Source organism: Prionailurus bengalensis, chromosome B3 (assembly GCF_016509475.1).
Source record: "Prionailurus bengalensis isolate Pbe53 chromosome B3, Fcat_Pben_1.1_paternal_pri, whole genome shotgun sequence".
Taxonomy (NCBI): Eukaryota; Metazoa; Chordata; class Mammalia; order Carnivora; family Felidae; genus Prionailurus; species Prionailurus bengalensis.
Window position 1 is genome coordinate 130,522,307 of NC_057355.1, and position 288,358 is coordinate 130,810,664.

At 36.2% G+C, this 288,358-nt stretch overlaps 2 long non-coding RNA genes across 2 annotated transcripts; one reads left to right on the plus strand and one right to left on the minus strand.

Moving 5' to 3' along the window:
- The first annotated feature begins 81,634 nt into the window (after nt 1–81,634).
- LOC122467977 lies at nt 81,635–203,969 on the plus strand. Its single transcript, XR_006293118.1, has 4 exons — nt 81,635–81,776; nt 150,569–150,680; nt 176,379–176,459; nt 203,552–203,969. It is a non-coding gene; the product is annotated as an uncharacterized LOC122467977 (long non-coding RNA).
- A 35,005-nt stretch (nt 203,970–238,974) lies between these two features.
- On the minus strand, nt 238,975–241,078 carry LOC122469413. The gene is made up of 2 exons (XR_006293460.1): nt 240,968–241,078; nt 238,975–239,114 (listed from the first exon to the last, which is right to left on the minus strand). It is a non-coding gene; the product is annotated as an uncharacterized LOC122469413 (long non-coding RNA).
- Nucleotides 241,079–288,358: the final 47,280 nt, after the last annotated feature.

The window sequence follows — 288,358 nt, forward strand, 5'->3', positions numbered from 1 at the left end:
AAGCCATACAAATCTACATTCTAATTAGGTTAAGCTTTTGAATTGATTTGCCTAAACCAACAAAGGCACTTTTAGACAGATATGATATTGCAATGCTGCATCCTGTTTTTCTGTGTGTGTGTGTGTGTTTAATGCCACATTACACATATTATGTTTTTTGTTGTGTATCATTTCTGTTTGTTCAACTTGCTATAAACACAGTGGAATTTTGGATGCTTTGGTTTAATAAAGATATCACCACATTCAAATGGTCTTTTGTATGACTACCATGATCTGCTTTAATTTTCCACATGTTTTTTGATTTTATTATTTTTTAATGTTTATTTATTTTTGAGACAGAGAGAGAGCATGAACGGGGGAGGGTCAGAGAGAGGGAGACACGGAATCCAAAACAGGCTCCAGGCTCTGAGCTGTCAGCACAGAGCCCGACGTGGGGCTCGAACTCACGGACCGCAAAATCATGACCTGAGCCGAAGTCGGCCGCTTAACCGACTGAGCCACCCAGGCGCCCCTATTTTCTAAGTTTTAAACAGACTTGGCATCAGTGCATAAAAGCACTTGAAAGGCTACATACACAGATAGAGTCTTCTGAAACAGTAAAATTTACGAAATAAATTTTAGGCTAAACCCCCAAAGCTAAACCTCTTTTATGTGGGCCCAAATTAAATGTTATTCCTTATAGGTGACATATATATCCCCTGTATCAGTCGGGGTTCTCCAGAGAATATAATCAATAGGATATCTGTGTCTATATCGATCTGCATATACACATATATACAAATGTTATGTATATGTACATTTATATAGTATTATACTATGCTATTATACAATATGCATATTTACATTATATATGAACATATATGTGTATACATGTATAATGTGTAGGAATACACATTTATGTGTTTTTATAATATATATTATATATATTTTACACTATAATATGCATATATATTATGCATATACAATTATTGTGTGTGTATGTATGTATAAAGAAATTTATTTTAAGGAATTGACTCATATGATTGTAGGAGTGGCCAGCAAACTAGAAATTCAGAATTTGATAATGTAGTCTTGAGGGAATTTCTTCTCTGGGAAACTTCAGATTTTTCTTTTCAAAACTTTCAGCTGAATGGATAAGGTAATCTTTCTCTAATGCTAACTGATTGTGGATATTAACAACATCTATAAAATATTTTCATAGGAATACCTAGATCAATGTTTAATTAAATAACTGTGATTATAGCTTAAACAAGTTAATACATAAAACTAGCCATCATACCCACCCAAAATGCAATTAGATAAGATGAACAAATTTCTTAATATTAATGTAATAGAAATAAAAACTTTAAAATGAAGTAGATAAGGAAAATACACTGGTTAGAAGTATTGACTTTGGAACTCATCAAATCAGTTAAAATTCTATTTCTTCTACTTTTTAGCTTTATAAATGTGGGAGCCAGCTATAAAATGCTCCCCTCCCCCATGAGCCACTCCTTTTAACCTCCGTATGCCTACATAGTCCCTCCTTTTGTTTTTTGGCTGGACTAGTGATACACTGACTTTTTTTTTTTTAACCAATTGAGCATAGCAGTGATAACACAGTATTATTTCTAAGTCTAGCTCATAAGAACCGTTAAGCTTCCACATGTTTTTTTCTGGATCACTTACATGGCTTCAGATATCTGACTACCATGAGCAAACCAGGCTATGAGAAAGGCCAAAATAGCCAGGAGAGATGCCATGTGTCCACTGAGATGCCCTGCCAGTGGGCAGGTGTTCTTTCCATTCTAGCTGATGCACCAGACAGATAAATGATGAAGCCATCTTGACATTTGGATGATTTCAAGTCCAGCCCCATCTGACTAGGATCCTCTTCTCAGTTTCTCTAAAATTAGATTTTGGAGCTTTTTATTTGAATTGTATTGAATGTGTAAATCAATTTGGGAAGAAAACTGTCTAAACAGTAGTAAATCTTCTAATCCAAGAACACAACATATTTCTCCATATATTTTGGCTTTCTTTAATGACTCTATGCAATTTTATATAGTTTCAAAATAGAGGTTATACATATATTGATGAATATATTTATAGGTATTTTATATTCCTGATAATGTGAATGTTTTATTTCTTTTTCTAATTATTTCCAGGTAGCATGTAGAAATAAATTCGAGTTTTCAATAGTGATAATGTACAATACTATCTTGTTAAATTTATCTATTATTTGCAGTTTCTTTTTTTTTTTTTCCCCTACAGTTATATCTTTCAGTAGTTTTGTTGTCTTCAGGTAAAAATTGTTTGATTTTGTCATTTCCAATCTCACTGCATTTTATTTCTTTTTCTTGCCTTATTGCAGTGGCTGGGAGCTCCTAGTAATGTTTAGTAAATATAGTGAGATAAACAGCTTTCCTTAGTTCCTAAACATAGAGGAAATGCTAGCATTTCATTATTAACATAATGTGGAATTTTTGGAGATATACTTTATCCATTTAAAGAAGTTTTCTTTCTCTTCCTATTTCACCAAGAATTTTTATGGAGAATGGCCATTTAATTTTTTTCAAATGTGTTTTGGAAATCTGAATACTTTTTTTGTCCTATTAATTTGGTGAACTGCATGGATTGATTTTTAAATGTTAAATCAAGAGGGACAAACCTTGCCTGGTTATAATGTAATATCTTTCCTGTTATTTTTGATCTGCTAACTTTTAAAAATACATTTAAATATTTCTGTGTCTGTTTTTATGAGGGGATATTTGTTTATAATTTTATTTTTGTGAAATATCTTTTTAAGATTTTGATGTGCATTGTCTGGCCTCATAAAAGAAGTTAGAGAATCACTCCATTCCTCTACTTTGAGTCTGTTTAACTTTTAAATGGCATTTCTTTTTAAAATGCCTGATAGAATTGGTGCACCTGGGTGGCTCAGTTAGTCGAGTGTCTGACTCTTGATTTCAGCTTAGGTCATGATCCCAGGGTGATGGAATGAGCCCCACATTGAGCCCCACATCAGGCTCTGCACTGAATGTGGAATCTGCTTAAGACTTTCTCTCCTTCTTCCCCTCTCCTCTGCAGGCACACTCTCTCTAAGAAAATAAGAAAAATTAAAATGTGTGATACAATTAGCCAATGAAACCACATGTGCCTGAACTTTTTTGTTAAGATAGTTCCTGATAATAAATTAAAATTCTTCATAATTATTACACTTTTAGATATCTTTATCATCTTTTGTCCATTTTGGATTTTCAAGAAATTTTTCTGCTTCATCTAAATTGCAGAATTTATTGTCATAAAATTATTTGTAATGATTCCTTATTGTCCACTCCATCCTTTAACTCATTCCTGATATTGATAATTTGTGTTTTTCTATTTCTTAGCTACAAGTTTATTGTTATATTGTTATTAGCATATTATATATTATGTAATAATATGTTTATATATTATTTTCTATATTATGTATAAGTAAATTTTGTACTTCTATTTATTTAAATTACATATAGTTATTATATTTAACTTATTTATTAATTTTATTACTGTTTTCAGAAGCATTGGGACTTTGTTGATTTTATTTTGATTTTTTGTACTTAATTGATCTACTTTTATCTTTATTTCTTTCCTTCTACTTATTTTGGATTTAATTTTGTCTTTATTTTTTCTAACTTAAGAAGATAATTTGATTGATAACTTTTGGAGTCTTTTTTCTTAAGTCCCTAAGACTATTTCCCTTTAGCCATTGCATTATATCAAAGTCCAGTTAACATTTTCAATAAAGATTCAGATAGAAAGTATTTTGAGCTTTGTAAGCCATACAGTCTGTCACCATTAATCAGCTCTGCTGCTGTAGTATAAAAAGAGCCATAGACAATACATAAATGAATGATGAGGCTGTGTTCCAATAAAACTTTATTTACAAAAATAGGCAGGTGCTTGGATATGGCTTTCAGGTTGCACTTTATGCTTTTATATCAATCTCACAAATTGTGATGTTATATTTAAATTACAATTCATTACCATGTATGATTTCTTGTGATTTTTTTTGTTCATCAACTATTTATAAGTGGCTGGTTTAATTTCCAAATGTATTTTACTTTTCTGTATATCTTATATATTGATTTCTATTTTAATTCCTCTTTGATAGGAAAGCATAATTCATAAAATTTTAATCTCTTGAAGGGTATTGAGATTTTAAAAAAATTTTATATGTTTATTTATTTTTTTGAGAGAGACAGAGACAGAGTGAGAGCTGGGGAGAGGCAGAGAGAGAGGGAGACATAGAATCTGAAGCAGGTTCCAGGCTCCGAGCTGTCAGCACAGAGCCCTATGTGGGGCTTGAACCCACAAACTGTGAAATCATGACCTGAGCCAAAGTCCAACACTTAACTGACTGAGCCACCCAGACACCCTTGAGATTTAAAAAAAAATGTTTTTAATTCATTTATTTTTGAAAGACAGAGACAGAACCCAAGCAGGGGAGGGGCAGAGAGAGAATGAGACACAGAATCCAAAGCAGGCTCTAGGCTCTGAGCTGTCAGCACAGAGTCTGACGTGGGGCTTGAACTCACCAACCGTGATCATGGCCTGAGCCAAAGTTGCCACTTAACCAACTGAGCTACCCAGGAGTCCCGAGATTGTTTTTTTCAATACAAAAATCTGGGTGTTATTGCAATTATTGAGAGAGTATTGAAATCTCAAGCTAGGATTGTGGATTTATCCTTACTCCCCCTTTGTACTCTCAGTTTTGTTATATGAATTTTGAGGTATATACATTTACAACAGTTACATTTTCCTAAATTTCTTTTCTAATGATTGAAGGAAAAAAAATAATTTCACATGTTTTGACTCTCCTATGAAAATGTTGCCAATTAACATGCAAAGTGACAATTCTCTTGTCCAGGAGCTATAAAATATAGGCACGCTAATTGGAAAGGCCACGGACTAACATGGACTGATAATCTGTGTATCATTTCATATTCACATCATTCTTTGAATTCACCGTTTTGCTGCATTTCTACACATGAATGCTAGCATTTAGCAACTAAAATATTAGTGCCTATGAAGCAGTGACAAAAAGAGGTCACTGTTTAGAATACTGATAGTTGGCTGAGGCCCCAAGCCAGAAACCTGCCTTGGCTAATGTGTAGGATAGTCCTGGTAAATATGTCATTGATGTTTAGACTAACATATGTACTCTTTTTTCTAATGTGTATTTATTTTTGAGAGAGAGAGAGAGTGTGTGTGCAAGCAGAGGAGGGGCAGAGAGAGAGGGCGACAGAAGATCCAAAGCAGGCTCTGTGCTGACAGCAGCAAGCCTGATGGGGGGCTTGAATTCACATACCGTGTGATCATGACCTAAGCTGAAGTCAGATGCTGAACCAACTGAGCCACCCAGGTGCCCCTAACATATATAGTCGTAAGTGACAACATACTAGAACACGTAACTTTTGCTTTCAGAAATCCATAAAAGGGGAAAGTGAGCCATATGATTTGATGGAGAGAAAATAAATCCAATTTTGATAAAAGTTGAATTGGGATTAAAGATAAGCAAGTGAAAGACAGAAAAGTAACTTGCGATTTCTGGAGACAATATGATAGCCAAAATCTAATTGGGCAGCTAAACTTTGAATACTATGTGACTGGGCACAAGCACAGAACTCACTTTCTAGTTTGCTAGGGGAATGGCTCTATGTATGAAGAACCAAGAGATTGACTCAGTTAAGTCTCCTTGGGAGCAGGGTCAAGGCCCATTCAAGCTACCTCATGAAAAGAGTGATTTATTACAAGATGTCAGTATGAAGCCATTGAGAATGTGAGGCTAAATACTAGGTCATAACTAGGTCTCATGACAAATGAGACCAAGGAAAGTTTTGCCATCAAGACCAAGATGGGTGGTTGAATTCTTGAGGGCCATTCTAATTAGTCTACTGACTAATTCGGCTACTCCTGATCTATGGACTGCAGGTACATCAGAAGTGAGCAAAGGGTTAAGTATAAAGGAGCTTTGAATCTATATGCATACAATGTACTGTGGTCTGAAAAGTATTACTGTATTTAGCATGTATAGTTCTACTGGAAGGAGAAATTAATGTTCCTGGGGATCCTAGGGTTTAACACCTCTTCAAGCCTTTATCTTATCAATTGTTCAGTATCTAATAGATAGTATGAGTGGGTCTTGGACCCTTGAAATTAGTTACAAAATTTCTGCTTGAGGGCGTTATCTGCTTCAAGTAGAGAAGTAGGACCGACTTGCATTTCAACAACATTTTGACAAGTCAATCTTAACCTGAGTTAACTGGCAAACTATTTTCATTTATTTCAATAGTATTTTAGCGCTCTTTATAGATTTGCACTCTGGTCAGCGTCTGGCATGTCTCTTTAATTTGTACCACTCTTTCGTTTGTTTGCTTGCTTATTATATTACTTGATAATTGTGTGTGTGTGTGTGTGTGTGTGCACAAGCTTAATGATTTAAAGTGTCAATACATTTACAACAGCTTTTAGTCATTTTCTCAAACACTGACAGGATATTAATACACCGTGGATCTCTAAAAAGTTTTTTGGCATCTAAAAGAGGTCCTCATACATGAAAATGTGCAAACTACTGTACTGAACCCTAAAGCTGTCAGCTGCAAAAACAAGATCTGTTTCTATTTTACCGTGAGATGTATTTTTTTTATTATTTTTAAGCTCAGTCTCATTTATAAGAGCATCCAGAGAGTCTTTTTCCATTCAGAGATTGCTATTTCATTTTATTCATTTACCCAAATACCCACTTTTTCTATTACAGAAATCACCTCTCATTTGACATTCCTTTTTCTCTTACCCCACCCACCTCCCACTGAATAAACTAAGACAATATCATTTGCAGAAAAGTCAGAATTTACATCATCATCTGTCTATATTTCTCTTTCAAAATAATTTAGAATCTGTGGCATTGTAAGAGTCTTTTAGCTTAAACAATTCTGAAAAATTTCATGGGGTTTTCCAGATGTTTTTTCTGAATGGAAACTTTGTAAAACCATAATCTGCCGGGACCTCAAAAAATATTTGGTTGGTTGTTTTTCCTTTTCCTCTCTCTGCTCCAAATTGAAACTGAGTTCTATGTCATCTCTGGTCAGAAAGATTTTTCTCCCTTCTTTTCCTTTCTCAATGGACCACCCTACTCTTTGAGAGTAATAAAACATCATTTAAATGAAATGTACAAAACAATAACCACTAAGCTGAATGACATTAAATATTTATCAATACAATAGTACAAGTTTGACTGCGAAATAAACATTAGGTCCTGCAAATTTAATAGTTTCCTGTTAAAGGGGGAAAAAAATCTCTCTAAGCTTTTGCAGCCCAGAGTACTGGACTTAACAAATAAATAGTTCATGGTGTGCCAAAATGGAATTGCCAAATGATTGACCACATCCTATGCTGCACAAGGAAAAGGCCACTATTGTTTGTACATGTGTGTTTCATTCAATATTTGACTTTGACAGATAAATAGCATGAAGTTGGTATTTTTAAATTAACCTTTGTTTTCAACTAACTACAGATGAAGGAGTATAGGTACAGAAAAAGGACACGGAAGGGTTTAGGGAAAGAGGAACATCAGGAAGTCTCAATCTGATATATCCTGAACAGATTCAAGAATTGCTGATTTAAATTTGGAGGGACTAGACCCCACATAGTGAAGTTTTTATTCTGACATTGATATAGATATAGATATTGGTGATATAGATATAGATAGATATAGATAGACATGTATAGATATAGATATATGAAAACCAACTACTGCTTCTGAATTTTTGTTGTTGTACCCCCGGAAAGAATAACAAAAGTAAAAATTTAAATAAGTGATTTTAAGGTACTAAAAGGCAGATTATTAATTATGATCACACACTGATGCCAATGATGTTTCTTTAGTAAAAGCTATATATGTGTCATTAGCAAAAGTTATCTTACACTGGGTAATCGTTTCCATTTTTTATTTGAATTGGGCTCAATATATTCTATGAGGGCTATATTGATCAATTTAATCATAAAATACTAAATTCAGAGTATTTTTTTACATTTTGAAATATTCTAGGACAGACACACATGCACACACACACACACACACACCTACTACATTTGGCTTATTGATTTTAATGAAATATATTTCCTATAGGTCACAGATATGTTATATTAATATAATTATGATAAACAATTAAATACCATGAAATTTTTATCTTAGAAATAGTTATGTATTTAGCAGAGAAAAATATTTTGTTATAACAATGATGACTATGAAAATAAGAATAATATTCATAACAAAAATTGTAACTTCTTTTAATGATTCTCAATGAGTGCTGAAATATTAGAAGCACTCTTCTAGACAACTAACCTCCAACAAGTCTAGATGATATTTTTAATCTTATAGACTCCACATAGCCCTCTATACCGTATACCCTTCCAGAAAACCATGGCCAAGGCGCACCTCTCTCCATGGAGAATCCAGAGTTTTGCAGCTTTTTGGCACGAGTTATTTTCAATCCTCATGTCTCTTCTTCCTCATAGGTTTCAACCTCTCTGGTTCTTTTCTTTGTTCCCCTTGTTTGCTGTTGCCTTCTCTTCTCTCCTTTCCTCCTCTGTTCTTCAATTAATTTCCCACTTCTGGTCTATAACTAGAGCCCTGTTCCTTTCATCTCATCATCTCTCAAGAAGGAGAGATATCATACATACATTTTGATGATGTAAGTTTCAAAGAGATTAGCGAAGAAGGCTGACTCATGAAGAAAAAAGTCCAGTGTCTGGGGTAATATGATTCAGTGAAATGTGTAATGAGGGACCTATTTTCTAAGAGTTCAGATACTGGAGGGAAGCTCATTGAAAACCTAGTACTCCCCATATCCTTTGGTCTGGACTTAGAAGGCAAGAGTGGTGTCAAAATTCTAGCCTAAGAAATTGGTAAATAGGAATGGCACATTTTAGTCTTTCCAGAACCTAGGACATCATGGGAGTTGAATGTCTTTCTTTAACTGCACTGATAACTTCTTCTAGTTCAAAAAAGTAGACTTCATAAAAATGTAATGGTGGGAGATGAATAACACAGATCCTGTCGATGTTGTTCTCACATGGACAGTCACTGGTTATATCCTGTGCTAACCTTCCAGAGGTTTTGCAGAATTCGGTGCCTCAGGCAGCCATAAAAAACAAATCCACTTCAGCAAGCCTTTAGTGAGAAATGTGTAATTTGCTCAAGATTTCATGGAAAAGAAAAAGAGATTTTATATTAAATGTTACACAGCAAAAATTAATACAAATCCCTATTTTTCATTTCTGTTCTTTTCTAAACATTTGCTTTGTCCTTCAGCCACTAAGTTATCTCTATAGGCATTTTCCAAGCAGCCTCATTATTTTCCCTTTATTGTGTTCTGGGTTCCAGAACCAGGAATCTTTCTTATGGATTTTTCTATATTTTTCGTCCCATGTTTATTTTGAGTAATTTAAATCTATGGCAGCTCTTATCCATTTTCACCCCCAAATCCATTTCCCTTGGTTCAAAAGCCAGCCAACCCCTTTATTATTATGATCTATCCTCCTTACATGTCAATGACAGGTTGCTAGTTTGTCCCTTTTCTTGTTTTTCATAAATAGAGACTTATGATGGATATTATATGTAATATTATAATTATATTATATTATATTATATATTAAATATATTTGTATATATATTATTACTTTCTAACTATTTGATGCTATGCAAGGTTCTTAACCTCTCTAAGCCTCAAGAGAGATAACTGTACTTACCTCAAAAGGGAATAAAGGGTGTGTGTGTATGTGTGTGTACTGTGGGTTCAGAATAGTATCTGACCCATAGTAAGGACTATAGAAGTGCACGTGTTATATTGTTATTTATCATACATATTCTATCATTGGAATTTACTAAAGGAGTTTTAAAAATACAAGTTTCTAAAAAGACTAAAAAAACATGACTTAGCTAAAACTCTATCTCAGAGGAGAACTTAATAAAAAAATATTTAAAGAGAGCTAGATTTGCTCATTTTAGCCACTCTGACTGGTGTGAGATGATATCTTAGTGTAGTTTTGATTTGTATTTCCCTGATGACGAGTGACGCTGAGCATCTTTTCGTGTGCCTGTTGGCCATCTGGACAAATCAGGAGACTATAGATGCTGGAGAGGATGTGGAGAAACGGGAACCCTCTTGCACTGTTGGTGGGAATGCAAACTGGTGCAGCCGCTCTGGAAAAAAGTGCGGAGGTTCTTCCAAAAGTTAAAAATAGACCTACCTTATGACCCAGCAATAGCACTGCTAGGAATTTACCCAAGGGATACAGGAGTGCTGATGCATAAGGGCACTTGTACCCCAATGTTTATAGCATCACTTTCAACAATAGCCAAATTATGGAAAGAACCTAAATGTCCATCAACTGATGAATGGATAAAGACATTGTGGTTTATATACACAATGGAATACTACTTGGCAATGAGAAAGAATGAAATGTGGCCTTTTGTAGCAACGTGGATGGAACTGGAGAATGTTATGCTAAGTGAAATAAATCATACAGAAAAAGACAGACACCATATGTTTTCACTCATATGTGGATCCTGAGAAACTTAACAGAAGACCATGGGGGAGGGGAAGGGGAAAAACAAGTTAGAGAGGGAAGAAGGCAAACCCTAAGAGACTTAAAAACTGAGAATAAAGTAAGGGTTGATAGGGGGTGGGAGGGAAGGGAAAGTGGCTGATGGGCATTGAGGAGGGCACCTGTTGGGATGCGCATACATGGAAACCAATTTGACAATAAATTTCATATTAAAAAAATAAAGAGAACTAGAGTATTTTTACCCCTTTAGTAGATCTGGCAAGACTCAAGTATAGCAGTCTGACCTTGTGTTACACCCCAAGAAAAACTCTTCACCAGAATCTCTGCCTTCTTTCTGGTGCACCTAGAGGGATGATCAGATGACCTAACTTTCACTTAGTAAGTGTCAAAATTTACATAGGAACGTGAATAGCGAGCTGTCATTGCCTTGCTCTAGGCATCTTGCCAGGTTGTGAAGTTGAATATTCAGTTGAGTTTGTATCTCATCATTACAGCTATGGCCTTCCAGGGGGGACCAAAAGGGCCAGACAGCGATGAATTAATGAAGCTCTGTGGGAAGTCTAAATAGAGACAAAAGTTTTCATCTATATTTGTTTAAGAATGTTGAAGTAGAGCCTGCTTTCCAAATGCCATGTCTAATTTAAGAGCAGGCCTGCAGTGGTAATAGCCCAATATCACCATGTCTCCACTGCCTGCTAAAGCTGATACCAGGAGACGTCATGCTGTGGAAACAATTATATCAACATAATTGGGAAATATTTTTTCGGTGCAGTTCTGCCTTAATTAAAGCTCATTTTACATCTTGGAGAAGGAAGTGTTTTCTCAAAACTTTGGGGTATATTTAAATATCTTTCAAAAATAAAGCCTAGATAAAACACACAAAGGAAGGCTAATGTAGACCAGGGATACAAAGAGTCAAATGGAGATTTTTACATCAGGTGATCGAGGTTTGAATCCTAGTCCTGCCACTTAGTGGCTAATGACCTTGGCATGTAAATTCAAATCTGTAGGTTTAGGTTTTTCTACTGAAGACATTTATGACAGATGTGTGCTTCTGAGTATTGTTGTGGGAAGTAACTTGCCTGTGGAGATATTTTGTATAAGGGGTAAGAGGTGAGATTGAGTAAATATGATGGTAGCTAAGCTACTCTGCGTGACCAAATGAGACGAAATTGTTTTATGCTTCTGAGACCAGCATAAAGAATAGAAAGGATTTCAAAAGAGAGGGGAAGGGGAGGGAAGTTAACAAAATGGCTCAAGACTGGACCCATGTGGCTTCATAGATCTCAGGCCAATGGGAGGCTGTAATTTTAAGACTTTTAAGACATTAAATAATAAGAAGACCTAATATACAATTTTTATAGCTATTCTCTGATGTTGGTGTAATCCCTTCCATTAATCCAGAATTCTTAATGATATTTACCAATCACTTCAGTGATTATGTGTTTTATTGTTGGTGACACTACTGGTGGAAACTGAGAAGAAGAAAGACTTTGCCAACGTTTTTGTCTGGTTCAACATGACCAGAAAATCGCACTGTTGGAAACAGGAGCTTGGTTACAGAAGTGACAGTGAGAAAATAAGCTGACCAGAAAAATCAAACATAGCTTGGAGAGATCAGGCTAATAACTGGGTACAGAAGAGGGATTTGAGATGAAGGTCATTGGATTTGGCAGACTCATCTGATATCTGGGTTATCGACATGCATAGACAGACATACATAGGTACTTAATAAATTTTATTACTGATGTTAAACCAATGAGGATAGCTCAAACAATAATAGTGTATTTTGACTAACTAATATTTTACCCTTTATAATGTCATTTCACTTTTTAATCTCCTTATCTCTTAGATCAGGCTGTTCTCTCCCTCCCCCAGTAGTTTTCCCCAGAATATTAGTCATCATAATCCATTCTAGTTTGGTTACATATTTGTTTGAGGATAGATTCTCCAGGAATGAGGTTATATTCATCTTTTCTGTTCATAAAGAATAGTAAAGTGCCTGATGCATAGTGCGGTCAACAAACCTCTCATGAATACATCAGTCAGTTTGTGTTTGATTCTCACAATAATAGATAGGAAGAATATTGTTTCCTTTCATATATGGACAAAATGAAGATCAGAGTGATATGCCCAAAGTTACATAGATAGTAAGTGACAGAGTTATGGCTTAGACCCAAGTCTTGGAGAATTATTCTCATTTTGTTTTATTTCATTACCAGCTTTTCCAAACAGATAAGGCAAAAAGTAGCAGAATTTTAAATTTCTGAGATAGTTACATTAATTGTATGGAAAATTAGACAATTCCTCCTTCCTACTGTTTATTGTACTAAAAAAGAGATTGAATGTTTAATGACAGATTTTATAATTTTGCATCCCTCGGTGCTGGATTTAGCCTTCATTCCTCAAAATGAAATTGCATAACTTTTAATTTGTCATGCTATTTCCAGCCAAGAAGAGATGAACACACTTTGTGTTTGATGTAATGAATTCATGACCTTGAAATGTATTCTGGGCATCTTAAAATCCTGAACCTAGCTTCTCACGTTAGATTGTTAAATCCTGGCTACCCCAATACATTGTCTTCAAGTCACAAAAAAATAAAATAAAAAATAGAAAGCAAAAAACAAACAAACAAACAAACAAACAAACAAACAAAAATCATTTTGGCAATAGAAAACAGAAAGGGGCAGTACTAGGGACTTTCCAAATCAGAGCACTGAGAAACCTATCATTTACTTTCTCTTTACTCTTACCTGGTTTTATCTTCAAACTCTGCTCTAATTTCAGATGACTGCTTGAAGTCAGTTCTCAACTTCACCCTTTCACAGATTTGTTATCTCCTTTCTATTCACTTAGTGCACGATTTTGGCCATGTACCATTACCCGCATGCTATACCTTGGTGACTATATCAGTTTCAGAGTTTTCAGGCTAAAGATGACAGAAAACAGAAATGTAGTGCTTTAAAACCACACGGGCTTATTTAACATAATAATGAGAAGTCCAGAGGGAGCCACTCAAGGGCTGGGAGGGCTGCTTAGAGATGTTCTCATTGACCTGCTTCTTTCTATATTTCTGCCTCAACCTGGAAACTTTTACCCACAGTTTCAGTATGTCAGATGTGTCTTCAGACATCTTGTGTGGATTTCTTAGGGAAGTCTAGCCTTTTCATTTATAGAGACCTTAGTTTATATTCACTGAGACTTTAGTCTATCTTTTTGATCACGCATCCATCAAATGGCCAACTCTAGCTGGAAGGTAGCTAGTGAAAAAAGGCTAAATGTCTACCTAAGTGATCTTCTAGTTTTTCTCAAAATTCTGACTTTACTCTTCTTTCCTTAGATCACAGGTCTCTAATATGTAGGAGAGAGAATTACTCTACTATACTTAATTTCTACAGTAAAACTTTGTGCCCCACAATCTGAGAATCTCAGACTTGGCAAAGGCTTCAAAGGTCATCTGGACCACTCTTGTATTCAAGGCTGATTTTTATGAAAATGAATTTTCTCAGCCTGTATTAGAAAATCTTCAGCAATTTCCATGAACCAGCAGCTGGCTAAGGCTACTGTCAGCAGAATGTGGCTTTTGATTGGCTTTAGCACTTCCTAATGGAGCCACCTACCAAATTAAGCGCATCTCTGGTCGGTGTTCCCCTGGGCTCTGATGGCAGGCGAAGGTGCACAGCAGAATACGCAATAGCTTACTTATCTGGAGTTCTTTCCCCCATGTAGCTGCTGCTGGTCTGGAAAATTAACAGACAACTGGAATATTCTGAGGGTAAAATTAATGGTTAGAACAAGGAATGCTGTCAGGGAGATTGCCAACATGCCTCTTTCCTAGGACATTAGAAATTCTCCGAAGGCGACATGTGTGGGTAAGTTAAAGTTTTAGTTCTTTTTGCGAGATTGAAAAGGGAAGAATATTAGAAATAAGGACTAAGGCATTATGAAGGTAGCTCCCTGATATGACTGAATAAAGGAAGCATTGTATATATTGACAGGCTTAAATTATCTCAGCTAGGTGGGGACATTTTAATATTTCATTGACAGCTTAACTTATATAATATATGTATATATATATGTGTATATATATATACATATACATATATATATATATATATATATATATATAATACACACACACACACACACACACACACCGATCTGTTGTTTAATAGCCAGGGAAATGAGAGAAAAAAAGGGGCTTTTTACTTTTGAGTGAGCAATTCATATTTTTTGAGGTCATACATAAAATGAACATTCTTGCAAATTACATGTTTTTGAAAAACAAAACAAAATGATGCTAAGAAATCTCTAAACTCATATACCATATTTTCATGGAGAGATAGCATCAAAATACACACAATGCCCTTTTCAAACTGCTGTGGAAATTGATATGACTGAAAACAACTGTTTCTATGCCCTTTTTAGCCCTAGTTGTGACAGATTTTAGATAATACGGAAAGCACAACATTGAAGGAAAACACTTTTATACCTGGAAAGAAGAATTCTGTTATATAAAGTTTCTAATATCATGGATTTATTTGATGTGATTATTGTTATGTTGGGTTTTATTTTAAAATCTTTATGGGACGCCTGGGTGGCTCAGTCGGTTGAGCGTCCAACCTCAGCTCAGGTCATAGTCTCACAGTTTGTGGGTTTGAGTCCCGCATCGGGCTCTGTGCTGACAGTTTGAACCTGGAGCCTGCTTAGGATTCTGCTTCATGCTCCCTCTCTCTGCTCTTCCCCCGCTCATGCTCTGTTTCTCTCTCTTTCAAAAATAAATAATAAAACATTAATTTTTTTTAATAAAATAAAGTCTTTAAAATGTGCTTTCCTACTTCCTCTGAGAGATAGCGAAAGAATTAACAGAACTTGCTCAGCAATTCACAAAGGTTTGATTGACAACACAGAGACATTTAATAAACCACTTAGCTCATATCATTTTTGCTTTATTTCAAATAAGGAGTAATTTCATCTTTGGGAGTAAGGTAGTTCTTGTTATCATTATATATTTATATGCTTAATATTTTTTTGACAACTAAACTTCCTGTATGTACATAAAAAGCTACTGATCAAGTCTTTAATAGTAAATAACGGCTAATTCAAGTCGTTCCATAAATACATAACCTGCTATATTCAGCAATAGCATACAGGAGCCACCTTCAGAATTTCCCAGTTCTCATTTCCAACTTTATTCCATTTTTAATCCACCAGAATACATTGACACTTTAGACTACCTCTGGATAGGTAGATTCGGTGGGCAGACCCAAAGACACACAGACAGAAGACAGATAGACGGATAGACGAATAGAAGAATGAATGAAAGTAGAGGCAGTGGCTCAGAACAACAGTTCAAGCTTCATTTCTATATCCTTAAACATTGGCTTTGGAAAAGGCTTCTCTCATTCCAAAGAGAACTCCAGTAAAGTTCTTTCTGGGACTTCCCTCTCTAGAACACTCCACTGGCTCTCTGGATTAAAATGGCTGTTTGAGCAAGAGATACCTTTTTCTTCTTTTTGAGTTTAAGATTTATGAGAATACTTTCTAAATATAGCATATAATAATAGTATATAATTATATTATATGTAATAATAAGATATATTAATAAAGTATAATAATATATAAATATATAATAATAATAATAATAATAATAATAATAATATATTTTGGTAATATCTTCTGTAACCAGGACTGTGGTACATTACATTGATCTTTGGATTTGATTTCCTTTTGATTTAAGGAAGAGACACATTTACTTGAAGTAGGATTATGAAAACATTTATCAAACATAGACCAAAGGCTCATAAATGATGCTTCATAGTATTTGAACGACTGGACCAGTTCTGTAGATTCAACAGCCTCAAATATGCCAGTAATGTCTTTTGTTTCTGCTGTTATTAGTCTAGTCTGATGCATTATTCCTACAATCCTCCACAATTATTGTGTTTTTACAGCAGCTCATTGAGATTAGCCAATGACCCATACACTTATGTTCATCTTTGGAAGAGAGAGTTGAACCCCAAAGTGTTATGCATGTTCCAAGTATAAGAGAATAATTGAGAAGTGAGACTAATACTCAGAAATTCAGTTGATGGCCTTATGGGCATTTTGTTGAGTCTCAGGCCCGTTACCAAGGAAGAAATAAAAGCTCCCTTACCTCATTATTTCTGTATCCTTTGTTATTGCCTAAGGTATGCAGTGATTTGTTTTCAAAATCACTGTTGTTTGTTTTTCCTTTCATATTTCCTCTTGATGCTTCCATTTTCTCTGGTATATGCAAGATAGAACTCCACTCAGCTTTTGGTTTATATTTTATTTTAGGTAACTTTTCAGTAGAATGACAGATAAGCCATAAAACCTAAACATGGCGGTAATTTGTGTGGTTTTTACCTTGATATCACGGCATTTACCTGTATAAGGCTAACTACAAAGATAGGACCAAACTGGGTTGTGTCCATGAGCCATGAGCCACCAAACTCAGTGGTTGTTGACATAGGTGCCTTGTGGGTGAATGTGGCCGAAGAGAGAGAGAACGGATTCATTTATTCATTAATTCATCCATTCATTCATTCCAACAAGATAAGTACTGAGAACCTGTGTGTGGCATACTAAATTCTCAAGTGGGACTACGGAGATGAATAAATACTATGTTTGTCCAAAACAAACAAGCAAACAAAAACACCTCAATGTATGTTTGGAAGAGTTAGATGGCAAAGTGAGAGGGCCACTGAAGGTAAACTTTGCCTACTTTATAGTGTTAACCTGTACTTTTAGCCAGTAAGTTAAGAATTGATATCTTGGTGCTATCAGGAAGGGACTTGACTGGCAAGGGTAGTCTATTCGAATTGAATACTGTGAGAAGAGTTTCATATGAATTCTATTCACAGAGACACAGGCAAGGTGGAGGGGAATCACAGAGGATCATAAAGTGCTCAGGCTCGAGGGGCTGGGCATGAAGCGGCATGGAAAGGATCTCGAGACAGGTGTTAAAACCTTTGGTTGATAGATCAGAAATGCAGCCAACCTAAAATAACCCTGTAGGGAGACACGGGGGGATAGCTGCCTGAACCTCTCTCTTTGCTACCTCCAATCCCTTGCTTGCTAGACTCCGTACTATTCAAATACATCTTGAAGCTGGGGAAGGGAATCAGACAAGTCAGCTTTCAGGGACATGGGAGAGGGTGAAAAGTAGATCAGAAAACACTCTGCACAATAGTCAAAAGCACAGTCTCTAAAGCCCGAGTGCCTAGGTCCAAATACCAGCTTTGGCACTTACTGAACTATGACCACAGGTAAGTTATTTAAAGTGTTATGTTTTGTTTTGTTTTCATCTACTTATCTTCATAATGGAGAGTAATACCAATACTTCAACATTGAGAGTCTTGGGGCACCTCGGTGGCTCTGTCTATTAAATATCATATTTCAGCTCCGGTCATGATCTTAGGGTTTGTGAGTTTGAGCCCTGCGTTGGGCTGTGTGCTGACAGCTCGGAGCCTGGAGTCGGCTTCAGATTCTGTGTCTCTCTCTCTCTGCCCCTCCCCAATGCTCACTCTATCTCTCTGTCTTTCTCAAAAATAAACATTAAAAAAGTAATATATAGTAATATTTTAAAAATTGAGTGTCTCTTAAGAAAATTTTAATTTTAGAACAGTTTCAGATTTACAGGAAAAATGAGAAGATAGTATAGAGAATCCCATATGCCCTCATCTAGTTTTCCATATTACCAGCGTCTTACATGACTCTGGTATAATTGTCACAATTAATGAATCAATTTGATACATTATTATTAAATGAATTCTATGCCATGATCATATTTCTTTAGTTTTTATTAGGTCTTTTCCTGTTCTTGGATGTCACCCAGGACATATATTCCATTTGGCTTCCATCTTTCTTTAGTCTCCTCTTGGAGACACACAGGTCATGAGTGACAGTTTCTTAGTCTTTCCTTATTTTTGATGACCTTGACAGTTTTGAGGAATACTGGTTGGATACAGATGAGGAATAGAGGCCGGAATGGCCCTTCAGTGGGATGTTTTAAATTTGAGAGGTAATTAACATACCATAAAATTCACACTTCTAAATAATATAATTTAGTGAATTTTAGTCTATACACCTGGTTCTGCAACCATTACCCCTATCTAATTCCAGGATAATTTTGTCACCCCCAAATGAAATCCCATACTCTTTTCTGAGTCCCAAATCCCCAGGAAAACACTAACCTACTTTGTATCTCTATGGATTTGTGTATTCTGGACAATTCATATACATAGACTCACATAATATGTGATCTTTTCTGTCTGGCTTCTTTCATTTAGTATAATGATTTTAAGATCCATCTATGGTGTTGCATGTATTAGTACTTTATTCTTTTTTGTGGATAAATAATATTCACTTGTATGAATACACTGTATTTTATTTTTCCATGCATCAGTTGGTGGGCATTTGGGTTGTTTCTGCTTTTTGGTTATTACAAATAATGCTGCTATGAATGTTTGAGTACAAGTTTTTGTGTGAGCATAAGTTTTCAGTCTCTTGGGTATGTGCCTAGGAGTAGAATTGCTGGATCATATGGTAACTCTACTCAACTTTTTGGGACTGCCAAATTCTTTTCTATAGTGGCTGCTCCATTTTACATTCCCACCCAGCAAGCAGTGTATGAAAATTTTAATTCCTCCACATCCTTGTCAACACTAAGTATCATCTGTCTTTTTAAACTTGGTCATCCTAGTGGGTGTGACATGATAGCTTATTGTGGTTTTGATTTACCTTTTCCAGATGCTAATTATGCTGAGCATCATTTTATTTCCTAATTTGCATTTGTATATCTCCTTTTTCCATAATTTCTATTCGATGTTTTTAAATTGAATTATTTTTCTTTTCATCTTTGAGTTGTAAGTGTTCTTCTTTCTTTCTTTCTTTCTTTCTTTCTTTCTTTCTTACATTTATTTATTTTTGAGAGACAGAGAGAGACAGAGCATGAGCAAGGAAAGGGCAGAGACAGAGGAGACACAGAATACAAAGCAGGTTCCTGGCTCCCAGCTGTCAGCACAGAGCCCATCACGGGGCTTGAACTCATGAACTGTGAGATCATGACCTGAGCTGAAATCAGACGTTCAACTGACTGAGCCACCCAGGTGCCCCAAGTAGGAGGAGTTCTTAATATATTCTGGATGCTAGACGATAGTTTATAAATATTTTCTTATATTCTATGTGTGGTCTTTTAACTTTGTTGATAGCATCCTTGAAGCACAAAGTGTTTAATTCTGATGAAGTCAAATAATCTGTTTTTTTTTTTCTTTGCTTGCTTGTGCTTTAGCTATCATCATAACAACAAAACATACCTAAGCCAAGGCCACAAAGACTTACACCTATGTTGTATTCTAGACTTTCATAGTTTTGGCACTTACATTTAGGCCATTGTTCCATTTAAACTTAATTTTTGAATAAGGCATGAGGTTGGGGGTCCAATTTCATTCTTTTGCATGTGGATATTCAGTTTTCCTAGTACCGTTTGTTGAAAAGAATAAATTGGTATTTGTCTGTGTTTCCCATCATGAATAGAATGGGCTTATGGGTTAGGCCACAGAGGTGAAGTTACATTCTTACCATATCATACAGTCACTGATCTTACCACGGTGAAGTAACCTTGATTATCTGGATTAGGTAGTATTTTTCAGGTTTCTCCACAAAGTTAGTCTCCCTACTCTTTCCTTCATGTGACTATTTATACCAAATTCTTTTTTTTTTAAATTTTTAAAGAAGTTGGTTTATTTGGAGAGAAAGATTGAAGGGAGGAGGAGCAGAGGGAGAGAGAGAATCTCAAGCAGGTTCTGTGCAGTCAGTGCAGAGCGAGACATGAACCATGAGATCGTGACCTGAGCCAAAAATCAAGAGTCGGATGCTTCACTGACTGAGCTACCCAGGCGCCCCCCATTCTGTATTCTTTAGATGGAAGTCATTATGCTTTGCCCACACTTAAGGACAGAAGAGTTATGTTCCACCTCCTTGAGGGCAGAGTATCTGCATAAATTCTTCTGCACAGGAAATTATTCTAGCTCATTTTTAAAAATCCATTCAAATCAGTATGCATTCGTGAATATTTATTTAATACTTATGATTATAGCCCAATAATGCTTTGTTCATTTTATTGTTCAAATTGTTGAGTTTTTCACCTCTGTGCTCTCTTGGTTGTCTCCTTTGACATAATCATATTATTGCATTATCATTGAACACTTTCTTCCCTTTGGAATTTCAGGATTTTCCAGGCTCATTTTGTATGTGTCATGCCCTCGAACCTAGAATCAGCCATTTTTTCAGGGAGCACAAATTCCTTTTATTGGCAAATAGTATTAGAAACTGTTATCTAGGCCCTAGTTTGTTTATTGTTATTAGGCTTTAGGGAGTCATTTTTTCATTTGTCCTCTCAGCTGACATATAATTATATGTAACTTTCTGTGTAAATAAAAGCTAAATATAAGTTTATTACAGTATCTCAAACTTTAATACATTATCACATGGATGATTTCGGCCTTTTTCCTTGTTTGTCTATAACCTACTAGTCCAAATCTAGCTCTCATGAGTGTCTTTTAACACTTCATACTGGACAAGTTTGCTGGCAATAAAGTCCTTCAATTTTGTTTATTTTTGTTTTTTTATTTTTGTTTTTGTCTTTAAATCTTTTTAATTTTTCAATGGTAATTTCACTCAGTATGGTATTTAAGTTCTATTTTTTTCTTGCAAAGTTTTAAATATTTCAATCCACTCTCTTTTTGCTTATATGATTTCTATGATAAATCTGCATTAATTCTTATCCTTGCTATTCAATAGGTACATTTTTTGTTTCTGTTTTTTTTTAGATCCAGATACTTTCTTTCCTTTAATTTTTCTTTTTCTTTAACATTTATTTTTGAGAGACAGAGAAAGACAGAGCATGAGTGGGGGAGGAACAGAGAGAGAGAGAAACACAGAATCCAAAGCAGGCTCCAGGCTCCCAGCTGTCAGCACAGAGCCCAACGCAGGGCTCTTATTTGCGAAGCACAAGATCACGACCTGAGCCGAAGTGGGACACTTAACTGACTGAGCCACCCAGACGCCCCTAATCTAGATACTTTTGAGTGGTCATTTTGTATTTGTTTTTCTGTAGTTTGATGCTACAGAAAATCACATGCTAATTGTGATTTTTTTCTTAAATTTATCCCACTTGTTTTCTAAATTTTCTAGATCTTTATTTTGATATATCTATTATTTTCAGACAGTCCTTGGTTATTATTATTTAGAATATTTCTTTGCTCCATTCTCTGTTTTTCTTCCAACAATATGCATATTCCAACTTTTGAATTGTGTAATTATTGAGTATTACACTCTGTTTTTTTTTTTCTTTTTGTATATATTTTGGGAATTTTTTCCTGGCCTAACTTCAGCCTCAATTGTTTTTTCCTCAATTACATGGAGTCTAGTAAAAAACTATCAAAGACATTCATTTTTTTCTGTTACAGTGGTTTTCATTTCTAGTATTTCGCTTTGCTACTTTGTACCTTAAATATGTTCTGCTTTATTCACAGAAACTTCATTTGTGTTTCCATAAGGATGGAAATCTGAATGAAATGTACAAGGAAGTCATTTAAGTGGATATATTTCAAATACCCAGATTTTTGGAAATGATAAGATTTAACATTCAACAGTTTAGTTGACCCTTTTTTTTTTTTTTTGAGAGTGACAGCAAGCAGAAAAGGGTCAGAGAGAGAGATAGGGAGGGAGAGAATCTCAAGCAGGCTCCATACTGTCAGTGCAGAGCCTGCTACAGGGCTCAGTCTCATGAACCATGAGATCATGACTTGAGCTGAAATCAAGAGTTGGATACTTAGCCAACTGAATCACCCAGAAACCATGAGTTATTTTTTTTAACTTAATTTAATTTAATTTAATTTAATTTAATTTTATATTTTATTATTTTTTTTAAAATTTGAATCCAAGTTAGTTAACATATAGTATAATAATGATTTCAGCAATAGAACAGGAATAGAATTTAGTGATCCATCACTTACATGTAGCACCCAGTGCTCATCCCAACAAGGGTCTTCCTTAATGCCTCTCACCTATTTAGCTCATGTCCCAACCCACATCCGTTTCAGCTACCCTCAGTTTTTTTTTTCTGTATTTAAGAGTCTCTTATGGTTTGTCTCTCTCTGTGTTTTTATCTTATTTTTGCTTCACTTTCCCTGTGTTCATCTGTCTTGGTTCTTAACTGCCACATATGAGTGAAATCATGATATTTGTCTTTTTCTGATTGACTTATTTCACTTAGCTAATTCCATCCACATTGTTGCAAATGGCAAGATTTCATTTTTTTGACTTCCAAGTAATGTGTATACACACACACACACACACACACACACCACTTCTTCTTTATCAATTTATCAGTTGATGAACATTTGGGCTCTTTCTATACTTTGTTGTCAATAGCGCCGCTGTAAACATTGGGCTGCATGTGCCCCTTCGAATCAGCATTTTTGCATCCTTTGGTTAAGTATCTGGTGGTGCGATTTCTGGGTTATCTATTTTTAATTTTTTGAGGAAACTCCACAACCTTTCCCAGAGTGGCTGCACCAGTTTGCATTCCCACCAGCAGTGCAAAAGGTTCCTCTTTCTCTGCATCCTCGCCAACATCTGTCATTTCCTGAGTTGTTAATTTTAGCCATTCTGACAGATGTGAGGCGGTATCTCATTGTGGTTTTGATTAGTATTTCCCTGATGATGAGTGATGTTGAGCATTTTTTCATATGTCGGTTGGCCATCTGGATGTCTTCTTTGGAAAAGTGTCTATTCATGTCTATTCATGTCTTTTGCCCATTTCTTCACAGGATTATTTGTTTTTGGGACATTGAGTTTGATCAGTTCTTTATAGATTTTGGATACTAACTCTTTATCTGATATGTCATTTTCAAATATATTCCTCATTATTTCCATTGCCTTTTAGTTTTGCTGATTGTTTACTTTGCTGTGCAGAAGATTCTTATCTTGATGTGGTCCCAATAGTTCATTTTTGTTTTTGTTTCCCTTGCCTCCAGAGACATGTCAAGTAAGTAGGTGCTGGGGCCAAGGTCAAAGAGGTTATTGCCCGTTTTCTCTTCTAAGATTGTGATGTTTTCCTGTCTCACATTTAGGTCTTTCATCCATTTTGAGTTTATTTTTGTGTATGGTGTAAGAGAGTGGTCCAGGTTCATTCTTCTGCATGTCACTGTCCAGATTTCCCAGCACCACTTGCTGAAGAGACTGTCTTTTTTCCATTGGATATTCTTTCCTGCTTTGTCAAAGATTAGTTGGCCATATGTTTGTGGGTCCATTTCTGGGTTCTCTATTCTGTTCCATTGATAGATGTGTCTGTTTTTGTGTCATTTTTGGAGGAAGAAAAAAATTAACAAAATAAAAAATTAAAATTAAAAACTACAGGGGCGCCTGGGTGGCGCAGTCGGTTAAGCATCCGACTTCAGCCAGGTCACGATCTCGCGGTCTGTGAGTTTGAGCCCCGCGTCAGCCTCTGGGCTGATGGCTCAGAGCCTGGAGCCTGTTTCCGATTCTGTGTCTCCCTCTCTCTCTGCCCCTCCCCCGTTCATGCTCTGTCTCTCTCTGTCCCCAAAATAAATAAACGTTGAAAAAAAAATTAAAAAAAAAATAAAAACTACAAACAAAACAAAATCAAGTAAAGGAAGCTAGATCCTAGATGTGTTTCAATCTGCTTGTTGAAAGAAGCTTAATAGAAAAAAAAGGGAAAAGAAAGGGGGGAAAAGGTATGAAAAAAAGCTTGAAAGTTAAATAAAATTATATAATCAAATAGAAAAATAAAGAAAATGAAATAGAATAAAAATTTAAAAAAATTTTAAAATAGGAAAAATTTAAAAAAAAAAATGTTTCTTTCTGTATCCGAGAAAAAGAAAGAAAAGAAAGAAAAGAAGAGTGTAAGCAAAAACAGAATCAAAGAAAACGAACATATAAATGAACCAGCCTACAGAATGATACCCGAATAGTTACATCCAGGTTCACCGGGAACTGAAACTATGAAGCATACTGTCATCCTTACACCAAGGAGTGACTTGTGCTTGTCTTCTGGGGATGTGCTTAGTGGGCACAGTTGGGCGGGGCTTGGTGTAACAGCTCCCTTCTCCACTAGGTGGCGCTGCCTAGCTTACTGGAGTGGATCAGTGTGTGTGTGTGTGTGTGTGTGTGTGTGTACGTGTGCATGTGCTGGAGATGTGGAAATGGCTTCACCCAGCTCCTTAGTCCCTGGTGCAGGAACTTCATGCTTTCACTGACTCGGAATCAAGCGCCCCTCCTTTGTCTGAGGCCTCTGTCCACTTTCCCCTCTACTCTGTCTGTGTTCAAGCTGTTTGAACAGAGTTTGATCCCTCCAGAGTTTGATCTCAGACAGTGTTGTGTTTTAAATTCAGAGAGTTGGCTCTCTGGGGGAGGGTCTCACTGAGCCATGGTGGGTGCAGACTTGCCCCAGAAAACATTCATGCGATCATGCAGCAGCAGCGGTTCGGAGATTTTGGCAAATAACAGCACACAGCCAGCACCAGGTTTTGCCACACTCTGGCATCCTGGTCCCAGTACCAGCAAACGTGGCTGCTCTCCGGGGTCCTCTGGCACCTTTGCCTGTGGAGAGGCCATATGACCTCTACCAAATGTACTCCAAGCAGAGGAACCGCTTCTCCCCATGTTGCACACGGACCCCTCAGACTGCACTGCCTGCTCCTGGGGATTTGCCCTATTTCTTCACCAGAGCACTGCCAGGCACTGAGCTTTGATACTTCAGACTCTGGGCTCCATTGTTGATAGAATCCCGGTGGTATTGAAACCCTCTCCTTTCTCCCCATCAGTGGTTTGGGGGAACCGATTTCTTGTTCAGTCCCCGGCTAGTGTTTTCACTCTTTCTCACCAGCTACTTTTGGGGGGAGTGCTTTTCTTGCACCATCCCGGTGTGCCACGCTCTCCCCCTTTCTCCCTCTCTGTCTGCCTTCTCTCTGTGAAAACTGATCCCTACCCTCTGCTGCTTTCTCTCCCCCCGTTCACCTCTTTGAACCAGGTAACTGTCGAGTTCTGTAACTCAAATTATGCAGATTGTTGTGTTCAACGTCAGATCCATTTCTTAGGTGTTCAAAATGGTTTGTTGCTGATCTAGCTGCATTTCAGGAATGAGACAAGCTCAGGGTCTCCCTGCTGCCCATCCATTTTCAGTTGTTTTTTTTTTGTTAAATCCATATTCTTTGCTCCATCTAAATATATTTTTATACCTGACTTAGTAGGAAACAGTATCTAATTTTGGTCGAACATTCAATTGAGGTTGCTATAATATTTAGTGCTAAGACAGGTTCAAAACCACAACATACACTAAAATCTAAATTCTGGAGTCAGCAGATGATCAGTGGCTAAATCAAGGTCAAATGTACAATAAGAATTACCCACATTAGGGTGAAGGAAATTTGAGGACCAGAATCGCTGACTAATTTCCAGGACCATGCCAAATGGATCTAACGTGAACATCAGGTGATAGAACAAGACTGCCGGAAAATGTGAGTGAAAGGAATTCCTATGAGCGGACTCTTCTGTCCTTCTGTTGTGAAGGCTATAAGCCATTTTTCCCACCCTTCCTTCAAATTCCAACTTTCAGCTCAGAGTGCACTGTTTGTATAATCAAAGTTACTCAAAGCCTTTCCTTTTGAAAAGGTTAGCACCTGACACATTGGGGAAACCGCAAAACTAGCTTTAAACTGCAGCATTTTATTTTTAACACAAAACACAAACTATCACTCTTTTCTAATACTTTGAATTGAAGAAAGTAGAAAGGTGTTCAAATACCATACCTTTAGAATATTCTTGTTTTCCTTGAAATAGGAAGAAGAAAGCACTTCTTAGGACCAGTTGCAAAAATTACATGGCAGTGATAATCGTTATAGAGTAAACTTCTTTCTAAAAATGTCTCTGGACACTCAGCATAGGTGCCTTCATGCAGTCACTCAGTTCAATGATGTCATTTTTATTTTTTAGCAATGATGAACCCTGATTCTGACAGACTCCATTCCTTTCTCAAAAAATCAACTCCATAATAAGGTAGATCTGATTCTACATCCATTTAACTCCTGTCAAAGTTATCACAAGTAATTTGCTTGCTAATGAAAATAACAAAAGGGCCATGTCTCATTTTGCAGGCAATTTTTAGTAGAAAACACAAGGGACTGAAATACGAGCAACTTATTTTCTGGTGGTAGGATTCGTTTGTTGTAAAAAAAAAATAAGTAGGAAGCTGAGATTGGAAGGTGAGCAGAACTAACTGAGCTCTTGAGAGAAAAGACAAGTCATTTTTATCCTTGTATTCCCAAACCTAGTGTGTGGTATAATGCTCAATTATTGCTTGTGTAATGAAGGAATGAATGGATGACCAGACTATGGAAATTCCTACAGGGGTTTTGGCTACTATACAAAGTCAATCCCCAAGTTTCTTTTCCTTCCCTTCCTTTCCCTTCCCTTCCCTTCCCTTCCCTTCCCTTTCTTTTCTCTTTTCTTTTCTTTTCTTTTCTTTTCTTTTCTTTTCTTTTATAATCACGAAGGAGATCAATGAGGTCAGAGCTTAAAGATACACTTTGCGTGTTTAACATGTCACTTGAGAAGGCCCCAATGAAAAATTCATTCTTTCATTGAATAAATACGTATTGAGAACACACTGTGTTTCATAACATTTGCTGGGCTTGTGAGACACATTCAAGGATATTACATATATTTCCCTTCTTTCATAGGGCTTCAGTATAATGGAAGGTAGGCATTAATTAAATAGCTCTTTAAATAGATAATTTGTGACAGTGCTGTGGAAGAAAATATGGAGGACCGTGGCAGTGCATAAGGGAACTCTGATCTGGCTGAAGAAGTGGTGAAGACACCATTCCCGAGAACGTGGGGCTTGAGCTAAGATCTAATGTTTGAGGATGAGTTGACAATGACAGGGAATGGAACTATGATGGGAAGTAGTTAGATGGGAAGAAAAATGAAGGTATCAAAACTCTGAGGAAGGTTGAAGAGTCATTGTGACTTGGAAAAAAGTTATTTCTAAAGCTATGGACAGAGTGAACATGCCAAATGGGACAAGGTATACCTACATGAGAGTAGGGCAGTCCTGATGTGCCCAGACTCCACAACATTGTCTGAGGTAACAAGCATCCCCTACCAGACCAGAGCCCAAATCCTAGTGGTGTCTCACCCAAAGCAACTGCTGCTTACACCTAAGCCAGATACAACTGTGCCTTCCTAAACAGAATTTCCGATGTCTCACTTCTAACACTGGCCTGTATTCACAACTTAGGTGTATAACACATAAGCCACTCAGATCGAATCTGTCCCTCTTTTAGCATGAAAACTTTCTTTTCTTCCAAATTTTCTCCATTGCCTCTATTACATACCTTCGTAGTAACTCTGCTACATAACCTTTCACCTGGTCTGATGAGACTTTCATCAAACATGCAAGTCCAACCATACCTTTTCTCCATATAAGCTTCAATCATCTTCCATAAACCACAGGAACCCCAGATTCCTACTTGGACATTTGAACCCCTTATAATTTGAACCCAGCCTAACCCTTCATCCTCATATGTGACTTTTGCTCTATGCAATTTATAGCTGTGTGACAGAAAATTGCTTTGGATTCTATAAAAATATAGCGTACCTCTCTCTTCTTGTAAGTAAATGACATTTTTCCTGATTAAATTAGCTTCCTGACTCCGCTTCCTTGCCTGCTTCTCTTAACATTTGCTTCCAAAGCCAACTACGGTTGTATCATCTCTATAAAAAAAATTCCCTGATGGTTAAGTAGGGGGGGTTAAGTAGGGGTTAAACGAATGGGCTTTGGATTTTGATAGATATAATAATGAATCCCAAATCTTCCTGTTATGAGCTATGGAAATAAGATATTTCCTCTTTGATCATAATTGTTACTGATTCAAATGAGGACAATTATACCAATATTCATCAGGGAGGACTCAAGGAGCACTACATACATGAAGCACATAGCAAACAAGCTGTGACACAATGAATATAGTTGGCACTAATATTTATTGTTATTTGTTACTGTTATTCAGATGATTTTCTATGTTTTTGGACAGTTCATCTGTCATGACACTAAACACATGAGACTGAAAATGCATTTTTGCATACCCATGTATCCCCTTAAACTTCAAGATCCTTAGGGCAAACACTTGAAACCCAGAACTAGAATATAGACACTACCATGTCTGTTCAACATTCACTATTTTCTAAATAATAAATATGCTTTTATTTTTCTTTCTGACTAAATATCTGTATTCAGGTAAAGCTCATAACTTCCCAACTCATTAGCTGTGTAGGTGTTAGAAATTCTCCATTAGTGTCAAAAAAATAAAGCCAAATTACAAAGCAATTAGCCAATTGTATTTGGGTTTTTTCCCCCCTTTTGGCTCATTTGAAATAAAGACAGACTAAATAACTTTTCCACTTTGCCTTTGATTTTTTTTTAATGCACGTATTGTATTTTGGGTATAAATAGAAAAATTACATCTTTTCAAGTTTGTAAAATATGCTGAATTCAATAAAATTATGTGTACTTACCTATGGATTCTGGAACAGATAATAAATGCTTTTAGGACAAAGTCTTTGACTAGTCTAAAATGTTAAAATGTAGTTTTTGTTACTAAAAATCTCAATCTTTTTTCAAACTCTCTACAAGACTTTGTTAAACATTGATTCTCTGGCATTAGAGGAAACTCAAGAGTCTTAAAAGTCATATACTGATAAAGTTTTCAGCTTTTGAAGTCAAGAATGTAGACTCAGAAACTAAGAGGCAAGCCAGTGATATCTTCTCAGCTCAACTCCCTGTATATAAGTTAGCATATTAGTAGTAGATGAATATGAATGCCAAATTCTCATTGACATACAAATATAAGCTCTTTCCATTTCCTTGTCTTTGCTCTGTTAGAAGTACCTCATTCAGCCCCCTTTTGGGTAGGATTTGAGGATGGATGGTTAGGATGGGAAGCTATCTTCTGGGGAGCAGACTGAATTCTTTCTTTTTTACTAGTAAATATCAACTACACAGTTGCCCATTATGAGAGGAAAATATTTTAATTTTGTTTTGTTCTTCACTACTTGGTTTTAATTGATTATTATACAGGTTACCGATTGGCTTTCAAGTGTTTGTATTGCAGGAGAGATATTGATACAATTTCGTGGCAGGGAACAAAGGGCTGTGAACTGGAAAAACATGGAGTCTGAAAAATGTAGGAGAAACAGGGACACAAGGGTATTAGGATTCCTCTAACAGTAACATGGTCCAGAGAAAAGACACTTTGTGAAAGAACTTGGTAATAGAAAAAAAAAAATTGAATGTAATTGCATCATTTTATTTCTGAGGAACTTCACGGAATAGAAGTTCTTCGAAATCATTCATAGCTTAGGTTCCCATTAGTCAAAGTATTGCCCCAACTTCACCAACAGCCTTGATCAGCTTTTCTCCTAACGGGCCAATGGGCCAGTGCCATGAGAATTTGCTCTTGAGCCAGCTACACTAAGTAATGCTCCTCTGCAGTTCATCTTTGAGAAACTGTAAGATCAAATAAGCCCCTGAGCACCTAGTGGGATAGGACAGGAGATCCTGCCTCTTATACTTGGGGGTTAAATTATGATTATGTCCAACCTCCAACAGCTGAGACAATTGGGAATAGTGATTCCTGATATACATAGATTATCATTATGTAAATTCATGTCCTTTGTACTTCTAATTATTCATAAAGGATTGTAACAATGACTCATGTAAAGAATGCAAGAAATCTGCATTGTAAGAGAGATATACTAATTTTTTACATGATAGGAGCCTCAATTGGATTATATATTAAAGGAATAATTAATTTCTCAATAATTTTAAGAGACTTAGATGGTTCCATGGGAGATTTCAGGAAAATGTCTAAATAGCTGAGGTTGAACAGATTCGTGTATTTCACATGCCAGCTGATTGCCTCAAGTATAAATGGATCCAGTTATAATAGAGAACTACCCCAATTTGTTGACCATAAACCACCCTTTGATAACAATTCTTGGATGGCATGCTAGATGACCTAGCTTCTTTGGTCTGGTTGTGTGGTACTGAAAGTCATGTTGGTACTGACAAGTGACCAGAAAATTCATTTTTACAAAAATATATATTTTTCCCCTATTAGACTACAGGTTGAATTGAGCTAATAATTGGTTGGTTTTAGTAAAGAATAGGAAACAATCCTTAATATATTTTCCAATTATAAAATAATATGCATATCTCAATGGCCAATTTTAATATTTAATGCTCGTTTTTATAGCCCTGTTTCTCAAAAGGGAAGTTAAATATGGATCACAGAAGATACTGCTAAAAATGATCTACAAGCTTATTCAAGATGGAAGACTGAGCATTCAGTTTTACTGCCTTTTGTTCCCAAACTTCCTTTGGGATTATAGAAAGTTATAAAAGAAATTAGGAAGCTAACTGCAGGAAAACAAGAAGTCAGTGGACCAGAATATTTGAGGAAATCTGAAAAATTTCAAGCAGATGGGTTGATATTAATAGAGAAATTCACAATCCAAAACACCAGAGGTAAGAACAATCTTCACTGAGGGAACCCTGGAGGCACTGGAATCTGAGCTAATTGTACTAAAGGACAGGCATGGGACACAGGGCAATTATGAGTATAATTAATTAAAGAACTCTATCAGGAATAAGTGGACCAGTTAGGATTTCGCCATTTCATTACCCTTTCTCCTCCTTTGTAGTAAAAAATGGCAGTTTTTTAGTCCCAAGATAAAAATGTATGAACAGCTCTCTGTAGGAAGGATATGGAGGAGCCATAAAGATAGACTCAACAAATTTTGTAAGAATGACATTATTCAGATTATATTCTCTAACCACAAAGGGATTAAGCTAGAATTTGTTTGATTAACGTTTTATTAAAAACGAAGACGATAACTAGAAAATCCCAAACTCCAAAGTATTAGTGAAGATATTTTACTATTTCAGGGTCAAAGAACTCAGAATGCAAATTGGAAAATATTTTAAATGGAAAGTTAATGAAGCTATACTTTTTTTTTTAATGTGGACTACAGCTAAGATAGTGTTTTGAGAGAAATTTATAGGCCGAATTTTATGTATTAGAAAATATGTAAAGATTGAAACTGGTTTAAGCATTCTCATAAAAGTTGAGAAGAAAGTCAAATCAAATCCAAAGAGTGTACAAAAAAATAAATGCCAATGATAAGAGAAGGAATAAACAAAATATAATACAAATATAAGTGGATAATGTAAACAAAACTAAAAGTTTGTTTAAAAAAATTTACTGTTTACTTATTTTAGAGAGACCGAGACAGAGTGCAAGTGGGGAAGGGGCAGAGAGCGAGGAAGACACAGAATCCGAGGCAGGCTCCAGGCTCTGAGCTGTCAGCACAGAGCCTAATACGGGGGCTCGAACTCACCAGCTGTGAGATCATGACCTGAGCCAAAGTCAGACAACCAACTGAGCCACGGAGGTGCCCCAAAGCTGTTTTTTGTTTTTTTGTTTTTTTTTAATACCAATAAGATTAGTAAACCACTAGAGAAAACATAACAAAAAAAAAAATAAAAGTGATATAGATTAGCAATTTTGGACATGAAAATGAAACATAAATAATTCCAATATCAAATGATGATAGTATATTATTACCAACTTTCTGATACTAAAATTTATAATTTGAATGGAGTAGAAAAATTCACTGGAATAAATATAAATACAAAGCTTAAATAAAAATAAATACAATGTTTGATTATCTCAGTGCTTGTGAAAATATTGAGCCCATTGAGTTCTTTCACAGTAAAAAACTTAGGACCATATGGCTTTTCTAGAAAAATTTTCCAATACCAGAATTCCCAGAATAGAAAAAGGGGAATAATTATCTGTTTATAAGACTAATTTAATTTTGATTCCTAATATTATTTTTCAAGAAAAAAAATATTGACCCATCTTTCTCAGAAACTTAAATACAAAGATGTAGCTATATATGAAAAATATATTAATTCGGGGCGCCTGGGTGGCGCAGTCGGTTAAGCGTCCGACTTCAGCCAGGTCACGATCTCGCGGTCCGGGAGTTCGAGCCCCGCGTCGGGCTCTGGGCTGATGGCTCAGAGCCTGGAGCCTGTTTCCGATTCTGTGTCTCCCTCTCTCTCTGCCCCTCCCCCGTTCAAGCTCTGTCTCTCTCTGTCCCAAAAATAAATAAACGTTGAAAAAAAAAAAGACTGTTTCAAAAGACATCTAATGCTTATTTATGGCTCTAATATCAGTGGAGTATTTGTTTTGTAATGCCACAATGAACACATGGGCAACTTTTGGGCATTTTCTTTTGTCTTCATCTTGGTGCCTAGTACAGTGTCTGCATCCTTTAGATAATCATGACTGATGTGTTTGATCCTCTTCTGCATTCACATGGAAAGAAAAAATGAATTGAGAAAGATCTTCGACCAATATTTTGTTTTCGTTTCCTCCATTTTATGAAGTCTTTCTCAGTTCTGCCATAGAGCATGGCAGCAGTCCATGCAGGGACAAGAAGTCTTTCATGTAGAAGGGACTGAAGGAATTCCCAATAGAGGTTCAGAACTCAGGTCCAAGCTGAAAAACTCAAAAGCAATGGAGACGCTTACTTTTGGCAACAATCGGGCCTTCTTCCCAAAATGCTGCCCACAGTTTTCTTTGCAACCACAAACTAGAACTGTGGTTCAAAAGCAAACCATATTTAAAAAAAATAAACAGAAATCATTCAGTGGATTTTATTATACTGTAGAACCTCAAGACCCATTGGTGCAAAGACACATTTTAATGTCCCATGATTGGAAATAATTTATAGACAAAGAGTCCAGAATAATTCTTACATTCTCTCATTAAAGGTTTTGTTGACTGTTTTCAATGGCACTATTGATTTTATCTTAATTTGTAACTCATTGCTTTGCTGATATCACAGAGAAGTTAATCAGAAATTGGGAAAAATAGTCAATTGTTGATTGTATTAGTAAGCATGAATTTCCATAGCAAGATACCACAGAAAGGGAGGGCTTACACCAGAAATGTATTTTCTCATATTTCTGGAGGACGGTAGTCCAAGATCAAGGCACCAAGAGGGTTGGTTTCTGGTGAGACTTTTCTTTCTGCCTTCTTACTACATTTTCACACGACTTTTTCTCTCTGTGTTCCAGAAGAGAGAGAGTGAACTGGTGTATCGTCCTTTCCTTTTATAAGGACATCAGTCCCATCAGATTAGGGTCCCACACTCATGACCTCAGTTAACCTTAATTCCTTCTTTCAAGGTCCTACCTCCAAATATAGTCACATCAAGCTTACGACTTCAACATATGCATTTGGGGAAACACGAATTAGTCCATAGTATTGCTATTTGATTAATTATTTTTAAAAGGAGCAATGGAATAAAAAATGGATTTCGCACAAATGGATTTTTAAATATATTTTGATTTAACGTAAGCAATTTTAATACAAAGTTACTAAATTTTGATAACAAAATTCTAACTTTCTAAGCTATGTTCAATAAAGTGACTTTATCTAGAGTGACACATAATTGTTTAAAAAAAACTGCCTATAACAATTCTCACATAATATCTTAGTTAAGTGGTTTAGAAATAATTCTGATGACATCTTGAGATATTACATACTGAGCAGAAAGAGGTGCTATAGTTTCTGATTCCTTGAGACTATAGAGAATTTAAAGTGGATAACTTGATACTGGGAAGTAACATTTTAAACATATTTATTTAAAGGGTGTGTATGTGTGTGTGTGTGTGTGTGTGTGTGTGACCATTTAGTGTAGACACAAAAGAACTGAAAAACCTTTAAAAAATATTTTTCCTAATTATTGCCTTGAAAATAAAAATCAAGTACAAATTAAATTATGGTTTAGGACCCTCATTTAAGAAGTTGTAAGTGTGTGAAATGTATTTTAGAAAAACCTTCCAACAGAAATTAAAAGGCGTATGGATATATTCAGGTTATCTGAAAAACATCTATTGTACCAAACGACCAGTACACTCTCCCATCATTCTAGAGAAACAGGCATCTTACATCAAACTTAACTGGTAAAACCATCACTGCTCTGGAACCACTGTTTCAGGCTACGGATCAATAATATTGACTATGAAAGAAATTCCTCAAAGCCCGGTTTTGTCATTACCATTAGCAGAACACCACTTAAGTAATGTTTTGATATTTGATATTTTGATTATTTTTGAGGCAAGTATTCTGTTAAATATTAATTGAGTAACTTCAAGTTACAACTGTTGAAATTTTTCTCTCGGTAAGTTAGCTATGCAATTCATAGCACTTTAGAGTTAAGGTAAATTAAAATCATTTTATTTCACCCATGAATGCACAATGGAAGGCACCAGTAATGTCTTCCAGCCATATTCTACTCCCCCTTTTGCTATGACAACTTTCAAAGATTTAAGTTCCTGAATCCCATGTGGGGAAATGTTTCAAATGATTGTATGCTAAGGGAAGTGGGCGTAGGCCATCGTAGTCCATGCAGAAAAGAGTTTTACAGCTGCAATCCTTTCATACTTGGTAACTATATTCTCTTTAGTGAAATGGCGTCTGTATGTGCTTAACTATCCAATTAATTTGAATGGTTTGCACTCAAATTCAAGATAAAATGAAGTTGTCCTCACTATAAAATTCCAGCCTGGGAATTGGAAGAAATATCTGTTGAATTTACGGAACTGGAATTCAGATGGTAATTGGGACCATTCAGACAACTGTGTTGGTTAGCAAAGCAGGTCTCAGTTTAGAAAACATACAGTTTGGGGTAAATACATCTCTTTCAGAAGGATCCTCAAATGGCTGTTCTAGCACCAAACTCTGGAGATTTTCATGACTGCCTGTCATGCTGTGTTAAATCTAAATCCATGTACAGTAAAACCTTGGCTTGTGAGTAACTTGTTCTGTGCGTGTTCCACAAGATGAGCAAATATTTCTAATAAATTTTAACTTGACAAATGAGTGATGCCTTGCAAAACAAGTAGTACGTGACACCGAAGGTCACATGATCACAACTGAGCCAATGGTTCTCTCTCTCTCTCTCTCTCCCTGTCTCTCTCTGTTGCTGCGGGATTGTAGGTGATTGTCTCCCATGCTCAGATGCTCGGTCTCAGGCCTCGGTGTTTGGCAAAAATCTGTGATTTTTCAGAACATTGGAAGGTTCCCACAACTGGCACTAGTGTATTTTTTGTCGCTTCAAAGCACCTTTGCTTTGGGGCGCCTGGGTGGCGCAGTCGGTTAAGCGTCCGACTTCAGCCAGGTCACGATCTCGCGGTCCGTGAGTTCGAGCCCCGCGCTGGGCTCTGGGCTGATGGCTCAGAGCCTGGAGCCTGTTTGCGATTCTGTGTCTCCCTCTCTCTCTGCCCCTCCCCCGTTCATGCTCTGTCTCTCTCTGTCCCAAAAATAAATAAACATTGAAAAAAAAAAGCACCTTTGCTTTTCCATACAAAAGTGAGCTTAGGAATGCTCTGCTTCATTCTAGGTCAGGCTGCCTGCGGATAGAGACCCTTTCCTCTGCTGCCTTATTGCCAGTTACATTAAATTCAGTATATGAACAAGAGTTTATTAATACCGTACTGTAGTCAACATCCGTGTGAGTGTACACAATGACCCCGATGCAGAAAAAGGTTGAAAAGAAAGGCGGTAAGGAGAAGGAGATGATTATAGTGGAAGTTAAGAAAGAAATCATCAGGAAGTACAAGTGAGGTATGCAAGTGGCCAAAATGGCAAGATTTTATAAGAAGTCTATGTCTGCAGAGGAAGAAGAGAAAAAGGCAGAGGAATCCCTCACTTCAAATGAGATTTAGGGAGATGTGTAAAATGTGGGAAACAGTGCAAAATTTTGTAGAAAAGCACCACCCGAATAAGGCTGTAGCAGTGTGAGTGATGAATCCGTTTAATGACAATGCAGTGTCACGTTTTCATGAAATCCTCAAAAGGAATGTCATTGGATAAGTTCCATGTTAAAGTTGCACGAAAAGAAAAAGACCGTAATGAGGCAATAGATAGCAATGATCCGTTAGTGAAAGGCGTCCTACACCAATAACCCTCCTGTCTCTTGTCTCCTTCACACCAGCCACAAAGGTTTTCAAAGGTAAGTGCAGGTTAATTTATTTTTCTTTAAATCCTGTATTTCCGTTATTATTTTGTATTATATTACAGAATTGTAATTATTTTTTATGAATATTTTTTGGTTGTGGAATGAATCATCTGTGCTTCCATTATTTCTCATGGGGAAATTCGCTTTGATTTGCAAGTACTGTGGATTACAAGCATGTTTCCAGAACGAATTATGCTTGCAAACCAAGGTTTTACTATACATCATTTTTCTTCAGTTTTTAACATGATTTGTGATCTAGGAGGTACTATTGCAGATAGATTTCAGTTTAATGAGGCAATGACCTCAGTTAAGACTTTGTGGCTCTCATGCTTTTGGCATAGATACCTACACAACTGGGTAAAAAGTTAAAATTTTGGTTGTTTCACAAAAACATTATATTGATGAAAGAATATTGGCACCAGTGCCTGTTTATTGTCCCTACTTTATTTCATTCATTGACTAGGAAATGTATAGTTCTTATTTTGCTATAATCCCCATTCTACCCTACTGCCTAGAATCACGAAGAAGCCATTGCATCATATTATTAAGATCTCCAAAGTAAAGCAGAATTTCAGGTGGATGCAGCACTATTTCCAACACGTTGGCTTCCTAGATGTCTCCTGAATTCCATAATTTTCCTGGTCTCTACATTGTGTCTCTTACAGTTTTCATCAATTTTTTGAACCTAGTCTAATCAGGCTTTCAACCCGTGACATTAGTTGGGCTATAGATATCAATTCAGTACTGGTGACTCCCTAAATTCTATTTTTATTTGTTTATTTAGTAACTGTCCACTCTAATAGCATCTAATCTACATGGGGCTAGGGACTTTGTCCATTTTGTGCATTGCTATAGGTCTAAAATATAGAAGAGCACCTGATAAATAATAAACAGTAAGTCTATCCTGAATGAATTATTTCATTATTATTTTTCTTTTTGATGAGTATTTTAAGAGACATTCTCATACAATTTAGAAAATCCTCCAAATTCCAAAGGGGGAAAAATCTAAGATGACTACTTTTCACAGGAGATAATTTTCTTCAAAAATAAACCCAAATTTCCTGACAGACTTCTCTGTTTTCTCTGTGAAAGTAACCTCTTATTCATGCATTCCATGAAGATCCACACCCACTTGAACCCAGAAAAGTTTTTGTTGAAACTAAACAGTTCAGAATTTAAGTCTTCACTCGGCATATAATAGCTGTGTGGATTTTGTAAGTCACATAACATCTGTGCACATGTCTTGTAATCAGACAAAAATAATTCTTCACTTGCAAATGTGGTATAAGAATTAGAGATAGCTTACATAAAACTAAGATCCCAAAGCCTGGACATGTGTCAGGGTCTCCAAAAACAAGATAATTGTTTTCATTAACCTTATTATTATTGGAAAATAATTATTCTCGACAAGAAAAAAATTTAATTTTCACTATTTACCTATAGAATTCAAGGCGTTCTGTTAGGCTCTGTAATAGTATTGACTATTGCTTCTAGAAAGCAGCTATGGTAGGAATGGATCACTTGAATCCAATCTGATTTGTTGGAGGCTATCAGTGTTCATGGGGTCTGGGTTCTCTCTCTCTCTCTTTAGGTATAAGGCTTCAGGCATCTCTACTGAGCTGGTGGTGTTTACCAGGATTTTTGCTTCCTTGATTTCTAAGCTTTGTTCCCTCTAGCACCAGCTCAGCTTTCAGCCTCTAGACTTTCACTTGTGACTTAGCAAATGCCTCTAAGGATAAAGTTTTGCTGATGGTTGGAGTTTTATGAGCACAACTCATTTCTCCAAAGCTCATATCTTAAGGCCTTGCTGCCTTGATTTTTCTCCAATGCCTTCCAACAAATTTTGAAATAAATAAATAAATAAATAAATAAATAAATAAATGGAAAAAAAAATCTCCTAGCTTTCCGCTAGCTCTTCTTAACAGGGGAAATCATCTGAAATGGTTTATCTACAAACTCAGAAGGACAATCTATAATATTGATATTTACAAATGGAAATATCATTCACCAGTTTTTCTCAAAATCATCACACGATTTTTGAAAATAATCCCACATTTAACTTTTGCAAATTGGTGACGTTCACAAAACACAATCAAAGACCGATAGACGTAGACCATGCAGCTTAATTTCTGTCTGAGCAATAATTGTCACCAATTGTAATCATAGTATTAAAAGCTCCTCTATCATTTTAGTATCACGGAGTTTACGTTTCCATTTGTTTTTAAGTCTTTCTTATCACACGTGAGTTGTTAAAGATGGGGTGGCATATCACGAGCGAAACAAAGAAGACTTAGGATAATCATTGACCAGGTCACCTCTGATGGCTGCCGAGGAAAAAGAACGACGTCTCCTTCAAGACTGAGAAGGAAAAGCATCCCGCGCACAGACAACTTTCAGCGCCGATCTTGCCTGAACTACTTTGTTTACTTAACAAGACCGGATGGCTACCAGGGCCTCGGTGTCAGACTACATTAGCGTGCACGTGCATGTAAAATTAATCAACAGACCTAGCATCTCGCCGTGTAGTCCCCGCAGAGCCGGGGGTTAAACATCTGTCTGCAGTGATGTTTCCTAAAAAGCTTTATGTAACAGCCAGAGGAACTCAGAGTAGGCACTCAAGGTGCAAGGAAGGGCAAGACAGACCGTGGAGGGAAAGTGCTGGTTTTCGGTGGACTGACAGCCTCACCATCATACTCAAAGGTTACAACCTTAGACTCCAAAAGCTTTTAAAGCTCCTTGCATCTGTGTTGCCTGACTGACTTCAGCATTAAGCACTTAGGACTAGGATACTCAGAACGTGTGTTTTTTTCCAGAGTTTCTTTAACGTGGATGAAAACGTTTGGGCCTTTCTGAAATATCTGCCTCATAAATCGCAACTTTAACTTCCTTGTGTCAGACTGAAATTGGTTTTTCCACGTTTTACCACCGTGGAGTTAAAGCAGTTAGGCGCGGGTACATTTTGCAGTGGCTTGAAGCATCAGCAAGTTTTCTTCCTAATATTTGCCAAAGTTTGTTATGTGTTAGAAGGCAGCATGATGTAATTGAAATGACACGAGCTTTGGGTTCAGTTCTGGGCTCTGCTACTTATTAGCTGCGTGACTGACCCTGCCTCTTTGTCCGATGAACCAGGCCATGCCGCCTCCTTAGGGATATGATCTGTAAGTGTGCAGTTAGGCTCTATGGATCGTGTTCTGTTTGGAAGGTGCTCTATATGCATAGCTACTCTGGAACCAGTTCAATAAATCAATCTTATTTGGTTTCTACCATAAGTAATAGTCCTGAAGAAATTGAGTTCTGTACTGACACCCTACAAATAGAAAAATAATTAATAGTGGGGGAGGGAACCTTTAACAGTGATAAAATAAGTCCTTTCACTGAGCTGTTTGAATGCTACTCGGAACATGCAGCAAAATGATAATAAACTCATCTTCAGGCAATTTATTTAGAATAGAGAAGATTTAGAGACATGCACGGAAGAGATTTTCCGGGGTGAACAGATGCATCACCACGTATCAGTCATTTGGAAGTGAGTAATAGTCCTCTGTCATTGAGTCGAATAGCAGGGTTTCTTGTTCAATGCAGTCTTTGCACTGAATGTTTGAAGGTGCTCCACTAGTGAAATAAGAGAAATAGTGGCTGGGTTTCTATAGAAGTTTCCTTAAATTAGTCTCTTGTTAAATAATGGGCTATTTTTTTTTTCAAAATTAAAATGAACTCAATTTATATGTGAGATCGGACAGAATCTTGCTCTGGGAAACGAATAGACCTGCAGCCAGGAGCTTTGAATTTTAACAATAGTCTTCTCTTGTCACCTGTGACCTTGGGTATGTTAATTAACCTCCCAGAATATCAGTCGCCTCATCTTTGAAATGAGAATTATGAAGGAGATTAACTTCTCAAAACAGCTTCTTGCTCAAGAAGTGGAAGAGAGACAGTGCAATATTTAAACTATTTGCTGATCTGGTGGTGAAACCGCCAATTGGAATTTGGGGAGACAGCCAGACTCAGACACTATTGCAGCCATCAGGGGTAAAGATGAACACTGCAGATGTGTGTCTGTGCCAGGCAGAATAATGGCCCCCAAAGCTGTCCAAGCTCTAATCCCCAGAGTCTGTGAATATGTTACCTTACATGGGACTCTGCAGATGAGATTAAATTAGGACCTTAAAATAGAGAGATTATCTTGGATTTTCTAGGTAAACCTGATGTGATCACAGGGTCCCTAAAAGTGGAAAAGGAAAGCAGAAGTCAGAGTGATGTGCCCTGAGGAGAACTTGAGCTGCCATTGCTGGCTTTGGAGATGGAGGAAGGACATCACAAGCCAGGCGATGAGGGCAGTCTCTGGAAACTAGAAGATGCAATAAAATGTATTTGATCCTATAAAGCCTCCAAAAAGGAAGCTTCCAAAAAGGAAGACCATTTTAAACATTGATTTTAGTCCAGTAAGACCATGCCATGCTTCTGACCTACAAACTTTTAAATTAATAAATTTGGGTTGTTTTAAGCCACTAAGTTTGTGGCAATTTGTTACAGCGGTAGTAGAAAACGAATATGATGCCTAACATGGTAAGCAGCCCACAAAGAAGGTTTGAGTTTCCTGGATGAATAAATGAAAGAACAATGCATGGATGTACTACTATGATAAAAATCCATGTGAAGGCTCCTGAGGAACCTATTAAATCGACCAAGTTTCTTTCACTTCCATGGTCTTTATGTATTCTCTAAACCCACACTCTGGTTTCTCCATTTGGGGAAGACTGCCTCACCTCAGAGCTCACTTCTCAAACAATCAACACATATGCATGTCATTCAAAGCAAATGTCCCATAATGCAAATACTAGCTCACAAACCTATCCTCTTAGAATGGGAGTTGCTGGAGAGCAGGATTGTTTCCTCTTCACTGCTATCTCCCCAGTGTGCAGCACAGAGCCTGGGCCAAGTAGGAATGCAATGGAGAGGGGATGCTGGAATGAATGGGATGAAACACAGAAACCAGGAAGTGACTGGGAGTTCACCCAGTTCCCCAGTTCTGAATTTAATGCCTTGCACAATGTAAATGTATTTTAGTCTTTTGCTTACACTAATTCCATCCCAAGGGAGAAAACCTAAGATCTAATCTAATCACTGTATCTACTCACCGAACTCTCCTGAACTCACTGTATCTACTCACCGAATCTCCTGAACTTGAACAATTCTCTCCATTTGTTCTGATGAGGATTCCCTGTGGTCTGGCTGTCCATACAATGAAAACACCAACTTCCCCCTTCCACATACAGAACTATATAGAGAGTATATACAGAGAAAATGAATAGGACACTTGCATTATTCTTCTGTAACAATTCTAAAATCCCACTGCAGATATACTATGAAGGTATCTCTCTGGAAGAGGAGAAATAATCTTCGTGGCCCTGACACTATCCTCTAGAAGCCTTATCTTCTCCATCATGCTGTACAGCAATGTCTGAAGTTGGCTTAATGCTCTCTTAAGAAATTGTACTGTTTTTAAAGCCAGGTTTAAATACATGGAATTTTAGAAGACCAAAGTTTACTGTAAGTCATAACAAGTTAACATAATTTTCAGTCTGCCCCATGGTTTATTTGGTAGAATTACTCCTTCAGAACATTTGTAGCCTTCCAATCTATTTAATTTGTTATGTACATTAATAATCATACTTAAATTATTGCATATAGTCTCAGATCTGCTTTATTTGTTTCTTCACGTCCATGCCCTAACTTTTAAATTAATTGTGGCTACATCGAAGCTACCAGGATCCTTTAGACTACACACTTAATCATTTCTACTGCAAAGCTGCATTTCCAATCATCTCTCAAGCTATAATTTACATACATTTGAATTTACCAATTTTATGTACAATTTGATGATATTTGCAAAGTAACCCATGCCACAATTGTAACATAAAATATTTCTGACACATCAAAAAGTTCCCTCCTTGCAAATTTGCAGTCAAACTCTGCTTCATGCCCAGCTGAAGCAACTGCTGATCTGCTTTCTATTATTAGAGATTATTTTGTCTAGAATTTCTTATAAAAAGGAATCTTACAGTATGCACTATTTTGTATCTGTCTTCTTTTACTCAGCCTAATGATTTTGAGATGCATCCTTGACATTGTGTGTATCAGTAGCTCATTGTATGTCTGCTGAGTGGTATCCCATTATATAGATATACCAAAATTTGTTTCTCCATTATTCTCTTGGTGGACATTTGCATTGTCTCCAGTTTTGGGCTGTCATGCTCTATGACCATGCAGATTTTAATAGGAACACATTTTCATTTTTTCTGATAAATATCGTAGAGATACATATGCTAATTGGAACTTTCTTGACTTTACAAGAAACTGCTAACATGACTGTGTGGTTTTACATTCCCACCAGCAATGTGATATCGTCAGTCTTTTTAATTTTAGGTATTCTGGAATGTGTGTAGTGATTTTATTGTGATGTTTATTTCTGTTACTGATGATTATGCTGTACATCTTTTTATGTGCTTATATATCTTCTTTTATCTTCCTCTATAAAATGTCTCTTCAAATATTTTGTACTCCTGCTTTGTCCTATTGAGTTATAGAGTTCTGCGTGTACAGTTTGAAAAAAAAAAGTCCTTTGTCAAATTTTATATTGCAAATATTTTCTCCCAGTCAGTAACTTGTTTTTAAATTTCCATAAAAGAATCCTTTATTGAGCAGAAGTTTTTGATTTAGATAACTCCAGTATTTTATGGTTTATGCTGTTTGTGTTCTATCAAATATATCATTGCCCTCCCCAAGATTGCAAAGATTTTCTCATATGATTGTTCCTAGAAATTTAATTGTTTTAGCTTTTACATTTAAGTCAATGGTCTACTTTGAATCAACTTATTGTGTATTTGAGGGGGAAGGGTAGAACCATTATTCTGCATATGGATATCAACTGTTAACTTCACTGCTTTAACAAGATGGATATTCTTTCTCCCTTGAGTAACCTTGGAAACATTTTGAGATATCAATAGAGAATAGACTATTTGTTCATCTCTCTATCTTTATTCTGTTCAATATCTATCTATATGTAAATGCCACACTGTCTTGTTTCCTATGACTGTAGTAAGTCTTCAAATAACATATAGTAAGTACTCCAATTTTGTTTTTATTTAAAAAAATGTTTCTGCTATTTGGAACATTTGTATTTCTCTATAAATTTTAAAATAAACACATCAAAAGTTTTACCAAAAATAAAATCAAAAACAACACACAAAAAAATCCAGATGGGATTTTGATCAGGATTTCCCTGAGTAATAGATCAGTTTTCTGAGAATGAACATCGTAATAGTACGTTCTTTTTCAATCCATGAATATGGTATATATTTCCACTTCTTTTGGTCTCCCTTAAGCATTGTTTCATAGCTTTCAGTTCACAGGTTTTGCTTTTGTGTAATTAAGTTTGTCTCCCAATATTTCATATTTTGATGCTATTATAAGTGGTATTGTTTTCATTTCATATTCTAAGTTTTAATTGCTAGTACATAGATATATAATTGATTTTTATTGTGATTGTATTCTGTGACCTTCATAAACCCATTAATTAGTTCCTGTATCTTTGATATTAGATATGTAGAAAACCACATCATATGCAAATAAAGGCTTTTTTTATTCTACTTTTTCCTTTCCAATCTCTAAGGTTTTCATTTTGTTTTTCTTTTCTTCTCTTTTCTTTTCTCCTTTTCTTTTCTTTTTTTTTCTCCTTTTCTTTTCTTAAATGTTGAATGGAAATGGTGAAGGCATATACATCCTTGCTTCGATACTGATTATTGGAAGAAAGAAAACATTTGGTCTTTTATTCTGAAGTATACTGTTAGTTTTGTGGGTTTTTAAAAAAATTTTAATGTTTATTTATTGTTGAGAGAGAGAGAGAGGCAGAGTGCAAGCAGGCGAGGGGGCATAGAGAGAAGGAAACACAGAATGTGAAGCAGGCTGCAAGTTCTGAGTTGTCAGTACAGAGCCCGACGCGGGGCTTGAACCCACAAACCGTGAGGTTATGACTAGAGCTGAATTTGGATGCTTAACTGACTGAACCACCCAGGCGCCCCACTTTTGTGTTCCTTTTTAATGCCCTGCATTATTTTGGGGAGCATGCCTTTATTTCTAGATTGGTTAGTTGTTTTTTTTTCCATGAATATATGTTGAGTTTTGTAAGAAAAAAATTTCTGTGTCTATTGAGAGGGTTATATAATCTTTTCTCATTATTCCTTTCTCTCTTTCTTTCTTCCTTCCTTTTTGTCTCTCTTTTTTCCTTCCTTCCTTCCTTCCTTCCTTCCTTCCTTCCTTCCTTCCTTCCTTCCATCCTTCCTTATACTATCTTCAGTTTTCTAGTTGTTAAAGGAAAAACAATAAATTGGGGCTCCGTTACTTCATCATTGATAGAAAAGATGTTTCCTATGCATGGTTGCATTTTAGTGTCATTTTTTTGCTCCAGGTTTTTTCATCATCATACCCCTGTTTGAAGGTCAGACACAGGTTTTACAACCTTTAAGGCTCTGAATTTCCCAACACTCTCTCTTTCCTATCCATGCTTACAAACTGGCCAATTCCCTCCTGAATATGTTTCTTTCTTATAATACTTTGACCAAAAGATACAATAGTAGCCAATAGACACCAATACTTTGATTCTTCTCAATCTCTTCCCCACAGCTGTCAGTTCAGTAGACATGTGATCTTTCCCCCAGGAAATTGAAAGCAAGAGTTTTACCAAATGTTTGCCATTACGTAATATAGATCATCATCTCCTCAGCCTCTGATAACAGTTTTATTATTTCTTGTTTCCTGTATGCTAAGACTTTGCCACATGTTTTAGGTTTTCGTTACAAAGCATGTCTCTTGAGTTTATCCTAGGCATTGACATCCAGCTGGCAGTGAGACATGGAAATGAGGGAGTAGATAAAGCATACAAGATTCAACACATTGATTCTACTCACATATTACTGAGGAAAATTAGTACCATGTCACATGTGTATGCAAGAGGGATAGGAAAATTTATTTAGCACTGTAGTCAGAAAGCAGATAATAGATTTAATGAACTGTTAGTTCATCTTTGGTGAAATGGTATAACTTGTTTTCAAGAGGCAGTTACCCTATAAAAGCTATACTGATGTAAATCCCATTTAGGATCCATGAACAAGCCCTCCAGTTGTAGTAGAGGGTAACTGGTTAGATATCGATAGACTGGCCTCATACTAGAGAAGAAACTGACTCAAAAAGATAATTTCAGAACTTTACTAAGTTTTGTAAGAAAAATATGCTATTAGATTTGGGAATAGGTTGAGGATGTTTGATTGACAAAGAACAGAATTTTATATCTGAATTACGCCTGAATCCACTGAAATGGGTGAAATTTTCAGAGCTTTTGAATTCAATGTGTTAGCTCAAGCAGCTGGAGATGGTAACAATTGTTTACTCATAATTGTTCACTCAGTGGTATCTCATACTAAATCTAGTTGAGATGTGAGCATTTTTTAAATGATATTGGTGAAGTACTTCACATCAGAAAAGAATGAATCACTGAGTGAATGTGTCATTAGTGACCAGCCCATTGACCCACTATGTCCTTTGTGAAAGCCCAGGAGACCCAAGGCACTGAGAAATATATCAGTGAAGAGAGCAGAAGCTCATTTGAATAATAATTAGCCCTTGTATTTGTCAACTAGGATGCTGTTGCCAAATGCTATGTTTGAAATGAGCTCATTGTTTTCAGGATGATTGGACAAATCCTGGAGTGCCTACCCCAAAATGGAGGCACATAAAAAGAAGTTACTATGAGAAGCAAAGGAGCTGCTATGGAAATCAGAATGGACCAACACGCTGGAATATTTAGCAGTGTAATTGATCTTTGATCCCCTAGAACTCAGACATATAGGCCGTCCAACATATAATTTTCATTCATTTATTAGTTTGGTCATTGATTTAACAAATAAGTATTGAATCCCTAATATCTGTCTGGTTGTACTCTGTGCCTAGGATACAGTGGCGAAGAAATAGAGAGAAAATTTGTTTTGATTGTATGGAATTTATATATTATTAGGAAGAGAAAAGAAAACAATACCAAATTTAGACAACAAATAAATTATATTGTATTTCATAAATGTATGAGTGATTTAAAATAATAGCAAAAGGTAGACATAGGCAATGCTGTGAATCAAGAAGAGGGGTACAATTTTAACGAGGGTGATCAGGGTAAAAACATCAATAAAAATATTTGAAGGATGTATAGAAGCTATTCATATGGCAATCTGCAGCTAGAGAATTACAGGCTGAGAGATGAGCCAATGCAAAAACCCTAAAGTGTGGCCTTCCTTGAGGTATACTAAAAACAGTAAGGGAGCCAATCCAGCTGCACCAATACAGTTAAGGGAGGAGTAGTAAGAGATAAGGTCAGATAAGGCTTAAATTTCTAAATGAGACAGGAGAATTTTGGAAGAGGTTAATCTGAAGAGAAACATAATCTGACCTATCTGGTCTTTGGATGCCTCTGGGTGCTGTGTCATGCACAGACATTGCTCAGGCATAGTGAGGGAAAATAAGAGTAGAGTTAGGGAAATCATTTAGGTCATTGCAGTTATCTAGGAAAGAAATAATTGTGGTTTGGACTATGATGGTAGCAATGGATGAGGTAAAATAAGGTTCTGGATATTTTGAAGATTAAAATCAACAGGATTTCCTGATAGGACAGAAAGAGAGTAATCAAAAATGATACCAATGTTTCTGCCCCAAGAAAATTGTTAGGAAGGAGCTGCTATTGTCTAATATGGCAGGGGCACCTGGGTGGCTCAGTCCGTTGAGCATCCGACTTTGGCTCAGGTCATGATCTAGTGGTTCATGAGTTCAAACCCCATGTAGAGTTCTATGCTGACCGCTCAGAGCCTGGAGCCTGCTTCAGATTCTCTGTCTCTATCTCTGTCTCTCTCTCTCTGCCCTCCCTCACTCACATTCTGTCCCTCTCTGTGTCTCTCTCTCTCTCTCTCTCAAAAATAAATAAACATTAAAAAAATAAAATGGGAGATGCTGCACTTGAAGCAAGTTGGATCAGCTAAACTTGAGAGGTTATTAAATTATCCCAATGGTGGTGTTCAATAGTTGTATATATAAATCTGAAATTCAGAAGAGAACTCCAGAAGAAGGGATTTCAAACAGGTTGTATCTAAAGCCATGAACTTATACAAAATTATCTAATTTTTATATATTTTTATCTTATTTCAATTGAAGTACAGTTGGCACATATTATATTGGTTTCAGAGGTATAACATTGTGACTTGGCAATTATATACATTATAAAATACTCATGACAATAAGTGTAGTTACCATCGGTTATTATACAAAGTTATTACAATCTTACTGACTATATTCCCTATGCTGTACTCTTTTTTCTTAACTTATTTATTTTAAGAGAGAGAGAAAGAGAATCTGTGTTGGGGGAGGTAGAAAGGGGCAGAGAGAGAGAGAGAGAGAGAGAGAGAGAGAGAGAGAGAAGAAGGAGGGAGGGAGGGAGGGAGGGAGGGAGGGAGGGAGAGAATCCCAAGCATGCTCCACATTCAGTGCAGAGCCCCACATGGGACTCCATCTCACCACCATGGGATCACGACCTGAGCCGATATCAAGAGTCCAAAACTTAACTAGTTGAGCTATCCAGTCCCCTCACTGTAGTGTATAGTTTTAATCCTTGTGGCTTATATTTTATAACTGGAAGACTGTACCTCTGAATCCCCTTCACTTATTTTGTCTATACCACCCCAAACGCTATCCTCTAGCGACCACCAGTTTGTTCTCTATTTTTGAGTTTGTTTCTGGTTTTTGTTTGTTTGTTATTTACTCATTTGTTTTGTTTTTATTTTCCACGTACAAATGAAATTACATGGTATTTGTCTTTGTCTGATTTATCACACTTAGCATAATACCCTCTAGGTCTATCCATGTTGTCATGAATGGCAAAATTTTATTCTTTTTTGTGGCTAAATAATATTCCAGTGTGTGTGTGTGTGTGTGTGTGTGTGTACACACACACACACACACACACATATACATATACATATATATCATCACATCGTCCTTAACCATTCATCTATCCATAGTCACCTGACTGCTTCCATATCTTTGTTTGGTAAATAATGTTTCAATACACATTACGGTGTCTGTAATCTTTTTGAATTAGTGTTTTTATTTTCTTTAGGTAAAATCCAGAAGTGGAATTTCTGGGTTATATTGTATTTCTACTTCTAATTTTTTGAGAAAACCTATACTGTTTTTCATAGTGGCTCTGCCAATTTACATTTCCACCAATGGTGCGTAAGAATTCCCTTTGTTCCACATTCTCATCAACACATGTTATTTCTTGTCTTTTTGATAACGGACATTCTGCTAGGTGTGAGATGATATCTCATTGTGTTTTTTTTTTAATTTTAAATTTCTTTTAATTTACATCCAAATTAGTTAGCATATAGTGCAACAATGATTTCAGAAGTAGATTCCTTAATGCCCCTTACTCATTTAGCCCACACCGCTCCCACAACCCCTCCAGTAACCCTCTGTTTGTTCTCCATATTTAAGAGTCTCTTATGTTTTGCCCTCTCCCTGTTTCTATATTATGTTTGTTTCCCTTTCCTTATGTTCATCTGTTTTGTCTCTTAAAGTCCTCATATGACTGAAGGCATATGATTTTTGTCTTTCTTTGACTGACTAATTTCACTTCACATAATACCCTCCAATTCCATCCACGTAGTTGCAAATGGCAAGATTTCATTGTATTTGATTGCTGAGTAATACCACTTCTTCTTTATCCATTCATCCATCAATGGACCTTTGGGCTCTTTCCATACTTTGGCTATTGTTGATAGCGCTGCTATAAACATTGGGGTGCATGTGTCCCTTCAAAACTGCATGCCTGCATCCTGTGGATAAATGCCTGGTAGTGCAATTGCTGGGTCATAGGGTAGTTCTATTTTTAGTTTTTTGAGGAACGTCCATACTGTTTTCCAGAGTGGCTGCACCAGCTTGCATTCCCACCAACAACGCAAAAGAGATCCTCTTTCTCCGCATCCTCGCCAACATCTGTTCTTGCATGAGTTGTTAATGTTAGCCATTCTGACAGGTGTGAGGTGCTATCTCATTGTGGTTTTGATTTGTATTTCCCTGATGATGAGTGATGTGGGGCATTTTTTCATGTGTCAGTTGGTCATCTGGATGTCTTCTTTGGAAAAGTGTCTATTCATGTCTTTTGCCCATTTTTTCACTGGATTCTTTGTTTTTTGGGTGTTGAGTTTGATAAGTTCTTTATAGATTTTGGATACTAACCCTTTATCTGATATGTCATTTGCAAATATCTTCTCCCATTCTATCAGTTGCCATTTAGTTTTGCTGATTGTTTCCTTCACTGTGCAGAAGCTTTTTATTTTCATGAGGTACCAGTAGTTCATTTTTGCTTTTGCTTCCCTTGCCTCTGGAGACTGGTTGAGTAAGAAGTTGCTGCGGCCAAGATCAAAGAGGATTTTGCCTGCTTTCTCCTCAAGGATTTTGATGGCTTCCTGTCTTACATTGAGGTCTTTCATCCACTTTGAGTTTATTTTTGTGTATGGTATAAGAAAGTGGCCAGGTTCATTCTTCTGCATGTCGCTGTCCAGTTTTCCCAGCACCACTTGCTGAAGAGACTGTCTTGATTCCATTGTATATTTGTTCCTGCTTTGTCAAAGATTAGTTGGCCATACGTTTGTGGGTCCATTTCTGGGTTCTCTATTCTGCTCCATTGATCTGAGTGTCTGCTCTTGTGCCAGTACCATACTGACTTGATGATTACAGCTTTGTAATATAGCTTCAAGTCTGGAATTGTGATGTCTACAGCTTTGATTTTCTTTTTTAACATTACTTTGGTTCTTTGGTGTCTTTTTTGGTACCATACACATTTTAGAATTGTTTATTCTAGGTCTGTGAAAAATGCTGGTGCAATTTTGATAGGGATTACATTGTATATATAGATTCTTTTCGGTAGTACTGACATTTTAACAATATTTGTTCTTCCTATCCAGGAGCATGGAATCTTCTTCCATTTTTTTGTGTCTTCTTCAAATTCTTTCATAAACTTTCTATAGTTTTCAGTGTATAGATTTTTCACCTTTTAGTTAGATTTATTCATAGGTGTTTTAGGGTTTTTGGTTCAATTGTAAATGGGATTGATTCCTTGATTTCTCTTTCTGTTGCTTCATTGTTGGTGTATAGGAATACAACCTATTTCTGTGCATTGATTTTATATCCTGAAACTTTGTTGAATTCATGCTTCAGTTCTAACAGTTTTTTGGTGGAATCTTTTCGGTTTTCCATATAGAGTATCATGTCATCTACGAAGAGTGAAATGTGACATCCTCCTGGCCGATTTGGATGCCTTTTATTTCTTTCTGTTGTCTTATTGCAGAGGCTAAGACTTCCAATACTATGATGAATAAAGGTGACGAGAGTGGACATCCTGTCTTGTTCCTGACCTTAGGGGGAAAGCTCTCAGTTTTTCCCCATTGAGGATGATATTAGTGTTGAGTCTGTCATATATGGCTTTTATGATCTTGAGGTATGATCCTTCTATCCCTACTTTCTTGAGGATTTTTATCAAGAAAGGATGTTGTATTTTGTCAAATGCTTTCTCTGCATCTATTGAGACGATCATATGGTTTTTGTACTTTCTTTTTTTGATGTGATGAATCACATTGATAGTTTTGCAGATATTGAACCAGCCCTGTATCCCAGGTATAAATCCCACTTGGTCGTGGTAAATATTTTTTTTTAATGTGTTGTTGGATCTGGCTGGCTAATATCTTGTTGAGGACATTTGCATCCATGTTCATCAGGGAAATTGGTCTATAGTTCTCCTTTTTAGTGGGGTCTCCATCTGGTTTTGGAATCAAGGTAATGCTGGCTTCATAGAAGGAGTTTGGAAGTTTTCCTTCTATTTCTATTTTTTGGAACAGCTTCAAAATAGGTGTTAGCTCTTCCATAAATGTTGGTAGATTTCCCCTGGAAAGCCACCTGTCCCTGGTCTCTTTTTTTGGGAGAGTTTTGATTACTAATTTGATTTCTTTTATGGTTATGGGTCTGTTCAAATTTTCTATTTATTCTTGTTTCCGTTTTGGTATTTTATATGTTTCTAGGAATTTGTCCATTTCTTCCAGATTCCCATTTTATTGGCATTTAATTGCTCATAATATTCTCTTATTATTGTTTTTATTTCTGCTGTGTTGGTTGTGATCTCTCCTCTTTTATTCTTGGTTTTATTTATTTGGGCCCTTTCTTTTTCTTTTGGATCAAAATGGCTAGTGGTTTATCAATTTTGTTAATTCTTTCAAAGAACCAGCTTCTGGTTTCATTGATCTGTTCTACAGTGGGTTTTTTTTGTTTGTTTTGTTTGTTTGTTTAGTTTTGATAGCATTAATTTCTGCTCTAATCTTTATTATTTCCTGTCTTCTGCTGGTTTTGGGTTTCATTTGCTGTTCTTTTTTCAGCTCCTTAAGGCGTAAGGTTAGGTTGTGTATCTGAGATCTTTCTTCCTTCTTTAGGAAGGCCTGGATTGCTATGTACTTTCCTCTTATGACTGCCTTTACTGCATCCCAGAGGTTTTCAGTTGTGGTGTTATCATTTTCATTGACTTCCATAAACTTTTTATTTTCCTCTTTAACTACTTGGTTAGCCCATTCATTCTTTAGTAGGATGTTCTTCAGTCTCCAAGTGTTTGTTACCTTTCCAAATTTTTCTTGTGGTTGATTTCGAGGTTCATAGTGTTGTGGTCTGAAAATATGCACGGTATGATCTCTATCTTTTTGTACTTACTTAGGGCTGATTTGTGTCCCAGTATATGGTCTATTCTGGAGAACATTCCATGTGCATTGGAGAAGAATATATATTCTGCTGCTTTAGGATGAAATGTTCTGAATATATCTGTTAAGACCATCTGGTTTAGTGTGTTATTCAAAGCTATTGTTTCCTTGTTGATTTTTGATTAGATGATGTGTCCATTGCTGTGAGTGGGGTGCTGAAGTCCCCTACTATTATGGTATTCTACCGATGAGTTTCCTTATGTTTGTGATTAATTGATTTATATATTTGGGTGCTTGCACATTTGGAGCATACATGTTTACAATTGTTAGGTCTTCTTGATGGATAGACCACTTAATTATGATATAATGCCCTTCTTCATCACTTGATACAGTCATTATTCTAAAGTCTAGATTGTCTTAGGGGCGCCTGGGTGGCACAGTCAGTTAAGCATCCGACATCAGCCAGATCACAATCTCATGGTCCGTGAGTTCGAGCCCCGCGTTAGGCTCTGGGCTGATGGCTTGGAGCCTGGAGCCTGTTTCCGATTCTGTGTCTCCCTCTCTCTCTGCCCCTCCCCCAATCATGCTCTGTCTCTCTCTGTCCCAAAAATAAATAAAAAAAAAAGTTGGAAAAAAAATTTTAAAGTCTAGATTGTCTGATATAAGTATGGCTACTCTGGCTTTCTTTTGTTGACCATTAGCATGTTAGATGGGTTTCCATTCCCTCACTTTCAATCTGAAGGTGTCCTGTGGTCTAAAGTGGGTCTTTTGTAAACAGCATGTAGATAGATCTTGTTTTCTTGTCCATTTAGTTACCCTATGTCTTTTGATTCGGAGCATTTAGTCCATTGACTTTTAGGGTGAGTACTGAAAGATATGAATTTATTGCCATTATGTCACCTGTAGAGTTGGAGTTTCTGGTAGTGCTCTCTTGTCTTTCTTTTCTTTGGTGCTTTTGGTTCTTATTTATTTCTTTTTTTCCCCATCTTTTCTCCCCTCAGAGAGTCCCCGTTAAAATTTCTTGCAGGGCTTATTTAGTGGTCACAAACTCCTTTAATTTCTGTTTGGGAAACTTTTTACCTCTCCTTCTATATTGAATGATAGCCCTGTTGGATAGAGAATTCTTCACTGCATATTTTCCAGATTCAGCACCTTGAATGTGTCCTGCCACTCCTTTCTGGCCTGCCAAGTTTTTGTGGATGGGTGTGCTGCAAACCTGATCTGTTTTCTCTTGTAGGTTAAGGATTTTTTTTCCCTTGCTTATTTCATGATTCTCTCCTTACCTTAGTATTTTGTAAATTTGACTATGATATGCCTTGTTGATGGTTTTTGTTGATCTAATGGGAGTCCTCTGTGCTTCCTGAATTTTGTTGTCTGTCTCTTTCCCCCGGTTAGGAAAGTTTTCTGCTATGATTTGCTCACATAACCCTTCTACCTGTTTCTCTCTTTTCCTTTTCTGGGACCCCTATGATTCTGATGTTGTTCCTTTTTAATGAGTCACTGATTTCTCTAATTCTTAAAGCATGCTCTTTTGCCTTAATCTCCCTTTTTTTTCTGTTTCATTATTCTCCATAATTTTGTCCTCTATATCACTGATTCTCTGTGTTGCCTCATCCATCCTTGTCACCATGGCACCATTCAAGATTGCAACCCAGTTATAGCATTTTTTTAAATCCTGACTAGCTTTTACTTCCTTTATCTTCGCAGAAAGAGATTCTAATCTATTTTCGACTCTAGCTGGTATTCTTATTATCATGATTCTAAGTTCTGGTTCAGACATCTTGCTTGTATCTGTGTTGTTTAACTCCCTGGCTGTCGTTAATTCCTGCTCTTTCTTTTGAGGTGAATTCCTTCGTTTCATCATTTTGAAGAGATAACAGAAATTAATGGGGTACAAAATCTAAAATTTAAAAAATAAATTTAAAAAATATTAAAATTAAAAAAAATTAAAAACCAACACTGACAAAAAATTGAATAAATGATGCTAGATCCCATGTGTGTTTTGTTCTGGGTGTTGAAAGGGACTTGATAGGTTAGAGAAAAAAGGGGGAAAAGAAGAAAAAGGAAATCATTTGAAAATTAAAAAAAATGAATACACTGAAGTAGACTAAAATCAAGTGATGGAAGTAAAATAGAATTTGAAAAAAAACACAAAAATAATAATATAGTAGAAAATAATTAAAATAAATATTTTTAATAAAAATTAAAAATAAAAATGAATTTTTTTCTTTCTGTATTCAAGAAAAGAAAAGAAACAAAAAAGAGAAAAAAGAAAAAGGAAGAAAAGAAAATTGACAGGATGGACCAGCAGACTGAAATACGACTGAAATTACTTCATTTTCTCCTATAAGCCAAAATATGAAACATTTTATAGTCCATAAACTAAGAAGGTGTAGAGACTTATGTTCCTGAAGATCAAGGTTGGCCCAGTTGGGCAGGGCTTAGTGTACTGGCTTTGTTCTCCACTAGATGGTGGTGTTTAGCTTACTGGGGTGGATTGTTGTGGTGCTTGTAGGTGTTTATGCACAGGCACGGGAGTGGTGAAAATAGCGACCCAGTCTCTAGTATCAAAACTCTGTTTTCCCCGACCAGCAATCCCGCACCCATCCTTTGTCTTCAGCTTCCATCCATTCCGCACTTTTCCACAGTCCATGACCAAGCCCCAGGCAACACATCCCTCCTGAGTTTTTCTCAGATGTGGCTGTTTTTCCCGACCCCTTACTTCTGAGGGACTGCGGTTTTGGTCCATTCTGCCCCTCTGCAGGAGGGTCTCACCGAGCAATGGCCAGGTGCCGACCACACCAAGGAACGTTTGCAGGACTGTGCTGCTGCCAATGCCCAGAGACTGTGGCCGGGTGCCAGCCTGCCCCAGAAAACAGTTCACAAGATAGTGTAGCTGCAGCATTTCTGGGATTATGGAAAATCACAACACACATCTGGCACCAGTTTTCACCCCCAAGGAGCTTGTTCTAGCACTAGAGAATGTGGTTGTTCTCCCGCATCCACTGGGCCTTGCCTTTGGGTGACCCACACACCCTCTACCAGGTATCCTTCCAGTAGGGGAACCACCTTTCCCCTGTGGTCTGAAGAACCCTGGACTTCACTTTGCTTCTGGGGATTCGCCCTTTCCACCAGAGCACTGCCAGGTATTGAGCTGTGGAGTTTCAGACTCTGTGCTCCCCGTTTATTGTCTTAAACCCTCTCCTTTCTCCTTTCTCCTTTCTCATTTCTCCTTTCTCCTTTCTCCTTTCTCTTGTTTTAGTGCAGTCCCTGTGGCTGTTTCCATTTTTCCACTTCCTCTCCAGCTGCTTTTGGGAGAGGGGTGCTTTTCCCATTTCTCTCCTCCCTCCCCCTCTACCCCCCCATCTCAGTCCTCTTTCCGCACGCAAGAGTGGCTCCCTGCCCTTCACAGTTTCTCTCTCCCCCAGTTCACCTCTCCACGCCACGTAACTGCTGAATTCTGTGGTTCAGGTTGTGCAGATTGTTGTGTCAATCCTCAGATCAGTCTTCTAGGTATGCAGGATAGTTTAGTGTTAGTCTGGCTGTATTTCATGGATGCGAGACACACAAAAAACTTCCATGCTGTTCCGCCATCTTGGCTCCTCCTCCTCTCATTGTGGTTTTGATTTCCATTTCCCTGATAAGTAGTGATGTTGAGCACTTTTTCACGTGTCTGTCCATCTTCTTTGGAGAAATGTCTATTCAAATCTTCTGCCCATTTTTAATTAGATTGTTTGGATGTTGATGCATAAGTTATTTATATATTTTGTCTAGTATCTTCTTATTGGATACATCATTTAAAAATATCTTCTTCCATTTCATAGGTCATCTTTTCATTTCGTTGACGGTTTCCGTCACTTTGCAGAATCTCTTTAGTTTCATGTTGTCTGAAATGTTTATATTTGCTTTTGTTTCCCCTGCCTGAGGAGACATCCAGAAAAATATTGCAAAGGGTAATGTCCAGAGTTTAATGCCTGTGTTTTCTCTTAGAAGTTTTATGGTTTCAGGTCTCACATTTAGGTCTATAATCTCTTTGGAGTTTGTTTTTGTGCATGGTGTTAGAAGTAGTGCAGTTTCATTCTCTTGCATGTAGTTGTCAGTTTTCCAATACCATTTGTTGAAGGGACTGTCTTTTCCCCATTATATCAGTTCCTCCTTTGTCATAGATAAATTGACCACGTAAGCATGGGTTTATTTCTCGGCTCACTATTCTGTTCGATTGATCTATGTGTCCATTTCTGTGCTGGTACATATTGTTTTTATTACTATAGCTTTGTTATATAGGTTGACATCTGGGATTGCTGGATGAAGTTATAAAGGGAGTTAAGTGTGGTCAGCAAAGAGAAGAAGCTCTAAAACCACGAGGACCTAGGTTACAACAAAAAAACCTTTTATTTCCACTTCAGGTTGAAGTATATAAGTGAGAGAGATACAAGCAACTGTCAAAATCCCTATACTGGATTTGTCCCTTGGAATAAGAAGTAGTATGAGAGTAAGGGCTAAATGAAAGAGTCTCCAAAATAATGCCTGTTCCAAAGCCAATTAATGAAAAGAAAAATCAAATTTTAGCAATAGGCAATGTCACACGTTTTATGTCCATGGTCAAAACTTGAAAGATGCAGAAGTTGTGATTTCCGGCAAAATACTATTTAATATTCCAATTTAGCCAATGCAAAAGACTTTGCAAAATGGCAGTAGGTTATCATAAGCTTAACCAAGTAGTAATTCCAATTACAGTAATGGTTGTGTATGTTGGTACAAATGAGTATAAAACCTCTGGAACCTAGTACTCATATTTTAATAGAAAAAAATACTTTATTTTTCTATATCTAGCTCAATAAATAGAAAGCATGACAGTTTCTTATCATCTGTACGGCACGTCCTCCTTGTTATATCTCTGAGATAAATTCTCCCAATCTGTACCACACTGTAGCTCACAGACATCTTGCCCACATCAAACATCAAATGTCATGCTGGTCCACCACACTGGTGACCTCATGCTTACAGAATGTGTAGAGAAAGAAAAAAGCAAGCAGGTTGGATGCTTTTGTAAGACACATGAATTATTTAAGACTGGGAGAGTAAATCCCATGTATCCGAGAATACTGCTTTACACAGATAAATTTTGTTAAGAGCTAGCTAGGTCAGGGGTGCCTAGGTGGCTCAGTCAATTGAGTGTACGACTTTGGCTCAGGTCATGATCTCATGCTCCGTGAGTTTGAGCCCTGCATTGGGCTCTGTGCTGACAGCTCAGAGCCTGGAACCTGCTTCGGATTCTGTGTCTCTCTCTCTCTCTGCCCCTTCCCTGTTCATAGTGTCTCTCTCTCTCTCTCTCTCTCTCAAAATAAATAAACATTAAAAACATTTTAAAAAAAGAGCTATCTAGGTCAGCCAGTAAAGAGATAAATATGGCTTAGTTATCAATAAATATGGATATTAATTCAGATAAATACATATTCAGGTACTATGTTTGTGGCCATAGATAAAAATACAAATAAATAGGACATAATTCTTAATTTCAAAGACTCAGAACTCAAAACTGAGAGAAACAGTATATCCAGCCATATTCAAAATAACTATATATATGTTATATATATGTGTATATATATATTATATTACATTATACATTATACATTATATATATATTATATACATGTTATACATGTTATATATATATCATATGAACAAATTCAGCCTGGAATTCAACCATTGATGGGCATAATCAACAAAAGACAATATCATAGACATTGATATAAAATTTATGAAAATGTAAAGACAAAGGCTTAATCTTATGAGCTGACAGAAAGAAATAATAAATTATGAAGATAAATAATTTTGAATTTCTTTACCAAGCCCATAATGAAGAAGAATGTGGGAGAAGCTGAATAAAGATGATGAAATTTAAATCAATTAACTTGACCAAAATAATTTTTTTACTTTAAAAGAAGAAAGTGAATATATTTCAAATCTAAAGACAAATATAGTTTGTCAACAGATAATCTCTACTGCAAAACTCCAAGAATAATTAAGAACTTAAAGAACAGTATAAGTTATGGGAAGATAATTGGCTTTACATATTAGCAGAGAATTTGTTACGCAAAATATATATTAATAAAAGTAAGGCTATATACTGGAACAACAGAAAAAACTTTTTTCTTTAAAATATTTTTAACCAATGTGTAACAGGAAAAGACATATAAGGATTAGGAAATAGTGTTATTTCCTCAGTCTTCGTTAATCTGAATTAAAAGATTTATCTGGAGTAAAAGAAGTTAATAAATACAGAAATATAATTACCAAAGTTGTTTTAAAATAGAGATTGTCTAGATGATGTTCTATATTATATTTAAAACTGTACAGCAAAAGAAAATTTTGAAAAATAAATCTTGCTTACTGCAAATTTAAACCAATTATTTTCAAGTTTTTCTTGTTCAATAAGCTTCTGGCCCTAGGGCAAGGAAATAAAAAGTTCAGCCTCATTAAATGTCAAATTAATGTACAATGAGAACAATTAAAGGTAAATTTCCAGAATTGTTTAGATTTTGTACATACATACACAATACATATAAACACACATATATATGTTTGTATGTATGTGTACATATTTGTGTATATACTTATGTACATATGTATGTATATATAATGTGTATATATGTGTGTGTGTGTGTATATATGTGTGTGTGTGTGTATATATATATATATATATTTACACAAAAAAAGAAACACAAGAATAGGACTTTGTGAGAATAACAGAAATGCTGCTTTTAACTGTGGAATCAGATAATATATATATAATAGAAAGTAACCAATAAGAATGAAACAATAAGGAATGTAGAATATATAGATAAAAATCACAATAAATGTATACATCTCAAACAGTATAGCATTGAGATATCTTAAGGATAATGGTAAGCAAAGCAAATAGAATTACTTTTAGATATAATTGCCATTTCAAATTTCAATTTCTAATTAACTTATTTACCCAGATTATTAGACCAATACATCAGGAAAATGCAATAGAGTGGGCCTGGACTATAACAATGTATTGACCATTTAACTCATAATAACATTATGTTTAGGAAGGAGAAATATGGCTAGATATAATAAAATAAGTTGGGTTTATACTTGATCGAACAACTGAGACCAAAAAGCTTTGATTAATGGATTGATATCAAAATCAAGGGAAGTTTTAAGGGACATTCCCAGAATACTCTCTGTGGCCCTGTTCTATGCAACAGTTCAAGTAATAAGTTTTAAGATGGCATGCTTATCAACTTTGCGGAACAGAATCAGCTGGATGACAGAATCAGACTTTAAAAGCCATTTGTTCATTTATTCAACAATACTCCACAATTACTGTTAGATAGAATCACTTGTACAAGGTGAGGGAAAATCTATTAAGATGAATTTCAATAAAATTCCTAGTATGTTACTACACTTAGCACTAAAAGGTCTGATGCGTAACTCTTTCACTTGTAAAAATCACTTAGAAGCCTATCTGAAAGAAATGTTAGGTGTTACAGTTGACAATAAACTCAGTCAACCAACGGTATCTGTAGGTACCAAGAAACCTAATGTGGGTATAAACTATTTAATAGCTAGCTTAGATTGAAGTGGAGAAAGAGAGAATCAACTTTATGGGCCACGAAATGAAAAAAAAAAAAAATTCCAAAGAAACCTAAGAAAGTACTGTAAAAGTTACTAAAATACCTTTAAAAAATTTTTTTAGTGTTTATTTATTTTTGAGTGCAGAGAGAGACAGAACACGAGCAGGGCAACAGCAGAGAGAGAGGGAGACACAGAATCCAGATCGGGCTCCTGGCTCTGAGCTGTCAGCACAGAGTCCAATGCGTGGTTCGAACTCATGGACCGTGAGATCAAGACCTGAGCTGAAGTTGGGCGTTTAAATGATCTGCCCAGGCGCCCCCTAAAATAACTTTTTTTTTTTTTTTTTTAAAGAACAGATTTGGTAACCTTAGGGCCTACGTCCCTTCATGAGGACAGTTGGCGGGAACTGGCCTTTTTTTTTTTTTTAATTTTTTTTTTTTTTTCCTCAACGTTTATTTATTTTTGGGACAGAGAGAGACAGAGCATGAACGGGGGAGGGGCAGAGAGAGAGGGAGACACAGAATCGGAAACAGGCTCCAGGCTCTGAGCCGTCAGCCCAGAGCCCGACGCGGGGCTCGAACTCCCGGACCGCGAGATCGTGACCTGGCTGAAGTCGGACGCTCAACCGACTGAGCCACCCAGGCGCCCCTAAAATAACTTTTTAAAAGGCAGATGTCAATAGATTCCCTGAAGAATGGTCACAAATATAAAAAATAATCTTTGTATTCCATAAACTGTTCTAAACATATATGTACAAAACTAGTAGAAAAACAGCCAGAAAAATGAGGTAAATACCATATGTGAATTTAGAGAAAGATTAAGCAACTCAATACATTAAAGTATTATTCAATGATTTAGTACTCTCAGTGAACAAAGACATGTTTAGTATGAAATTGTACCACAATCAAAAAAAAATGTTTTATTATTCCTTTCTATAACTCTGCTCTGATCTCCATCAACCCAGTTAGGAGAAATTCAACTCAGCAATGTTTTTGGAGGTTTTTCCCCTTATAGCATTGGTGAAGGAAAGTTAGGGATATAAGTTGTGAAGAGCATTTAAAGAAGTATCTTCTGATCATATCTCACAGGTGTATTGTCGATATTCCCTTTAAGGTATGTGCTTTCACTGCTGCCTTGCCAAATTTGTGCAAGTAGTTTCCGTAGTGCCCAAGATTCAATTTTAATTATCTGGACTTGATGTTCTTCCCTATCAAATTGCCATCACTCTTAGATGCTGTGTGTTGGAACAGAGAATGTGTCTGTCACATTTAACAACTTTTCTGTAAACCCAGTTCTTTTCCACTTACCTAGGAAAAACTTAGGCAATATTTCAATTTGCCTTATATTGACCCAATTAGATCACTTTCTACTTTTAAAATTCTGTTTTGGGGGGATTTTTGCACCCCCATATTTTGAGCCCATTTTTCAAAAAAAAAAAAGTAAAAATGCGTTGTGACATTTATTTGCCTTCTCAGTGCATAGGAATTTTTTTTTCCTTTGGAATATGCAGTTCTATAGCTTTTATGAATAGGCACTACTACTTTCGAGATCTTAGAAAAGAGACCCAAAGACTTGGGCAGCCATCTTAGGCAAGTGGTGGGTAAACTATCAATAGCAAAATGATATTAAAAAAATAGGAGCTTAATATACAAATTCAGCCATGTAATGATAAGCATTGGGAAATTATTAACTTAATGTATCATGTAAGACATATGTACATCACAGATACTGTACTATAAATTGGCTCATCATTTGATATCATTCTATATCTGTTAAACTGTGAAATAAAGGCCCATGTTATTTCTAAAGATGTATAATATTTAATACATACATATACATTAAGGATTCACTGTTTTTAATATTAGGTCAAAAGATTTTGGTGATTACAAATTTTATGTATTTTAAAAGCTGGTCAATGATTAACATATTTTGGATGACAAATTTACCACACCAGCTTTTAAAATACATCAAAATTTGTAATCACCAAAATCTTTTGACCTAACATTAAAAATAGTGAAAAATGATCAGTACAAAGAAAACTAAAAAAATGATGACATAAGTTCCAACTCTAACCAAAAAGGAATACAAAAAATTGAGTAAATATGTTCTTTGGGGCTTCATCTCTGAGTTTAAGGATTATTTCATTCTTCATTCTAGGTGTTGAAATAAACTGCAAGGGATATAGGTAAATAGAATCAACTTGTGAAATTAAAAAAAATTATTAAAGAGAAAACAATATAACATTTTTCTTTTTTAATGTTCCCCGTGAATCTTTATCCTTTGTTTTTAATATGAAATTTATTGTCAAATTGGTTTCCATACAACACCCAGTGTTCATTCCAACAGGTGCCCTCCTCAATGCCCAATACCCACTTTCCCCTGTCTCCCACTCCCCATCAACTCTCTTTAATTTTTTTTCAAGTTTATTTATTTATTTTGAGAGAAAGAGAGTGAGCAAGTGAGCAGCGGAGGGTCAGAGGGAGAGGGAGAGAGAGAACCTTAGGCAGGCTCTGCACTGTCAGCACAGAGCTCAGTGTAGGGCTCAAACTGACAAACTGTGAGATCATGACTTGAGCTGAAGTTGGATACTTAATGGACTGAGCCACCCAGCCACCCCGACATTTTTCAGTTCTAAAGAAAGTTGACAATAATGAAAGGAATGATAACATTAAAACTCTGATGGATGGGTTTAAGTATATCATTCATAAAATTCCACAGCAAAATTGGGCCACAGAAGCTTTCGGATGCAAGTAGTAGAAAACTTCACATAGTGACTTAAGAATAACAGCACTTAATGATCTTAAATAAAAAGAGGCCCAGAGGTTGGCAATCCAGAGCTGGTACCACTCAATAATTTTACCGAGAATGTTCTGCTCCATTGTCTGCAGCTGGCTGCTTTTTTTGGCTATAGGCATGTTATGCCCAGAATTCGTGATCCCCAAAGACCACCAGGGAGCTGAGTCCGATGCAAAAGCAAAGAGCCTTTATTCGAGCTTGCTGGAGCTCAATCCCTACCTGCACCGATGCAGCGGTGAGATACCGGAGAGAGAGCGCGAGTTTCAAAAGCACAAAAGGTTTCATAAGGATCATGGCCTTAGCCGATGGGCTGGGGAAGGGTCGTGGACTCAGCCGATTGGCTGCCAAAGTGTGGTCCCAGATCAGCAATTATCGGCATCACCTGGAACTTGTTAAAAACGCAAATGTTGGGCCTGGTGGTCACAGACCTACTGAATCAGAAACTCTGGGGGTGGGGCTCAGCAATCTGTGTTTGAACAAGTCTTCCAAGAGATTCTGATGCACCTGAAGTTTAAGAACCACTGTGTCTGAGGATCTCTAACATGTTTGGCCTCAGTGTATACAGAACGTTTCTCACTGGTCACCTATTAACCATTGGCTGTCAGCCTTGCTGTGCTATGTAAATACCTACCACCAAACATCATCCCCAGAGACTCTGATTAATTGGTTTGGGGAGGGGTAAAATGCTCCCAGGTCATTCTAAGCCTGGACAGGGTTGAGGGCTCCTGCCTCTGGCCCCTACCTGAGAGAAGCCCTGCCTCTTCTACTCACACTTTCCACGCCTCTCACACTCCCCTTCCTCCAACCTCAGACTTCGGAAGAATGCATCAATCGGTAAGTTACTTAAGGGGAGGAGGTGTCTTCTGAGGTTTGAGCAGGAACTTCTTTCTGCGGCCATGTCGGGGACATAGTCACTAGTCAGCCGGCCTAGGTCTGCTCCTTCAGGCATCTTGAAATATGGTTTCCAGATGGCCACAACACCTCTAGCCATCATGAATGCATTCAGAGCGAATAATCATGGAAGAGGCTGATAAAGATGGTTTTTTTCCCCTCAAGTGTTTTTCTTTCTTTGTTTTTTTTTCAACAAAAAGAAAAATAATTCCAAGTGTTTTTTTATTTATTTTTCTGAAGCTTCTTCTTAGTCTCAACAACAAAAAATGGGTAATACAGTTACCTCTTGCAGCAAAAGTGGATATCTGGCAAGGAAGAATGAAATCTATTGGATTAGATAATCATTAGTCATCCCTGGGGTTGGGCACATAACTCTTAAAAAAAAAAAAAACCTGGCATATTTTTCACCAGGAAGAATAGGTAGAATGACTATAGGTTAAGAACTAGAAAGTGTGTGGCATAAACCTATCACATAAATTCAGCACAAGGTGGATAGTATATGATGATAAATTAATAAATATGTGAATATAAACTCTGTGATGCTAAAATATGCCTATGAAACAGAGGTGAGTTAAAATGCTGATATCCATCATTCATTTATTTAGCAATTACTGAGTGTTTATAAATGAGGCACTATACTAAGTCTAAGGTATATACATACTAGTAAATGAAGCGATCTCTGCCCCAGTGAAGCTTAGATTTAACAGCTAACCCAGGAAAACCTGATTAAACTCTAGGAAATCTCGTGTACTTGTATGTCAGTGTTGGTATTTAAAATCGTTTCAGTTTCCTTGGAGATAAATCTTGAAAGTCTTAATAATATCAGTACAACTGTATGGTCGATTCTCTGGATGTATTTCTATTTTTCAAAAGTAATTTTTTAAATGTATATGGGAAGTTAATGAAACACTCAAAACCACCAAATACCCAACAGCAAGTGAACAATTTATTAAACTCTGCTTTATTCGTGCACTAAAATACAATATGGCTACTAGAAACGTAAGGTTTGGAGCCATAAGGCTGTATAGCAAAGTGTATATGAAATGACAGTGTGTGAAAAAGATCAAAAATTGAAACTGATTACAATATCCCTTGTCTCTAGAGATCTGAGTGTTCCTCCTCCTTTTACATTACTCCGGGTGTGTCTATTCTTCCTTAATGGAAGTTATTAATACATTATCATCTGGGAAGTCTTCCTTGCTATTTTCCTCTTAACACTAAGAGCCTTTATATTAATTTCTATTTCAGCGGTTATTGTGATGCATGAAAATTAGTTATGTATGCTTCTGTCTCTCTAAAGGAAGAGACAATATGTTTTTTGTTTCCAAATTCCTGGGATCTGAGATATACCATCTCATTTTTTTTTTAATGGGCTGCACACCCAGCATGGAGCACAACACAGGGCTTGAACTCACAACACTGAGATCAAGACCCGGCTTAACTGACTGAGCCCCCCCAGACACCCCTGACATTTCATTCTTGTGTCCTCAGTGTCTACAAATATGTCTGTCACAGGGAAGGTACTCAAAAAACTTTTCCTGTGTGAAGCCAGTAAGTGCTCAATGAACACAGGCTCAAGGAGTGAATGGATTCCTGTAGAATCATAACCATATTCATAATTAGAATCAAATTCAAAAATTTTATGAAATTCAATAGTTGTTACATTGTTTCATTCTGGAGAAAATGTAGCATTTTGGCTATTTTACCTACACAATGTTCTTAAATGTGGCATTTAATGAAGTATGTACAGAACTTTGAATATATGTTTTTTTTCTTCTTCTTCTTCTATGAAACCTCCCATTGTTTGACTTACCTGGGCCTTCTTGTCTGACCTACTGAACCTGACACCACACCCGACTCAGCCCTGCTTCATTAAGCCTGCCATATGTAGTTGGTACATGGGATGCTGTCAATGTAGCTTATTATCCTGAAATAACTACTTGCATTCGTCTCTAGTTTAAGATCCAGGGTGACTATACACTTGTTTTTTTTCTTTGTTTCCTGGTATGTTCATTTGTTTTGCGTCTACCTGAAAACAGAATGCGGAGGGCAGCATGGTTCCACATGCAATGAAATAAGAGAAAAGGTCTCCTCTTATTTTTTCCTTCTCAACAAATTTTCCAAAAGGCAGCATTCACTGATTTTGTATCCTTGCATACGTTACAAAAGAATGGATTTTATTTAAATATATGAGAGGCAAAGTCTTCTGAGCCTTCACTTGAATTAACACCAGGCTTAAGTGGCTCAAATAAGAATACGTCCATATGAGTTTGGCTAACGTCTTTGAAACCGACCCAAAGTATCCTGAATCTCTATTCCAAAGTGTTAATTAACACTGGCAGGGAATCTCTATTTTCTGTTCTTCCTTTTGTGAAAGTTTTGATGCTTTATCCAATAAAAACAAGTATCTAGACTGCCTTACATAACTGATTCATTTTTCTAATGTTTATTTTTTGAGGGAGGGAGGGAGGGAGAGAGAGAGAGAGAGAGAGAGAGAGAGAGAGAGAGAGAGAGAGAGAAAGAAAATGAATGGGGGAAGGGCAGAGAGAGAGGGAGACACAGAATCTCGAGCAGGCTCCAGGCTCTGAGCTGCCACCACAGAGCCTGATGTGGGGCTTGAACTTACAGACCTCGAGATCATGACCTGAGCCGAAGTTGGACGCTTAACCAGTGCCACCCAGGCACTCCTACATGAGTGATTCTTAAAAGTTACTGACAAAGATAGACAAATCTAGAAAGTCTGTGATATTGAGTGCACAATACTATTTTCATTACATGTATATCTATAAATGCCTGTAAAAATTAAGTATTGGATCCTTTTGAGGACCAGACGGGGTGTCGGGGTGTCTGTGTGTGTGTGTGTGTGTGTGTGTGTGTATGTGTGCAATGTGGCCGGGGGGTTGGGGGGGGTTGGCAGGGAAGAAACATGAAAGGGTGCAATGCAAAAGACAAGAACCCTATCCTCTTTCTCTCAGCCAAATGGTTTAGATTTCACTGCCCTTGTTTGTGTTGGACCTGAAAAGAAAAGTAAAGTATTCTAATCTTCTTTTTTTAAAGCATACAGTCTTATGGAAATTTAAGTCAACAGCTGTTCAACTGTCAAGTCACAAGCTAAATTCAAATCTGAGAAGAGAAGAAAATCTGTTTAAGTGAAAGCTTGTTTGAATGAAGGCCGTGGGTTTCAGTATCTGTGTGAGGGGGAAAAAAATTAAAGGCTGTTACTAAAGTAAAGGACATTTTTTTAAGATGAATTTTCTTTGTTAAAAATGTTGGAAAGTCAGTACTGAACATGACATTGGAAACTGAAGTGGGTCATCTGTAGGATCACCAGAAGGTAGAGGGACCTGAACACCACCAGCTCATGAACTCAGGTTCAGAGGTTTGACCCAACACAATACTTAGTATCTAGAAAGTACTCTGGAAAACTGCATGTTAGCAGACCGAACAAAAAGAACAGTGAAAGAAATCAAGTGACACCTTTTTTTTCCTTTTTTCCTCCCATTTTCCAAAGGCCTCCTATAATTGAGTTCTACTTTAGAAAGATTAATGATAGTTGGCAGGATATACAGTTGTGTGAAAGATAGGCAATTGTTTGGGTACATTTTAACAATTCAGAAAATTAAGATATAAGCTCTTGGTGGAGAGTGGGAATAACCTGTCTCATTATGATACTGAATAATGGGTTAATTATTTTTCTTCATATATGGTATAAATCTGTGTTCATATATGTGTTACAGTTGAAAAGGTATAACAAAATAATATGATTGTTTCACCCTAAAGTAGGCTGTCTGGCTACAAGGCTCTGCATCCCATAAATATAATGACCTTGATGAAAACATACTGATTTAAAGACCGGACATTAGATCTGCAGACGCAGAAAATCAATTGTGTTAATATATTAAAAACTTATTATACTCTTATAATGATTCACACTAAAAAGACTTAGGGAGGACTAATACATAAATAAAATGACAATGTATAAGTTTATTATGGTGGTGGTTTCTCTAACCACCTTCACCCCAGTCGTATGTCATGTAGACAGAGTTGGAAACTATTGGGACAATAGTAATTCCTTCTGAGTCAAACTATCAGATTATATGCCCAGATAGCACGCTGCTAAGGGGGTTCTCCATCCATCATTGTTCTGTTTTCTGTTTAAATTGGTCAATACCTCATGTGTACGGCTTCACAACTTTTTATCCTGTATTGTACTATTATCCCTAGTGTCATCGCTTCCTTTTCCTGGGCCCTCTACCACACCCTCACCTCTGGAACTTACCCACCAGACTCTCAAGAACTATCCATATGTAATCACCAAAAAAGCCCAATCTTCAACTTCTTCAATTCTCTGCTATAATTGAAACTTGACTCTCAGCTGAAGGTATCACTTTTGCTTCCTTGCTGGATGCTAGCTGCTTACTTTCCCACACTCGTACTCCTGGATACTGAGGCATTGTTTCTATACTCCAGCAATAATTCCTCCACTCTCTTATAAAACTTACACAAACAGATACACACACATTCCAACTTGTTTCAGATCCATTATTTTTCACTATGCATTCCTCACTGCCTTCTTACTGCAATCATGAACAGAAAAATCCAATGTACTGCTTATTATTTGTCAAACATTTTGGTGACTCGATCACTAATTTTATCTATCTTCAAATCCCCTTATTTTCATCCTTGGTGACATCAGTGTAAACAGGGACTCTCCATCATGAATGTCCTCCCATCTCTGAAGACCTTGTCCTCAGCCTCCCCTCACATCCCTACCTTCATATTCTGAATTTTGTTACAAATGTAGAATATTTCTACTATTCATTCACTAATTCAGGCATCACACTCTCCGAGTACCTGCTTTCTTGGCTATGGTTGTTTCTGGACATCAGTAAAAGTTCCAGTTCATTGCTTTACTAAATTCATACTCCTTTAGGCATCTTACTTTGTTATCAAAATCCCTTTGCAGTCATAAACACTTGTAGTAAATATTACTCCAAGTTTCTTTTCAATGATTTCTTTACAGCATTTAAGGTGTTAGTTCTTAGCCACATTTTTCATAACTGGAACCCAGCAAAGCCTTCCAGCCCCCAACAGAAAAACCATCTTATTTCTTACTTCCCAGAGAAAAATATGATGCTGTCTCCCTCTGTTTCCTACTTCTGTGCATACAGAACTACCTACACCTGCTTCTTTTTTGCCTGCCTTACTCTGCTTAAGCACGTGTACATAGAGGTAATTGCCTCACACATCTTCAGAAGCCTTTTCTTATAGAGTTCCTCATTATCATTTATGTATTTAACACATACATATATATATATGTACACATATATATATATGTACACATATATATGTATGTACACATATATATATACATATATATATACACATACGCGCACACACGTATACAGTTGTTGCATTTGAAAGTCTTTTGCTTTCTAACTTCATGGGCTTTTTAGCTTTGCTGTTAATACGAATAGAAATTTTAGGGGCGCCTGGGTGGCTCAGTCGGTTGACTGACCAGCTTTGGCTCAGGTCATGATCTCACGGTTCCTGAGTTCGAGTCCGGCGTCCAGGTCTGTGCTGACCGCTTGGAGCCTGGAGCCTGCTTCAGATTCTGTGTCTCCCTCTTTCTGCTCCTCCCCTGCTCATGCTCTCTCTCTCTCAAAAATAAATAAACATTAAAAAGTTAAAAAAAATATGAATAGAAATTTTGAAATAAACTTTTATTTAGCTTTCCGAATATGAATACATTAAAATGCCTAAAAATGTTTTTTCAAACCTGAGAACTAACCATTTTTCAATTCAAAATTCAAAATTCAAAAGTATTAGTTTACAGATGGAAGGGTATTCACAAATATTTTAGAGACAGATTCTTCCTTTTATATGATATGTTGATATAAATTAATATCTCTATTGTATATGAGTAAAAAAACTACTGTTAGAACAATATTTTTCTCTAGTGAATATATGGAAAATTGTCTTTTATGTTTATGATTGTATCTCATCTGGCATAGTGGGAAATAATACCCAAATTTTACAGTTCTTTCCTACTGCCGCTGCTTCTGTTGTATGTATTTTTTATGGCACTGAAAAATTTACCTAATTAAATAATTAACTATTAACCACACATATACATATATATGTGTGTATATTCATATATAAACATGCATGTGTGTGTTTGTATAATATAAGTTTGTATCTACACACACACAGAGATGCAATATTTACAATACGTATGGTATTATGTGGCCCCTCTCTCACCTATTACTGGAACACAGTTTTTTTTTTAAGTTTAATTCTTTTTTTTTAAGTTTATTTATTTTAAGAGAGGGAGAGAGAGAGCGCGCACAGAAGGGCAGAGAGAAAGGGAGACAAAGAGAATCCCAAGCAGGCTCTGTACAGTTAGCCTGCTTCAGATTCTTTGATTCTCTCTCTTTCTGCCCCTCCCCCACTCTCTCTTTCTGTCTCTCAGTAGTAAATACTTTTTAATTTAAAAAATTTTATTAAAAAAGTATTAAAAGCAAACCAGTTAGATGGTGGCATATGGCAAATGATGATTTATAGAGAGTATATGTAAAGGATTTGTGTAATCAAATCTATGAAAGAAGCTTCTGGTAGTCAACCTCAGCTAATTGTTCAATGTTGGAATAATGACTTGGAAACATAGATTTTTTTTTTTAAGTTTACTAGAAACTGCAAAAAAGTATGGAGGTTTTTTTTTTTTTTAATGTTTATTTTATTTTTGAAAGAGAGAAAGAGAGAGTGTGAGCTGGACAGGGGCAGAGAAAGAGGAAGATAGAATCCAAAGTGCGACCCAGGCTCTGAGCTGTCAGCACAGAGCCTGATGCTGGGCTTGAACCCACAAACTATAAGATCATGACCTGAGCCAAAGTTGGCGGCTTAACCCACTGAGCCACCCAGGCTCCCCAACGTATGGAGTTTTAATATAAACTATTCCAGTTTTAAATTTTTGGCAACTAATTATGCTTTTATTTAATATATAATATTTTTTTTAATTGTCTTTAAATAATTTATCTATCTATCTATCTCCGAAGGTTGAAGGTTGACATTGTTTAGGTATTTTCTCTTTGGGTTATCACTTTATGACTTGGCAGTTTAAAATATGTGTTGGGGAGATGTACTATAAGATATTTATACTGAGTTAAATTTGTTTCCCCAAGATCTGAAGCAGTAGGCCGATTGTCAGTTGTCCCCCATTCTCTGCAAAACTCTGAATATTTTATCCCCATTCTTGGCATCATCTTTTCCCATCTCTTTAGTATTCTTTCCTGAGATTCATTCTTAATTTTGTCTCTTTCTAGTCTCCAATCTTGGATTTATCTCCTTCCTAAAGTTTTTATTCGATCTGCTTTCACTTGGTCTTTTGAAGACTCTTTCTTGGTCTCATTGGCCAACATTTGTCCTTTCCTTCTGGTTCTTCTGAGTTCAAACTATATCCAGGTGGTTTGTATTGTGTAATCATTACTTAGGACTTGAATTCTATATGGCTGGTCAAGACCCTGGTGAGAAAATATTGTCCCCACATTGGAGAGATAGTATAGAGGTAAATTTGGCTCAGGAAGGGTTTCTGAAATGTATTGTTTACTATACTAAGGAACTAGGAATATATGGATATGAAAGCAGGGCACTATCAAGCACTTATAGGCAAGAAAATTACATGGCTGAATTTGAGATTTCATAATGATAAGTTCAAAAATGAATCATGCATTGGAATAGAAAGAAGAGAGAGAGAGCATTTAATCTAAAATATGCAAAATTATAAACATCAGAATAAATTCTGTTTCCTCCAGAAAATCTTTTTCAACAACTTCAAAACTCATTATTCACACTTTTCTGGGACATCCTAACCATTTATTGTCTGCATCATATTAGTAGCAGTATTATTAGTCTCTCTCTCTCTTTCTTTCTCTCTCTCATTTAATCCATTATAATAGACTATATTTGGATACTTTCAATTATTTTAAATTTCTGAACCTAATAATGTATGCTTTGTTACACAGAATATGGTCTGTGTGACCACCATATGGACATTTTGGTGAATATCCATTTAGGTAATATCCTGTGTTAACTTGAAGAGAATCTGTATTCTTCAGTATATAAATGGAGTATTCTATAATTATAATATAATATAATATAATATAATATAATATAATATAATATAATTATATAAGAGAGCAAAAAGGGGGAAGATAATAAATATCAGAGCCATAATAAACAAAATAGAGAATTTTTAAAAATAGAAAAAATAAATCTAAGAGTTGGTTTTTTTAAAAATATTAGCAAAACTGGTAAATTTTTAGCTAAGCCAGAAAAAAGGAGAGTTCTCAGATACATAAAATCAGAAATAAAAGAGGCATTACAACTTATGCCTCATAAATACAAGGGATCATACAGATTACTTTGAACAATTATACACCAACAAACTGGAGAACTTAGAAGAAATCAAATTCTAGAAACATGCAACTTACCGTCACTGAATCATAAAGAAAATAGAAAATCTTAACATATTTATAAGTGAGAATATTTAATTAGTAATCAAAACTTTCAAATAAAACTCCAGGACCAGATGACTTCAGCAGTAAATCCCACTTAACATTTCAAGAAGAATTTATGCCAATACTTTTCAACTTCCAAAATATACAGAGGAGGAAACACTTCAAAATTTACTTTTTGAGGCCATAATTACCCTGATAGCAAGACAAGATAGAGCCACTACAAGAAAATACAATTACATGTCAACATCCTTGATGAGTTTTGATGTGAAATTTTCAACAAAATACTAGCAAACTGAATTAAACAGCATGTAAAGGAAGCATACATCATGACCAGGTGGGATTTATTCCTGGGATGCAAGGATGGTTCAACATGTATAACTCAATTTATGTAATATATTAACAGAATGAAAGATAAATATCACATGGTTATCTCAATTGATTTTAAAAAATAACAAACTTCAAAATTTCTTCATGAAAAAACATTAAACATACTAGTAGTAGAATGAATTTAGGTCAGCATAGTAATAGCCATTAATGAAACACCCACATCTAGCATCATACTGATTGAAGAATTGTTCATATTGAAGAATTGAAGAATTTTTCCTCTGAAATCAGGAAGAAGACAACAATGCCACCCTCACAACTTATATTCAACACAATATTAACATATAATATGATCTTATATGTAGGAAACCCTTAATATTACACACACACACACACACACACACACACAAACACACACACATACACACAAGCACACACGCAAACTTAGTAAAGTTGTAGGACACAAAACCAACATATACAAATCAGTTGCATTTCTGTCACTAACAATGAGCAATTTTATAAAGAAATTAGGAACCAACCTCATTTATAATATTATTAAAAAATGCCTAGGGATAAAGTTATCCAAGGCGGCAAAAGAGTTATACACTCAAAGCTATAAAACATTGATGAAAGAAACTAGAGAAAGAGCCAATAAATGAAGACATACTGTATTCAAGAATCAGAAGTCTTAATATTACTTAAATAGCCATCCTACCCAAAGTGACCTACAATCCAGTGAAATCCCTATGAAAATCTCAGTGACATTTTTACAGAAATAGAAAAAAAATTCGAAAATTCAAATGTGATCATAAAGGACCCCAAAGAGCCAAAATGATTTTGAGAAAGAACAAAGCTAGAGGCCTCATGCTTTGTGATTTCAAAACATAATGCAAAGTTACACTTATTAAAACAGTATTATAATGACATAGACATATAGAGCAACAGAACTGAATAGAGATATAAGCCCAAATGATTATGGCTAACTGATGTTCAACAAGGGTGCCAAAATACACAACGAGGGAAGGATTGTCCCTGTATCAAAAGGTGTTGGGAAAACTGGACATCCACATGCCAAAGAATGAAAATGGAGGGGTGCCTGGGTGGCTCAGTCAGGTCTCTGACTTTGGCTCAGGTCATGGTCTTGTAGTTCATAAGTTCGAGACCCGCGTCAGGCTCTGTGCTGACAGCTCAGAGGCTGAAGCCTGCTTCACATCCTGTGTCACCGACTCTGCCCCTCACCTGCTCACACTCTTATCTCTGTCTCTTTCTGTCAAAAGTAAATAAACGTTAAAAAAATTTTTTAAAGAATGAAATTGGATTATTTTACACCGTATATAAAAATCAACTTAAAATGAATTAAATACTTAAATATAAGGCCTGAATTTATAAAATTCTTAGTAAGAAACAAAAACAAAAATCTTTATGACAAGGGTCTTAGCAAAGATTTCTTGGATTTGACACCAAAAGCACAGGCAACAAAAGCAACAATAAATAAGTGGGACTACATCCATTTAAAAAGTGGTTACACAGCAAAGAAAACATTCAGCAGACAGAAGTGGAGAAAACATTGGCAAACCATATATCTGATAAGACACTGGTATCTAAAAGTTACAAGTAATTTCTGCAACTCAGTAACAACAACAAAACGATGGGTTTTTGAGTATGTGCTCAGCATCACTAATCCTATGGGAAATGCATATCAAAATCTCAATGAGACACAAAGAAATAGAAAACATTCCTTGGCCATGGACTGGAAGAACAAATATTGCTCAAACATCTATACTACCCAAAGCAGTCTGCACATTTAATACAATCCTTACCAGAATACCAAGAGCATTTTTTTCACAGAACTAAAACAAAACATCCTAAAATTTATATACTACAAAAGATCCCAAATAGCCAAAGCAGTTTTGAAAAAGGGAAGCAAACCTGTGGTATCACAATTCCAGACTTCAAGTTGTATTACAAAGCTGTGGTAATCAAAACAGTATGGTATTGGCACAAAAAGTAGTCACATAGATCAATATAACAGAATAGAAAATCCAAAAGTAACCCCATAAGTACAGGGTCAATCAATGTTCAATAAAACAGGAGAGAATACCCAATGGGAAAAGACACTATCTTCAACAAACAGTGTTGGGAAAACTTGTCAGCTACATGCAAAAGAATGAAACTGGGCTGCTTTCTTGCACTATACACAAAAACAAACTCAAAATGGATTAAAGACCTAAATGTAAGACTTAAAATCATAAAAATCCAATAATAGAGCACAAGCAATAATGTTTCTGAGATTGATTGTAGTGACATTTTTCTAGATGTATCTCCCAAGGCAAGAGAAATGAAAGCAAAAATAAACTATTGGGACTACATCAAAACAAAGGGATTCTGCACAGCAAACAGTCAACAAAACTAAAAGACAACCTACTGAATGGGGAGAAGATATTTGCAATTGATATATCTGATAAATGGTTAGTATCCAAAATATGTAAGGAATTTATACAACTGAGCATCCATAAAATAATCCAGTTTAAAAATGGGCAAAAGACATGAACAGACATTCTCCAGAGAAGGTAGGCAGATGACCAACAGACACATGAAAAGATACTCAACATCACTTACCATCATGAAAATGCACATCAACTACAATGAGATATCACCTCACACCTGTCAGAATGGCTAAAATCGAAAGCACAATAAATAAGTGTTGGTGAGGATGTGGAGAAAAAGGAAACCTCTTGCACTGTTGGTGGGAATGCAAACTGGTGTAGCTACTGTGGAAATGTTTGGGCGTTCTTGAAAAAGTTAAAAATAGAACTACCTATGATCCAGGAATCACACTACTGGGTATTTACCCTCCCCTCCCAAGAAAAAAGACACTAATTCAAAAGAAGACATGCACTCCTATGTTTATGTCAGCATTATTTACAATAATCAAATCATGGAAGCAGTCCATTATCCAACAATAGATGGAATGGATGAAGAAGAAGAATGAAATCTTGCCATTTGCAAGGACGTGGATAGAGTTAGAGAGTATACTGCTAACTGGAAAAAAACAGTCTGAGAAAGACAAATATGGTATGATTTTACTCATAATGGGAATTTAAGAAACAAAGGAAACAATGGATGCCTGGGTAGCTCAATAGGTTAAGTATCCAACTTCAGCAGGTCATGATCTCAGGGTTCATGAGTTCGAGCCCCAAATTGGGCTCTCTCCTGTCAGCACAGAGTCCACTTCAGGTCCTCTCTGTTTCCCTCTCTCCCTTGTGCCTCCCCACCTCTTGCGCGCTCTCTCTCTCTCTCTCTCTCTCTCTCTCTCTCTCTTTCTCAGAACTAAGGAAACATTAAAAAAATAAACAAAACAAATGAGCAAAGGAATGAGAGAGAGAGAGAGAGAGAAAGAGAGAAACCAAGAAACAAGACTCTTAAGTTAAGAAAACAAATTAATGATTACCAGAGGGTAGGTGGGTGGGGGGATGGGGATGGGTGAGATAGGTGATGGGGATTTAGGAGGACATTTGTCATGATCAGAACTAGATGATGTATGGAATTGTTGAGTCACTATATTGTATACCTGAAACTAATATAGCACTGTATATTGGCTATACTGGAATTAAAATTAAATTCTTAAAAAGGACAAAAAACTCTGTATCGAGATATCATGTTATACTTGTTAGTAAGGTAATTTCAAAAAACACAAGGATGTGGTGAAGATGTGGAAAAATTGGAGCCCTTGTGCACTGTGGATGGGAATGGAAAATGTTGCAACCACTATGGAAGACAGTTTGGAGGTTCCTCAAAAAACAGCAACAATAAAATCGAACTACTGTGTAATCCAGCAATCCTATTTCTGGGTATTTATCCAAACAAACTGAAATCAGGATCTCAATGATATATTTTTACTCCCCTATTCATTGTCTTTTATTCCCAATGGCCAAGATGTAGAAACAATCTAAGTGTACATCAGTGGATGAATGATAGCTAAAGAATATATAAATAATATATATATATATATAATGTGTATATATATATATATATGTACGTATATATATGTGTATATATACACAAAAACACACACACACAACAGTATAATTTAGTCTGATAAAAGAATGAAATCCTGTCATACGTAACAACATAGATAAATTTTGAGGACATTATGTAAGCTATGTGAAATAAACTGTTATAGAGTTACAAGCACTGTCTAATTCCTCTTATATGAAGTATCTAAAGTAGTCAAACTCATAGAAATGGAAAAATAGTGGTTTCCAGGGAGCTGAGGGGAGGTAGAAATGAGTAATTTCTATTCAATGGATATGAAATTTCAGTTATGCATGATGCAAAAGTTCTAGAAATTTGATATGCACCATTGCACTTCTAGTTAAAAACACTGGTCTGCAGACTTAAAAATTTGTGAAGAAGGTAGACCTTATGATATGTGCTTTTAAATTCAATAAAATAAATGTTAAAAATGATTGATAGATTCATTGCTAAAGACCATTTCACCATCTGTGTATAAGATTCTCCCCACCCTCAAACTGAGATTCATAATATCTAGAGGTTGTATTCTGCATTTTAAAATAAAATAGGCATTGGTTTTCTATTTACAATTGGCTTGGCCATCTAATTGGTTGTATTTTCTTTAGAGAAATGTGCAGTTTAATAACCATTACCTTGATAGCTCATCTCTTGTAGTGCAGTTTCATTGCATCTCTGTGGTTTTCTAGACTTTTCTCAGGTTTATGATGCAAACATCCTTTCTTCCATAGCTTTTTAGTCAAGGATGAAATTTTCATTATTTCCAGTGAGAGATAGGCTTGGCAGCAACTGAGGCTTACATTGTTTATTATGTTTTTAATGTCATTACTATTATTAGTAGTAAGCATTGATTAAAAGCCCATTGTGCAGTAAACTCAGTGGGATATTGAAAACTGGCATCCTTTGACAGGAAGCTTCCATCCTTTAAAAACATAATAAACCCCTCCCCCTAAAAAAAAATATATATATATATGTATATAGTGCTACTTACATTTGCCTCCTGGAACTATAAAACTCAAGACTTGGAGGAAAGTTAGTTGTCAGCTAATCCAAAGTCCCTGGGTGGGTTTAAGTTCCTGTACAACATCCCTTTGCTGCAACAGTTTCTGAGCTTTTCCAGGAAGCAAGATCCATTATTAGATATTTCTAAGTGTTATAGAGTCCTTTCTTTTCTTGAGATAAAACCTAGGATAATTTATCTAAGACAGGGTTATGGTCGAGATAACCTCTGAATATTAGGGCCATTATTTTGAACACAGGACAGGAAATATTTTTATCTGGTTCTCCCTGTGCAGAGGGGGAAAGTCCTGTAATGAGATTAGCAATAGATTGCTGGGGGGCCATTCAGCATGAGGCCTATGGAAGGCCCAGGAGACATCTTTGTGATGGCCATTCTGTAGTCTACAGCTGGTGTTTATTTCCTGGTCAGGATGGGAGAGAGGAGAAAACCGAGCATGTAAGAGTGACTGTATTTCCTGTGTGTAAACCCCCAACTAATCACTAAGTTTTTACATAGTGTCAGTTTTATCGAGAGGATATTTAAGTGTGCATCTATGATTTTTAAAAGATTAATGTACATTTGTTAGAAAGTGAATTCCTAGGAAATAATTATTTGGATTTTGTATTAGTTTTCTAGGCCTGACATAACAAAATACGACAAATTGGGTAGCTTAAACAATAGAAGTTTATTGTCTCATAGTTCTGGAAGCTAGAAGTCCAAGGTCAGAACAGTGGCAAGGCTGGTTCCTTCTGAGGGCTGTGATAGAGAATCTGTTCCATGCCTGTCTTCTAGCTTCTGGTGATTTGCTGGAATTTTTAGCATTCTTTGGCTAATAGATGAGACACCAAGATCTCTGTGTTCATATTCACATAGTGTTTTCCCTGTGTGTTTATTTGTGTCCAAATTTCCCCTTTTTGTCATATTGGGTTAAGAATCTATCCTACTCCATCATGACTTTATATTATCTAATTACATCGGCATCAAAACTATTTCCAAATAGTTTTACATTCTGAGGTAGTGAAGGGGTTAAGACCACCATACGAATTTTTGGAGGACACAATTCAACCTATAACAGGTATGTAAGTAATATCTTGAATCCTTAAAGAAAAAAAAAACTAATCCATGAGCCATTGGGATCCTTGAAAACCCAAATAGATGGTAAAGAATTCCAAATAAAATCATGAATACAAGCAAAATCCCATATAAATACAGTTGCATAACCATACAAATAATTGAACAAGTGCCAGAATTAAACTTTCCTATAAAATGATCTTGAATTCTCTGATGCAAGAAAGCCCACCTTGTGGCTTTAACTTTAATCTGTGCAGGATCTATGCAAAAGAAAGTTGTTTTTTGTTTTTTGATTTTTGTTTTTTTAAATAAAGATCACTGAGTTCAGTTTTAATGATATAAAGGAATAAGTAGTGCAGATAATCAAAACAACAAATAATCAGAATATCAAAATACCATTTCTGATAGAATGGCAACATATTTATCTTCCAATATATGGGTTGCTTAGCTTGTTTTTGTGTTACAGGAATTTTCCAGGGGCAGTATATGGAGGTGGAAAATGTATGGTTATACCTTTTCCTCACTATATACCGTGGATCTTACTATTCTACCTTTGAATTTATAATGTACAGATGTAGCATTCTCATGTAAAGTAGAAAGAATAAGTTAACTCATAATATCATGTGATAATCCACAGATTTTGTTCATGAAATATTAGTATTATTTTTAATTTTCCCCCTCCAGGCATTACTCCCACTCTCTTCACTAAGAATGTGATTGACCATGGCCCTAACACACACTGGCTTGGGAGAAAGGGTGAAAATTATTTGTAAAGTTATGTTTGCTGAAGAAAATGTACAAGTGAACTCAACATGGGTGTACATAAGATTTGGTAAACAAAATTAATACTTTCTTATATTTATTTTCTATAGTATCCGGTATATAAATTTGTTGTAAATGAGGATAACATACAAAGAAAGTTTTTTTTTGTTTTTTTTTTTTGAGAGAGAGAGAGGGAGCAAGTCAGCGAGGGGCAGAGTGAGAGAGAGAATCCAAGGAAGGGCAGAGGGTGAGAGAGAGAGAGAAAGAGACAGAGAGAAGCGAGGCTCTTGGTTTTACCCGAAGTGAGGCTCGAGCTCACCCAATGTGGGACTCTAACTCATGAGCCGTGAGATCCTGACCTGAGCCAAAGTCAGATGCTTAAGGGCTGAGTCACCCTGGCATCTCAAAGAAATAAATCTTGAAAGTCAAACCTAGACTCTTCACAGCACACTTACCTACAGAAAGATCTGCTTTCTTTGGCTAGACCTCACAGCTCCATAAAACCTTAAGACTTCTAGAACTTAGGCCTTTTTTGGGATTTACATATTTGTACTAGCAGAATCATTTCAAAAGTTTCTGATAATCAAACTTGGTGGGAGTAAAAAAAAATAGAAATGTTCCTTCTTCATAGTGGCTTAATAAGACTAGCAAGACAGTGTATTTAACGCTTTCAAGACAACGTAAGACAAAATAAAACTTGTTAAGTCCTGTCCCCAAAAGCGTCAATCTACAAAATTTGCTGTGTATCTGGTTACTAGCCCTGTTGAGATCAGCTTTGGTTTCCAAGAATCTAATGATTATACTTAGCTCAAATGTATAATCTGGGGAAGAATGAGAAATATACATTTCTAGAAAAAAAGGATATTTCCTCGGTAATATGGGAGTGTGCATCTTTTGTTTACAATAAGATTCTTTTTTACATCTTACATTTATTAACTGAGTTTTAATATAATCAGAATTTCATTAAAGAGTTAATGTCTTTGCACAATAAAAAAGGACACATTCTCTGAATACTTGTGCCTGCCATTTTGTTTTTGTGGCTAAGCCCTGTGGAAAGGTCATTAGCAAATACCTTGCTTGCAATTACAGTATTAGCTTCAACTTATTTTTGTGGATGAGCTCTTATCTTAACTCCATGCTCCTTTTAGAATTGTCCCATAAGGTCAGGCAGCCGTCTCCATGCCTTAAAAATGAAAATTAAAAAAAATATATATTTGTTGATCACATGTAACGAAGCAGACAAAAGTAGTCAAGAAAATTAAAAATTAAGCATGAACTTTTCAAATAACATATATGACTTATTCATGGGACTTCAACTTTAAAAATGTATCTTAGTTTTGCTTCTTATATGGCACATTGAAATATTGTAAGATCGTACTTTCCATATTGATCATATTTTATCATATCGATTTCTTCACTTTGTCATCGTTTGTTTTTCTTGTTAAAATATTATTTTTTAACAAGTCTAACTGAAAAATGGAAGCTACTTCATTAAGTTGTGTATGCAAATGCAATTACAAGTACTATGTCCAGAGACATGAGAACATTCATTTTCTCTTGGTATTCAGATTTGTTTATATACTAAACATAGCAGGTGTGGGTATACAACCTCAAACCTGTGGTTCTTAACTCCCAAAGCCGGGAAAACAAGTGTTGGTGGGTGTTTTTTTTATAAACTCTTTCATGGCAAAACCTGACCTCATGTGAATCAATCTGGTTGTAAAACCTGCGGACATTCCCACTTAGTATATGAGCAGTCAAATGTTTCACATTCTGATTATTGGCCTCTTGGAGAGGTTTCAGGTAGATGTACTGTATTACCTTTCCAAACTTGAACATTCTGAATTCCTAAACCAATCTGGCCCCAGGGATTTCTAGTTAGGAATTGTGGGCCTGTGTTTTCTCTCTTTTGTAGAGAAACTTATACAACTTCATAAATGTCACAAAGGTACTCAACATCTTGTGATTTTCTTTGTGTGCTTTTGTTTTCCTTCTGTAGGTATGGAGCTGACATCGTCATTGACCCATTTTGTGGGTAGAGAGACGGATACACTTTGAAAGACAGAAACTATTTTTTTTCCTAGAAGAGGATTTATAGGATGACAATAAACTCAGAAGAGATTCCCCCTCACACATACTCATATGGTAAGTCAGAGGGTCTATCAATAATCTTGGTAATAATTTCAGTGGGATTGTTCTTCATTGTTGCTGGTGATGGCTATGGGTATTGTGATCACGTGGGTTGTTGGAATAATTCATTTGTGACAGACAAAATAACTCATTAAGCACTAGTGTCTTTACGGCTTGGAAACATAATTCATTCTGCCATGGTGATGCATAGGTACGGGAGGCTGGGATGCTACAGGGTCAGATGAGATTTTGGCCTTTAAGATTGAAAAGTTCTATGTTAGACGAAGCAGGTCTCCCGGGAGACAGTTTCATTATATCTCCAATGTTAGTGACATTTCTCTGATAGACAAAATTTTCATTTTCCTTGTTTCATTCCATCGGTCCCAGCTATGTCCCTGTGCACTACTCTAAATAATTCAATATTTTAGCTCTTAGTAAAGGGCTCCTTTCAATTCCATTTCCTGCTCCCACATTATCCAATAAAACCTTCGGCTTAAATTTGCTATTCTTTAATATCCTTTAATTTTATACTCTGGACCTCAGTCTATGATTCATCGGCCCTTTACTATCGTGAGTTTCCCTAACATTTATGGTCAGAACTACTTAATGAGAATAATAATACATTTTTACACAATAGTTTAATCAAATGCAGCAATTTGTATCTCTTTTTGCTGAAAGTTCTATGGGGTTACAGTTTTTTTCCCTGCCAAATGCCAGCTGCTTTCCAGTTGCCACAAAGACAAATAAAAACCAATAAAAATGATGACTTTATAATAATTAAAAGCCAAAAAGTAGCTGGATTTTCCCCCATTTAATAGTTGTAAACACCAAACCGATTTTCTGGTCTATAATTAGCTGACAGTTGACATTTTGTTATTTTCTTTGTTTTCCTTGCCTGATTTTTAAATCACTATTTTTATCACAAATCCTCAAGCATCTTATTTAGAAAACTTCAAACTCAATCTCCTAATACTGTTGCTATGTTATTCTCTTACTCCGTTTTCATTTATTTTAATGGTGTTAAGGGATTTTTTTTTGAAAATTACCTCCACCCACCTGCCCCCATTATTTTTTGTACGTTCTGCCTAGCAAAATGACTTGCAAGATGGGAGAGCGAACGTTACATGAATTCTCCTTCAAAGAAAACTTGCCCAATTGGGAGGAAAACAGATATAAAACCTTATAAAGGATAACGTGCCCTAAGGCAGGGGTGAATATACAGGGGTGGAGAGAGGCCACGAGATACGAACAGATGAGAGTGTGAACTAGTGCAGACCTCCAAATACAAATCAACAAGGTCTCACTTTAAATTCTCTTACTTGCAAACTGATTAAGATTGGAGTCAGTTCTGGGATATGTCGTGGATTAAATGTGACCACAAAATAGTTTCCACTTCTCCCCTCAAAACATGGATACCGCGGCACCTGGGTGGCTCAGTCAGTTGAGCCTCTGACTCGACTCGATTTCGGCTCAGACCATGAGAGACAACCACAAAAAACCCATGGAGACTATTTTTTATGCCCTTGAATCTGGGCTGGCTTTGAACCTTGCTTTGATGAACAGAATGTGGCGAAGTGATATTGTGGTGGCTCTGAGTCTAACCCTCAAAAAGCCTTGACAGCTTTCGTTCTAATCCTCTTGAAAAACTGAAGCTACCATTTGCCGAACCCCAGGCCAGCCATCTCGAGGATAAGAGACCAGGCTACGAAAGGGGTCCTGCAGAAAGACAATGACACCCCTCGGGACTATGACGGCCAACTTGGTCCTCAGAGTCCCAGATGAGCTGCCGGATGCCAGCGGTCATGTGAGTGACCCCAGGCAAGAGGAGCAGAAGAATAGCCCAGCTGGGACCAGACTCACGGGCAAACAAATTTATTTGAGTTTTAAACCACTAAGTTTTGTGGTGGTTTTGTTAGTGAAACCAAAGTTAACCGAGAAAGAAGGCAATGGACATGTAGATGAGGCAAGGGGCCCTGGGTGTATTGGAGGAAATGATTTTAAACTGTTTTCTGTGATAACACAGTGTTGACAGTTGCTCTGGAGGTAAACACTAGGCCGGCTGTAAAGTTAAAATGCCACAATCACAATTAAGTCATGTGCCACCATTAAGCTCTTTGTGCTGTAAGTGGTAGCTTGTGTCTACAACCTTTGACCCTTCCATTTAAAAGGTTATTAAAACTTGCGCAGAAAACGAAGACAACAAAATGACTGCCCTTGCTACGTGAGAAAAACGAGATACTGACGATACACATTTTGCCATTTGTTTAACTGAAATTTTATTTGCATCAAAACAATATATGTACAAAAACTTTTTTCACTCCTCCTCACTACTGGTTTCCATTTTTTTTTTTAATTTTGTTTGTTTATTTTGAGAGAGAGAGATAATTACAAGCAGGCACTGCTGTCAGGAACCTTGAGATCATGACCTGAACCATGGTTTCCACTTCTCAAAGCCAATCGCTTTCAAGTCTTTTTGCTCTTTCCTGGATATTTACTTTCACGTTTTCAAACAACATGCTTATAAATAATACATTTTGATATTCAATTTTGGATATTTTCCTCTTGATTTCCTACTGTGGGTGTGAAGGACTTAGCATTTACACATACATTATGACTTTAACCATACTTCCCCTCTACTCTTTTTCTTCATATATTACTTTGTGTTTAATTAATATCCAGCATTAAATTATGATTATGCCATAAATATTCTTCAAAGTAAAACTACACAATGTGCACTTTTTCACTTGTGATCTTTTTTATTTTCTCCCAAGTTAATAATTGCTTCCATTATTCATTTTCTTTGTCTTCAATGTCCCCATTGCTAATGTAATACCAAATTCTCCTCTGTACTTGTAAAACTTGTCACAAAATGATAAAATACATTTGGAAATCAACAAATTGAATATTTTTCCTTGTAGAAAAAAAAAAGCAACTTTGACTTCTATCTCCCTGCTGAAATTGAACTTGTCTTCTTCTCAAGGCCAACAGGTATTCCAGACTTTGAAGTCCCGTTAATCACAATCCCAGAAATTCTTTTTGCTCTCTGCCAGGTGGGGCTCATTTTTCCTAGATCCTCGTTCTTTTTTCTCTTTCTTGGATCAATGCCTTATTTTGTTGAGCCTGTTCTCCAGTAAGTTCATCACAAAGGATGAATGTAAACAGAGTCACTTTGGTATAGAAATCCAGAAGTTCCATACACCCCGAAGTCTGTGTGGATGGTGACACCCAGAGATGAGCAGTGCCTGGTTGGCAAAGCTCTATCAGCAGGATAGACGTTCAGGAAAAGTTTTTGGAGACACTGCCTGAGATTATTTTAAATCTCGGCTCACATTTGGTTGTTGCTTTTTACTGGGTATGCTACTATGGAACACAGATCATTTTCCCTCAGAATTTTGAAAGCAGTGCTTCAAAGTGATCCAACTTCTGGTGTTGATGTTTTCTGAGCTGAAAATACGTTTTTTTTCTGCAAACGTTTAGAAGCTGTTACCCTCACTTTTCTAAGATCTCTAGTGGTGGAACCTAACATAGGTCACTTTTTATTTATTTTACTGAGCTTACTGTAGGTCCTTTCTGTTTGCATCTTTATGACCTTGCAAATATGGAAAATTCTATTTATGTGTTTGTTTGAGGTGGAATTTTTCCTCTCCATTTTCCAAACTTTTCTAGTGCCCTTCTTAATCACTATTTTGGGCTTATTCTCTTATTTGCATGTCTTTGTCTCCAAATTCATATCTCCTTTTGTATCTCCTATATCATTTTTCACAAAGCTTTTTAAACTTATTTTCCCAATGTCTATTGTCTTTTTAAAAATTTTTGCTGTCCTATTTTTAATTTCTAACAGCTTATTCTTATTATACTAATGCTTTTTCAAAAAACATTGTGTTCTTCAGTTGATGAGATATTTTTATTTCTTTCTGAATATTAATTATAGTATTTTCATATATTTTTTCTGCTCCAGGCATTGTCTCTCTCTCTCTCTCATGCTCTTTTTTTTTTAAAGTTCCCTTATTTTGTAGCTTGCTTTGTTTTCTTTCATTTTAGAAGCTTTCCATAAGCACCTCATAATCCTTGGACAGATTTCATTTCTAAGAGAGTGGTCTCAAAAAACTAAAAGATAGATATGGATGGATCTGGCATGTCAATTGGTAGGAAGATAAGAGTGAAAAATGTGGCATTTCTTATTGAAGGACACCCATATGTCCTTGTCTATAGATCTTCTACAAATTTTGATCCATTTCAGAGTTTTGGGTGTGGATTTAAAGTTTACCTCTATCTTGTAGAGGCTTGAATTTCAGCTTTGAATTATTTTCTAACCATTTCATTATCTGTTCTCCAGTTTGCAACATTTCACTGATATCTCCCAATGACCAAATTATCCTCTCTCATTCATTCTATGTATGTATGTGGGTTTACGCTTCTGAAAACAAATCATTCATTTTTCATGGAGGTTCTGGGAGAGACTGAAGATTTACATATTTAATCAATCTATATATGTTACTAACCATGTTTTGATAGTTTTATTTTTGCTCAGATTAATATTTTTAAAAATACTGTTGGCAGGCAATACATTCAAAAGGTATAGAATTAAAAAGTTGCAAGTTAGAAAATGTCTCATTTTCACTCCTGAATTAGCTATTGGGTTTCACTTCCCTGAGGCACCCGTTGTTTTCAGTTTCTTATATAATCTTCTAAATATATAATACACATTCTACTGCCCTTGATTTTTAGCACTGATCAGTAAGAATTGAGGAGCCTATCCAATCAATACATGTGGAAGTGTACCATTATGCTATTCCAACATTGAATGTTGCATTGAAGGGATGTACCATCATGGATGTACACATATATCTATCCATACATTGATGGGTATTTCAGATATTTCCTTTTTTTTTTTTTGATATAGCAAATAATGCTTGAATTATATGGCATTCCACCAGCATTGAGTGAGACTAGTCATTCCAAAACCATTGTCAATACTGGGCTTACAGTTTTTTCAAGTTTTGATAATTTTTTTTTTAATTTTGTTTTTCAACGTTTATTTATTTTTGAGACAGAGAGAGTCAGAGCATGAACGAGGGAGGGTCAGAGAGAGAGGGAGACACAGAATCAGAAGCAGGCTCCAGGTTCTGAGCGGTCAGCACAGAGCTTGACGCGGGGATCGAACTCACGGACCGTGAGATCGTGACCTGGCTGAAGTCGGACGCTTAACCGACTGCGCCACCCAGGTGCCCCTCAAGTTTTGATAATTTGATAGCTGAAAATTACATTTCATTATAGCTTATGTTTGCATCTGTCTTTTTATGAAGAAGGATGAGTAGCTTTTCATATTTTTAAAATCCATTGCTTAACCTTTTCTCTGATGTGTCAGTTCACATTTGTTGCCCATTTTTCTCTTTAATTTTAGACCAATTTATTCGTGATATCAGTGGACTCTCCATGTATCAAAGCATTGTGATATGAGCTGCAAATTTCAGTTTTTAATATTGTTTATGTAATATTTATGCTTTGCAGAATTTTTTTCTATTTTGATAGAGTTGAATGTGTAAGTCTTTTCATTTATGGAATCTGGATTACTATCTTTTGTATATGTCAACAGCTTCCTCACTCAAAAGTGTTAAATTTTTCTACATATTATTCTAATCCATTATGCTGGCTTTTTTTTTCTTTGTGGAAATAATTTGGGTGTGAGATATGATATAGAAATTCAATCGTTACTGCTGATGGTTACTACTTTTCCCAAAACCATTTTGAATCATCCATCTGCTCTGTCACTGATTTGAAATCTCATCACTATCACATACTGAATTCCCATGTGTGCTTTGATACATTTCTTGGACGTCTTGTTTTGTGCCATTGTTCTGTTTGCTAATTTTTCAAATGATGACATTTCATTTGAATCATTTCTGCTTTCGAGGAAATTTCCATGACTGTGAATTAAGTTTTTCTCTCAATATTCTTCAAGTTCAGAATTTGCCCATCTCTTCTTTCTTATTTACTCATGTATTTGTATAATGGGTAGAGGAAACTTGTTATTTTATACAAAGAAATTTTGTTGGTATATTTCTTTGGATTCATTTATGTAAGATTTAATAGGGAAACTGTATTGTGTGAACCATCCTCTACACACCGTGGTTTATCTTAGCATTTGTTCAGGTTTTTGTGTCTTTTAATAGCATTATATATATTTCTTAATATACAGACTATATATTTCTTCTTAAGCTTATTACCAGTTACTTTATTATTTCTGATTCTATTATAGGAGCACTTTAATCTTTCTCAGTGATTGTTGCCTATTCATCACATCTAACTTTTTCCACATATCAACTTTCCTTCAATCCACCAAATACATTATATTAGCATATGTAGTGTTTTCCCCAAAATTATATTTATTCTATTGTTATTCTCTGGTTGCTAACTTTCCCAACAATGTTTTGACATAACTCTTTGATCGAACTAAATTAATGTTAAGAACGTTGTGATAGTTCGAGGGCCTGACTTTAAGGACATTAACTTTTTTGATGGAGAGAAAGTTATCAAACAGGTAACATAAACAGACACATACTTGACATAGATCCATTTCCTTTTATTATTTCACAAAAAACTTTATTCTTTTGAATGTGCTCATGTGTTTTTTTTTTCCATTATTGATTCCAAAACACTTCCTCCAAGTTTCTTGAGAGAAGGATTTATATTTTCTGATTCTTTATCTTCTCTCTTACTCCTCATAATTTAATTCTGTGCAAAATTCAATCATCCATGTGATGGAGAGTACACCTTTTCAGTTAGGTGTTGGATTAGGTGAAAATTGTGATTGTGATTTGTTATTCTGTATAGGTTTTTTTTTCCTTTCTTGGTTCTTGTATCTCTCAGCACTCAGTTCTATCTGTTAACTTCATCCTTGAGGAAGCATCAGAAAGATGATCATTAGAGATATACTGAAAGTGAACACATGTCATGCCAGAGAGGAAATAATGAGAAATGAATTAGAAATCTTCATATTCTGAACATATTTGCTCTTAGTTGATAAAGAAGCTCCCTATGAAAATCACAATTATTCTTTGTAAGGTACCTAAGGGAGGGAAGGCTTATTTTTTGCTTTTGGTGCATCATCACCACCTAGGATAAGTGTCTTGGACCCAACAGGAACTCAACAAGTCCTACTTGTGATTGAGTTCATTTCCAATTATTGGGTTGTGATTATGCTGCTCAATAGAGGTTGGGGATTCTTTTACAATTAAGCATGTGCCCTAAGGAAATCAGGGCCCTGAGTCCAGGAGAAAGGAAAATTCAGAAGGAAACTGGGTAAACTAAGTAAGTTCATTATCAGTCTGCAGGGTTTTCTATTATTCAAGAAACAGCATCTTCGGCAGTCATCAAGTATCTGCTCATCACGGTCAGGAAATAGATGGTAAGGAGAAAAACTTTATCAGAATCGGGAGATAGTAATTTCCAAGTCAAATGTTCTTTTAAGTACTGTCCCAGGCGTCATTCTGGGCCAGTATATGTGTCGAACATCCACAGAATTCCTTAAAGTTCTTGAAAATATTGGTAATTATTAATGTTATTATAAAAGTAATTACTGTTATAATCACCACTGTTGGGCATTTAACATATGACAGGGTCCTAATCACTTTACATAACTTTTACAAAACCCCTCATGAATTATTATTTCCATTTTAATAGAAGAGAAATCTGAGACAGTATATAACTTGCTTGAGGTCACAGGGATAATAAATGGCAGAGCCATGACCTGAAGCCCAGGCTGTCTGATCATAACACTCAGGCTCTTCAGCACTAAGGAATTCTGCACCATAAAAATAAGTCTCTGATGAGGAAAATTATGGTTACCAGAAAGGAGGGGGATGGAGGGATGGATGAAATAAGTGATGGAGATTAAAGAGTGCACTTGTCGTGATGAACACCAGGTGACGATGTATGGAATTGTTGAATCACTATATCATACGTCTGAAACTAATAAAGCACTGGATATTACCCGAAATTGAAATTAAAAAGGTAAAAAAATAAATTTCTGATAGTTTATATTTTTTCCTCAGTTTTTCTCAGCTCAGACATCACCTTGCATTACAGAATTTTCCCACAGGTGGAAAACTAAACTCCCCCGTCTTTCAAGCTCTATCCTTCTCACAAAAGAACCCCTTGGAGTTTTGTATCAAACTGATGCTGGAAAGGTGGTTTCAAAAAGTATTAGAACTATTGGAATTGATCAGTAATCCCCAGAAGTTTTAGCTCTCGGATGCAGAGGCATCTCAAATCCTACAACTTAGCTCTCTATAAATAAGGAATGATGAGTGTCTCAGAGTATGGGGAAAAGTACCAGAACTGCATAGTGGTTTCTGAGAAGAGGAGTATTCAGTCTGAGAAAAAGAGCAGAAGCTTTTAAATGCTCTGCTCTGTGCTCTAGTCAGGATCCCCGTATTGCCTTCATTATTTATGAATTACTAGATTCTTAATATTTGTATACTTTTATAAACCATCACCCTTCTAATTCTCCTTGAATTATTTTATTATCTCTCTCTGTGTATATATTCTTACTGCTCAAATTTCCTTCTGTTTTCTTTTAAAGAAACAATAATTATGCTCTTTATTCCCCAAACATCTGCTTAATACTAAGAATCCTGGGTTTTCATGAAGAAAGAAAAAGTAGCTGTTAAGTTTTATGCACACAGGTGACTTCTTTGATAGGCCCTGGGCTATTGTACTGCTTTGTCTTTAAGGGAAAGAAATTACTACAGCTTGAAGCTTTCTAATATCACTGATGCCTAGAAAGTGTTAATCTGCAATTAGTCAAGTAAGCACTATTTCTGGAACATTGAACATTCCTGTTTGGTAGTTTGACAATCTGTCTGTTGAAAAGGGAAGACAGTCTTTTAAGAACACTATTTGTAGTCACTGGTAACATTGATTATCTACATTTGCCCGTGCCTGGAAAAAGGAAAATCATTGTGAATGACTCAGATTGCATATAAATATGTTAATAAATATGCTTGACAATGTTTCAATATATTATTTCCCTTGTACTTGGAAGAAAATTATCTGCCAAACCAAGAAAGAGGATAAATGACATGTACAACACAGATTAGTTCTTTCTTTTTATCTTTGTCTTTATCTTTATCCATCCTTTATTCCCATTGAAAGTTCACATGTCTACTCTGCCAGCAACTTCCCCGTGCATGTTCATAGCAGTTTTAGCCTCCCTGACACTCCCAAATGGCTCTGAAAATTGCTGTGAAAAGGAGATTTGCCCATTTCCTGAGAACCAGAATGACTCAGAATCTGAGCACATGTGGGAACAGTTGAGCCTCTGGATTCTCTGAACAGTTTCCCATTTCTGATAAGGTATTCTCTTTATACATGCATGAGATTCTCTCCCAGATAACAATCCATGAAGGAAGTAAAAGAAGAAAGGGGCAATTTGGATCCATAGTGATACTCTTCTAGCAGTATTTGACGCACCCGGACCTGGGAAGAAGGCTGAAACTGCATTAGTTTGTGGCAAATGCGAATTAGCATCTTTCCATATCAAGTTGTTCACATTTTTTGATATCATAGTGGACAATAGGTACTCAGAGTATTTATCACTGCACTTATCCCGCTCTGAAAGAAAACTCTAATGCCCTTGGGGAGAGCTTCCATTACCAAGATATCCAATATTCATCTTGCCCTAAATGCAACCTCTAAAGATAGAGCCCTATTTAAATAATCAATTTTTTTAATCACCCCACCCAGCAATGACTGGAAATGACTCCAGAGAAAGGAGGAATAAGGTAATCAACTTGGAAAAAAAGTCCTTTTTATCTTCAGCTTGAAAATTCTTTTTTTCTCTCTCATCATTTATGTTTGCCAGTACACACTGTAAGCGAACATGCATCAGTACATAACACCCACTGAATTGAATTGTGGATCAAATCAAATCCCTCTATGTGGGATTCATATTTGTTTAGCAAAAAAAACCACAACAACAACAAAAAAACCCAGAAACACAAAAAACAAGTCAATTAAAGAGCATTGAATTATAAAAGGCAATTTGTAATGTAGGTTAATATCCATAATTTTTTTAAATAGCCAAGTCCATTTTGCCTTGAGAGGAGAATGGTTTTGAGTGGGTTCTCATTGTTGGATGTAGGTCAAAGAGTGGAAATTGCCTCGTGGTGCTAAAAAGTTGAAAATGAAAAAGAGTTTGGGAAATGAACTAGTTATCCTGACATTACAAAAAGTCCAAATTCACGGTGAAATAAACAATGTTGGGGGCTTGAAAGACCTCCTTTTTTTTTTTTTTTTTTTACAAAATGTGAATTACCTTAGTTTGTTATTCTTTATTGATCAAGACACTTGGCAATAATGGCATTCTACTTCATTATGGTGCTGTGTAGAGAAAACAACAGCCAGAGCACCAACAATCAGAGGGATAATTCATGATTATAATTCCAAAATTGTCATGACACCTTGCCCTCTATTCTTTGCATTGGTACTTACACAAACCGTGTGGTTTTGGCAAGAGAAAATAAAGACATATTGATGACCTTTTAGCTCTTCATAAAAAGTCTGTTTTTCCTTAGTTACAGGCATATATGTGATGTTTGTGTTGAACTAGTGTCACTCTAGAGCATATTAGAATCATATGCAGCAAATAGTGGTAAATCAGAATCTGTGTCCCCTTTGATTCTATTTCAACATGCCATACTGGCATGGCTTGTACTTTTTGGAAATGCTAAATCAATGTTTAATCTGGGTTTACGGATTAGTATGATGGAGCCCTAAGGCAAAACTCCTCTGCCTTGAAAATACTTGTCACTTTTCCAATAAAGCTAATGTTTCTTTGTCCCTCCTCACTGGGCTTCTAGTCGCTCATGAGGCTACTCTCAGCTCAAACTCATCGACTTCTTTTTCTAATTTTATCGTGGGAGGATAGATAAAGGACATACTCCCTGAGGCATGTGGGAAATCCAATTGTATTTCTGTAGCTTAGTTCCTCATATAAGAGGCAATTTTTTTTTCCAGAACATAATGAAGTAAAACACAAGAAAAATTGAAGTAACTAGTTCTGATCATTAAAAATACTTTACCAAGTGATTTGCAGTATAATTGTGTATGTTTTCTTATTTACCATACGTGTATGATTATTTCTTTATTTACCTAGATTTTGTTTGGTAACGTTAATACAGTAAGACCAACACGCAAGTGTTATTCTCTAACCCTGGTCAGCCAAAAGACTTAGTGTTTGGCATTGCTGATTCCACAAAGGTAGAGTGCCATTTCCTTGTTTTCTGTTGTAACTTTTCCTTTCTCATTATTCAATGAGTACCTAGGAAGCTATTTATGCTCTTTAAAGAGGGAGGGACACATATTCTGAAGATGTTATGCCATAGATTTATCCAAGTAAACTATTTCAGACTCTCAACTTTTAGGTTGCATTGAATTTCTGCTTAGGGTTATCAATGTCCCTCAGGAGGATGTTACCTACAGCTGGTGGACACGGGAGAGGGAAACAGGCACTTGCGGAGTGCTAGTGCTTATCTGGTTTGAATATGACAGGAAGGACAGAGTGTCATCAAGAGCCATGTAAAGAAATTTGTGTTACTTGTGTCAGTTGAATGGCTCTCTCTAGGGTCAGTCTATGAGATGAACATCACGACTGAGTCATTTCATCTCATCTTGGACTCTTTAGTCTGACAATGGAGACAAGAGACTCTGGGGCTATGTGGCCTGTGCATCTCATTCTTGGATTGATGAAACAGTTATGGGGGCGTATTCATTTGGGTTCTCCAAAGAAATAGAACCAATTGGATATATACAATTGGTTCCTGTGGTTATGAAGGCTGAGAAATCTCAAGATGTGCAGTCAGCAAGCTGGAGGCCCAGGACGGGGGATGGTATAGTTCTAGCCTGTGGCTGAAGGCAGGAAACCAGTGTCCCAACTGGAAGACAGTCCGACAGAGAGCTCATTCTCCCTTACTCTGCCTTTTGTTCTATTCAGTGTTTCAAGGGTGTCTTAGTCTATTTAGGCGTCTCTAATAAAATACCATAGACTTGGTAGCTTATAAGCAACAGAAATTTATTTCTCAGAGTTCTGGACGTTGTCAAATACAAGGTCAATATTCCAGTAGATTTGGTGTGTGATGACAACCTTTTCCCTAGTTCATAAATGGCTGCTTTTAATTGTTTTCTTAAATGGCAGAAGGCAAGGGAGCCCTCAGAGATCTCTATAGGGCACAAATCTCAAAGGCCTACCTCAAAATATCAGTAAATAAGTTTCCACATATTAATTGGGGTCGGGGAGCACAAACATTCAGTCTATAGCAAATGGATGGACAATGCCCACCCTCACTGGAGAGTGAAATCTGCTTATACTCAGTTTACTGATTCAAATATCAACTTCTTTCATAAATGCACAGACAAAACAAGTGTGAAGTTTACCCAAATAGCCTGACAATCTATGTCACTGTCACGTTGACACATAAAATTGGCCATCACAGGAGGAGTAACTATGGTCAGGGTTAAGATCTTTTAAAATAGTTTGTTTAACTTAACTTCTTCAAGGTAGCTTCTGTATTGAAGGTCCATGTACATTGCTATGGAAAGCAATTTATCTCAGATTTAATTCAATTCACCACACACTTGCTCTGCCCCTGTACTTACAGAATACAGTACTAAACTATATGAGAACAGGAAGGGGCACAAGTCTTCAAAGTTTATAATCTGGCACTGAAATACAGATATCACCTAATTGCAGTGAGAGGCAGAATATAATGTGGCATAAAACAGGCGCAAAGTCCTTCCAAAGGAAGACAAAAGAAAGCAGAAATTGTGTCTACTGAATCAAGGAACATATTAGGGGAAGATCTGAATTGCCTGAATTTGGAGGATAAAAACTGAAGCTTAAATGTGGCTGATTTTATATTATAATAACTAATCCACTTTGAAATAAATTCGTGCTGAAGGCCAGAAAATTCCCTGGATGAGTAAAAGTGAATTGTGGCCAAAGGAAAAAAAAAAGGATCACAAATCCTCTCATGGAGTTTCAGGAAGACATTTTGGGGAGCTATTTTGATGGAACCCTCCAGGAATTCCCTGGTCATCAATAGTTAGGATATCTCTCATCCCCGTACTTCTCTCCAACCACAAGATGTGGTCATTCAGAGAGTTGGGTGCTCACTGCATGCCATTGACCAAGGAAAGAATGTAAGTCTAAGAGGAGTATTGAAATGTAAGTATCAGCCATTTCTCTCTAGAAAGTGTTTTCTCTATTGTACAGAATTAATGTTATTTTCTGAAGCATAGTAGCAATGCTGGAACAATGGTAAAATGAGTCTCTTGGTTACAACGTATATCTGTGATAAGTAGTAAACCACTTATTCAGAAAGCATAATTTTTGTAATTAGCTTTCATATTAAGTGGAAAATTATTGCACAGACATTCTTCCTGTTTTGTAGATTGTGATAGCATAAGACTGCACCAGTCAATGCTTCTGCAGTAATTAATATTTAATTTTTATTGATTCTGCCACATAATTTTGATCCTTTATGATTAATGGTGATAGTAAACATGAACAGGATGGCAGAAGAGGATGTAAAAGATAGGTTTTTAGCAGGGTAATAAAGAAGGATAAGGAATAAACAAGATATAGATGTTCTTTACCATAAATAAAGTCTAAAGGGGGAAGCAAATTTTTCTACTAACATACTTAATGTATATCATTTACTTAGTAGATATTATGCACTAGGTTTTGTGCTAGGCACCTCAGCATTAGAAATACAATATTATTTACCACCTTTTATAGAGAAGAATCTGGGGTTGGGAGAAAAATTGTTGCCTTTGCCCATTTACACAGAGAGCAAATGATGGAGCTGAGATCACATGTGAGTTCAATCTCACCTCATTTGTTCCAAAACTCATATTCTTTTCAATATATATTGGTCCCATACAGTGAAGCCAACCCCAGTCTTACATATTTTATCAATGAGATATCTCTTGCCTTCATCCATCCCTTTATATGCTCTCTTTATCTTTGCCTTGGCCTGAACTGATCCTTTCCTGCTACTGTAACAGTTACTCTTATTTTCTATTTGTGCCAGTTGTCAAGTTATTATTGTCTTTCCACTTCATATTCACCCTATTTTCCCAGCTTTGTGGGAAATCTTTGTAGATTCCTCCCTTGTCAACTGGCACAATGGTAGGCTTTTTCAATAGAAGGTACCAGAGGGATCTACTGAAAAGCCATAGCAGAAGCCAGAGCTCGTTCACTCAGGTGCTTTTGTTTTCTCTCTTTCTCCCTCCCTACCCTCTCCTCTCTTTCTTTCCTTCCTTCTTTCATTTTTTTAATAAATCCCAGCAACTAGAAAAATGCAAACCTTCAAAATTAGCAGATGTACCTCATAGAGGGATTAGAGGTGGTTCATGGGCCTGAAGAGAAGAAATAGATGTCTGGGAATCATGGGGAATAGAGTTTGCTTTAATATAAGTAATGATGTTATTACAATAAGGATATTTCAATGAAAAACAGGATATTGGTGCATGTTGGTAATTCCTTATAAAGAAGCGTTACTCAACAATAGGTATCAGAGTAAGTCAGAGCGCATGCCAAAATGAATGAATGAATGTTGCAGAGGTATTCAAACTCTAGAGGAGTTGTTGGTGGTAACTGTTCCCATCCTTTGATGACTTAGATTTAAAACCCCCCTTTTGTTTCTACATAGAAAAATAGTCTATTGCATGAATATTTGCTGTCTGTCTTTTCAAATACCTGATTTTCACCTGTACCCTGTCATTACTATTGTGCTATTTTTTCTTTCTATCAATGTTCTTGAGGCTATATCAGTTATTGTCAGATCTGTACTGAATCAGGATTCAAGTTCTTACTTCTAATTTTCAGTCTTAGTCATCCAAGTCATGGCTGCTTGATGGGAGAATACTGGATTTTTATATGAACATTTTAATGTCAGCATTTCAGTTTTCCCTCATTGCCTCGTTTCGCTAACAAATATTACCCATTTTCCAGTGTTTGGTGATAACAAATTAGTGTCGTGACTCACTGGGTAGTCATACTGGAAGGAATATATTCTTTCTGAAGTTTTGGAAGTTGGGGTAAATATTTAATTTTACATAGTTGACCCCTAAAAAAATCAGCCTTAAAATAAATGTGATATGAACCAAACTAACAATAGTACAAACCAACAGTCCAGAGGGAAAAAATAATATAGTGGGTTAAAATCACTGATAAATGAAGTGAGAACACCCCTTCAGTATTTAGGCCTTTTAGATTTTCTCTCCTTTCCTCCAGTACATGCATTCCTTGTCAGCAGCATAAAATGTATCTCCTTTGGTCCCAGAGATGATTTAGTTTCCAGAGCCTGGGGAAAATCTTGTTGGATTTTAGAATTTCAAGAGACCTGTAAATTCCAAACTGGAATTTACACACCAGAACTAGCCAATGGTCTATCCAGTCGGGCATCCCGCTTCCTACTGAGTCTAATGGTGGATATTTTAGGAGAAAGCCATAAACTCACCATGATGCACCTAATTGAGAAATATAGCATTGCCAAGGAAATTTCTTCTTAACTCTGGTAGCTGGTTAGTTTATTCCATAGTGCCTGAGGCCTGATAACTGTTTATCTCTATACTACTGTTACAGAGAAACTCTTATTTTTCCTAAGAACACACTATTAAATTTCTCATAAGCATCTAATCCTTAATTGAATCTTATTAACCTCTTCTGATTAACAACTCACTGTATAATGAACGCATAATCACATTCTGCATTTTAACTTCACTTAAAAATTTCCAACCAGATGTACATAAAATAGCTGTATCTCTCTACATTATCGGTTTCTTAATAATACTTGTAAATATATATATATATATATATATATATATATATATATATATATATACACACACACACACACACACACCCCTGGAAGTCAACATAAAAAAATACTGTGTAATTAGGTACAGAATGTATTATCGGGTTATTAAGATACAAGGAGAGAAAGTTCAACGCATGACTTGTGAATGTTTCAGGTGCACTCTGTATTATTTGCTTAAACCTTTCAGGAACCCCATATTTCTTTACTAGAAGAAAATTGCCACTGAGCTAGACTACATTAATATGAAATATGTTTAACAATGTCCTTGCTTGGAAACTACTAACAACGTGTTAACAGTTTTCTAGGACACGGTGGACAGTGTATTTTAATTCTTTGACAACAGGGCTGCAAACCACTTTATGCAACTCTGTACAATGTTGTTAAGCCATTGGTGGAAAGACCGTAAGTAAACAATCTATGTCATCAAAGGACTCAGCGCATTGTCATCACCTATTAGAATTTCAGCAGTGCGAGCAAGGTCAAAATCTTGCATTAGTACTTTGTACTTCTGTGGGTTAACTGCTACTCAGGCTTGGAGAACCAGCATTTATATTTGTTGGCAGACTAATGAAGGGGAATGGTACGCCATAAGAATTCTCTCCTCATCATCTTTTATTCTTGCATTTGTTCACAGCTATGCTTGGGTTGGTAGAGAGAAGGCCTAGAAGAAATACATATCCCTTAATGATTCTCTGATTCTTTTTGCAAAGACAGCTGAACCTGTTTTGAGTGAGAAGCCATAAACTATTTCTAAGACATAATAAATGTTCAGTCAAATGCCGGTTGATTCTCTGGAATCAATAATTCAGTATTTTGTTTATTAACATGACCTAAATGGCCAAACGAGGACTTATTTAGACAGTATAGAATGGACATCAAAAGCACAGGACTTCCAAAAGGATGCCCTGGATTTGAGTACGTGGCCTAGGCAGTAATTGCTCTATGGCATTAGGCAAGTTACCTATCTTCTATTAGTCTACTACTCATGGATGCTATTGGAGGATTAGAAAAACTAACACTTTGGATGCCTGGGTAACTCCATCGGTTAAGTGTCCAACTTCAGCTCAGGTCATGATCTCACGGTTCGTGGTTTCGAGCCCCGTGATGGGTTCTGTGCTGACAGTTCAGAGCCTGGAGCCTGCTTCAGATTCTATGTCTCCCTCTCTCTCTACCCCTTCCCCACTCGAACTCTGTGTCTCTCTGTTTCTTTCAAAAATAAATAAACATCAAAAAAAGAAATTCTAAAAAAAAAGAAAAGAAATTCAAACAGCACTTTCTAAATCATTATTCTTATTACTACTATTATATATTTTATAATTTATAAATTACATCATTAACATGAATCAGAGAATTATATAAACATAATTTATTCTATAATTAAACTAGTTATTTTTGAGAACCAGTATGAAATGTGAATTGTGTAATAATTTAAAAAATGATAGAGAATCTTGATAATAACACTATTTTGCACCCATCAAGTTCCTTTAGGGAAATGATCTGAACATTTCAATAATTCCTGTTCCAATAATTCCAATAATTACTGTTACGAGGGTATTGCTAGGTTGACAAAAAGCTTCCCACCATGTCACATCCCCTGTGAGTTGACAGAACACTTCTGTTTGAATGGCTTGGGAGCTATACGTTTCTGTAAATGTCGCCATCAAATTATTTTTAAGTGGATATCATCATCTTTATGCCCAGAATGTGTATGTGTATAGACCTCCTCATAGGTTAAATAAATTGACTAAAAATTGTTTCTTTATTCAAATTTTTAGTTGTGGGCAGTTCTGCCATACAGCCACTGCCGTCACTGTACCTGAGGAGTAATACAGAAATCCACAAATGTGAAAACTGGCAAAGACTTAACAAAATTTTAAAGTGAACCCAGCATGCACAGACATAATTAGCATGAGGACCCTTGGAGGTACCCACTGCCATCTGCATAAATAGAATCTCTAGGTTTAAGTACAGAATCTGGCACAGGGTCACCTGGGTGGCTCAGTGTTAAGCGACCGGCTCTTGGTTCTCGGCTCAGGTCATGATCTTACAGTTTGTGTGTTCAAGCCCCATCTCGGCCTCTGTGCTGCCAAGGCAGAGCAGCTTGGGATTCTCTTTCTCTCCCTCTCTGTCTTTACCCCCGCCCCCCCCCCCCCACAAAAAATAAATAAATCAACTTTAAAAACAAAAGAATATGGCACAAAACTAATGTTTTATGATTATTTCCTTGAACACACACACACAAACACGCACACATTTGAAAATTTGAAAATCTGGAAATAAGAAAATTTAAAAACAACACCCCCAACTCAGTCAGTCCAAAGACTAATGCTATTTACACGTTAGAGTGTTTTCCCTCACGTTTTTTTATTTTTATGTGAGACGATCTTTCTTGTATTTTCTGTAATAATTCACACATAATTTTCCTGCTCACTTTTAACATCATGACAGCATATACACATTCATAATGAAATTTCAAGAACAATATTATAATATTCTATTTGGCACCTCGAAACGTGCGGTCTCTGAGGTTTTGCTTTGAAAAAATAAGGTTGAAATGAACATCTTCAGGAAGAAAAGTTTTTCTCCATTGCATTTACTTTCAGAAGCAGGGTCCCAGAAATGAAATTCCTTGTCAAAAGGTAAGAACAGTATAAGTCTTTGGTACATGAACTTTTAAAAGCTATTCTTTTGCTTGTACCATCATTTCCTAAACTTTGCAACTCTGGCAGGTATGAGTGTTGAATTTGGGTAACTCAGTTCACAATTATTGGATTGTTATAATATTTGATCAATTTTCATGCATTGTATTTCTATTATTTTTCTTCCCTTATAAATTGTATAATTTCATTTTCTCATTATTCTCAGTGCTTTTCTTATTGCTATTTCTTACTTTTTCTTTATTAAAAGTATTAACCCTCAACTACCTGTGCTGCAAATACATTCTTCTGGTTGTACTCTTTTTATATTTATTTTTGGCATGTAGATAATCTTGATCACTGTGGAGTCAAATCTGATCCTTTGAAATCAAATCTAGGATTTTTTTTTTAATTCTATTTTGTGATGGGGCACCTGGCTGGCTCAGCCAGAGGAGCATGTGAACCTTGATCTCGGGGTTCCGAGTTCAAGCCCCACATTTGGTGTAGCGATTAGTTAAAATCAATAAATAAAATTTAAAAATATATATTTTTTGTGCTTATTAATAATTTTAGCTAGATTCTACAGTATAGAGATTTGAAAAATTGCATAGTTTCTTCCAGTTTCATATGATTTCATTAAATCATATTCACTTCTTTAATCCATATGAAACTATACTAGATGATGATGCAAAGTGTTTTATTTTTTCTTGTTGCTCCCTTTACTGTGGTTCTTTTCCAGTGGTCATTTTTTTTAAGCTTTGATATCAACCTTTCTTTATTGTTTTTGAATATATTTTCTTATATCCTTCCCTTTAACTTGAGAGTTCTTTTTTGAAAACTGGATGTTGTTGGGGCACCTGGGTGGCTCAGTTGGTTAAGCATCCGACTTTGGCTCAGGTCATAATTTCAGAGTTGGTGGGTTTGAGCCCTGTGTTGGGCTCTGTGCTGACGGGTCAGAGACTGGAGCCTTCTTTGAATTCTGTGTCTCCCTCTCTCTCTGCCCTCCCCCATTCATGCGCTCTCGCTCTCTCTCTCTCTCAAAAATGAATAAATGTTAAAAAAATTAAAAAAAAAAAAGAAAACTGGACATTGTTTATACATTGTCCTCTATGATTTCTTTCAAATCTTTAAGTTTAAAATTTCTTCAATATATCATGTTTAGGAAATATCTTGCTATATTTAATTTTTAAAAATATAAGGGTTGATATTTTATCCAATGCATCTTCAGTGTCTACTGAGCTTATTTTTATTATATATATATTATATATAATACATATAATATATATATACAATATATATATATATATATATAAAATATATAATATATATACTAAAAACAAACAAAAAACTGTTTACCCATTTCTCTCACCCACCATCCCCACCTCTGGAAACTGTCAATCTATTCTTTGTATCTATAAGCTTAGTTTATATATTTAGACTCCACATATACAGGAGATTATACAGTATTTGTCTGACTTGTTTCACTTAGCCTAATGCCCTGAAGATCCATCCATATTGTTACAAATTTCAAGAATTCAGTCCTTCTCATGACTAAATAGTACTCCAATTTATATATACAGAACATATTTTCTCTACCTATTTAACCAGGGATAGACACTTGGGTTGTTTCCAAATCTTGGTTATAAATAATGTTGCAATGAACATGAAAATATACTTAATTTACATCCAAATTAGTTAGCATATACTGCAACAATGATGTCACGAGTAGATTCCTTAGTGCCCCTTATTCATTTAGCCCATCCCCCCTCCCACAACCCCTCTAGTAACCCTCAATTTGTTCTCCATATTTATGAGTCTCTTCTGTTTTGTCCCCTTCCCTGTTTTCTATATTATTTTTGTTTCCCTTCCCTTATGTTCATCTGTTTTGTATCTTAAAGTCCTCATATGACTGAAGTCATATGATTTTTGTCTTTCTCTGACTAATTTCACTTCACATAATACCCTCCAGTTCCATGCACGTACTTGCAAATGACAAGATTTCACTCTTTTTGATTTCCGAGTAATACTCCATTGTATATATATACCACATCTTCTTTAACCATTCATCCATCGATGGACCTTTGGGCTCTTTCCATACTTTGGCTATTGTTGATAGTGCTGCTATAAACATGGGGGTGCATGTGTCCCTTCAAAACTGCACACCTGCATCCCGTGGATAAATGCCTGGTAGTGCAATTGCTGGGTCGTAGGGTAGTTCTATTTTTAGTTTTTTGAGGAACCTCCATACTATTTTCCAGAGTGGCTGCACCAGCTTGCATTCCCACCAACAATGCAAAAGAGATCCTCTTTCTCCGCATCCTCGCCAACATCTGTTCTTGCATGAGTTGTTAATGTTAGCCATTCTGACAGGTGTGAGGTGCTATCTCATTGTGGTTTTGATTTGTATTTCCCTGATGAGTGATGTGGCATGTTTTTTCATGTGTCGGTTGGCCATCTGGATGTCTTCTTTGGAGAAGTGTCTATTCATGTCTTTTGCCCAATCTTCACTGGATTATTTGTTTTTTGGGTGTTGAGTTTGATAAGTTCTTTATAGATTTTGGATACTAACCCTTTATCTGATATGTCATTTCCAAATATCTTCTCCCATTCTGTCGGTTGCCTTTTAGTTTTGCTGATTGTTTCCTTCACTGTGCAGAAGCTTTTTATTTTCATGAGGTACCAGTAGTACATTTTTGCTTTTGTTTCCCTTGCCTCCAGAGACGTGTTGAGTAAAAAGTTGCTGCAGCCAAGATCAAAGAGGGTTTTGCCTGCTTTCTCCTTGAGGACTTTGATGGCTTCCTGTCTTACATTGAGGTCTTTCATCCACTTTGAGTTTATTTTTGTGTATGGTGTAAGAAAGTGGTCCAGGTTCATTCTTCTGCATGTCCACTGTCCAATTTTCCCAGCACCACTTGCTGAAAAGACTGTTTTGATTCCATTGGATATTCGTTCCAATGATTACAGCTTTGTAGTTTGGCTTGAAGTCTGGGATTGTGATGCCTCCTGCTTTTTTTTTCTCTCTTTTCTCAAGATCACTTTGGCTATTTGGGGTCTTTTTGTTCCATACAAGTTTTAGGATTATTTGTTCAAGCTCTGTGAAGAATGCTGGTATTACTTTGATAGGGGTTGCATTGAAAATGTAGACTGCTTTGGGTAGTATCCACATTTTAACAATATTTGTTGTTTCTACCCAGGAGTATGGAATCTTTTTCCATTTTTTTGTGTCTTCTTCAGTTTCTTTCATAAGGTTTCTATAGTTTTAGGTGTATAGATTTTTCACCTCTTTGGTTAGATTTATTCCTAAGCATTTTATGGGTTTTGGTGCAACTGTAAATGGGATCGATTCCTTGATTTCTCTTTCTGTTGCTTCATTGTTGGTGTATAGGAATTCAATGTATTTCTATGCATTGATTTTATATCCTGCAACTTTGCTTCTGTGTTTTGATTTTATATCCTGCAAAGTTTGCAACTTTTTTCGTGCAATCTTTTGAGTTTTCCATATAGACTATCATGTCATCTGTGAAGAGTGAAAGTTTGACCTCCTCCTGGCTGATTTGGATGCCTTTTATTTCTTTGTGTTGTCTGATTGCAGAGGCTAAGACTTCCAATACTATGTTGAATAACAGTGGTGAGAGTGGACATCCCTGTCTTATTCCTGACCTTAGGGGAAAGCTATCAGTTTTTCCCCAGTGAGGATGATATTAGCATTGGGTAGTTCATTATGGCTTTTATGATCTCAAGGTATGATCCTTCTATCCCTATTTTCTTGAGGGTTTTTATCAGGAAAGAATGCTGTATTTTGTCAAGTGCTTTCTCTGCATCTATTGAGAGGATCATATGGTTCTTGTCCTTTTTTTATTGATGTGATGAATCACGTTAATTGTTTTGCGGATATTGAACCAGCCCTACATCCCAGGTATAAATCCCACTTGGTCATGGTGAATACTTTTTTTAATGTATTATTGGATCTGGTTGGCTAGTATCTTGTGGAGGATTTTTGCATCCATGTTCATCAGGGAAATTGGTCTATAGTTCTCCTTTCAGTGGGGTCTCTGTCTGGTTTTGGAATCAAGGTAATGCTGGCTTCATAGAAAGAGTTTGGAAATTTTCCTTCCATTTCTATTTTTTGGAACAGTTTCAAGGGAATAGGTGTTAACTCTTCCTTAACTGTTTGGTAGAATTCCCCTGGAAAGCCATCTGGCCCTACACTCTGGTTTTAATTCGATTTCCTTACTGGTTATGTGTCTGTTCAAATTTTCTATTTCTTCCTGTTTCAGTTTTGGTAGTTTGTATGTTTCTAGGAATTTGTCCATTTCTTCCAGATTGTCCATTTTATTGGCATATAATTGCTCATAATATTCTCTTATTATTGTTTTTATTTCTGCTGTGTTGGTTGTGATCTCTCCTCTTTCATTCTTGATTTTATTTATTTGGGTCTTTTCCTTTTTATTTTTGATCAAACTGGCTAGTGGTTTATCAATTTTGTTAATTCTTTCAAAGACCCAGCTTCTGGTTTCATTGATCTGTTCTACTGGTTTTTTGTTTTGTTTTGTTTTTTGTTTTTTGTTTTTTATTTTGGTTTCGATAGCATTAATTTCTGCTCTAATCTTTATTATTTCCTGTCTTCTGTTGGTTTGGGGTTTTATTTGCTGTTCTTTCTTCAGCTCCTTAAGGCGTAAGGTTAGGTTGTGTATCTCAGATCTTTCTTCCTTCTTTAGGAAGGCCTGGATTGCTATATACTTTCCTCTTATGACTGCCTTTACTGCATCCCAGAGGTTTTGGGTTGTAGTGTTGTCATTTTCATTGACTTCCATATACTTTTTAATTTCTTCTTTAACTGCTTGGTTAGCCCATTCATTCTTTAGTAGGATCTTCTTCAGTCTGCAAGTATTTGTTACTTTTCCAAATTTTTTCTTGTGGTTAATTTTGAGGTTCATAGTGCTGTGGTCTGCAAATATGCACGGTATGATCTCTATCTTTTTGTACTTACTTAGGGATGATTTGTGTCCCAGTACATGGTTTATTCTGGAGAATGTTCCATGTGTACTGGAGAAGAATGTATATTCTGCTGCTTTAGGATGAAATGTTCTGAATATATCTGTTAAGCCCATCTGGTCCAGTGTGTCATTCAAAGCCATTGTTTCCTTGTTGGGTTTTTTGATTAGATGATGTGTCCATTGCTGTGAGTGGGGTGTTGAAGTCTACTATTATGGTATTACTACTGATGTGTTTATGTTTGTGATTAATTTATTTATATATTTGGGTGCTTGCACACTTGGCACGTAAATGTTTACAATTGTTAGGTCTTCTTGGTGGATAGATCCCTTGATTATGATATAATGCCCTTCTTCATCAGTTGATACAGTCTTTATTTCAAAGTCTAGATTGTCTGATATAAGTATGGCTACTCCGGCTATCTTTTGTTGACCATTAGCATGATAGATGGTTCTCCATCCCCTTATTTTCAATCTAAAGGTGTCTTCATGTCTAAAGTGGGTCTCTTGTAAACAGCATATAGATTGATCTTGTTTTCTTATCCATTCTGTTGCCCTATGTCTTTTGATTGGAGCATTGAGTCCGCTGATGTCTAGAGTGAGTACTGAAAGATATGAATTTATTGCCATTATGATGCTTGTGAGTTGGAGTTTCTGGTGGTGTTCTCTGGTCTTTTCTAATCTTTGTTGCTTTTGGCATATATATACATATATATATATGTATATATATGTATATATGTATATATATGTATACATATCTGTATATATATACATATATATGTATGTATATTCATCTTTTCTCGCTTCAGAGATTCCCCCTTAAAATTTCTTTCAGGGCTGATTTAGTGGTCACAAGATCCTTTAATTTTTGTTTGTCTGGGAAACTTTTAATCTCACCTTCTGTTTTGAATGACAGCCTTGATGGATAAAGAATTCTTGGCTACATATTTTTATGATTCAGCACATTGAATATATCCCACCACCTCTTTCTGGCCTGCCAAGTTTGTGTGGCTAGGTCTGCTGCAAACCTGATCTGTCTTCCCTTGTAGGTTAGGGACTTTTTTTCCCTTGCTGCTTTCATGATTCTCTTCTTGCCTGAGTATTTTGTGAATTTGACTATGATATGTCTTGGTGATAGTCGGTTTTTGTTGAATCTAATGGAAGTCCTCTGTGCTTCCTGGATTTTGATGTCTGTGCCTCTCCCCACATTAGGAAAGTTTTGTGCTATGATTTACTCACATAAGCCTCTACCCCTATTTCTCTCTCTTCCTCTTTTGGGACCCCTATGATTCTGATGTTATTCCTTTTTAATGAGTCACTGATTTCTCTAATTCTTAAATCATCTTCTTTTGCCTTCATCTCCCTATTTTTCTCTGCTTCATTATTCTCTGTAAGTTTGTCTTCTGTATTGCTGATTCTCTGTTCTGCCTCATCCATCGTTGCCACCGCTGCATCTATCCGTGATTGCAGCTCAGTTATAACATGTTTAATTTCATCCTGACTAGCTTTTACTTCTTTTGTCTCTCCAGAAAGGGATTCTAATCTATTTTTGACTCCAGCTAGTATTCTTATTATCATGATTTTAAATTCTGGTCCAGACATCTTGCTTGTATCTGTGTTGGTTAAATCCCTGGCTGTCGTTTCTTCATGCTCTTCCTTTTGGGGTGAATTCCTTCGTTTTGTCATTTTGAAGGGAGAAAAGGAATTAATGAGGTAGAAAAATTGAAATTAAAAAATTAAAATTAAAAAAATATTAAAATTAAAAATAAAAACACATACACACCAAAATCGAATAGATGATGCTAGATCCTAGGTGTGTTTTGGTCTGGGTGTTGAAAGTGGTTTGACAGATTAGAGAAAAAAAAGGGGGAGGGGAAGAAAATAAGGAAATAATTTGAGAATTCGAAAAAATAAATACACCGAAGTAGACTAAAATGAGATGATGGGGGTAAAATAGAATTTGAAAAAATATACCCAGAAGTAAAGAATATAGTAGAAAAAATCAAAGAAAATATTTTTAATAAAAATTAAAAATAAATATGATTTTTTTCTTTTTCTGTATTCAAGAAAAAAGAAAAGAAATGAAAAAGGGAAAAAAGATTAAAAAAAAGAGAAAGAAAAAAAAGGAAATCGTTTGAAATTTGAAAAAGTGAATACACTGTAGTAGACTAAAATAAAATGATGGAAGTAAAATAGAATTTGAAAACATATACATAAAAGCAAAAAATATAGTAATAAAAATTAAAAAAATATTTTTTAATAAAAATTGAAAATAAAAATGAATTTTTTTCTCTTTCTGCCAAATTCTGTTGTTCAGGTTGAGCAGATGGTTGTGTTAATCCTCCAATCAGTTTTCTAGGTGTATAGGATGGTTTAGTGTTGGTCTAGCTGTATTTCATGGATGCGAAACACACAAAAAACTTCCATGCTGTTCCGCCATCTTGGCTCCTCCCTAGCATATATATTTTTTTAATCAGTGTTTTGGTTTTCTTCAGAATAATACTCAAAAGTGTGGAATTGCTAGATCATACGATACTTCTACTATTTTTTAAGTTTATTTATTTATTTTGAAGGAGAGAGAGAGAGAGAGTGGTGGAGGGGCAGAGAGTCAGGGAGAGAGAGAGAATCCCTAGCAGGCTCTGCACAGTCCTCCCCATGCTGGGCTGGATCACACAAACCATGGCGAAGCTGAAATCAAGAGTCAGATGCTTAACCAACTGAGCCAGACAGAGGCCCCTCTACTTTCAATTTTTGAGAAACCTCCATACACTTTCCTACCAATTTACATTCTCACCATTAGGTCATACTTGTTCCCTTTTATTCCACATCCTCACCAACACTTGTTATTTCTAGTCTTTTTTGATAATAGCACTTCTAACTGGTGTGGGGCCATATGTCATCGTGGTTTTGGTTTATATTTCCCTGATGATTAATGATGGAGAACAGCTTTTTATATATCTGATGGCCATCTGTATGTCTTTAGAAAAATGTTTACTCCTATATTCTGTTAATTTTTTAATTGGATTGTTTATCTTTTCTGCTATTGAGTTGTATGAGTTATTTCTATATTTTGAGTAGTGGCCCCTAAACACGTACATAATTTGCAAATATTCTCTCCCATTCAGTAGGTTGCTTTTTCATTTTCTTGAAAGTTTCTTTTGCTGTGCAGAAGCTTTTTACTTTGATGTAGTCCCATTTGCTTATTTTTGTCTTTGGCATCAGATTCAAAGAACTATTGCCAAGACCCAAGTCAAGGGGCTTACTACCTATGTTTTCTTTTAGGAGGTTTATGGTTTTATTCTTTATATTCACATCCAACCCATTTTAAATTAATTTTTGTATATGGTGCAAGAAAGTAGTCCAGTTTCATTTGCATATGGCTGTCCAGTTTTCCCAAAACCATTTATTGAAGAAACTCTTCTTTCCCCATTGTATATTCATGGTCCCTTCTTGTAAATTAATTGACTGTTATGTGTGAGTTTATTTCTGGGCACTGTATTCTGTTCCATTGTTCCATATGTCTGTTTTTATGCCAATACCATACCATTTTACTTTATCTTTGTTATAGTCTGAAATATGGGAGTGTAATGCTTCTAGCTTTGTTCTTTTTCCTCAAGATTTTTTTGAATATTTGGGGTCTTTGATGGTTACATACAAATTTTAAGATTTTTTTTGTTCTATTTCTCTGACAGATGCCATTGATAAGGATTGTGTTGAAACTGTTCATTTGAGCATGGATATTTTAATGATATAAGTTCTTCCAACCCATAAGTAAAGTATATATTTCTATTTATTTGTGTCTTCTTCAATTTTTAAAATTAATACCATGTAGTCTCTTACCTTTTTGGTTAAATTTATTCCTAATATCTTATTCTTTTTCATGCAATTGTAAATGGAATTGCCTCTTAATTTTTCTTTCTGATTGTTCAATAGCAGTGATTAGAAACAAAACTGATTTTTACATATTGATTTTATATCCTGCAACTTCACTGAATTTGTGTATTAGTCCTAACGGTTTTTTGATGGAGTCTTTTGGATTTTCTATATATAAATATCATGTCATCTGCAAATACTAACAATTTTACTTTTTTTTCCAATTTGGATACATTTTATTTCTTTTTCTTGACAAACTGCTCTGTCTAGAATTTCCAATACTATGTTGAATAAAAGTGGCAAGAGTGGGATGGGTATGCTTGTCTTATTCTGATCTTAGAGTAAAAAGCTTTCAGCTTTTCACTGTTACGTATTATGTTAGCTACAGGCTCTCGCCATATCTTATGCTGAGGATGTTTCCTCTGTACCCTCTTTGTTAAGGGTTTTTATCATAAATGGCTGTTGAATATTTTCAAATGCTTTTTCAGCATCTCTTGAGATGATCATATGATTTTTATCCTTCATTTTGTTAATGTGGGGTACAATCCTGACTGATTTGCAGATGTTGAACCATCCGTGTACCCCTGGACTAAGTCCCAACTGATCATGGTGTGTGATCACTTTAACGTACTTGTGAATTTGGTTTGCTAAGATTTTGTTGAGGACTTTTGGCATCTGTGCTCATCAGGAATATTGCCTTGTAATTTTTGTTTTTCCTTGTAGAATCCTTATGTGGTTTTGGTATCAGGCAGTCGTAGACTTGTAAAAGTTATTTGAAAGTTCTCTCCTTTTCTAATTTGGAAGAGATTGAGAAGAATTCTTTAACTGTTTGGAAGGACGTGCTAGTGAAGTCGCCCAGTCCTGGACTTTTGTTGTTGGGATGCTGTTGATTACTGACTCAATCTCCTAACAAGTAATGGGTCTGTTCAGATTATTTATTTCATCATGATTTGAACTTGGTAAACTGTGTGTTTCCAGAAATATATCCACTTATTCTGCATTGCTTAATTTAGCATATAATTGTTCACAATAGTCTTTTATAACTGTTTGCATTTCTGTTGTATCTGTTGTGATATCTTCTCTCATTTCTGACTGTTATCTAATTTGGATTGTCTTTCTCTTTCTTGGTGAGTCTAGCTAAAGGTTTGTCAATTTTGCTTATTTTTTAAAGAACCAGCTCTTACTCCCACTTATCTTTTCTATTGCCTTTTTTATTTTCTATTTCAGTAGGTATATTCTAATCTTTATTTCTTTCATTGTACAAACTTTCAGCCCAATAAGCATATTAAGACTAGTTTTAAACATAGTAGCTCCTTATACGCATGTTTTTACATTCCCTAGTCTGGCTTCAGGGGAAAAAATACTGTTGCAAAAGAAAATAATTTTTAAATAATCTTTTCTGAAATCCTGTATTAACCAGAAGGAAAATATGTATGCCAACTGAAATTCAACTAATTGAAGTAATTTTGTCTTGTTTTTGTTTCTGTTTTCACAATTGTATTTCCTTCTATATGTCTTTTGTTCTTTCCGTTTGTATTCTGCACACACACACACACAAATACTTTGTGTTTTCAATACCCAGTTGTCCAACGTTTTTTATAGAACTGAAATCTTCTCAGAAAGAACATCAGGATTTATCTTGAAATACTAGTGACAATAATGCTGAATGGGATTGAAGCTAATATTATTTCAGACCGACCAGTTTGTGATTGCATTTTGTATATATTACCCCTGGAGTGTCAGTTCAAAGTGGGAGGGATTTTGAAGGTCTTCTTTTCTTCTCCCATCCTAGTATCTAGGATCATGCCTGGAGGCATCCAGTATATATTTACTGAACATTATTGAATAAGTCTTCCAAACAATTCAACATGAAGATATTATTAATTGTCCCCTATTTTACCGCTTGGAATGGAATGGAACTTTTGAACGGAAGTTTCGATAGATTTTAGATTTTTCCAAAGCGAGACTTTTCCAAAGCGAGACTTTTCCAAAGAGAGACTTGAGGCAAGCCTGATATTTGGATCTGTTGAACGATACTCCTGGAAACTTACCTTCCTTCCATCCAGTCTTATAAATGCACAGGAATTTGTATGAGTATTTTGCACCAATTACTTAAACCTAGTGTGCGAGTGAGCATAGAGCAGATTCTCCAGGTTAATTAGGAGGAGGGGAATAGGAGGCCATATAACAGGAGCCAGAAATCAAACCCAAGTCTAATTGTAGCCATATGTTTCCCTTTAATCTACACCGCCTCGCATGGAAACATGAGCTGGTGTTGAGAATGTAAATTCTGTATGTTCTCCAACGTTCAGAGTATGACTGTGTGTGGGTCTGTACATGTGTGCATTTGTGTATATATAAGAGAGTGAAATTTTGGAGTGAATTAGAATATATTTTAAATAACTTTCTCACAGATCATTCCATCTGTCAGAATTTGAATCACGCATCCAGCTCAAAATGACATCTCTCATAATATATTCATTACCGTCTATCATATAAACTTGATTTCTCAGATATCTTTGTGCATATGTCACAATGCATGTATCGTTATTTGTTTTTATCACAATATAAGGCATTATGTTAGGGGCTAACAGTTTTTGCCCTAAGGCCCTGATAGTGAGCATTCCAAGAAATGAAGAAGTGTATCTTGTACTATATACACTAGTAATATTGTCTTAAGAAATTTTTGCTGAAGTACAGTGTGGAAAATGTACCAACTGTGTTGATTATATAACAATAGTTAACTTTTACCAGAAATGTCCGGTATGCCAAGCAACGTCTAGTTGTTTTAGAGATACAATTCCATCTAATCCCCACAATAATCCCACCAAATAAGTACTACTATTATCATTCTCATGATCCCAGTAATGACATTAGGGTAAGATAATATGCCCAAGATGATACAGCTAGTCAAAAGGAAAACTGGGAATTAAAATAAGACCATGGGCACCTGGGTGTCTCAGTTGGTTAAACATCCAGCTCTTGATTTCGGCTCAGGTCACGATGCCAGGGTTGTGGGATCGCCTCCACATCAGGCTCTGTGCAGAATGCAGATTAAGGTTAAGATTATGTTTTAAGATTCTGTTTCTCTCTCCCTGTACCACTCTCCCCCAGCTCGTGCTCTCTCTCTCTCTCTCTCTCTCTCTCTCTCTCAAATGAAAAGTATTAAGAATAAAAAGAAGACTGATCCTTATCAATTTTTTTTGGTGAGAAATGAGTCCCACCTCTTACCCCCATGCAGAGTTCTGCCTCCTAATGAATGAGAGTAGTGATCCACAACATGCTGCTCACTAGCGTGATATCCAGAAAAGGGTCTAGGTCTCATGATGGCCAATATGGTGGTATTTATATTACTTCACTAAACTCTGAACTACCGTACATGAAGCCACATCTCTCTTGCTGAAAGTTGTATCCTAGGACTTGGTATATGACACCTTATATACTTCATGCCAAAATAAATGTTTGTTTTCTTGAATTAGTGGGTAAAAGCAGAATCAAATTCCTTACCTGTCTATAATAATCTGATTCTCATGTGGAAAGGTAGCTATTTCAGACACACAATTGCTGTGTTTAAGGCCTGTGTTTCCAAAGAAGCACATTCTCTATTGCTCTGTAAGCCCATATTCATCAAGATACTGCATTTATTATTTTGGATATGAAGTCCTGAGCTAGTTTGATAATGACATTAATTGTCGTGTATATCTAGAACAACCCCTGAGGACTTTGTAAAATCTTAATATACGTACCACATGATTCATTCCTTAGGTAGGCATCTCTGGGGTATGTCAGGATGGCTAGTGTTCAGTCACAGGTGAGTGAGAGATATTTGGAAATGTCAGTGTTAGCAAAGAGAATGAAATCTGCATTTGAAAAATTGCCCAGAGGTTTCAGCAAGGTTGACTCTTCTGAGATGTGCAAAAGGCAGTGTGCCAAGTCCCCAAACTGCCTAAGCAATCAGATAAACACACATGTTTGCATGTGACAGTGACCATTGACAGATGACCTAGGAGAGCCTGCCAGAAAACATGTCTCGATTAGTACTTGACTGGATGCTCTCCTGTGCCTTGTGCAGCGAGCTGATCTCTGTTTGGTAAGGCAAATGCACTTCTTTGTAACACTGGTGTGCAGCCACAGTTTGGGCCTATTTATTCCACATTCTCATCAGTCTTTCAAATGTGCGATAGTTTTTTAAGGCCTCATTTAAAGCCCTGAGATAAACAATGGATATAATAAATCTGTGAATCGCATGAGTAAAGATGAAATAAACCTCAATGCTATATAAGAGATAATTATCAGGATTCTAATGCTAGGAGCGTGTGTGTGTATGTGTGTGTGTGTGTTTCGTTTTTATTCCTGTCATTGAAATGGTAAAATATGTGTTCATTACTAAGGCTATATTTATTTCTTGATCGTGGTGGCTATCAGGAAGGACAGGGTAACCATGAGAATAGAATAGGACAAAGAGTCCATAGGCATGGCTTCAAGCCAGAGCTGTGAAACTACCCACCTAGGTGCTCTCTGCCTGGTGTATGGGTTTAATCTTAAGTAATATGAGAATTAAATGATCTCTAGAGGTCTATTTTCTTCTCCACAATCCAATAATATTTTGTCTTTTGAAACGTTATTTGGCATTTCTGAAAAGTTCACTCAGCACACTCAATATAATAGCTTTATAGAAAGGAAATCTGTAATTCCTGTATTCCAGGAGTTGTGTGTGTGTGTGTGTGTGTGTGTGTGTGTGTGTGTGTGTGTGTTATGTGGATTCATTCTTGGGCTTATGCATTTTTATGTGTTTGAAACACCTGCTATATAATAGAAGTTCTTCAAATAAACATCTTTCAAGTTTTAGATATCTACTTCCTTCCCGCTTCTCCTTTCTTCTTGTAAGAACAACACAGTGATGTAAAAGAGTGAAAAGCATTTAAAATTTGTTAACATGAATTGCACAGTTAGGAGCAATCCTTCTGAAACCTCTGCATCTGATTATGATAATTAGAGTCATAGCCATGAATTATCTAGTCATTAAGCCATATATCTTGCTATTACAGAATCATAGGTATGGATTATCCAATCATTAAGCCATTTATATTATTATCATTATCCAATCATATGTAACACTTTTTAAAAATGTAGCTCTCTGAAGGCATCAGCACAATGTTCAAGGAGTCATCTCTCCAGGGGACAAGATACCAGATGGGGAGAGATACACTGTGGGAAGCCTGATATTCCCCAGTGCTTTCTTCTTAAATCCAAGTAAATAGCAAGGAATGGGTTAAAAAGTCTAAGCAAAACTTTTGATAGAATCAGTTTCAGGGAGAAAAACAATGGAAATGTAGGGCCCATTGAGGAGAAGATACCCTGGCAAACATCTCTGGATTTTATTTGTGATTCCTGAAAGGTTTCTTCTTAGAGTAAATGCACTAGAAGTGGACCATGCCACACTTAGACTGGAATCATCTTATTACAGATTGAATTAAAGCAATCTTTCGGAAGAAAATAATATCTTCTCTGGAAAAACAAAACAAAACAAAAATACAGTATCTAGAGACTCTACAATGTTTCATATATTCGGTCTAGAATTTAAAAACAAATTACAGGCATGCCTAAAGATAGGAAGAAATGATTCAAAACAACACAAAAATTGAGACAATAGAGGCAGATAGGCCAACATATGTTGGAGTTAGTGATGAACTTTAAAATAAATGTAAAAAAAAAATCTGATCAAGAAAATGCAACACAAAATGGAGGGTTTTGCCAGAGTACTGCAATCTATGTAAGATGCAAGACATTAAACTGGAATCATTAAACTATGTAAGACATTAAACTATGTAAGACATTAAACGAGAATCAAAACTATAATACCTAAAATGTATTTAATGAGATAAGGAACAAATGAAAAACAATAAAAGAACAATTAGTGAGCTGAAATCTAGCTGAGTAAAAACATATCTGAATGGAAAGAAGGAAAGAAAAAATTAAATAAATAAATAAACAAATAAATACATTCAGTAAAGATCTTCTACAGTCATATGAAACAATGGAAAGTTTTATTGTCCATGAGGTTAAAGTAGAAGAAAAGAAGAAACAGAATGAGACGACAACAGTATTTGAAAATTATTCGGAAAGATTTTTGTTGTTGTTGTGTTTTTAGAGACAGAGAGAGAGAGAACGAGCATCTGTGCATGCTCATGTGCACAGGGGAGGAGAAGAGGGGGAGAGAGAGAATTAAGCCTGTTACACACTCAATGCAGAGCCTAATGCAGGCTTTGATCTCATGACCCTGGGATCACAACCTGAGCCAAAATCAAGATTCAGACACTTAAATGACTGAGCCATCCAGGCACCCCTAAAATTTTTTTTTTTCAAAATTGTTGAAAGACATCCAACCACAGATTCTCAAAGATTTATTAATGCAAAACAGAATATTTACAATAAAGCCACACTGAGGTACATCATACCAAAATTGCTGAATGCCAAAGATGAAGAGAAAATTTTGCAAGCAACACACAGTGTCTTTAAAGGCGCAATAATAAAACCGATGGCTAACCTTCAATAGAAATAAAGGAAGTCAAATTAAGTCTTTAATTACCAGCCCAGATTAAAACAAAACCAAAAATACTTCCTACCACAAGAGAGGTTGGAATTTAAAACAAGAAAAAGACAAAGATGGTGATGCAAGTACCATCAGAAAGAAACTTTGGGTCCATCTGGGTGGTTTAGTTGGTTAAGCTTCTGATTCTTGATTATGGCTCAGGTCACGATCTCATGGTTTGTGAGTTTGAGCCCTGCATTGGGCTCTGTGCTGACAGTATGGAGCCTGCTTGGGAATCTCTCTCTCCTCTCTCTCTGCCCCTTGCTCACACACTCTCTCTCTCAAAATAAATAAATTAGTTAAAAAAAAGAGGGGCGCCTGGGTGGCTCAGTTGGTTAGGCAACAGACTTCGACTCAGGTCACGTTCTCACAGTTCATGAGTTCAAGCCCCATGTCAGTCTCTGGGCTGACAGCTTAGAAGCTGGAGCCTGATTCAGATTCAGTGTCTCCCTCTCTCTGCCCCTCCCTGCTTGCTCTCTGTCTCTGTCTCTGTCTCTCTCTGTCTCTGTCTCTCTCAAAGATACGTAAACATTTATAAATAAATAAATAAATATTAAAAATAATCTTTGAATAGCTATATTAGTACCAGTTCAAGCAGTTCTGAGACATATTTTTCAAAACTATATTTCATAAAGATAAAATTGACAGTCTACTGAAATAATTCAACACTTATAAATTTGCAGGCATTTAATAACATAGCCTCAGAAAATGAAAGAAAACAAAGCAAACCAACAGAAATAAGGGGAAAATAGATATACCTGCAATCATATGGAAGATTTTAAAACACATTCCATAAATACTGATAGATCAACCAGACAAATATTCTTAATTTGACTTAATTGACATGCAAAGAACCCTGAATTCTCAAATTGCACAGCCCACATTTTTTTCAAGTGCACGTGGAGCACTGACAACATTAAGAATACAATACACCATTGGGTTGTAAAGCAAGAAATCTTTCAAGGAATCTTTCAAGGGATCTTTAAAAAATTCCTCATTCAACTTGACAAGATTCACTGGTCTTGGGTTTGAATGTAAGTCAAACTCTGTAGACACAATAGGCTTTGTCCACCACCGAGTTTATTAGCTTTAAGAAAAGATACATGACACACGCTACAGCAAAAATGGCAAAACACAGGAGTCTCAGACACAGTACCCCCATGACTTCAGTATGCTCTTGGGATGTGAATGGCATGAGAGACTGAGCTGAGTATGTGTGAAACTACTTCAGTCCCAAGAAGCTAGCTTCTTTGGGGGCTTCTTTAGCTTTAATAACTGGTTATATGTGTGCTCTCGGATACATGGCTCTCTCCCATTTTTCAGAGTAGCTCAAACTCACCGATTGCAGGTTACTCAATAAACAGTCTCAGCAACTAGGCACGTGTGCTTAGTCAAAGCATAGCATTTATTACAGATCCAGTTTGCTCCTATAAATTTCTTGACTTATTATTGCAAAAGGATTCTAGCAAGTTTACCCCTCGGGTGAGACTAGAGAAAAGAACACAGATCAACTGTTAACTAAGCCCCCAAACAAGAAATCATGAACATGAAGATAATTATAACTCATACAAATATTTGGAAATTAAATCATGCATTTCTAAATGAACAAAGGAAGAACCAAAAGAGAACACAACAACAACAACAAAAAATCAACACCTGTAAGAGTTAAGGGAAGTTGTGTTTAGAAAGAAGATAGGCCAAGAGTAACAAATCAAATCCAATGAATATAGAAAGAAGGAAAACTACAAGATATATAGCAAATGTACAATAGAAATCTTAAAGCATACCAAAGTTTTTTTTCTTTGCAAATTATAATAAAATTTCTACGATGAGTGGTCAATAAAATGAGAATACACAAGTTAACAATATTCAAAACTATAAAAATATACATTATATTCAAACATATGATACACAAATTAACAACACCAAAATTTTAAAAGCATACATTAAGAACATTGAGATGATACTATGGATATTTGTATGCTGTAAGTTTATGATAAAATCCAATGACCATGGATGATTTAAGAGAGAAATAGCTACCTTTACAATATTTGTGCACCCAAAAACATGCAAGTAGATTTATATTAAATAATAAGTATTGAAAACTGTCACTTTGAGGTTAGAGACAGACTAGTCACCTTCTAGGCAACATAGTATTGGAGATCTCAGTAACAAAGTGAGACAAGTTTAAATATGTAAAGAGTGGAGAGTAAGTAATAAAACTCTCATTATTTATATATGTATTTTTCTACATGCACATGGCTAAGTATGTAAGAAAGTTAAAATGATTGCAAAAAAAGATTATTGGAAGTAATTTGTGAATTGAGCAAGGCTCTTGAGTTCAAGATTGTGATAAAAAATAAATTCTAGTTTTACCGACTAGAAAAGAGAGACTAGAAAATGGAGTTGAAAGCAATGTCATTTACAGTTGAATCAATCAAATGCCCAAGAAGAAATCTACTGAAAACATTGTGTGAAGTGTTTATAGAGAAATGCAACACATGTTGAGACTAACTAAAAAGACTCAAATAAATGAAGAGATTTACTTGTCTTTTTTTTTTTACATTTATTTGTTTTGAGAGAGAGAAAGAGAGTTTGCACGCAAGAGGGGGAAGGGAAGAAAGAGGAAGAGACCCCTAAGGAAGCTCCATGCTGTCAGCGCACAGCCCAACATGGGGCTTGATCTGTCAAACTGTGAGATCACGACCTCACGTGACATCAAGAGTATGTGATGCTTAACTGGCTAAGCCACCCAGGTGTCCCAAGATTTACTAGTCTTGGTAGGAAGTTTCAATTTTGTAAATATGTCAATTCTCAAATAAGTTACGAGATTCCAATCAACATTGCAATAATTTCCCTTGACAAGCTGATTCCGGTAATTATAGAGAAATTCAAAGAGCCAATATAGCAAAGATAAAGTTAGAGAATTTACAGTATCAAGTATCAAGACTTCTATAGTAACAGAAATCACGATGCCACAGTATTGGCACAGGGATAGATACAGACTTATGAAACCAAATACAGAGCTTAGAGAGATGAGCACACAGAGTTACTTGATATGTGACAGAGAAGTCACTTCATCGCAATAAAGACAGAATGGCCTGGTTAATAAATGGTGCTGGGACAACTGAATCATAATTATAATAAACATGGTTCCTATCTTAAACCTTTCACAAAGTGCACTGCAGATAGCTCTTTGACTTACATGAAGGATAAAACAATAGTGACAAAAGCAACCAAAACCAATGCGCAGCTTCCAGAAGACAACATAAGAACATGTGTTCATAACTTTCAGTACACAAACATTTCTTAAACTGAACATGAAAAGAACTGGCTGTACAGGAAGAGATCGGACATTCTGACTAAACACGTAAAACTTCTTGTTTAGTTAAGAACAACGTAGAAAAGATCAGAGCATGTGACACAGAGGAGGAGAAAATATGTGTAATATATGTATCTGTCAAAGGGTGAGCATTTTAAAGATCTCATTACAGCCACTAAGGAAAAAAAAATCTGAGTAAAGGACTGAGAAGTCCCTGCACAAGAAAGTATATTCAGATATCCAATGAATATTTGAATGTGTTCTACTTCACTTGTTATTTGGCAAATGCAAATCAAGAGCACAATAGAATATTCTCACCTATCCCCACTTAAGTAATAGAATAGCAAAACTAGCAAAATAAAATACTTCAAAACACCATGTATTGGTGAGGATGAGTTACAACAGGCCTCTCATAAAATGTCATTGGGAATTCCAATTGGTAGAACCATTTTGATAAGTGTATTTTTTTTGCTCTAAATTTTAATGTATGCATACTCTATGACCCTATAAGCCCCCCATCTCTGTATGTGTTCAACATAGGTGCATAAGTATATCACTGACGCATAGGCACAAGAAAAGCATTACTCATAAATAGCCCAATGGAGAAATAATAAAATCCCCATCAAGTATAGCATGGCAGTTATAATCTGTGGTATACTCATTCTATATATTAATAACCTTATCAAATTAAACTTAAATTTTCCAGTAATATGTATGAACCTCACAGACACAAAATTGAATAAAACAAAAGGACATAAGACAATACATGCTCTGTGATGTCTGTCATGTAAAAATGAAATGGGAAAAACTAATCAATCGTTATAGAAGTCAGAATGATGTTTATCTTTCAGGAGATAACACCTAGGGTAGGCCCGAGGCAGGCTTCCGGAAAGCTGCTAACATTTTATTTCCCAATCTGGTAGTAGTTACACAGATGTGTTTACTCTTCAATACTTACCAAGCCATACTATTCTGATCAGTGCACCCTTCTCTGTATGTGCTCTATTTCAAAAATAAAATACAGTGATAAATACTCAAAAGAGATCATGTTAACAAAAGTAACCAGTGTTGTTCTCTATAAACTGGAAGAACAGTGTGGTGGGGTACACTGTTCTAATCCCTAGTAACCAATTCGAAAACGGAAAATTATCTAGTTGTGTTTTGTAGGGAATTTGCGGATAAACAGAAAATTGGAATTTAACCAATATTCTGAAACACTACAACAGTTTGGCTATAAAGATTCAGCCGAAAGGGAGGTTAATGGCTCAGCCAAAATTTTAACTAAGATATTTGGCCATGTCGGGACTATGTCAATAATCAGTTCAAGGGATGGAGGCTATTTAGATGGAGAAAGAGGTGGAAAGGAGCAGTGGGTAAAGGAAATCACATTGGCAGTAGGATTATGCCCTGCAACCAAACTGAAGCTGTACCCGTCTTATCTCCTGGGTGTAAGGCTAGAACAGGCGGTAATAACTAATAACTTCATGAATTTTAACCAGAAACACTCCCTCATAATTGATAGCCTTGCCTATTCTTGAACTTAAACCTAGTCAGAAAAATAGGGAACATACACAACCTCACTCTTACATGATATTTTCTGATCATATTATATAATAGCCATATTTCAGGGCCTGGGCGTGGCTTGGTTGGTTGACCATCCCACTCCTGATTTTGGTTCAGGTCATTATCTCATGGTTCATGAGACTGAGCCCCACATGGAGCCCTGTGCTGACAGTGCAGAGCCTGCTTGGGATTCTTTCTCTCTCTTTCACTCTGACCCTCCCCTGCTCTCTCTCTCTCTCTCTCTCTCTCTCTCTCTCTCTCTCTCTCTCTCTCAAAAATAAATAAATAAATAAACCTATTTTTTTTTAAATAACCGTATTTCATTTATTCATTCAGCCATTATATGGCACCTGCATAAATTGAAATAGAGTTGAGAATCAGTAAATGGATAACAAAAAGTCTTAAGCTGAAAAGATGTCAGCGCTAAATTAAATTGCTCACAGGAAAGTACCTCTGGATTTAACTCATGTCCTTCGATTCTTTATTATTTTCACTTATCTGCTTTCCATAAAATTATGACACCAGGATTAAATATTCTCATATTCTAGAATGCCAGTATTTTTTTGAACACATTAACTTTATTTTAGACATTGATGAGTGGCCTCAGTCATTCTGTTTGATATAAAAGTGTTTGGTTCTTTCGCCCCTTCTGTGTTTCTTCAATGTCCCTGAGAATATAACCTTCTTTACACTATCATTCAGCAACAGATTCCACCCCCAACCTCTTATCTCCTCTTTTTCACTGCCACGGAAGGAAAGAGTTTTGCTTAGATCTTGTAGGAGGACCTCTGAAGTACATGGATCTTTCCATAGAAGAAAGATGAAATTAGGGTCATCTCTCCCAGCTTGGTGAAGAGAGAAATTAAAAGTGTTGGAAAGAAGCGTTTCTCAGAAGTGGTGGTTCTGAGTGATCTGATCATGGAAGATGAACACCGCAAGAGACCATTGGACAAGGACCACTGAAGCAAGTCAATGCTGGGAGCACGCAGAGCTGGTGGGAACAGAAGTAGAACAAATTAGGGAAAGTCAGTAGTGGCTGATACTTTCCATTAAAATGATGATGCTTGTTTATCATTTATTATATTGCAAACTTGTGTTTTTATTGTAGTTTTGAATTGTTTGTACATTTTAATAGTAGAAATGCATTACTTTTTGTCTCCTTAAATTTGTTTCATGAATAATTTGTTTTATGAATTATAAATACAAACACTTTATATCTCATAAATATAAGTATATAAAGATATAAAAACACTTTATATAAATATAAAGATACAACATCAATGTTTTTATATGATACAAAAAATATATATATATATACACACTATATATATATATGTATACATAAAACTTGATAGGTTACATGGATAGATGAATGCAAGTCACTACAAAATACAGAATATTGAAAGCAAAAACTTGGAGGGGCGCCTGGGTGGCTCTGTCGTCTAAGCATCCAAATTTGGCTCAGGTGACAATCTTCATGTTCTGTGAGTTCAAGCCCAGCATCAGACTCCGTGCTGACAGCTCAGATCCTGGAGCTATGTTGGATTCTATGTCTCCCTCTCTCTCTGTTCCTCTCCCTGCTCGCGCTCTCTCTCTTCCTCTCACACAAAAATAAATAAACGTTAATTTAAAAAAAAAAAAGGCAAAAAGTTGGAAATAGAAAGCTGAGGAAGGTTTACCAGAGGCAGGAAAAAACGACAATGAATCTGACAGTGATGGAAGAGAGGAAAAATATATCAAAAGGAAATATAAGAAATAAAATGAAGCCCTCTAGTTATGGTCAAATATGATATGACCTCCTGAAGATAGTTCCACCATAGCTTAGAAAAATTTTAACATTCATAGTGATGATCCCGAGGAATATGGGAAATATTTATTGCATTCTTTAAAAATAGGCATCAAATGCTATAGTTCTGGGTTTATAAAAATAGATAAGTTTTAGATATGTCAAGGAAACTTGCCACATTAAAATGTGATTTATAAAGCTATTTTCTAAATGTAAAAAAAAAATACACTCATCTATGTCTCACTTTTAAAACTATCCCCTGGTGGAAGTTCATTGAGTTTTTCTATTTGAATAGAAGAGGCTTCCTTTTGTTAATGCACTTTTGTTAATTGCACGCTTAATGAATCTCTACAGGAGGCCACCATGAAAGAGGCAACATGCTATTCCTCAAGGAAATGTTTCCCGTTTCTACTGACACGTGTCCCCAGATGAACCTTTCTGTTTCTATCAAATCTCTCAAATAGTGTGGAGACTTGGAGAAATCCAACAGACGCTATACCTCTCCAGTTGAGGTATTAAAATAGTAGAAATGAGTAAAGCGGCTGCTTCATATGATTACAGTTAAAGGAATTTTTATGAAGTATCAAAATATTGGTGACTTTGTGTCTTAATTTAAATACTGTAAATCATTTTATATTACTTACTATTATATTCTTATTAGGGACGGACGCATGAGGACTTCTATGGGCTGGAGAAGTGTCAGCGAAGCACAGATTTATGGGGCCAATTAAACAATAGGCTTCATATACCTTGGTTAAATAAGTCTGTAATCAGGCAGTTTCTCATTATTATCTGTAAAGATGAGTAGAAATTGATGAGCACATGTGTTTTTGGCATAGTTATTTCAGAGATCAGTTAACATGTAACTGCAATGCTGTTAACAAAGTCGTATGAATTAATGTCTAATACATTTTTATTAACTGGGGGAGTGGACTAGTGTGATTTAGTGACATATATTGATTCTGTAATGCATATATTAAAAGCTTTTTTTGTTATAACATGAGTAGTAACTCAAGTTGGTATTATAAGACAACGAAATGGAGAGTTACTTTAATGAGTAACTTGTAATTATCACATCTTTAATTATGACTCCTAGTGTGTTTAGCATTGACCTTTTCCTTACGCATATTAAGCATATCAACTGAAAATGTCTTTAAACTACTAATTTTCTTGCTAATATTTTTCTCATATAAAAAGAAAAATAGTAAATTCTAGCCAAGCCAATTTCACAGGCATTAGATTTCAATTAGTGGATGTGTGCATTTTCCCTCAAGAGAATGCAGTTAAAATAGTAAAAATTCAACTATATAAACATCAAACTTATCTAACAATTCTAAAGAACATTAATGATGGAGAATGAGTGCAGACTGTTAAAGTGTTTAACCAGCCTGTGAAACAGTACTGGGGTGTAGAATTGCTATAATAGCCCCTCTCAAAATGTCAGTAAAGGGACTGGGTACATTTCTGTAAGAATCATCTGGTGAAGACCTTTTAATTACTGTTACTATGTGTTCACTGATCCCCAACTAGTTTGATAAGTGCAACTGTTCAAAACAAAACTAACATCAGGGGTGCCTGGGTGGCTCAGTCGGTTAAGTAATCAACCTTGGCTTAGGTCATGATCTCATGGTTTGTGAGTTCGAGCCCCGCATCGGGCTCTGTGCTGACAGCTCAGAGCGTGGAACCTGTGTCTGATTCTGTGTCTCCCTCTCTCTCTGCCCCTCTCCCACTCATGCTCTCCCACTCATGTCTCTCTCTGTCTCAGAAATAAACATAAAAAATTAAAAAAAACAAAACAAAACTAACATCAAACAAATGTGTAAGTCTGTATCTACTGACAGAAAGACTTCATGTTGGTTCTCTCTTTAGACATAATATGAATTAGCTCGGCTAATTGGAGGTCCTTGTGTGAACTTTCCTGGTAGAGTGGGCTGAGATGCAGAGGATATCCCGAAGCTATCTAGGAAACTGATCCAGGTTGCCCTATGGCTCTGGCTTCCAGCTTCATAGTTTTGTGGTAACATAAATTACGTTAACACTACTTTAGTAAAGTACTGCTGTAGGCTCTCCCATATCGACAGGATATTTTATAATTCAAAGTTTATTGCCGCCACTAGTTAGGCACTTCTAAACTAGAAACCTGTGATCCCTATTTTTCTCATTTGGGTCTTCTAATTTTATTTGCATGTACAACATCTGCTTAGCTCAGAGCAACGAACAAACTATTAAGACTTTGCTGATAATGGGAGCTTCAGGATTTTTATTTACATATGTTTCAGTCTAAAATATGGACACTTGGGACACACATACACATAAATACAAATGCGCACAAGGAAGAACTTTACTTCCAATCCATGTAGATGCTTCCTAATTATTCTTAACATCTATTGCTACCAGCAATTTGCTTTTTTTATTGTGTTCCTCAAATGGGATGTCAATGTCGTGAAGAGGGTCATAGAATGGGCTTCTTAGAAAGAGATCCTGAGTTGAAAGGTGACTTATAGATTTATTTGGCAGTATTTTTGAGAGATTTACCACGAAAAGAGTTTGGAAGGCATGATTGAACCCGGGGAAACTGATTGGCAATGCAGTTGCAACTGTGATTTAGCTGGTCTCATACGAATGTTTGGAGCTGAGTTGACCATTCAGAGTGGCTACTCCTCCTGGGGGCAGATTGGAGGGCAGGAAGAAGGAATGATAAACTTGGGTCAAGAAGTCCCTATGGCCAAGAACAATTCCCAAGGATGGATGCTGTTGTGAGCCAGTAGCATCTAATGTTCCCAGCAAGTGGGACACAGCTGCATTTTACCTGACATGGCACCAGTTTTCACTGCGGGGGGCTTTGGCTTGATTTGCATTGTTCCTTCCCATATTCCCAAAGCTTAGCACAGTGCCTAGCAGATAGCATGTGTTCAGTGAATAACTGCTAAAAGAAAATAAATTATTTATCAAAATCTCATAACTTATAGGTTATCAGATCTATAAAACCCTGACAAAATAAGCTGTGAATTGCATTCCAGACTAAGAAGGAAGAAAAACTGTCTTAGAGCTCTCCCTATTAATGTAAAACCTAGATATAAGGTTATATTTAATATAAAACAGAGTAATTGTTGGGAAGGACTCAGTGATGATTTTTCCAGTATGTAATGGAGAAATACTTTGGTAAATATTAATATTACAGCCAAGGAACTCTCATTATTAAATGGGAAAAGAAGACAGTATATATAGGTGAGACAATTTGAAATTTTGTAAATCTCAATCAATGTCTGTGAATCTGGTAACTTTGGAAATAGATATGCCAGTTTATTCTAGCATGCTTTAAATATAAGTGTTTTAGGGAACTTCAGTTTACATAACAATTACATGCTCTATTTTAACTGGTATCTTAATTTTTTATTTAGAAAATTATTATGGTCTTGATTTGATTAAATCTACTCAAAAACTGCTTGCTCATTTCTGTAGATACATGCTAAAATTGGGATGATATGTAAAAGTCCATATTATGGACCCAGGGCAAGCACAGAATACACATATGTGGAGCTTTAAATGTGTATCATTATACAGGAGCAAAAATATCTGGCTGGTCAGTTTCTCCTGGTAACCTTTAATGTCATAAGAGAATGGAACATCAATCAGATATTAAGGGAAAAATGTATCAGCCATGGAGTAGATAGTGAGTCAAGCTTTTCTACAACTTTGAAACCTGCAGAGAGTCCTGTACCTGTTAGAAATCAAGGTTGTGGTGCCTGGGTGGCTCAGTTGGTTAAGCCTCTCACTCTTGATTTCGGCTCAGGTCATGATCTCATGGTTCCTGAGTTTGATCCCCACATGGGGCTCTGCATTGACAGCACAGAAACTGCTTGGGATTCTGTTTGCCTCTCTCTCTGTCCCTCCCCTTCTCAGTCTCTATGTCTCTAAAGAATAAATAAATAAGCGTTTAAGAAAAGAAATCAAAGAGAATTTTCCCTATGATTTCTTCATGAAAGCACTATTTAAGATAAATTATAGGTAATAAAGGGATGTCTGGAGAAATTACAGATAGGACTGATATTAGACATTTGAAAAAAATATTTAAAAAAGTGTAGGATTAGGTCCCAAAATAGAATGTAAGTGCAGATGCTGTGACAATGTAAAAATGACAGAACACAATTTGGGAGGAGAAGTAGTAAAGGAGTTAAGAGAGTAAGTTCAATGTCTCTTCTCTGATCACTGACAAGTCAAGTGATAGATTAATACCATTTCAAAGTACTTAGAAAGATAAATATTGAGGAAATGGGGTGACTGAATTTCTATCTAACAAATTGTTATATAATATTATTGTATAAAATATGATATTAGAGGACAGAATAAATACAGACATTCCTCTATACTACAGCACCTGCACACACGTGCACATGGCAATGAAAACCTTAGTGGGGTTTGTATGTTAAAACTATAAAAACCAACACTATAACCTAAAATCATATGACAGAGCTAACATGAAATATATCTGCCATATGGTAACTATGAACAGAGTAAGAACACACATTAAAAGAAAGGTTTTGTGAAGTAGGACACAAAGTAAACCCCCAAACCAGGTTGTAAATCCAGAATACAGTAGAGAGACACAGATAAGACAGTGGTTGAGAAAGTTTGAAAATAAAAAGAGAAATGAAGGTATGTTAGGCAGACTCAAGCAAAAAGGGAGTGTGCAATTTACATGTGATCCCAGACATTTGCATAACTATGTACTAGGTAACATCAACATGCATAAAGCAAGCAAAAAAGGTAAATTTGGATACAGAGAAACTCATCATAATAGGAAACACTAATTTTCTCGGTTCACAAGAGATGACTAAAGTAAGAAAATAAAATATAAACATAAAATAATCAGCACATGGATGATGGCATATAACTGTGAAAATCATAAAAATAAAAAAAAATCTCAGATATTCATGGAATATTCACAGACATTAACCATATATTAGTTTGCAACAAACTAATCATACTGCCAAATGAAATTCTGTGAATTAATGACAAAGCTAGAAAAAATTATCTTTCCACAAAGAAATTAATATACAGATACACTCCATATTAAATGACTACTGAATGACAGAAAAAAATACAAATATAAATATCAGTATTTCAAGAAAATCAAAATGCAATGAAATTGCATTACTCAGAACCAACGAGAATAAGCAAAATTAGTGCTTGAAGAAAATTCAGTCATGAAAAATTACACTAATTTAAAAAAAATAAACATTCCATACCAAAAACAAAAAACAAACAAAATGTTAGACTAAAAATAACAAAAAATAAAACAAAACAAACAAACAAACAAAGAAAACAAAGACAGGGGTCCCTGGGTGGCTCAGTCGGTTGAGCATCCGACTTTGGCTCAGGTCATGATCTTGCGGCTTGTGAGTTCGAGCCTGGCGTCAGGCTATGTGCTGGCAGCTCAGAGCCTGGAGCCTGCTTCGATTTCTGTGTCCTTTTCTCGCTGTGCCCTCCCCCTCTCATGCTCTGTCTCTCTCTCTCTCTCTCTCAAGAATAAATAAAAAATTTTAAAAAAGACAATATGAAGGAAAGAGTTAATAAATATAACAGAAACTACTTTAAAAGAAAGAAAAATCAATAGAACTATATATAGATACAAATGTCTGCTCTTTGAATAAAAATAAAATAGAAACACCAAACCTAACCTATGTGAAAATAGTGTAAAATCAAAAAGTGCAAAATAAAAAAAAAAGAGGAAAAATAAAACTCCTGATTTAATTAATTTGTTCTCTGTATCGATGGTCTGATTCTGTTTTTTTTTTGTTTGCTTATTTAGTTGTTTTGCTTTTTAGATTTCATGTGTAAGTGAAATCATATGGTATTTGTCTTCTCTGTTAGATTTGTTTCACTTAGCATAATACCCTCTAAGTTCATCCACATTTTTGCAAATGGCAAGAGGTCATATTTTTTTTAATACTGTGTAATATTCCATATATATACACCACACTTTCTTTATCTGTTCATGTATCAATGGACACTTTGGCTGCTTCCATGTCTTGGCCATTGTATATAATACTGCAATAAACATAAGAATGCATATCTTTTCAAACTAATATTTTCATTTTCTTTGGATAAATAGCCAGTTCTGGAATCATATGGTAGTTCTAGATTTAATTTTTTGAGGAACTTCCATACTTTTTTCCACAATGGTTGTACCAGTTTGCATTTCCAGCAACAGTGCACAAAGATTCCCTTTTCTCCGCGTTCTCATGAACACTTTTCCTTTCCTGTCTTTTTGATTCTAGCCATTCTGACAGGTGTGAGGTGGTATCTCATTATGGTTTTGATATACATTTCCCTGATTAGTGATGTTGAGTACCTTTTTTTCAAGTTTTTATTTATTTATTTTTTTTTTCAACCTTTTTTTTTTTTTTTTTTTTTTTTTGGGACAGAGAGAGACAGAGCATGAATGGGGGAGGGGCAGAGAGAGAGGGAGACACAGAATCGGAAACAGGCTCCAGGCTCCGAGCCATCAGCCCAGAGCCTGACGCAGGGCTCGAACTCACGGACCGCGAGATCGTGACCTGGCTGAAGTCGGACGCTTAACCGACTGCGCCACCCAGGCGCCCCTCAAGTTTTTATTTAAATTACAGTTAAGATATATTGTAATGTTGGCTTCAGGAGGACAATTTAGTGTTCATTATCACCAGTGCTCATCATCGCTCATCATTAAAAAAGTACAAATCAAAACTGAAATGCAATATCACTTCACACTTGTCAGAATGGCTAAAATTAACAACACAGGAAACAACAGATGCTGGTGAGAATGTGGAGGAAGGGGAACCTCTTACACTGTTGGTGGGAATACAAACTGGTTCAGCCACTCTGGAAAACAGCATAGAAGTGCTTCAAAAAGTTAAAAATGTAACTACCCTACAACTCAGCAATTGCACTATTAGGTATCTATGCAAAGGATGCAAAAATACTGATTTGAAGGGCATATGCATCCCAATGTTTATAGCAGCGCTATCGACAATAGCCAAATCATGGAAATACCCCAAATGTCCATCGACTGGAAATGAATGGATAAAGAAGATGTGATATGTATGTATCACATTATATGTGATGGACTATTAGTCATCAAAAAGAATGGAATGTTGCCATTTGTGGTGACGTGGATGGAGCTAGAGTATATTATGCTAAATGCAGTAAGTCAGTCAGAGAAAGACAAATACGGCATGATTTCACTCATAGGTGGAATTTAGGAAACAAAACAGATGAACATAGGAAAAGGGTGGGGGAAAAGAGATAGAGGCAAACCATAAGAGACTCTAAACTACAGAGAATAAACAGGGTTGCTGGGGAGGAGGTGGGCATTGGATGGACTACATGGGTGATAGGTGTTATGGAGAGCCCATGTTGAGTATCTTTTCATGTGCCTATTAGCCATGCAGATGTCTTCTTTGGAAGAATGTTTATTCAGGTCTTCTGATCATTTTTTAATTGGATCCTTTGTTGTTTTTTGTTGTTTGTTTTTGTTGTTTTGTTTTGTTTTTTGGTGTTGAGTTGTATAGGTCCTTTATATATTTTGGATATTAACTCCTTATCAGATATATAATTTGTAAATATTTTCTCTCATTCATATATTGTCTTTTGGTTTTGTTGATGATTTCCTTTGCTGTGCAAAATCTTTTTATTTTGCTTTAGTCCCAATAGTTGATTTATCCCAAGGTTTTTGTTTATCTTGCCTTAACAGACATGTCTACAAAAATGTTGCTACATCAGATGTCAAAGAAATTACAGTGTATGTTTTTTTTCTAGGAGTTATATGCTTTCAAGTCTCACATGTACGTCTTGAGTCTATTTTGAGTTTATGTTGTGTATGGTGTAAGAAAGTTGTCTAGTTTCATTCTTTTGCATGCAAGGGTCCAGATTTCCCAGCACCATTTATTGAAGTAACTGTCTTTTACCTATTGTATATTCTTGTCTCCCAAGTCATGGATAATTGACCATATAAGTGTAGGTTTATTTCTGACTCACTGTTCTCTTCCATGGATTATTGTCTCTGTTTTGGTGATAGTACCATACTAATTTGATTATTATAGCTTTGTAGTATATATTTCAATCTGGAATTCTGATACCTCTGGCTTTGTTCTTTTTCAAAGAAGCTATTTGTGGCTTTTTGTGGTTTTATACAAATTTTAGTATTATTTGTTCTAATTCTGTGAAAAATATTTTTGGAATTGCATTGAATCTAGATTTCTTTGGGTATTATGGATATTATATCAATGTTAATTCTTATAATCATGAAGGTGGAGTATCTTTCTCATTTGTTTGTGTGATCTATTTCTTTCATCAATGTTCTAGAGTTTTCAGAATAAAGTCCTTTGCATTGTTGGTTAAGTTTATCCTGTGTGTGTGTGTGTGTGTGTGTGTGTGTGTGTATGTTTGCGTGTGTGTAATTGCAAATGGAATTGTTTCTTTAATTGCCCTTTCTGCTAATTTGTTATTAGTGTACAGAAATAGGACTGGTTTCTGAGCATTAATTTAAATCCTGAAAATTTACTTAATTTATTTAATACTTCTAATAGTTTTTTAGTGAAGTCTTTAGGGTTTTCTACATAAACTACCATGTCATCTGTATGACAGTTTAAATTTCTTCTTACCAATATTCTACCTTTTATTTATTTTTCTTGTCTGATTGCTGTGGCTAGGACTTCCAGTACAGTGTTGAATAAAGGTCATGCAAATGAATATTCTTGTCTTGTTCTTGATATTAGAGGAGTATCTCTCAGTTTTTCACCATTGAGTACATTAGCTGTGTTTTTTCTCTTATATTTCCTTTATTATGTTTTCTCTAGACACCTGTTTTTGAGAGTTTTTATCATGAATAAATGTTGAACTTTATCAAATTATTTTTCTGCATCTACTGAGATGATCATATGATTTTTATCCTTTATTTTGTTGATGTGGTGTATGACACTGATTGATTTGTGAATATTAAAAGTGATAATTGCCAGGGGCACCTGGGTGGCTCAGTCGGTTAAGTGTCCCACTGTGGCTCAGGTCATGATTTCCCAGCTTGTGGGTTCGAGCCCTGCATCAGGCTCTGTGCTGACAGCTTGGCGCCTGCAGCCTCCTTCACATTCTGTGTCTCCCTCTCTCTCTGCCCCTCCCCCGTCTTTCAAAAATAAGTAAATGTTAAAAAAAATTTAGAAAGTGATAATTGCCAGAGGAAATGGGGATGGGAGGAATGGTCAAATAGGTAAAGGGGGGTGGGTGATACAGGCTTTTAGTTATGGAATAAAGAAGTCTTAGGAGGAAAGGTGCAACATAAGGAATATAGGGAATATAGCCATTGATACTGTAATATCATTGGATGGTGACATATGATAGCTACACGGGGCGTGAGCACAGCATAACGTACAGAGATGCTGAATTACTACTGCTGAACGCTTGAAACTAATGTAACATTATGTGTCAACTATACCGAAATAAAAAATTTAAACAAAGACAAAAGTTAAAGGAAGGAGAAGGCTACATTGCATGACATACATAAACTTGAAAAACTGGATAAAAATGTATAAGGTAAGGAGATTAAGAGTACTGAGTAATGTTAAAAGAAAAAAAATAGATGTTTTTAGGAAACTATATTTATCAAAATTGACTTCATGAGACATTTAAGGTCTAAAAAATATCAACGTCCATAGTGGCCATGGAGAGTGTGTTAAAAATCATTAAATAGAGCAGTTTCTCTAATGCAAACAAACTATTTAAAACTTCATGAAATGAACAGTCTCCTTTCAGAAAACTGTAAAGTGGAATGGATGTCAGGAAACTTTTATAGGATACACAATAAAGAACAACGAAGAAAAACATGGAAAATATCTGGTTGGCTGAGACCACACAGTCAGCCTTGTCTGGGGTGATGAGACCCAGATTCAGCTTGTCTTTGGGGATCGTCCGACTGAGAATACTGTGTTTCTGGTAAAGCAGAATGTTCACAGGGATACAAAAGTTGTATAAGTCTTGTTTGTCTGATGTGACACCACATGCAGGGGTGACTCCATCTTGGGCCTAGAAATTAATTCCAACAGGTGTTATTAAAGATCTACTTTTAAGCAAAAATACCACAGCCAAGTCTTTCACAAGAAAATTTAATCACACATTTACACAGAAGATGATTCCCATGCTATTTAAGCTATTTCAGAAAATAGAAAAAGGAAAGAAAACCTCCAAACTCTATGTATGAGGCAAGTATAACATTGATTCCAAATTTAGCATACAAAAATTAGAAGAATTTTCGCTTATCACTATTAATAAAAATCATAAACAAAGTACTAGGAAAATCCCATAGAATATGAAAATAAAAACACATGACTAAGTGGAGCTTATTCCAGAAATACTAGTGTATATCAACACTAGGAAAGCTTTTAATAAAACAATAAAATGGCAAGGAACAAAAGGTAATCATTGTTTGTGAAAAAAAATCAGTCTTTAAATAGGAATAGATGGATATCTGTTAACATGACAAGAATACCTCTTTCTCAAACACAAAATCTAGAACACGCTTAATAGAGAAAAAACTTGATCATATCCCACTAAAGCCAGGAACAAGAAGTGGCCACACAGACCACTAGTATTAAACATTGATGGCATATGTATTAGACAGGGGAAAAAGTGCATAAAAATTGAGAAGAAAGAGGTAAAACTATCTGTTTGCAAACAATATAATTGAATGATAAGATAATTTGAGAGGCAGGATATAAGATTACTATATAGAAACAAATAGAACCTATTTATTAAAAGCTAGTAGGAAGATATGATAAAGAAATCCATTTATAATAGCAATAAATAATTTTACAACAAAGTATCTGGCAATAAACTTAATATGTAAGAATTGTCTTTTACAAATACTGTAAGAGGAAATAACAAGAAAAAACATAAAAGAGGGGCGCCTGGGTGGCTCAGTCCGCTAAGCGTCTGACTTTGGCTCAGGTCATGAGTTCAAGCCCCACGACAGGCTCTGTACTGACAGTTCAGAGACTGGAACCTGCTTCAGATTCTGTGTCTCCCTCTCTCTTTCTGCTCCACCCCTCTCACTTTGTCCATCTCTTTCAAAAATAAATAAACATTAAATAAAAAGAACTTGAGGGGCACCTTGGTGGTTCAGGCCACTGAGCATCCAACTCTTGATTTCGGCTCTGATCCTAATCCCTGGGTCATGGGATTGAGACCCACGTTGGAATCTGGGCTGAGTGCAGAGCTGCTTAAGATTCTCTCTCCCTCTTGTGCTCATGCTTACTCGTGCTCTCCCTCTCTCTCTTTCTCTCTCAGAAAAAAAGAAAAAGAAAAAAAGAACTTGAATAAATGGAAAGACATTCTTGTTTTAAAAGACTCAGAATCATAAAAATGTCAATGTACTTTGTAACTATAATGGGATCTAAGTAAAAACACTATCTTTGTTATTTGGAGAAACCAGTTCTGAAAATCAAATAGAAAAATTACAAGCTGGAATTCTGGTTTCTGCTTCAGTATGTAAACAACTTGGAACTTGTTATTGCTGTTCTTATAAAAAGGAAAAAAAAACCTGTCCAAAATGAAAATCGAAGGCTTGCTACTCAGAAATCTGAACAGCTTGGTGAATCCAGAGTGTCACGGCTGAGATCTGCATACCTGGAGCAGAAGCCTCCAGGGCGATAAATTGGTAGGAAAACTCAAAAAGTCATTTTGATAAATTTCTAGAAGTTGAAAATGGACCAGTGTGAGAGTGAGAAATTTCTCATGGCTACTGTCTTAGGAGGATCCCTACACTTTCAAAACCTTTTCTTTCTGAAATCCAACCAGGTTCTCATGGGGACGATCTGAAAAACATCCTCTCAGATGTTTCCCTGTTGCTAGTAGGGATGTGGGAAGAGGAAAACTTCTGGCATATCCAGAATCTTCTCCATAACAAAAGCATGCAACCCAGGAGAACATAATTCATCAGGGCTCTCTCCAAGAGCCATGGACAAAGGGCATTCCTGTCCTTCGTCCCGCTTAATCTCCCGTCTCCCAAAGGAGAAGAGGAGATGTTTTATAAGCAAAACACTTGTGGACGTAGTAGGTCAGAGACCCAGGTCTGTCGAGGTTGGGATTAATCATAAGATGCTAGATAGAATGCTTCCCCTCCATCATATCTTACCACTATGCCATCTAGTCTCCAGTATAGTAGTAGACTACACCTGACTGAGTGGCTTAAATAAAAGAAAAATGTTTTCTCACAGTTCTGGAGGCTGGGTTTTCCAAGATGCAGTTGCTGGCCAATTTGGTTTTTGGTAACTCTTCCCGGCTTTAGATGGCTGCCTTCTTGCTGTGTACTCACACGACAGAAAGAGGGTGAGCTCTCTCATGTCTTTTCTTTTAAAGACAGTAGTCTTATTAGATTAGGGCTCCGTCCTTATGACCTCACTTAGCCTTAATTACTTCCTTACTCTAAACAAGGTCGCATTAGGTCAGTGAGCATATGAATCTAGGGGGACGCTATCCAGTCTACAGCAGTACAGAAGTTCAAAGGCAAGAGGGGAGACGACAGCAAAGGCGGTGGAGGAATCTAAATCCTCTGATATCTATAACTATAGCAAATGTCAAACAAAGCCCAACTTCTGGCCAGATACACATAAATCCTTACACTAGAAGATTATGTACCTCAACTTCTAGGACCTGATACAATATATTCAGCTAAAAACATTACAAGATACAAAAAGTACAGAACAATATTCCTTCTGAATATTGATTCAGAGTTCCTCAACAACATATTGGCAACTTAGATTCAACAACGTAGAACAAGAATTATAGACCATTGCCAGCTATTCCACATATTCAAGAATGGTTCAACATTTAAAAATCAATTAATGTAATGCATCAAGAAAATTCATATGATTATATCAGAATTGCCAAAAAGCATTTGAAAAATCCAAATATTTTCATGATTAAAAACTCTCAGCAAATTAGGAATGAGGGGACTTTCCAGACCCTAATAATAAACATTTATTAAAATTAGTAGCCCACTTTGTATTTATTTAATGGCTAGAGACTGAGCACTTTTCCCTTAAGATTAAGAATAAGGATGTCCTTTCTCACCATTTCTATTTTACACTGTACTAGAAGTCTAGATAATGCAAAAAGACAGGGAAACAATGCATGTTGAAAAGAAAAAACAAGCTCTATTTTTTTCAAGATGAAATCATTATCTATGTAAGAAAGTTCAAAGAATCAAAAAAAAATTCCTGGAACTGAATGACTGTAGAGAGATAGTACGCCAACAGTGAACAACTGGCATCTAAAGAATAAATAGGAACTAAAGAATTAAATATTTAGATATAAATCTAATACACACACACACACATATATACATATATATATACACACACATATATATATATATATGCTCTATAAATGGAAAACTACAAAACATTGATGAAAAATTTTTAAATGATTTAAATAAATAGAGACATAATCAGTGTTTATGGATTGTAATGTTCAATAATTGTTAAGATGTGGATTCTTCTCAACCCAATGTGATATATAGATTCCATAAAATCCAGCAAGCTATTTTGTGGGACAAACACGTTCTAAAGTGTATTTGGACATCAAAAATCAAGAATATCCTATCAACTACTGAAGAAAAAAACAAAGTTTAAGGACTTACACTAGCAGATTGCAAATATTTTTTTTTAAGTGTATTTATTTTTGAGACATACAGAGACAACATGAGCAGGGGAGGGGCAGAGAGTGAGGGACAGAGAATTCCAAGCAGGCTCAGCACTGTCAGCACAGAGCCCCATGCAGGCTAGAACTCAAGAAACCATAAGATCATGACCTGAGCAGAAACCAAGAATTTGAGGCTTAACCGACTGAGCCACCCAGACGCCCTGAATATTTCAAATCTTATTATAAAACCACTGTAACAAGATATAATAGTGCTGGTGAAAGAAAAGCTATATAGATCAACATGACAGAATGGACAGCCCAGAAATAGACGCAAAAATAGTCAACTGATATTTAACAAAGGAGTAATGGCAATTCAATAGGAAAATGATATCAAATATGCTTAGAACAATTGAACATCCAAATGCAAAAAAAATAAATCTATAAAATTAATCATATACTATATATATTAATCTGATATAAAGAATTAATATATAATTAATTATATGATATTAATATATTATTATATAATTAATATATATTAATTATCATATAATTGGTATATAATTAATTATATTAATATATTATTAATCATATAATTAATATAATTAATTATACTAATTCTTTATACCTTTCATAATAATTAACTCACAATGGACCATTGACATAACTAAATTCAAACTGTAGAACTTCTAGAAAAAAAAATAATGAGGAGAAATTGTACATGACCTTTTCTTTGGTAATGGTATTTGGTATTAAATGCATCAATAGGACTATCCATGAAGGAAAAACAATGGTAAGTTGAACTTAATTAAAAGTTAAATAGGGGCGCCTGGGTGGCGCAGTCGGTTAAGCGTCCGACTTCAGCCAGGTCACGATCTCGCAGTCCGTGAGTTCGAGCCCCGCGTCGGGCTCTGGGCTGATGGCTCAGAGCCTGGAGCCTGTTTCCGATTCTGTGTCCCCCTCTCTCTCTGCCCCTCCCCCGTTCATGCTCTGTCTCTCTCTGTCCCAAAAATAAATAAACATTGAAAAAAAAATTAAAAATAAAAGTTAAATATCTGCATTATAAGTCATTGGTAAGAGAATGAAAAGACATGCTGCAGGTTCTGAGGAAATATATAGCTCATAAGGAAATTGTACCTAAAATATATAAATAATCCTAAAAACTCAGCAATATGAAAATGAACCACCCAATTAAAAACTGGGCCTAAAATCTGAATGGATACTCTATTAAAGTAAATATGCTAATGGCAAATAAACTTATAAAAATGCTCAATATCAATTGTTGTTTAGGATTTGCAAATTGAAACAAGATACAATGGCATACCTATTAAGATAACTAAAATACTAAATAAATGAATGAATAAATAAATAAATAAATAAATAAATAAATAAATAAATAAAGGACAATATCAATTGTTGGAAATGAGATGAAATAACAAGAACTCTCATTCTATTTTGGTATGAAATCAAAATTGTACACCGATGTTGGAAGACAATCTAGCAATTTCTTATAAAACTAAATACAGTCTCACTGTATGATTCAGCAGTTATGCTCATTTGATGTACCCAACTGATTTGAAAACATATCTCCACACAAAAATCTATACATGAATGTTTATAACAGCTTTATTTATTATGACCAAAAAATTGGAAGGAACCACAATGTCTTTCAATAGGTGAATGGATAAATTAACTGTGAAACATCCATATAATAGAATATTATTCAGCAATAAAAAGAAATGGGCTATCAAGCCATAAAAGGATATAGATGGATTTTAAATGCATATTACTGAGTGAAAGAAGTCAGTCTGAGAAAGGTATATACTGTATGATCCCAATTATATGATCTCCTGGAAAAAGCAATAATATATAGGGTTTGATGGGTTGGAAGGGAAGTTTGAATAAGTGAAGTAGGGGAATATTTGAGGAGTGAAACTATTCTGTGTGATACTATATGGTGAATACAAAATATTAAGAATTTGTCAAAATCCAGGAAACTTTACGCAACAGTGTACATGTTAAGGTGTACAAATTAAAACAAATGTATTTAAAAATTAGAGGGATTTTATTGATTAAACACAGAATGCAACAAAAGATTCTAAATGTACTGCAAATGAGTGAAAGGACTTCGCTGAAAAGGATGAGGGAATAACATGCTAAATTGGAAAGTGGAATCTGTAAGTCTCATGGCAAAAGGGACTGGGCATAGCAGCAAAGTCTAGTCGATACGACACATTTGTTTTATACAAGAGAGCGTGACTCCCCACTCCTTAAATTTGGGCTTCCCATGGTGTTTTCTTCCAAAAATTATAGTATAAAGTGAATAACTTTACAGGAGAGAAACCTAAAAAATACTACCTGAAGCCAGGTGATCAAGGTTAACATCAACAGTGGTTAATTATGCTAATAGTATGTACTCGATATCATATGATGAAGAGAATTCTACTTTATCTCTTTGTTCTCCCTCCACAAAACATATTACCCCAGGCTAATAATCAGACAAACATTAGACTAATCCTGACTGAGGGACATAGATACTAAAATAGCCTCAAAACAGTCAAGGCCATCAAAAACAAGAAAAGTATAAAAACCACTCACCACCAAGAGGAAATTAGGGAGACATGACTAATAATTATAATATGATATCCTAAATGGGGTCCTGGAAAAGAAAAATAGGGGAAACTGAGGAAATCTAAATAAAGTATAGACTTTAGTAATAATAATAATGGATCACTATAGGTTCATTAATTGTGAGAAATGTTTCACAGTAATGTGAGGATGTGAATAACAGTAGAAATTGGTTATAGGCCATATGGGAACTTTCTTTACCTACTTTCCAATGATTTCATAAATCTCAAGCTCCATTAAGATTAAAAAAAAAAGATTATCAAATTAAAAAATAAATAACTGAATATCCAGGCAATTTGATGATGCCCTGTGCCCAATATGATATTAAAATATATGAAAAAATTTTCATTATTAAAATAATTTTTCTTTTCCGTGTTAGTAGAACAATTAAACAAAGCAAGAAAGCCTAAAATTGATAATATCGAACAATATAGAATATTAAAAAGGAGAACTCAGAAATCATTGATGAAAGGCAGAACTCAGTAACATTTAAAGTTGCCTGGCAGCCATGTGGAAAAAAAAAAAAAAGGAAGTTAGATTTGCGTTGTACAATGTGCAGTGTAAGTTCCCAAATGGATCAAATATTTAAACGTATAAATGAAATCATACAAATATCAGGAAAAACATGAAAATTAACTTATATATGTATATATATATATATATATATATATATATATAGTCTTTCTAGTTCTCAAAACTTGGTCATAAAAGGGACGCCTGGGTGGCTCAGTCGGTTAAGTGGCTCAGTCGGTTAAGTGTCAGCTCATGTCGTGATCTCCTGGTCCATGGGTTTGAGCCCCGTGTCCGGCTCCGTGCTGACAGCTCAGAGCCTGAAGCCTGCTTTGGATTCTGTGTCTCCCTCTCTCTCTGTCCCCCGCCCCCCACTCCTCTCTTAAAAGTAAATAAACATTTAGAAAAATTAAAAAGAAAACTTGATCATGAAAGATATGGTCAATAATCTTTTTCTACATAAAGTAAAAAATCTAATACTTGGCAAATACAGCTAATGTATACATAATCAAAAAAATGAGAAGGGGTAATAATATTTGCAATTTGTTAAAAACTCCCTAATACATAAGAAGTATTTAGAAATTGTTAAGAAAAATACTACGTACTAAATAGAAAAAATGGGAAAAAGTATAGCGTTCACAGAATGGTGAACTCAAAAGACTTTTAACCATATTTAAATATCATCAGGTTCTTTCATTATAAAAAGAGCACTAAGAACATTTTCGACATCAGACTAGCAAAGTCCAAGAATTAAAAATCAATTTGTTAGTGAAATTATGAGGAAATAAGCATCCTTATGTATTACTGTGGGGAAGATTAATGTATACAGTCCCCATGCAGTGCAGCTTATCAGTATCATATTTACAAATGCATATACTCTATTGACCAAGCAAACCACTTATGGGAATTTGTGATACAGATTTATTCACCCAGATAGGAATGTAAATGTTTTTACAGGGGAATTATCATAACCTTGTTTGTAAGAGCAAAAAATTTTTGAAAAAAAATATCCCTTAATAGCAATTCAGTTAAATAAATCTATGTAATGGAATATTAGGCTATTATAAAGAATGAGAAGTCATATCTATAATAATATGAAATAAGTACAATTATCTTGATTGATAAGTGAGAAAGTACAAAATAAGAATTTCGCCATGTTGAGGAGTTTATAGTCAAATATCCTTATATAGGCTTAAATAAACTGTAAGATGTAAATAAGAAATGAGTATTCACCTAAGGGAAGAATTGATGGGAATAAATAGGAACTGAAATATAAATGTGCATGCCTATGTGTGTGTGTGTGTGTGTGTGTGTGCACATTTAGATATATAGATAATTTTTTTAATGTAAATGTGTATCTGTTTTTAAAGTTATTTGACATATTTTGGTATTTTTACCAATTATATCAAAAAGACTGAATAGTTGCGTATTTAAGCACAATCTACGTCTTGTCAATATCAAAAGAAAACATGAGTTAATATTTAAATCACAAATATTAACAGTGTAATAAAGCAAAACAATTTATAAAATTTCCCAGGGGATTTCACCTTAGAACTACAGTTAAGGTCAAGTTGTTTTTCTTGATGGAAAACATATCACAAGATTGCCTTTCTGATCTCCTCCTAAATAAATAAATGTCTTACATTTTCATTTGCAATGTTATTTTTTATTAATTTAGGCTGAATCTTTACTCTTTCTGCTCCAATGAAAATATTTGCTAGTACTAAATGAATGATGCTTTATGATTGAAGAAAATTTCCACAGGATACAGACTGAGTTTAGTGACCTTTCATAAAATATATATATATATATATATATATATATATATATATTACATATATATATATATATGTGTGTGTGTGTGTGTATTGGATTTAAATTCAAATTTCTAAATTTAATTTTTTACTTAAAACTTGTCAAATGTCTTAATTATATGACTGCAGCAAGTCACTTTGATTTCAACTTCTCTCAATAGGTTGTGGCAAAGATCAGATGACATTATGTGTGGACAAGCACTTTGTAAATTTTAAGGCACCAGATAACTGTAAATTATTATTCTGACAGTCATTTGCTAGATTGTATGCTAGGATTCTCAAAACAATGAATGGTCTTTCTTTTAAAAAGTCACCTTTTGTTTATTAGGACAGGAATTAATAACAACTTTAGCCTTGATGTTAGTTGTTATCACTAGATGTCACTGACACATCTGAGGAATAATCACATAAAAAAATGACAAAATGTGTGGGAGGAATAATAAGCATTGAGGGCAGGACCATGGAAAAAGGCAATAAAAACTAAAAATGAAGAGAGAAGGGAAAAAGGCGTATGGTGACAAGAATCTATACTTTCAGTGCTTCAGAGTTGCCCCAATAGATTTCCAAGTGAGGATGTTATTTTTTAAAGTCATTTAAATATTTGTTTATTGTAGTTATATAGATCTTCATAGTAACTTTCCAAAGTTTGGAAGAAAAATGCGAAAATTAATGAACTTTAAAGCTTCTTCGGAGATACACACAATGCTATTAGTAATAACAGCAATAGTTGCTGGTTGTATCCTAATGAGTTGATTTAGCTGCTTTTTCCGGTAACGCTATCTTCCAAGATTACAAAATGATAGTTGAAGCTCGCATGATATTTGTACCTTACTATTTAATGGTTTCTTTTGTGCATAATATGTTGATCTGACTCTATGGTTGCTGGTGTATCATTTCTACTTCCTTACTTCTTTATGTGCTAGATAGATGTTTTTTCTAAATTTAAGATCCAGTTTCTTTGAATTTGTCCCAGTCTCTGAATTGTGGGCTGTCTTCTTAGGGATTAGTTGTTTCAGAACATGAATAAAGGCATTGTAACTGTAGGAGTTTTTCTCAGGGTAGATAAGACCTTTACAGGTTTGGGAATTACAATGATAAATTCTTAGCATACATGATGTTATCACATTCCAGAAGAAAGAGAACAAGAGTTGATAAATCATTACTTCCCTCAGCTGATTCACAACATTTTCACTAGTTTGGATTTATTCCAAATTGATCTTTGCATACTTTTCATCAACTCAAGTAGACAAGTTCATGGTAAACAGAGAGAAGCAAGAGATCCTGAAGATGAAAGGGTTTCTGCATGTCTGGCCTAACCTTGGGCAATGTCACTCTTAACAACAGATTGTGTCACTCCCTCTGAAGTCCTCTTTGTTGATGTTATAAATGACTAAAAATTGGGATTTTTAGCGAAAGTGCTGACAAAGACTATACTAGATCATCTCACAAGATGGCATTAACTTGCATTACTGGCAACTGTAAAGGCAGGGTATTCTCGCTGCCTCCTAATTACATGGCATCTCCTATAATCCCGTATCCCAGAACATTTCAAACACATGTGGGAAGAAAACATAGAAGTTAGCATATAGTAAATGGTAAGAGCTTACCATATCAGCAAGAGCCACTGTTTTCTTTTTTTCCTGTATACAATAAAACATGCAATCTTCTTTATATTTCAAAAACACAAAAATCAAGAAGGAAGAATTTTAAACTAAGGAGTCAGAAAGAAAAAAGTCAACTGGCCCAGAAAAACTCTCTAGAAGCTTGGGCAGGCAGTTTTCGGCTGGGAGTTAATTAGCATCGAAAGAGGACAGCTGGGAACTGAGTGAGCAGAGCCTGGATAGGCCTCTTTCTCAGGCAGTGGTCATGTTTAGGAAGGTCCTTCAGTGATTGGGGCCCATTGACAGTTGTCAGATGTCAGTCATAGTGGATGCCTTACTGATACTTATCAGTACTCAGAGAGAGTTTATGGGCTATAATGATATAAATATGATTTATATATATATATATATATATATATATACACACACACATATATATGTATATATGTGTATATATATAACTCTAATTTCCATATCCCTAGGTAAATATTTTTTTTAACTCTATATCACTATTTATACTACAGGGGTCGTTCTAGTACTGACAGTAGTGATTGTCAGTCTTTCCCATGATAAAACTAGCACTTGAGTTTGGCAAACTCTTCAATATGAGTTATCTGATCCACTGAGGATTTAATGATTACTTCCTTTAAAATCGCAATGAATTTGATTCAGAAACTAATATATATATATATATATATATATATATATGTTCCTATATAACATATATATATATATATATATATATATGCCGCATTATGTGAGAGACATCATGCTTAAAGCTTTGTAAAATTTTATTCATTTACATAATAGTTCTGAATTTAAGTGTTTGCATTAGTATTTTATGCATACAGGAAACAAGGTTCAGAGAAGAAAAATAACTTATCCAAGTCACATAACATGTAAGTAATAAAGTGAATTTGAATCCACCTTATTGTTAACTTTCCATCTGAGCAAGCAAATAATTTGTCCAAGGTTAAGCAGTAAGCATTAAAATGAAGTTTCAAATACAGGATTTCAGATTCTGTATCACTTGCATTTTCCATAGCACTGCACTTTAGACTTTTTCCAGAAGTTCCTCAGCATTTTTTATGAGGAGAAACTATTTTTCAATTTCTAAAGCCTTGAAGTTCTGAGTGAGGTATACTTCTTGCCAATATGGATATTTGTGATGAGTCTCAGAAATGGGAATTTGGCAACATTAATCAGCTTGAAGGTCTACCCAATATAACATTTGGATCTCCTTTTAAGATTTCTATTGTTTGGTTAAGAATTTTTGTCATATGTATTCTCATGTACATTAAAATGACTTACATTGATATATATATATATATATATATACATATATATATATATATATATATATCATCTGTCTGTCATCTCTCTATCTTTTTACCTCTAATCAATTTAAATCTATTGGGTTGACATAGGATAAAAATGTAATTACAATCACATTTCTTCTATTCTTATTAAAGTAAATGTTACAAAGAAGTATTTATATATTATCTGCTATAGCACATGGTTCTTTTCCCCAAAACTAAAGCTCAAATTGGTCATATAAAATAGTTTGTAGCTCGTCTGTAAAAGTGAGATGCAGATTGAAATTTCTAAGCTTGAAAGTCAAGCTGTATTTTTCTGGGGGAAAAAAAAAGTTTTAAGAAAGATTGGAGGATATCAGAAGATCTCAACCATAGGAGATAAGCAGCAGTTATGATTTGTAAAGGAAAGTAAAAATAATCAAAATCATAGTGACAGTAGAATGGACAAAGTGTTATCAAGAGATGGAATTTAAGTGTTATCCTGAAAATTCCATGAAGATACTGCTCCAGTGTGCAGCTACGACAAAGGATCAAGTAAAGGAAGCTTAAGATATGGGGGAAGAAATACCTACCTACAACAGCATATAGATTTGGAATTCAGAAAGAATACAGTTGAAAAAAAGACCTGCATGGTGATTCAAAAATCACTTACATAAGCACAAAATGGTTGTAAGAGACATAAAAATAAGCTCACATAAGAATTTTGAGAAAAGCACCAATGAATAATGACCTCAATCAGAGCCTACACATCTAACATCACCAGAAGTCAAACGAACATTGGACGTTTGAGTCATGAGTCAAGAAATCATTTCTGTGGCTGGCAACTTAAGGAGTCATGCCTAAGATGACAGTTCAGAAAATAAAAGAAAACAATCCTTATACTTAAAACCTGTTTGAACCACTAATCTAAATAGAAGACATAAAAACTTACATTCATGTATTTGCAGTAATGATGGAAAAGAAAAGATGGTTACTTGGAGTTCACAACAGGGGAATCCAAGATCTTTTCTAACTTAAGTGATTTTATAGTGTGATTACATCTGGAATATAAAGCGCAAGATTATTTGGCATGAGGAAGGATTAGTAGCCCAAGAAGAAGACACTGTATCCTTATGTAAAGCCCGGAAGAGTCCCAATATAGAATTCAGTGCATAGTTTATATCAATGCCTGAAGAAAATGCAAGATAATTATTAATGCCGATAATCAAATAAAATGTAAAGAGAAAAACTGTAAGAAAACATATGAACTAGGTAGTGATGAAGCCATTTCCAGTGGTCTTTCCCGTGATAATATCTCCCTCCTCTGAATTCCTATACCAGTTATCATCTCTATCAGCGTTTACTGTTAACTGATCACGGCACAGTGCTGTCTCTCTCATAGTATGCCATACTTTCATTCTTTCTTATTAGATTGCAATCTTTATAAGAGTAGTATAAAAAAGGAAACTTTGGGAGGTGACAAAAACTCATTATTTTGATATCAGTGATGGTTTCATGGCTGTATGTGTATGTCAAATTAATCGAATGGTATAGTTTCAGTACGTGCAGTTTGTTGAACTTCAGTTATTCATGAAAATATTTTTTAAATGTACACTTGACCTTAATACCAGGATAAGAACCAGGGGAGAGGGAAATAATGGAGACTGGAACTGAGCTAGAGAAAAATTACAGCTTTAGAGGTCACTTTTTTGAAAAAGGATGATCAATAAATAGTCCCCAACACAAAGTACAATATATTTTGGGTTCCAGAATGAACATGAGGTTCATGGTGACAGAAGTCTATAGGCAGTAGTGATTTTTGTGGTCCGGTAAATCGAAGCTTCCTGTTTCAGAAATCTCTCCTGGAGTTGATTCATGGACTGGTGTATGGTAAAGATAAGGGGTCTTGTCTCAATCCTTTAAGCTTTCTGATATTTACAGGGAAAGCAGAAGAAAATGGTAAAACAAAGAAGATTGAAAAGAAGTAGCTCATGAAGTAAGAGAAAAACCAGAGTGTAGAGTTTGGGAAATCAGGTGGAAAATTAGCGTGTATTTTATGAAGCAGAAAGTGGATACTGACACTGGTGACAGATAGACTAAAACCAAGGCAGGGTTGGAACTCATCCCTGCCATACTGAATATAACAGTAAGATTGATTCTAAATCCTACCTGCTGGTGAAGATAAGATTTGATAATCCACTGCCAGTCTTTATTGTGGTTGGCTCAATAATTGGGTGGAGCTTGCACCAAAAACCTTTGGAGCAAGGAAGGAGTGGGGCAGGGAAAGGCTAGGAAGCAGAACCATTTCTTCTATGCCCTGAAACTCCTGATGTAATGTTACTGGCACGGCAGTCACCTGGTACATATTTGTTGATTGATTACTGCATCAATAGAATCAAGGAATTTGCATATGATAATAGGGCTGAATATTTCATATGACTCATCTGGAAAAATGAAGGGTAAACTATGTGATTAAAGTCTATGAAATTTTGAAGGATCCGAATTGAGTGAATGCAAATGTCCTCATTAAATGCTTGATTATTAGTATGTTGAGGAACTCTTTAAACTTGAAAGACCATTGTGAATAAATGAAGGTAATAAGACTAATGATAAAAAGGTTAATACACTTTTGGATGGAAGGTGCCAAGGTAGGCTGGACACATAGGTAGGCTTGAGGAGAGTTGAGATACGTTGATGAATGATAAATCCAGAGTGGAATTGAAGACGACCTAATTCCATACACATTTGGACACAGTCCTATAGCCATTTGAATCCGACATTATAAAACAAAAAACATCCTCCTATACATTCCTCCTCACTTCCTCTCTTAAGAACCTAATGATGTTCTGAATTGACACAGGTGCTGTCAGTTGTCACCTATTTTCAGTCAAGTACAACTATTTAGATGGAGAGCACAACTATTCAAGGACCTTGTAGCAAAGAACGCTTCTCCTCTGTTTGGGAAGATTGAGGTTAGAATCAAGGGCCCGGCTTTGGAGTGTACTTAGCCCCAGATCAACTGAACCGAACTGCAGATGAATAAGGAGACATTACAGCCAAATAGCTTTTACCCACAGATGGAAGAATATAGATTTTCCTCCTGGTTGAATGATTTGAATTCCATTGGTAAAAGCATCTCTGATGAAGAGAGGAGGGAGATTATTTCTATTTCTGATCTAAATCTGTGTCCAACTTCTACCACCAAAATGCATCTCCTCCCAATAAAATTCAGTTCATTTTGAAATAGTTTTGCATTAAAAATACCTAACCACTTGTTGAACATAGTATTTTACTGAACTGACCATTTTCTTTGAACAGAATGATTCAACTATATGTTAAATAGTTACCAAGATATAGCATAAAATAGTATTTCATATGTTTTTTAGTGTTTTATTAAAAATAAGTTTTATATCTTTACTTTGTAAATTGCTAAAGAACAGGAGAATTCAGTTTCCAAATATCTTCAGTAGGGGTTTATATATACATTTTATTTAGATAATTTAACACACAACTGTTTTGTGATATTTAATAGCTGCATAGATATAAACCATGTCTATGTTAACAAATACTCTTGCTAAAAAGCATTTTGTGCCAAAATTGTTTCATTCAAACCCACTTTTAGAGCCCAGGTACGTTTATAAAAAATACGATTAAAATACAAAAAACTTCAGTTGGCTTTACAATTCTTAAAAAAAAAAAGTTAGGACTATAATTCTGAGCCAATAAGTGTGAATAACTTCTATTCTCTAGAGTTATCCACAGTAATAGATTCAGTCAAAGACGGTTAATTGCTAGTATTTTATTTGACCTGACAGTATAGCCAATGTTTTTTGCTATCCAGTGTCAATGTGCCAGCACCCCCTGGTGGGCATTGTTAAAAATAAAATTTAGTTCCACTGATAAGAAAGGTTAAAGGTGTTCCCTGGTATTAGTTTGTTGTATTGCGATGCATTTGCACAACCTGGATAGCTTTGCATGTCTGAGTGAATATTGTCAAAAGACTATTATGTGACTACAAAAACCTGAGTTAGGATGCCACCAGCTATCATTGCCCTGAAATATCTTTGTATTTAAAAAGTTTACAAGTGCATTTTTGTATTTAAGTATGTGTGTGTGTGTGTGTGTGTGTGTGTGTGTGTGTGTGTGTGTGTTTGTGTATATAAAGGAATGTCAGCTATTCATTATTTGTGTTTGTTCGACTAACACTTCTTACTTAGAAATGTGCTGTGTATACCTGCATTTACAACCAGGGCTTTGACTCTTTCCTGGGGTTATTGTGGTAGAGAAAAAAAAAAAAAAACAAAAACGTGATTTCTGCATGAGATTGATTTTATTTGACCTCTAATTCTCTCAATTATTAGCATTGTGATTTAGAGAAAATTACTTACCATTTTTATTTATTTTTCTTTTATTTTAAAGAAAGAGAGTGCAAGCAGACTGGAGCGACACAGGGAGAAGGAAAGAATCCTAAGCACGCTCCACGCTCAGTAGAGAACCCGACGTGGGGCTTGATCCCACGACCCTGGGATCAAAACCTGAGCCAAATCAAGAGTTGGAAGCTCAACCGACTGAGCCACCCAGGCACCCCACTAACTCTTTTGAACCTAATTTTCTTCATCTATAAAACAAGGGTAAAAATACACATCGACTGCTGCAAAGTAGAAATGGTCAAGCCTCTCCTGAATATTTTAGGCAGCTTTTTCCTGGAGTTTTGCGGCATCTGTATTTAACAATACACATCTTTTAAATGCATAAACACGTACGTGTTTTTATTACTAAACATCAACACTGATGTAAAAAAACTAAGGAATTCTAAGCATCAAAATGCATTATAAATGATGCTTTATGCTAAAATAAATACAAAGTAAACAGCTGGATATTTATCTTGATAGAAATATATTATATATTTTTTCGGGGTTATCCAAAGGTAACTGATATAAGTTAATTATTGAGGGTTTTACAATAAATGTGTATCGATTGATAGAATGTTCAGGAGCTCTAAAAATAGCCAAATCAAGAGCTAGAGCTTATTTGTGAAATGACATTAAGCTTGGCAGGGCTTATATAAATGCTTTTCTGTGAAATTATTTATAGATGTGAAAGAAAATCCCTTTAAAATTCATTCCCAAAATATTAGACTATCTCTATATGTGTAACTAGTTCTGCAAATCCTGTCTGAATTAACAGATGATTTAAAACGTTACAGTAAAATGTAAAGTAAAATTATACAGAAGCATTTAAGAATACTGGGCAAGTTTCCTGATAGCAAGGTTTTGAGAAGGATTGTTGAATGCCCCAGAAAGTTAGAACAGAAAGATTGTGAGGCACAAAATATGCAAAGAATGCCAAACACAAAAAGTACACATGGAAAGCAAGCTCCATTTTTTTGCAGTTATGCTCTGTGCTAGCTGGAAGCTATCTGGAACCGTGTTTTGGTGAATGCACTTTAGAATTTCTTGGTTTCATGCTTTTGAAACAATCTGGTTTCTGGTTCGTTGAACAAAGTAGATCTTCTCTGACCACAATGGTCTGTGGTAAAGGTTTTCTCCAGTGGATTCCAATGCTCATTCCCATTGGCTATGTTCTTAATTTACTGTATGTGACATGGTGTATTTACATAGAAACTTCCTCTGGGCATAGACATTTTTTTTTTCCTTTTAATGTCACATGTTATAGATAAGCAGGTCAGGTTTTCCAATAAATTTGCAATTGTTCTAAGGTAGAGTTTCCCAAATATGTATGGCCATAAAACCACTTGGAATGGTGTGAATAAATAGAGATTTTTTTAATTTACCCCAGAAAACTGAGTCATAATTTTCCTTTGAAAGTGCTTGGAAATCTATATTTACAGGAAATAACCAAACTTATTCTTATGTTACTTGAACATTAAGTCTCTTCTGGGGCAGCTGGGTGGCTCAGTTGGTTGAGTGTCTGACTTTGGCTTAGGTCATGATCTCGTGGTCTGTGGGTTGGAGCCCCGCATTAGGCTCTGTGCTGACAGGTCAGAGCCTGGGGCTTGCTTCAGATTCTTTCTCCCTCTCTCTCTGCCCCTCCCCCACTAGTGCTCTGTCTCTCTTTCTCTCAAAAATGAATACACGTTAAAAAATTAAAACAAAAAAAAAACATTAGGTCTCTTCAATTCATTTGATTCACAACAAATTTACATAAAGGGAATGTAAGCAAAGGGAACATATAAAGCAACGTAAACATATAAAAAGATACTAGAAGTTATTTAACAAATAGTGAAATTATACTGGTCATCTCTTTCCTATAACTTTAAATATCATTGTTCATTCTTTAGGGTAATGAAACAGACTTTTATTTGCCCCCAATTTGATGTAGGTTTTATGTAGGAAATGACAAACATAATAATTCACCTTTCTTTCTTTTATCTTATTTTATTTTTGGCTGAGAGAAAATTTCCTACTAGAGTGAGAAATCACTAAGATGTTTGCAGTTTTGAATTTGTTAAATTTAGGTAAATGGGTATCTTGAGTCCATAAAAATAGATAGATAGATAGATAGATAGATAGATAGAGATAGAGAAAAGGTCTGTTAGCAAATGTATGAGTTTACAATTGGTATGTCACAAATTGCCATAAATTTAGTGCCTTAAAATGAAAAAAAACATTATCTTACAGATTTGTTGGGTCAGAATTCCGTCAGATTTTAACTGGGTCCTCTACTGAGCGTCTTATAGACTTGAAGTCAAGGTGTCAGCCAACTGAGCACCCATGTGGAGTCCTGACTAAGGTAAGATGTATTTTTAAGCTCCCTCTGGTTTTTGACAGGATTTGCTTCCCTATGGTAATAGATGATGGTCCCTACTATCTTGCTGGCTAACAACCAGGGACCACTCCATTGGCTCCTCCACGCCACTCCCAGGTCCCAGCCATATGGCCTTCTCCATCTGATATCAGCAACAGAGAATTTCTTTTATGTCGTTACTTCTTACTTTTCAAATCTCTCAGGTTCCTTTTTACTACCAGCCGGAGAAATCTCTGCTCTTAAAGGGCTTGTGTGATTACATCCATCTCTCTCAAATAATCTCCATATTTAAAGTCAGTTTATTCGAGACTTGAATTATATCTGCAAAATTCCATCACAGAAATTATGCAGAAGAGGATTTGAGAATGGACATCTTGGGATGCCATTTGACAGTTCTGTGTACCAGCAGCTAACACCCGAAGCACTTTTTTTTTTCGCATGCAAATAATCTGAACATATGTCACAATGTCTAGCCCTAGAGTTTTACTGGACTTTCACAGTTTGTATTAGAGTCAAAATAAAAAAAAAAACAATAGTTCTCAAGAACACTCAAGGATCTCAGTGCCATGTTGGATGAAGAGCCACTTCTACCCAGAGTTTTGGAAACTTTTCTGGTCAAGGATCCCTTTGAGGATCTAATAGAAGATTGGAATTGATTCCCTACCTCTCCAAATGTATACGTACATTTCAGGGCTTTTAGGATCCCAAATTAATAATTTCTGTTCTATGTAAAAGGGAAGAAAAAGTGAAATTAATCAATATATGTAAGCATCTGAGAAAGTACTATCAAAGAGGAAGTGGGAAAATAATTGGAGAAGTTTAGAAAAATAGAGGAGGAATTAGATGAAAATAATAAAAATGGAGAAAAAAATATAAATTGTAGAGTAGGTCTTTATGTGGTTGGAGGCACCAATTCATGATCCGGTACCAAAAATTACATGTTCCTACTTCAGTACATGATGGATTTAAAGTTGAGTTATTGGAAAATGTGCAGCAGTTTGAAAGCTTTTATTGACAATTTAAGCCAGCATCTTTCTGTGTTTCATTTTCCATATATAAAACATGAGATCTACTTTCTGAAACTTCTGTGATAATTGGATGATTAAATGCCTAGCATGTTGTTTGGCTCATTGGAAGTTCTTTACAAATATATATTTCCTTTTATTTTCCCAAAAGGCTAAGTGCTGGCTAGTCCTCGTCCTGGAATTTTATGATTTCTCTATCTTTCCTTTGAGTTGAATGCATATCTCCAGACGTTGCCACCCTAATACCTCCAAGATAGGTTCCACTGATTATCAGTAAAATTCACATCTTATTTTGAAGTAGTTTCTTTTACTTTTTAAGGGCTGCGAAAAAGTAGAAAATGTCATCTGGAGGACTAGGTAAGGGAGAAGATAGAAACCATAACAAAGAGGTTAGTCTGCAGTCACGTGTGGAGATTCTGGCAGTTGGATATCTGGATGGGTCAGAATGAAGGCCTCTGAGGGCATATGTTACCTACTTTATTACTGAGCTCAGGGCCTTCCCTATCTGCTTTGGTCGAAAGAAATGCAACTATGTGCATGATTTAGTTACTCTTTTTCTCAACTATAGTTTGTACACTTCTTTTAGTAATTCCAAATGCATTTATTTTGCCTATTTCTTTCATTAAACAAATAAGCAGACAAAAAGACATGAAGTTATATCTTTGGGAATTGGGGCTTACAAAATGCTGATCAGCTAATGTTAACATAAGACGAGACTCACTAGAGACACTAGTTCTAGTGAAACATATATTTTAATCTAGTTCTCTTAGAAGCTTTTTTTTTTTCCTAGCAACAACAGCAACAAATCCCTAAAATAAAACAAAACAAAATACTGACTTACAAAGATTATTCGAATCTGTTGCCAGTTCCTAATGACTATGTCACCTTTGGGACAGACATTGTAGTTAGCTGAATCTGTACTCACAATTTTTTTTTTAAAAGGAGAAAACAAAAGACTGCATTTAGCCTAACAAGAGACGATCTATTGAGAGAGAAAAATGAGTTAAATCTTCCTTTATTTGCAAATGAGTTTATGTGTTCATTTGGAGACTCTCCTTTTTTTTTTTTCCTTCTGTTCCTACCTTACCACTTAATGTGTAGCTGTAATTTATCACACCCTCATGACCCAAAGGAATTAGGACACTTTGGGAAATACCTGAACCAAACACAGAAGACAGCTTGTTCATCTGAAAGAATCACAGGATCTGGTTCTCTGTTTGTAAAACACTTGGGCTCTAAGTGCTGAATTTTTTCATTATGACCAACTGAAATAAAATAGAATATCATGTGGAATGAAAACAGGGGAATGTGCTGCAGGAGTAGATCAGATATCCTCAGTGGATGGCTAGTGGCTGCCACCTCCAAGGTCTACACAGGAAGATTTTCTTTCTTTCTCCCAAGACATAAAATGGCAGGCCCAGGATGTGTGTTAATACGTAACAGTGATTATCTTACTTCATTGCTCTGCGGCAAATGCATGCCTGGTTTGTGGAAAGTTGAAAATTAAATACAGACATCAGAAGGATGGGGGTGGAAGGGATTTGTTAGGTGTTTGCACTGAGATACTAAAGAACTCCCATTAAGTTACATGTTGTAATAATTAAAACACTGCTTTGAATTGGTTACAAAACTTAAGCAGATCCAGAGAAACTACAGGGGGAATTAAGACCTAATTACATTAAAGTACTGAAGATCAATTTCTCATGGGTTGGTAGCTTCATGTTATTGTTTCTTTAAAACAGGAAGGCAAATATTATAAGGAAATATCAAAGGACGCTTTTTCCAGGGCTCTGCATTATTCATTAGTATTAAGCATTTTTGTAATAGAGTTTAATTTAGTTAGCTTATCTTTATTTTAGTAATACATACTGTACCCACTGTGAAGTTTGCTGCTCTTAACAACACAATGCCAAAAGACGTTTATTTATTTAAAACATCAGTGTAGAAGTGTGCACGACTGGATTTCAAAACTGTATTTTCCAACTCTGAATGGAGATGATATGCATGTATGAGGAGTAAAATTCAATCAGTAAGCATTTATTTTTATCCTTTTATTTTCTCCCCGAGGAATAACACTGATATTTGATTAGATCAACCATGTTAGCGACCCCCATGCTTCAAAATGAAGAGAACTTTCAGTTAACATCCTTGTGGGTCTGGGTTAATTTCTCCTACACGGGAGAGGAAGACAGTGTGAGGCTGACCCCCATGCCGAGCCCCACATTAGCACTTACATATTGTGACATTATTTAGTGTGCTCTGTCATGCTCTGGAATTTCTTCCATCATGTGCATCTTTACTCTTCCTCTAAAATGTTGATCCTACTTTGTCACATAAGAGAGCCAAGGCTTGAGAGTATTTTCTAGAACGATCTGCATTTGTGGCAACTATGACATTTGCATCCGGGCTTTCAACCAGAGGTAATATTATGGAGAAAGGCTCCAACTGCTTACTGCATTGAACAGAAACTCATTGGCCTGTTGAACAGAACCTACATTGTCATGGGCTCCAAGCTAGTGACTGAGCAAGCCAAGAATATTATGGCAAGCTTGTTCCTGAAACACCTAATATACCTCAGATGGCCCTGTAGGTCAAGAACTCCTTGATGGCCTTGCCACACCTTCCTTAGTTCGCCATCCACTAGAATTTCACATCTCTCTTTCCCTCTCTTCTTCACTCAGCGTCAGACCTACCCTAGGGTGTGACCGTCGTCCCAATGTTCCACAGCTCTTCTTTATTTCCTTTTCCAGAGGTTTCTCCAAACAAAATCACTGTATGTTGGATGTGAACTTAAAGTCTTTCTCAGAGAAATTGTACTATCATGATCTTTTATTTCATGTTAATACGATACTATTATTTATAGGGCAGAGAGAAAGAAAACAGGAATATTTTCAGGATTTTTTTTATAGAATCACTGAATATTTACAGAATTGTGTATCTGCACAAACATAAATGCGCCTAATTATGGAAATAAGATTGAGAACGTCCAGTTTTACCTTAGAGTGCCAAATCCTTATTGTGATAGCTTATTTAAAATTAGGAGTGTTTGTGGGTGTCTGGGTGGCTCAGTCAGCTGAGCCACCAACTCTTGATTTGGCCCAGGTCATGATCCCAGGGTTGTGGGATGGAACCCAGTGTTGGGCTCCGCTCTGAACCACGGAGCCTGCTTGAGATTCTCTCTTTCTCTCCCTGTCTCTTTCTTTCCCTCTCTCTCTCTCCCCTTGCCTCTCTGCCTCATACATGCTCTCTCTCTGTCTCTCTCTAAAATAAAAAATAAATAAAAAATAAAATTATCAGTGCTTTGTCTCCTACATATCAGACTTAATTAAGCCTGATCTTTTAAGCTATCTAAACATGCTTTCTGGTATGTTTAAAGGAGCATTGAATTTAAAGTTTATATCTGAGTTTACAAACAAGGCATGGGTGAGTTGTTCCATTATACATCCAGCCTATTCTAATTGTGTTATTTGTTGTGACTTTTCTTTTGTTTACCTGCAACTCAGCAGCCAACCTTCACCAAAACAAAGGTAACAAAACACACTAACATAAGAGTTAGAACCATCCCCATTTAATAGGCTTTATTGATATCACTCTGCTCTTCATATAGAAAAACAAAGGTTTTCAGAGTAATGTGGAAAATATGTTTTCCTGCTGAATACTATACAAAATGGTAAGCAAGAGGGAAAAATAGCTTTCAAACTTATTTTACAGGTAAAACTACATTTATAAATATAATTTTATAATGATCAATCCCAAGAGTTACTTAAATAAATTGACTTAAAATATCAGGTAACTCAGAAGCACCTGGGTGGCTCAGTGGGTTAACTGTACAACTTCGGCTCAGGTCATGATCTCACAGTTCATGAGTTCTTTATCTCACTGAATTAAGTTGATTTCATGGAACTGTGGAAACAGCTTAGACTCTCTTTTAGTGCTTTGCAAAGTTGTGTTATCTTTTTCGGGTTAGGTCACTTCACATAGAAAAGAGTGTACCCTTAACCTCCCCAAGTGCATATTTCTTTAATTAGGACAATTTTTTGATACTTAATAATTAAATATTGAGTTTTATACCCAGCATACACGCACATATACACACTGTTACCGACAGTGGCCTTGATCAATGTGTGCATGTGGTTGGGAAAATGTATGCATCATTAACAATGCTTCCCACATCGAACATATTACATTTGTGGTTGCAGGAACCGTTTGAAGAGCCTGTTGTAATTTGCTCTTGTCTTTCTCTGTTTGGTGTAAAATTTTACCCAGAATGGACTAATCTATATGGAGGTCAAGGCTACCTTGAATAGGGAATTCTGCTCTGTTACAATGTAGGGCATGCCAGCTACTGGAGGTAGAGAGAGAGTGCTGGCAGGTTTGTTCCATTATTGTTGATCATAATCTATCATTTAAACTGCAGTAGGATTTATTGGGAGAATTGATAAAATAATACAAAACAATTTTGCTAAAGTATAGCATGGGCAGATAGAAATGGACATTGAGGGGAAGGGCAAAAATAATATGATGCTCTCACATTTTGAGAAACTAAAATACGGTTAAAACTCATGAGTCTTTAGTTGTTAAACCATGCATTCAGTGAATACGCAACGGAAGTTAGATGTAGTGTTGATGTTGTGTTATGATTATATTTTTGAGTCTTCTGAACTTCTTAGTTAATAGACAGACATTGAAACACTGCTATTTATTGGTGCTTTCTGGCAATGACTCCATGCTGTTTCCACCTTCTAAGCCCTCACAAATTCACTGTAAAGATTTACATTCATAACAAGTATGGAACCCTGGAGGGAAAGTTGTAGCTATGAAATTTACCTCTCAAACCCATAACATATCTTTGGCAAGGATATGTTGAGAAAAATAATGTCCTTTGAGAAAAATAATGTCCTTAATTCTACCAAAGCACTAGAAAATCTAGGACAAGTCCAAGAATCTGCCAGGAGGGGAAAACTACCAGGTGTTTAAATGGCAAACATCCATGGGATACAGTTGAATGCATAAAGATGAATGGGGATGAAACATTTAGTTTGAAATGAATTCAAGTGAAAATTAAGCCAGACTATGACTGAAGTATAATTTAATCTGTTCATTTTGCTCTAGTTAACCCCCACATATAAAAATATGCACTGAGAAAACAGGAACATGGTATAATATATATTGTAAAAACATATGGTAAGTATCCAAAGAGAAGTGTCAACCTCAAAACCAAGCAAACATAGTGCTCCCACTGGACACAAATTAAACCTGGGAAGCCTGTTAAGTGCATAGCCAGGAAAAATACGACATATATTATAGGAAATAGGAAAGATAAACCAAAATAGGGAAAGATAAAACAAAGTTGCCAAACCTCACAAGACACTTTACCAATGTGGGTCCCTTTTTTACAGATAGGTAATCATATCTGTAATGGAAAACTACAAACTAAGCGTTGCATGGAATAAAATACTCTTCAGTTTTATTTCTTTGTTTTCTTTCAATTTTGTAAGGAAACAAATTATGAATAGAAGATGATTGGAGCTGAGATAGGAGAAAAGAACAAATCCCTTCACAGATGACGCCTATAGAAACATTTTTTTTGTCTTTAGTGGCAAATTATTGGGGTGCTATTTATCTTAGATTTTTGAAAGTTATAATTTCAAGTATTTTCCTCTATGTCAGAATTTCAGATTTGGTACATAGCAAATTCAGTATTTGCTACTTTCTGATATTACATATGTATTTTGTTCTATATAATTATAAATAAATAACATACATAAATATAAATAAAGAGAAAGGGTGAGAGAGAGAGTTGGCTCCAGAAAGAGTTGAGTTCATCTGAATTTGAAACGTTGAGTGTAAGGCAGTCTGGCAAGTAGAATTTGTTCCTCTTCCATAGGACTTCAGTCTTATTTTTTCTTCAGACTTTCTACTGATTGGATAAGGCCCACCTATATTATGGAGAGCAATATGCTTTACTCAAGGTCTACTGATTGAAATGTTACGCTCACCTAAAAACAACCACATCACAGCAACATCTAGACGGGCATCTCATCAAATAACTGGGCACCATATCTTAGCCAAATTGATACACAAAGATGACCATCATGGTTAAATAAGGATCAGATTTAACAATGTAAGAGGAATAATCTAGAAAACTAAACACCATTGAAAGCTTGTCACCTTAAGTCCATAAGGTATAGATAGAAAAACTAGCCATCTGTAGCAGGGATAATTAACATTAGCAAATATTTACAGTCCCTGACTTATGAGGACCCAACTTGTGGGTTTTCAACTTCACAATGGTGTGAAAGCCGCACATGTTCGGTATAAGCTGTGCTTTGAATTTTGGAGTTTTATGCTGGTCCGGGGCTAGTGATAGGCAGCACAATACTCTTACATTGCCAGGAAATACCAGCAAGCCACAGCTTGCAGTCAGCCACGGAATCATGACATACAATACACTTACATCCACTGTGCACCCATAGGACCATTCTGCTTTTCACTTCCAGTACTGTATTCAATAAATACGATCTGAGACATTCAACACTTTATTCTAAAATGGGCTTTGTTGGATGATTTTTCTTAACTGTAGGCTAATATGTGTTTTGATCACGTTTAAGGTAGGCTAGCCTAAGCCATGCTGTCCAATTGGTTCGGCGTATTTATTGCATTTTCAACTTAAAACGGGTTTGTCAGGACATAAGTCCTTATTAGTTGAGGAAGATCTGTGTTTGCTTCTTGGGCTTCCAAATTTCCCAGGCAGTGTCCATGAGTACAGGCCGATAGATTCCGTTTGTCAGTTTGAGATTGAAATCATTAAGAGCGGGCGTGTGTTCTCCATTTCTTTGCTATTACAAGATGGAGGGAGGGTGTCTTAGCTAGGTAAAATTATATAAAAAGAAGCAAACTCGCATGTTTTTTTTTTCAAGCTATCCAGATACCAGGGATTTCTGTTATATTGGTTAGGATCGTAGCATACATTTCATATAAAAAGAATTCATTCTCATTATAAAAGACATGCTCTTCGTTGACATTTTTTTTTAAAAAGAAATATAAAGAAAATTAAGCTTAGATGAGCATTACCTAAATCTTAGTGCATTTGCTTCTAATATTTGAATCTCTATACTTAATTTAAAAGAGTTGTTATTAACTATGACACACTCACAAAGACTACACATATGACACTAGAAAACACACACACACGTAAGTTGTGTCCTTACATTGAAAGACAGAACATTGTTTCTTGCCCTGAATTTCATATCATTAAAACTCTTCAGAAGTAAAATTAGATGATCATAGTAGATGTCCATAGGAAAGCCTAAACCCCAATGATTTTATATTTATGTTGTTTCCAATGTTATTGTAATTGTAAAATTATCTGGAAGAAACATGCATATCATTGGCAAGATCCTATTACCAATCTAGCCCTTTAATACCCAGAATGTCACCGTTGCCCCTCTTAGCTTTCCAACCTTATAGTTAAGGATGCTACAGACACTTCTATGGATTTCAAACTATTTTTTAAAAATGTGAGCAATTATGTATAGTTGTATTCTGCAATTGAAAAAATGGATACATTAATTTTATGTTTAATAACACATAATGGGTTTTTAATTTTTTTTTTTTTACATTTATTTATTTTTGAGAAACAGAGTGAGACAAAGCATGAGTAGGGGAGGGGGAGAGAGAGAAGGAGACACAGAATCTGAAGCAGGCTCCGGGGTCTGAGCAAGTGGTCAGCACAGAGCCTGACGCGGGGCTCAAACCCACAAACTGTGAGATCATGACCTGAGCCGAAGTCGGACGCTCAACTGACCGAGCCACCTAGGCGCCCCTGACATGTATGGTTTTTAAAACATTATATGACTAAATAAAAATCCGTATTGTACAAGTTCAGTATTAATATATTTTTTAAAACTTCAACATGAATAGTTTATTTTAGCCAGATCTTACATATTCAAGAAAGTTTTTCAATTATAATGGGAAATAGAAAGCTAAACCTTTACCTGCGATTTAGTTTCTGCTTTTTAGCCAGAAAAACAAAATAATAGAAAAAGCATATCTTTCAAAGCAGATTGGCAATAAATATCAAATTGATGACACATTCATTTTCCTATGGTATCAAATAGATTTCACCACATCAACATTTTCCATAATTTCCTGTTTTCTTGAAAATTTATTTTTCTTCGTTTGCAGTATTGTACTTGATGACAGTATTTCTTTTCTCCATGAACTGATATATTGGAATTTTACAAATTTCAGTTTAAGATCTTCCTATTTAGACTTAAACATTTTACATCATATTTTATTTCAAAATCCAAATATTTTATTATTTTGAGAAAAAAATTAATCCCCAGAATGTTGACATTCTCACGAAAATTTCTCCTTTAGTAATCATATTACTAAAAATCTGAGAGAGATTTATGGTAGGTTTTTTATATGCACATAGTTTTTTAGGAAAAGTGCTCATTTTTAAAGCTATTCATATTTACTGGTATGTGTGTCAATGTTTCTTAAATTTTCAAATACAAACGTAACTAAAAATCATAATTGTGTATCTGTGAAATTATTTTTTTCAAATATGGTTCAATAAAGCCTAAAGTTGTTGAACTATATCCTTTAAAAAAAATGATTCCATGAACTGTTGTGTCACAATTTAAAATTTCAGTATGTAAATGTCACTGGCTCTTTTCCAAGCACATGATAATTCACTTTAATAACAAAGCTTTTGCTTGGATGGTTGAAATCTTCTACTTGATACAATAACAGAAACATAAGATGAAAATTAAATAATCAGAGAGGCCAGTATTAAATTTAAAAATTAAATGAAAATTTCCAGTTAAATCTCAAAATGTAATTATTAAAACCAAATTCCCTTGAAGATGCAGAAGTTTGGGGCACCTGATTGGCTCAGTCAGTTAAGCTACACACTCTTTTTGGTTCAGGTGGTGATCTCAGGGTTCATGACACAGAGCCCTACATAGGGCTCTGCACTGACAGTGCCCGGAGCTTGCTTCTGATTCTCTCTCTTCCTCTGTCTCTCTGCCCCTCCCCCGCTCATGTTTTCTTTCTCAAATAAATAAGCTTAAAAAATTCTTTAAAAAAAATTGTCAGACCAAAAATTACAGTTGGATTCACAGATGACTGAAGTGTCATATTTGCTTCAAGTTTACTTATTTGGATTCCATATACGCAGCATATTTAGCATATATAAACACTATATTTCAAAGTGTGTGATATGGCATTGTTAGTTGCAAATATAAGTACAGATTGGTCATCATTTGATGTGTTCTATCTTATATCTTACTTGCCAGGAGTAAATTTAAGCTATCTTTATATTTATTATATGACTAAAATAAAAAATAACTACATGTTATGTATTCAACCATTTAATAATTTGATTATAAATGGAGTATCAAAGTGATTTAGGTAAATAAACTCTTAAGGAAAAAAAAAGTAATTCCAGCTGGTACTCACTTGTCCTTTACCTTTAAAATATCAAGTATGAGCTCTGTGACCATCATGGAGGCTGCTGTTCTTTTTTCTTTTTTAAAAGAAAACTCAATAAGTTTTTTTAATGTTTCTTATTTATTTTTGATGGGGGTAGGGGCAGAGAGAAAGAGGAGGACAGAGGATCCCGACCAGGCTCTGTGCTGACAAAGGATCCCAAGCAGCCTCCTGGGGCTCGAAGTCACCAACCAGGAGATCATGACCTGAGCCAAAGGCAGTCGCTTAACCAACTGAGCCACCCAGGTGCCCTGAGGCTGCTTAGCCTTGAATATGGCTTCTTAGCCTCATCTTCACTAGCCACAAAAATCAGCCCTCTCTGATGTTTAATTTGAAGGTGAGGGGTGCCTTGGTTGCTCAGTGGTTAAGCATCCGACTTTGGCTCAGGTCATGATCTCTGGGTCCATGGGTTCAAGCCCCACGTCGGACTCTGTGCTGACAGCTCAGAGCCTGGATCCTGCTTTAGATTCTGTGACTCCCTCTCTCTCTGCCCCTTCCCCATTCACACTCTGTCTTAAAAATACAATGAAATAAAAATAAAAAAAACAATTGAAGGTGAAATAGCACATCTGCTCTGAGCTTTCTGCATCTGTAGACCCTTTTCCACCTAAAAATTGACATGCTTTGTAGTTAGGAAAAATATGTATTATTATTCCCTCAATTGTTCTACTGAATCATGTGAGAAGCAGGTAGGAGATTTTCGTTGTCTTTGAAGGCTCAATAAACAGATTTGAAAATGGCCATAAGGCAAATCTTCAAACCGTACACAATATTCTCACCAAGAAATCACACTTCTAAATATTTTAACTATCTGGGGTGTTCCTTTCTCAGTATATGATGACATCTCTATTAGCATAAGCTGTAATTTGTGCATGCATTAACAATAATTATATATATATATATATATATATATATATATCCACTTTTTTTAGCTAATTAAACTTTTACTATCTTTGGCTATTGACTAATAAATCACAAGCATCTGAAAATGCTACAAGTAAGGACCCCTCAAAGGTCACCGTGGAGCTTTGTGTCATGGAGATTTTACACATATTCGCCTCTGTACAAATGGTGGAAATACACATGTAGAATTTTCCCAGGAAAAGGCTATTGAAGTAAATTATATTTTGCTAGGTGAGGGACATAATGTGACACTTTATAATTAGCTGAATAGAGAGGGAGAGAGATGACTATGATAGAGAGATGTTCAGTGAATGGGCTCAGATGAAGAATGCCTCATTTGTGTGCCAGCTCTCACACTCGTATCTGACCTTGAACACACTGCTTACCCTGCTTTTTATAAAAATAGGACTCAAAAACCTCTGAGGTGATGGTTGCAAAAGTAATCTAATACCAGTGACTCAAATGGCACATCTTTGTTTAAGTAACCCTAATGCAGTTTGACACATCCTTTAAAACAAATGGGAAAAAGTAAGATAATGAAATTCTTACTTGCAGTTATAATCTACTTGTCTATTTATCTAACTATTTTCTTAAGAAAACAGTATATTTGACGCAGGCTTATAAATAGTTGCACCAGTATTTTGAAGCATCTTTGATATATATTTTTCTCTAATAGATGATATTCTTTTAAAGCTTTGGTAGTGTAATTGAAAGGTCTCTGGCATTGGAGAAAGAAACTCATGATTTTGAGTCCCCATTCTGGCACTTTCCATCTGTCTGCCTTTGGGCAAGTCTATGATATCTGGTTTCCTCATCTCTCAATTTTATTGTAAAGACAAAGTGAGGTAATATTCATCACAGGTACATGCAGAATGTGAAGCTCTATTCAAGCATGAATTCTTTTCATCCTGTTTTCATGGAAAAGAGGAAAAGTTTCAATTATACTATGGGTTTTAAATTAAACTATAAACTTGATCACATTGCATACTAGCCTTTGGCCACTCCCCCCGCCCAATCAACCGGTCTTTCTCATGTGAGAGGTTGAGGGGAAAAGAAACCTGCATATTTTTTACATGGCCTTTTCATTTAAGGGTAACAGACAGTTATTTCAGATCATAGTCTCCTTGGCTTTTCACAATACAGCATGCTTCCATTTGAACTTGGCTTACCGCCTCAGTATTACTGGTCCTTAATGTGTTGTTTTGCTTCTTAAATAAAACTGATCTATGACAAAGAGCTGCTTTTATAATTAAAACAAACAAAAGACAAAGAAAAAAAAAGAAAGAAGGAAGACAGAAAGTAAAAAGGAAAGAAAGAAGGAAAAGGAAAAGCAGAAACCATTGAATCTTGATCTATGGGACTCATACGGGATGTGTCATAAAATAAGACACAAAGTTGTCTTTAACTGTGCTTGAGCACTGTTTTAATGTCCCAAAACTGTAAGCAGAGAAACAAATATATATATATATGTATATATATACATATATATACATATATATATACATATATATACATATATATATATATACATATATATATATATGTGTGTGTGTGTGTGTGTGTGTGTGTATGTGTATAACGGCACACATATACACACATTTGACAGACTTTGACCAAGGGGGAAAAACAACTCTGAAACAGATGTTTCTTTTCCCCCTTTTGAACAAACATTTTCCTGAAATTCTTCACACCAGATTTTACTAATTAATCTGGAAAAGGGAGTGACGGGTGCTGCTGATGCTAATCACAGGAAACAGACACCCAACTGCAGTCCATTCTTCCTGTCTTTGACAGCAGCAGCTGGCTTCTTGGCAGGCTCTGTCAACCTCTGCATTGATGTCCCAGGAGCCGCCTCAGGTCTGTCAGTTTCCCGGGATGTCGCCATTAGGCTGAGGCTCACCATAATCATTTTATTTTGTTGTTCGTCACACTGGGTCTCGAGGAAATTCTTTCTTCGGTTTCTGGGATCATCGAAGTGTTGTATGTAAGGTCAACCCAACCATGTGTTTCTGTAATCGGAGATGCCCATATAAGTGTTTTACTTCTTAAGGCTAAATTTACTCTTGAATATATGGTGAATTTTAGCCTAGAAGGAATGACCAAGTGGAGGAGAGTCAAATACTTCTCAAAGCAAAGCAAGAAACTATTTAGAGCATCATAGGGGTATATCATTGGTTCACTAATACAAAACCAAGCCAAGGAAGGTTAGAAGGAAAGCGAAGAAGTACTCCTAAATTAATTCTCAGTACTGGATTGCTTTGTTAAGGAAAAGGAGAACAGCCCCAAAGTGGAATCAGACTCAACTGATCAAGAGTCAAAAATCTAGTACTGAGGAGGGGAGCCTGGATGGCTCAGTCAAGCAACCAACTCTTGATTTTGGCTCTGGTCATAATCCCAGGTGGGATCAATCCCCTCATCGGGCTCCACACTGGGTGTGCAGGCTGCTTAAGATTCTGCCTCTCTCGGGGCTCCTGAGTGGCTCAGTCGATTGAACTTCTGGCTCTTGTTTTCAGCACAGGTCATGATCTCGTGGTTTTGTGCATTCGAGCCCCATGTCAGGCTCTGTGCTGGCCGTGTGAAACCTGGTTGGGATGGTCTCTTCCTCCCCCTCTCTCTGCCCCTCTCCCACTTGTGCTATCTCTGACTCTTTCAAACTAAATAAATAAACTTAAAAAAAAAAAGATTATGTTTCTCCCTCTCCTTCTGCCCTACCCCGCTCGCGTGCTCTCTCCCTCTAAAATTAAAACAATTGTTTTAAATCTAGTACAGAGAAGAAATAGGAACATAAAATGGCTTTCTCTCCTTAATTTCAAAATTTGTACACTATAATTTAATTTAATATAATTATGGAATTTCAGAATCTTTCAAGTGGCAAGCTACATGTGGCAAGTTAGGCTGCAAGATATTAGTAGGAATCGTCTTGAGAAGCTTGTGCTTGCTATGTATTTGATGTCATATGTTTAATTGATATTATTTAATGACCGGAGCCCTACTGGTGCTCTCTGGTAAGAAAAATAGATGACTTAAAGGGTAATTAGCTATTAAAAATCTGAACATTCTCATATCAAAGAAGGTTTTAGTTCTAACTTTAAAATGTGGAAATGCTTTTTACAAGAAATTATTTTTTGTCTTTTTAATAATAAAACACATATATTTCATATTATACAATATTCACACTATATTTTAAGGCATAAAAATAAAATTGTCTTTCATCTTCTTTTCCTCACACAGTCCTTCCAAAGAGACATCTCCAGTTAATGGACTAGTCAGTATCCTTTCTATCCATTTACATGTGTGCATTTTACACAAAGAATTTATTTATTTAAAGCGTACATAGGATCATGATCCATATGTTCTGAGACTTGATTTTATGTTGAACAACATATTCTGGAAATGTTTCAATGTCAATTCACAAAGAATTCATTATGTTTAATGATTGCATGGTATTCTGTATAATGAGGATCCTAAAATATATAATATACAAGTCCCATCTTTTTTTTTAACAAATTTTTTAATGTTTATTTTTGAGAGAGAGACAGATCACGAGTGGGAGAGGGGCAGAGAGAGACAGACAGACAGACAGACAGACAGAATCTGAAGTAAGCTCCAGGCTCTGAGCTGTCAGCACAGAGCCTGAAGCAGGGCTTGAACCCACAAACCTTGAGATCATGACCTGACTGAAGTTGGATGCTTAACCAACTGAGTCATTCAGGTGCCCCTACAATTCCTGTCTTGTTAGACGCTTAGGTTGTTTTCAATATTTCAAAATTATGAGGCAATATCACAATAAACCTCATATTTATATTATCATGCATGTGTGAAAATATTTATCAACAATAATATTGTAGAGATGAAGTTTCTGAATTAAGGATAGAGTCATTTAAATTTTTGGTGTATATATTACAAAACTGGTTCATTAGCTTTTTCTAATATATACTCCATTAATAATAGAAGAGAATTGTTATTTTCTCACATCATTTTTCAACCATTTAAATTTTTGGTTTACCTAATAAGATATCTCAATACGGTTTTTAATATATATTTTCCTGATTATGAGCAAAGATATATGTATTTTAATTTTTTGTCATTTATATTTATTTGACTGAATTGACTGATTAAACCATATTCTTTTTTGTTAGAATATATGTAATTTTCTTAGTTATATATTTGAAAGCTATATATTCTACATATTAATTCTTTGTTTATTAAATATGGTACACATTTTTTCAAACTGTAACTTATATTTTAATGTTTTAGTAGTTCAATTTATCATAATGAAATTTTATATTTTGTCATAGTCAAATCTGTTGGTTTATTTCTTTATGGAATGCTTTATGGATTTTGGATTTGTTTCTTTTTAGGAAGAATTTTTATAATTCACAGTTACCCAAACTTTTATTTCACATTTTCTTTGATAATTGTTTTGTTTTTAGTTCTTTTATTTATTTTTTATTTTTTTAAAGTTTGTTTATTTTTGAGAGAGAGACAGAGACAGAGATGAGGGAGGGGGGCAGAGAGACAGAAGGAGACACAGAATCCAAAGCAGGCTCCAGGCCCTGAGCTCTCAGCACAGAGCCCAACGTGGGACTTGAACTCACCAACGGCGAGATCATGGCCTGAGCCTAAGTTGGAGGCTTAATCGACTGAGTCACCCAGGTGCCCCAGTTCTTTAAACCATTAGGTATTTGTTGTTGTGTATGACATGGGGTATGGTTATAACTCAATTTTTTCCTTCATTATAGCCAATGTTTTCACTAATTATTGCCTAGCCAAAAATTTCTCAAATTATTTTTGAAATTCTCCCATAAAGTAAATCCTCTTAAACAAATTGATTGGTTTACCTTATTGTATATTAGTATTGCTGAACCCCCAAACTATAAACACTATAATTTTGTAAAAGTATCAGGTTCATAAATTATTTAAATAAGATATTTTGGAGGCCCTGAATGGCTCAGTTGGTTGAGCGCCCAACATTGGCTCAGGTCGTGATCTCAGGGTTTGTGAATTCTAGCCCCACGATGGGCTCTGTCCTGACAGCTCGGAGCCTGGATCCTGCTTCGGATTCTGTGTCTCCCTTTCTCTCTGCACCTTCCCAGCTCTGTCTCTCCTTCTCAAAAAATAAAATAAAAACATAAAATATTAAATAAGATATTGTTTTTATTATGATAAATTATAAAAAAATATCTTATACTCATATCGTTTAAAAAAAACATGAATTTTGAGACAAATTCCATTATTTCAACCAAAATGCTGAAATTAGAGATGGTGCAGAAGACATAGCAAATTAAAATCAGTTTTGTTTTCTTTCGTCATTACGCTGAATCATGAATCATGTCTAGCAAGCCAAGGAAAGCATCGATACGCCCTGAATGAATCTGAGTAATACGAATGTCAGTCTTCTGGCTTTCTGGCATTTTCTGTTCAAAAGAATACAGTTTCCTCAACTGCCATATTTAAAGCTAAGTACACTGAACAGTTTATGGGTCTTTTGTGAATGATTTACAAATTAACTGTTGAGCCAGACAACTATTGTCATTTCATCAATGATTAAATTTCTCTTAGGGTAACTCTTGACTGAGAAGAAACTTCAGTGGATATTATTCATGTGTGTAATTATGCCAGAGAGACATCCAAAATACATCCTCACTTATCACACACCATTAATAGTAAAAAGAAAACAAAGCGTTTAAATAAATTTCCTTATTCTTCTTAGAGTACGTGGTTTGGAATAATATGTATTTATTGGGATAATTTTGTTATATCAATCAAATACTAAACAGGATATGTTGGGGATATTTTTATTCGTTTTTTTTTCATTCGCTGTCACGTTCCTTTGAAATGCATTACCTGAATACCTAATATGAGAGAAAAATGCAATCAGATAGTAATCATGATTAACAGATAATTATGCACATTTGCATGGAGAAGAAATTAATCCTAAAAAGATCACTATTTAATGTTAGAGTATTTCTTGGCAGTGTAAAAGAGGCTTGGGACACTTAAACTCTCAACATAAACTACTGCTCTGGTAGCCCAAGGGAAATCCTGTGGAAAAGGTCCCAGGTAATAAAGACTTTAGAAAAAAGTAATGAGAAGTTAGGACAAGGGCACACTTAGTTGGTAATTGGATGTGAAGAGATCTACCCAAAGAACAGAATGTGTGTCACACCCAGAAGTGTAACTTTATGTACAGAAATACCTTGTTTTCTTGCACTTCACTTTATTGTGCTTTATATATATTATATTTTTTTACAAATTGAATGTTTGTGGCAACTTCATGTGTGGCCAATCTAGATCTGCCATTTTTCCAAGAGTTTTCTCACTTTGTGTCTCTGCATCACATTTTGGTAATTCTCACAGTATGTCTTTTTTATCATCATTTTTGTTACGGTGACCTGTGATCAGTGATTATTCATATTATCTACTGTGATTTTGGGGGGACACCATGAGCTGCGTTCATGTAAGACAGCAAATTTAATTGATAAATGCTGTGTGTGTTCTGACTGCTTCATCGACCGGCCATTCCCCTGTCTCTCCCTCTCCTCAGGCTTCCCCGTTCCCTGAGAAACAACATTATTGGATTTAGGCCAGTGAATAACCCTACAATGGCCTCTAAGTGTACAGGTGAGAGGAAGAGTCACATATCTCTCACTTTAAATCATAAGCTAGAAATGATTAAGCTCAGTGAGGATACCATGTTGAAAGTCTAGATAGGTCAAAGCTAGGTCTCTTGTGCCAAACACTTAGCCACTTTATGATTGAAAAGGAAAAGGTATTGAAGGAAAAAAGTGCTGTTCCAGGGATAACATGAACGATATGAAAGCAAAATAGTCTTATTGCTACTATGGTGAAGGTTTTAGTGGTCTGGGTAGAAGATCAAAACAGCCACCACGTTCCCTTAACCAAAAACCTAATGCAGAGCAAGTCCCCAACTCTATTTCTGTGAACGCTGAGAGAGGAGAGGAAACGGCAGAAGAAAAGTTTGAAGCTGGCAGAGGTTGGTTCATGAAGTTCAAAGAAAGACGCCACCTCCATAGCATAAAAGTGCAAAGTGAACCAGCAGGCGTTGACATAGAAGTTACAGCAAGTTATCGAGAAGATCTAGCTAAGATATTTAATGAAGGTGGCTACACTAAACAACACCTTTTCAATGTAGCTGAAACAGTCTTCTGTTAGCCGAAGGTGCCATCTAGGACTTTCATAGCTAGAGAGGAGAAGTCAATGGCTGGCTTAAATGTTTCAAAGGGCAGGCTGATTCTCTTCTTAGGGACCAGTGCAGGTGGTGACTTTAAGTTGAAGTCAATACTTACTGACCATTCCAAAAAATCCTAGGGCCTTTAAGAATTATGCTAAATATACTCAGCCCCCTGCTGTATTCTATAAATAGATCAATAAAAGCTGAACAAGAGCGCATCTGTTTACAGCACGGTTTACTGAATATTTTAAGCACACTGTTGGAGAACCGCTCAGGAGGAAAAGAGAAAAAAAAAGATTTCTTTCAAAATATTACTTCTCACTGACAATGTACCTGTCATCGAAGAGCTCTGATGGAGATGCACAATGAGATTAATGTTTTCATACCAGCTAACATAATATCTATTCTGCAGCCCATGGATCAAGGAATAATTTCAACTTCCAAGTCTTGTTATTTTAGAAATACATTTCGGGGGCACCTGTGTGGCTCAGATGGTTAAGCGCCTGACTTCTGCTCAGGGCATGGTTTTGCAGTTCATGAGTTTGAATTCTGTGTCAGGCTCTGTGCTGACAGCTTGGAGCCTGGAGCCTGCTTCAGATTCTGTGTCTCCCTCTCCCTCTGTCACTCCCCCACTCTCACTGTGTCTCTGTCTCAAAAGTAAATAAACATTAAAAAAATTTTAAAACAAAACAAGAAATACATTTCATAAGGCTATAGCTACTATTCCTCTGATGCGCCTGGGCAAAGTAAATTAAAACCTTCTGGAAAGGATTCACCATTCTAGATGCCATTAAGCACATTCATGATTCATGGGAAGAGGTCAAAATATTAGCATTGATAGGAGTTTAGAAGAAGTTGGTTCCAACCCTCGTGGATGACTTCAAAGGGTTCAAGACCTCAGTGAAGGAAGTCACTGCTGATGTGGTGGAAATAGCAAGAGAATTAGAATGAGACGGTGGGACTCAATCACTGAAATTTCATGATAAAACTTTAGGAGATGAGGAATTGCTGCTTGTGGATGAGTAAAGAAGGTGTTTTCCTGAGATGGTATCTACTCCTGGTGAAGAATTTGGAAATATTGTTGAAATGACAACCAAGGAGTTAGCATATTATATAACCAGAGTTGATAAAGCAACTGTAGGCTCTGAAAGGATGGACCCCAACTTTGAAAGAAGTCCTACAGTGGGTTAAATACTATCAAACAGCATCACAAGCTACAGAGAAATCATTTATGAAAGGAAAAGCCAATCAACATGGCACCCTTCATTGTTGTCTTATTTTAAGTCACTCCAACCTTCAGCATCTACTACACTGACTAGTCAACAACCACCAACAGGGAGGCCTGACCCTCCACCAGCAAAAGGATTAATACTCACCAAAAGGTCAGATGATGGCTAGCATTTTTTATCAATAAAGTACTTTTTAAAGTTTATTTACTTATTTTTGAGAAAAAGAACCAGTGTGGGAGGGGCAGAGAGAGGAGGGGACAGATGATCCAAAGTTGGCTTCGTGCTGACAGCAACGAGCCCAGTGCAGGGCTCAAACATACAAACCGAGAGATCGTGAACCGAGCTGAAGTCGGATGCTTAACCTACTGAGCCACCCAGGCGCCCCAGCACTAAAGTATTTTTTTAATTAAGGTATATACATTGGCTTTTTAGACATAATGTTATTGCACACTTAGGGAGACTACAGTGGAGTGCAAACATAACTTTTATGTACATTGGGAAACCAAAACATTATTTGACTCACTTTATTGTAATATTTGCTTCATGTGGTGATCCAGAAATGAATGCACAATATCTCCGATGCGGGAATGTGCGGCAAGCTGAGGGCAAAGTACAGGCTAACAGCACCCCCGCCTCCCCCACCAGGTGGGATATGTGTGATGTTCCTTGGCCACTCACTCCTGGCTGCCCAAGAACAGGGGAAAGGAGAGAAAGCGAATGGTTGACTGATAGAGATCACAGTCATGTAGGACAGGAGTCTCCTTCAGTTTATGGGTCATTCGGTAAACTCCAAGAAAAAAAGCAATTTTATCCATAGCCTGATCTCCAGAAACCTATAGACTCCATTTCCTGGAGCCCTAATATCACCCTTATCGAGGGGTAAGGAAGGTTAAGTGCTTGCCGTGGTGATGTGGGAAACTAAGGCAAATGAAAAATTTAGTGAAATGGTGTTTTCCTAACAGCACCTAGCTCCTCCAGGTCCTGGAAACTTTGCTTCTGAAATTCCTTAGAGACTTACACTATCCCTAACCCCCTCCCAGCCTGAGGGTGTATAATCGGTTACCTGTCACAACCCCAGTGCAGCTCTTTCTGCCCACAGGTCCTGTCCCCATGCTTTAATAAAATCACCTTTTTGCCCCAGAGATGTCTTGGCCACTGGCTCCGCACCACCCCACCATCACCTCAAAACCCCATCATCTCCAAGGTAGAGTACACTTTTCTTGTAGAGATACAAGAAATGGCCCCTTCCATAAGACATATGGCAAGACACAGGGAAGGGTGCCACCACCAAGGTCAGTAATTGCATCTCTTTGACCTGTGCTTCCATTCCCACCCCACTCGCCCTTTTTCTCTCTGCTTCTTACAACACATCTTCTCTGCTGCTGACTCTGCTTTCTTCTTTCGCTCAAAGGGTCTCTAGTGATTATATGGGGTATACCTGTACAATCCAGAATTCTCTCTCCATCTCTGTCTCAAGATCCTTAATTCATATCTATATCTATGAAGTCCCTTTGGCCATGTACGGTAACACATTCCCAGATCCCAGGGATTAACATTTGGGTATCTTTGGAGGCCCATTAGTCTGCTTGGAAACAGAAGTTTTCTACTCTTTGATTATTTCAGCCAAAGCCAGTTTCAGTTGTTGGCAATGAAGAACCATAATTAAAACACTAATATTTCTAAAAGTGTGTTCAATGTACCTGAAGATGGCCTCAGATGTACTGAATAGGACTGTTTGAAAGTGGACCAGTGAATATGCTTTTTTTTTTTTTTTTTGGTTTGTTTTGCCAAGTAATTCTTATGCATGGTAAATATCTGCATCCATGATTTTAATGTTGTGTTTATATGAGAATAAATTTTAAGTGTTCTTCTCTTTCAAGAATACCCCTGTGGTTCTTATTCCCAGTTTAAAGCAAAACGGTTTAGTAGGCAGTGGGACTTAATGGGAAAAGCCTGGGCTTTGGAACCAGACTTCAGTTTGAATTTTGGGTCTCATACTTTTCAGCTACAACTCTTCTGTGCTCTATCCATTCACACTTAAGGTTGACTAAATCCCGTTCCCTCTAATCAGAATTTTCTTATCCACATGCAAAGCAGTATCATTGATTTTAATAAACTAATGTAAAGGTGGAATAAGATATTTGTATAACAAATAATAGTGCCTAGAACATGGTTGGTGTACAAAGAAAAAGTTTCCCTGTCAAAATGCAGCACAATGTGTATATCCATAAACAAGTAACTCCCGTGTTAACTTAAGATATTGCTTAATGTTCCTTTTACTGGTCCCAGAATTTTGCATTTTCTGATTTTCCTTTAGTCAGCACCGAGCCGTGGACATTATGTCAACCCCTCCTTCCTGTCCAGATGTCCTTTCTCTCCACAGTTTTACTTCAACAACTTCCGGATGCAGCCCTGTTGCCTGTTGATTTTTGTTCAGGTTTTGTGATTAAGAGGTTGTGGCATGTTAATCTCTGTAAAGTATTTCTCTGTGGACTTTTCCAGACAGCCCCTCTTTCATCTGGACCTCCTTTAGCCTTCAAAGGCACCATTCAGGGCCAAATCTGAGGTAGGTTTAAGGCCTGGAGTAAATCACGTTGGGAGGCCCCTTCTTTCTGGTTAAAAGGAGAAAAGGAGAAATGATAAGATATAGGGAAAGGTCTCTAATGCTTGAGAAGAATGAAGGCAAAGGCATCAATATTCCAGGTGTCTGGCTTCTGTGCCCTTTAAAATTTGTGATTTATATCTACTATGGCGCTCTTTGAGGTTCAGAACTGTATAATTGTCAAATATTTTAATAAATAACCAATTCATATTGCAGTATTTCTGACGGCATTTTTAGAAAACAGTCAGCAATTTTCATATTTTTTCTCCAAAAATTATTTCAGAGTAAGTCTTAAATTATTATCACTACTAAAAACTAACATACTCATTTATAGTTGGCATCAGATGAGCTTATTTTTATAAAGAGTAACTGAACTATATTAGCATTAGAGAAAAGACTCAATCACATTGCAATAATATACCCAGCAAAATAAGTAAAACATCTGGTCAAACAGCTGTATTTTGATGTATATAAGCCATAAAATTAAATTAACTAATTTTTGTGACTGATTTTCCTCTCCTTGCTTAAAAATATTGATCATAACTCCATTTGCTTTGGAAAATGGATTTCCTATTTTCTTTGGAATACATATGTATGTAGATTTCAGCATCTGTGTCTATATTAGGGAATGGCGATAAGGATACCCTATCAGGTAGGTCACTGCAGTTGAGAGTTTTCGGATCAGACTCAGATAACAGAATGCTAGATATATCACAGAAAGTCACTCACCTACACTATTTAAAATACTTAATAACTCTCTTGGACAATATATAACTAAAGTCAGTCTCTTTGTGCCTCTGAAAACAAGTAATCTAAACCAGCTTCTAAAAAGTAAGGTTACTGTCATCCCCTCTACTGTTGCCCAGTTGGAATTAAAAGATGATATTTTTGGTCAGTATTTATAGAACTATTCATTTTAAATCCTCTCATTAATTTCCTCCACTTTCATGATCCTTATGTGCATATGAAACACTCACAAAATAGTAACAATGATTTCAAAAACTCTGTCCCTCAGCATCTTACCTTGTGGGGAAATGACACAAATTATTAGTTTCTACTCTTAAAAGGATAAGAGGGGCACCTGGGTGGCTCAGTAGGTTAGGCATCTGACTCTTGATTTTGGCTCAGGTATGATCGCACTGTCCTGAGATTGAGCCCTACATGGGGCTCCATGCTGACCACACAGAGCCTTCTTGGGATTCTCCCTCTCTCTCTGCCCCTCTCCCACTTGCATGCATGCCCTCTCTTTCAAAATAAATAAAATAAAATAAAACTTTTAAAAAGGACAAGAGCCACCTCTTTTAAAAATTGAAAATAGAGCTATGAAGCTAATGCACATTTATATATGTATAAAGTATAATAATGTATATATAAATGTATATATATATGTGTGTGTGTGTGTGTGTGTGTGTGTATAATTGACAGTCATTCGTGCTTTTAATATTTTCTTTCATTCTAAAAGTTCCCCTTCTCCATCTTTCTGGAACATAAGAGAATGCAGATATTATTTTTAAAACCCAATAAGTTCTTTCCTCAACTTGATGTTGATTTGCTTCCTCTTAAGTTATTCAATATTAAGCACCTGCCATATGCCCAACATGGTACTGGAGACACAGAAAAGGTCACAGACAAATTTCTTGCTCTTGGAAAAAAAAAACAAACAAACATAATTTCCTTCCATTCTGAGCCACTGATTCCTTCGGAAGTTACTAACACCTTGTATCATTAGGTTGTAAAGAATTTATTCCAGACAGGATAGAGAAAAGTTACTATTCCTCTTTTCTTTAATGTGACACTTCCAGGGTCTGTCATATCCTGTAATTTTCCATTTTCCTGAAACACGAATTGTAATCCTAAACTGCCAGGCAAGTGTGAGAAGGATTCACTTTCCTAGTAAATATGAGCAGAGGGGGTATGATGTGAATGGTGTGTGTTAGCAAAAAAAAAAAAAAAAAAAGAGGTTTGCAGAAGAAGAGAAAGAACATCTACTTTATATTTCACTACACTGAAACAGACAGAAAATGGGGTGGGGGCCATATTTACCATACCCTTTCTCCCTAAAGCTAGGAGAATGGTGTCATATTAAGTGCCACCCTAATGAAAAGAGAGAGTTTGGACCATTGGCCAAGATACAGCTGGTTTACTGGTTTGGAGTGAATGCAGAAGATGTTGGCAGCAATGGTGAGGGAGGGAAGGGGTAGTGGCCCACAGAGTACCAGTTCTCAGGGGAGGGGATTGAGTGAGAGGAAGATCCAGCAAGGCTGTCAGAGGGAAGACATCTGAATCTCATAGGTTTTTGTTTTCTCAGCGCTGCTGCCTTTGAGGGTGTGTATGCATTTAAGCTTATATTTTAGCATATAATCTCATCTAAAAATGCAGTAGGGTTAGTATCCATGGATTCAGGAGTTTCCTTAGATGCCAGGGGTCTACTCTACTAGATTCCGGTCCTATCTTTCAAATGGCCTTTGACAGGTAGGTACACTCACCCATCAAACGGGTTTCTCAACTTTATTAAAATGTAATCTGTCACTGTTTTTACTCTGGAAAATTTACACAAGCATGCATTTACACTTCGTCTTTCCACCACAAGCTCAATTTTAGGAGACAGAAACGAATTTGTCAACACTTTTCGAATGAAGGAATACATACAAAATGCGTCGCCCTTAACACAACGATAAAAAGGAGATGTGGAAGAAAAGGTGAAATATGAAAATACATTGTAACTGTCGTTGGCAAAGAAAAAAGATGAAAATGTCGCAAAAAAATAATAGCATACTCAAGATTTGAGATCTAAGTGATGAATCCTGTATTTCCAAGTGGAGGAAATGGCCTCCGTGCTAGCAGCAAATAACTGGGCCTTCTGTTATTTGTTGAGCAAATTACTGGGAGCTGAAAAATAAGAGGCATGCAAAATCACCTTACAGCTGACTTGTTCAGCAAAGTTCAGTGGATGTAAGGGGTGAAAGCTGTACCTGGCAAGAAATAAGAGAAATTCAGCAGGCTAAAAAAAATGCTGCCTCCCACTGCTGCCTATTAAATAAGTCTTACAATATTGTCAGTGGCACCTGGGTTTTACTCAAAGTCAGGGAGAGAAAATGGAATCTTGGCATATTAAAGCAATAGTCGTGCTGAAAATGTAAACACACGTACAGAGATACACACATGCACACACACACACACACACACACACACACACACAGTATGTAATTTTTTTCATTTGTTTCTCTTCAGGCAAATTAGAGTGTGGACTTCCTGGCTAATTACCCTTATCCTGACTCCCAGAGAGCCGACCGCCTTCTCAATAACTTACAGGTGACTTATTATTTTTTTTTCCCTGCCAGTTCTGCTCTGTGTTTAAATCAAAAAGGCAGATAACCCATTTGTATCAAATTATGCATGACAGTTTGGGGAGTGGGTTATATACTTCTAGGAGAGGCACAAACCCCAAGCTGTTGCATTTCATTACCCACATGGCTCTCGGTTCCGGAGGCAAGGGTTTTTGTAGTGTTTAAAGATAATTTCTTGCAAGTCTGTTGGCCTCATTGTGAAGAATTCAGAGATTTAAAGGGGTTGTAAAAAGTATACCTCCCAAACATGCTATCAGTTCCTTGAATTTGGAGGAACAGAAAACAGCAAAAGATGAAACAACAGAAACAAAACAAAACAAAACAACAGAAATCACAGTGTGTGAAACATCTACAGTCGTTCTGCAAATTGTGGAATTGTCTCTTTCTCCACATTTAATAGTTACTTTTTTTTTAAATTTTTAATGTTTATTTTTGAGAGAGAGAGAGAACACGAGCGGGGAAGGGGCAGAGAGAGAGAGTGACACAGAATCCGAAGCAGGTTCCAGGCTCTGAGCTGTCAGCACAGAGCCGGAAGCATGGCATGAACCTCAAGATCATGACCTGAACCAAAGTCAGACGCCCAACCAACTGAGTCACCCTGGTGCCTCAAGTTTATTATTATTTTTTATTATGTATATATAATATATATAATATATTTATATATATAATATAAGTATATATATAAATATATTATATATATGTGTGTATATATATATATATATATTTTTTTTTTTTTTTTGGAGAGAGAGAGACACACAACATGTGAGCAGGGAAGGGGCAGAGAGAGAAAATCCCAAGCAGGCTCTGCACTGTCAGCTCAGAGCCTGATGCAGGGCTCAAACACACGAACTGTGAGACCATGACCTGAGCTTAAATCAGGGGTCTGATGCTTAACCAACTGAGCCATCAGGCCTCCCTCAGCAGTTGCTTTTGACTATCATGTGAGGTTATAGATATACATGATCAACTAGGGTTGTTGGGATCATCTTTCAAAGTTGGATGTATTACTTCCTTAGTTTCTGGGCATCAGAGTAACCAGGCTGGCATTAGGGAGGAGAGTGTCCAGTTCATGGCAGATAGCTTAGGCCATATGGTAATATATGCAACCTCTACCAGAGCCAGAATTTTGTTTCAAAGGAAAAAAGTGTGTGCCCGAGAATGCATAGTTTTGCCCCGTAAATCAAAAACTTTAAGCTGCCTTTATTGAGCCATTTGATCTGTTATAGAACAGGCTGGTTTTGTAAGGATGAAGGATAAGGGCTGCTTGTACTTTGGCCAAAACTAGTTGCAGATAGTTCTCTGGTCTTGGGACACACCCAGAGTTGATGGCCTTCTGGTCACCTGGAAAATTTAACAAATCTGCTTACCCCAATATGGTACATATTGGACGCAAAAGCGAGTGGCCATTTCATAAAAATAAAAGGTAAAAAAGGCAGCAAAGAGTTCTTTACCTTCTGCTAGTGTCCCGATACATCCCAGATGACTTGATCCGTAGAAACCCCAAGAACAGTAAGCATCTCTATTTGCATGGATTTGATCTCCCACCCACTTGAATGTATTTGAGACACCTAATTCTTCTTGTTCTCCAAATCCAGTTAACATGATACTTTCAGCGATGTGGATCTGGAGGCAGTTTTATGGATCGGGAAGTGGTCAGGTTCTCCCCCAACTGAATTGTGTCTCAGAGCCAGAGAGCTGAGATAATCCCGTGGCAAAACAATGGAAGTATATGTTCCTTCAAAATGACAACAAAGTAGATGTAGAGAAAAGAGTACACTTCAGATCAATAAATACATGCCAGGTATCGAGCTTTTAGTCATTTGCTGCATGAGCTCCAGTTGAAGTCTTTATCTGATTACATTCATTGATAGTCCTCTGCTAGTCTCCAAAACTTATCTACTCCTGCACATGTTGGGCTGGAGAGCTAAAAGGGATGTGAGCAGAATCAGTGCCTTTGTAAATGTCACATCTTTGATGGTGGTGGGAATGTCTGTGATTCCACTAGGAATGCAATTATTCTTATTTTTGTTGCCATTTAAAGGAAGTTCCAGAAGCTTCTATATGAGCTTTCCTATCAAAACAGCCTGCAGTCCAGGAAGCTAATGTAGAAGCCTGTCAGTTGCCAAGGGCATATTTTGGCTACACATTCAAGAACTGGGAAAGTAAGCATGTGAATTTCTGGATCTTATAGGCTCTAATATATAGACAGATATCACAATGCCATTTATTACTACCCTTTATAAGTTGTGTCACTGGATCACAGCAACTGCCTACACACCCAGCCATTAGATGCTCAGAGCCACAGGCAGAAAAAAAAATAATCCACAGTTTTCTGAGTTGTTTCCCCCATCTTCTTCCTTAAGGAAGAAATATTTACAGAACTAGTATGATTTGCAGGTGTAACAGTTAACTCCTCAAAGTTATCAGGTTTCTTCTTTAAGAGTCTGTGAGTCCATGAAATAAGTTAGGAATAGAAATTGGGTGAGAAGTCACAAGTCCCTACCATGGTTGGTTATAAAAGTCAGGTAGGACGTGAGTGGGATGGATGCCCATCTGTTTTTGCTCTTCAGGCGCCATGATCAGTCAAGCACCGTCAAATACCTTGCATTTCACACCATTCAGATTACTATGGAAGACTGCTGCCTCGCAAGACCCCGCCCTTAATAGCCCTCTGAAAGTTATACTGTCTGTGTCTCCACACCTCTGCTATCCTCTCACTCCCATTCTACCGGGGAGATCATATCAACTGCCCCTTCTCCCACCAGCTACTAAAATAATTTTTTAGAAATGCTTGCACTCCCCTCCCCAGTGTGTTTCCAAAGGCCTTGGGGTAAGGGGACCTTCTAGGTCCTTTGTGAATCAGAGTTTGCTTGAGTGGAAGACTGAACAAGAAATTTTCACTCACTTATTTTAATCTCCACAGTCTTTGGATTCCTTCCTCTGGAATCTACCCTAGTTTTTTGTCATGTCAGTGCTGTCATGGGGTGCTATGGAGTCCGGGTTTTAGCTGCTAATTCAATACATGGGATCTAGAATTTTTGGTAAGTGCACCTATGTGGCTAAACCAGCTTAATCGGGGGCGCCTGGTTGACTCAGACGGTTAAGTGTCCAACTCCTGATTTTGGCTCAGGTCATGATCTCACAGTTCCTGAGTCCCAGCCCTGCATCAGGCTCTGTGCTGACAGTGTGGAGCCTGTTTAGGATTCTCTCTCTCTCTCTCTCTCTCTCTCTCTCTCTCTCTCTTTCTCTCTCTCTCTCTGCCCCTCCCCTGCTCATGTTTTCTTTTTCTCAAAATAAATTTTAAAAATAATAATAAAATAATAAAGTCAGTGTAATCTAAAATATACTGTTCCTTTCTCCTTCATCAAGTACTCCCAAGATCTATTTCAGGTACTCATTGGAACTTTGTAAATTAAATTAACTAACCTTTTGTGATGTAAAGTTCGTTTGCTGGATAAACTGGGAGCTGATTCTAGTTATAGAAATGGAAACAAAGGGACAAGAAAGGGGAGGAGGGCCCACAAGAAAATGTGTTTCATGTTGCCAAGTAACTCCATCAGCTGAGGAAGGCGTAAGTGTCTTCAAGGAAGACAGAGGTTCTTTGGAGGAAGGCAGTTTAGGGATGATGGGGCAGTGCAGTATCTCAAACCCAGTGCCTTATGCCTCATCACTCTGTCTGTTTTAGAATCCTATTCTTTTCTGATTAGTGTGTTTCCTCTTACAGAAGATATTTAGGAGACTGAATTTGACGCATTTTGGAATGCAGCAACGCTTAGGCTTGACATGCTGTTTAGATTTTCATTATTTTAGTTGTGCAGCTGCTAAAAATTAGTGTTTCTTTATCATCAGTCCTGGAAAATTCCCAGGTTTTAGTTATTATTCCCTTACCAAATATTCAAGGATCAGAGCATGTCATTCTGTCTCTCTCTCTCTCTCTCTCTATGTAGTGCTATTCCCAGCAGACAGTCCATATTCAGTTCTCAACATTTTACGTTCTTCCTACTGTTCTTATAGTAGTGACCACTTTCCTCCAAGCCAAGCCTCAGTGAGCACTTCATTTCTGACTACTAATTTACTCTTCCATCTAATATCCCTGCCCTGATTGTTAAATGAATTTTCACCTAGCCAGATAACCAGTACCAGATTATCTGATTTCCCTGACGATATCTCCCCTGCGTCTCACACTCTGCTGATATCTATGCCAGTCAGGATTCTGTAATGATGAAATCAGAAACGAACCCCTTCAAATTTGAACAGAGACCCCTACTAATTTGAACCCCTGCTTTTTAAGGTAGAATGGAAATAGGTCACAGAATACCTTGGAAGACCAAGAACCAGTATCAGATATTGAGAAAGAAACTAGACATGTTAGAGGTAGGGTGACCAACTCATGCTGGTTTGTCTGGGACTCTCCCAGTTTTAGCCCTGAAAGTCCCAGGTCCTGGGAGATCCCTCAGTCCTGGGCAAACTGGAAAGAGTAGTCACCCTACCTGGCGTGCTGTAGTAACATTTCAAGTCATGCCACGAGAGTAGCCTGGTTATGTCACACTGTCTCCAACACTGGATCTTAGAAACTGTCGGGGCATCTGGGTGGCTCAGTTCATTAAGCACTCGACTCTTGGTCCTGATTTTGCAGTTTGTGAGTTCGAGCCCCACACTGGGCTCTGAAATCACGGAACCTGCTTGGGATTTCTCTCGCCCTCTTTCTCTGCCTCTACCCGGCTTGTTCTCACTCTCTCCAAAAATAAATAAATCAATTAAAAATAAAATACCATCACTGGTTCCACTGTGACGACTGTGTCTTGAAATTACCCCACTGCCAGAATTCTAATTAGTCCCACCAAGTCTTTTTTGGCCTTGCTGCAGATCCAATATCCAGATCCAGAGCATCCGTATTGGTCTCCACTAACTACCAAGGGTCAGCTCTTGCAGGAGTTGCGGCTTCTTCTCTCTGGAGGCCCAGCTCTCAGATGCCGTTAGGACTTTTGTGACGCTACAAGGAAAGAAAAGGGGGGAGACAAATTGCATTAGAACACTGAGTAAACAATAAGATGGGTCAAGGGACGGAAACCAAAAGAATGCTGGGTCATAGAAAACTCATACAAGAAGGTGATATGTAAAAAAACATCGGAAAATGAGGAAGATTTGGACATCATTTTGTCACACAGCTATAAGAATGGACAACATATACTATAGATGATAAATGAGCACACAGATGGCCTGACTAGCACTTACCAGCCAAAGCAGATCCCCCAAAGGATCAGAATGTGAGGTGCTCAAACTAAATCATTGACATCATGGGTCCACTTATTTTGGCCGCATTTGGTAATGTTATTTTCAATGAATATTGGTGAAAGATTTAAGGGAAATTAGAATATAAAATTAAAATTCAATTGGAGAGAATAACTTTTGCCGGTATAACTTTTTGGAAACATTGAGTCTGAATTCTGATTAGAAGGTATGATAGATAAGCCAACAAAATGCCAGTCAGCTTGAAAACACTCCTTTCTCAGTTCCACGGAGACCTGTCTCTACTATATTGTGTACATATATTTTCACTTCTTTGACGTTCTGTTGTCACATGGTGCTAGAAGACTGGACAGGGAAATTAAAAAAAAAAAAGTCATTGAAAGCCTTTCTGTTCTTTCTGAACTTCTAATTAGTTTCTCTGGAGTTTATTATGCTCCTGGTCAGGCTGAATGAATTGTGGGTGATAAGAAATAACCTCCCTAAACAGCTTAGTTGTGGCTTCCTAAACTGAAATATGATAGTGACTATGACATAAACAGTATCATCAAAAACTCAGACAAAAATACTGAGGCTCAGTCTTCACACATTCCATTTGGAAGACTTTTTTGTTGTTGACTTCAGGGGAAAATAGTGTAAATAGAACAATTAAAATGGCGTCCAGGGTAGCAATGAAAATAAAATCTATATCTATACAAGTCTGTTTGAAATTTCAAAACTGGGCAATCTTTTTAAACTGCATGAAGATATAATGTAATATGTATTCGGTTTTAACAAAATAAGCTTCTTCAATCATGAAATAAGAAGGAATATTAATAGAACAAAGATGACCTAATGACTTTAAATCTTACACTTTCCTACTCAATGGATTTTGTAATGAGAGTCTGATAATCCCAGCTCAACATTTTCAACCATGGAGTCCAGGTCAGAAAAAAGATTGCTCTATAATCTTTTCAAACATTCATGTGGATGTTTATTAGATCTTTTAGTTGTCATGGCCACTGTGTTCTCTGTTGCTGACCTCCAGCTCGTATCTGAGAGATGTAGGTGAAATTTTGTTATAAATTGGCTTCAACCTTTGCCTGGGAGGACCAAAGGTGTTTATAAATAGCTGTTCTATAGGTGCCTCCTGCACTGAGCTCCAGAAAGATGTGCATTTATTAGCTCACTCACCGTGTGCATTTTTAAATGAAATACTGGAGAGAAGTGTAAGACATCAAGTGTGTGGCCAAGCCATTAATAGGCCAACAGCACAGGCCACATTTCCTTTTCATCAAATCAGACAGCTTTAGTGTCTACTATATCATGGCCTACTTTGAAAGAGTTGCACCTATTCAGGCTGAATTAAAGGTTACAAATATCAAAGTGTAACTCATCAACTGGTAAATAACCCATCATCAGTCAACCAATTCATATGTCATACTTACATGGGCACATCAGGTTTTACTTGTTTCCCCCTTCTTAACAGAGGAATCAATATTGTTCCTTGATGTGGTAAAAATACTAATGAGGAAGGCAAGAAATAATATGCTAAATGTTTTTCCTTCATTAATCCTCAGAGCAGTTACTAAATTAATTTTGTAAGCATTCAGTGTAACAATGGTTGTGTTTACCAGACAGTGCTACAGGTCAGTTTTGTGAGCTTATTTTGTTTGCTGGGAAAATTCAGATTCATTTTACTTTCATGTAAAAATAAACTGTTTTAGAATGATTATGTGGGCAACAATATACAAAAAATAAATATAGGTAAGAAAAATAATGGCTAGGGTCTGTTTTATTTTAACAGGCTTAGCATGAGGAAAAAAATAAAGCACGGAGAAAGTGAAACTTTGCTCAAAGGGAGACTTTAATTCTTGAAATCAGAGTAAAATATATGATTTCTTTGCCATGAACTGATATTTTGATACCTTACTTTCAGTGAAAGCTTTCTAGTGAGGCATCTTGGAGATACTCTTCTTCAACTTTGAAAGTTTTATTAGCATTCTTTGTTTACATTAAAAGCCAATAGGTATGTGTTTCCTAAATCCTAATGTACCAGTAAGTCTCTTATTTTAAAGCATTTGGTTATATTGCCATTCTCCTGATATATGATTTTGTATAAGTAGACAGTAATGGGAAGGGGACATTAGAAGCTAAGAATGACCTCAGGTTAAGAGCAAGCAAGAAAACAGGAACCTCAGTCCTACAACCACAAGGAAATGAATTCTGCCAACAACAGTGAAACTGAAAGGGGGCTGTGAGCCTCAAATGAAAACATCCTGGCCAACACCCAATTTCAGCATAGTGAGATACAGCAGAGGACCCAGCTAACTGGTGACCAGACTCCTGACTCATACAAAATATGACATAATACATTTGTGTATACAGTTGCTTTATGCTGCAAAGTTTGTGGTGATTTATTATGCAGTATGGAAAGCTAGTACAAAATAAACACTCCTCCATTAAAAAATGAATGCATTTTTTAAAATGTTTATTTATTGAGAGAGAGAGGGAGAGAGAGGGAGAGAGAGAGCAGGGGAGAGGCAGCGAGAGGAAGAGAGAGAATCCCCAGAAGGCTCTGCACTGAGAATGCCGACGTGAGACTCGACCTCACAAATCGTGACATCGTGACCTGAGCCAGAATCAAGAGTCGGACACTTATCCAACTGAGCCACCCAGGTGCCCCTCATGTATACATTTTATTACCCATTAGAACACTGTTGGCCTAGACAAATGTGCAAGTAATTGTATCAAGACACCGAGACAAATGCAATAATAATGAGTCATAGTTTTATTTGACTGTCATATACATGATTTGACTGACTGTCATATGCATACCCTAGCTGTACACATCTTTGTGTCATTTTGGATACATGGTAAAATATATTTAACAGCTTCTAACCTGGAATAATAACTTTTAAATATTTAGATATATGGTGTGTATATATATATATATATACACACACACACATATAATATGGTATATAAAGTATATATATGTATGTGTCTATATATGTATGTGTGTATATATATATATACACACATATATATACATATGTATATATGTACATATGTATATATGTATATATGTATATATATATATGTATGTGTGTGTATATATATATATATGTATATATATATATATATATATTTAGATAGACTTCCATTTATTCTCCAGCTCTGCATCCTGCAAGTGTTCATGGTGGGAATGTTCAACATCCTTTTCCTAATATTCACACTATTCTTCACTGTTTGCAGGTAGAGTTAGCAGCCCCGCCCTCTTTGCTTCCTCACAACACTGCTTAAATACCCTGATATCATATGAATCATGTTGAATTATAATTTGTCCAGTCGTGGGTCTTTTGTCCCTACAAGATGATGAACTCTCTTAGAACAGAGACTTGATCTCAGTCTCTCTAATCAATAACACCAAGCAGATTGCTTAACACCTGGCAGATGTTTCCATAGACACGTATTTAAATTCAAAGGTGGGTGGGAGAGTTGACATAAACCTTTTAGTTCTATGTTGATTTTCAATCTATCACTCCTTTCCCACTCCCAATTATTCAAAACATACAATTGAGATAGATGTAATTATCTGTCCTATAAGGGCCGACCCTTTATTTGCTTGCCAAACATGCTGAAAATTTATGTCAAAATGAATAAAACCATAGGTTGTTGTCATCCTGGAATTTAGTTGTCTGGGAAATATTTTTTAAAAATGATTGTCTCTACTCCTTGAAAATTAACTGATCGTTAAATGCCTCTTTTTTTTTTTTTGTCAGAAAGAGAAGTTGGAGAAGGTTATTAACTAAGTTATAGAACAACACTATAAAATTGGATCATGTTGACAAGGCTGCTATTGACCAAGCCACCATTGTTCACTGTCATATGGTATATACATGTTCATGTTCTTATATTATAAAAAATGTCTGGGGAATTTTCTGTCTAAGATCAGCAGTCAACAGTATCTGCCCTCCCTAAACTGAGATACACTAAACTATTATCAAGAGTTGAGTACAATTCCATCATTCTAAGCAATCTAGACCCAGAGTCAACCTTTAAAAAACAGAGAGAAATAAATACCACTTGGTATGGTAATGAATTTTTTTTTCCTTTTTTGTCTCAGAGAAATTTGTATGTGGCATCTTCACATAACGAATTTCAAATGAACTTGACAAATGTTTTAACATTGCTTACAGCTCACGTAAATGCTTGCGGTAATTGTTTGTTTGGGGCTAAAAATTGTTCTTAACTGTTATTAACATTTTATTGTGGTTAATAAAAATAGCCACTTATTACAGTAAAATGTCAGCAAGAAAACCAAAGGTATAATGAGAAAAATAAAGATCACTTATGTGACACAAAGCATCATAATGGCTAAAACATGGGTATAAGAAACTGTCCGCTTGGGTCCAACTCTGTGACCTCAAACAAATGATTTAAACTTTCTGTTTCTTCAACACTTAATAAAAATAACTCACATAGTTGTATTATCATAAGGATTTAGAACATGACCTTACACAGAATAATTACTCAGTAAATTATTATTTTTATTATAATTTTTATATTATTTTGGGAATTTAAAGAGAACTATTTTTCTTGAATTTAAAATCAATAAATGCTATATGTTATTTGCATTATTATTGTGAAAAATCTAACTAAATCCCACTAGAGCAATTATAGATAATTTTCTATAAAAATTATTTTATACGATTATACCTTACGATTTTTTTCTTTCATATAAAATGCACATTATCATATAAATAGTAAGCATTTTCAGTTTTTTCTTTCATATCTAATTTAATCTTTGGATATTTAGTCATTACTAGCTTGGCACGAATATCATGGAAAATCCATTTCTACTATCAGAACTCTTAAAGCATCATAAAGCAACAATTGATAAGAATTCCATGTTGAGGCTTCATTATTAATGAAAACTAAGCCCAGGAATGGAAATTGGCACACCCCACTTTTTTCAGAATTTTCACTGAAATACTGAAATGGCTATATAAAAATAGAAAAATTGACAGCAGAAACTAGGGAAAGATGACATATCTATTCTTGATGGACTGAGGAATTTAGAGAAGATAATGTTCAGGAGAAATTCTTATAGAAAAGCATATGAGTTACAATAGGAGAAGTAATCAATTCTAGAGCTTGGAGTGAGTGGGTATGGCAGAGACAGAAGGGAAGGGTTTATTCAGCCTTGGCTGCACATTAGACCACCTGAGGAAGTTTTCAAAAACAATCACGTTCTTGGGGTGTGTGGGTGACTTAGTTGGCTGTGTGTGGAAATCTTGATATCAGCTTAAGTCATGATATCACGGATGTGAGATCTAGTCTTGCATCCCTCTGAGCACAGAGCCTGCTTGGGATTCTCTCCCTCTCGCTCTTCCCCTTCCAACCCCCTCAAAATACATAAATAAACTTCAAAAATAATCACATGCAGATCTGTGTTCAGAGCAATTAAATCCTAATCTTGGTTTCCAGGGAAACACTATACATTTCTTTTCTTGTACGAATTTTCCAGATAATTCTATGTCCATGGGATGGCTATGAACCATTGGTCTAGAAAACAAACATTACATATACCTGTGTTTCCTGGGAAGTACAAGGATACCACTACACAAAACCCAGCTGTTATACTCACTCTCAGCTTATGCTTTATGTTGGAACAGGCTAAGTAAAGCTAAAGGGTACTGAAAAGCAGTATGCCTGTGAGAGAAGGTAGGGGAAGGTAAGCCAGGGTTGGGCATTGACCCATCAGTGTTTGTTGTAAACTCTGAAGCTTTAATGATAAATGCTTAAGGAGAAAAATTTAAGATGACAAAATATAAAATATATCGGGCAAAATAATAAATATAAATGGGTTAAAAATTTCCATAATAAAATTCATGTAGGAATGCATAAAAATAATGTTATGCCACTTATAGAATTAAAATAAAATCATCGAAAAAAGTGTTAAAAGTGAAAGGAAGGATATATCAGGCAAATGAAAACGTAATATCACCAGGAATTGTAATTCAATATTGAAGTCGAATAAAATGAAATTCAAAGCAAAACCTACTGAAAAAGATAATGATAAGTCATTTTATATTGATAAAAAATGGAACCTACAAAGAATTGTCAAGACATTTTAATGTGCTGAATAATGTTATCTCAAATATATTTCAGAAAAGCCATAAGAAAAACAGAGATTTTTTAATTTGAATGAAATATGAAAGAGTAGAAACTTAATACTTCTGTCACTCTTTGTATTCTTGACAGATTTTTTTACTAAAATAAAATACAAATTCCAGATCTCTACAATTCATTTTATTGTTGTATTCATTAACCTAATACCCCAGAGTTTCATGGTTGCAAAACAAACAGTATTCATCAGAATAAAAAGAATAAACATGATTGTCAAAATAAATGCTTCATGTATAAAATTATATTGATTTATATAATCAAAATACAGGAATTAAGTAAATTAAAAAATGTTAAAAATATTCCTCTCTCCTAAACTTATTTTTTCTTGACTATTTGTGCCTCATAATTTATATTTTAAATACAAAATAACCCCAAAATTTCAAACCTGGCAAACATTTATCCCTATTAGTTTTCTCACCAGTCATGTTCAATATATGTACTGATTCACTGTCTACTTACAAAATTGTATAAAATACACCCACTAGAAAACCAGGGACTGTGATGTTAAAATAAGTCATTACATTTTTTTTAAAGTAATTAACTTAAAATTTCAAAATATTTAAAATATGGTATTTTAAAGTAAAAAAAAAAACACTGTTTTTGACCCATTCAATTATCATCCATGATAAAGGAATATTTATAAAAGAATTCTTTTATAAAGAAAAAAATATAAATGAATAGTTATACCTGGATGGTCCTCTAAGAAGAGGATTTTTATATTGCCCCTTGAAAGCTAAACTCAGGGGTGGGAGTGTTAATGCTTTCCATTGTGTTTTTCAAAAGACTGTGAGCCTTTCAGAAATCTTGATATTTACCAAGGCCACAGAGTAACAAGACAACTTAGTGGCAAATTAGCATATAGATCGTCTACGTGAATAGTCTCAGAAAAATCATGAATATCTTAACCTTGTATGAAGAAAGTGTAGTCAGGATTTTCCTGGAAATGTGGGGTCCTAGGAAGTGCTGAGAAGGAGCATGGTCCAGAAGAGGACCGGCCTAAGGGGACCCAGAAGACATTGATATCACTCGCTACTGGGAAGGCACAGCACTGATCTTGGGTATCTGTAGCTGATGACAATGCGGGAGTCTTGAAGGCTGGACAGGATGAAGGCTGGACAGCACAGGGTGCTTCAATGGAATGAGGTACAAAGGAGCAGAGGCAAGAAAGAACATAGGATGGCATAAAAACTAATATCAGAAAACTATTTATTTTCTACTTCTCTTCCTTCCCCCTTCTGAGAATGCCACTCACTAATCTCAGCAAAATCGATCACCCTTAGGAAGCCAGGTAAGGGAAATGGTGAAGAAATATGTTAAATTTGATTAATATTTTTATAAAAATAACTGTATATTAAACTGGGTATTATGAGATCCCTTAAAAGGGCTTGATATTGAGTTTTCTACTGTTATGAAAATGGAGAGTTACTTATATTCACTTACTAGAAAATTAGGAAAGTCATGTTTCTGAACATCTGATTTATAAGTCTAAATTTCAAACCTGCCAAGCATTTATCCTGCCAAGCATTTATCCCTGTCAGTTATCTCCCCAGTCATGATTAGTAGGTCTCTCACTGTTGATAACCCATGGGTGTTGTAAAAATCTGCTAATGTATTACACATATAATAAAAATGTATTGAAATATCATGCTACAAATATTGCAAAATACACAGCATTTTTTTAAAATTTTTTTGTAACGTTTATTTATTTTTGAGACAGAGAGAGACAGAGCATGAACGGGGGAGGAGCAGAGAGAGAGGGAGACACAGAATTGGAAGCAAGCTCCAGGCTCTGGGCCATCAGCCCAGAGCCCAACGCGGGGCTCGAACTCACAGACTGTGAGATCGTGACCTGAGCTGAAGTCGGACGCTTAACCGACTGAGCCACCCAGGCGCCCCACACAGCATTTTTAATGTGTTGGAGAACACACAGAGGCACACACAGAGAAATCATTAAATATATTTTTTGCTATCGCTGTTCCTTTTTTTAAATTGAAGTAGAGTTGACACACAATGTTACATTAATTTCAGGTGTACAACATAGTGATTTGACAAGTCTATACAATATGCTATGCTCACCACAAGCTGAGCTGCCATCTGTCACTGCACAACGTTATTACAATACCATCAACTATATTTCCTATGCTGTAACTTTTATCCCCATGACTTTTTATTCCACAACTGGGACTCTGTATCTCCCATTCCTCTTCACCTATTTTGCTCATTTCTGCACCGCATTCCCTCTGGCAACTATCAGTTTGTTATCAGTATTTATAGGTCTGTTTCTGCTCTCTGTTTATTTGTTCGTTTACTCATTTGTTTGGTTGTTCAGATTTTATATATATGTGAGGTCATAAAATATCTGTTTTTCTCTTTCTGACTTATTTAACTTAGCATAATATACTCATGGTCCATCCATATTGTCACAAATGCACGATCTCATCCTTTTTTATATAATCTTCTTTATCCATTCATCTATTGATAGTCACTTGGGTTGTTTCTATTTCTTGGCTATTGCAAATAATGCTGCAATAAACAGGGTTCATATAAATTTTCAAATTAGTGTTTTCATTTTCATTGGCTAAATACCCAGTAGCAGGATTACTGTATTGTATGATATTTTTATTTTTAATTTGGGGGGGGGGCTTCTATATTGTTTGTCACAATGGCTGCATCAATTAACATTCTGACCAACAGTGCATGAGAGTTTCTTTTTCTCCACATCTTTGCCAATACTTGTTATTTCCTCTTTTTTATTCTAGCCATTTTGATTGATGTAAACTGATATCTAACTGTGATTTTTATTTGTATTTCCCTGATGATAAGTGATGTTGAGCATCTTTTCATGTGTCTCTTAACCATCTCTATGTCTGCTTTGTAAAAAGTGTCTGTTAAGATCTTCTGCCCATTTTTTATGGGATTGTTTGCTTTTTTGGTATTGAGTTGTAGAAATGATTTATATATTTTGGATATTAACTCCTTATCAGATATATCACTTCCAAGAATCTTCTCCCACCCTTTAAATTTTGCTCATCTCTTCCTTAACTGTGACAAAGCTTTTTATTTTGGTGTAGTCCCAATGTTTATTTTTGTTTTTGTTTCATTTTCCTGAGAAAGTAACAACCAATACCATAGAAATAAAAAGGATTATAAGATAACACTATGAAAAATTATATGCCAACAAATTGGACAACCTAGAAGAAATGACAAATTCCTAGAAACATACAATTTTCCAAAATTGAATCAGGAAGCTATAGAAAATCTGAACAAATCACTTACCACTAACAAAATTAAAATGGTAATTTAAAATCTGCCAACAAAGACAAGTCTAGGACCAGATGAATTTGTAGCTGAATTATGCCAAAAAATTAAAGAAGAATTAATACCTAACATCTCCCCAAACATTCCAAAATATAGAAGATGTAGGAAAATGTCCAGATTTGTTCTATGAAACCACCATTAATTTGATACATTAACAAGGAAAAGGCACTACAAGAGACAGAGAGAGAGAAAGAAAAAGACTACAGGCCAATATCCCTGATGAACATACATGAAAAAACTCAACAAAATGTTAGCAAACTGCAATCAACAATACACTGAAAGATCATTCACCACTAACAAGTGGGATTGACACTGGGGATTCAGGGATAGTTCAATATTTATATATCAATTATCATGATACATCACATCAACAAAAGGAAGAATTAAGAAGTATGTGATGCAGAAAAAGCATTTGACAAAATTCAACAGTGCTTCATGAAAAAAGCTCTCAACAATGTGGGTTTAGAGAGAATATACCTCAACATAATAAAAACCATTTTTGAAAAAACCCACAGGTAACATGCTCAATGCTGAAAAAGTCTAAGATCAAGAACAAGAGAAGGATGCTCATTCTTGCCACTCTATTAAATATGAAATAGAAGGCATATTTATTAAATACAAAATAAAAAAACATACATGTTGGTAAGGAAGAAATTAAACTGTCATTGTTGCAGATAATGATACTATGCTTAGAAAACCGTCAACTCCACCAAAAAAAATTAGAGATAATAAATAAATTCAGTAAAGTTGCAGGATATAAAATTAATATTCAGTAATTGGTTGTGTTTCTATACATTCATAACAAAGTAGCAGAAAGGGATATTAAGAAAACACTTCCATTACAACTGCACCAAAAAGAATAAAATGTCTAGGAATGAATTTCACCAAAGTTATGAAAGATCTATATTCTGACAATTATAAAACACTGATGAAAGAAATTGAAGACAACGCAAACAAATGGAAAGATAGTTTATGCTTATGGATTGAAAGTATTAATATTGTTAAAGTGTCAGTACTACCCAAAGCAGCCTATATATTCAATGTAATACCTGTCAAAACTCAACAAATAACACTAAAATGTTCATGGAAACACAAAAGACCCTGAATTGCTTCTTTGAAACAGAAGAGCAAAACTAGAGGTGTTGCAATTCCAGATTTCAAGACATATTACAAAGCTATAGTAATCAAAACAGTTTGGTACTGGCACAAAAATAGATATACAGATTGATAGAATAGAGAGACCAGAAATAAACTCCCATTTACATGGCCAATTATCTAAGACAAAGGAGACAAGAATATATAATTGAGAAAGGACAGTCTCTTCAACAAATGGTTCTGGGAAAACTGGGCAGCTGCATGCAGAAGAGTGAAAATGGACCACTTTAAGGGTACATGGTGGCTCAGTCCGTTAAGCATCTAACTCTGGATTTTTGCTCAGGTCATGATCCCAGGGTCGTGGGATCAAGCCCTGAGTCAGGCTCTGTGATGAGCATGGAGCCTGCTTAAGATCCTGTCTCTCTCTCCCTCTTCCCCTCTCCCCTGCTTCTGTGCTCTTTCTCTTTCTAAAATAAAAAGAAAAGAAAATGGGCCACTTTCTTACACCATACCCAGAAATAAACGCAAAATGGATTAAGGACCTAAAATGTGAGACCTGAAACCATAAAACTCCTAGAAGAAACAGGCAGTAATTTCTTGGACATCAGCTTTGCTATTTTATTTTATTTTATTTTATTTTATTTTATTTTATTTTATTTTATTTTATTTTATTTATTTTATTATTTTATTTTATTTTATTTTATTATTTTATTTTATTTTATTTTATTTTATTTTATTTTATTTTATTTTATTTTATTTTTTACAGTCAGGCTTACTCAAGCATAACTAAAGTACAATAAAATTTGCCTTTTAAGGTGAACAGTTTAATGTATTTTCACAAATATTCAAAATCATGTCACCAGCACCACAATCAAGGTATAGAATGTTTCCATCCCCATGAAAGTTCCTTTGTGCCTTTCTGTGGTGTTTACATATAATTTTAAGTAACAGAACTAGAACTAAATCAGTTAAAAATTGAATAAGAAAAAGAACATGCCCAGAGTGATCAAAAAGGGAAACAACAGAAAACAAAATGAACTCAGTATTAATGAATCAAAGGAAGGCTGTTGAGAGTGATAATAACTTTATTCTTTTTTTTTTTTACAAATATGACCATCTTTTTTATTGTGTTTGAAAGCTGAACCTGTTGGCTCAACACTTACTTAAAAATTAAAAATAAAGGAAATATGCATTAGGATTGCCTGGCTGGCTCATTTCATAGAGTATACAATTCTTGATCTTGGAGCTCATGAGTTCAAAGCCTACATTGGGCACAGAGTTTACTTTAAAAAATAAAAATAAAGCAATTATTTATGCTATAAACACTGATGTACTGTGGTCCGTGATAAGAACCTTGATCCTTATATCCTTGATAAGGATGTAATAGTCCTTGTATTAGATACACACCTTCTATCTTACTTCATATCTTACTTCAGCAATAGCCTATCAGATCACTGAATCCCAGTATACTCCAAGAGTGGCACAGTGGAAACTGAGGGTCTGAGGCTAATAATTGCTTGTGTATCAGTCCCTACGACAGTGCCCAAGTCATCATGCTGTACTACTGCCTTTAGCATCCCTTTAGCATCCCAAGTGACTTTCAGGAATTGATTCACCTTCCGTAGTGCTTGCTTCATTCCTGGGGTTTAGTATGTTAAAGTATTTAGATGATTTGTTTTATTCAGTGTGAGGATAAGCAAAAATCTAAAAGGACTTGAAGTTACCAAAAGGTTACAGTTATAGAAGTAAGAATGTTTGACATCTCTGCATCAAATTTGTGGTAACTGAAGGGTAAGGAATCAGCCTTCCTATCTCATCCACAAGATTCTATCAATCTCTATCAGTGTTTTGTTTCATTTTGTCTTGAGTTTCCACTTTTAGATTTTCTCCTCTGCCGGTGTTTTTGTTTGTTTGTTTGTTTGTTTTTTAACTTCACATAGGATAAATTGTAAATTATTTCTGAAGACAAAAGTATCTTTTTGGGGTGCCTGGGTGGCTCAGTTGGTTGAGCATCTGACTTCAGCTGAGGTCATGATCTCATGGTTCATGGGGTCAAGCCCCTGCTGGGCTCTGTGCTGACAGCTCAGAGCCTGGCTTCAGATTCTGTGTCTCCCTCTCTCTTTGCTCCCACCTGCTTGCAGTCTGCCTCTCTCTCTCAAAAATAAATATACATTTAAAAAATTTTTAAGTATCTTTTTGATTTTAAGAGTAAATAAAATTTGACAGTGAAATCAAGGTCACCCTAGATACAATCTTATCCACTTAATCTAGAGAGGAAACTTCCATCCACCACGCTCCATTTTGCTTTATTTGTTTGTTTATTGCAAATAAAGTATCCCTAGTTTTTAAAAAAATTTTATTGAAGTATTATTAGTATACAATATCTTACTACTTTCATGTGTATATTGTAGTGATTCAATATTTTTATACATCACGAAATGATTCCCATAAATCTAATTACCATCTGTCATCATACAAACTATTACAATATTATTGACCATATTCCCTATGCTATACGTTACCTAGAAACCTCCCAAGGTAACATTTGTATAGAATTTTTGTCACTTTTTCATGGCATGTTCCCTATCAATCGATGTCAAATTGAAGTATAATGAAACTTGGAAAAAAAGATCAAACAACTTTGCTTTAGTGAAAGTGATTTTTCTTCATAAATATATTTTCAAAACATTTTGTATTTATGAAATATTAAATTATCCACTAAAATTAAAAGTTACATCTTATCAAATACTGCTAACATGCCTAGATATAAAAGTGTCTCCTCACAAGAATCTTATGAGATGAGAAACAATTTACAAATTTATTTGCAATGTAAAAGAGTTATATTTTCATCAATTGATGACATCAGCGTATCCATTCATGTATTTATATACTGAGTTCCTACCCTTGGAGAGATAATGTTGGTGTAAAAACAAGTATAACACAGTTTTTGTTATTTACATACCTATCATGAAGGTGGGAAGGCAAAGTGAAATTCTACCCAGTTAAATGGCAATGCATGAGGTAATTTTAAATTCAACAAAACACAAGGATTGGGAGAAGAAAGGCCACAATTAACAGTTGAATATACATTACCCAGTGTCACAAGAGTGGGGTAAGGAGAAATTTTTGAGGCTTGGAATAAACTAAAATGTTACACAAGGAGAAAGGGTTTCAACTGAGGCTTGAAGAATGCATCACTTTGGTAAGTGTCAGAAATGTATTTTCAAGTAAAATAGGATATTTAAAGGTTTCTAACAATAATTCAGCATCAACACGTCTTTCCTAACATATTATATAATTATTATATGGCAAGCATTCTCATCACTTTTCCAGAGAGGAATTCAGAGCCTTGGGAATTTCATTGCCCAAGCTGTTTGTGCCAGGATTGGTTATGGGATCTGGGGCAAAACCTCTTCCTCTGGTAGTTATGGCCGCCCTGATATCCTGCGGTAAACTAGCGAAGGCAGAGAAAAATCTAGATTACAGCATATCACATTTTATTGATCTAAAGATTTACACTAATATGTGGGATAAGCAATTTGTGAGCAAAGGGATGTGTTTATAAGACTGTCTTTAGTTGATGTATATTTACTCTCTAGGACACGTTTTACAATCACAATTCACTTCCTCTGTTTCCTCTGCCTGCAACTTCCTAAAAGTATTGAGTAGTGAAGAAGTGAAGACACCTTTCAGGCTTTCAAGTCTCTCCTATGAGGGGTCACTCAGAGACCCATGCACTCTTACCCATGCACTCTTAATAGTTTGAGTTATGGATCACTGCTCAATCAGTCCTGGGGCTTCTTTTTTTTTTTAATTTTTTTAATGTTTATTTTTGAGACAGAAAGAGACAGAGTGCTAGCGGGGTAGGGGCAGAGAGAGCAGAAGACACTGAATCCAAACCAGGCTCCAGGCTCTGAGCTGTCAGCACAGAGTCCAATGCGGGGCTCGAACCCACTAACCATGAGAGCATGACCTGAATTGAAGTCAGACACTTAACTGACTGAGCCAACAAGGCGCCCCTCGTCCTCTGGCTTCTGATTCATTGCAGTGATATATCTCCTCAGGTGTATAGGTGGAGATATCTACTGTCATCAATAAAAACATGTAATTCCTTATAGTATCAGGAACTGTAGGGTCTGGAGTAGTTACTTAGGTTTGGATTCTGTCTCCTTTCTTACCTTTTGCATGACCTTGAGTTAAGTTCTTAACCTCTGTTTCAGTTTCTATATCAGTACCTACCTGAAAGTTTTTTGTTATATACAGTACATGCTACCATAAATGTATGATATTAATTTTAGCTCTAATGCATACTTAATGCTAACTATTCCTCATCTTTATTCTTGTTAGTAATAAATATGTAAAGATTAAAGGGAATGCCAGAGGTCAACAAAAATGTAAGATGACTGATTTATTTATGGCAAAACAGGGAAAGAAATTATCTTAAGAAACATTTGACTTGATATATATTAATCTACTGAAAATATTATTAAAATTATTATTAAATAATTGTCTTTTAATGAATGATTATAATATACCAAGCAGGATACTAAGCATTTTATGTAGAAAACAGAAAACAAAAATGGTAATCTTTGTGCAGTGATATTATGAATAAATTTCCTTGCTTCACATTTGTGTTTTAGAATGACTATGAATTCCTTGGTTAAAAAAAGTTTCTAGTCATTCTAACTAACAAGGGCTGCAAGACACTTAAGAGTTGTAACTCATTTTCCCCTTTTCTCTGTGACACAGCACTGAATACCTGTTGTATTTTCAACCACAGATGGTATCATTCAGTGGTGCTTAAAAGGACCTTTCTTCATAAATTCTGTAAAGTACATAAAGATCCTTTCATAAGAGATATAGCTATGTGTTACTCTCTATAATGGGTGTGAATGCACACATTTGTTTTTGTGAGAAACCAAACATTTTTCAAGGATGTGTGAATTCATAATTTATTATGTGGATGAATGATGTTTGTGCATTATATTCTTTTTCTTTCTAAAATTTACTGAAGGACAAAAAATAAAGTCCAACTCTTAAATCATTTGTGAGTACTAGAATGGAAAAGTATAGCATCTTTAAATGGCACTTATTATATATGGAAAAAAGTAAACAGAAAATGAAAATACATTCATGGGAAGCTTAAGACAGTGAATGAAATAATTTTCAACTTAGAAGTTTCCTGGTCTTAGTGATGAAGAGGTTGGGGGCAGGGATACAAAAAATAGAAGATAAAAGCTGAGAAAAAAAAATTCTTACTGGTAAAAAGGCATTGGAAATGAATTACAGAAGAACCTTGGAATCAGAACATCAGTTTCCCTGCCATTAAAATATAGAACCTATATTTCAACTAAAATAATTTACACTGTAGGGGCTCCTGGGTGGCGCCAGTTAAGCATCTGACTCTTGATTTCAGCTCAGGTCATGATCTCACAATTCGTGGGTTCGAGCCCCGCGTCTGGCTCTGTGCTGACAGTGTAGAGCCTGCTTGGGATTTTCTCTCTCCCCTCTCTCTCTGCTCCTCCCCCACTTCCTCTCCCTAGCTTTCTCTCTTTCTCTCAAAATAAATAAATAAACTTAAAAAATAAAAATAAAATAACTTACGCTGTAAATTAGACTCCTCTAGATCCTTAAGTATGTATCTGTGCCACAAAAGGCATTTAAATCCATAATACTATAAATAAGGAAACAGAAAATTTGAAGCCAGTAATTTACTTATTTATTTATTTTAAATATGACCGTAGAAATAAAAAGGGATCTTAAAATTATAACATACATCTATGTATTTTAAGAAGTCTTTCATACCATTAATCTGTAGAAGTGCTGATTTATTAGAAACCTCATCTATTGATAATAGTAGGGAAAAAAAAAAGAGGTCAATTTAACACAATAAATCATGGAAATATATTCATAGTAGAAAACACATTCCTGGTATATTTTATTTATAAAATTTTATGTAATATATATAATATAAATATAGTTGTATACATTATTCATACCATGTACATTTTGTATGAAGATAAATTAATATATATGGAAACATTTGTACGAGTATATATATATCTGTGTATGTAGGTAAATACATGTATATGTATGTATGCATATTTAATGTGTACAGTAATAATTTAAACACAATGTATTCCTAAATACAGTATGAGCATGTTCTAATTTTAAACATATGTATCCATTTTGAATTCATTTTTGTGTATGGTATGAGAAAGTGGTCCAGTTTCATTCTTCTCTGTGTTGCTGTCCAATTTGTAAAAGATGTGAAATGCCTTAAATTCAGTTTTCATTTCAAAGAACACATTCTCAAAGAGAAATTCTATGAACTTTCCATTATAAGTATGCCCTGCTATTCTTTCCCAACTCACCTCACTTGATTTTCTTCAAAGTTCTGGTCATATCTACGAGGCTTTTCTTCACTTACTGGTTGACTTGCTTATTTCCGATCTACCTCCAACTAAAATATGAGTCTCCTCAGATGTTTTTCCATAACAGATCATCAGCTTCCAGGATGGGACTGGGATTGCAGTGGGTGCTATATAAATATTTATGAAAAGAATAAACAATCAGATTGAATACTAATGTGTAAGCTATCATTTGCAAGCCTATATTATATTCCCTGTGTCATCATTCAAATCCCGAAGGCATATTTAAGAAATCTTTAATTACCCAATACTTTCATCATGGTAGAAAATATTATTGAGAATATGCTGCTACTTGAGTTATTCCCCCCACCCCACCCCCACCATAAGGGATGAGTTGGTATTGCATCCCATTCACTTTAAGCATGAGAGGAGAGGAGTTTCAAACAGATCCAGTCAAAAAGCTTAACATGTTTCCTTTGGAGCATGGGGACAAAGGACAAAAAAATCAAAAGGGTGAGAGGCTGGCTGAAGGCTAGCTGTGGTAATAGGAGTAGAGAGGGTGGTTTGGGAGGTAACTGATCTCTTATTGATAATGTGCCCAAGGTCTTGTTTGGATTAAACCTGAAAGGCTGTGTTCAAGGAAAATCACTTATGGCTGCAAAGCTTACAAAGAATGAAGGAATAGAGGCTGTGTCTACAGGAGGTAAGATGGGGGAGGGCTGTGTCCATATTATGTAGGGACGTGCAAAGATTTGACTTTTACACTGAGCGTTGGGGGATTGATTTTGAGCAAATGAGTAGCACGACCCAACTTGTTAGAAATGGATCAGGCTTGTTCTATGCTGAGAGCAGAAAATAAGAAAAGGAGTGGAGGGAGAAGATTAGTATCATAAATAATTCAGGAGACACTAACGGTAACTTGACCAGGGTGGTAACCACTGCCAGCATGTTTCACCTGGATTATTACAAATATTTCCTGCTTCCTTTAGCTGTCCTTCTTACCCCCCTCTCCTAAACCGATGAAGTTGGGTAGAAACGCAAAACAGGAGAAAGAATGAAAAAGCCAATCATAAAATCCCAGGTTAGGTAGCCAGCCCAACGTAGAACCACACTGGGGGCAGGAAAGAGCTCCAATTTAAAAGAAGTTGGATTATTTTGATTATTACATTGAATTATTACATCGGCTATTTAATAACTGAACTGATTCTTTTTGAGTATAACTGACCAGGTAACTTTTTATTTCCTAAAAGTGTACATAGAGTACGAGACCCAAGCAATATTTCCTCTGAGGGCAGGGAAAACGCTAGTTTCAAGAAGGTCTAAAATAGGAGCTATCAGAAAGAAAGAAAAAAGGTTTTTGTTGTTGTTGTTGTTTGTTTTATTTTGTTTCCACCCTTTCTCTCAGACTGGCTAAATGGTGCTTGTATGTGTGTGGTGCTGTTTTTCCTTCAAACAAATGCGACCACTGTCAATATTGGGGAATTAAAAGTTTTAGGAAGACCTGTATTAATGAAACCTTGGTTTTCTCTGTATTTATAGAAATCTGGATATAAGCCTCTGGGAAATTCTTTTGAACATATTAGATAAATAGAGTGAAATGATTAAAATCTTTTGAAACAGATAAGGGACGTGGGATTACCCTCCAGTTTTGCCTCTTCCTAGCAGGCCACATCATATCTTAGATGCAAGTTCCTCTCCTCTGTAAATGGCATTTAATATTTATATTACAGGCATTTGTGAGGGAAAGAATATAGAATAGAATATATGTAACTGCCTACTTCAGTAATTCAAAATGAAGTAGGTGATAGGGGCGCCTGGGTGGCTCAATCGGTTAAGCGTCCGACTTCAGCTCAGGTAATGCTCTCATGGTTCCCGGGTTCGAGCCCCCTGTAGAGTGCCTGGGGTACATGCGAGTGGCTCCACACGGGACGCTGCACTGAGCATGGAGCCTGCTTGAGATTCTCTCTCCCTTGCTCTCTGTACCCCCTTCACTCATGGGCATGTGCTCTCTCTCTCTCTCTCAAAATAAATAAATAAACATTTTTTTTTAAAAAAATGAAGTAGATGATTAATAAGCATTATTCATTTAATATTAAATCGAAACAAAAATGTCATTGTTTTGTTTTTTTTTTCTTTTCCATTTGGATTTCTGATGCAGTTGTTTGAAACAGTTGTACCTCTCATTTAGTGTAAAATTATCATCACTGGTGTGTGCAGTGCCCATCTTTTGACTATTTGAACATTTCACTTCCCTTTAGCTGCATTATTTCCTATTCTTATTCAGTATTTACTTTCCAGAAGTATTTTGTTGCTATATGCTTTTTTGAAGTGTCTATTTTTGTTTGGGGTACATATGATTTTGACTTATACGTATAGTATTCCATTAGAGATGTCATCTCTTCCTTACATTTTTTTTTTGTCTGCACTGCTTCCTTCTTTAGATCCATCCATGTGCCTTTACGAGGACTACGTGGTTCTTTGCTTTATTATCTTCTGTATATGCATCTCCCGCAATTTACTAATATACATCCTTGATAATAGACATTACATTAGATCCAACTCCACCTCCCACAGTGGTTAACATCTACACACACCCCCTGAAGAACCTACGTGAGCATTTCTTTGGAATATGTACCCAGGCAGAAACAAGTATCTTAACTGACCTAATGCTGCTGTCCCACAACTGTCTGGAAGGGCCGTAGCCACCAACAATGCAGGAGTGTTTTATATTTCACCATCTCCATCAACTCGACTCATTCATCTTTCTGAAATTTGCCAGTTTTAGAAAGTGATATCTTCTTGCTTTAATTTATACTTCTGTGTTTACTGATGTGATTGAGAATCCATTGCTGTTTAGATGGTTTCAGTTTTGTAAACTGCTTTAATAGAATCCTTTCTCTTATATCCCTTGGAATATTAGTCTTTGTTGTAGTTGTTGTAATTTGCGGGTGTTCTCTGTATATTCTACGTAGCCAGCCCTCAATGGTTTTGGATATTGCAAATGTGTCTCCCATCAGCCAATAGGAGACTATAAGAAATCATGGTAAAGAACATAGACTCCTTATTTTACTAGCCACATGATCTTGGACAAGTTACTTTATCTCTTTTGTTGTTATTATTCTGTTTGATTCATCAGCAAAATGGGCATAATGATAGAAAAGGTTCTTGGCACACAGTAAGCACTATATAGGTATCAGCTCTTGTGATGATTCTTGCCTCTATTTATGCTGTCCTTTGTTAAAAGAAATCCTTTATTTTGAACTGTAAATGAATTCCCTATAGTTCAATGTTTTGTAGGTTTTACTTAGAAAGTCTGTCCTCACCTTTATATCACAAAGGTGTTATACTGCATTCTCTTCTATTAAATTTATCATTTGACCCTTCATTGTGAATCTTTATCCGGTTTATCAGGATTTCACCACTGAATGTAGTATTATATAACAATCTAGTTTTTGTTTTTTGTTTTCTGTTTTTTTTTCCTTCAGGCTGAACCAGTTTTGACAGTCTCAACTGCTAATCCCCATTGATTTGCGGGGTGTTTGACCATTTATCTTTCAAAAACAAACAAAAACTGTAAACTCAGAGTAGAACAATAGCTTTTATGTTAGAGTTGAAATGGAGAATAAAACTTGGAATAACCACGGAAAAGCCTCTGGGTTTATGGTCTAAGCCTCTGTGAGAAATCAAGGATTTTATGATCTGCATTTTATGATTATTTTATTATATATATTATATATAAATAATATATACATACATACATATATATACATATATACATATATACATATATACATATATGCATACATATATACATATACATATATATACAACATACATATATATAAATTATATATAATATATATAACAACATATATATACATATATGCATACATATATACACATACATATATATACAACATACATATATATAAATTATATATAATGTATATAATAAAATATATAAATTATATACATTATTTTATATATAATCATAATATTTTATATATAATCATTTGACCCCAGTAAAGTAATTTTGTCTCTTTTCTTTTTTTTTTTATTAACACTTATGTATTATTGAGAGACAGTGAGACAGAGCGTGAGCAGGGGAGGGGCAGAGAGAGGGGAGACACAGACTCCAAAGTAAGCTCCAGGCTCTGAGCTGTCAGCACAGAGCCGGATGCGGGGCTCGAACTCACAAACTGTGAGATCATGACCTGAGCCGAAGTCGGACGCTTAACCAACTGAGCCATCTAGAGGCAGTCGGAGACCCAACCGACGGAGCCACCCAGGCGCCCCTTGTCTCTTTTCAAAGAATGCTTGATTAAATGCCAAATAAATGGATGCATTTGGTTGTGCAGTTGCTGTTGAGAAGACAGTGTTTATCCTTTAAGATTTCTTGTCCTTCTTTCCATAGCTCACCCAGATATAATCTGATTCAGTTGTTGGTGGACATTAACAGGACTTTATTTTATCAAGGAAAGACAAAGAGTGTGTCATTCACAAATGCTAATTATCATTTAGTAGGTGGAGGTGGAAGACAGGGAAACAGAGTGGCTATGGTTTAGAAGGAGTATGGGTTTTGAAAACAGATGCCTTTAGGATGTGAACCTTAGCTTATTCATTCAGATAGTTTTCTCACCTGTGTACTGATGATGTTTGTCACATCATTTAAATGAAAAATATGCCTCTCAAGTTTTTTTCCAAATGTTTGATGACATAATACTCAATATATGTTAACCCCACCTTTTTTTTTCTTTCCAAAATATAAAATTAGAAAGCCGATTTACAATTAAAACTGCACTGTACTGTATAAAAATGAAGTTTTAACTCTCTCCCACTCTGTATTTTACAGACTTGCACATTTATATTTTTAAATCATCAAGAATGGGAAAATTTGATTAACATGAAGTCTTCAAATGCCTACTTCAAACGGGAGACCAGCTGAAGCCAAGAACAGAAACCCTGAATTGTGTACTGAATACCAGACAAGCATTAACACATTGGCTTCTTTGGTACCAGGTAATGAAAATGTGTAATTTGATCTTAATTAAATTACAGGCTACCCCAAGACCTTGATCCGTGACCTTTTGGCTTCCTCCACCCTATGTGAAGAAAACAAATAGACTTTAGAAATATAACCCCTTCATTCTCCTTCCTCTTCCCCTACTTCATCCTACCCCTGTAGACATTTACTTCCATTGGGTACAGTGTCAACATACATCAAATGTGCCAATTATAATCAATGCTATCTCCCAACTACCAAGCGTGTTTTTTTATTTTTAACTTAGCAGCAGGGACAGTGTGTGGGCAGCACCAGTTATGTAATTCCTGTGCGTACCCAACCTCCCACCAGCATTGAGCTTGATCTTCAAAATCCTCCCCAGGTAGTACTCTTTCTCTTTTGGCTTTTGTCTAGTCTTCCCCTTTTCTGCCTTTCCTCTGCTGGTTTTTGATGCTTTTTATTTTGGTAGAAGTGTTTCTGATCAGCATGAGAACTATCCTGGAGCTTTTCTATCTTGCAGAGTTGGTTAATGAGATTGTTGCAGACTTTAGATTCTAAAAAAGAGTTCTTCAATTTACTGGGTGAGGTTAAAGTCAAAATCAAGAGAATTTATGTTTTTGTTGAAGCTTCATGAAGCAGTTAAAAAAGCAGTGAACTTGGAGTCAAACATCTGGAATTGAACGTAACTCTACAGACTATTAATTGTATGATTGTATATTTCTCGGGACGCCTGGGTGGCTCAGCCAGTTAAGCGTCCAACTTTGGCTCAAGTCATGATCTCACAGTTGGTGACTGCGAGCCCCGCATGGAGCTCTGTGTTGGCAGCTCAGAGCCTGGAGCCTCCCTCGGACTCTGTGTCTCCCTCTCTCTCTGCCCCTCCCCGTTCATGCTCTGTCTCTCTCTGTCTCAGAAATAAATGTTAAAATTTTTTTAAATAAAGATTAAAACAATGTATATATATATATATATGTGTGTGTATATATATATATATATATATATATATATAGTTTTCTCATCTTAGTTTCCTGATCTATAAAGTAAGGGTAGTAACAACCGCCTGTCTAACTCACAAGGTACATATAAAAACTGAAGTAAAAACATTCATGTAGGAAAAGAATTATCCCACTTATTTTATTTGGAATGACAAGACAGCATAACACTTTAAATTTTTGCCTTTTTAAAAAGTGACCTCACATATATTTGCTCATTAAATCTTTCTTCTCATTATCTATAACTGTAGTAATTTTGTGAATATAAAATATTGTTTTTTCTCCCTCGTTAGTTTGTCAGAAGCATTTACTAAAGCCACCTCTTTTAAATTGAATGTGAGTTTAAATTTTTAATTAGGATTCGCAAAAGTTTTTGTTTTCTGAGTTATTACAAACTAAAGTGGTATGTTTATATTTCCATAATGTCAGAATAAAATAAAAATTAAGGCATTTTAAGTAAGTTTTTACAAATTATGTAAATGAATAATTATATGTGCATGGGTAAGTAATACCCATGGGTAAGCAATTCAAGAGTGGAAATAACTATTTTCATGTTTATATTCTTAGACTAATGAATGAAGAAAGAATCAAGGGCTTTAATTAAAACACATGGTATTGTTTCCTTCTTTTTAATCTAAAAAAGAAGTCTATATCAGGTGTTAGTGTTTTATTCAAAAATGATCAAATATTTATTCGAAACCATCAGTTGTGTGTTACCTTAAAATTCCTATTTAAATATAGGCTTTTTATAATTATCTTATTAGAATATTGATTTTGATCCTTGTGGCTCTTTACATTGTTTATGGACAGTGTTTCTCTATCAAATATAGGGTTTCTGGCCATAGCTGACAGTAGATACACATTCAATACTTTGTATCGATTCTAATATTTGTATTTTGAACATATTTCTCAGTTGCTAAAACAGCAATGCTATGTATCATTTCTCTGAATTTTGTATTTATCATTGTTTACTTCTGAAATTTGTTATATATTACATATACGTGAATTTGGATTAGATTTTATTTCATATTTTTGACTATAGTTCTTTAATATCAACTTTATTTTAGACTTCAAGAAAGTCACAAAAATAAATTAGGTGCACATACAAATACAAATTCATAGTTCTTTCCTCATTTAAGACACTTCAATTAGGATAAGTTAGGGATGCATATTGTAATTCCTAGAAGAACCACTAAATTATAATAATATAACTAGAAATCTGATAATTAAGATGAAATACCAAAAATATTTACCAATCCAAAGAAGCAACCCAAAGAATTCCAGTAGGAACTAGAACAAATGAAAAATAAGATGAGACAAATGCAAAGCCAACAGCAAGTTAGAAGACCTAAATAAACTTTATTCCTAATTATTCAGGATGAGATCCCCAAAATGGAATTAAAAAAGAAAAAAAAAGAAGACAAATGTTATGCAATTGACAAGAGATGCACTTCAGATACATAGATATGAAACGATTAGAATAAAAGAATGGAAAAATGATATGGAATGCAGACAACAGTGTGCTTAAGAAAGTAGGATAACTGAGGTGCCTGGATGGCTCAGTCAGTTAAGCGTCTGACTCCAGCTCAGGTCATGATCTCAAGGTTCATGAGTTCGAGCCCCGCATCAGGCCCTCTGCTGACAGTGTGGGATTCTGTCTCTCTACGTCTCTCTTTGCCACTCCTGTGTGTGTGTGTGTGTGTGTGTGTGTGTCTCAAAATAAGTAATAAATAAACTTTAAAAAAATCATTTATGAAAAAAGAAAGAAAGTAAGGTAACTATGTCAATATCACAAAAAGTCAACTTTAAGACAAGGAGCACTGCCTACAAAAAAGTAAATAATAATATATAATAATGGTAAAAGAATCAGTATATTCTGAAAGTATAATAATTATAAATATATATGAACCTAATAAAAAAGCCTCAAAAATAATAGTCCAAACCGTCAAAACTAAATTAAAATATATATGAATTCACAATTATAGTTGGAGACTAATTCCCCTCATTCAGTAATGAATAGGTTAACTAGAAAAATAATCAGTCAGGATGTACCAACTCCCTTAACCTAATTTTCATTTACAGAACACCACACTCAATAACTGCAAAAAGAACGGTTATTTCAAGCCCATATAGAAATTCATTAAGAGAGGTCATGTTATGGGCTATAAAACAAGTCTTAATAGATTTCATTTCAAAAGATCAAAATGTTAGAGCATGTTTTCTGATCACAGTGAAATTACATTAGAAATCATAAAATATCTTAAAAAGAACCAAATAGGTAGGCACTCATTAACTCATTCCTAAATAACATGTGGCAATTCGTAAACATTTTTACCTGAATGTTAATGAAAACACAAAACATCAAAACTAGTGGGATGCCACTAAAATGAAGCTTTAGAAGAAAATGTATAACTTCAAATTCTTACATGGGGAAGAATAATACTATAAAGTTGAAGATCCAAGCTTTCGTTTTGGAAGTGAAAATAAAGAACAAGTTAAATTCAGATGAAAGGAAGAAAGGAACTAATGAAACAGGAAGAAAAACATGCAATGGAAAAAAATCAATAAAAACAAAAGTGGTTCTTTGAAAACTCTAAAAATAGATGTATAAACTTCTAGCTTGGCTGTTCAAGAAAGAGGGGGAACACAAAATACCAACATTAGGAATGAAGAAGATACACCATTATGTATCCATAGTCATTAAAATTCATAAATAGATACTATAAATAGATTTACACAATGAATTTGACAACATAGACAGAATGAATAATTGTTGGAAAGGCACACTTACCAAAACTCAAGTGAGAATAGAACATATCAAGAACTCTTACATTAGTTTTCTATTGCTGGTATAACAAATCACCACATACCCCATAACTTAAAACAATACAAATTGATTATCTGATAGTTCTGGAAGTCAGAAGTCCAAAATGGATTTCACTGACTGAAACCAAAGTGTCAACAACGCTGCCTCTCTTTGAGAGGCTCTAGGGAAGGAACAGTTTCCTACTTTTTTCTGTCTTCCAGAGGACACCTGAATTCCTTAGTTCATGCTCCTCTATCTGCTCTCTAAGTCATCAACAGCAGTTGAGTTTTCCCCAAACTGCATCATTCTGAGACTGTCTTTTCTACCTTCCTCTTCTGTGTTTAGAAATCTGATGATTACATTTGACCTAAGCACAAAATGAGGATAATCTCCTATTTTAAAATCAGTTAATTAATAATTGCTATCTTAATTCTCCTTTCCCATATAAAATAACATATTCACATGCTCCAGAAATTAGGATGTAGACATCTTTGAGAGGCCATTATTCTGCCTACCATAGCTTTATATCTATTAAATAAATTAAAAGTTAAAAATCTTAGGTTCAAAGAATTCTAAGCCCAGATATTTGCAAGGGCAAAATCTATTGAATATTTTTGGGAAAAATAATACCAAAACTACAAAAAATTATTTAGAGTAAGAAACACTTCTCAACTTATTTTCTGAGGTCAGGGTTCTTCTGATACAAAGACTACATTATAAGATTACAAGAAAAGCATACTCTATACCAAAATTTCTCATAAACATAGATATGTAAACCCTTATCAAAACTTTAGAAAATGATATCCAACACTACATAAAAGGAATTACACATTATGACTAAATGGGACTTATTTCAGGAATCCAATTTTGCTTAATATCTGGGTATCAATCAGTGCATGTTACAAAGTGAATAGGCTAAAAAAGAAAAAAATAATTAGAGTATATCAATAAATGAAGGAAAAGCATTTGACAGTGCTCATTTATGATAAAGAATTTTTCCAGAATGTATGAATCAACAATATATATAATTCAATAATAAAATGACAAATAACAAAGCTAGACTCAAAACATCCACATGTCCTGAGTTCATTTATGTGAATTTCCAGAACGGGAAAAATCATAAGTGACAGAAAGCAGATTAGTGGTTGAACTCGGGCTCATGGTTATAGGAGGGACTGTCTGAAAAATAGCAGGTCGAAACTTCTGGGGGGAAAAAAAAGTGCTCTGTATCTTGAATGGGATGATGATTTCACGACTGTATGCCTTTGTCAAAAATTATTAAAAGGTACATTTTCAATGGTCTTAGTTTGTTGTTCAAAAATTATACTTTTAAAAGTTGATTTAAAAATAGCAGTTTCCTCTAGGAAGTGGAGTCAGGCATGAAGGCACAGACAACTGGAGGGTGAATTTGTATCCTAAGGTGATTCCACTTACTTTGTCTTTTATAGGTTATGCCTCTTGCAGTCTTGCAATGTGGTGAGTCTGGATAGAGAAGTGTTGTGAGCTTTCATATTCACGAATATCATTGTATGTCATTTGAATTTTATAACCATAAGAATTGCATTTTGAAAAATCAAGCATAAATACCATAGAACATGTACAGAAACAATGCGGAACTTGATAAAGGGCTGTAAATCTCTATCCTTGAGGAAAAAGCATAAGACCCTTGTGTGATTGCCAAATCCATTAGATTTCTGACGAGGAGAGATTTTCACAGTAGAGGTTTTCATTTCTGGAACTTTCTTTTGTAGATTGCATAACTCTATTTTTGGCAACAATTTGAGGAAATGGAATCTAGATGGAAATTTATCCTTTTATGAGCTTGAATAACGGTTACTTTTTAGAAAAAAAAACCATCAAAAACTTCTATTTTGAAAATGCCTAGCTGAATGTTTGCAGATGGAGGAGAGTGGGGTAACAGGCTTCACCTGTAAAAAAAAAATAGATGCATAAACTCTTCTGCATAATAAATAAATAGGAATTAAGGATGAGAAGACAAAGTGGGTGGAGAAGAAAGGGATTGGAGAAATCAAACAAAGACAAATTTCCATAGCTGACCCAACTGGATTTGAACAGGTCAGTCATGTAGGAGGGTGAGGTGATCTGTAAGTGGAATTAACTTAATATATGCAGAGCTCAAAGTCAGAGGCATGTAGGAAATATATGGACCTCTCACCTACTCTCTCCAGGTAAATCAGATAGAATATGTGACTCTCATCTTAATACTGTGAATAAAACTAAATTTATGTGAAGCTCAAAGGACTGCATACATTTGATGACATGTTGAATACAAAAAGCATGTAGATTTGTAATCCCTCTTCTGGCCCACCTATTTGTGTATTTTCTCAACACGTCGCTTTCCTCTTTGCTTTTCTGATTCCTCTGTGACGTAAGAAATTCAAAGTATGGTTTTCAAGATCCCTCTTTAGTTTGATTTTTTTTAATGCCATCTTGACATCCGTGCCACTAACTTTATCTTAATTTTATTTGAAATGCCTTTCAGTTTAAAAATTATATATTTCGCCCTCAGTTTTGAAAAGGGGAAAATGTTAGGGTTTTTAAGATCTTTCTTGTTTTGTTTTAATTGGGTTTAGTTCAAGTTCAGTAAATATTCACTGGCAACCTTTGACATTTTGAGTACATGCTGGGGCTCCAATGGTGACCAGGTTCATGTCTTCATGAACCATTGTGCTGTGGGAGACACAGACACAATTCAAATTTCAAGTTGCCTCATTTTTCTAATTCTTTCACAAGGATATTATACGGATTAATAAAATCTCACAACTAAAAAAAAAAAAGAAGGAGAAGAAGAAATCTCCCAGCTGATTAGAAACATTAATGTTAACTTTTGAATATTTGAACATCAAATGATCATAAATGCCATATTACCAACATTTCTTCTTTACAGATACTAGAAAATGATGGAGAAGAGGGGTGGAGAGAAAAATCCAGTCTCTTGACATGATAAGACAGTGGACAGTGTCCTCTGCCCAGCTGTGACCATGTCTTTGAGTCATGCTGATATTCCCTTCCACTGAAGGCAGTTTAACTAAACGAACAAATACCCCCAGCATATGGTCAGCCTAATTATCACTGGAGAAACTAAAATTCATTAAGTCTTTGGTAATAAATGGTTTTAAACACCTGCAAACAAAAGCAAAAGGAACCTGTTATTTTATCTCTAGTGATGCTGGGTAGTGGCATCTCCCCATCAGCTGTGCAATCACCAAGGATAAATAACCGATATACTTAACCATTCTGTACCCATTCAACTATTCTGTTTTTCACTTTCAGTGACAGCAGTTAATAAATTTCATGAAGTATTCAACACTTTTACTATAAAGTAGTTTTCATGTTAGATGATTTTGCCCAATGTAAGCTGAAATAAGTGCTCTGAGCACATTTAAGGTAGGCTAGGCTAAGCTGTGATGTCCAGTAGATTAGGTGTATTAAATATATTTTTTACTTATATTTTAAACTTATGATGGGTTTATCAGGACATCACCCCATTGTAAGTCAAGTGAGATCTGCATTATTTCCCTAAGCAGCCTTTAAAGTTCTGGCATTCTAATGAACTCGATGCTGATTGTTGTCTGACTGGGATGTTGTTCAAATATTTAGCTTTATTTAAATGATTATTTGTTAAGTTTACTATTATACAGACAGGAGTTGAGTAGCTAGAAGATAAAAAGAAATGGCACTTCACTGTGCATCTTCTGTAACTGTTCAGGTGAACAACGTGTGATTAGATGAGTTTGTTACTTGCCTGGATTGTTCATCAGTGTCATCCAATATTTGTATATATTTTTAATATTACTCACTCTGAAAGATTTTCTTTATTTTTATTTTTTAAATGTTTATTTATTTTGAGAGACAGAGAGAGAGAGAGAGAGAGAGAGAGAACAAGCAGAGGAGGGGCAGAGAGAGGGAGAGAGAGAATTGCAAGCAGGCTCTGTGTTATCAACGCAAAGCCGGATGCGGGGCTCCATCTCACCAACCATGGGATCATGACCTGAGACAAAATGAAGAGTCAGATGCTCAACTGACTGAGCCACTCAGGCACCCTCAAATATTTTCTTTAAATAAAAGACAGGATAGTGTGATAAGTGGCCAGTTACTGGAATCAGGCAGCTAGTATTCAAATACAGTTTCTCCTTTTATCACTTGTGGGACCAAAAGCAAATTACTTAAGTTTCATGCCTCTGTTTCACATCTGTAAAATGGAAAGAATAATAGTACTTTCCCCATGAAGTTACTATGAGGATTAAGTAAACCAATGCAAACAAAGCACTTACGACAGTGCCTAGGAAAAGGCACGAAGTCATAAATGTCATTGTATTGGGGTTTGAAATAAAAAGTCATTTTCATGGTTATCAAGAGTGAAAAATCATACGATGCAGAAACCATGACTTCAGTTTATCAGTGAATCCTATGGCGACTCAGAAACATGTTCTACAGCTGTGACCAGCCAACTCTCTCCTCCGACGGTGAGGTGGTCGAGGGCTCTAGGTGGAGGTGGTTCTGCTGTTATCCCTGTCAGCTGTCTTATTTATCACCCCTTCTATTCTCACTCAAATCAATGAAGTGGTTATACTCTCTGCTTTACCACAGCATCTGCTTAGGAGAACTTCACTGCCCAGCCTGCACATCTTTGTAAAAGCCCTTTCTTAGAGTCTCTGTTTCCTGTGGTATTTTACTGGACACATTTCATTCCATTCTCTGGAGAAGGTTATTTATTTTTCTTTTATGATAGTGTTTTCCTGTCTTGCTGTGTGTCTCATGCCTTCCTCTATGGCATAATTTCCTGTGCTTGAACTTTAAATAGTTCCTCTGACATGTGTGCCCTGTGTACTTTCTGCAGATGCCCATCGTGATATTTGCTCTATGTCACTGGTTAAATCAGTTCATCATTCAACAAATACTTATTAAATAACATTGCACACCAGACCTTGTCCCTGCATTTTGAGTTTAATGCTGACAGAAACAAGACAAATATCAAATAAAGAAATGCATAAATAAATGTGTATTTAAAGGAAAAACACAAGACCATGGGAAATTATAATGGGGAAATCTAATTTAGGTAGAGTTGAGTGTGGTCAAGGAAGGATGTTCTCAGAAGGTCTGGTCTGAGGTGTCTCTGAAAGTTAAGTTATAATGTCTGGGAAGCTACCAGATATAAATTTGAAGACTTTGAAGATGATACTTATTACCACATAAATTACTTGGAGAGGTATAGAGTAAGGAGAGCGCCCACAGCTTATCTCTGAGAAATTCTAATATTTAAAGGCTGGATGGAGAAAGACGACCCTATCTATTAGGTAACTTAGAAATAAGAGGCATGTATAGCTGGGGAATATCTTCTTCCATGAGTCATAAAAGAAACTCTCCCAGAAAGGAGCTTATTGACAACTATCTTGTATCTACTGGGAGCACTAGTTGGGTGAGGAGAGAAAGGGTGCATATGGTCATTGACAATTCAACTGAGAGTAATTGCTGACCTTTGTAATATGTTTTAATAGAGGAGTGGAAACGGATGCCAGATCAGAGAGCAGAGTTGGGAGGGTGAGATAAAAAATAGGTTTGGAGAAGTGTGGGAGGGAAGCCGTGGTGTCACCTTCATAGCTTTTATTCTTCTTGAGAAATTGACCCCTGAAATTTGGCAGATCCCATGGTTACTTGGGATACAGTACCTTCTCCATCGCCCTCTTCACCTTAGTAACTAGCATCTGGCCCTTGAGTTACAAGAGGATGTGTTAGATGGGCAGGAAGTCTTCTTAAAGGAGTGCTGCCAAACACTGACTGGTGTCCTCCTCTTGTGTCCTGTCTTCCTTCCCCCTGGAATGAAACACAATGACTGAAGCTTCAGCTGCTATTTTTAGCCAAGTTGATAAGGGCTCCACCTTGTTGATGTCACTGCAGTGAATTGTAAGGACTTGGTTTGTTACCAAATCATTGAGCTGCAATGCCAGCCCTGGATTTCAGATTCCATCTCAAAAGACAGGAGTGCATTTCTGGCAAACCACTCTTATTTTAGGTCTTCTATCCTAGAAACCTGAGCTTAATTATGACTTAAAGAAGATACCCAGCGGTAAAGAGGGAACGAATAAATTGTGCAATAAAATTTTCAAATGTGTTTAAATGCAGAGAGAAAACACGAAGAGTTCAAAGATGAAGATGAGCCTATTCCTTAATAAATATACAAATAGATAAATTATTGATGATAATGATAATGATGATGATGATGATGATGTGGGTTATTATTGGAGACAGCAACATTTATTCTAAGATAAAAAATATAGACAATACAGATGGATGGATGAATGGATAGATAGATAGATAGATAGATAGATAGATAGGATGGAATTGGAATCTAGAGAATGGATGGAGGAGTTGTCTTCAGAGCAGATAGAGATAATTTCTTAAGGTTAGTAGAAGAAGTGAAAATTATGAGTTCAGAAACAAGCAGGATTGTAAATTTGATGGTTGGAAAACAAAGAAGTTCTAAATTGATAGCTTTTAACTTTTCAATGAAGATGTTTAGCTGATTGATACAGACCAAGAGAAATTTGATGAGAATGAACTAGACGCACATTGTTATGGCAGTTCCATTCTGGAGCATATATATGGAAGAAATTCTTACAAGTGAGCAAAGAGAAATGAGAAGAACACTTAATGAGAACCACTGTTAACCTCCTAGTTGATGAATTTCTGATGGAATTATCTTCTTGAAAGACTCTCCACAGCTGATGAAAAAATATTTATTTTCCATCCAGAAATAGATGAATTTAGAGGAAAGTCTGAATTTCTGGGCAATCAATGCCCCCAAGAAACGAGAGGTTGGCCATAATGTTCTCTCTTAAGCCCTTAATAAATATAAATTGTGAACAGGTGCTTCAATTTTTAGTTATGTTCAATTTATTTTCAGCAGGAATTATATTACCTTAGTATTTATTATGGCTGAAAATAAAAGAATATTAAGTAGAGTAAGGAAAAGCATTCCAATAATTAAGCATTGAGAGAAGATTCTTTGGTACTTATAGTATTTAAAATGCTAGAATTTTAGAAGGGAAACTAAAATAATCTGAGAATTTCATATCTTAAAGGATTTCACCCTGGAAGTTGCAATCTAGCTGTGACTCAGTTTTTCAGGCTAGCATTAAAGTGGTCTTCATCTTTGCAGGCCCTGAAATTTAATTACATCAGTTTAATCAAGATATTCTTTAATAGAACATTGAATAGTGTTTTATAAAACATACAGAGTTCCCTAAATAGTTACCACCATAAGGAGGCAGGTATTGACAACCATAATGTTTCTTGTTTGGCTAACATCCTGATTTTCTGGAAGAATTCATTTTTTTTCCCACAAGTTAGTAGTTATGTCTTAACAGTTGTTGTAGGCCATCATTGGTCCCATGTCCATTTATGGTAATGCCTCTACATCATTTCTCACACTAATCTCTTGACTTATTAGACTTGATATCTGAATCAAGTTTCCAGCTTAGTCATATACATTGAATATGTTTTTTATGCAAATTACTGCCTTAGGACTGCCTGAGGACTGTGCAAAGTTAGACAGCAATAATACATAAAATGAGAGATACCTCATTGCCACTAATTTTTTCCAGAACTGAAAAAAAAAAAAAAGAATAGATTACCTTGAATAGAAATACTTGGGAAGCCTTTTCATTAAGTCATTCAACAATCAATGTTGAATAGATGCTGGTGAGGATGTGGAGAAATGGGAACCCTCTTGCACTGTTGGTGGGAATGCAAATTGGTGCAGCCACTCTGGAAAACAGCGTGGAGGTTCCTCAAAAAATTAAAAATAGACCTACCCTATGACCCAGCAATAGCACTGCTAGGAATTTACCCAAGGGATACAGGAGTGCTGATGCATAGGGGCAATTGTACCCCAATGTTTATAGCAGCACTCTCAACAATAGCCAAATTATGGAAAGAGCCTAAATGTCCATCAACTGATGAATGGATAAAGAAATTGTGGTTTATATACACAATGGAGTACTACGTGGCAATGAGAAAGAATGAAATATGGCCCTTTGTAGCAATATGGATGGAACTGGAGAGTGTGATGCTAAGTGAAATAAGCCATACAGAGAAAGACAGATACCATATGGTTTCACTCTTATGTGGATCCTGAGAAACTTAACAGAAACCCATGGGGGAGGGGAAGGAAAAAAAAAAAAAGGTTAGATTGGAAGAGAGCCAAAGCATAAGAGACTCTTAAAAACTGAGAACAAACTGAGGGTTGATGGGGGGTGGGAGGGAGCGGAGGGTGGGTGATGGGTATTGAGGAGGGCACCTTTTGGGCTGAGCACTGGATGTTGTATGGAAACCCATTTGACAATAAACTTCATATATTGAAAAAAAAAAAAACAATCAATGTTGAGCACTGACTAAAACCCAAACACTCTACTAAATCTTGAGGTAACAAAACAGGGTAAGATATGGCGATTGGAATTAGGAAGAATTTTCTGTTGCTTTTTGTTACAGAGATCTTACAAATCAATAGACCTAGAGTATGGTGGCCTGGCCTTTTGTTGGTATTCAATTTTGGTTGAATAAATAAATGAATATCTGAATGTCAGTCATGTTGAAACTGATTCTAAAACCAAGATCTTTGTTTAATCCCTAAGATATGGTCCAATATTTGTATTTTTGAAAAAAAAAAAAAAACCCGCATAACATCTGTAAGTTAGTTAGCCAGCGTCTGGCATTTAGTAGGAATGCATACTCATGTCCTTCTTTTTCCATAACAAATACAATAGAAATAATCCATATGTATTTAACTGTATGAACTTGGCTAAGAATAGGTAAAGATAGAGAAGGGAGGGACTTGAAAATATGTTTTGGAAATACAAAATGTGATGTAAATATCCAGTGTAACTTCAGTGCTGTATTATTCTTGTGATTTATTATGAGTTTTATTATTATGGAGTTTCATTATCCAAAACTCTAGACTTATCTATGCCTCTCCCCACATACCACTTGCTCTTCAATCATAGAAAAGCACTTGACTCCTTCTGTACATCATATTCTTGGTCCTACTGTGTTCTCTTTCTTGTTATTACCTCCTGGTGGCCATGTAAATTAGTAAATGTTATTATTATAGACAACGACATCTAGCTAAACAAAAATAAATATAAAAAATAAGGGTAACACAGAATTATTGGAAAAACTAAGAAGGTAGATTTGTGGCTGGTCTTTCAGAAAATTCTTCAAATGGCATCACAGATCTGGCCAAGGGAGCCATTGCTTCTGCTCCATGAGCAGAGTTGCAGACTGGAAGGCTGGTGGTTGAACGGCTGGTACAAAGGCATCTTGCCTCTCATCTGATCTGGGCCAGAAACATGGAGGTTCAAGTTCTGTTTCCCTCTCCCAAGCAATTCAGTGGCAAAGTGGCATATAGGGCATCAGATAGGCAGAACCTAAATCCCATCCTGAACCAGAGCTGCAAGAGAGTCTGCAAAGTATAGTCCTTGCTTCCCAGATGTAGCACCTTTGAAAGCATTTGGCATGGGTGTTAGTGAGCCAATTTAAAATACCTATTATAAACTCACATTTTCAATGAGTTTCATTTTTCCCGTTTCATCTTTTTTAAACGTTTGTCTATTTATTTTGAAAGAGAGAGCAAGAGAGAGTGTGCACAAGTGGGGGAGAGACAGAGAGCGAGAGAGAATCCCAAGCAGGCTCTGCACTGATTGTACAAGCAGGGCTTGATCTCATGAACACATGACCTGAGCCAAAATCAAGATTCAGTTGCTTAACCAACTGAACCACCCAGGTGCCCCTAGTTTTATTCTTGCTTCTTCATATCACTCCTGTTATCCACCTAGATTCACTCATTTGTTGGTTCATTCATTGTTCATTCACTCATTCCAACACCATTTACTGGGTGCATAACATATTTCTTGCTACACTGAATAACTTCTTATAGTTTTCTCACAGTTATCATGTAGACTATGAATGTTTCCACAGGAGATTTTGTAAAAGATTATTAGAATTTTCTGCTATCTCCCATTACCCTGTAAATCTGTCAGCATTCATTCAAGAAAGGAAAAATCAGTCATTATTCTGAATAGAAAATAGAAATGCAATGCATTAAAAGCTCACACAACTGTGAAAGGGCTGGGGCAGCAAAGGCCAAGGAAGTTGCTGGAATCATAGAGTCATAAAAACAGGAAGTGCCAGAGTTTCACGGGAGACTTTGGATGTGATCTCAGCTGCCTGCAGCAGAGAATCAGAGAGCTGACAGGAGATTTCAGGGAAGCCTCTGGAAAGTTCAGGCATCCTGGGGAAGCTGTTCCATAGGTCTCAGCTTCTTATGCTCTGGGTCTGAAATTTCACTGAAGCTAACCTGAGAATCTCGCCAAGACTCACCTCTTCCTTCCACTGCAACCCGAGAATAATGGCACCTCTTCCCTTCTGTGTTCCAAATGTTGCTCATTAGCATAATAACAATAATACTGGAGAGAAGTACTAGGGAATAAACTATTGGCTTCCCTCTTAGAATGAAGAGATGAAGGTAAGGGAAGACTGATGTGATTTTGAGTTCATAACAACTGATACGGTATAGTCTACCCATTTGATAACTCCAGCATTCCCTTCTACCAAATTAAACTTGTAAACTAATAACGACAATGATATCATTCTTCCCTTTGATATAATGCAATTGTCTTTATTCCTCTGAAGAAGTGGTTATTATTTTCCCAAAAAGAGTGTCCTTTTGTGGATATGGCCATTCCTTTCTTCACTCACTCACCATCCTTTTTAATAACCTGCAGGACTTTATTACAGTTTTGGCTGTAATTATAATTAAGTTGTAAATTCTAACTATAAATTTAAACACAATGGGCGAAAAGTGCTTAAAAGAAGAGAAAGAAAGTAAAGAACATTGACTAATGTGTGATATAGACATAGCAAGAAAAAGAATATGCATTTCTATGTTTTCCTCATTTCTGGAACTTATCCTGGAGTCATAGTTGGTATTTATTACTTCCTTCTTCCACTATCCATCCTCTGTCCATTTTTCTCAATACCTCTACTATTTGTGTTTATTTACCTTATCAATTGACCCAAACTTTTTTCCTAGAAAATTCTGAACCACTACCAGTTCTGATAATATTTAGTTACCATCCTTTTTTTAGTAACATTTACTACTTATGATCAAAGTATTAAAAGGCACTCTAGAGATTTCCCTCAGACCCAGATATACTCCTTTGTTCTTCTATCACGATTAATCATGCTCAAATGTCTCAGGAACCTCAGGTGCTCAGGTGGCAGGCTCAAGTTCCAAGTCACTGTAACCATTATTTTGTCCCCTTGTAGAAGCATTCCACCTTTGCGAGTAAGTCTTCTAACATAGCAGGATCCAAAGTTGTAGGAGCAGGTAGCAACACCTTTCGGTTTCACAGCCTCTGTCTTCTGGTAATGGACAACATGGAAAACCCAGAATAATTTCCCTGTATCAATAGTCTTATTTTAATCACGTCCACAAATTGTCTTTTGCCATATAATGTAGCATTCACAGGTTCCGGGGTTAGGAAATGAACAAATTTGGAGGCCATTATTCAGGGTACTACATCACATTAGTACGAAGTGATGGTAGTAATGAGCCTTGGTGAGAAGAAATATATGTTTTTAAACCCATGAATAATCTCCATCTCTGCTACCAATGTAATGTTATGAGCCCATTGCACCAGTTCAGGGTGGGGGTGGGAGTGGCAGCGGGAGAAGAAGCTTACATGTGTAGAATGAGTTCTCTTGCCCCCAATTACTACAGTGGATGTCTTTTGGGATAGCTTTTGTGCAAAATTAAAATAAGACACAAAATCATCACACTGAAGGCTCATTACAGACTGTCCATTCACATACATCATCCTCAGAGCTTCTTGTTATTAACATTTCATCTTGTGATTGCCATTTCACTGATCGACCGGACAAACATTAGTCACTGCCATGAATCAAAGTGGAAACTTATCTCTGGCTGTCTCTCCTTTACACTCATACAAAGAGAAGGGGCAGCTAGTTGTGCTGCATAAATTTCTTCCACTTGTTTCTTTTCTCCAGGGTATGCTCTGGAGTTGAGGCAGACTACTTTTGGGTGATACCAGGATATCATCTGTAGTTTTTATTAGTTTTTTTTTTCCTTCTATTTGTCAGTTTATCTCCAAGATTACATTAGGTATAAATCGAAGGAGATATGACAATTTTTCTCATTTAAGAACCATAAGAATCTGGGGACCCTGGGTGGTTCAGACAGTTTAGCATCTGACTCTGTTTTGGCTCAGGTCATGATTTCATGGCTTGTTACTTTGAGCCCTATGTCAGCACAGAGCCTGCTTGCAATTGTCTCTCTCCCTCTCTTTCTGCCCCTGTCTGCTCACTCTCTATCTCTTTCTCTCAAAGTAAATGAATAACCATTTAAAATAATTTTTAAAAAAGAATCATAAGAATTGAAGGCTATTGCTAATGCAATTTGCTTGCACCTCAATCTTTAATGAAACCTACATATGATGCCATACACACACACACACACACACACAATTGTGGTTATATTATTATATATACCATTTCTACTTTAGTGAGAGTTGTTTTGCCATAGCCAAATTTTACAGTTTGCTGGATCAGATGACACTCCACTCATGGTGGGCAGTTAGGTTTTAATACCTGCTTGGTGTCTTATAGACAAACAATCTTAACCAGGACCCAATAGTAAGCTAGCTGCCACTTATCAAAAGTTACTGCAGCATAATTTCTTTAGGAAAAAGGATGTGCTCCCTATTGTAGCTTGAGAGAAAGATCCATATCTGCTGGAGACACTTGACCATCAGTAAACCAGCTGGGTTATAAGGTCTTGATAAAATTCATTTACACTGATCCTGAACCTGCTTCATTCAGTCTTCTCTTGGTTCTCATAGTACATTTTGTTGTTTAGCACACCAAAATGGAGTATTTTCAGCCACCAAACAAACCCTGGAAACATCAAGCCTTGTCTCTATTGATTAGTTCTAGAATTTGGAAAGTATACCTTATTCTTTATTGTAAAGAATATATCTTTTTAAAAAAATGTTTATTTATTTTTGAACGGGAGAGTCGGGGAGGGGCATGTGTATAAAGAGGCAAAGAACCTCAAGCTGACAGCACAGATGAGGGGCTGGAACTCAGGAACTGTGAGATAATGACCTGAGCCATAGTCAAGAATCAGATGCTTAACCAATTGAGAGACCCAGGCTCCCCAAGAATATATCTTAATATGCCCCACATCAACACATACTTGGAAACTTCACCAATGGCAAGCCCCTTAATTTGTTTTAGCCAATCTTTCACCACTGGTACACTTACAGTAACCATCTAAAATACTTCTTTTCTTATACCTTAGGATGCAGAGGTAAAAACAAAAGAAAGAGGATATGATATCGTAATATTGTTGCTTAGAGACATATATTTTTGATTTTTGGTCATTCAAGTGACCAAAATATATTTCTTTGTATATATTTGGTCTTTTGCCACTATTTCTGGCTCACTGCTCTTCAAACCCTTTGAATTTCTTAGATGTTGAGGGTAACAAAGTGGCTTTTGTTACGTTAATGAATGTGGTTTTAGATTCCACCCAAGGCCTGAGGCTGGTTCCCAGGAGGACCAACCATGTGATTAGAGGGGTGGAACTTTCCCTCCCATCCCTGACTTCCAGGGAGGGGAGAGGAGCTGGCAGTTGAATCAGCCAGTGGCCAATAATGTTGTCAATCACGACTATGCAACGAAGGATCCATAGAAATCCATAAATTTGAAGAGTTTCAGAGTTGATAAACAACTGGAGATGTGGTGAGAGTGGTGCACCTGGAGAGGGCATGGAAACCCCATGCTCTTTCCCCATATCTCATTCTGTGTATCTCTTCATCTAGCTGTTGATGCATACCCTTTATCGTATCTTTTAATAAACTGGTAAACTTAAGTGTTTCCATGAATTCTGTGAACAACTCTAACAAATTAATCAAATTGCCAACTCCTGTGCTTATAATCAAACCTAAGGGAGGAGGTGGGTGGAACCTCCAATCTATAGCTAGTTGGTCAGAAGCACAAGTAAGATTCCTGTGCCTGTGACTATCTTCTGTTGCCAGGGTGGGAAGCAGTCTGTAGGACTGAACTTTTAACCTATAGAATCTGATGCTATTTTGGGGTAAATGGTGTCAAATTGAGTTGAACTTGAACATCCTGCTGGTGTCCAAGGATAACTTGGTGTCATATGTGAGACAACACCTCCTGCCATATTGGAATTGAGTCTGGGAATACTTAAAGAATGCCAAACTGTCAACAATCTATCGTTCAACTGTGAATTTTTCAGGGGCAGAGGCATTTTTCTAAATGTGTGTGCAGTCTTTAGCAAATACACAAATGAATGAATGAATAAATGAATGAACGAACAGATGAATTGTTGCCTAGATCAGTTTGTTCACAATGACACTTAAGCTTTAAGCATTCTTGGAGACAAACAGTGACTCATTCTTCTAGATTGCCTTTATCATAACAGATATACAGCTTTTGAGTCAATGGCTTTATCCCAATGTTTACCAGTGTAACAACTAAATGACTCAAATCCATGATACCTCAAGGCCTGTGAGAAAGCCAAGATGACTTTACTGTCACCTTGACATTTTGTCAATGTCTGTGATTACAAGGCATGTGGGTCAACAATTGAGTTGCAGATTCATTCTCTCCATCAAGGGATTTCACATTTAATTAAGTTAAAAAACCACTGGACCTGAACTCAATTCTTGTTACCTTACCTTACCTTACCTTACCATACCTTTGACTGGTCGAAATGGACTTTAAGCATTTGGGGTTGCATTTAATAGCATATCTAACTTCACCATGTTGCCAAATTTCTGGACATTTCTAGTATTGGGAACTTGCTATTTCTCAGTTTCTCATTAAACTAATTATTTGTTCTGCCTTCCATTTTGCTTCTTTAATACATACTCTTCAGTGAGTTGGATTAAAACAGCATATTTTTTTTTTCTGAGATTGCCGTTTCTTCTTTTTCTATTTGTTCATTTGCTTATTCAAAAAATGTTTGTTGACAATCTGCTATATACAAGGCATTATTATTAGCAGCTATGAAGATTAACAGATTTCTGACAATAAAGCTATTCCAGTGAGAAGTGGTAACATGTCAATAAATGAATAATTAAAAATATTAAAAATAGCATATCAGATAGTTATACATCCTGTGAAGGGATTTAATTTAGGTAATGGGATAAGGAGTAGTCTTATATTAGTTATTCAGAATAATCTCTATAGAGCATTAAATACATTTTTCAAGGAATATGAAGGAAACAAAGGAAGAAATTGTAAAGATAGAGGGAAGAAACATTCAGAGGGATCAGGTAACACAGGGGTTGGCAAACTTTTTCTATTAAAAGATCAAATATTTTAGGCTTGTGAAGCTCTCTGTCATGACAAAAAACTCATTGTAGCACAAAATTAGCCACATCAAAAAATACAAATGAAGGGATGTCACTTTGTTTCAATAAAACTTTATTTACAAAATCAGGTGGTAGGCTGGATTTGGCTCTCAGACTATATAGTCTGCGAACTCCTGTGCTTATACAAAGGCCTCAAATTGTAAACAAACTGGACATGTTTGAACTCAAAGAGTGGCATGCTTGCAACCTGATGGATAGGGTGAAAAGCGCTAGGAAATAAAGTGGGAGACGCAGGCAGTGTTGGGGTCATATAGAAGAAAATTAAAGCCAAGAGAGTGGATCATATTTTAAGGTTACGATAAAATGTGAATTTGGCTACAAATTTTTGCTGTCCATCTATCCCTACATCATTTTGTGCATTCAGTGTGCCCTTCCAATCTGATTTTGGGCTTGAGCAGCTCTTATGCGCTGGGACTAGTGTTCATTTTTCCTTTTAGAAAGGCTTGTCTTTTATAAACGTCCAAGTTCACTCTTATTAAAACTATGCTGGTAGTACAGAAAGATGATGGTGACTTAGACTTGGTGATGTCGGAGTGATTATGAAGATTTGGAACACATTTTGGGTGTGGTTTCAACAGAATATCGCAAAGGGTTGAATGTGGGGAGTGAAGAAACGAGAAATCTGGGATCACGTGTCAATGTCATAATCAATGTGGTAGAATGGTGGTATTGGACAGTGAGATAGGGAAAGTCTGAGGATCAATTATCTCTGAAGTCATTGACAACTGAGCGGTTTGTTCTGGCCCATTTCAGTATAAGGATCAACATGATACCTAGACTGCAAAGAGATATCTAGTTTCATGGCTATTTTAGTCTTTCTGCTTAAGAAATCAAACCTATGTCTTTTGGGTCTTTACTTGAAGTTGACAAATTTAGTATAATACCTAGCATCACCAAGAAAATAATATTAAGTTATAACAAATGGAACAGTTAAGAGAGAACAGATACGGAGGCAAAAAATGAGAAAGACCCTTCAGAATTAGACCCAAAATTTTTGGTCACTGTAAATCGGGCTTCACTCCTATTTTGGGCAAAACCCATCCTGTATCTTAACTGAATATATCTTTGGGGAATGAAAATGTTCTCTCCTCTTTAAAGTACTAGACAGGGGCACCTGCGTGACTCAGAGAATTAAGCATCCAGCTCTTGGTTTTGGCTCAGGTCATGAACACACGGTTCTTGGGTTTGAGCCCCATAATGGGCTCCATGCTCTTAGTCTGGAGCCTGCTTGGGATTCTCTCTCTCTCTCTTTTTCTCTTTGCCTCTCTCTCGCTCTCTCTCTCTCTCTCAAAATAAATAAATAAACTTTAAAAAAACAAGTGCTAGAGACGGAAAAGCACCATATTTAGAGTTGAGCAGGTGAGAGGTACATCCTCACTCCACCATTAACTAACTCTGATCTTAGACAAGTTATAGAGCATCCCCCTCAGTTTTCCTCTCTCTATATGGTAAAATTTAACAGTCCCTTATGCAAAAGCCTTCTTAGAAGATTTAAATGGTTTAGATTAGTGTCACTTTTATTAGATAGTGTTTATGATCAACTAGTATAAAATCATTGCCTTGAGAGGTGTTCACAATCAGGCTTGTGTTCCATTGCTGACTCCAACTCTACCATTTTCTTTCTTTCGTGTTGCCTTTCAGCCACAGACGTTTTGGAGATTCTTCCTTTTTTTTTCCTCTCGCTGTCTGTTTCTGGAATATACCTTTGTGACCCTTATTTGAGACTTTGCATTTACCCAGCTTCATTTTCACATGGCCTAATCCTGCCTGATCTATAAGATGCCAGCTTAAATGTCACCTACTCAAAAAGGTATTCATTTCCAGGATTTTTTTTTTCATAAAATTTAAACTTCAACTTGCTATTTAATCTACTTAATGTTACTATCTTTCTTCCCTACTAGAACATAAGCTTCATGAGACCAAAGACATTTATCTTTTTTATCAAAAACCAAGCCTAACACACCGTCTGACATAAACAGAAACTCAGTAATTGTTAGATTGCAAGTGAGTTGTTTAATTAGTCCCACCATTTTCAGTAGAGGACTTGGCACCATAAATAACAGTTAATATTATTATCATTTTTATTATGGTTTCATTTTGAGAAAAGATTTCTGAATTTCTCAGTAGTCCTCTGCTTTAAAGAGACTGTCAAGGAAAAATCTCTCAAATAAGCTTTTCTGAATTTTTCCAGCTTATCAAAAATGGCCCCAATGGAACTGTCTTCCTCTGTAACAGAACCAATTAGTCTAAGAAGCTTTGGTTTGACTGAGAGGTGTTCCAGTTACAACCACTTCTACAATTAAGCTTCTTTAGATGTCTGGGCCTTGATTTGCATTTTTCTGGCACAGACATTTGCCCTGTAGTCCCTTGCATAACTATAGGACAAATTTCCACTAATTCACTCCATTTTTATTTCTTTCAGCCTTTTCCTCCCTTCTTCCCTTCCTTCTTTCCTTTCATTATTCTTTCCTCTATTATTTCCTGCCCTTCTGTATTCCTGCGTTCAGTCAGCTCCCAATTAGGCACTGCTGTAAATGCTGGAGGTACAAGACAGAAAACACCCTACATTAATGAAACTCACACTCAAGTCTAGAAGATAGGGAATAAATAAGTGAACAGATAAGTGAGCAATCTGTGGAACTGTGTTTGTGAAAAACATTCCAGTCCATAGTGGCAGGAAGTGCAAATGCCCTGAGACAGCAATACGCTTAACATGTTTACAGTGAGTAAAGGATATTGGCTTTGTAAGTGCGGAAGTTGTTGGAAGTGACATTTGAAGATTAGCCAGCAGTAAGACCATTACAACCCCTATATTTTACCCTAAATACACAGAAAAAGTTTGAAGAGTTTTGACAGGATAATGACTTGATCTGATTTACATTTTGACAGGATTTTTTCTGCCTTGTGTGAACCACAGAATGTAGAAACAGGAAAATGAGACAGGGGGCTCCTGTTGTAGCCCAGGTGGGAGATGACGATGGTCTGGAATATAGTGTAATAATAAAAACAGTGAGCCTTGGGATATATTTTCAAGGTGAGGCCAAGAGTGTTTGCTTGTGGTTTAGTTATAGTGTGTGAGGAAATCAAGCATGGTTCTACAGTTTTTTGTTTTTTTGTTGTTTGTTTTTCTAAGCAGTGTGGTAAATAGTAATGCTATTTATTTAGAAGGGGAAGAATAAGTTAGGATAGAAAATCTAGAGTTCAGTGTTGACATGGTAAGTTTGAGGTGTATCAAAGATTTACACTTCTGTATGAATCCAGAGTTCAGGAGAAAGATGGCGTTCAGCTATAAATTTAAGAGTCATCTGTATAGCAATGATGATGTTCAAATCCATGGCTTCAATAAAGTCACAAAGGGTATAGGTGTAGTTGGGGAAAAACCAGAATATTGATTTGGGGGTGCTCCCAAATCGGGAAAGAAATGGTACTGAATCAAAGAGAATGAGACAGGAGCCATGAGATTAGAGGCAAACCAAGAGTGATTTTCTGTCGTGGTAAGGGGATAAATATGGAGGGTAAATGCAGGAGGAGAGACCACTTGATGGTTTTATTTCTCCCTGGGTTCTATCTAACCATTCTGCCCTCCTGTTGACTACACAAGTACTATGGCCAATTGACCTTGTGGTAGATTCCATGTTCACTACCAAAATGGTATGTTGATAAAGACCCAGTCATCTGTCAACTTCATCTGACACCCCTTTTCATCACATCTCACATAAGAAAATATGATACCATTTTGGACAACTGGATGTATTACCTCTTCTATAAGTTGGCGATAGCATTTACTTATTTTTGTAACTAATCCTATGTTAGTCCAATGAAATGATGCATCTTAAAGCTCTTTGAACATTATACAGTGCTCTATTAATGCCAGAATTCTTTGCTATTATTTGTAAAAGAAGCCAATGGTAGTGAGGAAAGACAAAGAGAAGAAAACAATAATGTTTGGTTTGTTTCTTTTTTGATTTAGAATGAATCACTGGGTGTATTTAGTTTCTGTTCCTTTACTTTAACATGAGTTTTCAACTTTGCTACTCATAAGTTTAAGTCTTATAAAGTGTTTCCTGCTGAAATGCCATGCTGACTGTTATTCAGCAGCAAATAAATATTGCTGTCCTCACTAATTTGAAACAGTATGAGTTTTAAACTTCTAGCTGTGGGAGATTTATTAAGATTACAGTTTTCATCACCATCCCTTCAAGTCCATCAAGATAGGTCAAAGCTGTATAATTTAAAAAAAAAAAAAAAACTAACGGCAATTTCCATTCTTTTTAGACTATGCTTTCTGAGCCAGCAATATCGTTAGAAGCACAGGCTTGCAGTAAATGAAACACATATCCACCTACTTCGTAAATATTTTAACCTGACCTCAGTTTTTGGATTAAAAAAAAAATGTTGACCATTTCATTTCATTGTAGGTATGAAAGCAAAATAGTTCTTTTTACAAAGGAAAAAGGCCTACCTCCTACACATAAAATTATTTTTGTACTTTCCTTTTAAATAGTTATAATAGATGAGTTAAAATGAAAATAAGTAACCCTGCCATTCACTCTGAAATGATGAATATTGGCAAGGAACTCTTTTTTAATTATTGTAATTTTCTAAGTATCATTTCAATGAATTGTCCAATTACTATATTTATTGATTTAGAGTAATTGATTAAATGGTCAATAACCGGGGCCATTTTATTCTAAGTTCATTAATGCTCATGCAAAATGAGGTTTGAAAATACTTTAATGATTATTATGGTCAATGCATAGAAATATCTTGAGAAAAATTCTAGACTGTTTGAAGAAATATGATTTATGGAACAACAGCCAGAATTTGAAATGACCCCTCTCTTGTTGGATAGATTAAATTAAATTAACACTCAAGTGAGTCAGTACCTTGCCTAATAAACTAGTCATGATCATGAAATTTTGAGAGCAAATTGTATCATTATATAACAAATCCAATTTTAAAGGCATTAATTGACTCATTTTTTCTAAGATACTACAATGAATACTTTTATAAGAAAAAATAATAGCTCCTCCACAGCTAGTAACCAATTAAATAATCCAGTTACTCTTGCTATGCATAGGTTTTCAGTCAATATTTATTCAGTGAGTTAATATATCTATTATATAAGTCTAAATTTCCAAGTTAGAATAATCTACTTTTAGTGATTTTTGCATATTTATGCATAGCAATATTTTCAAGAAAATCACCTTAGGTACTTTGTAAAAGGTAATTCTTCAGTTGTACTAATAAGACTTGGCAGAAAGTTATCAATTATGAAGTTTCACTTTTACCCATGTATTCTTTCCCTCTGGGGAAAAAAAAGCTGGGGTGCCTGGATGGCTCAGTCAGTTGAGTATCCGACTCTGATTTCAGGTCAGGTCATGATCCCAGGGCTGCGGGGTCAAGCCCCGCATCAGTCTCTGCACTGAGAGTGGAACCTGCTGGGTTCTTTCTCTCTGTCTGCCCCTCTCCTCTGCACTCTCTCTCTCTCTCTCTAAAAATAAAAATAAAATAAAGTTTGTTTTTTTATTCTAATTTTTGAAATAGCTTAGGAAAATAGAAAAAGCATTGAACCATTTTTGTCACTTGTGATCCCAAACAAATCACTTAATTTTTTATGACTTCTTTTCTGCCCCTGGAAAGTAATTAAGATGGTTTAAATATATGTGATCAAACTCCTCACACTCATTACACTTTTGCTTACTTTCATGAATTGCTCCATAAATTCAAGATATGAATATGGTAGCATAGTTTTCTATGTAATTGCTAAAGCCCCCTCATACCTTTGAAGCCAAAAATTGAATACTGCCCTTTTGAAATGCTCTACACTTCCTTTAACTCTTTAAGAACACTGGGGATTTACTTGGTCAGAGTTACTTCGGAGGCCAGGCAGACAACAAAGCAGGGTGTAGACACATGTCCATTGTTTCTGACGATCACAGAGAGTCAATGTTGAAGACTCATAGTGTCTCGTCCCTTGAACATTGTCCAGCCTTTTGGGGTGCCAAGTCTTGAGTGCCACTGCTGGGCCACACACACAGGCTCGGAATCTCTCCCCATCTCTCTTTCTTCCTCACTTTGTTATTTCTCATCCCTATTCTTCCTCAAAATACAACATCTTGACCTGATGTCTGGGTCGAGGGAGCTTCTTAGCCAGCTGTGCTGGATGCCAGCCCTATTCTCCACCTTAGCCCCTTAGGTCATTGTTTGAGTCTGGGTTACTGGCTCAGTTTTCTTTATTCAGCATATTTTATTTTAGGATACTCTCACTGAGTCTTTGTCAAGTTTATCCTGCTTGACTCCAATTTTGTATCCTGGGAAGCAAGAGATAATGCCCTGTGTCTCAGAATGTCCTGAGCTCTGAATCAAAATAAGCTGTCTGTAAGGTAGGGATCTCAAGCAAACTTGTCCAAAATTCCCACAACCAAATTACAGGACATTAACTTTGTATCCACACTAGTACTGGTGATATTAACTGCACTGGAAGATTTACTTCAAGGCACTCTTAGTCATCACCATGGTCATAGAAGATGTGGCCTTTTAAGTAATCCCTTCAATAGGTGATTTATTTGAATCTTTCCCGACACAGGTCTCATGAGAATAATGTACATCAAGACATTGTAAATTCTAAAATGTTAGGCTTAATAAGGTAATTCAACTTCTCTACACACATATTCCCAAATGGTATGGTGCACATGAAGAAATAAGTTCTTTAGTCAATGTCCTTTTCGTTTGCAAATGTGCATATGGAATCTACAAGTACAGAAAATGATTGCTTTGTAACATTTAAAAGATGGAATGTATATCTAATCTTATTCATGTCATGATCAGTAGTATTTTAGTTTTTAAATCAATTAAATTTATCAATATGAATTGAATTAAATTAAATATTAAGTTAGGAGTGCCTGGGTGAGTCAGTCAGTTAAGCATCCAACTCTTAATTTTGGCTCAGGTCATGATCTCACAGTTTCATGAGTTTGAGCCCCACATTTGGCTCTGCACTGACCACATGGACCCTGCTTGGAACTTTCCCTCTCTTTCTGCCCCTACCCTGCTCATGTGCTCTGTCTCTCTCAAAATAAATAAAAAGTGTATATATATATATATATTAAATTAAATATCAAATATGTATTTTAAAACAATTATTTTCTTGGTGCACTGAATTTAATGATTTTTTTTTTCATTTCAGAAAGGTACTAAATAATTCTTACAGAACATTAAAAAAAAAATGGGTTAGGGGCGCCTGGGTGGTTCAGTCAGTTAAGCCTCCAACCTTGGCTCAGGTCATGTCGTGGTTTGTAAGTTCAAGCCCTGCGTCCAGCTCTATGTTGATAACTCAGAGCCTGGAGCATGTTTAGGATTTTGTGTCTCCCTCTCTCTCTGCCCCTCCCTTGCTCATGATCTTTCTCTCTCTCTCTCTATCAAAGATAAATAAACACTAAAAAAAAAAATGAAATCCGAACCAATCAAAACTATCAGTATTCTAACTCTAATAAGTGGACTTTAAAACAAACACCCAAAGTTACTTCTTTTCTTTGAGTAATGATGGTACTTGAAAGCAACTCACAATTGACTATTTTCTGTGTGGCTTAAAAATACTAGTGAGGAGAAAAATAACTATTTTGCTACTGAACATATATGATGGTAGCTTCATCCCCATATTGGAAAGTACCCCTCGGGACATTACAGCTTCATCCTACTATGCTTTCCCACCCTAATTTTTCACCCATTCTTTCTTTTTATTTTTTCTTTTTAAGAATATGCTCATTACTGTAGCTCTGAGTGAAAGTATACCAGCTAACCTTAGTCTAATCCTTTCACTATGTGCTCTTTTTGTTTCTAGCATTTGAATGAGATAAATTTCTACCACAGACTATGTATCTCTCAGGATGTGGCAAGAAGTATTCCAGGGGATTCCAAGAGGCTTGTGAGGGCAGGACATGTATAAAGACTTTAAATGATTAGCTTAATCTCTCAAGTCTTCTTGGAAAAGAGCCACCTTCCCCTGCTTGCTTTATTATACCTTCTTTTCTGTCCAAAGTTTAAAATATGGCCCCCTTTCCCAGACTTCCTTCTGTATCTGATACCCAGTATAGAATGTTGCAAAGTATGAAGTGGCATTGAACCAAAGGATTCAATTTGAATTCTTATCCCAATATTTACTACCTCATGATTTTAGGTGGGTTTACCTTCGGTCTCATCTCATTATATGGTGTTACTACTCCCTCATCATATGTTGCTACCCCCTTGGATAGCACCTCCTCATTACGTGATGTTCGTACATTTATTGTGAAAATTTTTTTCAAGTTTATTTATTTATTTATTTATCTTTTTGAGAGAGATAGGGAATGAGTGGTGGAGGGGCAGAGAGAGAGAAAGAGAGAATACAAAGCAGGCTCCACACTGTCAGCACAGCGCCTGATGCAGAGCTCGAACTCACAAGCCATGAGATCATGACCTGAGCTGAAACCACAAGTCAGACTCTTAACTCACTGAGCCACCCAAGCACCCCTGTGAAAATTTTTATCAAAGATCTTACCTGGTTCATGGTTAATGTTCTATGATGTTAGCTGAATAAAAATAGGTGTTGGTGAATAGGTATATTAATGAAGTTGGCTACATTAAAAAAGAAATTGTTTCTATTGTGATTTTTGATAAGTTTCTAAGTACTTATATTGCTGAATTTTAGGTCCCTTCGAACGTATTGATTTATTCATCAAGCATTTCCCATGTGTTTAGTGTTTATAACATTGTGCTAAGTATCATGGCAAAGGGGACTCAGACTGGAAAAGTAGGCATGAGACCTTGTTTCTTCTCGTTTGTTTAGCTTTACCTCTTCTTTTCTCCCAGACCTTTTGTGCTCAATTAGTTCTATTTCTGTGGCTAATAACAATTGTAGCTTATGGACTATATTTCTTTCACCCAAGGTTTTATCAAGTAATACATTCTCAATAAGTATTTATTAAAAGAAGGACTAATTGAATAAAGCACGAAGAGTTTAAGAGTGTTGCTGATTTAACAATGATGTTAACAATGGATGGGAACTTCACGTTGACTTAACAATGGATGTGCACAGATCCCCAAGCAGAGCTGGTGGATCTCAAGATTTCTTCCCCAAAATGCCTGAGACTTTTTCTCTGCCAGGAGTTTTGGCATCCAATTCCATCAATCACAAATTGAGCTTCATCTTTTAGAATAAAGACACCTGAGAGGGAATTGAAGGCTACCGTTATTCTTGCATCAATATAAGCTAATGATTTTGTGTGCATTTGCTTCCCCAAGCTCTAGGCTCCAAAAGTATTGGTTGTAACTAAAATAAAATTAGTTTGTTTTCCTCCCATACCTAAGTAAGCTTAGCTGCACCAATTCAATGGGAGTCTGGGGAGGAGATTAAAACTCATTTGAGATCCTTGAAGGGATTGCATGCACTTTTCAGTGAGCCTGAGTGGGGTACTACATTTGATTGATGAAAGCTAATTGAAAATATTTTGTAAAATAGATTTTCCCAACCTGGCATGAGAACCTGATTACCAATAAGAACATTGAATAGATGAAAAATGAAAATATGTTCCAGACTTCTAGTTACTATGGATTGTTTTGAATAGGTCTTTTCTGTAATTTTATTTTTTCCTAACACAGTGATACAGTTTTATTGTGTGTTATGTGACGGGGCAATATATGTTACAAAATTGTTAATAAAAAAAAAAGGAAAACCAGTGGTTAATCAAATAGTTATTTATTGCCTAACAACTGCTGAGAAGTTTCACATTATCTCCTTTAGTTCTTACCAAGTCCTTATGAGGTCAGTAACACTAACACTATTCTGTAGACAAGGAAAGGGACCTGGGGAGGAGATAAAGCCAATAAATGACAGAGCCGGAAGTTGAAACTGGGTCTCTCAGTGAACTTCAGCATTGTCCCATTGCACTGTACCCATATTAATCTCTCCATCACAGATAAGTGTGTCCTGTCCCTGTGTCCAGCACGGTGCCTAGGTAGAGTAGTGGACAGTGCAGACATTCTTGTTCTGGTCTCATAGAGTGTAGAACCCCATGGAAGGAGAGAAATTACACAAATAAACACAGAAATAAATATGTACTTACATGTTGGCGTCTATTATTTGACATAAAAAGATAGGTATGATGAGAGAGAAAAAAAATGGATGCAACTTAAATTAAATGATGTAATGATGTAATGATGAGGTTGGAGTGGTCAAGAAAGGTTTCCTGCTGGTCTAATGGTGGAGGCAGCGTCTGGGTGGGGTCTTATTGGGAGCATATGATGTAGATAGACTAAAGGAAAAGAAAGGATTTGTAAAAGGACAAATGTTTTAAAAATCCATGAGAGAAAAAGGAGGTTGGTTCTCTCTAGAGATTGTGAAATTAGTCTGGGCGGGCTGTGGGGCTGTGTGTGAGCTTGGTCATTGAACTAGGTGCAACATCAAAGTAAAAGGGTTTTAGAGATCCTGCTGAACTTGTCTGCCAAGCCGTTGTCTGGATGCCCTTATACCTTAAAGTTAAAGCAGTTGACGCTGACTCACCCCCATCTCGCCTCCCTTTGGTAAGCAATGCTATTTACCTAAATTTCCTGGATGTTTTCTCTTATAGACATCTTCAAAGCTTTCCAGGGGCTTATCTATAGTTTTCTCCCAGCTGGAAAAGGAACAGATAAACTCTGAGTTCCACCAAATGGTTTTATGATCCACTAAGCTTTTGGAAAATGTCTATCTCATGGATTACGTTCTGTAGAATATGTGTTTATACTTGATCTCATATTTTCCATGGAAAAATCAGTTTGGAAAACACTTCATACTATACCATCCTCTGAGATCAGGGTCTCTAGTAAAATATGTAAAAAAAAAAATTTAATAGACAAAAACTGATCAAAGTTTCAACAAATATCATGCTTAATTTTCTTCAACACAGCATTTCTCAAACTCATTTGATCATGGAAAACTTTTCTGTTGCTGTTGAGGTGACCTTGCAACCCCTTGTTTTGGAAAAGCAGCTTCAACTCCATCACTTAAACCTTAATACATAGAACTCTCTCTAAGGAAGGCATTTTGCTTCTTAAATTACAACTAGACCAAATCAGACATGAGTAAGCAGCTAATAATTCAACCACATTGATATTTTGTTGGCATGTAATCAAATCAATTTACATGGCACTGAAAAGCTACTCATGTGCTTAAACTCATCTCTTAATTTTGTATTATTTTAAATGACCCATCTATTAATTGATTTGGGGGAAACCAATCCTAACAGAGAGAAAATCTGTATATGTATTTCATTTCAAAGTCTCTCTAAAAGTAGATCCTAAGTATAACAATCAAAAATATATCCTTGTATATTTTTAGTATCTATACTCAACACACATTTTTGAGTTAGTATTCTCTCTTATCCTAACATTTTGAGGAATTAACAGTCTTTAATAAATTAAGATAAATAAACCAATCTGTAAATTAATTCCAATTCTTAATCATGTCTTCTGAATCCTATTTTCTTCCCTTATCCATAGGTACACTTATATTTTAAAGATTTTCTTGAAGTGTATTAATATATCTCACTTTTATATTAAAAGTTTACTCTCGGGGCGCCTGGGTGGCGCAGTCGGTTAAGCGTCCGACTTCAGCCAGGTCATGATCTACCGGTCCGTGAGTTCGAGCCCCGCGTTGGGCTCTGGGCTGATGGCCCAGAGCCTGGAGCCTGTTTCCGATTCTGTGTCTCCCTCTCTCTCTGCCCCTTCCCTGTTCATGCTCTGTTTCTCTCTGTCCCAAAAATAAATAAACGTTGAAAAAAAAAATTAAAAAAAAAAAAGTTTACTCTCTTGCAAAGTCATGGAGTCTCAGGATCAAATGAACTTGGTAATACTTGCTTTGTTTTGTTCATTATATCTTGAGGTGCCCCCTAGGTTGCCCTGGACTTCATACACTCCATGCTGGGATCATCTGTTCTTTTTTATAATTTGAAGTTTCCAGCTCTTTTTTTTCCCTCTCAAATTTGTTTTGAAGTAAAAATACCATCATTTTGAAACACTTGGAGAAATGATAGTTCTTGATGCACTTTCTCTTTGCTTCTATCAGAATTAATGATTGTAATTTTTTTCTGATCCATATTTGAGTGAAGCAATTAATATTTCTTGAGACACGAGCAAATACCTACTCAAGAATGTTTCAGAACTCTTCCTAATACTAAAAAAATAACATAGACATAAATCCAGAGCCCGAAAGTAACTTGCATAATATCACACAGCTAAGAGAGGCAGAGCCCTGCTTGGAATTTAGGTTTTCCTGAGTACAAGTATGTGCTCATTGTTTTCTACCACAAAACCTCATTTCATTAATGAAATTCTAAGGATGACTGGCTTGGTTGTAACCCATGCAAATGTTACCTGTCATGATTTTCCAGATGTTTCTTTAATAACATTAGCACCCCAATGGCTAAATGTTATGACAGTATGAGTATGTATATGAACAAGGGAAAAAATAGCTTTTATTTTAGAAAGACAAGACATCATTGTTATCAACAGATAGTAGCTAATGGCTAAATATGAAAATTTGTGTTTTGAGGCAAAATGCGTTTGGATTGTTTAGCTGATTTTTTTTTCCTATTCACTATAGGTTACCATACTGATTTCTAACTAGATGGATGCCCCTGTGTGTGTGTGTGTGTGTGTGTGTGTGTGTGTGTAAGATAGACAAAATTTGTCATCAGATAGTACTCTTTAATTAATAAGAAAATATGTAGAATTTTTGAAGTTGCCTAACTCTTAAAGAAAGAAATAAAGAGAAATTCTCAAATTAACCTATGTCTGATATAGCACCCCAACTTGTATTAATCCCTTTTTAACCACTTTGGTCAATAATGATAGATACAATTAACTGATCTGTTTTTTTACTCAACATATATTAATGGGGTGACTATTTTAGGTCAGATGCTATTCTATGAGTTGGAGACAAGGCTAAAATAAGACTGAAATGGTCCTTGCCCTCATGAAGTTTCTTTTGAAAGGGCTAGAGACAAACAGTAAACTTGTAAACAATTTACAGATTGTGAACAGTGATATAAAGCTCTTATACTGGAGAATAAAATGTGGAGGTTGACATTTAAGTAGAGTCCTGAAGAATGAGAATGAACTAGTCGTGCAAAAACCTCACTAAAAGCAGTTCTACTCAGAAGGAATAGCTGTTGCAAAGCCCTAGGTCAGGAAATATCTTGATGTGTTTAAAGAACATTAAACAAAACAAAACAAAAATCTTGTACCGAATTGAGCAAGAACAGAAGTGATAAGAAAAGCAAGATAAAAAAATGGTACTGCAGTGATGCCTGGGTGGTTCAGTAGGTTAAGCGTCTGACTTCAGCTGAGGACATTATCTCATGGTTTGTGAGTTCAAGCCCGGCATAGGGCTCTGTGCTGACAGCTCAGAACCTGGAACCTGCTTTGGATTCTGTGTCTCTTTCTCCGCCCCTCCTCTGCTGTCATTCTCTCTCTCTCTCAAAAATAAATAAACATTAAGAAATTTTAAAAATGCTAATGCAGATCCTGTAGCGTCTGGTAGAACATAATAAAAGGTCTTAGTTCTATTTTATGTGCCAACTGGAACACCTGAATGTTTTTAAGCAGAAAGAATGATATGATCTGACTTATGTTCTGTAACTATTCATCTGGATGAAATACAGAAAGCTGACTATAGGAAGTGTGGTATAAACATTAGTTTCAACCAAATAGTCCATATTTCATATTTCTTGGAGTTGAGTGGGGCCATGTCACTGGTCGGCTTAGTCGTCAAACCCCCATCAACAGTGCTCCAGCCCTTTACGTTTTGTGCCACAGCCATGGAGGCGGCTGAATATTCCAGATGCTGCTCTGTACGATGGTGGAGTCTCAGTCAGCCTGAGCCCCTAAATGATGATACACAACAGAGTCCCTTGAAAGTCCATAAGAAGCATATAACAGGAGCATGAAAGGAATACTAGTTGGGTTAAGCCACTGCCATTTTGGAATTGTTTGTAACCACGGCATAACCAGACTTATCATGGGTAATACAGAGGGCAATGCGGGAAGAGGAAAACAAGATAAATGTTGTAATACTTCACATGAGAAGCAATGTTATCTTGAATTACTGGCAGTTGCAGAGTACAGAGATCAAACTGAAATGGATTTGAATTGCACTATGTAGGTAAAGCAGACAAAACTGGTGGGCAGATTGGATGTTCTGAGTGTCTTCGAAATGGACAGTCTAGGGGCGCCTGGGTGGCGCAGTCGGTTGAGCGTCCGACTTCAGCCAGGTCACGATCTCGCGGTCCGTGAGTTCGAGCCCCGCGTCGGGCTCTGGGCTGATGGCTCAGAGCCTGGAGCCTGTTTCCAATTCTGTGTCTCCCTCTCTCTCTGCCCCTCGCCCGTTCATGCTCTGTCTCTCTCTGTCCCAAAAATAAATAAACGTTGAAAAAAAAAAAATTAAAAAAACGAAATGGACAGTCTATTTTATCAATTGTCTGTTGGAACCTGAAACCCGTTCCCACACTGATCGTTATTATCACCTCCATAGCAGGAGCTGGAAGCCCAGAAACTCCATTCACCAGACTGTCTCAGAGGCAGGGTTCCAGTTTATGCCCTGCAAATGGAAAACTCTTGTTAAAGATTCGATAGGATGAGAAGAATGGACAGTCACCTTGGCTTCAGCTCAGAGGTGTCAAAGCTTTGGAAGATGGCAGGCAGGAGATTTTTGCCAACAGATTCCAGGCATCAGAATGTGTATCGACCCATTTGGTGCCGAGAGCCTTGTTTGGGGTTGACAGTGATTTCTGGAAAGGCAGCAGCAGCAATTTCCCAGATCTTTACTGTCTCCACTCACCCAACAGTTTTATAACCCTCTAATTCTTTGTACTATAATCTCTGCTTAATGGAAATACCTAGAGTTGTTTCTGTTTTGCACACAAGCTATTCATTACCCAGTATAATACAGCATATATATTTTCTAACAAATCACCTTCATAATCAGAGGAAACGAAGGCTCAGAAAGTTAAGGGCATTGTCTAAGATCCTTTCATTATAATTGGTGTAACTGGCCCATAAAGCCAGTTCATAACTTGTGATTCATTACTTGTGCTCTTTCTATTACGGCATGTCTCTCTAAATCTTAATATTCTTCTCTATAAAATGGAATTTTAAACAATTCCCTTGTAATCTTAGAGCCTATGATTGACACTATCACAATTTAGGCATTCTTACTTCAGCAATGAAATTTCTGCTTATAAGGAAATGATACCTACTGGTGCATCTCGGCACATTTTTATTTTCCATCTGATTCTCATTTTAGCATAAAGCTACTAAATCAGATTTCATAATTTGAAACTCTTTGAATTTGCTGGTTTAGCTTACAGGTAAATGATACTATGCAGAACTGCTGTTACAAATCCAATAACACCACAGTGGAAAATGAGAAAATAGACATTATTGAAGAAGTGAGGGAAAAGATTTTAAAGAATTGATTTTTTAGTCAAACGCCTTTCATCGCAGACAGGGGGACATTAAGGAAATGCCTAAAGTAAGCAGAATGTTAAAGCTGTAGTTCGTTGGGGATCCCCCCCCAAAAAAAAATATTTTTCTCAAATATCTTGGGAACATATTTCTTTTTTAACTTATCAAAATAAACCAACTTTACTCTTTCTTCTTCAGAGCCAGGAGTGTCCTTTTCATTTAACACAAGCTTTAGGTATAAATAAAATGGGCAAGCACTTGGTTAGAGAGTTGATTAAGAAAGGTGAAGAGAAGCAGACACACATGCACTCAGAACATGTAAGTACACATACAGAGGGAAATAAACCATGTTTTAGGTTTTGCTTAGTGGCAGCCCCAGAAGAACTGAAAGGTCCTAAAAATCAGGTGAGATTATTTAAATATAGTCCTATCATTTATACCATATACAGCATATTAATCTGCTCGGGCTACCAGAACAAAATACTGCAGACTGAGTGGCTTACACGACGATTTATTTCTCCAGTTCTGGAAGCTGGAAGTCCAAGGTCAAGGTGCCAGCAGCGTCGGTGGCAGTGAGGCTTCTCTTCCTGGCTTGAGATGGTCACCTTTCCACTGTGTCCTGCATGGTATTCCCTCTGTGCATGCAGAGACGAAGACATCTTTGGTGTCTCTGTCTTTTCTTATGAGTCCTGTTGAATCAGAGCCCCGACTTTATGACTGCATGTAACCGTCACTGACTCCTTAAAGGCTCTTTCTCCAAATATGGACATGTTGGGGGTTAGGGTTCCAACATGTGAATTTGGGGGGGGGATGTAATTCAGTCCAAAGCATGCATATATATATACATATTAATTTCTATACACATTTGTTGAATCCTTGTTATGTATATATAAGTGTATATATATGTATATATGTATATATATGTATATATATATTTGCTGAATATTTGCTGGATATGTAACAAGGATTTGCTGAATCCTTGTTTTATATATGTATGTATATATATACATTTCATATATGTATATGTAATGTATACATATATATGTATTCATATATATTACATATATATGTATTATATATATTACAAATATATTACATATTATATATGTAATACATATATATACATATACATATATTACATATTATATATTACATATTACATAAACATACATATACATATATTACATATTATATATTACATATTACATAAACATACATATACATATATTACATATTATATATTACATATTACATAAACATACATATACATATATATTACATACATATATGTATATATAATGTATATATATACATTACATATATGTAGATGTATGTATACACATATATACACATATATACATATACATATATATATATAACAAGGATTCAGCAAATGTGTATAGAAATTAATTTGGGACTAATACATTATAGATGGCAATTATGATTTATATCATCAGGTCAATTTCCAATGGAAACATTTGCAATCTCCATTAAAAAATATTTCCATAAAATACAGACTTCAGTTACAAAGTCAAGGGCTCAGAGAAGAGATGCTATCTTTATACTTTAACAAACTTGGTCAATATTTTTCCTTATAGTTTTATTCACAGAATTTGTGAATGAGGCTAGTATGTGATTTTCATCTTCTGTTAGGTCCATTCTCATTGTTCACTTTAAATATAATGTATTTTTTATTTTTTTATTTTTTTTTTTTTCAAAGTTTATTCATTTTTGGGACAGAGAGAGAGACAGAACATGAACGGGGGAGGGGCAGAGAGAGAGGGAGACACAGAATCGGAAACAGGCTCCAGGCTCTGAGCCATCAGCCCAGAGCCCGACGCGGGGCTCGAACTCACGGACCGCGAGATCGTGACCTGGCTGAAGTCGGACGCTTAACCGACTGCGCCACCCAGGCGCCCCTATAATGTATTTTTTAAAAGGCAATAGCATTGACATTCAAGGCCCCTGCTCTCTGGAGAAAAGGGGCACTTCTAAGTTTAGAAGGGAGAGGCCCCAAGAAAGGATAAAAGCCTGATTCAGTCTATGTGAAATGAAAATGTTCTGTCAATAATAATTTAAAAAGCGGCACCACATACTGAGGAAAAAGAGCTGACCACACTTGAAAGACTGAAAATGCAGAAAATTAACCAGGGAGGAAACAGAAAAAATATTTCTCCTTCGTAATAGTCAAGAAGACACAGTTTATATCCTATTTCTCGCTTGAAATACGAAGTCCAAATGCAAGCAGCTCGTCAGTGAAAGCGATACTCTCCTATATTGTCAGAGTAGCTGCAAATCAGAGCTCTGACTTTGGAAATTACGATGAGAAAATATATCAGGGCTTTAAAGTTTCACCCCCATCGATCAGGTTGTGCTAATTCTGAGAAGAAATTAGAAGTAAAACTATAAATACTGTGTCAAAGCCTGAATCGTGACCCCCCCAAAGATATCACGTCCCGAGGGCAGGAACTCGTAATCATTGCCTTACGTGGTAAAGATTTTGCAGCTGTGAGCAAGGGATCACGAGATCGGGGGATCATCTGGGAAAGTCCAGCAGGTCCCACACCTGCTCATAAGCGTCTTTCTGAGAGGGCGGCAGAGGGAGACACGCACGCACGTACCTACGTACGTGCATACACACGCACGCACACCCGGAAGTGATGCGGCGTCAGGACAGGGAGGGATTTGAAGGTGTCCGCCGTGAAAACCAGTGATGCGACAATTCCCCGGGAATGCTGGCTGGCAGACAGCACAAGCTGGGAGAGGGAAGGTATGCATCCTCTCTCGGAACCTTCAGATGGAGCTCTTCTCTGCCAGCACCTCCGTTCTGGCCCAGTGATACTGGTTTTGGATCTCTGACCCCCAGAACAGTGAGAGGATAAATGGCTGTCGTTTGCAGCCAACAAGGTTGTGGTACTTTGTTACACAGAAAGCTAGTACATGCGGATAAAACAAACAAGCAAACAAACAAACAAAAAACTTTGTTTCAGTGTCATTTATAAAAGAAAAGAAATCAAGCAGTTCTAATTCAAAAAGTATGGATATGATTAAATTAGCCATGGTACATTTATGCAATTGGATATTATTCTGTTTTTTAAGTGTTTATTTATTTTGAGAGAGGGAGAGAGAGAGAGAGAGAGAGAGAGAGAGAGAATGTGAGTGGGGGAGGGGCAAAAGAGGGCGGAGGGGAGAATCCTAAGCAGGGCTTGAATTTACCATGAGATCATGACCTGAGCTCAAATCCAAAGTGGCGCTTAACCGACTGAGCCACCCAGGCGCCCCTGGGATATTGTTCTACTTTTAAGAGAAATATATGTAATTTTAGATAAAATGTCAATGAAGTTTCCAAAATTAGTCATAAAATGGGCAAAAAGTTATGTAATCGTTATTATGTCTAAAAAACAAATAAAACACCTTTTATTTTTGATCGATTGAGCTCTTAACAAGGTGGAAATTAACCACGGGCTAGTATGACCCCCTCTGACTTAATCCTGGGGATACCGCAGAAATTAAAGGAAAGTGCATGAGTCTGCAAATCGTTGAGAAAAGCACGGGGTAAGGGAAATGTCAAGTAAGTGACACTTGTCGCCTACCGCCAGGAGCAGCAGTTCCAGGATGGCAACCCACTGCATGCATGGTTCACAGGTGTCAGGGATGTCAGGAAAGGTATGACTCACGCAGGGCACTGGATGGAACAATGCTTTACTCACCTAGAGCAAGATAGAGTACGATCAGTGTCAGGGGTGAGCAGAGGTCACTGATGGCCAGTGGGTCTCATCCCACAGCCACAGCAGGGAGATGGTCTTCACATACTCTTCTACTGCATGTGAAGGATCACGTTCCCACCCTGCCAGGAGCAGATAAAGCAGCGAGTTGGACAGCGAGGTGTCATATGATGCACACACCTAAGCAGAACAAAGAAAGGCGAGCCCAGAACAGAAGAAGGTATTTCCAAACAAGGTCACATGCACAGCACGGGGGATGAGGGCTCCCTATTTCCCTATAAGGAAATGTTCTCCTCTATTCTTCTCAGCGCTGTAGCTAACAACCATGCATATTGATACATTTAGACAGAAATGTTTTGATATTCGCAATGGCCTTTGAAATGATCTCAACATATGATAGTTTAATGGATGGATAGAAGAATGAATAGATGGGCAGAAAGTACTAATGGCTGAGTCTAAATAACAGGTATAAGGATGCTCAGTGTAAAATTCTTAACAACTTTGCTCTAAGTATCGTTTGAAATCCTTTACAATTAAATGTTGAGTGAGAAAAGTAGGAAAGAGAATACATTTTGAGCCGCAGTTTTATTTATGTATACAGTTGACCCTTGAACAAGGTAGAGGGAGGGGTTCGTTGAAAATTCACATATGACTTTTGACTCCCCAATTAGTTAACTACTAATAGCCTATTGGTGACTGGAAGCTTTACTGACAACATAAATGGTTGATTAACACATACTTGGTATGTTATGTGTATTATTAGAATAAGGTAAACTAGACAAAAGAAATGTCATTAGGAAAATCTTAAAGAAGAGAAAATATATTTACAGTATTTGTCAAAAAAATAATCTGTGTATAAGTGGACATGTGTGGTTCAAACTGCTGTTGTTCAAGGATCAGCTGTATTAAAAACACACAGGGGCGCCTGGGTGGTGCAGTCGGTTAAGCGTCCGACTTCAGCCAGGTCACGATCTCGCGATCTGGGAGTTCGAACCCCGCGTCAGGCTCTGGGCTGATGGCTCAGAGCCTGGAGCCAGTTTCCGATTCTGTGTCTCCCTCTCTCTCTGCCCCTCCCCCGTTCATGCTCTGTCTCTCTCTGTCCCCAAAATAAATAAACGTTGAAAAAAAAAATTAAAAAAAAACACACACACAAAAAAAAACATGTCTTATTATGCTGCAATATGAAAGAACTTATGTGAAACAACAGAGGTGAGTGGAGATGATACGTGGAAAAAACATGGATTTGTTTATAAAGATTGTAGGCGACGAAGGCCAAGGAACTGAGGAGTGTAATTGGGTCAGCTCTCTGTGCTGAGGTCCAAAATAACAAATATTGTTTTGAAAGCCAGTGAGAGAGAATGATGTGTAAAGCAGACATCACATGCTCCCTTGCATATTATGTAACCAAGTCACATGTGAGAAAGGGTGGTTGATCCACACTAGTTGGACGTAAAGTGACTGCATTTTGTTATCAACTCTTATATTCCAGGAACCAGCCATCTCCATAATGATTCACTTCTGGGTCTACATGAAAATATTGAAATCTCTTTGTATGTTCCATATTAAATAGTATTACAAAATGACATGTGGCTCCTCTGAGGAAGCCAGAATACCAGTATTTAGTCCTGACATTGTTGTGTGACTTTTGTACTATGACATTAACACCTGGTTCTGAAATGGCCTCATGTGTCGATAGGACTGAATAGTTTCTCAAAATCTTTTTTCTAGCTGCATCATTTTCTGGGGAGATGTTAGAATGGAGTGGGCACCAAAGCTCTGAAGTCAGGTGGTTTCTAATTCCAGTTCTGCAACACGCTGGTGATATAACCGTGGGCACGTTTCTTGATTTCACAGAGCGTGTTTCCTCATCTGTAAAATGGAAAGAAATCAGTCAGGCCAGAATCAACGTGAGGATAAAATAACAAAACAGGTAAGGCACGTGGCATTAGATTCCTTATATAATACATTGTCAACAGTTGCTTTTGCTGATAAAAATTTCAATCTGGTTTTGTGAATAGTTTTCCCAGATCATCAAACACTCATATTAGCCTTTTAACTTAGGCCTGATTTGAACACGCCTTGGAGATACTCGCTAAGTACTTGGTATTAGCAGTTCATTAGACATAATTTTTCTCCTGCTCCATATAAGTGGAACCCTTGTTCTGATTCACCTGACAGATGCTGAACTCCCAAAGAGAAGCTTGTTAAACATCCAGCCAACTGGAGAGCATTTTTTTTTTTTTAGTCCAACTGCAAATGTACCAACCAAATAAGCATTTGTTTAACAAGGAACTCAAAGCATTTGTTAGTAGTTACTGTCACCGGAGTCCTGGAACAGTCTTTCTGCCAAAACTAACTCAGTCTGTCCCAAACTCCTGCTCAATCCTCCCACGCTTCCTTTGCCCTTATTTTTTTTTCTTTAACATTTTTCTTAATTTAGCTTTAAATGCAAGAACCGTTTTATCAATGGTGAGCTTTATGTAGTTTTTTTATTTTTCCCTCCCCCCCACCCCCTCTCCTGGTGTTGGTGGAGTACTGACTGGAAACTGACAGCTAGGTGGTGGAAGCCAAAACTTTTTTGTTATATTTTAGATTCTGTTATTAAGTAGCTAAGTAGACCTTAGTCTATCACTCATCCTATGTGGGTTTAAAGATCTCTATACCCATCTTTGAACAGCAGGTCCATTGTGATCATGCCCTGAAAAAAGAGTCTTTGTTTCTGAACTGACACTTTTGTGCAAAATATAGGGGTCATATTCATATCCATTTCTCCCTGCCCTTGCAGCTTTGTAAGTCACAGTTGATGAAGGCACAACATTCTGTGATCTGATGTAATTCACCATGAAACCGCTATCCATTTTTGACACTTAAGCTCTGCTTGCCAATTTGCAAGTTGGCTTACAGACTGTCCAACCGTGGGGTCAAGCAATTATTCTATGGGCCATTGTGAATTCTCTGATGTGGTTGCTCTCTATGTGATTTGATTAAGAGGGTGGCCTGAGGCCATATACATACACTTCTTAGCAATGGACAATTAGGTAGAGAAGGTTTGAGCATAAATGCTGTGATTTTAAGGACCTGGGACAGTCTTTCTGCCCTTGTCTTTCTACCTCTCTAAATGTTGATACTCCAAATCAGGTTAACAGGTAGAAAAAAGTATTTCATTCCATGGTTAGAGGTTAGTATTTAAAAGCAAATGCCTGGGGTTAACTGGTACCATTTAGCTGTTATTTCTTGTGCGGGGTTGGATACTGTCTGTCTCTCTCTCTCTCTCTCTCTCTCTCTCTCTCTCTCACACACACACACACACACACACACACACACACACACACACACACACAGCTAAATCATATCACTTCTGGGACCTCAGAACATCACTTTATTTGGAAATGGGTTAATTGAAGTTGTAATTAAGTAAGATGAGATCATACTGAGATAAAGTGGACCCTTAATCCAGTATGACTGGTGTCCTTTTAAGAAGAGAAGAGATACAGAAGCGTATAGGGAAAATGCCATGTGACAACAGAGATAGCATTATGGGCAACAATTGAAGCTAAGAGAAAGACATGGAAAAGAGTCTCCCCTGAAGGCTTCAGTCAGGGCGGGGCCGTACTGACACCTTGATTTAGGACTTCTGGCCCCCAGAACTGTGAGACAATACACTTCTGTTGTTTTAAATTCACCTCGTGGTGATTTCTTACGGTAGCCCTAAGATGCTAATGCAGTATTTTATGTATTGGAAGGGGTAACATAAGTATCCTGAACCCTAAGGTGAAGGAGCATAGGAAAATAGATGAGCATAGTCAAAAGTAGCCCTTTATCCCATTACTTCGTAGCTTACCAAAACCTTTTAGAACTGGAGACATTGTCCATGCAAATTCTAAGAATGAGATCCAGGCTTTCCCCTTCCTTACCTATCATCTCTGCTTCTTCCCCCTTTTCGTGTGGACTCCAAAACCTCCGTCCGTACATTGTTAAGGTCCTTATATGCCATATTTTTGAAACTACTTAATTTCTGTCTCTGTAGTTCTTTGAGCTATCAAAAATAATTTTTCCTATGGTCTCATTGATCAGCGAAATCCTGCAAAACAAAATAATACCTCTCTTCATAAATTGCCTTTCTTCAGTCATTGGCTATAAAAGGACAGCTGAAGTTACCATACATGTGACATTTTGAAGAAACCATTGTTAGTGGCCCTTTTGATGTAGACAGTTTTAGAAACCTAAAAATTAAAGCTTTGCTTAATTGGTCTTTAAGATATCTCAATTTGCACAGCATGTAAGCTCATCTCTATCCTGAATCTTCTCCGCATCCTGATTTCCCTTAACCAGAGGTGATCCTCAGCCAGACAGTAAAATGGGATTGGACTCAGGATGTTAGGGATGATGCTCCTGTTGGGTGTCCGTCAAGGATACAGTCAGACAGATTCCAAGATCAGATAAGGCATCAGAGATGAGATGAGGCAAAAGAACATCGGCCCTGTGTTTCGGCTTTGCATACTTTGAAGTATTCTCATCAAGTACACAGATTATATTTCTCTTTGTTAACACAACTGCACTGTTCTTTAATGGGGAGGAAAAAAAGAAGGTTTTCATTTGATGTAAAAAAAAAAAAGCCTTATTCTTCCCATCTTGATGTATACTATTCAAGTTTTTGTTTGTTTGTTTGTTTTCCTTTCTATTTATTTGGCCTGTGTTTTCAAGTTACTATTTATTCTTTGTTCTTTTATTTACAACTTCCTTTTCTGATAATTCAAAGCAAGCACACATTTCTTTACTGTTATATGAAAACAGATGCCTTCTATCCCTTTTAGTAAAAATGTTGTATTGTTCCTCCTATTGGTCTCTCCCTCCTCAATAACATAAAACTTTCTAAGATATTTTTACTTGCCCCATCTTCCCTTCCCACTCCTCAGCCCCTATGTGTTGAAATGATCTAAACCATATGAAATTACCAATATCTGGGCTTTTTAAAAACTGGAAATTGCGTATGGATTAACATGTATTTATGTTCTGGTCCCATAGGAAGTATTTCTTCATAGCTCATTTATTCTCCATCCTGCCCTGTATTGAGCTCTTTGTCCCTTAATGATATTTTGGATAATTAGAGTTCGTCCTTAAATATTTTCTTCACATCGCATGTGTGGGTCATACATTGCATGAATCTTGATAAGTACTGTATTTTCTTCCACCCTGGCAGGTAAATGATACCTTGGTTTGATGTCTGGGTGATAGTTCTTGGGTTTTTGTTGTTGTTTGTTTGTTTGCTTGTTTTGTTTTCCTTCAGACTTTCTCTAGAATATTTTTAAATTATTTTGTTTTGTTTTTAATTATTGAAATTTAGAAAATGTATAGGGATCTACATAGAGCTTTGTTTTTTTTGTTTGTTTGTTTTTGCATTTTTGAAATGAAAAAGACCTTCTAATCAATGTGTTCCATTTCCAGTTTAGATTTTTTTCCCCCACATTTGTTTGGGAATAACCTGTCTTCAGTTTATCCTGTTTTTTCCCCCTTCTATTTCTGGTTCAGTTCCAATTCATTGGAGGTCCCTATGTCTGTCTTCTTAGTCTTTTGCTTTTTACTCCATGATTTCTATCTTGTTTTAAATTTTGGATTTGTTACAAGTTATATATATCCACACATATATACACACACATACACATATATGTACATAATTTGATATTTTATATTATTTGATATTATATATATAATATTTGATATTATATATCATATATATAATTTGATATTCCAAGCCACCAATAGATCTTAAACTGAGCACTTTCCATTCTGTTTATCTACTTAATTCTATATTTTAAAAATACTGTGCATGTAGCTTCAGAAAGACTTTTTGGAGTTATAATGGAACAACTTTATTTTCATTTTGTAATGTTCTTTTTTGTTTCTATTGTTGTTTTGTCGTGTGTACCTTAAATAGTTTATTTTTGCCACAGAGAACAGATTCTTTTTAACTCTTGCTAAATTGTCATCTCTCCTGCTGCTGGATCCCCATAGCAACATTTAAATGCTCTTTCACTGCCTCCTTGAGGATCAGCCATGCTTGCTACCTTTCGGGGGAAGGAAGGTGACCCTGGGCTAACGTTGGACAACCTCGACTTGAGTTCCCAGGTCTCTTGACTTGAGGCACCAGGAAGGGCTTGTCTGTGTCTCAGTTCCAAGCAATAGTGCTATCAACATCGGTCTACCTGACATGTTTCCCTACAACTTCTAAAGGCAGGGATGTCAGTGGCTTCTCCACCATGGGGTGGTCATTCCTTTCCTACGGGAGTTTACAAATCCCAAGAAGCCAAGCTCTTTCTGGGATCCACTCTCTTATATTTGCGTCAATGTTCTCTGGCAAAAGTCCTCAAACTCTCTTCCTGTGCAGTGGAGGAAAGTCTTACATTAACTCTCTGGTCTGAACACTAGCCAGTGCCATGTTCTATTCAAAGTCTCCCAGCCTTGTCTGCCCAGCCTTTCCAGCATCTACGTGGCAGGACAGAGAACCGATGATTGGAGAGGAATTAGGAATGGGGGCTGCAGGGAAAAGGTCAAGTCCCTGATTTTTTTAGAATTCATGCTATTGTTTTTGTACCAAATGTTTCTGACATGTAAACCCATTTAATTGACCACTCTCCAATATATTTTCTTAGGTAAGGGACTAATTATTAGTACAAATATATTTCCCTGTGCTACATGGTTGCCTCTCTGAGGACACAAACAAACTAATTCTTTTCTTTTTTTTTTTTCTTGTATGTATCATGGTCAAGTGACCATTATGAGTATAATCCAGATGTTTAATAAATACTGTTTGATTTGATAAGATCATTTTATAATACCAGAAAAGACATACATGCAAAGTTAAAAGGGCATTAAAAGAAGAATGTTACTTCTGTATTGTTCGGACATTTTACAATAAGCATGTTTTACTTACTTTAACTTAAAAAGACACACACACAAAATAGTAAAAGCTATGACCAAAGCTTTTCAAGTTCAATTCACTAGATTTGTGTATATTTAACATTGTAGACCTTAAATTACACTGAACACGTGTAGAGTGAAGGAAGGAAAGAGAAGGAAAGAAGGGAAGGAGGGAAGAAGGGAGAGGAGGGGGTGGGGAGAAGATGCTACAGATAAATTAATTTCCTCTGATTTGGTTTATGATATAACTACAAACAAGAAATTCATTTTTGGAATATTTGTACGACCCAGTCACAACAGCATATTTAAATGAAATGTCTTATAATTTGAATTATTTGGAAATTTATTGAAAATCATAAGTTCACTTGTTCTCATGGAAATATTAGCCAAAAAAGCATCTGTAGTGCATCCATAAAATAAGTCGTCCTCACCTACTTTAGTCTTGAGTAAATAGTAACCATCTCTAATTGACTGAATCTTTTTTTTTCAACGTTTATTTTTTATTTATTTTTGGGACAGAGAGAGACAGAGCATGAACGGGGGAGGGGCAGAGAGAGAGGGAGACACAGAATCGGAAACAGGCTCCAGGCTCTGAGCCATCAGCCCAGAGCCCGACACAGGGCTCGAACTCACGGACCGCGAGATCGTGACCTGGCTGAAGTCGGACGCTTAACCGACTGCGCCACCCAGGCGCCCCTCTAATTGACTGAATCTTGATTGTGTAATAGTTTTTATGATTCAGGAGTGACATATACTGCAAATTATATAGACCAGTTGAACAGTTACACGTCCTGGCTACATGATGTGGGTTTGAAGAGACAGTCTATTATTGAAAGTAAAACTGAAATGGAGAATTCTAACAATTCTAAGAATCCCAAGCAATTCTTTTCTAGTTTGAGTTATAATTTCTGTGTTTTGCTAATGGTCAAACATAAGGCTTTGAATGGAGTGGGGTGCAGCCTTTCACTTAAAGAATCTGTCAGAGGAGCGCCTGGGTGGCTCAGTCAGTTAAGCGTCAGATTCTTGGTTTCTTCTCAGGTTATGATCTCACGGTTCCTGAGATCGACATCCCCATTAGGCACCACACTGACAGCGTAGTGCCTGCTTGGGATTCTCTCTATATATCCCTCTCTCTCTGCCCCTCTCTCCTCTCTCTCTCTCACTCTCTCAAAATAAATAAACTTAAAAAGTGGAGGTGGGGGTACCTGGGTAGCTCAGTAGGTTGAGTGTCTGACTCTTGATTTCAGCTTAGGTCATGATGTTATGGTCCATAAGATCCAGTCCTGGGATGACTCTACTCTCACAGGACGGAGCCTGCTTGGGCTTCTGTCTCTTTCCCTCTCTCCCTGCCCCTCCCCCATTTGTGTGCTCACTTCTTCCTTCTCTCTCTCTCCAAATAAGTAAACAACAACAACAAAAAAAGAATCTCTCAGAGCATGTAGGTGCTCTGTGATAGGAACCTTAGATAAAGGTAGCTATTTGTCTCTTTATATTAGAATAGAGGAGGAAGTAAATGGGTTTTTCCTCTGTTGACTCTGACTGTTTGAATCTCCTTTCTAAGTATGAAGACTGTATTCACAAGATGTTGAGGTTGGGTTTGACACAGTGTCTAGAAGACATTATCTGTATTCATGCTGGATCTTATACAAGACCCTATCAGAAGGAGCCCATGCCAAGCTAGAACTGCTATAAAATGTTTATTTTTCCATGCTTGTAAAAGAAAAAATACCAGTGATTATGACTTCTAATGTCTCCATAGCATTTAGTCTGATCTCAGAATAAAGAAGCTATAAGAACAATGAGAATGTAAAGCTTTGTCTTATTTCAATTTCCCCCAGTGACACATATTTGGCTGGAGATAACATTTAACAGACATTTTTGTCTCCTGACATCATTTCATCTTTCCATACTTATTTTTAATAAAGTAAAAAACTCTAAAGTTTCTGTTATTAAATTTATTTTTTTAATTTTTAAAATATTTATTTATCTTTGAGAGACAGAGACAGAGTGTGAGCAGAGTAGGGGTGGAGAGAGAGGGAGGCGCAGAATCCGAAGCAGGTTCCAGGCTCTGAGCTGTCAGCACAGAGCCCAACACGGGGCTCGAACTTACGAACCGTGAGATCATGACCTGAGCTGAAGTTGGCCGCTTAACCTACTGAGCCACCCAGGCACCCCTAAGATTTCTGTTATTAAAGTGATCATTATGTTTTAGTTTAGATATTAGCTGAGAAATGCTGAGAGCCCTGTTTCTTGTGTACACAACTATTACTTAACTGTAAATTTGTTAGCATTTTTCATTAGTACAGATGTCAGTGCTTTCAGTGACACGTGTTAGTATGTGTGGTGTGTATGTGTTTTAACCATATCTATGTTCATGTGGGTGGTGGTGAGGGAATAGGTTCCCAGGGGTTGTGACTAAAAGTGACAGGTAATTCACTGTGATAACTTGAAGGAGGTCATTGAGGGGATATGACTACCAGTTGACCGCAAGCTGGACCTGGGCAGTCAGAAGCTCATCACCCCCTTCCCACTTCGTTAGAATGTACGCTCTGCCCGTTGTTCACACAATGTGAACTATTTTTAAAAACACAGCCTTGAGAGAGCAATGTTATGTTGAGATCGTCAGAACAGTATATACGAGTGAACCCATATAAGGCCTCTGTATAAGCTTTTAAGATTTATAAACCCACCAGGGCAGGTGCAGAAATTTACTCATCTTACAAGTAGACAAACATCCCTCCCCCAAGACATGTTTCATGCATAAATCCCTTGCTTATTAAATGTGCTACCTATCCGTAGTAGCCTCTCTTCAATGCCTCCTCGCTCGGCGTATGGAGCCAATTTACAAACCGACAGCAATGTAGTTAAATATTGAATTTTATCAGAATGTTTTCCTCCCATGTGATCAATTAGCATTTACCATTTTACTGTATAGAATAGACCATTAAAACTTGCCTACTGCTCAGGTGCCTGGGTGGCCCAGTTGGTTGAGCGTCTGACTTTGGCTCAGGTCATGATCCCACGGTCCATGGATTCGAGCCTCATACCGGGCTCTGTGCTAACAGCTTGGAGCCTGGAGCCTGCTTCAGATTGTGTCTCCCTCTCCCTCTTCCCCTCCCCCACTTATGCTCACTCTCTCTCTCTCTCTCAAAAATAAAAATAAACATTAATTCTTTTTTAAGAAATTGTCTAATGCTATAAGAATTTTGATCTAATTAATTAATAATTAATTCACTAATTTAGTATACATACATTCAGAAAAACAACTTGAAAGGTGTTTTCTTAGATACTTTTTATACATAATGCCTTTAGATCTAGCTATTCAGTTTATTAACAAACAGCATGTTTGAAATCCTCTACCTAAAATTAGAGTCCATAGAATTAATGGAAGTTTTGCAAAGTCTTGAACAAAGTTGGCCCTGCCATTTTCTGGGAGGTATAGTCTTTCTGATCTGAGATCTGAAACCCCACCAGGATAAAATGAGTACTAAATTGTTTTCAAAACCTAAAAATATAAAAGAATTGAATTACTGGTTGTGTAGCATTCTTTGATGATAAAAGTAAATAAATAATGATAAAAGTCCAGGATATTTGACAGACAAAAGTCTGTCTATATAGGAGGAAAAACAGTTACAGCTAATTGTTAAGATGTAACCTAGGCCAAGTCTCTGCAACATTTCCAATATGCAAAGAGATAATAAAAATCACTAATAGTTTTTCTTCTACATCAAAATAAAGATAAAAATAATAAATAAATTGGAATAAATTGAAATGGAATATAATAAAATAAAACATAAAGGCTTAGTTCAGCTTTCTCTTGGTTCTTGACTTGTCCTTTATCTATTCTGAAGAAAGTATCACAGACACAGGTTTAACTCTAGAATGTTAGTGGAAAGATAAGCACAGAATCTCTGCCTGTTTTTCCAAGAAGTTCAGATGTAATTGCATCTGCTGGTAATAGGAAGGGGCGCCATGTGTTTTTCTCCTCCTCCCTCTGTCTCCCCTTCCTTCCTCCCTTCCTTCCTTCCTTCCTTCCTCCCTTCCTTCCTTCCTTCCTTCCTTCCTTCATTTTTTCTTTCCTTACGTTTTCATTCCATTAGTCTAGAATCCTAAATATATATATATATATATATATATATATATATATATATATATATGGCTTTATTTATTTTTACATCAAATTTGGAATACTCTAAGGGGTCTTATTTTAAAATCTGCAGTCTTCCTATAGAACTCTTATAGATACTGTCATGGCCTCATAAAGAATCTAAAAAGGGGAAATTAACAATCTTTTCAGAGATTATCTCCTGCTTGCTCTCTTTATCATTCTTTTCTGCAACATCCTTACCCACCTTCATCACTGTCTTCTGAGGCCTAGAAAACTCCTCCCTCCCCTAGGAAGTACTATGTTCAGTTCTCTGAACCTAAAAGTAATCTCTCCTCTTATCTCAGAGAGAATTTATCTATATTTTTAAAACTTTTATCTCTTACCATTTTTGTTTGTTTACTTTTATTGTTATACATGTGCTTGCTTTGTTTCTCCTCTTAAATTAGGGCTCATAGATTTAAATGCCATAAGGTGCCAGGCTGAAAATGAATGAGGAACCTAGTATGGACAATCTGGAGTAGTGACGATGGTAGAAACTCAAGAAGGCAAACTCAACCTAAGTGGAAGTATACTAAAATGCTGTCCTAACACAACTCTGCCAGATCCTGGTCCCAGCCTGCAAGCTACTGAAACACATGGACTCTTCTGTACCATAATAGACTCAATGTGTTGCTCAACTTTACATTAAACATAGCTAAACATTAGTATGCTGATCAACTGATGTGTCAATTATCTGAATTAGCAAAGGACTATTGTCTCAGGTATGTCTCTTTCCTTAGGTTCGACCACATTATTTGTCCCATACTTTCATTCTTGGTTCATAGGACTGTTTTCCCCAAGTTGAGTGTGAGTTTCTTTAAGAGGGAAGCAAGGGCGGAGGGGGGGAGGTGTGCCTGGGTGAGTCAATTGGTTAAGTGTCTGACTCTAGATTTCAGCTCAGGTGATGATCTCACTGGTTGTAAGATCAAGCCCTGTGACGGCTCTACACTGGTGACATGAAGCCTGCTTGGGATTTTTTCTCTCTCTCTATCCCTCTCTCTCTGCTTCTCTGCTTGCGCGCGCGCTCTCTCTCTCTCTCTCTCTCTCTCTCTCAATAAATTTTAAAAAAAGAGGTAAGGGAGAAGATCAAGACATAGTGATGTTTGTTTACCCAGTGTGGTGTCTGCTCTAGAAGAGTCTGCTAGGGAGTCATAAGCATTTGGTGATTGCCTAAGAGAATGAAGACAGAATTCAGGTAGTAGGGCTATCAGGACGTAGAACTGTTAGGTGGCATCATTTGTGAGCCTCTACTCTATGCATGATCTTGTACTAGATAATAGGAAAATACAGACTTGAGCCTTGAACAACATGGGTTTGAACTACATGTACATACACTCACACACACACACACACACACACACACACACACACATTCATACCCATTTATATTTATGTACAAATACTATGGAATACTGTAAATGCTTTTTCTCTTATGATTTTCTTGATAACATTTTCTTTTCTCTAACTTACTTTATTATAAGTACATAATTTATATCATGTAGAAAATATGTGCTCATCAACTGTTTATGTTAGTATTAGGGCTTTCGATCAACAGTAGGCTATTAGTAAAGTTCTGGTGGAGTCAAAAGTGATAGATTGTCAACTGTGTGAAGTCTTGAAGCCCCTGACCCCTATGTTGTTCCAGGGCCAAATGTACAGAGATAGATGTTTCTAGCATTTTCTTTATACAGGTCAGAATATATTAAAAGATAGGATGAAAAATGAATAGTATTTATCAAATTTTGATTTTTTTTTCATTTACTGTTTGCATGTATTTTTAAGTGAGTGACTTTATCTATGTAGGCCGATGCCTCTTTATCTTCTATGAATAAAAATTTGGCGGGGTGAAGAGGTAGGGGGCCAAATAATATCTAAAGTCCTTTTTAGCCTGGAAGCCCCGAGAATCATTGCAGTATGGTTTTGGGAACGTGTGAAAAACAAAAACAAAATAAAACAACCATGATTTGTGCCCAGAAGAATAGTTATGAACGTAAATGCAGATGTTTCTGTGTTATTTTTTGCCTTTTATTTTGAAATAAGTTCAAACTTATAAAAAAATATCCAAAACAATACAAAATTCTTCCTTATACTGTTTACCCATATTCTCCAAATGTACCAGTTTATCACATTTGCTTTCTCTCTCTCTCTCTCTCTCTTTCTCCTTCTCTCTCTCTCTGTTTCTGTCCCTCCATCCCTCCACTTCCTTTTGGAAGTGCCTTTCTGTCTTTGTTTTAAAGGTCTTGTGACTTTGAAGACCACAAGCCAGTTATTCTGTACAGAGTCCCTCACTTCAGGGTTGTCTGATATTAGTTCAGGATGATATTCAGCCTCGGTTCTCTGGGGGCAGAAATATGAGAGAAGTGATGTCCTGTGTTTCTCAGTGTATCACATGAGGAGGCACCTGGCTTCCTTTCGTTCTATGTTCCATTTATGGTTAATTTTTATCACTTGAGTAGGCTGTTGTCTGCCAGGTTTGTCCACTGTCAAGTTCTTCTTTTTTGCTTTGCAATTAGTAAATACCTTGTGGGCAGAGATTTCCAGATGATGCAATCATCTTATTTCTCATCATCCTTTTGTCACTAGCCTTACCATACTAGTCTTACCATAAGGATTTCGATGTCATTTTTTATGTATTACTCAGATCGCATGAAGTATGTGGTCACATATTAGGTTTATCTAGACCACAAGATTAGTTCTACAGTCAGAAAGCTGAGTAGTATTGGCGAACTCCTGCCATAGCTTTACAAGGTCAAGAACCGCCTGGATAATACTGTTGTGACTATTACAGAAGGCTGAGGAACATTTGAAAGTATAACTAATAGTCTCTTAGGAATTTTGTTTAATAGTTTAGACAACTGTGCCACCTTATGTTTCAAAACTATTTTTTTAAGTATTACACTTGTGGAATTATTTATTCATTTCTTTTTTCTTTTTTCTTTGTTTCATTACTGATTGGTCTTTGGGCTTATAAGCATAAAAGTTAGGATAGAACAAACAAATCTGTGTGGGTACATTTTCTTTTTTCTTGTTTTTAAATAGATTTCAATTTTTAGAGCATGTAGACACATTCTTATTCTTTTATCTTTATTGCAGACTTTGTAATGTCACATTACATCCTGTCAATGTTTTTGGCACAAGCGTTGATATATAAAGATGCAAATCTTTATGTTATTTTGATTTACCAAAAAAGAAAATAATATGAGCTAATGCTTGGTTTACTGGCTGCTGGCAAAGATTATATTTTTCTTTCTTTACTTTGTGTTTTCTAACCACTCATGTAAACATTAACTGACAGCTCTGGTCTCTCTTAAATACTTTATTAATGAGGTGAAGTTAGGGGTAAGCAGAATGTTTATAATGTAGGATGCAGATTGCTCTGACTCATAAGATGTTGTGAACATCAATGACTGAATAATAACACAAATACTTCCACAAAAATATGGACACGTGTAATCAAATAAGATTTAATTTAAAAATGAAAATCTAATCTGAATTACTTGAGACCCAATTATCCAGGAAACTGAATAAGAGTCAATATACTTTTCACAAAGCAGATGACAAATCTTTCATATTTGCCAAGTGACAGAAAAGTTTAAAAAAATAGCTCATTTCAGTGGTTAACAAGACACTATTAATAAAATAATATTTACATAATATCATTTTGGGGAAGTTGTGTTCCATAACCATCTTATTTATATCACCTTCCTGTATTTGATATGATTTCCCCAAATTTTTAACACAGCTGTTTATTAATAAAAGTAATAATGGCTGGTATTATTTTGAGAATCTATTTGAAGAACTGTTCTTTTTTTTTTTTTAATGTGTCACAGAATCACATTCCAGGAAATGTGATCTAATATTTCTTTTTTCTTTAACGTTTCTTCATTTTTGAGCAAGGGAACGTGAGCAGGGGAGGGGCAAAGTGAGAGAAGGACACAGGATCTGAAGCGGGCTCTGCCCTGACAGCAGCGAGCCTGATGCAGGGCTCAAACTCATGAACCATGAGATTGTGACCTGAGCTGAAGTTGGTCACTCAACCGACTGCGTCACCCAGGAGCCCCTGATTTAATATTTCTCATATTAGTCTGATTTCTCCAGAGAAACGGGACCAATAGGATGGGTGGATAGATGATGGATGATAGATAGATAGATAGATAGATAGATAGATAGATAGATAGATAGAGATAGAAAGACAAATGATAGACTTACTATAAGGAATTGAGAAAGATGGGTTTCTTACTCCAACTTTTACTCTATTTAGGCCTTGAGCTGATTGAATTAAATCCACCCCCCACTGGAGTGAGGGATGTGCTTTACTCTATCAATCCAAATGTTAATCCCATTCAGAAACACCCTCACAGACACCCTCAGAAATAATGTTAAATATCTGCACAGCCCACGCCTCAACCAAGTTGACACGTAAAATTAACTATCACATTTATGTTCAATACTGGTTTGGTACTAGATATAGGAAATTTGAAATTTGATGTGTTTGTTCAATATTAAGAAGGAAATATTATGCAAGTTTTCCAAAAAAAAAAAAAAAAGTTTGTAACTTGGAAGAGAATTTCTGCTGGAGCTTAAAATTTGCAGGCCATTTTCCCCAGAAGTAATGGCAGATGTTCTAAGATGTATTTTGGGATTGTTAAAGGAGACAGTAAAGAAAGGCATGAAGTGGACTGAAGATGGGTCTTTGAGTTAGTACATTCAGTCCACTGGCATCTACAGCCTGAAGATTCTGTGCAAATGAGGGAAGTTGAGAAAAAGTTTGATGACGAAGAATCTTGAGTTCCGGTATCACAGACTCAGAGAGGGAGGATGTACACTATGAGGTACAGAGGAGTAGAGGCCTCGACTCCTGGGACTGGACACAGAACAATCCTGAGAAGAAACTCAACAGTCTGGTTGGATAGGAAAAAACAAAAACAAACAAACAAACAAAAAAAAAACAAAGGATGGAATATTCCTAGATTTTGTGCTTTAGTCCTAAATTTTCAAACAATACATCATGAGTTGGCTTTCAGAGGTTTTCCCCTCTTTTCTCAGGCTAAAATGAGTTGATAAAGTGTTTTTAAATTTAACTGTTGCAAAATGGATTTGGAAAAAAGTAAGTCATCTCCGTGGCTATCTGTAATAGAAACTAACAAGTAATTACAAGTGGCTCTTTTGCGATGTGGAAAAAAGGGATTAAAAAGTCACTGGTAAAGATGAAAGAAGAAAGGAAATCTTTTTCATGTCAATGTGTATTTCACTAAGGCCTATGTTGATTTTTAAGATTATGTAGATAGAGAAACAAAGATACATCTTCTATGTACATTTTCTTTATAGAGGTGTATATACATGACATATTTTATCAAATATTAAATATGAGAAGCTGATTAAATGTCAATTATACCTAAATAAAGATGCTAAAAACAGTAAACAAAATAACATGTATCGATGGAAATTATCATGTCATCGTGATATCTTCAGATGGTGACTGTCGAGCTACCTTGGAGGGCATCAGTTACATCATTAATATGTTCATTAATATTTTCACGAATGTGCATCATTAATATTTTCATTATCTTTCTATTGATGTAACCCATCTTTCCTAACTGAATTATTTGTATTTCACATATCCACAGTCATAACAAGATTCTTTGACGTTGTGTCCCATGGTTAGCTTTGACACCACAGTCTGACACGAAAGAGGCTTTCTATCAAAAAAGCACAAATTCTAGGCTTCCCTGATAATAATAAAAAATGTAAGTAGAGGATATACAGAATGAAGGTAGGGAGGACATGTTTAAAACCCAGTAATTTCTTTGTCCCTAGAATCAAAGAAAGGATTTATTATTATTTTTCAACATCCAGGTTTTACTCCCCCCCCCCACTTCCTTTTAACCAGGATATCAGTATATGCTCAAACATTTATTCTTTCAAACATTAAAGAAACTCTTTAAAACTACAAAATGTATTAGGTTTTTCAAGAGTAAGATTTATTGTGCCATGTCTGTTTCATCAGAAAGAAGAAAAACGCCATCTCTATCCTATATGCTTCACAGTTTATAGGTGTGTTCACATACACAACTTCACTTAAGTCTCCCTAGGACCTAGGGAGGTGGGCAAGGGTGACATTGATATTCTAGCTTTTTAATCAAGTACCTAAGACTTGGAGAAGTTAGTTACTCCCTCATGGTCAAGAGATGGTAAATGAGCTGAAACTGACAACCTCGACTTACTTCCTTGATGCAAGAAAACAGTGCTAAAAATATGGTCCTGTGTTCCTGTCCTAATGAGAAATTCTTACAAGAAGTTCAGTTTTGGGGCATTTCTTAAAAAGTTGGAAGATTTAGTGGAAAGTGACAGTGGCTTATCTTCATTGACTTGGTCTGTTCATCCATAAAAATCATTGAAGGCAGAAGAGAGATAGGCTTGCAACGCAAAATACAAAGCGGGCACCTTGGTTCAGCACAGGTGCAAGCCCTGAGTACTAAGAATACTGAATGGCAAATGGCCAACCAGAACTGCCGACTCAACATCTTCAGCAAATGGAATGAAATTCAGAAGACCGCTCCCAAGCTGTGTGAATATTACACGAGGGAGCATCTAATATCCAGGCTATCTCTCACTGCAACTATCCCCTGAGATTCTAAGATCACTTGGAGGAATGTTAGGACAGTTTTTCTGAAGAAGAAATCATTTTCATTGTCTGTCTCAAGACTCAAAATATAAATAAAAAATAAATAGAAATTTAAAAAAAACAAGTAAAAATCTGAGATGTTTAAAATCCTAATACATGAATAAGAAAGAACAGAAATGATTTTGCTAAGTCCTTTACCAAATGATATTTATGGGATTTCTGTCACATTGATCTCCTGATAAGCCAATAAGATGTCTTTGGTAGCAATCAATTATATTATTTCAAGACGGACAACAACCTCTTAAATATATATTTTTGGGAATTATTCTCCTGCATAATTAATTGAATCAAAACATATTTGTTAGGAGACTTTTTTTAAAAAACTTTGTTTTTGTTCTCCCCATTCTTATGATAATCATTGTTTTCAGTAACTAACAGCACCCAGTATATTCAGGGTAACTTTTTTCTCTTTTGGAAACAGGAAATAGCCCAAGAAAAAGTAGGGGAGAATGAGGGGGGAAAATTGTGTGTGTGTGTGTGTGTGTGTGTGTGTGTGTATATATATATATATATATATAATATATTTATATATTATAAACATATTATATTATAAGTATAAATATATATAATTATATTGTATATAATAAATATATTTATAATATTATATATTTATATTTATAACTTATATACATAATATATACATATATAATATAATATATATATTATGTATATAAGTTATAAATACAAATAGCATTGATTTGAGTACTTCTCACAGGTGTTATCTGACACTGCTAACTACCCATCTCTAGCCCAAGCCTCCTTTATTTGAGGTAATTCAATAGACTTGTACCAATCGCTAAGCGTTTGTGGAACATATAATGTCAGTTGTAGCTCAGCAATTATTGACATACCTGAGCAGCATATTAAAACGTCTTAACTTCCCTCCTCCTTCCCTCTTTCCCTCCCTCCTTTTTGTTTCTCTTTCACTAAGTTTAATTTCCATGGATTTAATGTAGTTAATTTTGGTACTGAAAAATATTCCTGCCATATAACAAGGCAAGAGGAAACAAAAACACGTGGTGCATGTTTTCTAAGTGACCAGACACATGCTTTAGAGAACTGTGTCTATAGAATTAACATTCACTGAAACTAAATGTAGTTAAAGGGATTTTAAGTTGTTGCCATTTTTTATAATGTTAAAGGGAGAAGTGGTTTAGGTAGAGGTCTGTGCTGGCATCTCCATGGAAGCAAAACAGGTTGAGGGAAAACGTTAGGGCATCCAAGCTAGAGATATTGCCTTGAAAACTCAAAAGTATAGGTTAAGTTCTGCTTTACTGACTCATTGGTTTTAAAAGCATTATGGAAGGGAAAGAATGTACCTGTGCTAGTATTAAGTGCAAAAAGATATATATATATATTTAATGTAGAGCATGTGTATATATTATATGTAAAATCAAGAAGTTCATTGATACTAGAATCCTATATTTCAATTTCATGTTTTGAAATGAAAGATGAGTATTTAATGCCTATTGAGATTTTACTCTTACAGTTTAAACTGCTGCTGAGTCATACGACCAAGGATATGTGCCTTTAAGTCTGTAGGTAGGGGGTCTGAGATATGGATTAAAGTGGGGATAGTTTCTACTGGATAATAAGGACTGGCAGGGGTCCTAAGGTGCCGTTTGTTCAACAAGGATCAGTGCACAGAGGATGGAGGCCCAGAATGGACCTTCTGAGACTGCCGGTCCCCATCCTTCAGCTGTGTCCTCTCTCTAGGTTCCCTGAGTCAGAGAGACTAAAGCCTGGGGCCCTTTAAGGCTACACATATGTACGCATGATACGAACATCAGCTTTCATGTTGAAAGATGATCAGGCCCTACTATTTCAAATAAGTTTGGGAAGTCATCAGTGCTATCCATAATTTAGATAATTTAAAGAGGAATCTTTGCAGAAAGCTTCCAGAACATTTTCAAATTATACAGTATTCTAGACCAAACTAGAAACTGTAACTGAAATCCCCTTACCTGAATTCAGCAATGGATTATAGAGGTATCTCAAAATAATTACAGTGTTTCGATCAGTTGTTTCAGGTTTAAATTACATGCTACCCCCGTTTGTGTTGTTGGCCCATATGTAGGAACAGAAATTGAAAATGAGGCCACCCTATCAAATGTCATCACTAATTGAAAGCTTCTTCTCATTATTACTTTTGCTTTGTTTTGTGTTTAATCTCTGGACTTCATCAGGAGTTGCCATAAATACTTCCCAGGCCACACAGTCATGCTTAAAAAAAACTGCAGGATTCCTCTGGGTGGGATGCAGTCCTGCTTCTAAAGGTAGAGTGACGCACTCGACCCTGTTTATCTTCTTTGCAATAAATTAAATTAAGGGCACTGATAAGCTTTTGCAGAGTAGGTCACCCAGTTATTAAAATGTTGTGTATTTTGGACCACCTTTAATTCAGCTTAGCTCTCCAGTTTTGCATATTTTCTCCTCCATAAACCTGAATATACAAAGATTAATTATCTGCCATTGTTTTTGTTTCATGTCATCTAACAAACCATGTTTATGTTTAGTTTATAACTTACGAGAGGAAGCTGTTTTTCTTCATCTTCATTTGCATCATCATTATATCATCATCATGGAAAAAAAGCAAGTCTTCCTAACACTGACTCGTGTCAGAGGCCAGCCTAGGATCTATAAGAAATGCACATATAAGGTCATATAACTCTTTCCTTTGCAAATATGCCAAGCTTTACGTCTCCTAACAAGAATTTTATTTTCTTTTTCCCCCTGACTGGCTGAAAGTAGACATTGATTCCAATAAAATTGTTCCTGCTCTGGAACTCTGCTTTGGGTCATTGTCCTCAATAAATTATTTTTAATTTCTTCAAAGAGGGTAAATTTTTGTCTTTAATCTGTATTCCAGTATGGATCCCTTGAGGCAATATAGACATGGAAATCAGAGACAGCTCCCTGACTTCAGATTCCTGGGGTCGAGCCACAGTTGCTACATGTACATGTGACCTTCACACCCCCCAGTTCAATTTCCTTGCCTACAAAATGAAAACACTGAGAATAGCTAACTTCATGAAGCTTTAGGGAGCAATAATACAGTGACTTGTGTCTTATCAAAGTAAATGAGTGTTAGCTCTTATTCTAAGTCAAGTTTAGGTAATACATGGTAGGCCCAGTAATACTCAGATTAACATATTTTTACCTTTTGAATTGTCTTTTTTTTTCAATATATGAAATTTATTGTCAAATGGTTTCCATACAACACCCAGTGCTCCGTCCAAAAGGTGCCCTCCTCAATACCATCACCCACCCTCCCCTCCCTCCCACCCCCCCCCACCCCCCATCAACCCTCAGTTTGTTCTCAGTTTTTAAGAGTCTCTTATGCTTTGGCTCTCTCCCACTCTAACCTCTTTTTTTTTTTTCCTTCCCCTCCCCCATGGGTTTCTGTTAAGTTTCTCAGGATCCACATAAGAGTGAAACCATATGGTATCTGTCTTTCTCTGTATGGCTTATTTCACTTAGCATCACACTCTCCAGTTCCATCCACGTTGCTACAAAGGGCCATATTTCATTCTTTCTCATTGCCACTTAGTACTCCATTGTGTATATAAACCACAATTTCTTTATCCATTCATCAGTTGATGGACATTTAGGCTCTTTCCATCATGTGGCTATTGTTGAGAATGCTGGTATAAACGTTGGGGTACAAGTGCCCCTATGCATCAGTACTCCTGTATCCCTTGGGTAAATTCCTAGCAGTGTTACTGCTGGGTCATAGGGTAGGTCTATTTTTAATTTTTTGAGGAACCTCCACACTGTTTTCCAGAGTGTCTGCACCAATTTGCATTCCCACCAACAGTGCAAGAGGCTTCCCGTTTCTCCACATCCTCTCCAGCATCTATAGTCTCCTGATTTGTTCATTTTGGCCACTCTGACTGGCGTGAGGTGATATCTGAGTGTGGTTTTGATTTGTATTTCCCTGATGAGGAGTGACGTTGAGCATCTTTTCATGTGCCTGTTGGCCATCTGGATGTCTTCTTTAGAGAAATGTCTATTCATGTTTTCTGCCCATTTCTTCACTGGGTTATTTGCTTTTTGGGTGTGGAGTTTGGTGAGTTCTTTATAGATTTTGGATACTAACCCTTTGTCCGATATGTCATTTGCAAATATCTTTTCTAATTCCGTTGGTTGCCTTTTAGTTTTGTTGGTTGTTTCCTTTGCTGTGCAGAAGCTTTTTATCTTCATGAGGTCCCAGTAGTTCATTTTTGCTTTTAATTCCCTTGTCTTTGGGGATATGTCAAGTAAGAAATTGCTATGACTGAGGTCAGAGAGGTCTTTTCCTGCTTTCTCCTCTAGGGTTTTGATTGTTTCCTGTCTCACATTCAGGTCCTTTATCCATTTTGAGTTTATTTTTGTGAATGGTGTGAGAAAGTGGTCTAGTTTCAACCTTCTGCATGTTGCTGTCCAGTTCTCCCAGCACCATTTGTTAAAGAGACTGTCTCTTTCCTGCTTTGTCAAAGATTAGTTGGCCATACGTTTGTGGGTCTAGTTCTGGGGTTCCTATTCTATTCCATTGGTCTATGTGTCTGTTTTTGTGCCAATACCATGCTGTTTTGATGATTACAGCTTTGTAGTAGAGGCTAAAGTCTGGGATTGTGATGCCTCCTGCTTTGGTCTTCTTCAAAATTACTTTGGCTATTTGGGGCCTTTTGTGGTTCCATATGAATTTTAGGATTGCTTGTTCTAGCTTCAAGAAGAATGCTGGTGCAATTTTGATTGGGATTGTATTGAATGTGTAGATTGCTTTGGGTAGTATTGACATTTTGACAATATTTATTTTTCCAATCCATGAGCACGGAATGTTTTTCCATTTCTTTATATCTTCTTCAATTTCCTTCATAAGCTTCCTATAGTTTTCAGCATACAGATCTTTTACATCTTTGGTTAGGTTTATTCCTAGGTATTTTACGCTTCTTGGTGCAATTGTGAATGGGATCAGTTTCTTTATTGTCTTTCTGTTGCTTCATTATTAGTGTATAAGAATGCAACTGATTTCTGTACCTTGATTTTGATTTTGTATCCTGCGACTTTGCTGAATTCACGTATCTGTTCTAGCAGACTTTTGGTGGAGTCTATCTGGTTTTCCATGAAAAATATCATGCCATCTGCAAAAAGTGAAAGCTTAACTTCATCTTTGCCAATTTTGATGCCTTTGATTTCCTTTTGTTGTCTGATTGCTGATGCTAGAACTTCCAACAGTATGTTAAACAACAGCGGTGAGAGTGGACATCTCTGTCGTGTTTCTGATCTCTGGGAAAAAGCTCTCAGTTTTTCCCCATTGAGGATGATGTTAGCTGCGGGCTTTTCATAAATGGCTTTTATGATGTTTAAGCATGTTCTTTCTATCCCAACTTTCTCGAGGGTTTTTATTAAGAACGTTGCTGAATTTTGTCAAAGGCCTTTTCTGCATTGATTGACAGGATCATATGGTTCTTATCTTTTCTTTTATTAATGTGATGTATCACATTGATTGATTTGCGAATGTTGAACCAGCCCTGCAGCCCAGGAATGAATCCCACTTGATCATGGTGAATAATTCTTTTATAAGCTGTTGAATTCGATTTGATAGGACCTTATTGAGAATTTTTGCATCCATATTCATCAGGGATATTGGCCTGTAGTTCTCTTTTTTTACTGGGTCTCTGTCTGGTTTAGGAATCAAAGTAATGCTGGCTTCATAGAATGAGTCTGGAAGTTTTCCTTCCCTTTCTATTTTTTCGAATAGCTTGAGAAGGATAGGTATTATCTCTGCTTTAAACATCTGGTAGAACTCCCCTGGGAAGCCATCTGGTCCTGGACTCTTATTTGTTGGGACATTTTTGATAACTGATTCAATTTCTTCTCTGGTTATGGGTCTGTTCAAGTTTTCTATTTCCTCCTGATTGAGTTTTGGAAGTGTGTGGGTGTTTAGGAATTTGTCCATTTCTTCCAGGTTGTCCAATTTGTTGGCATATAATGTTTCATAGTATTCCCTGATAATTGTTTTATCTCTGAGGGATTGGTTGTAATAATTCCATTTTCATTCATGATTTTATCTATTTGGGTCATCTCCCTTTTCTTTTTGAGAAGCCTGGCTAGAGGTTTGTCAATTCTGTTTATTTTTTAAAAAAAACCAACTCTTGGTTTCGTTGATCTGCTCTACAGTTTTTTTAGATTCTATATTGTTTATTTCTGCTCTGATCTTTATTGTTTCTCTTCTTCTGCTGGGTTTAGGCTGTCTTTGTTGTTCTGCTTCTATTTCCTTTAGGTGTGCTGTTAGATTTTGTATTTGGGATTTTCTTGTTTCTTGAGATAGGCCTGGATTGCAATGTATTTTCCTCTCAGGACTGCCTTCGCTGCATCCCAAAGCGTTTGGATTGTTGTATTTTCATTTTCGTTTGTTTCCATATATTTTTTAATTTCTTCTCTAATTGCCTGGTTGACCCACTCATTCCTTAGTAGGGTGTTCTTTAACCTCCATGCTTTTGGAGGTTTTCCAGACTTTTTTCTGTGGTTGATTTCAAGCTTCATAGCATTGTGGTCTGAAAGTAAGCATGGCATAATTTCAATTCTTGTAAACTTATGAAGGGCTGTTTTGTGACCCAGTATATGATCTATCTTGGAGAATGTTCCATGTGCACTCGAGAAGAAAGTATATTCTGTTGCTTTGGGATGCAGAGTTCTAAATATATCTGTCAAGTCCATCTGATCCAATGTATCATTCAGGGCCCTTGTTTCTTTATTGACCGTGTGTCTAGATGATCTATCCATTTCTGTAAGTGGGGTGTTGAAGTCCCCTGCAATTACCACATTCTTATCAATAAGGTTGCTTTTGTTTATGAGTAATTGTTTTATATATTTGGGGGCTCCGGTATGCGGTGCATAGACATTAATTGTTAGCTCTTCCTGATGGCTAGACCCTGTGATTATTGTATAATGCCCTTCTTCATCTCTTGTTACAGCCTTTAATTTAAAGTCTAGTTTGTCTGATATAAGTATGGCTACTCCAGCTTCCTTTTGACTTCCAGTAGCATGATAAATAGTTCTTCATCCCCTCACTTTCAATCTGAAGGTGTTCTCAGGTCTAAAATGAGTCTCTTGTAGACAGAAAATATATTGGTCTTGTTTTTTTATCCATTCTGATACCCTATGTCTTTTGGTTGGAGCATTTAGTCCATTTACATTCAGTGTTATTATAGAAAGATACAGGTTTAGAGTCATTGTGGTGTCTGTAGGTTTCATGCTTGTATCGATGTCTCTGGTACTTAGTTTCACAGGATCCCCCTTAGGATCTTGTAGGGCTGGTTTAGTGGTGACGAATTTCTTCATTTTTTGTTTGTTTGGGAATACCTTTATCTCTCCTTCTATTCTAAATGACAGACTTGCTGAATAAAGGATTCTCGGCTGCATATTTTTTCTGTTCACTACATTGAAGATCTCCTGCCATTCCTTTCTGGCCTGCCATGTTTCAGTAGAGAGATCGTTCAGGAGTCTTATAGGTCTCCCTTTATATGTTAGAGCGTGTTTATCCCTAGCTGCCTTCAGAATTTTCTCTTTATCCTTGTATTTTGCCAGTTTCACTATGACATGTCACACAGAAGATGGATTCAAGTTACGTCTGAAGGGAGTTCTCTGTGCCTCTTGGATCAGTGCCTTTTTCCTTACCCAGTTCAGGGAAGTTCTCAACTATTATTTCTTCAACTACACCTTCAGCACCTTTCCTTCTCTCTCCTCCTCTGGAATACCAATTATGCGTAGATTAATTCTTTTTAGTGCATCATGTAGTTTTCTAATTCTTCCCTCATACTCCTGGATTTTTTTATCTCTCTTTTTCTCAGCTTCCTCTTTTTCCATAACTTTATCTTCTAGTTCACCTATTCTCTCCTCTGCCTCTTCAATGCAAGCTGTGGTTGTCTCCATTTTATTTTTATCTCGTTTATAGCATTTTTTAGCTCCTCCTGACTGTTCCTTAGTCCCTTGATCTCTGTAGCAAGAGATTCTCTGCTGTCCTCTATACTGTTTTCAAGCCCGGTGATTAATTTTATGACTATTATTTTAAATTCACTTTCTGTTATATTGTTTAAATCCTTTTTGATCAGTTCGTTAGCTGTCGTTATTTCCTGGAGATTCATTTGAGGGGAATTCTTCCGTTTGGTCATTTTGGATAGTCCCTGGTGTGGTGCGGGACTGCGGGGCACTTCCCCTGTGCTGTCTTGAATAACTTGCGTTGGAGGGTGCGGCTGCAGTCAGACCTGGTGTCTGCCCCCAGCCCACCACTGGGGCCACAATCAGACTGGTGTGTGCCTTCTCTTCCCCTCTCCTAGGGGCGGGATTCACTGTGGGGTGGCCTGGCCTGTCTGGGCTACCTGTACACTGCCAGGTTTGTGGTGCTGGGGATCTTGCGTATTAGCTGGGGTGGATCGGCAAGGTGCACAGGGGCAGAAGGGGCAGGCTCAGCTCACTTATCCTTTGGTGATCTGCTTCAGGAGGGGCCCTGTGGCACTGGGAGTGAGTCAGACCCAGCCAGAGGGATGGATCCGCAGAAGCACAGCGTTGGGTGTTTGCGTGGTGCAAGCGAGTTCCCTTTGGGATTTTGGCTGGGGGTGTGCGAGGGACATGGCGCTGGTGAGTACCTTTGTTCCCCGCCAAGCTGAGCTCTGTCGTCTGAGGCTCAACAAGTCTCCCTCCTGTTGTCCTCGAGCCCTCCCGCTCTCTGAGCAGAGCTGTTAGCTTATAACCTTCCAGATGTCAAGTCCTGCTTGCTGTTGGAACACACTCTGTCCGGCCCCTCCGCTTTTGCAAGCTGGACTCGGGGACTCTGCTTGGCCCGCGGGCTGCTCTTCCGCCCCAGCTCCCTCCCACCAGTCCGTGTAGTGTGCACCGCCTCGCGGCCCTTCCTACCGTCTTCCGTGGGCCTCTCATCTATGCTTGGCTCCAGAGAATCCGTTCTACTAATCTTCTGGCAGTTTTCTGGGTTAGTTAGGCAGGTGTAGGTGGAATCTAAGTGATCCGCAGGACGCGGTGAGCCCAGCATCCTCCTACGCCGCCATCTTCCCTCCTAAATCCTTGAATTATCTTATAAATTAGAGGAACTTCTTAAGAATAATCCCCAAAATGAGTTATATAATTGTAACAAGTATATGAACTTCCCAGATTATTGTCCTTAAAAGGATAGCATTCATTATACATAATAGTTATACTGGATAATGCTTTAAACTTTTTTTGTTTGTTTGTTTGTTGTTTGTTTTAAGTTACAACTTCTCATTGCTTGGGAGGCTTCCCTGCCCTCTTAGAGTTGACAATCTACAAAGGATTTAAACAGATTTGAAATGTTTAATGAAGGAGTTGGGTGACTACACTGGGTATGTGATACGGGTGTGTGCATCTTTGGAAGCCAGGGAGGAGTAATGTTCATAAGAGACATTTGACTCTTGAGGTTTCATAAATTTATTTAGTAGCAGTTCTAGATGGTGCTTTTACATTCCATTTTATCATAAATTTTGCTCTAGTATGTTGTTTCTTTCTGCACATTTTGAAAGCTGAGTGGAAAATTCTACCCTATCTAATAGGTATTCATAGGACAGTTTTCTTCAAGGCATCCTGGTCCTAACACCATTGGCGTTGTTTCCTGATATTTTAAAAGTTCTTTGGTCGACAGGGTTGCTTATTATTTGCTTAACTCCCTGGGAACTGTGCACTTAAACCATAAACCCCTCTCTTCTAAACAGGGCCTCACATTACCACCTTTGCCAAAGGCCAGGAAGGATTTATCGTGGTGCTACATCATGCATTTGAATATGAACTGACATAGATATATAATACGGTTTAGTGGAAATAGTTGGTGTTGTCTGAATGATAACTCTTGACCTGAGAAGCTCTGAAGTAATGAAAGGGGGATAAATTTGCATGATTTGTGCCATAAGCAATATTTATAATGTAAGAGGGCTTTAAAGATTAATACATTCCCACAGCTACACATGAAAGGCACAGGAAAGGTTACTCGATGATCATCCAAGTGCACTATTTATTTGCAATGCTTTCATCTAAAATATTTTCTTAGTTTTTTTTTCCTTTCCCCCATTAATTTAGTATACAAAGGGGACATTGATATCTCCCCAATTTCAAAATATTCTCAGCAAGTTTAACTCTTTTAATCAAAGAGAAGAGGCACTTGTTGAAGAAATAGTTGATTGATTGCCTCTCATTAGTTAAATGGCCTACGGTATTTTGTAAGTTCTTATATCATTAACTCCTTATTTTGAGAATCAAATAGCTTGAAGTATTTTTCACAAAATAGTTACATTATTGCTTTATCTAATTATCAATGTGTTGAAGAAAAATTGATTTATAAATCCCCTAAGAAGGTATATAATTAAAGAGCTTGAGAATTCAAGTCTGAGGTAGACAAAACACTTAAAGATAGTCCTCAGAATAATATCTTCTGAATTACTTCTCCATACACTTTTAACTTTCTATCTAAATATATGGAAAGTTTCCAAAATGGCTTCATCCTCCCTATTTTTCCCATCGAAAAATTAAACGATCGTAGGTGAACTGCTAAAATGAAAAGGTTGGTGAGAAGAAGCATTAAAGAAAGGGTTCAACAGAAATTTATGCATTAAGTCAGCTTTAATCCCTATGGATATTGTGGTTTTGATCCCTTTGGCAAATGATGTTGTTAAAATATAGTTGTGTCCGCCTGCTTCCAAAACAGCTGAAACTAATTGAAAAGCAAAGAATCCTGTCAGTCAAACATTAGATTTTCTTCATAGTGTCAAAATGCTTTCACTGAAGATACAGAGGAGAATGTTTATTCTAGAAATGCGCACAGAGGATGAAAAGCCTGCCTGCCACACTGGCTTACACAGTAGCCTGTTTCCATCATAAGCCTTGTGTAAGGGACCTATTTTCATCCTCTTTTTGGCAGATTATATCTCAATGAGAAAAGAATCGTGGATATTATGACTTACTTTATAATATTCCTCTGAGGGAAAAATAAATTCATTCTCCCTTATCTCATGTCTCATGAAGCATGATCTAATATTGCTTCCATTTTACAAATGAGGGAGATTATGTAGGAAATTTAGCCAGGCTAATACAAGAAATAAGCAGGACCAGAACTAGAGATCTCGTACCTTTTTAAATTTTTCTTACATATTTGACAGTAATTTTCTCTGGGATCAGCTGCAAAGTCTTGAAGAGTAATTTAAGAAAAATATTTCTATTTTCCTTTCAGAGGCACACAGAGCATGTAAAAACGACAGTTAATTAAGGATAATCACTTGGACCCATTTTAGGGTTTTTAAGAACAGTAAGATTTGTACAATGTAAAAATATATCTAATAATTAAGTTATTATAGCAAATAAAATGGGTCCAGATTAAATTATTTCCCAAGCATTATGCTCTTGACTTAAAATGGAAAGACTGTTTTTCTCCAGATGGTCTCTGTTTCATCCTAGAAGCTTTGAAGGATAAGCTTGCTTACTGCCACTATGAACATCTATTTTCAGTTGAGCACTATAGACTCCCTGGAAAGATCTCTCAGCTTTATTAACCTAAACTTAATAGGAAAATTCGCATTATGTCTACTTTGTTTCCATCACACCTGACAGCATATACTATAGCTAAAATTCCATGCTATAGAATCAGTCAGTTCTAAAGTTTTACTCTTTAGTTGCATATTGGGTACACCACTGCCCTCTTGAAGCATAACGATGTACATATTTGTAAAACAAAGATAACACTGCTCTTGTGTTACAAAGTTATTGTTAGGATTTGAATAATAAAATGCACGATGACGTTGAGCCCTATGACAGGCTCTGCACAGACAGTGTGAAGCCTGCTTGGGATTCTGTCTGTCTGTCTGTCTGTCTCTCTCTCTCTCTCTCTTTCTCTCTCAAAATAAATGATATAGAAATTAAAAAAAAAATCTTCCCATAAACAGAATTCCAGAGCCAGAAGGCTTCCCAAGGGAATTCTACCAGACATTTAAAGAAGAGTTACTACCTATTCTTCTCAAAATGTTACAAAAAATAGAAATAGAAGGAGAACTTCCAAACTCATGCTATGAAGCCGGAATTACCTTGATTCCAAAACCAGACAAAGATCCCACTAAAAAGGAGAATTATAGGCCAGTACTCCTGATGAACATGGATGCAAAAATTCTCAGCAAGATAGTAGCAAATCGAATTCAGCAGTACATTAAAAATAATTATTTACTATGATCAAGTGGTATTTATTCCTGGGTTGCAGGACTGGTTCAATACTCACAAATCAATCAACGCAATATATCACATTAATAGAAGAAAGAATGGGAAACATACGATCCTGTCAATTGATGCAGATAAATAATTTGAGAAAATACAGCATCCATTCTTGATAAAAATTCTCAACAAAGTAGGGATAGATCGCATATACCTCAACATCATAACAACCATAAACAAAAGACCCACAGCTCATATCACCCGCAATGTGGAAAAATAGAGACTCTCCCCTATGGTCGGGAACAAGACAAAGATATCCATTCTTACCATTACTATTTAACATAGTGTTTAAAGTCTAACTTCAGCAATAAAACAACAAAAAGAAATCAAAGGCAACCAAATTGGCAAGGAAGAAGTCAAACTTTCACTGTTTGCAGATGACATGATCCTCTGTAGATAACCCCAAAGACTCCACCAAAGAATTACTAGAACTAAGACATGAATTCAGCAAAGTCACAGTATATAAAATCAACATGCAGAAACCTGTTTCATTTCAATACACCAAAAACAAAGCAGCAGGAAAAGAAATCAAGGAATCTATCCCATTTGCAATTGCACCAAAAACAAGATACCTAGAAATAAACCTAACCAAACAGGTAAAAGATCTGTACTCTGAATACTATAGAACACTTAGGAAGGAAATTGAAGAGGTCACAAACAAATGGAAAAGAATTCCATACTCATGGATTGGAAGAAAAAACATTGTTAAACTACCCAAAGCAATCTACACATTAAAAAAAATAATGTTTTTTATTTATTTTTGAGAGACAGAGAATAAGCGGGGGAGGGGCAGAGAAAGAGGAAGACACAGAATCTGAAGCAGGCTCCAGGTCCTGAACTGTCAGCACAGAGCCCAATGCAAGGATGGAACCCACAAACCATGAGATCATGACCTGAGCTGAAGTCAGACACTTAACCAAGCCACCCAGGTGCCCCAAGCAATCTGCACATTTAATGCAATCCCTATCAAAATACCACAAGCAGTTTTGCAGAGCTAGAATAAACAATCTTAAAATTTGTATGGAACCAAATAAGACCCCGAATAGCCAAAACAATCCTGGAAAAGAAAAACAAAAGTGGAGGCATCATGATTCCAGATTTCAAGCTGTATTACAAAACTGTACTCATCAAGGCAGTATGGTACAGTCACTAAAACAGACAGATCAATGGAACATAATAGAAAATCCAAAAAGGGACCCCAAACTATTTGGTCAACTAATCTCTGAAAAGCAGGAAAGATTATCCAAGGAAAAAATACAGTCCCTTCAACAAACGATGTTGGGAAAAATGGATGGTAACATGCAGAAGAATGAAACTGGACCATTTTCTTACACCATACACAGAAATAAATTCAAAATGGATGAAAGACCTCAATGTGAGACAGGACACCATCGAAGTCCTAGAGGAGAACACAGGCAACAACCTCTTTGACCTCGGCTGGGGTAACTTCTTACCAGATATGTCTTCTGAAGCAAGGGAAACAAAAGCAAAAATGAACTATTGTTACTTCATCAAGATAAAAAAGCTTCTGCATGGTGAAGAAAACAATAAACAAAGCTAAAAGGCAGCTTGTGGAATGTGAGAAGACATATGCAAATGACATATCTCATAAAGGGTTAGTATCCAAAATTTATAAAGAACTTCTCAAACTCAACCCCCCCCAAAAAAAAACCCAAATAACTCAGTTAAGAAATGGGCAGAAGACATAGTATAGACACTTTTCCAAAGAAGACATCCAGATGGCTACAGACACAAGAGAAGATGTTCAACATCGCTCATTATCAGGGAAATACCAATCAAAACCATGATGAGGTATCACCTCACACCTGTCAGAATGACTGAAATTAACAAAATGAGAAACAAAAGATACTGGCAAGGATGCAGAAAAAGGGCAACCCTCCTGCGTTGTTGGTGGGAATGTGAACTGGTGCAGCCACTCTGAAGAACAGTATCGAGGTTCCTTAAACTAAAGCTAGAACTACCCTATGGTACAGTAATTGCACTGTTAGGTATTTACTCAAAGGATACAAAAAACACAGGTTCAAAGGGGTACATGTACCCCGTTGTTTACAGTAGCCAAACTATGGAGAGAGCCCAAATGTCCATTGACTGATGAATGGAGAAAGAAGAGGTGCTGTGTGTGTGTGTGTGTGTGTGTGTGTGTGTGCGCGCGCGCGCGCGCGCGTGCATACACGTGTGATGGAAGATTACCCAGCCATCAAAAAGAGTGAAATCTTGCCATTTGCAGTGACATGGATGGAGCTAGAAGTGAAATAAGTCCATCAGAGAAACACAAATACCATGTGATTTAACTCACATGCATAATTTAAGAAACAAACCATATGAATATATGTAAATGGGGCGAAAGAGAAGAGAGGGAAACAAACCACAAGAGACTCTTCATGATAGAGAACAAACTATGGGTTGACAGAGGAAGATGGGTAGGAGATGGGCCAGAAGAGTGATGGGTACTAAGGAGGCACTTGTGATGAGCACTGGGTGTTTTATGTAAAGAATAAATCACTGAATTCTACAAAGAAAATAAAAAATAAAATAAAAAATAAAAATTTCTGTTGTCTTACAAATAAATAAAAATAACTCATTCTGCAACTTCGAATGAATATAATGTAGATGAAAGTACTTTAAACTTTAAACGTGTGCCAAGTTAAGAAGTTAAAGCTCATACTGGGAATAAGAGCTGGCTCTTATTATGGTGTCCCAGTGCATAATACTGTAATATTTAGTTGCATTTATGTACTTGAAATGACAATGTGATTTTGAAAATGCCCTGGAATACAGTAATTTGCAGATGGATATGATCTGCTTATAAACAAGAGCTACTGTTAGGAGGATTCTATGTCTCCTAAAAGCTGTCGTGGCCTGTCATGAAGAATATGAATAAATGTAAAGAAAATAATCATGGAAAAATAATCACTCGCACAAATATCATGCTGCCAGCATCACGGATCCCCATTAGGAATGAGGAGGTCAGCTTGAAGAACTCAGGTAGGGCGAGAATAATTTTTATTATTTCTTTTCACTCCCAAACTGAACTTTCACCGTTCTGAACGAGGAGTCTTGAAATTCAACCTCCCTTCTAGGGCTTTAATAAACATAGGCAAGGTTTATTTCCATTTCTTTCAGAGTCTGGAGTGAAAAATGTTCAAACACCACATGAAAGACCTTGCTCATAGGATTTCCAGCTGAGACTGGAGCCTGAAGTGCTGAAAATTCTCACAAGAGATCCAGGCCTTCATGATATTTCCAGACAAACCCGAATGTCCCAGGGGACAGGGGTAAACTTAAGGTGAGCATTTGGAGGCTCTCACTGGTATACCCAGTTCCTTTCCAGTTTGTCCCACACAAAGGGTAGCCATGGAGAGCTCTAGACAAGTTTTCTGGATGATAGTTTGCATTTGCTGCATTATTGACATCATTCACTATGCTCCGGATAGGAAAGGAATGGATATTTTTCACTTAATGTCAAATGTTAACTACATTGTGGAAGATGGAGCTTCCTCCTTTTTTTTTTTTTTTTTTCTTTCAATGACCTCTCTTCAACAAGAGCTGGTGGAAAATGTAGCGTTACCTGCCTTAATAGTTTGAATCTCCTGCACAGGGTGCTTCAGTGATATTTTAGAGTCTATTAAGAGGGACTCAGAATTACACAGCAGGAAGGCAACACCAGATAATTCCCTATAAGCTCTGTTTCCTAGATCATGAAAAAGAAAAATAGGAGAAGTGTGTTACTTATTAGTTTCTTCTGTTGTTGCTCTGTTGATGTAAGATATGCTCTTCCTTACTAACAAATTATTAGGTTTATCAATGGCATAACCAAGTAAATGGCCATAAGTGTTAAAGAAATGGGATTCATATAAAGTCATGATTATTGAAATAATAGGGCAGGTAAATATAGACTTTAGTTTTAAAAGTAAGATATATTGTAACAATATTTTAAGATATGTTGGTAACTTTTCTTAAGAAATAATCACTATTTTAAATGATTTTTTAAATTGTTTTAAATCAATTTTCAATGATTTGTTTTTTAAAAGCAAATGATTATTTTTAAAATAATGTACTAGGGAGGGGCACCTGGGTGGCTCAGTCGGTTAAGCCTCTGACTTCAGCTCAGGTCATGAACTCGCAGTCTGTGAGTTCGATCCCCCTGTCGGTCTCTGTGCTGACAGCTTGGAGCCTGGAGCCTGCTTCGGATTCCTGGAGCCTGCTCTCTCTGCCCCTGCCCTGCCCACGCTCTGTCTCTCTTTGTCTCTCAAAAATACATAAACGTTAAAAAAAATTAAAATAGTGTGATAGGGAAAACATAAGCACGTGATTCCTTTCATACTCAAACTTCTTTGGGGATGTATGTATCCTTGCATCATAAACATTTTTATTGATAACCTAATTTCATACTCCACCATCATCTAGAGGTTGACCTTGTCAGGCACAAAACTCTGGGAAAAAGAGCGCTTTCCCTGTGATGTTTGTTTTAGAATGTGAAACAGAGAATTTATACATAAGAATGATTTTATTGATTTCTATTTGACTTTGAGCTATAGTAAAAAACACAAAGATGTTACAGAGGCATGCAAGCACAGATTTATATATGGATACTCATTATATCATTTCTAACTAAATCTCGTCTTTTGAAAGATAGCTCTCTTCCTAGGATATATTGAGTTTATTTTAAAGCAGTCTTGATTTTATGTCTGTGGCATCAAATTAAGCAGAATAAATACTATAATGTTTAAATTATATCTTAAATCATATCCTAATGTTACTGTGGGCAAAAACATGAGTAAAAGGACAGACAATAGTGTCACATTTGTTTATATATATATATATATATATATATATATATATATATATATATCCAGGATACAAAATTTACTTCTGGTTATAAACTTTCTTATACTCTTCCCAGAATGGTTGATAACTGATGTTTGGCAAATGGATATACAAGACAGGTGGGATGGGCTATTAAATGTGCGGGTGCAGGCAGAAAAAAAAGTTATTTTTCTTATGACTTCATGCTTAACCCCATCCTCTTCATTCAGTCTTCTGACCACATATACTTTCTCCCCTCTCGCCTCAGGTTGAAATACCAATTCTCATATATTTTCTTATCATTTCACTTAACAAAATGTTAGTGCTGCTAGAGTAAGCAACATCCAGGTTTGCCCAAAACTGAGGAGTTTCCTGAGATGTGGGACTCTCGGTGCTAAAGCCTGGAATAACTAACTGGGATGGTTAGTCAACCTAAATGAACAACCTAGAAATCATGTGCCTCCCTCAGGTCTAACTTCCTCAGGTCTAACTCAGACTCAGAACTCTCCTTTGCGAGAGGCTCTTATGGTCTGATTTTGCCTTATTTCTCACCTTGCTATTCTACTGCTTTCCCACTCACAAAGCTGCATTTGGCTGCCCCAGGTTTGACTTGGAAAGGGACAGAAAGGTCAGCCAAAACTGGTTCAGGTGAAATCTGTATCAGTGACCTCTGAAAGGACCCTGCCTTTTCTTACATCCTTGAAATCAATTTCACCAGATGCAAAGGAAAGATCTCACTCATTTATTCTTCCTAATACTCCCCTACAGAATGTCAAGGATTTGGGAAGAATTTGCTTCATTTTGTCTTGCAATAATTCATTCTCATGTTCAGGAAATGCAGTGCAAATGAAGTATGCATTAGCCACAAGCTATGTTGCCCTAATGTGAGTCTTCCAGAAGACCTCAAGAACTGAGGATGGCCCATTGAGATATATTGTTGATGTTGGATTTATCCCCTTGACAAGTTTTTAAGAATAATGTGAAAACCTTCTATTTATTGGGGAAGAGGAGAGAGAGGGGGATGACTAGGGAGAATTGTGGGCTCCCAGCTACAGTTCTTCTGTTACCGAACAAGGGATGATCTTAAGCAATGATCGCACTGCCTTTCACTGGTTGAGAAAGAAATGTCAGTTACTGATAAATAAAAGTGAGCCTTTCCTTCTGGACCCATGATTATAAATTGTCTGTGGGGTCTGTCAGTTTGTAGACAATCTGGGAAACTCACAACCATGGAAAGATTCATATTTTAAAATATTATCAAAGGCATCCACACTTAACTGTCAAGACAAAAGCTCCCTGGAAGGGCAAACAATCAAGTCCCAGATTTCTAAGAGTCTCTTTATTTTTTTCTCCCATGTTTATCCACTTCTCTTCTGGATTGTTTCAGGATTTTGAATTTCCTCCTGATTGCTTAACTGACTTTGCCTTTACCATTCCACAGTACTTCCAAAAATAGTGTTCACACTTGGATGTGAATCTTTTTGAGAAATCAGGACATTTCCTATAATGATTGAGTGAAATTTAAGATGAATCTTAGATATAAATTCAAGCTCACTCCATGAGATTGAAAAACAAGGCTAGATCTCAGCTTATTATATTGGCTATGTTTATACCTAAATTGATTTCAACCCAAGTTTTGACTATTTTCTATACTTATATAAATAATTTCAAATGTTTTCTGCTACAGGAACTTAAGTCACATTTTATAAAAATAGAAAATATTTGAAAAGAAGAAGGTATTAATCTCATACCGATTACTACTTACCATTCAATTCTTATCACTCAGTGGGGAGGTGTTTATCTTTGGTCAACAGAACTGGCCTACAGTCTGACTTGTAAAATAGGTCTAAAATAACTGGGGTGATCCTTTATTTTTTCTCTAAAGCAAAGCAGTTTTAAAATGAATAGGATCACTAAAAATATTTAAAATCAAATAATTTGGGGGACACCTGGGGGGTTCAGTTAGTTAAGCATCCGACTTCAGCTCAGGCCATGATTTGATGGTTTGTGAGTTCAAGCCCCGCACTGGGCTCTTTGCTGACAGCTCAGAGCCTGAAGCCTGCTTCGGATTCTGTGTCCCTCTCTCTGCCTCTTGCCCACTAATACTCTGTCTCTGTTTCTGTCTCTCTGTCTCTGTCACACAAGTAAATAAACATTTAAAAAATTTAAAAAATTATAATAAATAATAAAATAAAATAATTTTTAACATTTGGTGATCCAAAAATTATTTTAATATATTGGTAGATCTATAAATTAGTCTTAATAAAGTTTTCATTTCAGAAATAAAAATACCCATAACATAATTAGTTATTATAAAGAAAAACAAGAAAGTTCATTATATTGATATCCATATTCATATTATATCATATTACATTACATGTATATATTGATATGTACATATATAATGTATACTATATAATTACATATTATATGTTATATTAATACTATTTTTGTATTTATGGTTTTATATTGATATTCTCAACATTTAAGAATAAGTTGGTTAATTGCTCTTGAGTCTTATTTCTACAATTAAAACAGAGTCTTAATCATATTTTAGTTTCTTAGCCATTCAGAAATATCTCAGTGGAATTTTTTCTAATGAATACATGTTGACATGGTTTTATTATTTTAATATTTTTGTAAAATTATTTGCAACTTTCTTCAAAATTGAACTTTATGGCTACTAAATAAATACGTACGTAGGTATATATATACCACATACATAAATGAATAAACTAACAAATAAATCTTCAATTGATTATTTTCTGTAGATCATAATGTTTTTAACTCTGTAGGTGTTAGGATACTTACCAGACTCACAGCACGTTTTGCTGAGAGAATATTCTCCTTTTAAATTTTATTTAAATATAAATTAAATCCTACAATAATTAATTTTACAAGGAAGACTTGCCAAATTAATTATTGCCATTTATTCTTTCAAATGTTTTGCAAAATATAGATATTGCACTACCAAAGGCTTTCTCAATTTCAAACTAAAGACAAGCAAAAGAGCTTTTGGCTTTTGGTTGGGAGAAGGCCAAGGTGCAACTCTCTTTGGTCCTCTGGAATCGACACCATGCTGCCTAAATTCGACCCCAAGAAGATCAAAGTCATAATGCCATGTCTGCCCTGGCCCCAAGATCCAGGCCACTGGGTCTGTCTCTAAAAATGGTAGGTGAAAGGGACACCTGGGTGGCGCAGTCGGTTGGGCGTCCGACTTCAGCCAGGTCACGATCTCGCGGTCTGTGAGTTCGAGCCCCGCGTCAGGCTCTGGGCTGATGGCTCAGAGCCTGGAGCCTGTTTCCGATTCTGTGTCTCCCTCTCTCTCTGCCCCTCCGCCGTTCATGCTCTGTCTCTCTCTGTCCCAAAAATAAATAAACGTTGAAAAAAAAATTAAAAAAAAAATGGTAGGTGATGACATCGCCACGGCAACTGGTGATTGGAAGGATCTGAGGATGACAGTGAAACTGACAGTTCAGAACAGACAGGTCCAGTTTGAAGAGCTACCTTCTGCCTCTGCCCTGATTATCAAAGCCCTCAAGGAACTGCCAAGAGACAGAAAGAAGCAGAAAAACATTAAGCACGGTGGAAATAATCACTTTTGATGAGTTTGTCAACATTGCCTGACAGAGGCAGCACCAATCTTTAGCCAGAGAACTCTCTGGAACCATTTAAGAGATCCTGGGGACTCCCCGATCTGTGGCTGCAATGGTGATGACCGTGACCCTCATGATATGATAGGAGACCTGAATAGTGGTGCAGTGGAATGCCCAGCTAGTTAAGAACTAGAAATGAAAATAATATTTCAAAGGATCATTTGACAACCTAAAACAAAGAACAACAAAAAAAGACAAGCAAAAGAATGTGAAAATATGAGAAAATATGTATGTATTTTTGAAGTACTTTTTGGCATTCAAGGTCAGCTTCATCTCAGACTTCTCTTATTTAGTTATCCTAGACTTATGTATATCAAATAATTATAAATATAGGCAACTATAGTAACTAGAGCATCCCTATGCCATGGACACAGTTATAAGTTATGTCTACACACAAAATAAACAACCCTTAAGTACATTTCTGCTCCAAATCTCTTAATTTCTATATATTCCATTGTTATCAAACTAAGTTTCTGATTTTTTTTTACTTTAAACTGAATTTGACATGCATATTGTCACCTCAAAACCAAATAATTGTATCATCTATTGAACTTTTTAATTGAATTGCAACAGCATTCACAATGTTTTGTTTTCAGCAAAATGCACATCAAAGACTTTAATTCTATTAATAGAATTAAAAACGTTAAACCGTTATGAAATTAGTCCATTTTCTAATTAAATCATCTCCTAGAGTGACATTAATCTGGCATATCTAACTATTTGCAAAGTCCTATTAACAGTCGAACACATTAACAGAGATTGTTTTATTTTCTTGTGCATTCCCAGGAAAACTTGAAGCAGAAAGTAAGAGACGTTAATTTAGAACAGTCGCTTGATGTAAATGAAATGTCAAGCTTCACAGGATGGTATGTAAATGCACTTTCCATAGCTATATGTGTTTAATAGCTGTGATTGTCATAGTCTCCTAAATAGTGTATTAGTTATCTCTTGCTGCAGAATACATTTTCTCAAAATTTTAGTTGAAACAGCTCAGTTTTTGAGTGTTGAAAGTCTAGGAACAGATTAACTGGGTGGTTCTGGCTCCGGATCTCTCACAAGGTTGTAATCAAGCTGTTGGCAGGGTCTGCAATTATTTGAAGACTCACCTAGGGCTGGAGAATTTGCTAGCGTGCTCACTTCCATAGTAGCTGGCAGGCCACAGTTCCTGTCTGGCTATTGGCCAGAGGCTTTAGTCTCTCCCTATGTGAGCCTCTTCATAGCAGCTGTTTTCCCCAGAACAAGAAGAGAGAGAAAGAGAGAGGAAAAAAGAGAGAGAATGAGTAGGTGCTCAAGATGAAAATCATAATCTTTTCTAACCTAATGTTGAATGTGACATGCCATCATTTCTGCTGTTTGTCATACTGACCAGCCTTTGTATGGAGGGGACTATACTTGGGTAGGAATACCAGGAGACAGAGGTCACTGGGCACCTTCACAGAGGCTAGGCCAACTTGGAAACACAACTACTAACTTTTTGTTTTTATTTATTTTTTGTATTATTTAAATACTAGTTAGTTAACATATAGTGTAATAATGATTTCAGGAATACAGTTTAGTGCTTGTTCACTTACATACAACACCCAGTGCTCATCCCAACAAGTGTCCTCCTTAATGTCCATCACCCATTTAGCCCATCCCCCACCCAATACCCTGCCAGCAACCCTCCGTTTGTTCTCTGCATTTAAGAGTCTCTTATGATTTGTCGCCCTCTCTGTTTTTATCTTATTTTTCTTCCCTTCCCCTATGTTCATCTGTTTTGTTTCTGAAATGCCACAGATGAGTGAAGTCATATGATATTTGTCTTTCTCTGACTGACTTATTTTGCTTAGCACTCTGACTTTGAAAGTAGATGAAAATGTGAAAATTCTAGATTTCAACTGGCATAGGTGTCACTGCACTCCTTGTGGAGTGTGGAAAAGGTTAACTGACATTTGCACAAAAACACACGTATTGTCAACTTTCCAGAGAAACAGAAAATGCAGTGCCTAATTTTTTTCTCAAATATTTATTTTTGTTTTCTTGAATTCATTGCAATCAAAAGAGTTCTTTTAAAAAAATGTGTTGCCTCACAATGAAATAAATAGCTTTAGAATGATGTCATGTAAATAATGACCAAAAAAACTCCAGAGCAAGTGTGTTCAGACAGCTATCTCTGTTTGACGGCTCAACAGCGAAGCCTGCATCCCCACGCATATCACGGAGAAACCAAATCTACAATTCTTCAGACTCAGCACTGAGCCATCAAATGGTGACCAGGCAAACTTGTGCCTACTGCAGGCTGAAGCATGGACAGTGATGTGACCAGCTGGTGCAAGTGGCCAGCCAGGGTGAAGAAGTTATTTCAGCCCCCTTCCTCCAAGGAGAGCACAAGAGTTAACTCCCCCTCACTGCTGGTGTCTCAGAGTACTAGTTATTTTATTCAAGTGTGCTTCAAGAAGAGTTTAGTGCTTTGGGTAAAGGGCAGAGAGAATAGGGATAGATATAGGTAATCATCCTTTAGATATAAGCACCTTTTACAGTGAGAACTCTGTTAAGTGCATGTGATTCTCCTAAATTATTATGGAGACCACGCGAGAAACTAGGAGTATTACCAAACCCATCTTAATTTATCATTGTGTAATCATAAGCAAAATGCAATGGTGCACTAATAATGCTTTATTTAAAGGAAATAAAAATCCAGAACAGATGCTAAACCGAATGACATCCCAGGCTGATAGCAATACACCCAGATTGTCCTGGAAAAGTCAGTGTACCATCACTGATCACTTTAATAGCCTTATATTTTGGCTAAGGAGTGGAGCTGAATGTCTGTTCCCATACATATTATGAGGATAGCATTTCTAAAACATTTCATGGTAGTAATTAATCTGTGACCAATATCGTTCCTGGTAAATGCATTATCACAAACTGGAAGTCATAGGAAGAGTGGCAAAGATTGGGCTAAAAGTATCTGTTTTTTATATCCGTTTCGTTTGAAAATGCAAACCATAAAGTCATTCCAGTCATACTATGTTTGTCTCAGAAATAGGGATACTTTCATACTATGAGAGGATGTTTTTAATAAGGGTGTAAACATTAGATTAGTAGAAAGATGGTAAACAATTTGAACAAACATCAAGTAATAAATGGCTGTTTGGGCAGATGTTAATTACATACCAATTTCTAATACTTTAAAGAGTGTTTGATAAGCTTGGAGACATTTTGAGTCATTTCCATGAGAATCTTGGTATGTCTCCAAAGAGGAATTAAAATTCAGGGAATAGAATTCCCACTGGATAGTCATGAGACCTGAGATACACCCTCTCTCTGATGTTAATACGTGATTCAGTCAAGAGAATACTGCATTTCCTCAATCTAATGGCTCATAAGCTCTACAAGTTTGTTTTTTTTCCAATACTACACTGTATGTTAACTAACTTGAATTTAAATAAATATATTTAAAAACAAGTAAAAGTTATTTTTTTAAAAAGTACCATTATGGGGGCACCTGAGTGGCTCAGTCAGTTGAACATCTGACTCTTAATTTTGGCTCAGGTCACGATCCCAGATCCCATAATTGTGGGATGATCGAATCCCACATCAGATTCTGCACTGAGCATGGAGCCTGCTTAAAATTTTGTCTCCCTCTCTCCCTCGCCCCTCTTCCCTACTTGTGCTCTAACAGAGAAATAAATAAATAAATAAATAGATAGATAGATAGATAGATAGATAGATAGATAGATAGATAAATAAATGTACCATTATGAAAAATTTCAAGCACAAAGAAAATCTATGCACCTACTACTAAAATTTAACAAATGCAGAAATTTTATCATGGGAATTGATGGGTTGGGAGAATTTTCAGTATTACTAAATACTAATAGTTGAACTCTAGTACACATTACAGCAATATAGTCTTACTTGTTTTTTCCAGAATTAGATTTTTCTATCAATTTATGTAGTATATTGTTGTATTAATTTTAATTTACCTAGTATTAGAAACTGAGCATGTATTAATATAGTTATGGAACTGCAGGGTTTTCATTTCTGTCTTAGCTGTTCATATCCTTTATGTTTTTACTGATGTATTTACCTATTTCTTCATGGGAAGAGATATCTTACAGGTGTTGTTTAGTAATTCTTTTACACCAAAACAATTCAAATATTCTTTTCAAGTCAGTATTTGTCCTTTATGCCTCTGGCTTATTTTACTCAGCATACATTCTCCAGGTTCATCCACATGTTCACAAATTAAAGGATTTTCTTTTTTTTTAAGGTGTAATGATATTCTGTTGAATCGATATACACATTTTCTTTATCCATTCACCCATCAATAGATATTTAGTTGGTTCCCATGTCTTAGCTATTATAAATAATGCTGCATGCAACATGGAGTGCCTATATCTTTTCAATATCCTGATTTCAGTTCTTTTGTCTTGTCAGATCATATTAATTCTATTTTTAAGTTTTTTGAGAACTCTCTGTATTCCTTTCCAAAGCAGCTGCAACCTTTTACATTCTTAGCAGTAGTGTACAAGCGTTCCAGTTTTCCCATAATCTCACCAACATCTGTTGTTGTTTCCATTATTATTATTATTATTATTATTATTATTGCTTTAATAATAGCCATCCTAAGTTGTGTGGTGTGAGATGATATTCATTATAGTTTTGATTTGCATTACCTCAGTAATACATGATGTTGAACATCATTTCTTATACTTGTGGGCCATTTGTATGCCTTTGTGGAGAAGTGTCTATTCAGTTCCTTTTCCCATTTTTAAATTGGATTATTATTATTAATATTATCTTTCTACTGAGTTGCAGAAGATTTTTATGTATTTTGGAAATACTTTTCAGACACATGGTTTGGAAATATTTTCTTGCATATTGTAGGTTTCCTTTTCGTTCTGTTGTTTCCTTTGCTGTGAAATTTTTTTTTTTTTTTTTTTTAGTTTGACATAGTCACACCTGTCTCACACCTGTCAGTTTTGCTTTTGTTGCCTGAGCTTTTGATGTCAGAACCAAGAAGTCATTGCCAACACCTATGTCAAGAAAAGTGTTCCTTTTGTTTTCTTCTAGGAGTTTTACAGTTGCAGATCTTACATTTTTAAGACTTTAATCCATTTAGAGTTGAGTTTTGTGTAAGATAAGAATCCACTTGTATTTTTTTTTTATATTCAGTAGTTTATCCCATACCTTTTGTGGAAGAGACTATCCATTCCCCATTGTGTGTTCTTAGCACTCTTGTCAAAGATCAGTTAATCATATATGCACAGGTTTATTTGTGGCTCTCTATGTGGTTTTCTTATATTGCCAGCATTATCAACTACACTTGTTGGTAGAAATATTATATAAATATATAAGGATATATATGTATGTATAGATATAGATATAGATATATATGAAATCTGTTTTAGTCATGATCATAGTAAGTGTATTGCTCTTATTAATATGAAATATAACTTTCTGTGACTCTTGCATTTTCTCATTATTTGGACACAAATGTATGGTAATGACTATTTATATCCATCCTCCACTCACCTGCCCCTCAATATCTTTGGCATCACTAGCTTGGAAGATGATAAGCAAAGAGATACCCATACGGTTAAAAATATTGTGCCTCAAATCCTTACCAGCCTCCCATTCTTTTGCTTGATCTCTCTGTCAATGCCTGTCTTATTTTGGCTTGGTCTTATGATGACTCAAATGTTCTTAGAATCATTCATTTTGTTCTCTCTAGTCAATGACTCTTCTGTCTCTGGAATCTTTCACTTTTGCTGTTCTGTCCTCAAACTTGATGATGTGAGTTGGCCTTTGGGTCACCTCATTTTTCTCTCCTTCACCATTATTGGCTTGTCAATACTTTATTGTTTCCTCTGTACACATCATTTCTTTTACTCTCTCACCATCTTACTGTTTTCTACTCCTATTGTGACTGTTTGGAGGTGACAAAAAAATTCTACAATGCTTCTAGTATGATAAGACTTCACTTGGATGTATATTTTCACATTTTCATGGATAACTTTCTACTCTACTTTCCCATCTTTTTGAACTTGTCTCCAGGATCAGCTACAGAAAATAAAATTGAATTAATTCAAGTGATGAAACAAATTTTCTTTGTTCTGTGGCAACTGGACACCATCCAGACTTTTTAGCAAGAACCTGTCATAAAACCTGCTTTCACAAAATATCTTTAGTGACAGCAGGGTGAAGAAATTGTAGGTTAGAGAAATTCAGGTATCAGATCTCAGGGGATTGTTGAAGGACACTAGAAGTCACATAATGATCACTTAGATCAGTGTTTGAAGAACAAAGAATCAATGTGAAAAAAAAATTGTAGTAGGTAATGTCATAGTTTAGTGAATGGTTTCACGGAGAGGGGTAGAGAGAACAGAAATCAAGTTGTCTATCATTCAGGTTTCCAGTGTGAGTAACCTAGAAAATGGAGTCAGAAAGAGAAACAGTTTTAATTTGGATATTACAACCGTATTTTTTTAATATTTCAATTTTTAATTGAATGATCCATGTGGCCTTCAGATAGAGGTAGCCAGCAAAGCATTACAATTATAAGCAATTACACTGCAATTCAGTAGAGAGTTGTAGAATGGAGCAATGAATTTTTGGAGTCATCCTTATACATGTGGGAGAATACTAATTACTTATATGGAGAGAGCCACAAATACAAGTATCAGTGATTTGTCAATGTTTCTCTAGAAAGAATCCTTTTGCAGAATGTTGTTTTATTATCAAACAACTAATAGTATTAGTCAGTTTATTCTAGGCATTTTAGGTTAGTTTTTTTTAAATACATGTGAGATTCTATAAGTTTTCTGGAGATGTGAAAATAATTTTGCATATGTCGACATTTAAAGAAAAGCAAGGGCAGGTCATGAGATGATTATAACAAAACCAACTCCACAGTTACAAATAAAAACAAAAAGCAACATTTTTTTTTAAATCAGTATTCAAATTTTCTGCCCTTAGCTGCATAATATTCAGCAGCAAAAACAGCCAATTGGAGAAAAAGAAGAGAGAAGAAACATGTTCACAAAATAATTTGACCCAACAATATTCTCTGTTTGTTTATTTCTAAACAAGATGCTAGAAGGATACCTCAAGGACACTTGTAGATTTGTAGAAATAAGGAACAAACACCACTCTGCATTTTTGCATACTAATTTGTCTCCTATATATTCTATAATTAAATTCCGTGACAGAGTCAGGCTTTGACCTAGCTGTAAAAGCAACCTGCTTAAGGACCAAGTGCTCTATTTTCATATACACCGAAGGACCTTCTGCTGAAAAACACGAATGAGCAGGCTACAGGAGAGTCGGTACCGAGGACTTTGAACCTCAGACCACACAAAGATGCGTGAACAGGCTGCCATCCTACTTAAATTATCCATTCTTGTATTTTAGGTGCTGTGTGCAGTTCTTTGTAATCAAAATGTTCAAAATGTTTTCTGAATGAAATGAATAAATTTTCCTTTATCAGCAATGACCTCTTTACCAAAATGGAAAGAACTTAATCATTACCAAAGTCTGGAAGGCCACTTTTCCCTAAAACTATATCTTCATCTCCCTGTTTTTCTTATTTTCCCCAACCTTCTTATCTGGCTTAACTCTTTTGTAAGGGATTCCAAGAACAGTCACTGACACTTTGTAGAATTTAAGTAACATT